This window comes from Falco cherrug, chromosome 5 (assembly GCF_023634085.1).
Source record: "Falco cherrug isolate bFalChe1 chromosome 5, bFalChe1.pri, whole genome shotgun sequence".
NCBI classification, from domain to species: Eukaryota; Metazoa; Chordata; class Aves; order Falconiformes; family Falconidae; genus Falco; species Falco cherrug.
Window position 1 is genome coordinate 9,284,206 of NC_073701.1, and position 271,377 is coordinate 9,555,582.

General features: G+C 42.2%; 8 protein-coding genes and 2 long non-coding RNA genes across 24 annotated transcripts; 4 read left to right on the top strand and 6 right to left on the bottom strand.

Moving 5' to 3' along the window:
* Positions 1–2,453: 2,453 nt before the first annotated feature.
* On the bottom strand, positions 2,454–26,306 carry YBX3 (Y-box binding protein 3). Its single transcript, XM_055711522.1, has 9 exons — positions 25,877–26,306; positions 22,066–22,129; positions 20,436–20,469; positions 15,459–15,548; positions 14,726–14,848; positions 8,780–8,874; positions 4,167–4,338; positions 3,410–3,510; positions 2,454–2,971 (listed from the first exon to the last, which is right to left on the bottom strand). Exons 1-8 carry the CDS (start codon positions 26,139–26,141, stop codon positions 3,445–3,447), a joined length of 909 nt encoding a protein of 302 aa, XP_055567497.1. The 5' UTR covers positions 26,142–26,306; the 3' UTR covers positions 2,454–2,971; positions 3,410–3,444.
* A 62,028-nt stretch (positions 26,307–88,334) lies between these two features.
* LOC102046563 (C-type lectin domain family 2 member L-like) lies at positions 88,335–93,728 on the bottom strand. 2 transcript variants are annotated; one of them, XM_055711687.1, is made up of 6 exons: positions 93,360–93,728; positions 92,953–93,042; positions 92,045–92,199; positions 90,376–90,479; positions 89,942–90,015; positions 88,335–89,462 (listed from the first exon to the last, which is right to left on the bottom strand). In XM_055711687.1, the coding sequence occupies exons 1-6, from the start codon at positions 93,580–93,582 to the stop codon at positions 89,419–89,421; spliced, it is 690 nt and encodes a 229-aa protein (XP_055567662.1). In that variant the 5' UTR covers positions 93,583–93,728; the 3' UTR covers positions 88,335–89,418. The 2 variants fall into 2 exon arrangements, with proteins under 2 accessions (XP_055567662.1, XP_055567661.1); XM_055711686.1 differs by lacking the exon at positions 89,942–90,015.
* A 40-nt stretch (positions 93,729–93,768) lies between these two features.
* On the top strand, positions 93,769–104,514 carry LOC106631580 (C-type lectin domain family 2 member L-like). Of its 6 annotated transcripts, none has more exons than XM_014285697.3 (6): positions 93,769–94,106; positions 95,621–95,789; positions 96,590–96,652; positions 98,670–98,821; positions 100,935–101,038; positions 101,928–104,514. In XM_014285697.3, the coding sequence occupies exons 2-6, from the start codon at positions 95,648–95,650 to the stop codon at positions 102,031–102,033; spliced, it is 567 nt and encodes a 188-aa protein (XP_014141172.2). In that variant the 5' UTR covers positions 93,769–94,106; positions 95,621–95,647; the 3' UTR covers positions 102,034–104,514. The 6 variants fall into 6 exon arrangements, 3 of the variants coding, with proteins under 3 accessions (XP_014141172.2, XP_014141171.2, XP_027670830.2); XM_014285696.3 differs by having other exon boundaries at positions 93,769–93,974; XR_008732418.1 differs by having other exon boundaries at positions 93,796–94,106; positions 96,753–98,821.
* A 13,291-nt stretch (positions 104,515–117,805) lies between these two features.
* LOC106631577 (killer cell lectin-like receptor subfamily F member 1) lies at positions 117,806–126,929 on the top strand. 4 transcript variants are annotated; one of them, XM_027815066.2, is made up of 6 exons: positions 117,806–118,793; positions 122,813–122,911; positions 124,271–124,414; positions 125,003–125,154; positions 126,093–126,208; positions 126,661–126,929. In XM_027815066.2, exons 1-6 carry the CDS (start codon positions 118,730–118,732, stop codon positions 126,788–126,790), a joined length of 705 nt encoding a protein of 234 aa, XP_027670867.2. In that variant the 5' UTR covers positions 117,806–118,729; the 3' UTR covers positions 126,791–126,929. The 4 variants fall into 4 exon arrangements, with proteins under 4 accessions (XP_027670867.2, XP_055566971.1, XP_055566972.1 ...); XM_014285641.3 differs by having other exon boundaries at positions 117,823–118,793; positions 124,283–124,414; XM_055710996.1 differs by lacking the exon at positions 122,813–122,911 and having other exon boundaries at positions 117,809–118,793.
* Positions 126,930–131,691: 4,762 nt separating this feature from the next.
* On the top strand, positions 131,692–153,512 carry LOC106631576 (killer cell lectin-like receptor subfamily F member 1). Of its 2 annotated transcripts, XM_055710994.1 has the most exons (9): positions 131,692–131,811; positions 132,646–132,821; positions 140,606–140,680; positions 146,371–146,448; positions 147,604–147,702; positions 148,586–148,726; positions 150,447–150,598; positions 151,322–151,419; positions 152,271–153,512. In XM_055710994.1, the coding sequence occupies exons 2-9, from the start codon at positions 132,737–132,739 to the stop codon at positions 152,401–152,403; spliced, it is 861 nt and encodes a 286-aa protein (XP_055566969.1). In that variant the 5' UTR covers positions 131,692–131,811; positions 132,646–132,736; the 3' UTR covers positions 152,404–153,512. The 2 variants fall into 2 exon arrangements, with proteins under 2 accessions (XP_055566969.1, XP_027670866.1); XM_027815065.2 differs by lacking the exon at positions 131,692–131,811 and having other exon boundaries at positions 132,405–132,821; positions 140,480–140,680.
* Positions 153,513–156,357: 2,845 nt separating this feature from the next.
* Positions 156,358–166,841, bottom strand: LOC114017761 (C-type lectin domain family 2 member L-like). Of its 3 annotated transcripts, none has more exons than XR_008732342.1 (7): positions 166,687–166,841; positions 162,514–163,228; positions 161,347–161,430; positions 160,472–160,656; positions 159,258–159,358; positions 158,206–158,488; positions 156,358–157,172 (listed from the first exon to the last, which is right to left on the bottom strand). XR_008732342.1 is itself a non-coding variant. In XM_055710998.1 (6 exons), exons 2-6 carry the CDS (start codon positions 162,569–162,571, stop codon positions 158,371–158,373), a joined length of 546 nt encoding a protein of 181 aa, XP_055566973.1. In that variant the 5' UTR covers positions 162,572–163,228; positions 166,687–166,841; the 3' UTR covers positions 156,358–158,370. The 3 variants fall into 3 exon arrangements, 1 of the variants encoding a protein (XP_055566973.1); XR_008732341.1 differs by having other exon boundaries at positions 156,358–157,637; XM_055710998.1 differs by having other exon boundaries at positions 156,358–158,488.
* Positions 166,842–171,654: 4,813 nt separating this feature from the next.
* Positions 171,655–183,147, top strand: LOC129736134 (uncharacterized). 2 transcript variants are annotated; one of them, XR_008732344.1, is made up of 3 exons: positions 171,655–180,249; positions 180,953–181,053; positions 181,911–183,147. It is a non-coding gene; the product is annotated as an uncharacterized LOC129736134 (long non-coding RNA). The 2 variants fall into 2 exon arrangements; XR_008732343.1 differs by having other exon boundaries at positions 171,655–174,917; positions 177,216–181,053.
* Positions 183,148–184,390: 1,243 nt separating this feature from the next.
* Positions 184,391–198,294, bottom strand: LOC106631575 (C-type lectin domain family 5 member A-like). 2 transcript variants are annotated; one of them, XM_014285639.3, is made up of 7 exons: positions 198,063–198,294; positions 196,168–196,236; positions 195,034–195,123; positions 189,089–189,154; positions 188,040–188,182; positions 187,233–187,339; positions 184,391–186,531 (listed from the first exon to the last, which is right to left on the bottom strand). In XM_014285639.3, the coding sequence occupies exons 1-7, from the start codon at positions 198,277–198,279 to the stop codon at positions 186,390–186,392; spliced, it is 834 nt and encodes a 277-aa protein (XP_014141114.2). In that variant the 5' UTR covers positions 198,280–198,294; the 3' UTR covers positions 184,391–186,389. The 2 variants fall into 2 exon arrangements, with proteins under 2 accessions (XP_014141114.2, XP_055567857.1); XM_055711882.1 differs by lacking the exon at positions 195,034–195,123.
* Positions 198,295–211,890: 13,596 nt separating this feature from the next.
* On the bottom strand, positions 211,891–215,829 carry LOC129736127 (uncharacterized). Its single transcript, XR_008732326.1, has 3 exons — positions 215,754–215,829; positions 214,933–215,066; positions 211,891–211,973 (listed from the first exon to the last, which is right to left on the bottom strand). It is a non-coding gene; the product is annotated as an uncharacterized LOC129736127 (long non-coding RNA).
* A 12,372-nt stretch (positions 215,830–228,201) lies between these two features.
* Positions 228,202–251,139, bottom strand: DYRK4 (dual specificity tyrosine phosphorylation regulated kinase 4). Its single transcript, XM_027814979.2, has 14 exons — positions 251,116–251,139; positions 250,678–250,761; positions 249,173–249,322; positions 244,072–244,207; positions 242,724–242,887; positions 242,221–242,357; positions 241,176–241,316; positions 239,067–239,205; positions 236,757–236,838; positions 234,825–234,997; positions 233,635–233,695; positions 232,948–233,077; positions 229,150–229,304; positions 228,202–228,693 (listed from the first exon to the last, which is right to left on the bottom strand). Exons 1-14 carry the CDS (start codon positions 251,137–251,139, stop codon positions 228,458–228,460), a joined length of 1,812 nt encoding a protein of 603 aa, XP_027670780.2. The 3' UTR covers positions 228,202–228,457.
* Positions 251,140–271,377: the final 20,238 nt, after the last annotated feature.

Sequence of the window (271,377 nt, forward strand, 5' to 3'; positions counted from 1 at the left end):
CTGGTTACAGTCAAGGCAGGCAGAGTATTATGAAAACACTATAAAATGATTACACTATAAAAGTGTAATCCTCTCCAAGTGTAAGCCCTTATAAGTGCCCATGAAAGGGAAGAATGCTGGAATGAGAATGAACATAGCAGAAAAAACCCCAGTGGCTCCAAGTAGGTATAAAAGCATGTTAATTACTCTGCAAATTCAAAATCCTTGTAGCTGAAAGTCTTAAACAAAAGAACACAAACTAAGCACTCATCTGAAGTTCTACTTGAGGCAAGTAACCCATAGCCTTAGTTACAGGTACACAAGCACCACAGTTGCCAAGAGAACTGACCCTCAATCCTGAGCACCAGTTCTGTATTTCTTCAGCCAAAGTTCAGCCAACAAGAGAACAAGCAGCCTAGTAAGGGCACAATTTATGCCCAGCCTGCAGATTCTAAAAAGTACTTTCAGTAAGTGCTTTAGACTTGCTAGACTTGAGCCTGTATTTTCATAACCAGGAACTCCGGGATGAAGACTATTGTCAGTCACAAGCTTCTGCTTTATGCCAAGATTCCTTTTATCACAAAATTAGGACTTGAAGAAGAGAGAACGAGATACTAGGACACTACTTGCATCTCTCCTTCAATTAATCCTTTCATAAAATAAAAGATAGCTAGTTAGGTACCTGTGTTAAACTGATTCAATCTGACCTACCTTTTTGCAGAGATTAAGAAAATTCTATTTGACCTTATTTTTGGCCTTTAAAGTCTCACTTTAAAGAAAAGCACTTTTGAACAACTGAAGGCAGTTCAAGAAGTTTGTATGACAAATTCTGCAGTTATGTTTTACTATTTATGAATCTTACATCTGTTTATTATGATAAAACAGCTAACCTCTCCCCAATCTGCCTGAAATAAATTAGGTTCTGAACAACACACTGAAGCCTACAAACAATTATCCTGCTCAAGAATTTTTAAAAGGTGCATTGCTTACACTTCCCTCACCTTATTAGGTTTCATTTTGTGTCTCAACAGCCATATTCATCTTCCAAGGAAAGACATTAGAATACCACCATGTCCATCACAACACATGTCCCAGTCTACAGCTTACCAGGTTTGGTTCAGAAACTCAAGTCTCACAGCAATCCTTGATTCGATGTATGTTTTGGAACTGCTGTGTAAGTGATCCAGTGCTGCAATGGCAGGCTACACTACACGAGCTTGCAGTGAATGCAGCAAGTGTATGTACTCAAGGGAGTCAGAAGAATTCTCCTTCCTGAACCAAGCCTGTAGCTTTCACTTCACACCTCATTAGAGGTGCCCAATTCATTGCAAAAGCAAGCAGGAAATCCCCAGTGCAGTCAGATGTAACTCATGCATCACTAAACCTTGTGCCACCCCTCAAGGCAAAGGCAAATTCCTCACCTTCTCAGAAGTGGGAAGCCAAGTGCTTTGGAGCAGTTATCCACTGCACTCCCTCTAACTTCTCATTTCCCAAGAAGTAACATGAGAAACAGTTTCCAGAGAACCTCATACAATTTTTAATTATTATTAGTGTGCAGGAACAGGGAAACTAGAGGAGACACGGTCAGAAAATACCTGCCAAGAACTCTACTGTCATTCAGTCCTACATGTGTACAGTTACAGTATTGCTCCAGACCAAGGGGTTTTACATGAATTGTTATTCATTAAAGGCTGGGTAAAGGTTGCATAGCTAAGAACAGAAAAAGGTGGTTTAAGTAAACAAATACTCAAAGGTTTGGATAACGGCAACTGCAAGGCAGGAACGTGAGAAATGTTGTGTCCTTCATTCTCTAGTCCAACAAGATAGCTGAAAAAATACACCCATATTAAACAGCTGGAAGTAGATGATAACACTTGCAAGACATCCAAGTTTTAGGGAGAAACATTAGAAAGACACACCCATTAGTAAGACAGCTAAGTACTTAGAGAAGATGGCCCAGGTGCAAAGATTTTACTGGTTTCAAATAGAGAAAAGTGGAGAGGCTGATAAAGCATACTGCCATTATTTTGCACAGAAGCTTGAATGAAGTGGCAGTTACTAAGGTCTTTCATCTTTTTCAGCAGGAGTCTCCAAGCTTGGATTCTGCTCTTTACAGAACACAAAAGCCTAGTGAAACAGACGAGGAAAGTAATATCCCAGTAACTCCTACCACAAGATGGTTACAGCCAAACCCAACCATTAATACCAGTTGCACCAGAAAAGCAGAGAGGACACTCACTGTAGGTTATAGCTCCATTATGCAATTTCTTTGCAGAAGTTGTTTTGGGTTGAAGTAGACCCACCTAACCTGGCTATTTCCTTGCACATTATCATCCAGCATAGTTTTTAGAAAAGATGCATCAGCAAATACTAAAGGGGCAGATCTCATTTTCACATATAAATGCTAAAGCAGCAAGGTTAAAATTATGAGTTATTTTAAAAGTAAATATGAACAAACATACTAAGACAGAGGATTTTTTTGTATTTGAAATAACTTTTATTTGTGAGGAACGTCACCCATGCTGCAGTTTCAAATAGATCTTACCAAGGAAAGCGGAAGTTTCTCCTCCCCGTGTCCTGCAGTAAACAGGACTGGCACAGAAAAAAAAAAAATCACCACACCTGGGAGGTTTAGCACCAGCATCCAATAAAAAAAGCATCTGATTTCAATTTCAGTTCTTTGGTTGGTTTTTTTTTCCCTTTTCAGTTTACCAAAAGAAAAATCGAAAAATTCAATACTAGTGAAACAGTGACATTCTGGAAAAAAAAAACCCCACAGTTACTGTTGAAACTGGGGAGGCTGCTCTTTCTGAATCTCGCTCTCTTTTCTTCTCTTCATGCATCTATCTTGCAGGCGTTCCCTGGATCTCAGCTGCTGGTATTTTTTTGTTTTAAGTTCCGATGTTTCAGATCTTTGCTTTCATCATCACTGTTGACAATTTATTGCTTGTGTGTTTCTTTGGTGTTACTTTTGAGTTGTATTTTAGGACACCTGTTAAAGAGCCATATTTAAGAAAATGCAGTTTAAGTTTCATTTTGTTGTAAAGGTAGTATGTCAGGTGGAAAGGGAGTTTTATAATAGACAGGATAAATGTAACTGGCTTATATCCTGTCTGTAAGCTGAGAGTACACTATCTTCCTAAAGCAAAACATTACTAACTCATGAGCAGATGCTATTGCTACATAGACCAGATATTCTCCCTGAAAAATCAGAATTATAAAGCAAAAGTTTACTTTGCAACAAATACAGACACCAAGGCAGAGGACAGAAAGAAAAAGCAGCAGACTGTTCTTGGTTTGCCTATCTAGCACTCAGAAGTTATTGGAAGTATCTAGCCACACATAAGGGGATGTGGCCAGAGTCCAAGTCCTAGCAGTGTACACAGTGCTGCTTCAGTTGGAGAACAGCAACTAAATTTATATTCCTTACCTGAGGGATGATAAAGGTGCCTGGGGAGCCGGACATTACTCAGCACCACTCTGCTCGGTCACTGGAGCAGGATTTTCAGTAGGTGTTTCAGTCACCTTTGTCTGAGACAAAACAAACATTTGTTACAGGCAAAGGCTGACCTCCAGACCCTTCCTCTGTTCAGTGGTGGGGCCAGCATAACCCAGGCTTTAAAATAATCATGGAAAACAAATACTCAGAAAATATAAACTATAGGAAAAACCTTAAAGCCTAAGTATTACACAGCAGATTCTGTCAGTGGACCACATCAAGTAGATATATAGAACGAGAAAGTCTTTCCTCATTAAGGTAAAATCTGGGTTTGCAAACAGTTCCCTGAAATAGTCTGGTTCAAGCAGTTCAGGAAATTGATCTGGAGCTTTGAAATCTCTTACACTACATTCAGACTGAAGGTTTGAGGAAGCTGGAACACACAGCTGTTTCTCTCTGCTTCGAAAATATTTGTTGTAGTCTCACTGCAGTTACAAACTATCCAGAAGCCATCCCTATCCCACTGCTGGTTCCACTTAAGAGAAGCTGTTCCTTCTCAAAGAAGGCGACAAGGAACAGGCAATGAAACCAGCTACCTTTAACCAACAGCACTTTGGACTCTGGCCATCAGACTCCTCCAGCACACCAAAAATACACTTAAATCAACACTCCCACAGGACAGAAGGTCTTGGGCATTCACCCTATCCAAACCTTGGTCTCTGCCACATTTTGCCAGGAGCACGCTCACCTCTTTCCCATCCTGAGCTGGAGCATTGGGTGGACGAGGTCGACGCCGGTAGTTGTATGGGCGCCTATACCCACGGCGAAGCGGCTGCTGACTCATAGCATTGGCCTCATGATGGTTCTCTTTATTTTCAGTCTCTCCAGCCACTGGAGCAGGGCGTGGACGCGAGGGCCCTCTGAAGAGCGAGAAAAATAAAGATTAAACTACCATAATTTTAGCCCAGCAAAAGTCTCTCTAACCAAGCACCATCTTGAACAACTTTGAATGCTAGCAAACCACCCCTCTGGAGTTTGGCTGGCACATAGCTGGAAGGGAAAGAGAAGCAACCTGGATGTCTCTTCACTGCTGAAGCTACATCAGCATATTCTACTGTCTGTCACACAATAAAGGTGTAGTTAGCCCATCTGAATTGCTGGCTAGGAAAAGAAACAAGCCAGTAATGGCCACACAGGCTGATTCTGCCAAGTTAGCCTTGGCATAGCTATATGCCAGCCCAGTCCTATTCAAAGTTAATGATGCAATCCCTGGCAATCTCAGTCCACCTTGTAAGCCATTCTTGAATCTTCACTCTTTGCTTTATGTTGCCCCTCCTGACCATGTGAAAAAGCATAGCATGTATCTGTCAGGCAAGCTGGACCTCATTAACACTAAGCTATCAAGTCTATGTTCCTGAAGTATGCAAGAGCATTTCATCCCATTTCCAGTATAAACAAAGTGTGTTTATAAACTGTCAAAACACAGCTGAAAGCAATGACAAAGTAACTGCCTAGTATCCAGTTCCCATTAGCTGGCTTACCTGATCTACTGCTATCTAGTCCCAAAAGCTAATTTACTTTTTTCCAAAAGAATCCAACATAAAAGTGACTGGATTTAATGCATGTAAATGCAAGCAATTATCTACCTGTTAACTCAAACAGAAGCATTCTGCACTCATACAGGATATACCATACCTCTTACAGAAGAAAAAAAGTATCAGAAGTGCATAAATTCTCATTAGCCATAAGCAAGTTACCCAGCTTGTGATTCACCCACATGGCATGCAAAAGCTCAGATGCTTCGCTGTACTTGGTGTGGTGCTATTCCTGACTGCCTATGCTAATGATGACTTTCAAGAATAAAATTTATTCAGCTCGGATCCCTACAAGCAGCAGTACTACCCCTTTGCCCACAATCCAATATAGGAGAGACAACTTAAATATTCACAGATAGAAAAGCTCTGAGTAGAGGTAGAACCTCACAAGGTTCACATGCCCCCACTTCCTGAGCTTGTCAGGTCCCTCTGGATGGCATCCTGACCCTCAGGTGTGTCAGTTGCACCACTCGGCTTGCTGTCACCTGCAAACTCACTGAGGGTGCGACACTCAATCCCACTGCCTATGTCACTGATGAAATTAAATAGTACTGCTCCCAATACAGACCCCTGAGGGACATCAGGCACCACTGATCTCCATGTGGACATCAGGCCCTTGACCACTATCCCTTGGATGTGGCCATCCAGCCAATTCCTCATCCACCAAACAGTTCACCCACCAAATCCATCCCTCTCCAATTTAGAGAGAAGGATATTGTGAAGGACCATGTCACAATGTTTTACAAAGAACACCAGTGAAAGTAATCCAGTGTTTTATTTAACTTGTCACTCATCTTCCAAGATAAAACAATTCACAAGAAACCAAGAATCTGAGTGATCTTTTCTACTGAAAGGAATTTGGGGGCGGGGGGAGGTAAGTGAAGCAACATCTCAGAAGGTATGATAGTCAGAGGCTAACTATTTCACACTGGTATTTTTAACCACACCAAATTCCTTGGCTATGGAATTGTTCCCTTAGTGCAGAGGCTGGGAAACAAAGAGAGCAACCCTACGCTGGCCAGTTTAAAGTATGACTAATACTGATGACTCAGCAACTTTCTCCACATATCCCACCAGGAAGCGTTAGTGTTCATCTGAACTCAAAGTGATCTTTACTAAGAATGTAAGCATGGTCTACTAGGTCTTCCAAGTGTTCATTTACCCCAGTTCTGTGAATCCCTAGGGGCAAAATAAGGATAAGGAAGCCTACTTTCCAGCCTCCCAGCTGCCAATTAATTGGTTTCCACACTGGGGATTTCCTGAGCCAGACAGAGTTTGCCTATTCAGGGATATCACAATGGTGTCCTCTTCCAGTTATTTGACTAGTCTCCAAGTTTTTAACATAACCAACACCCCATGGCAAAAAGCTCCAGAAATCTGCTGTACGCTTAACAACCCAAGTCAACAACCTGAGCATGAGCCAGCAGTGCACCACTGCAGCAAAGGCAAATGGATTCTGGGCTGCATCCACAGAGACATTAGTAGCAAAGAGAGATGTCAACATCCCACCTTACTCGGCACTTATCAGGCCACACCTGGCATACTCTGCCCAGTTCTGGCCCCACAATTCAAAAAGGAGGCAGACAGACTGGATACAGCCCAAAGGAGGGCCCAGATAATCAGAGGGCTGGAGGAACTGACCTATGAAGGAAGACTGAGGGAGTGAGGTCTTTTCTCCCTGGAGAAGAGAATGCTTAGAAGGGAACTCAGTATTCCAGTACTTGAAGGGCAGCTACAAAGAGGACAGACACTTCACAAGGCGCCACACTAAGAAAACAAGGGGCAACAAGTACAAGTTGCACCAGGACAGGTGTCATCTTTATACAATAAAGATTTACAGTGAGAAAAATCGTTTACTTGAACAACCCTCCCCAGGAATGTGGTAGAGTCCCCACCACTGAAGGCTTTCAAAATGTGATTGGACAGGGTGCTATAGTCTCATCTAGGCTCCCTTTCCCACAAAAGGTTCAGCCAGATTATTTTTTTTTTTTTAAGGTCCCTTCCAGCCTCAGCTGTCCTGTGGTTTTATGAACCTCCCTTGGTTTTTCAGCATGTCTCCCATTTCCTTCATCTGAATGCTCCTCAAGGTCTTGTTAGGTTTTGGGGTTTTATCAGAGATATAGTGAAAAAAACCTAAAACTCTGCTGCAGACAGAAACTGCATAGATAACAGGAACATTAACACCCGGGAGCTTAGCACTTCAAGAAGGGACAGTTAGTACCGATGTAGATGAGCTCAACAAGAATGTAAATAAGGAGCCTTCTGACAAGGACATGCTAACTGCTAAAAGAAAAACTAGAGTAAAATAATTGTGGTAGTAATAGTTTAGTAATAATAAGAGATCAGCGACTTCCTACTCAAATGGCCCCCACCCCGAGGAAGGTGGATCCCCTGCCCAAGATCATGCTGATATAGATTAAAACCAGCCCAGTGGGCATGTATTAGCTTTACATGTTTAGAGTGGACAATAAGGAAGGACTAATCGTTAGCCAGCAGATGTTTTAAGATAACAGAAACTCAATAACAAAGACTGCTAATGTATGCAAAGATAAACAAGAACTTCAGGTAACTGCCCAAGAAGATGAAAAGTACATCTTGAAGAGGCACCAGAGGGGGGAGATTCTGAATGTTCAGAAACCTTATGTATATGCATGACTTTGTATAATAAATATCAGACTGCTAGTTGAAACTGCATGCAAATTAAGAGGAGTGATCTCCCTTGCACCTGGTGCTGCAATAAACATACCTGTTTTGTAACTTGAGGAGAGTTGTAGAGTTTGATTCTGCACGTCATCAGAAGAAATAACAAAACTAAGTCTCATCCATCCTTTCCATGCTACTCATTATTTGGAGGGCCTCTATATCAGTCTTCATTTGTCTCTTCTCCCAGCCTCAGACTCCTCAGCCACTTCTACACTTAACACATTCCCCCCTGGCCCTTCAATCATTTTGATAAGCTTTATCTTATTATTCCAGAAGCTCTCCTGTATCTATAGTACTCCTTTTCTCCAAAAGTCCTAGCAAGAGCCACTTTAATAATCCTATTTTGTTACCCTCTCCTTTAGGAGCCCTCAATGAACTTAAATTTTATCTCTTAACTGACAGCAATACCCTCCACTAGCACAGGATGCTACAAGGTAACTATAGTGCCATCATAGAGTTGAACAGCCTGTACGAGACAGGATACAACTTAAGCCTTCCCCGAACAGTAGGCTTTCCTCTGTACCTACAAGTAGCACCAGTGCATAAAACCAAGCCTGCATGACACTTAGGAGCGAGCTGGATGTGCACAAGCTACTAGTTCAGTGCTTAATTGGAAACTACTGTCTGCAGTTCACAAGAAAAGTTATAAAGCACACCCTTGCCCCAGCAGATGGTGGGCCTAGCTGTCCCAGATCAAGTGGGGTTTGGATTCACTACTTGTCTAGGAAAGCCTAAGAGTTCAGCTGAGAAGACATGGACCCTGCAACTTATTTCAGTACATTGCTCAACTGTGAGAGGTAAGAGAAGCCCAAGAATGATTTGCCTTTTCTAGACCTATTCCTGGCTCCGAGCAACATATAAGCACATTAAAAAATATATTTATGGTTGTTTCCTTACTCCTGTGGCTCACCTTTCTCCTAGTAATTAAAATGTTTCTCCCTGTCTCTACCACCTGAGTAGAATACACATTAGCACTAGGGAATACAGCTTCCTGCTCTTACTGAAGCCTGCATAGATCACAAAAGCATCCAAATGTAATGATGAACAAGGAAACAGTACAAACCTGCGATAGCGGGGACGATAGGTAGGGTTCCTATGGACTTGCTGATGAAGTTGTCCTCCTTCTGTGACCCCATCCTTCATCTCTCCCTCACCACCCTACAACCAAAAGAAAACAGAAGACAAAGATGAAGTGTTACCTTATTTCATGGGCAACATATTAAGCCCAGCGATCTGAACACAAGCTCAAGAACAGCGTATCAGTACAGAAACACCAGCATATCAAGTAAAAAGTAGCAGATACTCAAAAGGCTTTAATACAGACAAAAGTAAGAGTAGAGCAGAACAGAACAAGAGTCAATCACACTGTCCTTGCTCCTCATAGTAATAGATGAGGAGGCTACCTCACAATACTTCCTCCCTGTCTGCCAAGAACAGCAGAGAACCTCACAGTTCTGATGTGCATGGAAGTGCATTTCAAGTCATGACACTGCATTGTAAGGGGTAAATGTGTTATGGAGAGGCAGCTATCGATCAGGACACTTCTGAATTCACAAAGCTAACAGACATCATGCACAGACTTGCCAGAGACCACTTCTGGCTTCATTCTACACAAAGCCCCACCCCACAGAAAAAATAAATCAAGAAATTTAAAAGGTAGAAAACCTGTACTACATAGTGTCAAATACTCTTCTACACAATCATTTTCATTGCAGTGGTTATCGTTCCCCTTTACTTGTTAACTAATAAAGTTTATTTCAATTTGTTTCAGGGTTTTTTTCTCATCTAGTTTGTTTGGTTGTTTTTTTTTTAAATGCCAGCCATCAGTACTGTCCGTTTTATAAGTCATTAGATGATTTTCAGTTCTCATTGTACTATCCTCCTTTAAAAGGAGGAATTTAACAAGAACTCTGGAAACATAAGTGCATCTTTTGTATCTGATAGAGTAGGAAACAAGCTTTCTGACAGCCTTCAGTAGTCTACACTAGGTTTGACAGGTCTCTTTCCAATTCTGCACAGCTATTTTAACCACCACCATATTTTGCTTTATTTTATCTGAATCTCTCAGGTAATTGCATGGGCAGTGAACTTCTCTTTAGCTAAGATATTGTGATAATAAACATTTAGAAAGGCTGGAGTGCTGTCGGTTGTAACACCTTAGGGAGTTAAGTGAACCTCAGTGACTAACCTGGACAATCTTCTCCTCTCTCTACAGGAAAATACCCTCCAAATGCATTAATTTCAAGCACTCTGTAGCTTTCCAAGTTTCCAAAAAGCACAAAGACATGGCCTAAATGCAGCTGGAATATTTCACATGCTGTACCTAGAGCTAGCTATACCAGCTATTCTTAACAATATGACAGGGTCAGCTGCTGAGTAGAGATAAATCAGAATTCAATTTAAAAAACACAAATAACATTATCCATTATGGTCTCTCACGTATAAAACTGATCAGGATAACTAAATATCCACAGGAACTCCCAGTGACTAAGTAGATAGTAGTAACAGGTAGCATCTGATAGGAGTTGAGAAGTACTCGAGAGACTCAGAAACCAAATGGAAAACTATGCTTCTGAGTTTACAACAGTATTATACTACTTACATCTGCTTTCCAATACCAATCTGTCCTGTTTGTATCAGGATGTTTACAGTTTAATAGACCTGTGATGGGTAGTCAGAATTTTTTCCAACAGTAAAGTAAGAAATAGCACTGCCAGTATTGCGTGTGGCAAGTGATTCATGTCTTGAGGTTTGCCATTTGTGAAGCAATAATCTAATGCTCTCACTCTCTCCTCTCTCTTCCTGCTCTCACTCTCTTCCTCACGTGAGGACTGGCAAAGCACAGAAACGGGAGAACAGCAAGATGTGAAGGGAAGAGAGGATGCCAAACTAAAGCAATCCTGAACATGTTCCAGCATAATCATGACTTCTCCAGAATTTCTGAGCAAGCACACGTGAAATCAGCACTCAGTTCTAGTGCTACAATGCCAGAAGTACAGAACCATGAAGGCCTAGTAGGTCTTGTCAGAGGGGCAATGTTGCCAAGATCAACAAAGCCTCAACCAACCCAATTGTAGGGAGGGACACACAACAATATTTTTGATCAGCCAAAGCTCTCCTATAGCACTTGACAGTCAGGATCACATTCACAGCTCTTTAAAAAGCAGTACTGAATTTCTACATGTTTTTAATGGCACAGCCCAAGTCCACTCCTCCCTACAGAGGGCTGCATCAGAATCTCACATAAAAGACTCCATCTCCTGTAGTGATGGAAAGAATGACTAGACCTGATGAAGCATTACTCAAGAAAATTTCAACATTTTCCTATTCATCTTGAGCTGAATGTTATGTCAGTATTTTAAATGGGTTTGGCTTAATCAGTTTAAAACAGAATAGCAAAGCATCCGAATTGCTTAGCCCAGAAGTCCTGATAATTTCCTGCATCTTCTACAGTACCACAAAAACTCAATTAACACATTACATTATATCACTGTCAATTGATCTAGGTCTATTGGCTGGAAGTGAAGTACAATTCCAAAATAAAACAATTATGCTATTAGAAGTCACTCAAACAGATGCAATTTGACCAGAAAACAGTACCTAAGCTTTGAGGTCTTGTTTCACTACACTGACAGTAAGTACATTAGATTCATTTATTAGTCAAGCTTCATTTTTACTGTTAAAAGCATCACACTATGTCTAGCACATACATGATCCTGTTTCACGATCTCCTCCACAGGAACCTTCCAGCTCAATGTAATACCTTCTAACAAGAGATTAGGTTATCCTAAAGGACAAATGAATGAAGCTGGCCTGCTGCACTCTACATTTTCCTCTGAAGAACAAAATAGGCAAGTAGGCTGTGATTCTCTATGAAGATCTTGCACAGATTTCTCTAACCCTAAAAGTGTACAAAATATTACTGCCATCTCCCAAAGAAGAGTTTTGTAAGCATTAACAGTAACTGCAATGAGCTTTTTACCCATCTGCTTCTCCTAACTTCTTCCTTTGTTCTTACATTGCTTCAGATCAGTTTCTAGCTTTTGTGTAATACTATTCATTTTTTCAGGTCTCTTCTCTACAAGAAATAGCATCAGCCTATAAAACAGCTCTCAAACTCTTTTGCTTATTTTTTGACCCACTAGTATAGAGGCTTCCTCTATTAGAGACACACACAGAATCTACATGAGGCCATCATCAGTTCTCAAGGCTATTCCATGATTCACTGTACTAACATTCTGACTACAGCTCCATGCCATGACTGTGTTGGCAGTTTACTGAAGAGCACAGCCTCTTTTCTGTAGTGGATACAATTAAGAACTTTCTGATATGAACAAGTACTTCCACTTCCCACAGAACTTTCCATGCAATCCAGACACAGTTCCACTGGAGCTGATTAAATACCTCAGATTCCTCAAGGTTCTCTTCACTGCTGAGAAATTCACACAGTGTGACGTGTTCAAAAAACAGACTCAGTAACTTAAGACACAGTACAGGCACATTTGAGCTATCGTGGCAAACAAAGGATAGCACCTTTAGTTTGCTTTAAACCATGCCAGTGAGGGAGAAGAAATAGACTCTTGTTGCACTACAAAGCTGGAGTGGAGCTGCTAACTGACATCAGTTAGAAGTTCTTGAAACCTAGGAGGCCACCATGTCAAAAGTCACCTTAACAAGTAAGACTTCCCCTCTGCTCCATAAATACAGGATTGGCACGGACACCTTTCCTCTCTGCAGCCTAGCAGGTTTTTATGCATGGCAGGCCTGGGTACACCAAAACCTCTTCCTTCAGGTGTGCAGCAAGAGTCAACTGCAGCTGAGTAAATCTCCTTTCAGCAAAGACAGCCCAAGAGTGCCATACCTTCAGCAACTCACACCTGTCTCAGAAATAACCTGCACGGCTCTTAGCTGGAAACTTTTCTTCAAGTAGAGGCGCACAACCTTTAATGCACCCATTAATGGGACCATACAGAATAGTGTACAAATACTGCTATGGCTCACAAACACCGCTACCTTTCATCCCCCTTTCCACACATGGGAATGAAAGTGTTAAAGAAAAAAAGGTATCAGAAGCATCTTTCTAAATGCAGCAGACATGCAGTTTCAATGTGAAGAAACTGCTGAGAGTTAAAAATCTCCAACAGAATATACTGCTAGTTTCACTCTACTCTCAAACGATCTATGAAAGCAAGCACATGGGGGATGACAAGAATACCTGGACAAGTTTAAGTGGTTTCACCAACCTAGACTACGACAACTTCAAGGACAGTCCCTGCAAAGACTTCCTTAAAGCAGAGCTTTGACTTGTTCAGGCAACTAGCAAGTGGGTAAGAAGGCCCAGCAGAACTGACTGCACTTCAAACTGGCTCAGAACGCAAGAAGGGTCCACTGCAATATGCAGCAAGTTGAGCAGGCATAGCAGAACATCAGCTTTGGCTGCACAAGGAACTCCTGACTGAGCTCAAACATGGAAAGGAAATATCACTTTATCAGTTTTTTTTCCTCCCTCGCGTAGACCTTCAGGTCCCAGGATCCAAGCGTGTTAGTGTCACATGCAAGCCAGGTTTTTAGCTGCATCAGCTTGCATTAGACATCCAAGAGAACATGTCCCAGCATGACTACCCCAAGACTGAATGTTCCCTGTGCTCAAGCTGGGTCTCATTGCTCTTCAGGCAGAAAGAAATAGCTGCTTTCCATACTCAGCAGCACACAGCGCTGTCTAAGCTGTGATATGCCTGCTCATTTAAGATCTAAAGCAGTTCCAAGACAACACTGATAACCACCAACTAAAGCATTCACTCCCAATAAAAGGTTGAGATTTTAAGCTTGGCAAGGCAAAAGGAAACAGAATCAGCATCTACCTGGAATGTAGGTGGCTGGCAAGTGAACAGATAAGACCAGGAACATCAAAAAGCTGAACAAAACCAAGTATCCTAGTTCTTTGCCACTTAGCATGAAAGTTGAAGCTGCAAACTGTATTGCCACAAAAACAAAGACATACTCAGTAATAAGTAATCAGTTACCAGCACAAGCTTCCAGTCATTTCCAAGGGACTCAGAAAGAACACTTTTCATGTATTTAAGGCTCAGTGGTGTCCAGCAGGATTAAAGAAAAGACCTCATGATAGCTAGTATAAACAGCTAGGCTTTAAGGAAGGGTTTCACAACACTTGCTCTGTTTGCCCCTATGCTGTCAACTCTGTAGAAAAGAAGTTATGCTGCTTGGGCAGAGACTTCCACCAGGGCTCATACTGCATTATTCACATATTTCTGCAAGTGATGATCACAGACTCTTAAAGAAAAGCTAATCAAGCTTGGAGTATGTTCTAGTTTGTTGGATTGTTCCAGGCACCAGTTTAGCACAATGTGGACAGGAGTGGTAACTGCTAGAATTACAGCCATCTCTCTCATACTTTTCCCTCTGCAAAAACTTGCACGGAAGTAGCTTAGGAAACCTTGCTGATATTCTGAACAGTGGTGTGTAGCTAGTTTAAAGAAAAAAAAAGCATTATCTTTACACTGAACTGCTGTAGGCAGAGGCCTATGAAGGTTTCAGCTATTTGGTCAAACTACTACCATGCCATGCAAAAGCAATGAACTTCTAACCAGATGCTGTTTTCCAAGTAACCCTTCCAAGTTCTGGTTTATTGCTTAGGGTCATATACATACTTCAGCTTGCTTCAGGTAAAGAGCATGGTAAACCACTCAGGTGTCTCGCTTCGTTGTGTTTACTCTTCACACAGATACCTTAACACCCAAAAAGATGCTTTTAACACATTATAGAAAGACATGCCAAGGATGGGCCTAAAGGGTACTCAATAATAGAAAATGTCAGTATCAACATCAGTGATGTGCTAGGGGAAACCAGAATATTATTGAACACTACTTACAACTTTTTAAGCTGTCAATGCTTAACTATATGCCAGTGCTGAACCAGTAGTCCCCTCTCATAAGGGGAATCAGAAGACTGCTGAGGTGGGACTACCACCACTTTAAGAAATAAAACTTACACTTCGAGGTGGTCCACGGCGTCGGCCAAAATAGCCACGTCGATAGCGGCGCCGGTCTGCAGCATAGCGGCTGCCTTCTACAGGGACTCCATCTGGACCAGTGACATTAGCTGCTTCTGCACCCTAAGAAAAGAAAAGAACCATCAGCTACAGGGAAAAGATAACACAGGAAAGAGGCTTTTCTGTATCAGTTCCACGCTACAGAGATTCCTTTCCCCCCCATGCAGTGCAAGAGCAGGTTTGTTATTCTCAACCCCATAACCAAAAATTACAATCATGAGTTAAGACCCAATTAGCTAGGCTAAGTTCAGAGGGAAAAAAAAAACCTAAACACACACACAACTCACAAAACCTCAAAAAATGTTTGAGAATGTAGAAGAGCAAAAAACTTGAAGGTTCTTACAGTCATTAAGCTACCAGACCCCAAGACAAATTCTTCAGGGCAATATATGCCTCTTAACGATTACTGGGCAGGCTACAAGCTTCAAATGCTTTATCAAGTAAGAATTACAGATTCTAGAAGCACTAGAACATAGTTAGTGTTTTGAAGTACTTTTTAATGAAGCCTTTTAAAAACAGATCTTCTACAGAAAACCTGTATGAATGCCACCCACCCTAGGGATTAATGTAACAGACAAAAATACCAGATACACAGCTAAGGTTCTGTGTTACATTTCACTACAATGTTGTTAACTCTGTTGGAGCACATCCCTAAGTATCCACAATCTCTCACCTTCTCTCCCTCGACCACATCAAATTCTACAGTCTCTCCATCACCAACACTGCGCAGGTATTTCCGTGGGTTATTTTTCTTTATCGCCGTCTTTAAAGAGAAAAAGAGATACAGAAAAATGTATTATTTTGTCTCTTAGTTATCTTACATTCCTAGCCCTGTAGAGGTAGTAAGGACAGTACTCTTCAGCTACAATCTCAACTCTACACACCAGAGCATTCACCCTGCACACTGGTATATCTTTCATTCCACAGACCCTTCAATACTCAGTCAAGGTTTACCCCTTTCTCAATATTTATGAGTTTAAGAATCAGCCATTGCCCCAGGATCCCCTCTGCCAATCCTACTAAATATCCAGATCATTACACGTTTCTGTATAAACAGAGTTCACACCAAGTATTTGATCTCCTGCAAGCTGTACCAAGGCAGCTCCAGCAGCAAGTGTGACTCATGTCTGCACAGTCATTGGACCTGTAGACCATCTACAGAGAACTTAAGACCAGGAGCATTTTCATAGAAAATAGCATTAAATATGAAGTAGCTATATATAGGTATAAAGTACCATTGCAACTCATAGCAACTAAAGACGACTTACTGCAACTGTGGTGTAACATAAATGACTATTTTACCTAAGCGCATACACAAACCCCCTCCCCAAATCAGGCCAAGTCCCTAACACACAAAGGAATAGTACCAGAACAGACAATCACAGTTTGTGGAAATCCCAAATTATAACAACATGGCTTTGAATCAAAACATCAGATGCACAGGAACACTCAAACCTCCTGGAGTGATTTTTAGCTTGTCAACTACAGAGGCCTTTCCCTCTGTAGAGTATTTCTAGGATTCCACCAAGGGCTGTTAGCAAGACAAGCCTACTATCTGTTCAATAGGTAAGAGTACACAAACTGGAAGAGGCTGGGGGAGAAAAAAAAAAACCACCACCAAAACGCACACATTGTACAAGCCACTCAAGTAGCAGACTTTTTACTGAAGTTCTTCTGGATTATTAAAGGCCAATTAACTTTGTTTCCCCAATACAGGCATCTTGTTAGTGTGAAGGAGGCAGGTGCAGATCCAGTAGATAGAAGCACACATGGAAATACAGGGCACAAGTCTGGCTTAAGAAATGGGAAAGGCAGAAACAGAAGAGACTGTTGTCATATCTGTCTGCAGTTCAAGAAAAACGGGCAGAATGACAATCAGTTGAATTGCTGCCTGTGCATGGCAACTAAATTCAGTCAACAAAAATATTTCCCACTGAAAGAAAAGTTCTAATCAGTTTAAAGTTGAGCTTGACCAGTTTAGGAAGAGTAGTCTCATTGTTGCTGAATACAGTCCCCTTTGTCTCAGGCAACAGGCCAGCATATCCTTTTAGCTGTACATCTAGCCACACCTTTCCCTGTACCCTGCAGTGTCCCTGAAAGGCTTAAGGAAGAATGCAAGAGTGTAGATATTATTGCTAGGAAAGCAAAGGCAACCCAAGAGGGGTTTGTTTTGTTGTTTTTGTGGTTGTGGAGGTTTTTTTTATACAGGAAGAAAACAAGCTGCTCAAGTGAATTCTTTTGGGAATTTAGCAAACAAAGACTCCCACCATCAGCTACGACAGTTTCATTTGTTTCTGCTGACCTATTAGTATAACTGCCCCATTTCCAAGATCAGCTGAAGTGCTAGTTTTTCCTTCATTGCTGTATATTCATACTAAAATAATAATCTTTGCTGCGGATCAGGGGTTTAATTCTTTCACCACCACTTGCATTGAGACAACTGACTCAAAATCAAGATTTTTCCTCTGCATATGACAGATGTCAAAGCTGTATTTCAAGCTCCTTCCCCTTCCTTTTAAGTGCAGGGTAAGAAAGGACTACCAGATTTCTTTTCGGGAGCAGGTTTACTTAAGATTAGTGAAGCTCCTCAAACATCCTCGAAGAAGGGTAATGGAAGATAAATTCAACAGGATTCCACATGCTCTTTTCCAGCTTTGTGAAAAGAAACATCAGAAGTTCAGATTTGCAATTGAATATGCTGCCAACAGGAGACAGAGGCTGCCACACAGTAGGCTGGGGTTTGTTTCATAAAGGCAACCAGTAATCATTTTTAAGTCCTAGAATTCAGAGCAGAAACTACATGGTTCTACTGCTTACTACTTCAGCTGCAGGTAAACGTTGCTGAAATAAGCCTCTAACAAGCCTAAACTACAAGACTGATGAAAAGACTTTTACTCTATATATCCAGAGGGGAGAGAGCTCTCTTCTCCCTGTTACTGTTCCCCAGTATCCTGCAGGCTCCAGCTTGATTCAAAAGAGATGTTTTGTGTTAACACAGACAGCACTCAACAATTAAGACAAAGCCCTTCCTTTCCCAAGGGGACACTAGTGAACAGACAGCTCTAAGTCTTCAGAGCTAGTTCAGTATTTTGTTTGGAAGAGTTCTTTCCATACCCTCATATCACCACACCATGTGCACATCCAGCATCATCGCAGCTATAGCCAAAAATCTGTTACACCAGTTATCAGTGCATGTACACCAGGCTGTGCACAACAAATGCAATCCAGCAAAGTAAAGAAAAAGACCTCTGCAGCAGAAGAGATTAACTCCTCCTCACGGGCTTGTTGATTCAAGCTATGCCTAATTAAATTGGACATCTCTGGCTACTGACACTTACAATGGTGTTAAATTGCAAGACCCTCCTCCCCCCTCCCCAGACACACTCCACGTGGTGGATCACATCGGTCCTTAATGCTCACACCACCTCTAACTGACACAGTGCCCTAGACAGCACCTTGCATGAACCAACTGGACAAGGATACAAGCAAGACAAAGCAGGTGAAGAACCGCCCTTCCCCAGAGCACTGCTTGGGTCCCCCGCAAGACAAAGGGTTAATTCAAAGCAAGCCATGCATGCCCTAAAGAGAAAAGCATTTTAATCTGTACTAGGTTTATAAATAGCATCCAATAGTCAGACACCCGAGCGTTAACCCCCATTCCAATCATGAGATCGGCTTGTTCCCTCCCCACTGCGGATGCGTGCGGGGGAGGCAGGGAGGAGGCTGTATCTATTCAACTAGGTCAGCCTTATTCTGAAGGGATTAGGCATGTAATCCAGCCCCTCCCGGGACAGGCGCGGGGAGGAGGGGCAGAACCGGCATGGAGAGGGAGCTCACAGCAGGATGTTTGCTTAAACCATGGATTTGCTTCCCTTGCTGGGCGGCCCCATCAGGAGCTCTGGCCAGAACGCCCCAGGCTCTGGTAGCGAGCACGTTCACGTACAGGAACGGCTCGAGATGGAAGAGCTGAGGAACACCCAACTGCGGCCAACCAAGGCCAGAGGCAGAAGCATCTCCTTTGCCATGCACAGCCCACCACGAGGGTTAATTTGTTGCAGGCTTGCACATGATGATGTTTCAGAAATACCACAAGCCAGTTTTCCTCGGTGCTTACTCTGAGAGGATTTCATTCACAGGAAATAGGAAATAAACTACACCCCGCCACCCCAGTTTACATTTGGGTGAATAACCTTCTCCACAGGTGAAGGAGACAAAACACCACAGCTAATACTAGCTTGCTGTTGGCCTTCACTCTTTGGGTCTCTGCAAGTGGCCTTCCCAAGCAGAATAACACTGATCCATGTTATATGTCATCAGCACAACAACCACTTTCCAGGATATCTTCTCACAGGATACTTCACTTGCCTTTCAGGTAGTTTTACAGTGCTGCCTATCCAGAACACTTTTCTGCTACTGTAACTCTTTCCACCTTCCTCTGGACACTCTCATCAGGCCACAGATGCAGCATCTGTATCAGCATGCACAGAGCACACAGTCATTAAGGAGAGTGACCATTACAACTCAGTACATGCATTAGAGCTCTTGCTCTGAAGTCCACCAACTGAACCAGGAATGTGTACTGCACACACTTCCAATGTCACCTTTGCTCATTACAAGCACTAGACTCATTCCTTCCCAGCTTCCTCCATTTTGGGATAATTGGTCTATATCCCTTGACCCAGAGAAACAATTATCACAGGCAATTTATTCATGAAGCCATAGGAACTAAACTACCTCTCAGCGTTGACTAGCATGTTTAACACAACTACATAGACTGGTCCTCTGTGATGAGCTCTTGAGCGTAAGTTTCGTGGTTACATTTGATAGAAATACTGCTACTTGTGCTGCAAAGTTCATGCTTTTAAGGATGGCATGGGCCTGCAGGCATTTCATATGGGACAAGCTCCAGGGGCAGTATTTCATTTTCTGGTAAAGTCTCAGATGATGCAAAACCAGATCTAAGCCAACTATTCAGTTTACATTAGCATAGAAACAGCATCCTCCGTCTCCCCCATTAGTTGCCTGCGATCTGAGAGTCACAGTATAAACTTAGAACAGCCTACTGACAGCTCAAGGGAAGTTAACCAATGACAAGCTGCTGAGCAACCTCTCTCTGCTTGGGCACACTTGGCACATAGCCTCCCTCCTCTTCTCCCTGACAGCAGCTGTCTCATGCAGCAACAGCTGATGGCAACCCAGGCTGGTCAAAAGCCAGCCCAGATCACTTTCCCTCCAATACCAGGGAGGGCAGACAGAACAGACCTGAAAACAAAGAGGGTAGGAAGAAACAGAACACACAAGGAGCATGAGGAAATGGGGTGGGGAAGGACAGACAACCAGTAGCAAAGCATTTACAGAAAAGAGTCATCTCCCCAGGTGAGGGAAAACCAAACAAAAAACACCCCAAAAACCCCCAAACAACCTTTAGTGTTTAAATCAGAGCAGATAAGAGAAAGCATGAAGGGTTATAATATCTATTCCCTCAGTTATAACTCCAGACAGAAGGAAAAAAATTCACACATGTCCATTCAAGGCATTTGCAGTAAATATTCTGGAACAGACACCCAAACTTATCCTGGCTTCGCCTTAGAACGTTACGTTAGAAGCCTACCACAGTGCACATCTTTAAGTACAATTACTGCTGTCTTACCTGATGAACAAACACATCTTCTTTGGTATCATTTCTGTGAAAAGAGAGTGAGAAGTCATAAGAGTATAGACTAAGAGACTTAAATAGAAGTCCCTGACTTCACAAGCGAAACCCTCCATCCCCCAGCCTTTAGTACATCTCCTGAATTCCATACATTCTGTTTAAATCTATGCTACCAAGACCCTGCTCTGAATTTCCAGGGTCATCTGCCTGACAGCAGAAAGGACTCCTCATCCTCCAGAAGGGTGAGGGGACTGGGGGAGGCTCTCCATAATCTCCTGGCAAGTGTCCAATATTTTGTTTTGACACAGGGCACAGTTAATGACTGGGTTGGTTGCCTTCCACTGTTCCATCCCCCAAAAAAAGCTCCCACAGGGGCTGCAACCTGAGCTGTTATCGCAGAGGTCAAGCAAGACTATCAACAGGACTTGCCACAGCTGTTAACAGAGCTCTCCTTTCAGCAAGGCTCAAAGCAGCCATGCACAAGAGGTGTTAGGAGAGTCCACTAGCAGGGGATCCAGACACGAACATGAGGTTGTCTGGATTAGGCCGGCCAGCCTAGACACTGCTGTATGTTCACTCAGTTCCTCCTCCGTGGAGGGAACAGGTGGGTCAAGGAGTTTGCAAAGATAATGCATAACCCAAAGCTTGTTGTGCTGGACCGAAGTAATAGTAAACTTTGGTTTAGGAAGAAAGTTAACAAGTTAATACAACATATCCAGCTGAAGGCTCTCACAGCAACTGCTACGGAAGCCTTTAAATTACAGTACTTACTAATTCAAGCTTTTCTAAGCTTACCTAACACTGGATAGTAGTCTCCAGAGACTATAACAGAACTGACTTCAGATCCATAAAATGGGGGCTCTTCTGCCCCTTTCTATGCTGTCCAACTTGCCCAAATCTACCTGCTGTGTAACAGTTCAAGGACTTGCAGAACAAAGTAACTTGCCAGGTGTTATCTTCTACAAGACAAGCATTCACCATGCAGGAGCTTTTGTTTTTCACAAAGCAAAAGGCTGGAGTATCTGTTAGGCCCTTAAACCTAAAAGCCAGTTTCCTCCAGCTTGGAAGAAGGGGTCTCGTACCTAAGGTTGGAGTGTGATCAATATCACTTACAGATATTTGTATTACTAATGCCATTCAGAGGTTTGCCCATGTTCAGAGAAAAAAAATAATATTTGAGAGAACTTCTATGAACCCAGGTCTAGAATATCTTCGGTTAGGTGGTATCAGAGCATGTCAAAGTATATGTAGAGTAGGTATTTTGCCCAATTAGTTAACACCAGAGTTTTAATCCAAGAGTATTTCCCCTCATACTCCAACCTTACTTGCACTTTTCAAAAAACAGGCAGGCAGTCATAGAAGAATATACAGTTCATTAAAGATGCAGACTGAGTAACCAAATAACAGACCAAATTTTTCCGTTTTCTCTCCATTCACACAACCTTCAATGGAGACAGAAGGAGGGGATGATACCAGAGTTTGTTGAATGCCTGGCAAAACGCGGCTACCAACTGCAGGAAGTTGTAGCCAGGTCCTTGGGTCTCCACTGCAATTACTAATGAATGGCATTACTATCTGTACCATGAGTCTTAGTACAGTACATTCAACTATCATAATTTAAACATACCTGTTGATAAAGCCATATCCATTTCTGACATTGAACCACTTGACTGTGCCAAGAACTTTGGTGGCTGAAACAAAAAGTTAGTGTTACTCTAAAACATAAGGAAGTACAAGAATATTACAAGAATACTTTCATACCTGCACATGAAGTCACAATCAGACCTATTCTGCTGCCTTAACACTTAAAGTGTACTTTCATCTCCCGCTACAGTTGCTTCCTGCTACTGCATTGGTATAAGAGTTTTAACATGCTGTTCTTCAGCCAAGAGTTCACACAACATCTAGAATGAAGTCCAGCTCTATTTTCAGAACTGGCCATCCATCCCTTCTTTATTTCTTGTCCCAGAAAAGGGCAGTGAAGCTGAAAATCGTACTGCCATTCATCAGTTCTCTTTAGCTTAGTAGCCAGACACGAAACATAGCCAAAGAAAGCTGTTTAAAAGTCCTCTTTCACACAGTTACCCTTTCTTTCTTCCTTGGAAACCAGAACTGGTCAAAGCAGCAGTTATCAAACACCATGCAACTTTCTCAAGTGGAGAGGCAGCACATCCATCTTTTGGACAAGGGCTTTCTTGCATTTTCAAGATCAATCTAATCCAATGAAACCTTGCAAGACAGTGGGTTTGGGTTTTTTGGGTTGTGGGTTTGTGGTTTTTTGGTTTTGGGTTTTTTTTTTTGTGTGTCCCCCTCTATCCCTACTTCTAGGTTCCAAGGCTTCTAGGATCAAGACAAGCTTCTGTCTCAACACCAAAACAGCATCTGACTTAGAAGCCATACTGCAGAGTCTTATAGGATCTGGTGAAACCTGTTCCTCCAACGTATAGGAACGTGTGGGAGGAACTCAACAGCAACGGAAGTAGTTCAACCTCTCCTTCCCTCTCAGCAACTGGGTGGAGACCACAAATTTGTACTTTTCAAACCTATAGGAAAGGGAGAATTTGGGGCTTTAGACTTCCATCGATGTTACTTATCACAATAACATGACCATAACTATCTAAGCAATCTACATAGTACTTATTTGAAAAGGGGCTAATCACCTACAGATGACTGCTTATTAAAAACCTCATGTTTGGGGGGTGGGAGGAACCCAAGAGGAACTAAAAGGAAAATAGTCCAGAGACAGTCTTCAAAAGTCCAAGCCACTCTGCTAGAGGCATAAAAATTTACAGCATGTCCTTTATCTGCTCTACACCTACATTCTCCCACTAGAAGACAATAGAGCTAGACAGACCTTTGGTCCCACGCAGTCTTGCCATTCTTATATATCCCCATGACAGAAGTAAAGAGCAGTCTCTTCCTCCTCCCCAAACACAAAGCTAAAAGAGGAACGTTTACTGATAGCAGTTCATTGTGTTACTGTTGCTGTTACTGAAATAACAGGCCATTTATCACTGCGCTTTTGGAAGTGGAGGTTTGTCTTTAATATACTTTTCTAGCAGAAAAAGTTAACATTTAGGAGCAGCAAAGCCATGTTAAAACTGAGGTAGTTACTAGAGAAAAGGGCTGCAACTAGTACAGCATCCATTCCCGAGATAAAACCCTCAAGTTTCACTGCCTAGCACTGATTCAGTAACAAGTCTTTAGCATCAACATTTATAGTTGTGCTTTTAGGTTTCATTTCAGGAGGACAGCACCAGGTATAGACACTTGTTGCTACCACAAAGGCACTGGCTACATACAAGACCTCACTGTGCTAAGACAAGTCAACAGGGGAAGAAACAGGGGGAAGCACAGAAACAGGTGCCAGTGGCACACACAGGTTTTAGCCTGCTTTAAGAAGGATGGCTAATTACCACTGATTCCCCCACAAAATAGCTATTGAGTCTGTTGGCCTATTTCAAATCGGATGTGAAAGAGGGCGAGAAGCCTAGGAAGCCTGACAAAAACACTCAAGCGAGTCAGAAAGCTGGTGGAAGGGAGAGGTAGTCAAAACTCACCCTACATGGCCAGCTGGCTACTACTAAGTGGATGCCCACACACGCAGCTTCAGAGCTAATCTGCTCCTTTCACACAAGTTGCTAGAGAAGAGAGATGAATCTCCAAGATATTCCTCAAGACACTATACTGGGGAAACAGTATTCCCTACTCACACTTGCCTTAGAGTCTCCTCTAAGCACTACTAGGGCGGGGAGGGGCACCTCAAACACAACAGCACAACACTGCACATCCACGTGGCCATGGTAGTACAGCCACTGTTAAGCCTGAGCTGTCGTAGAGATGAGATCAGGCAAGGAGGAGGACAAGCCCAGAGGACACTCTAACCAGTTTTACCGAGTCAGAGAAGGTAGCTGATGCGATGACGATGCCTGTCCTATCAGCAAGCAAAAACCCACATAATTTCCACAAGATGCTGCACTCTGATGCTATTAGAGGAAACAATCATCAGCCATTCCTACGTGACAAAATAGCCTTTGTATTAGTTTTGAGAAGGAAAGCCAAAGCTCCCTGTGACCAAGAGAGAAGATAAACCTGACTACCCTTTATCCCTGTTCCTAGAAGTCAGACATTTGGATGCCCTGGGCAAGCATCAGACCTTGCTTCTAATAGGATCTTTGTAAGAAGAGACTTAAGCGAACATAATTACAAGACCATTAACGAGGACATCTGAGGTAGACTTGAACATAAGCCCATTTTCAATCAGCATTACCAATGATCATTTTCTTTACAACTCCTGCTAAAAAGCTTGCCTAGCAAGAAGGCCAGTGTGCGAAACCAAATACCGTGGCAGTTTTATTTCTCCTGCTAAACCAGGAAAGGCACTTGTGCCTTCACTTCCCCCTGCCCCCCCCCCAAGCAATAGCAACAGGCAGGCAAGATAAAAACATTATCAAGAATGAAACATGCCACATTAAGGCAAGAAGCAGCAGCCAGACATACGAAAAGACATGGATGTGCCTTGATTGATTACTGATAAATCAAACAGAACAGGGGAAAGTCATCCAAACCGTACTTACCGCTTCAGTTTTGCCAGAACCCTTCCTACCTCTCTGCACCAGAGAAATCCTTCACCCAGCTTCTCCAAGTGCTGCACTAAGCCCTCAGTCTCTCCCTTCAGGAGAGGTGTCTTTCCTTAGGGAATTTCGGGACTCGACACTAGCAGTCAGCCTCCACTCTGCCTCTACTAACCTCTTAAAAGTTACGCAGTTACAAACGGCGCATCCCCGTTTGCACCGCGGCCCTGCCCTTTTCAACAGGTTGTTCCTGTTCGGTCACGATACAAACACACTCGCGACTCACCAGCCCCGAGCACAGGCGACGGCAAACCCAGCCTTTTTGCTCGCCTCTTTATCCATCAACTAAAAGCTAAAAAAAACACACCAAAAAAACAAACCCAAACCAAAACACCTCGACCATTAAACCTAGACGCGTTATTAAAGGGGCAATCTTGACAGACAGAAAAACGGCGCAAAGACCTTAGGATTAAAGGGGGCACATAGGGTTTAACCAGCACCCCCTTCCCAAGGGGAGCTGCTCCCACAGAGCACGGGACCGGCGGCAGGTGCCAGGAAGACCCTCAACATGGCTGCACTTCGCTCGCTATCACCGCCCGGCCCCGGAGAAGCGGCCGGGGCCGCCGTTCGGCGGCCCCGGCCGCTTCTCCGGAGCCGGGCGGTGCTGGGGCGGCCGCTGAACACAGGTGCTCCCGCCCAACCCCGAGCTGCCGTCCCGGACAGGCACCGCTCGGCGCCCCCCTATCGCGGCCACCTCACAGCCGCGGGGAAAGGGCGGGGAAGGGGGGGGGGGGGGCGGTTCCCGCCACAACCCCCTCCCGCCGCAGGTGCCCCGGGAAGTTGGACGCGGGGCCCGGTGCTCACCCAGCACTTTCTTCTCTGTCTCGGTTGTGGTGGCGGCGGCGGCAGCAGCGCCCGGGGCCGCCTCACCAACAGCCGCGCCCGGCGCGGCGGCGCTGACGGCGCTCTTGGGCTTGGCGTCCGGGGCAGCGGCCGGCGGCGGCGGCGCAGGAGCTCCGGCCGGGGCAGCAGCAGCGGCGGTTGTTGTGGTGGTGGTGGTGGCGGCGGCGGCGGTGGTGGCCGCGGTGGGCGCCGGGCTGGCAGTGCTGGTCTCCGCCGCCTCGCTCATGGTGGCCGGCGGGTGGTGAGTAGGTGCGCGGGGCTCGGCGGCGGATGTCCCTCGGGCCCGCGCTGGGTCTTACTGCCCCCAAAATGGCCCCGCCGAAGTTTTAACACAGTCAGCGGGGGCCGGCGCCGGCACTCGCGCCGCCTCATTAGCATTTAAAGGGGCCGCGCCGGCGTTGAGCGGGCGGCGCGCAGCGGCCAGCGGCTCCCCCGGGGCGGCGCGCGTGGGGCAGGCGCGGCGCGCGGGCGGGTCGTGCGCGCGCCGCTCTGCGGATATTTACGCGGCCGCCTGCGTAACACAGGAGGGCGCGTGCCCGCGGGGGCGGCGTGGGGCTGAGCGCCGCGCGTGCGCGCACATCCCTGTCCGTGGGTGCGCGCAGCCGCACCCCACCCCCCCCCTCGCCACGCGGGGTGCGCGTGTAGGTGGCCGTACGCGCGCACTGACGCAGCGGCGCGTGGGAGCGCGGCGCCGCCCGGTGCTTCGCGCGCCCGCACCTGCGCGAGTGGCTGCGCGGGGGGGGCGGGGGGCGCGTGAGCCCCTGCGCTTTCAGGGAGACACGGGCGTGCTGGGGGGAGGGGGCGGTGCGCGCGCCGGCGGTGCCACTCCCGCGCCGTTCCTTGTCAGCTCTTCCACGCCGGGGCTTCCTCTCCCGCGGCGTCCCGCAGTTTGCACCGCTGGTGACACCTCGCGTCACCCCCGCGGTCCCGCTGCCGCCTCCTGTCCTTGCCCCGGCCGGGTCCCCGCTGCCGTGGCAGCCCGGCCGCCCGCCGCCCCGCTTCTCCCAGCCGCCTCGGCCTCGTGTCCCCCTGCCCGGCGAGAGCGACGCCTGAGGCGCGGCTTCACGCACCGGCCTTCGCTTTACCCGCGCACTCAAGGAGCGCGTCGTGCAGGGTGGTCGCCTTGCACCCCCTCCCGGTCTCCGCTTCTGGCCAATTCCTTCATGGTTCTCAGGACAGAAGTGAGGGTCGGTGGTGGGCACCCCTTGCTGAACGCCCCTGGGGCAGCACTGCCAGCAGCAGCCCCGAAGCAGCCCCGGCTGAAGCCTTCGCTGCGAGGCACGCCTCAGCGCGTGGGCTCAGCTGCAGGAGGCCTCCCGGACTGACACTCCCCAGGAACCTTGAACCTGGCTTTGACAGATGTCAGAGCCAAAAGAAAACCACGAACACGCTATGACGCGGACCCTCCCACAGCGGCAAACAGGCTGGGGCTTAGCTGCTCCGCAGGCTGGTAACGCGCTCGAGAGCTGTTTTGAAATTCAAAATGCTTTCGGAGCATTCGGAGGTATTTCCACCCACACGGGCATTGCTGCTCCCAATTCCATTACTTACACCATCTTCTAAATCCTGGGTGGAAATTGTTATTACAGTTCTCGTCACTGCATCCCACTGTACACATAAGAGAAAAAAATCTTTTTGGTCCCACAGTTTTTAATCCCCCGCTCTATGTTAATTCCGTTATTTTAAGATTACATCACTTTATGTTCTTTTACATTTTCACGGTACGTGAAAGTTTCTAAGAGGTTGCTCATTTGAATCAATTTTGAGAGGAAGGCTTATTACGCTAAGTCAAATGTGTTACCAAAATTCAGACACACGCATGCACTTGAGACATCAGATTTGTTTTCAATGAAGTTATTAATTTTTCTTCCTCAAGTTAATTCTAGAGTTTTATTGAAAAGCCCATTCAACAAAAATTTACAGTATACAGCTCTGGAAGCGTACTGTGCTTTGTTCCATTCCTTCGTAGAGAACTGGCAATGTTTCCCTCTATTTTTTCAATTATTTTAATAATAAGAAAACGCAAGAATCAGCGTAGTCTCATTTTTCCTTTTCTTGCTGACAATTGGTAATACATTTCCTCTGCTTCAGTATTCAATCTCTTTTCAAAAATTATGTTGTAAGACATTAATCCTCCAAGCTGGGTAATAAAAAATCGTAACTTCCAATTTCTGCATCTCCTACATTTTCTGAGTACTTCCTGTCAACTAGTTGTAAATAACTACTTTATAAAATTTAGAACAGTACAGAATCACAGATTCGTTGAGACTGGCAGGGACTGCACCCTCCCTTCGGGTATTTATACTCGTTTCTAAGATCCCCCTGAGCCTTTTCTTCTCAACAGTCCCAGCTCGCTCAGGCTTTCCTCCTAGGAGAGATGCTCCAGTCCCTTCATCATCTTCGTGACGGTTCGTTGCACCCTTTCCAGTGTGGCGGTGTCTCTCCTGTACTGGGGAGCCCAGCACTGGACACAGTACTCCAGGTATGGCCTCACCAGTGTGGAGGAGTTACCTACTGGTAACACTTCTCCTAATGCAGCCCAAGATACTGGTAGTCTTCTCTGCAGCAAGGGTACACTGTTAGCTCATCTTCAACTTGGTATCCACCAGGACCTTCAGATCATTTTCTGCAACGCTGCTTTCCAGATGCGTGGCCCGCAGCATGTACTGGTGTCTGTGGTTGTTCATCCCCAGGTGCAGGACTTCACCCTTCTAGCTGAATTTCATGAGGTTCCAGTCATCCCGTTTCCCCAGACCGTTGAGGTTCCTTCTGCATGGCACCACGACCCTGTGTCCTATTGGCCACTCTTCCCAGTTTTGTATCGTCAGCAAACTTACTGAGAGTATGCTCCGCCCCACCATCCAGATCATTAATGAACATGTTGTACAGTATTGGACCCAGTATTGACCTCTGAGGTCAACTGGCCTCCAACTAGACTTTGTGCAACTATCACCACCCTCTGGGTCCAGCCATTCAGCCTCACTGTCTGCTCACGCTTCAACAGCTGCTCTGTGAGGACCTTAAGGGAGAGTGTGTTGAGAGCCTTACTGAAGGCCAGGTAGGCAATATCCACTGTTAGGCCCTTGTCTACCGAGCCAGTCATTTCATCATAGAAGTTTATCAGGTTGGTCAAGTATGATTTCTCCTTGGTGAATCCATGCTGGCTACTCCCAGTCACCTTCTCGTCCTTCATGTGCCTTGAAACGGTTTCCAGAATTAGTTGTTCCATCACTTTCCCATGGATCAAGGTGAAGCTGACCAGCCTGTAGTTCCCTGGGTCCTCCTTCCTGCCCTTACTGAAGATAAGAGTGACACTTGCTTTCCTCCAGGTCCTCAGACACTTCTCCCAGTTGCCATGATCATGATCAATCAGGCAGTATTGACAGTTGTCGTGCAATGACATCTGCCAGCTCCCTCAGCACTTGTGGGTGCATCCCGTGAGGGCCCATGGACTTATGCATGTCCAGCTTGCTTAAACATTCCCTGACCTGATCCTCTTCCACCAAGGGTACATCTTCCTTGCTCCAGCCTTTCCCTCTGCCCTCTGGGACCTGGGATTCCTAAAGGCAGGTCTTGCCAGTAAAGACCAAAGCAAAGGCAGATTCAGTACCTCAGCTTTTCCCATGTTCCCTGTCACCAGCTCCCCAGTCTCATTCAGCTGTGGGGTTACATTTTCCATAATCTTCCTTTTGTCACCCATGCACTAGTAGAAGGCCTCCTTGTTGCCTTTGACATCCCTCCCAGGTTCAATTCCTTTTGGGCTTGTCTTTGTATTCCTTCCAAGTTACGCATCCTTGCTCCCACCCTCTGTATGCTTCTGTTTAAGTTTGGGTGGCCTTTCCCTTTTGAGGGCCAGGAGCCCCTAGTTCGTCCACACATTTTTGCCTGACTTTCTGCTCATCAGGATGGATAACTCTTGAGCTTGGAGGAGGTAACTGCTGAATATCAACCAGCTTTCATGGGCCCATCTTCCCTCCAGAGCCTTATCCCATGGGACTCCTCTGAGCAAATCTTTGAAGATGCTGAAGTCTTGTCGCTCTCCAGGGTCGTGAGCTTGTATTTTGCCCTGCTCCCTCCTCCCAGGATCTCTACCGTCTCATGGTCATTGCAGCAAAGGTTGCCTTCAACCTTCACATCCCCAGTGAGCCCCTCGTTGTCCATGAGTATGCAGTCCAGCAGAGCATCTGCCTCATTGGCTCCTCTGTCACTTGGGTCAGGACATTGTCATCGATGCTCTTCCAGGACTAAAGTCTTCCGTGAGGACAGGGCCTGAGAACATGGGGCTGTGCCTAGCTGTTTGTACAGGGCCTCATCTGCTTGTTCTTCCTGGTCAGGTAGCCGATAGCAGACACCCATTACTGTGTCACCCATACTGGCCTGCTCTTTAATCCTTGCGTTGCTCACATCTTTGTGTTGGCTCATCATCAATCCCCAAGCAGAGCTCCAGGCACTCCAGCTGCTTGCATAATGGCCAACTCCAGGTCTTCTTGGCCTGTCCTTCCTAAAGAGCCTGTATCCCTCCATTGCAACACTCCAGTCACTGGAGCCATCCCAACACACCTCTGTAATCCCCATGGGACTGTAGCCCTGCAGCTGCACACACCTCTCTAACTCGCCATGTTTGTTCCCCACGCTGCCTGCATTGGTGCACAGGCCCTTCAGAGAGGTACTCCAGCATGCTCGTTTTCCCGCAAATGGTCTGGGGTTTTATTCCATAATGTTGCCCTGTCAGCGGTTCCTTGTTTGCATGTAAATTCTTGAGTTTGGCTTAAGCCTTGATTTGTTGATTTTGTCTTCCCTCCTCTTCACATCTCCCAGCCCCTTTGCTCGTCAGCCCTGTGCATCGCTCCCTCACAGGGCTGCTGGCGACTCTCCCTCCCCCATCATTCCATGTGTAAAGCCCTTTTCACCAGGTCAGCCATCCTGCTGGCAAGGATGCCTTTGTCCTGCTTAGTGAGGTGGATCCTATCTCTCCCAAGCAGACGTTGATCCCATATGGTGTCATAGAAACCAAACCCCTGTCGCTGACCCAGCTCCTCAACCAGTTGACACACAGTTGTCTCCTCTTCCTCCTCGCACCTTTTCCCCTCATCAGCAGGGTTGAAGAGAACACCACCTGGGCCCCCATGCCCTGACCATCGCCCCCAGAAGGAACACTGTTTGCAGAAGATGCATTTTCTTTGAAAGTGTCTAGAAATCTCTAGACATTTCTAAAAAATATTTTCATGGCTCTCTTTCCTAAATAATAGATCCGTAGCACATTGACAGCATCCTTCTGACATTGCTGGTGGTGGAAATACCAGTCTAACATACTGTTTAAGTTGCTCGTAACTTGGCCATACTGTATAGCTTGGACTGAAATTTGTACTTCTCGTCCAAAAAGTTCAGCAAAAGATACTCAGTCCTGACAATGAGATGAGGGACAATTTTTTCCTTATTTTAATTTGGTTTAGGACTTGGCTTTCTAAGTTGCAGTGACTCTGTGCTTTTGAATGGAAAGCGGACACTGAGCTGTGATAGAGATACATGTTTTACAGTTCCTGTTTGGGGGGAGAACAAAAAGCACCCCTCAAAACTACTAGCAATCAAATTTCACCAACTTCTGAAAAAACACCTTTAGCACAAGGTCAGTAGAGAAATTATCTGAAGGTGCCATCTGGAGGTGCGCCGAGCACGCTCCAGCTCTTGCCTGCTGCTTGAATCCCATGTCTGTTGCTCCCACGTGAGCACCATGGGACAGCTGGGGACAGCTGAGCAGGTCACCCTTGCAACTACAGTTCCTCTGGGGCACTGTGGCACCAGTCACTGGTGACCGGAGAGAGAAGACTATCCTGTTGGGTGCTCTTGCATGTCCCTTCTGCTGCCCAAGCTGTGAAAGGCAGGAAGCAGAGGGTGGCTGGGGGGCACGGCGTTTGCCAAATGCAAGACCAGGGACTGAAACGTCCAGGGTGAAGACACTTGTCGGAAGGGGATGAAATGCTATGGGCAGAAGAAGCCAAAGGAAAACTGGTTGAGAGAGAGAAGAAAGGCCTGGTGGGTGTTTCGTAGCCCCTCGATTTGTGCTCCATGTGCTTTGCCTGCCGCTGCTCCGGCTCACCGAGAGTTAGGTGTCTGAGCTGGAGCCCTGAGGAGCTAGACCTGCTTCTAGCTCAGCTTAGTCAGAGTGGCTGTGTGGGACAAAAGCTCTGTTCCCCAGACTGGGGTTTATTGCTGTTTTACTTTTGGAAGGGAACTGAAACCCATTCGACAAAAGACAGCAAAGCTGCGAAGTTAAGCAAGGAAAAGTTAAGAAAAACTCGGAATGAGGTTACTTATAAGCTTTAAGTTCAGCTCCTTCAAGTGTAGGGATAATTATATATTTCTCAAGTAGATGATCACATATTCCTCTTCCCACAGGATCCTGCCTTTTTTCAGCAAATGAGCTGTATTTCAGTAGTCCCTTTCATCCCCCTCAGTCGATTTGCAGCTCAAGCTATTATTTAATGCATATTGTATAACCCTCAGATAGATGCAGAACTATTCATTCCCTTCTTTCTTCAGGATCCTGTGGGGCTTTTACCGTGATGTACCCATGGGTCACAAGTATTAACATATTTTATCCAGCATCATGTGCAAACAGCTGGGATTTTCATCTCCATTCTGGGAGTGGGGAACGGAGGTAAAAAAGAGATTAATGCTCCTGTTTTCAAGCACCTACTGATTCTGGGTAGCTATGTTGAACGTACATGCATTTCTTTTCCATGGAACTTGCTGCCTTTAAGAGTCGGGTGGGACATGAGACACCTGCGTGAGGCGGGGACGTGTAGCGTGGGAGCACGGGAGCTATTTTATGGGGCTATTTTGTGTCCCTGGCTTCAGGGGAGGTTGCGGCTGCAGATCCCGAGTGAGAGGAGACATCTCACTGCAGCGCTGGGTCGACAGCCTGGCCTCCTTGGAGGGGCTGGGCTTGAACCGCATCTTACCTCGCTGCTTCCCGCTGGTGAGCGTACGTTGTTGTTCGTCGTATCCAGTGAATTTTTCTTTCAGTGACTAATCCCTGCTCTGTGTGGGCAGCCCAGGCAGCCAGCTCCGCTTCCCAGTCCTGCAGGGCTGTCTTTTACAATCCTAGTTTCTGGAGTCCTGTGGTACCCTGAAAAATCTGTGCTTTCATTTCTTTGTGCAGAAACTCTTTGCTGGCTGCGTGAAAGATCTTGAAATGTAGCGTTTATGGCTTAAATACCACAAGACAGATCAGAAGAGCTAAAATTCATCGTTGTTGTAAAAATTTCATGATTTTAAACCAACCCCAGTGAATTGGAGTGCTGGGAATTGGCAAGGGTATGCCATAGGAGTTCTAGATGAGATAGGTAGTCTATTTGGTGATTTATGGATGTGAATAACATTTTCTACTTATAAATGAGCTCTTTAGGGGCCTCAGGCTCTATTGAGAAATCTGAGGGGTAAACAGGGTTTCTGAGTATTCTACACAGTGGATGATATGCAAGTGGCTGCATTCACCTGTCTGTAACAGGGTGTGCTGATCTAACAGGCTATTGCGAAGAGCAGGTTGCGCTATCAGGTTTTGTAATTAGAAAATGCCGTGTTCACCAAAGCGGAAGCATTTTGCAAATACAAATTAATTTCTGTAATTGTATTTCTTGGAAAAAATTGAGATAGCACCTTTCAGCAAAGTGGAAAGGTTCTGTTTCAATAATTGCAGAAACTAACATTTCAATATAGAATTTCCAAATAATTTCACATACTGAAATTTTGTAATACAAAAATGTTTAAATGTTTGTGGGGGTTTTTTTCACAGTAAACAGTATTTTTCTGGGGATGTATTTTATAAAATACATATAGAAATACTCCTTTTTCTTCCAGTTTTGGAAAGGAGAGACATTTAAAGCTGCAGAACTTCCTTTAAAATGGAAAACCCTGATCTACCCAGGTCTAGCTAGACAAGTAAAAGTTTTATTGGGCCTTAAGCCTGAATTTAAGCCATAAATTCTTCAAGTTATAAATGGTTAGTGTGCTTTTATACACATTCTGGTGTAATTGGGACCTTATCTTCACTGCAGCCTGTGCTTGTGTTGACATTGTCATAAAAATTATAGCACAGTGTTCTACCACAGGCAGGTCATTTATACTCTACACTTACCTTCCTTATTGAAAAATTAATGTCATAACATTTATTTAAATGCAAGTTTAAAAAATCAGAGAATCATAAACTAAAATATGTGGCACTTGATCTACCAAGTCAGTAGGAAAATGGGCTTGGAATTAAGCCCTAAGTGTATGGATGGATCTAAAATGTAGAGGATTGATTGATTGTAATTACATTTACCTTGCATTTTATATTGTCAACAGCTACTTCTCAAGTACTATCTTTAATATTGGTCTGAAGGCAATTTTACAAAATCCAGCAAGTTGTTTGGGGTTGGGCTTTGGTGGGGTTTTTTTGAGAGCTTTTATTAAGAAAAAACAACTTACACTTACTTTAATGGCAAGTATTGACAGTCTTGTAAATCCTTTAATCTAGAAGGAATCAAAACGGTTTATAGATTAAATGTCTGCAGAGTACACTGGTGAAATGCAAAATGCTGCTTGCTCCACCAACCAGTGTCCAGAATACATTAAATAATGACATAAGAGGCAAGTAAAAAATATCTTTCCCATTAAAGCTGTGGAAGGTGATCTTGGGAAATATAACAAAGATACTGTGGTAAAGAAATAACAAAGGCTCCAAAAGTCATTGCCCCTTGATCTTCATGTTGACCTGCAAGCACCTCCCAGCCTGCTCTGAGAATGGTGAAGCTGGACCTGGGGGGAAAAAGAATTCATATGGGACAATGTTATGAATTGAGATCACATTCATTAATAATTTTAGGCAAAATAAAATTTAAAAAATACTTCAAAATATCCATTTGAATATGTTAAATAAGTACATTGGTAGTCTACGTACAGTACACCTGCTTCAGCGTGGCAAATAAAGAACAATCCATCCCAAAATAACCCACAGCTTGGCCCTAACCTGCAAAGTGTTGGATTGAATTCACTCTTAGGACTGCTGTGTTCTACCACACAGAGTATGTGGTTCAAACTTGGATAAGGTACCTAAGAGTTACTGTTTATAAGCAATTTTGGATCGTTCCAGATGGAAGGACTGGCAACAATTTCCACCAAGATCTGTGTGTTGTAGAATACAGAAAAACTTACGAGCAAAATAGTTTTGATTATTTGGCTATCTGTGAGATATGAAGAACCTGATTTCAGGCCAAAGTTGAAAGACATGAACTTCACAAAAAGCTGCCGCTGCTGAAGAATGAAAAGTTCTTTTCTAAGAAATGAAGGAGCTGACCAGCAGCCAGTGAAGGAAAAATTTCTCTTGATGGATCGACATCTAAAAAGTTTTGATCAGGTACCCGAGCGTGTCAAAAACTGGGTAGCTGACTAGGCTTAAATACTATGTACTACCATGCAAATATGACTTTTAATAAAGAAACTTGAGGAAGGAGTTCAGCATTTGCTTGCTAGAGCCATTCTCAGGCTCGCTGGGTGGCTGGGGAGCTGCTGCTGACTCTGCCCTGGTCAGTCCTGCCACGTTACCCTGCCGAAGTGGGGTCTGCCCTCTCCATTCCTGTTCTCTGGATGCTCCTTTGTATCATTGCTCCAGCCAAGGCTTCTGGCAGTGTCTTAGGGGTTAACGTGACACAAGACAAATGCACAATAGGCAGTGTTATTCTAAGGAGTATAAAGTATAGCTGGAAGGACCTTATCAAGATAAGGAATTAGCTCACTAGAGCACTGAATTGTGTAGTGACAGTCACACCGGCTTGCTTCCGGATCTTTGTTTATTTACCATTTTAAAAAGACTGGATGACAGCCAGCTGTTGGCTCTGCGAGAAGGCAAAGGAACAAGATGTCTACACTGGCAAAGGAACAAGACGTCTACATTTGCAAAGGACTTTGCAAGTTGTAATTTGTGTTATCGTGGCAAACAAGTATAGAACACAGTCCCTAAATTTCAACTCGTAAATCCATTCCTCAGCCGCATATACACACCGCAAACCACACATTCACAACTTCGTCTGCACATACAACACAGATACCACACACACAGAGAACTACACCCAGCACATCCTTCGTAGCCACAGATCAAACCCCAGGCAGAGGCTCAGCGTAAGCAGCTCAGCTCAGTACAGGCAGTAAGAAGGGTTGAGATAAAAAATAACGGAGAGGTGCAGAACATGCTGTGCTCCCTAGGGGACACGAGAACAATATTGTCGTGTCCTCCAGCATCTCCCCTGGAAATGGTCTCTCCCTTGCATTTCGTGGTTGTTTCTGAAGTCAAGAGCCTTTGTAATCTTTCCTAAAGTGGTAGTCTTTGTATAGCTATAGAAATTCATACAATGACAGTAAGGATGAGGGGGTTATGAGTGGAAAAGCGTGAAAGGAATGTAAACTAGCCTCTGACACAGAGTAACACACTCAGAGGAAGGTGTCTACCTGTCGCGACGGAGGGAAGACACAGTCACTCAATATGAGTGATCAGCAGACTTCCTTTATTGTCTCTTACAGTCACCTTTTATGCCTTCTTATAATTAGCTCATACATATTACAAAAGTTAAGCTCATTATTGGTTAGTTGCCTAAATACCAAGCCCGCCCCTAGTTTCTCTTCTGTAGTTTTCTGTTCCCACCTGCAACATTCTTTTCCCACCGAAATCTTCCTGTTACTGTGTAACAAGGACAGCCAAAGACAGTGTATTTTGCTTTACTTCAGGTAAGCTGAGAGCGATGTGCATTTTTGTCCAGCCAGCTGGACTATGTCTATGTGACCCTTTTCAGCTAGCCAGTTATCCACATCTACCCAGGAGTATCCTGGCTTTGTAGAAAGTGCATTAAATGTAATGCTATACCAAGATGAATAATGCTGTGAGATCTGCCTGTGGCACTGGATTCTCCTTTTGCCTCTCGTGGCTAATGAAGACCATAGAGTTAATAAATTCCTTCTCTGCTCCTGAGTATGCCATCAGCTTTTTTTCTTTCTTGTCCTCAGGAAGTTTTGTGGAGGAAGCATGTGTCAAAGCAGACTTGGACACTGAGATTCGGTTCTTAAGTCTGGGGCCTGATCTTCTGAAACAAGCATTCTCCTTTTCCTCTGAGTCTGTTCCCAGTAATTATCATGCAGCATATGACGGCACATTCCTGCAGGGAAGGTGGTTGGGAGATACATTGAACATAGTCAGTTCAAGGTTTTATGGCATGTCATGAAAGAGTTTTTAAAAGTGGCAAGTGATGAAGTGAATTGTCTAAGCCAGTGCAAAACATTTATAATTAGGAAACAAAGCACTGGAATAAAGAAAAATTACCCTGGCCTGCAGGGTGTGTATCTGCAAGCAGGTGGCAACTCTGCCTGGCAGGAGACGTGCTGATAGCTAAGTTGTTCAAAACTTTGTTCATAAAAGCAAGTGTCAGGCTCCATGGGGGTGGCAAAAATCCCATTTAGTTTAAACCTAAGTTGCATTAAAGCAAACCAGAGCTCCAAAGAAGAGGTCTGCTCTGTCAAGTAAAAAGAGAAGTGTCTAAGGTGTGATCTAATACAGTGCCTTTTCACTAGGCATTTAGAGGACCCTGTGAAATGCACATGCTCCAGGAATGCCTCCTGTCTGTGTTGCAACATGAGCTAAATGTTGTTGGGCTCAAAACAGCTCCCAGCGGACTGACAGCCCAAGATAGCAAGGCTGGGGAGGTTATGTTGCACCAACATGGAAAAGGCTGGATTTGGAGCCTGCTCTCCTGTTCTGTTCTGACACCAGGACTGCTGGTGCATTCAGGTGGGCTTACCTAATGGTTGCATGTAAGACAGGAGAAGAAATACATCAAGGGCTAACCATGATAAAAATCCATCCAATCTTGCTTCCCTTCATAAACAGCAAAAATCAAAGCATCAGCCTTTTCTGAATGATTTCTGCCTGACTTAATGCCTATCTGATCATTTACATGACACTAATTAGAGAGTTAGAACATTACCTGCAGCTGGTTTCCTGAAACGATGAAACCTGAATGTTATTGCCTGACAGCACATATAAAGAGAGTCGCACTGCAGGATACTGTTGTCCAAGGAGACAGTTGCTTTCTTTCACCTGAAAGAGCTTCAAGGTCCTTGGAGCCCTTTTGCTAGTCCTGGCTGCAGGTTAGGCCACAAAACTAATGCTCCCAGATTGACTCTCAAGATGCATTTCAGCCCCTTTTGTAAAGCCCTGTTTTAAATTACACTTTGGGAAGGCTGTGGCATTCGTTCTTTTCCAAAAAAAAAAAAAAAAGCATTGCTTCAAAATAAGAAATGCAAAACTCTTTTGTTTTCAAAATGCTGAAACAATGTTTGGCTTTTCTGGATCATCTTCTTTTTTTTAGCCATGACTTCGCCCCAGATAGGGCCTGAGCTTGCCATTGCACAAGCGCTGCATTTCTCAGTTAATCCATTCCAAAAAGCCCTCTCTCTGTGGGTCCCTTGTCAGTGCACTGCTGTTCCACACCGTATGAAGTGCTAGCTGTCTCATGAGGGACCCTGCTGACAGAAGCAACCCAGATCTCCTGCTTTAACCTCAGGTGGTTTGTGATTATACAATTTTGAGGGTGAATGCCTGGCATCCTCATGAACATACGGGACACTCCCCTTCACTCCAGACCACCACTGCAAGAAGATGTGAGGTGGTGATGGAATTTGCCTTCCTCAGAACACATGATGTATTCAGCGTTGTCTTAGGTAACGCAGAGCAAGCCAGTTCCTATTAAAGCAAGAAGTCCCATTCCCCTGCTATACACAGCTAGCCCGTTTCCTTACTTCTTCCCAGGAATTTCCAAGCTCACGCAGGAATCCTGCAAGGAGCATTGTCAGGTCATGCAGGAAAGGCTGCTACACTGCTGCACCTCCTCTTGCCAATTGAGCCAAAAAGCCTTTTTTCTATATATCGGTGCTGAAAAGCTAACACGGAATCAAAGACATTTAAAACAGAAAGGAAGACAAACCTCCCAAGGCCAGCAGAAATAATGGTTTTATCAAAACTTTTAGCTCTTACGTAAGTAAGAGTAAAACCGAGAGATTTATTCCAGGCCCCACGATGAGTCCGTTCAGCCAGAGCCAGTAGATGGCAGTAAAAGATGGGGAATAAGGAAGATTAAACCTGCAGTTGGGAAACAGCAGGCAGGTTCCCATTTCAGTGCAGCGGGGGAGGAAGGCATGGTTTCTTGGAGAGTCATTTTTTTCTTACGCCTCCTGCCTTTCTCCTTAGGTCCTTTGGACACGCGAGAATTGCCAGTGTTACCTGTACATTAAATTTGTTTTCACGATTTAACCCCACAAATAAGATTCCCTCAAGAGTTGCAAGCCTGATTCATAGGTAGGATCACGCACAAGCTGCTGAAAGGCAGCTCCCCTTCACCCACCGCCCGGTAACTGGTGGGTATGATCCACCAACTGCACAACAGCTCATGGAGAAAGGGAAGAATACAGCCAGCTGACATGCAGATAGCCAGCTGAAGTAACCGAGAGCCCATTTGTCCACAGTAATGTCTGGTCAGCGTTTGGATTAGCAAATTGAATATGGCAAAGAAAAACCATCCCAGAACCTTGAGCGAGCGTAGCGGTCAAAGCCCAGACTGTGCACTTTAATACAAAGCAAAACGTTGTACAGCAGAATACCGTGTAGTCCTGCATTGTGTGAGCTGAATGAAATGCTCGGCATTGTGGTCTGCGTTAGTTGTGATTCCATCCTGCAACAACTGAGTGCTTCCCACCTGGGCTCTAAGGGACATGGCTCTCACCTGTCATGCTGAGAGGGATGAAACACGGCACGGGAGCGCAAGACTGCAGAGCCATCAGACCCTAGCTTTGCATGTATTGTCATCACATTATATCCGTAGGAAATGTATTAAGCTCCATCCCAAAACTAGTTTCTTCTCCTCCTCCTCCCCCCCAATAAATGCCCTCTGATTATCACCTGTAGTATCCCATAGGCTGCACTCTGTTCCAGCTGTGACATATACCATAATTCTATAAACTGCAATGAACATAAACAAATTGTTATTATATAACATATACAATACAGAATCAATATAATTAGTGCAATTAAAATACATTGAAAAGTCTAAATATAAATAATAAAATTTCCATTTCACATTGGAAGCAGGTTGACATTTTTCACAGAAAATGGCTTCTGCCAAGTGAAAAATTAATTCCAAGTTCCTAAAAATCTGGAACTTTTTCAGCAGGTAAAGCTATTCAAAGAAAGTTTTTCAATGAAAATAGAAGCATTAATTCCACTGAAAAGTTTTCTCAGGGGAAAGCTGCTTAATCACAAGGTATATGTAACACCTAGAGGAAATAGCATCCTTAGCTGAGTCACCAGCAACCACAAAGACTCCTGGATTTTATATTCTGGGCCTGTCCCTGCTGAGAGTGAGAGATCCCTCATGTCACAGCCCTAGGAGGGTTTAAATTAAACCAACCTCACACACACTGTGTGAGGCTGAATTTAATTTAATGGCTTCTGCCTGATACCCCAGAGGGATATGTGTTCTCTGAAGACACTTCAACAAGACCCTTTGGTAAGTCCCAATTTGTTTCAATTTATCCTTGAAATGTGCCATTGTTCCTTTTCCTCTCCTTTTCACACCTGTCACCATTTTAGAATCACAGAAAAATTTACGTGGGAAGAAGGTCATCTAGTCCCGCTCCCTGCTTAGAGCAGGGATAACTTCAAAGTTTGATAAAGTTGCTCAGATTTTCTTGTAGAGCTGAAAAATCTAATAAAATCCTGTAACTAGGACAACCAAAAAGCTCGTTGAATGGCAAGGAAACTCTTTGTCATGGCGTATCTTTAAGCGAGGGCTGAAGGCGTTCGCTGACACACCGTTGTTACACAGAGTTCTGCGGTCCCTGTTCCAGACTCTGTAAAGAATATACAGTATAAACTGCACAGGCGATATGTATCAAGCATGACTATCACTTTCCATCATGCTTATATAAAACATAAGTTGCAGCGTATAAAGCAGTAATGCACTGAGATACCCAGGCAGGTATCTAATGCCAGTAGTGACTTGTCTACTGTTTAATGCCACGACGGCTGTTACCAGGTTCTAGTTGCTGTCTGGTGGGGAGGTCGCTTTACCTTGCCAGGTGCTTTCTGAAGTTAACTTCGGGGATCAGCAGTCCTCTGGAGGAGTGTTAAAAGTGAATACCAGATTAAGGTGTGAATCATGGGAAACCTTTCTGGGGCTGGTCTACAAGGTTTGCATTTGAATTGGATCTGTCTGGGGATAACTTGACAGTGCTGGGACAAGGATTTTGATTGAATGGGAAATCCTAGCCTTAAGGTTCTGTGAGTGGCTGGACAGCTGCAGGGAACAGATGATGAAACCTTCTGGTTTCGATCTACAAAGCTGAGTAAACATACTTCTTCAATTTCTGTACATGCAGAGCCATTTAAGTCTTCTGAGCTCGGCAGGCAAAGCTGGTTTTGTGGTCCCGCAATAAGGTGCAAGAGCCAGACTGTTCCTGACTTGGGAAGTGGAATGGGGAGGGCAAGGAGCAGACCTGGAACGGAGAGAGTGGGGAAAGGAGCCCCGGCAGGGCTGTGCTTCCTCATCCTGCTGTTCCCTGAGAAGGATGGCATCTGCTCCCCGCTGACACGCTCCTGCGGGAAGCAGCTCCCAAGCCCTCCCTCAAGCACAACAGCAGCAAGCCTGGTCTTCCCATGCTGCAGCAGGGGTAAGGGCCTTGGCTATTGCTGCTCTGTGCACACAATAAATGTGTTGTTAGCATCATAGTAAATGCTTCTTTCCTTATTTTCACTTTAGTGCTTGTCTGCTGTAAGGGAAGATTTCGGAGCGACTGGTGAGCAGCAAGGCATTGCATACCTGTGGGTAGGGGAAATCTCTACACAGGGGTACAGAACCACCTCCTCAGCATCCAGCCTTCCCAGTACAGAAATCGTGGGTAGCAAGGGTGTTCCTCCAGTGAGCTCCAGCAGGCAGGGTGAGAGCTGGTGAATGTGGGGAGCCCTTGATGGTCAGCTTTAGCCAGATGCTCCCTGGCTGTCCTTCAGAGAGCACAAATCCCAGGGACCTCTGGGAAGGTTGCTGCTCCCCTGAGGGTGCAACTCTCCATATGAATTATTGTGTCATTGTATTTTCATCAAGATTTAGGCTTTCACTTAGAAAAAGTGTTATCTAAATATTCTCTTTGAAAAGAAGACACAAGGATCCCGTGAAGAACCATATTGTTGATCTCTGAAAAAGGCAGTGTGGATGGGTTCAATTGCTTGCACAAGGGCATGTACTTTTGTCTGGGATGACCTACTACTTCTGATACAACTCCAAGGGATTGGCAAACACTACACAGCATCTACAGAAGGTCTTCTTCTGTCTGAGGGGGCACCTGGAGGCTAGAAGGAAGACTTAGGCAATATAAGATGTTCACATTTAGGCATCCCACCATTAAACTCTCTGTGCTGAATGAATGGCTTTTCCATTCTGTCAGGAGTAAGCCTTCAAGAATCAGTTAGCTTATTTCAGAAATGAACAATCTGGCAGCAATTCAGTCCCCAGAAGGCTTTGTGCCACTCTGTTGCTGCTTCTAGCCTCTGTTGGCTTCAGCCCAGGCAGTACGTTGCAGCCAGCCACCTGACCATTGCACTGCCTCTCTGGCCACCACGGGGCAGTGAAGTTCTGATGGCCACCTGGAAGACTGAGAAGACTGAGAAGAGAGCTGGGCTGTGAGCCTGGGCTCCGTACTTGAGGTATCTACAGGAACCCCACTAGCTGCTCTGGGCCATCTGACCCTTTGCTGCAGCCATGACCCAGACCCTTGTACCCGAGCTGAAGCGGGTAAGCTCTCGGTGACCCAGGCAGGTAGGAGCTAGAGGGAAGATGAAATGGCTGGGAACAGGGGAGGGGATGGGGAGAGAAGGAACAGCAGAACTTTCCTCCATGTACCATGCAACGATCTGCTTAGTAACTACCACACCCTGCTGTGTCCTAGAGCTATTTTTATCTGATGACGCTTCTGTGCTGACTCATCCCAGTACTCAGCTTCTGACACATGCCTATGAACCACCAGGCAAAATACACACCCATACTCATGCTTTAACTCCAAACCCACTGATCTGCCTATAACACTTTAAAGCATGTAAGGAGCATAACAAGCTTTCTTTTTAACAAGACCCAATGACCTGCATATACCCCGTCATCACAGCACAGTGGCATTATCCGCCAGATCCTTCGATGATTACGACATGCCCAAATGTTCTTAAAATTACCGTCAGTGTGAATGATACTGTTATTATCTGGAAGAGGTGGACTTTTGTAGCACAACCAATATGTCCTTAAACCAGAGATCAGCAACAACAGATCATAGCAGTAAATTCCGATTTGGGTACTGAAGGTCTGCTCTGGCTGCACCTTAAATGTTAGGAACAGCATTTGGGCTGAGAAGAAATAGAAAATACATCACAGAGCCTGAAAGTGATTTGGCAAAATTATCTCACATTCAGTAAAATCATACTTGAACCGTCTTCCCTCTGCCAGCTGTCAGTGCCGAGCTGCTCCTCCTGGGCCTGATTCACTCACATTTAGGAAGGCCACCAGCAGTAGTGGGCTTCCTACCACAGTTCATACACTGTACATTGCCCAGCCTGATGTTCCCGAGTGTCAGAATTAATCAGAGTTGGTTCAATGGAATCATATTCTCTGAGATACAATTTTGCTTCTTAATTATATTTGGTTTCTTTGTATGACAGCATTCTTTCTATCACCAAAGAAACTGCTACAGAATTGCTTCTGCTGATAACCCTTTTGACTCTGATTTTTTTCTATCACTGTTAGCTGCTAATACCTATCACTGTTACATAGCTTGTTTTATGTGGTCACCAGAAATATTCTCTTCCTGCAACTACAGCCTCCAGATATAGACAAGAAAAAATCGACTAGTTTACTCCCTACTCATCTTCTGTGTGATAGACCATCTTCTTCAGTGAACACCCCAGCCAAGAGGGATCTTCTACACCCCCCACTTTCCATCTTTGCCTTTCACTATATCCCATTTCATACATTCTCTAGCACCTCCAATCTCTCTGTGCTGAGTCATACTTCTACTAACTTTCTGGTTTGGTGGCACTTACATGCTAGGATTTTGGATGACACAAGATGTTTTTTTCCTCTCAGGTAAAGGAAGAAACAAACAAAATCAGTTAGATCCTTCTGCAACAGGCAGGTGACAGTTACTAGTAAAATGAAGAAATTGGGAGTCTGGGATGCATTAAATGATGCACCCAGAAGAAAAGGAATGGCTTCTATCCCTTGTCATCCTGCCAGTCTACTTTCCTAGCTACCAAACCTTCCACATCCTAGATTAAACCCTCTCAACTGCTCACACCCTACAATCTAGTCCATCCAAACTCCTGGACTTGCATGAGTCCTGTGAGTCTCCAGAAAATTTTCTCTTACATATATACTTCAGCCTCTGTTCATAAATCTTTGCCTGGGAATACTTCAGAGACAATCCAACGAGATTAGTACTTGATTCCTGCAGAGCTTGAGAGCAACCTAATAAATTTAATTATGGTCTCAGTAAAACCCTACTCCCAGGTGTATAATCAGTTTTTCTCATGACTCATGTTTGTTGTGTTTAGAGATCAGGCTGACTACACCACTGTGACAGCTGAAGAATCAAGTGTAATTAGTAGGTCTTTTTCACTTCTATTTTTCCCCCTAATCTGTTATGGCTCAGCCTCTTTCTTTTCACTGACTCCCACTTCTTAGAACATGTGAAAAATGTAGAAACTACAGTCTGGATCGGTCAAACACACTGCTTACCATCCTTTCGACTTCACATGCTGCAGTCCTGACATATACAAGGGCCATTGGCTTAAGCAAGATCAGACCTACCTTTGTAAAATGGTGCTTCTCAGACAGAAGACTGCCAAATATCAATTCCACCTGGTAGTCCAAATCAGAGGCATGAATTGAAATGAGAAGTGTTGATCTTATGAGATGGTCACATTAGGAGTCACCTCCTTGGGAAAGATTCGCCATATCATTTTCAGTTTTAACATTTTTTCCCTGGAAATAAAGAGACTCGGTGGATGCAGCTGTACCTCTTATCACTGAGAAGCCATCTGGACATTTGACTGTTGAGGCCGGCTAGAAATAGTCTGCTTAAAATTCCAAATAACCAGAAGTGTGTTTTGCACCACATGCTTTCTTTCCTGAGATAGCGGCATCAATGAGCGGATGCAAAATCAACCAGCAAGCATCTGTTTCCCTTTGTTTACCCTTATTCTGAAAGTTCTGAAATGATCATCTTTTGGGAAGCAGAAACATGAATTACTGGTTTTAGACGACGTTAGTAGAGGGACTGGTCTGAAGAGTATGAAGAAATGGCACGAACAGTAGATGGACCTTTGAGACCTTGTGGGGGACTGGTGGCTGTGCCAGGGCAAGGCGTGCTAACTACTTATTGGAGTTACCCTGGTATGGGATGGTAAAAGACCTTGTTGCAGCTGGCTAGTTTTGAGAGTGCTGCGACAATCGGTGCCCCGTGTGAGGCTCAACCTCGGGACCTTCAGATGAGGAGACTGAGTGTAATGAGTGGTGACAGCAATAATGGCTGTGTCAGTGGACATTTGAAGTTTTGAACAGTGACAGCGGTGCCCAACATAGTGGAGACAGGCGGGGACAGCGTGCAATCCAGATCACATTGGGATAGGCGAGAAGAGCCTGGGGATCTGGATCAGACACCGGTAAAGGTGAGCCGTTGGGATCAAAGAGAAGGAAGCCTGACTGCCGTGGAGACCGAGGGTAACTGGCGATAGCGGCAGAGTACACGGCCTGAAGTGGCAGCAGGCCGCAGCAGCGGCGGGTCCAGAGCGGGTCTGGCCAGACAGCGGTGATGGCTGTACCAGGGGAGGGTGCAGGAGCAGTGCGGTGCCGCGGGTGGCTCCCGTTGTTGCTGCTGCTGCTCGGCCTGGTGGTATTCTTGCCAGTGTTTATGTGCTCGCTGAAGGTGTCTCCAGTCGTCGAAGAAAGAGCAGCCACAAGGATGTTGAGAAGCTTGTTGGGACACAGAGTAATGTATTAGTGCTGTATTCTAGATCCACTGCTGTTAAAAGGTCGTTCAGGTTACTGTCCGCTGTGACCCAGGAGGTGAAAGGACGACATACTATAAGCTCATTAGAATTTCCCTCTGAAGAAAAAAAAATCCCAGATTTCAGGAAAGCAGATGAGAAGGTGATCAGCCCCCAGAAACTGAAAAGCCCAAGATAAAAGTGAGGAAAGGATATGTGTATGAGTTCAGGGACAAATTGTCTGGACTGTATGAAAAGTTTATTTGTAAAAAGGTTGTGAGGATTGTTAAATACCTAAGGTATGAAATGTTAAAAAGGGAAAGAAAAAAAGGGGGGAATTGTAGAGGGATGAAGCTGGGTTAATTAACATTGATAATATACAGCTGTGGGCTGGCTTCAGGGGCGGTGGGTTGGCTGGTGTGGATAATGTGCAGCTGTGGCTGGTTCTGTGAAGTGGTTAAATAGCTCTAAGGGGAGCAACTAATGAAGAGAGATCTGGAGAAGAGAGAGTGTCTTGGATGAGAGGAGACCAGGAGAAGGCAGCAGAGGTGAGAAGTAGAGGGATTGGTCTGAAGAGTACAAAGAAATGGTACAAACAGTAGATGGACCCTTGAGACCTTGTAGGGGGTGGTGGTGGACGTGCCAGGGCAAGGCGTGCTAACTACTTATTGAAGTTAACCTGGTATGTGATGGTGAAAGCCTTGTTGCAGCTGGCTAGTTTTGAGAGTGCTGCGACAGAGGTTCAGTCCAGGCCACCAGCATTTTGTAACGGTCTTCACCTTGTGATCATTTTAAAAACAGGTCTCCTGGCTGCAACAGCAAAGCCTGTGTTTTGCTCTTCTTTATGGCCCCACGGAGGACACCCACGTGGCCTTCCTCACAGGTCTCCCAAATGAATTCCTCCAGGTGACAAAACCACATGTAGCATCTGAAAGGCTTCCCACCCTGGGAATCTGTCCTCAACACTGGGGAGGTCCAACACCCAGCTTCCCATCCCTGGTTCTTCCACAGTGTCCTCCTCTTCCTTCCTCTCTTAAGTGTTCAACCATGTCCTGTGGAGATGACACAGAATGAGGAGACCACAAATGCTGTGTAAGTACTTGCTGTGCAGTGTGTGAAACCTTACTTCCAATGTATAGTTGTGTAGTCCAGATGGACTTATATGAGAATGATCTAGAGATCAGCTTGTCCTCTTGAGCTTTACGGAGGTCTAATAAGATGCTGATTTAAATAAAGCTGTAGATGGAAAAATCCACAAACTATTAAAAAGCTCTGATTTTTAATGAACACTTTCCAAACTGTACGTTTACATGATGTTGTGAATGAACTAGCACAATGCTGGCAACAAGATGCCCCAAATGATTACAGAAACATTTGCTACTCAGCCACTTCTCTCAGGGACTGAGGGGGATCTGACCTGTTTTTTCACTGCAGTTTTTTTGTTGTGGTGTTTTGGGGTTTTTTTACCAGCAAAGATACAGCATATAGTGGTTCTGTTCTGTAATTTAGACACCTATTTAATCAAAAGTAACTGCTTCACAGCCAAAGGAACACCAGACAGGAATTGAACACCACGAGCTGAAAACTTCCAAAATTTCTTTTTTAAAAAAAAATACTGCCCTGTAATAACAAGCCTTTAGTGGTCTTCCAGCTCAAATACATCCTTATTTACATTAACTATAATTCTCAGCTCACGTTAGCAATGAGGAAAAGGGTTTGTTACACCTAAACGCACTCTTTTTCAGGATCTGGTTGCAGACATCTAGCTAAATAAGAGACAAGGAAAACATCTACGGGCTGTCTCTGAAAAACGCCTTCACTTTGCACTGGCTGGTGCCTTCAGTTTCTCTGCAGCCACGGTAAGGAGCCCAAGTACAGAGAGATTTCAACCACTGGAGGGCAGCAGCAGCTGTACCGTAACACAGCAATAGCTATTTGGAAATTGGACGAAAAATCTTTAGAATTTGCTGTTTGCCCTCAAAACACTGGGAAATAGATTAGTACGGTCAATCAGTCAATGATTTTTTTAAAAAAGTATGTTTAAGTTTCTAATTTATTAACAAAAATAATTGTAACGGATTTCAAGTTAAGAGAAAGATCACCCTAGCAAGTAATTTCTGGCACCTGACAGAAAGTGGGATTTGCAATTACAATGATAAATGTCAGTAATGCCATCAGCCTTGGGAGAACAGACCCAAGGTCACATCGGTGAAAAAAACATACACATTCTGAGCAGCCTTTGACGTAGCTGCAGTAAAACGTTATTCTTCAAGTACTCCTGTGCCAGGTGGGTAACACTACCATGTCAGGTGTGGAACACAAAGCTGGGACTGATGTTTCAGACATCCTAATGGCTGCTTTTTGCAATGCATCATGGAAACTGCAAGATGGAAAGGACTTCACTAATTTTGAGAAATGCTTGGGACATGGTTCAAATAAACTACCACCACTGAAAAGCTGCTCTGGAATAATGACCATAAGCGTACTCAGTTTCAGCATCCCTACAAAATCCATTACATTGGTGTTAACTTTCAGGAGCAAGAGTACAGAGGTACAATGAAATTAATACAATCAACTAAAGTGATTAAATACTTCAAAAGCAGTATGGACACTGTTGAAAAGCAGGCAAGGCTTAAGGAAAGTAGTTCAAAAAGACTCTCTTCTAATTTTTTCCTTCCCAAGCTATTAAAGGCCAAGCACCCCAGTGAAGTGGAAATAAGCAAAAAGTAGTAATAATAATTACAGCAATAAGTAATCTTGCAAAAAGCTTAAAACCTGCCCAAGCAAAGTAAAAAAAAATATATATACTTTGGCAAGCAGGATACAAAAACACAGGTAAAATATGGAGACAGGAAAATTTGGAAAAACCTTCCCCATGGCATAGAAGTTACCTCATGATTTTTGTTCAAGCTTGAGTCAGGAATCCTACCTGAGGATCTGTATGGCCAATTGCTTATGCTTTTTTAAAGAAAACAGTCAAAAAAAGAAGTATGGCAAAAAAACAACCCAACCCAAAAAATCCAAAGAAACTCTTGGTCTGTATTGTTAAGGAGGTTCCTACATCAGAACTTTTCTTAACGAAGGATGCAACAAAAGCCCTATTAGCTGATCAGATTTTAATAATATGTAAGGTAAAGAGCAAACATGGCTTTTAACAAGGGCACTCATCACTCATCAATGTGCTGGAACTCTGTATATAGGCAAGGGTGATCTGATTTACACTTGGATTTTTTAAATGTTTACAAGGAAATCCATTGGAGTGTCCCAAAGAAAAGAAAAATGAAATTAGAAAAGGTAAATTTCTGTATTATTGTCTAGTTAAGAACAAGAAATGGAGAAATAAATAGTTCACTGTCACAAACAATGAAGGTGACTATGTCCTAAAAGGAACTTTATTGTAGCCTGTTGTATCTTAAGGACTCATGAATGATTTTGAAAAATGGGTACAGAGGAGGGTGTAAAATATACCAAAACTGAATTGCTTAGAACCATAATAAAAAAAGCAGACTATGAAGACTTAAGAAATACTAAGTCACTAGCCAATAAACCAGCATTCATTCATTCTTTATTGAAAACGCAGAGATGCACATTGGGAAAAACAACCATACACATACAGACTGATGAGCACAGTCTGAACTAGCAGTGGTCAGCTGGACACGCTTCTCTTGTAACAACAGTATAGGACCTTTCTGGTCAGCAATTCTAGCATATGTTAATTATTCAGTTGGCAGGGCCAAAATAAACAACAGCAGGAACTTTTTCAGTGTTGTTAAATTAAATTGTCAAACGTGGTTACAGGATGATGTACAACCACAAAACTTAAATTTACACAAGAGATTTAGATAAATTCCTGAAATTCCTTGCAGGATTAGTAGACACTAATCTTGACATGGAAAGTCACTAATTAATAGATTGCCGAGGTGGGAGGCAGGACCGGAGGCAGGACCAGAGGCAGTATCAGTGCATAATTGCCCCATCCTTATTTTCTTCCCTCCAGATCTGCCTTTGGCCACTAAATGAGAGCATTACCAACAGGGTGGGCAGATGATACATCTGCCCTTGTACACAGCCTCCTGTATAGCAAAAGTACATTACTGCTGATAGACATGGACCAGCTGAGTGACGATGCAGCCCTAAAGAAGTGTCATCACCAGCTCAGACCAGCGAAGAACCCCATGCAAGAGACTTTCTAATTAAAGCCTATCCAAATTGATGACTGAATTTGTGAAGTAGTTTGCCATTCATTTTACAGGGGACAGTGAGACTCAGAGCATGTGAAAGTCTGAGTTTTAGAAACGCTTACATTACAGATTCAGGGGGCATTTTTAGTGAGTTGCACATTTGAAAGCAAAGCAAACAGATCTGTCACAAAACCTGCAATAGCCTTTACTCACAGCCACCAGACCACCATGCAGTGTAGCAGCATCTTGGCATCTTAAAAGATTTTACTATCTCCTTCTGTACTCTGCCTGCCTACCCATTCCTCTTCTGTTGCCATTCCTGCTCTTACAGCTTGAAACACCTACTTTTGCAGCCTACAGCCCCAAAGGCTTTCTCTTGTGTGTAATCTCTTCTGGTCCTTTTTGCTATCTAGAACCACAGTTCTGTTCCTCCTCACATAGCTTTCATCCTGGAATAGCAGCTTGGAATTGGTAGCAAAGAAAAATAAGCCATACTAGAAAACCAAGTCAGATAGGGCACTGAGGAAGACAGGTCAGGCAATGCTCTTCAGGGGCCCAGCACATTTAATCTGTGCCCAGGGAGCTGAAGCAATCGCTGGTTTTGGTGGTATACAAGAAGCCACTTGTGCTGCATCAATCAAAGCTGTAGCTCTCTATGCCCATTCATCTCTGACTTGCAAAGCTGGCCAGAAAAAGAATGAGACAGACTGAAAAACTGAAGCGGTTTTCTGAAGGCTTTCCACAGAGCTTTCAAAAGTGATTTTTTATTTTGCTGCTTTACTTCAAATTTGGAGCTTTGTATGGTTCATTGTGTCACTCCAAGACTTAGCAGAAATATTTCCAGACCACAGCACACTGTTAGTACGCCTAGCAAGGATGTGAACAGAGCATCTTTTCCTCCTTGCAGGGAACCTGACCTCTAAAGTCCAGCCGATCAGCCAGGGTTCTCTACCTTTTGGTCCTCTCACCAAAAATAAAATCAAGGCACTACAACAGGGCAGGGCAAACGTTGATGCTGATTTATTGTAATCCAGATTCTAATAGCATCAAAACACAAAGAGGATTCAAAGCAAATTTTACAAAACAATTCCTATCCTACAAAACGGATTTAGTAACTTTAGCAATCAAATGTTCCTGTGATGGAGCTGAAATCACCAGCTGATGACCAGGTTTCTTCAGTTTGTGCATCTCTTCCTATACAGGAAGAGAAGAAAAGAGGTATCAAATCCTGAGGTGGCTCTCAACTGTCCCAGCATGACATAACACTAAGGAACTGATCCATCTGCTTGTGATCCCCTTTTCCTTACTATCTCACAACGGTTCTTTAAAAGATGTACAGGTAAAATGCAGTTATCTGAGTTTAGATGCCTACAAAAGGCATTCACTTACAAAGCTGATCTTTTTCTCCACCATTATCCTCACTGTAGATGGATGCCTCTGTAACAAGACATCAGAAGGGTCACACTGCTGAACGTTACCCCCTTACACACATGCAGTGAAGATAACAATACAGCCCCATGCCTTCATCTGCCAGGCAGGGCATAGTGATCCCAGAGGGGGGGTTGGTACAGATCAGGGTAGTCACAAGAAAACTCCAAAGGGGAAGCATAAAAATAGGATGCTCTGGAAGAGCCCAGGCTGCCTTTTCAACTAAAAGGGTTTATTACCTTAAAAAACAGCCATGCAACAAGCAATCCTAGATAATTTCAATCTACCCAAAGACACCTGATGCTTTTCTTTCCATCCAAACAAATCACCTTCAGAAGCAGACATAACCCTACTTTTAAAATGAAGATCTAGATCCAGAGCTCCAGATCTAGACATGTCTGATCAGATGTGGCAGACTCAGCCCAGTCACTAGTGAGCCAGGATGCAAATACAAACTAGAGGTAACAACTTCTGCCCTTCCTCATCCACGCACAAATTCATAAACTTCTAGTGGTAGGAGAAAGTTTGTTGTTTTGTTTTTTTTTAATTAGGCAACAGAGCATTGTCTCTATATCATGAAGATCTGGATCTCCAAACTGATAGAGACCATGAAGAACACAGATAACATCTGTTAAAAAAAAAAGAGCAGTACTTTCGCTTAGAGGACCAGAAAAGAAAATAAAATTAAAAAAAAAAAAAGGAACAGATAGGAATACTCACATGGCTCCCCAGTCACAGATCCTTCATTCAAACTGATGCTGTGCTCAACTGCTGGCATAAGGAAAAGATGTTAAAAAACAAAAGACAAGCAAAATCCAGAAACCAGTAAGGCCAGTTCTTTGCAACAGATCACTCTATTATAACAAATCCACTAGGCTTTCTGCTTCCAAACTGGGTATGAGGCACCCGAAAAAAGTGATCCAGAAGCCAGGCAGCATTAGTAACTGGCATAACTGCATGGACCACCTGGCACTGGCATGACGCTTCTCCAACTGCACTGTTGCAGAGAAGACAATGTAGCTATAATGTCCTATGACGGTAAAACCAGGAATGCTGGAATTGCTATGCATTGGTTGTATCCCTTGCAATGTACATTTCTTCTCTGGAGATAACCCATATCTTAGTTGTTCATGGTTTATGGATGGTTTCCCTTGTCCTGAATTTAGATCAGAATCCTAGCACAGCCAGGAGGCTTCCATATGTGATACTAAGACAGCTGCTTATTATTTATATTACCAGAATATCTGGGTACACTCATTATGAGCCATGGGACTACTTTATTAGGCATTATTGTTTCATACCACAGCAAAAATACCTATCCTTGCCCTGTTTTCCTCAGCCAAGAGTTACAGGCTTCCTGCATTTCTTTATCAAGTTATTCAGGCAAAACCTACTGCTTGATGCTCCCTCAGTGTGAAGACATCTCTGTGGATTTAAAAAAGCCCCTACAGTCAGCAGCCCTCTCTCCAGCATTTTCATGCTTATAGTTCTTTGTAATGTGCCTGAAATTATATTTTTTTTCACACTGTAATAAAGACAGAAACACTACTATTTATAAGCTAAATAAAACTGGAGTGGAAACTTCTTACATGTTCTCTTCTGCACATATTGCTCAGGGGAGATGATGCTGGGTTCACCTACAGAAACAGAAAAATCAGTACTCTGTGGAAATGTACATTTCACATCCTTTTCAGCAAAACTCTTTGTAAATTGCCACTGTGGAGCAGTGTAGGGTTGGCTGCACTAGGCAGAGGAAGCGGAAGTAGCAAGCTAGCTGAATTTCCTGCATCGCCTCCTAGCAATATCAGTAACTGGTTAGTTTTTCATGCAAAGCTGGCTGTTTATTACGTACATAAAACGGACAGTGCTATTTTTGCCTTCTTGAAATAAGTACTCACAGATATTTTTTCCCTTTGCTTAGGTTTATATACATAACTTCTATCTGCTGCAGGCTTGAAGAGTTTACAACAACAATAAAAATTAGTAAAATAGTGGCAATACAACAGACAAAAATTAAAAACGCGCCAAATAAGAAGGATATTTGGATACTGTTACAGAGGGCTTTGGGGTTCTAACATTTATTTTATTTCCATACTTTATTTACAGATGCAGAAAGGAAATGGATAAACACTTAGCTATTTCTCCTACTTAACAGCGTGATGCAGCATACTAAAAATAACTACCTCCTCTCTGAGGCCTCCAAGAAATTTTCTGACTAAACTAGAACAGACATGAAATTTTTAATATTTTTAGGATGAGCAAAAAGTCCTTAAAGAATAAAAACCCCAGTCCTTCTGCCTCTTACTATAATTCACAAAGGAACAGGCTAAGAAACCAATATCCAGGCAGTGACCACAAAATTTTCCTTTTTCTCTCTACAGGCTATCACACACTGTCGGAATCCAAGGTGTGTGTAAGAGAGGGTAACTGTGAGGGTCTTGGCTGAAGGCATTTGCAGGCCAAAGGAGCTCCCTGGACATACCAGTCAAGTAGTCTTCCTCTGCGATAGAGTCATGTTCAACTATTTAAAAAAAAAAAAAAATAATATTGGCATGTTTTAAAAGGCAAAATTTTCTAAAGGCTTTAGAAGAAAACTCATCCCATGAGAAAAGCACCAAGGTTCTAGTTTCATTCTGTGGAAGAAGCACTCAAGCCAAATGCAGAAGAGAAAGAGGAAGGCAACAGGATCCCGGATCCACCCACCTCTTCTCCCCATCACCCCAACCCCTCTTGAAAGCCATACTACCAAGGAAAGAGTAATAAATATTTCACTTGCTACTGAGCAGACTGAAAACTAATATTGCTGGTGGGAGCTAAACCCCTCAGATTTCTCAGCATGTTTGGCCCTGTGTACAAGTGTTGCATGATGAGACAGGGAAGCTGTGCTCCAGCCAGTCTCCTCCAGGCACACATCCCACCAGCTTGCTTGCTTCCCACTGTGTGCAAAAGAAGCTGCGAGCACTCTGACTAACTGTGAATGTGTTGCATTTCTCCTGGGTTTGGGGATCCAGGACATAAAAGAAGTTTTGGGTTTGTGCTACTCAAGGACAAACGCATGAGCAAGGGCAGGAAAGCCATAGTAAAGGGCCATATGAGCAAGGTCTGTACAGACTGCATGAAAATGCAGATAAACATCACTTCTGCAAAGCAGAAGAGCAACCACTGGAGCATCAAGACCATGGAAAAGCTGAATTCAGAGCTATTTCTGTTGGCATGGCAATTTGCCAAGTTTAATAATACATCTGACCTGTTTCATGTGGAATATTGTGCCTTCTTGGAGTGCTTTTTTAATTAGATATTGAAAAGAAAGATAACCAATGGCAAAGGACAACGCAGTAAGGACACTGCAGGCACTGAGGGAGTTGTGAAGGGAGGACACAGCTGGCATGGCAGCAGGAGTGTAGGTCAAGACTGGAGGGATACTGGCAGTACTATTAAAGATTTAATAGGAATAAGGCCTTCAAAATTAAGCTCTGAAGAACATCAATCAGTGACTTGAGTTGAAGTTGTCTTTCCCATGGTTTTCTAGTATGAAAACGCAGCTTGGGGTCCCAAAGCAAAACCCACACAATTTTAATAGTTTGAGTCTTTGTCTGTGGCCGCTGCAACCTGCCATACAATGGGAGCTACAGCCTTTCATGCAGGAATCACAAAGATACACCTCACAGTAACAAGAGTTAGATGCTTCAAAAGTAGCAAGACTAACTTACCGTACTCACTTCTCCTGCCTCTGCTTCCACCAGTGGTCACTTCATCTGCAGCAATGAATATAAGAGAGTATATTTAGGCCAGTCATGCTCTACTAGATGCTCTCCAACACCTGCAAACCCTCAGGTACATGGGGCCAGCTGCTGTGTCTATGTACCAAAGGAACAAGAACATCTGGGCTACTGGGAAAATACGATATCTAAGACATGCTCCACTGCATCAGTATCAGTGGTATTGCAGTAGAGATGCCAGTTTGTGCAAGCTGTTACCTCTGCAATAAGCATTTGCTCCTTCTTGTTCTGTACCAGAAAATACTCAGCTTTCTGTTGTGATGACTGAATTATCTGAGACACTACACTGTGAGCCTAGGCCAGAGAACTGATCCAAATAAGGGGAAAATGCAAAAAGAAAAGCTGGAGTTGCAGCTAATGCTTGAATAATCAACCAAGAGCTTTAAAGAATCAGTCACAGACTGTGGTTAACAGGGTGTTCCGAAAACACAAGGAAACACAAGGGTCTTGTGCAGCACAGCAAAAACCAAAACATAACACGAAGAAAACATTTAAGCTGCAGGATATTCACTGAGCTTAGCTCCATTCCAGTGAAAGGTGAGTTCATCTAGACAAAAAAAAAGAACAACGTTGCAAATACATATGGCCAGGAATAACTGTCAGTTACTGCTATTCTTTTATGTAGGCTACCTTTTCCTATAAAATGTTTTAAACTATCTGTTAAGGAGGCATTTCAGTGTTAACATGCCATCTCAGATTAACCTGCAATCACACCAAAAGCCAGAATGGAACAACTACTGCAGGGTGGAACTGAAGTGTGTCAGCACAGCAATGCAAAGGATTTAAAAAAACCCTAAAACTGCCCTGGGACATACTGAAACATACAAATAAAGCTACGGGGGCTCCCCTGGGCTGAGCTAGCAGGGAGGCTTCAGGGCAGGAGTGCAAAGCCCTGGCAGAATGATGTGGAAACAAAATTAAAATAGAAACTATGTCTTAATTTAGGACCACTGGACTCAATGATGCATATATTCTTCACTCTTTAATACCACAGTTTAAAACTGAACTAACATGCTTCAAAGTAATTTTATTTTATTCCTTAGACCATTAGTAAAGAAAAAAAAAAATCAGGGTTTTTTTTTACTTCTAGCAATTATCAGGTAGAGGTAACAAATATCAAGGTTAAGAAGGGTTTTGAAGAAAAAAAGGATGACACTTAATTCACCTGCTGCCTTTCGAGCTGAGTCTTTGTTGTGAGAAGTGATTTTTAGGAAAGGTAATCAAAGCAGACAAATTAGTTTCTTTCTAGTCTTGTGCACTTGCCAGTGTTGGTTGAAGAGCAAAGTATGAAAGAAAGAGACCCAGACTTGACAAAAAGACTTCTCCCTATTGTTCTAAGGATTATTTTGAAATGCTTGCAAGTATTATTGTATATTTCCTTATACTTTATTTTGTCCTCACAATTTCTCTAATGTAGTCATTGACAACAAACATAATACATAACAGACACAGCTACAGGAAGGTCTTTTTCTTTTCCTGTGTAGATTTAGAGAACATCTTTATAAAAATTGCTCATTTCAAGAAAAATGAGCAATGTCCAGGTAGACAGCTGAACCATAACAAAGTCATCTCTAAAAGAACAGATTTCCTGACAGCATGAAATATGCAGAGTACAGGCAGCTTAAACCAAAGGAAAAAGTAATATCATTTCCTATAGCAAACCACCAGAGGGTAACAGCATATTTTCTCAGGAAAAAAGTAGAAGCAGCACTACCAGAAAAATGCATATTGCTATTAATGAATATGTTACTGGTTACGAATTTAACTACTGCATTTTTAGAGAAGAATTAGGACTGCTCAGATATGGACTTACTCCTTTTATTCTGTACTTGTTTCTTCTACAGAAGAGCTGAAGTGCAGGATAAACAAAACTAGCTTTCATTAAAACCACATGTTGGAAAACTGGAAGAAAAGTCTTTTATTCAAAAACTTATTTTTTTGATAGTGGAAATTTGTTATTCCTAAATACAAGATTTTTATGTCCTTTTTCCAAAGAGGGAAAGAACAAGATCCATCATTTCATAGCTGTGCTTTTCTTTTCCTTTAGTATCACTAACTGCAATATTTTGGAGGCATTAGCATGCTTCCATGGGATCCCATGTTTCTAGGAAAGTAAATAAGTAATTTAGGTGCAAACTCACCAAGTATCTTTGTTATTTCTTCTTCAGTAAAAGACTGGGTGAAACCTGGTGAGACAAATAAAAAGACTCAAAAACTGTTGGAAACATTTTAGAAAAAACAGTTACTAACTGATTTCATCTTAATTGCATCTGTCAGATCTTTCATAGTTATCATGTGTAGCAAATACTAAACAAAATTAAATTAACAAAGGGAATTTTTGCCTATGAACATATTCTTAAAGAGTTAAGTTTCTTGTGACAGCATTCCTCTGGGAAGTGGTGTGATTTACATTACCTGAGTCTCTTGATTTAGACTAAGCGACAGCATACATTGTATGAATCAATCCTGAAAAGACCACAGCAGGATCGAACCATATGTAATCAAACCTCTTACATATCCAGTTTCTGGAATATTGTATTGCTTCTCTTGGACATTTTAAAAGCCTTTTAACTACACTGGATACTAATCTGAGCTAATTTAAGACATAAAGTAAAACAAGACTCAACACGTCTAGTATGTTACTTTCACTATGTAAGAAGAAATCCAGAGAGCTGCCCACTACCCTCTTGAGATGCAGTTGAGACATGGAGCCAATTTCAATGTGAAATAAAAGCTAGTGAAGCCCAAGCAGGGTCTAGAAAGGAAAAGGCATCAAGAGACTCCTTGGGTAGATCTAGACATAAAGAACAAGGTTGCTGCAGAACCAAGATTTCTGTGCATCCGTGCCTGTCCTGCCCAGCTGGCTTCTGTCAGAAGTTATTCGCAAATGCTAACATAGTACTGGAAAAACATTAAGGCCAACATTTAAAAGAAAAATGGTTGTTGGCTTCAGGTACTCTGTTTGGGGCCACAATTAACATACAGACTCTAATGTACCTGGAATATTTCTCCATATATTAGAAAAGTAAAACTGTATTTCATTATGTATGATGATACAGTGTCGTGCTTTAACCCCAGCGGGGCAACAAGCACCACGCAGCCGCTCACTCACTCCCCCTCACCCAGAGGGATAGAGAGGAGAATCAGAAAGGAATGTAAAACTCCAGGGTTGAGATAAGAACAGTTTAACAGGTAAAGCAAAAGCCGTGCACGCAAGCAAAGCAAAGCAGGGAATTCATTCACCAATTCCCATGGGCAGGCAGGTTCAGCCATCCCCAGGAAAGCCGGGCTCCGTCACGTGTAACGGTTACTCGGGAAGACAAACACCATAATGCCAGATGTCCCCCCTCCCTTCCTTCTTCTTCCCCCAGTTTATATACTCAGCATGACATCATATGGTATGGAATACCTCTTTGGCTAGCTTGGGTCACCTGTCCTGGCTGTGTCCCCTCCCAATTTCCTGTGCCCCCATACCCTCTCGCTGGCAGGGCCCAAGGAACCGGTAAGTCCTTGATCCAGTATAAAGATCACCCAGCAACAACTAAAAACTAAAGACATCAGTGTCTTATCAACATTATTCTGACATCACAGCCAAAACACAGCGCTCTGCTAACTACTAAGAAGAAAATTAACTCTATCCCAGCTGAAACCAGGACATATAGCATTATTTTCATTTTCCTCAGCAACCCAGCTCCTTCTCCGCAGCCACAGTTTTATCTGCTGACTTCAGTAATTAATATTTGTCTCAACTTCTATTGCAGGGGTCCTCAAACCTTTTAAACCAGGGGCCAGCGCATGGATTAAGTGGCAGGAAGTAATCGGTGGCTGCTTGGTTCCCCCCCCCCCCAACCCCCGACGGGGGGGTTCTGTAAACACTGGGGGCCGGACTGAGGACCCTGGGGGGCCGTATCCAGCCCGCAGGCCGTAGTTTGAGGGCCCCTGTTCTATTGCCTTTACAGAGCAGACAGCCATTTATTAGAGCCCTGGTGCAGAATCAAGGAGAAGTGTTCCAGTGCTTGTTTTGTTACTGAACTCCTGTCTGATTTTTGGCAGGACATGAAGCCTTTGTGTGTGTCCGTATTGATGTGCAAAATGAGTGTTGATAAATACATTAAAAATTGTTAGCCAGTGATGGAAGGCATGCGAGTATCCTGGATTAAAAGTGAGGAGGGCTCAGAGACAGAGCTGCATCTTTTTTTTTTATTAGGTTGGGAAAGACCTTTAAGATTAGAGTCCAACTATTAACCTACCACCACCAAGTTCACCACTAAACCGTGTCCCTAAGCACAACTACACGTCTTTCAAATACCTCCAGGGATGGCGAGTCAACCACTTCTCTGGGCAGCCTGTTCCAATGCCTGACAGCCCTGACAGAATTTTTTCCTAATATCTAATCTAAACGTCCCCAGTGCATCTTGAGGCTGTCTCCTCCTGGCCTATCACTTGTTACTTGGGAGAAGAGACTGACATCTACTTCATTACAACCTCCTTTCAGGTAGTTGTAGAAGTGATAAAACCTCCCCTGAGCCTCCTTCTTTGCACACTGAACAACCCAGTTCCCTCACCTGCTCCTCACAAGTCTTGTCCTCTAGATGCTTCACCAGCTTCCTTGCCTTTCTTTGGACATGCTCCAGCAACTCAATGTCTTTCTTGTAGTGAGGGTCCCAAAACTGAACACAGTGTTCGAGGTGTGGCCTCACTAGTGCCAAATACAGGGGCAAGTACAGTTCCCTTGTCCTACTGGCCACATTGTTTCGGATACAAGCCAGGGTGCTTGGCCTTCCTGGTCACACTGCTGGCACACATTCAGCCACCTGCCAATGAACACTCCCAGGTCCTTTTCCCCCAGGCAGCTTTCCAGCCACCTTTCCCCAAGCCTGTAGTGTTGCATGGAGTTGTTGCAACTCAAGTGCAGGACCTGGCACTTCTCCCTGTTGAACCTCATACAATTGGCCTTGGCCCATCAATCCAGGCTGTCCAGATCCCTCTGAAGAGCCTTCCTACCCTGAAGCAGATAAACACTCCTGCCCAACCTGGTGTTGTCTATTTTCTTCTGTGAGAATCAGTTCTGAAGTTTCAGTCAACAATATCCATTCAAACACATTGAAATATATGCCCTAGGGGCTGACATATGCTGGAAAGCATTATAGTAATCAGTTTTCCCCATTTTTAGGGTTGATTTTCATAGCAGGAAGCTTGAGATGTGAGTCAGACTGCAATGCCATACATAAACTTATAAAACTCTGCATGGCTGAATAGGAGCTCCTGGTCTGGGTGTCCACTCATTTTGTAGTTTGTTATGTGGGGAAAAAAAACTCACCAGTAACTTCTGTGGTTGTGCCCTCCAGGTGAGAAGCTGTAATATCTGAGGAAAATAATTATGAGAAATAATTATCTCCTGTACACGCAGAGGACATGAAATACTTGCCTAAAGTTTTAGCATCCACAGCAAACAGCAGTCTCTGCTGTCTTGAAAGGCCTTCAACTGTGAGTCCCTAAGAGCTATTTTGATCTCTAGAAGTTGCAGGCACAAACAGTTATGAGACCAGCCGAATCATTGCTTCTCAACAGCATCTTGGGTCTCCACACAGCACCTGTGTTATCATGGAATGGTTTGGGCTGGAAGGGACCTTTAAAGGCCATCTAGCAGGGACATCTTGCACCAGATCAGGTAGCTCAGAGCACTGTCTAGCCTGACTTTACTCAGAGCTGTGTTCAGCACCTGGTACATGTGCTAAGAAAAGCTCCTGTGAAGATTTTGTCTTAGAAAGGAAAAAGGATTCAGCTATTGCAAGATTTATCTCAACTGAGGAGGAAATGACGCACAGCAGGCAACAACCTGCAAGCAAACCCGTGACGATGGGCATGCCAGGGAAGGGCCCCTAGAAAAAACACACACACACACACACCCCTCCAAATAAGTTGTCTGGGGAAAGCTGCTCTACCCAAACAAACCCCAGCTCGCAGGATGGGCTGTACGCCCTTGCTGGCACGCACACCAGCAGGGCCGCTGGGATCATGCCAGCCTGCGCCTGCCCAAACGGCAGGCTTGGTGCCCCGCTCAGGTGCGCTGTCCCCCTCAGGCGCGCAGTCCTCCTCAGGCGCGCTGTCCCGCCCGCAGGCACCCCGATAGCCTCAGGCGCGGTGTCCCCCGCAGGCGCACTGTCCCCCCTCAGGCGCGCTTCCCCCCCGCAGGCGCGCTGTCCCGCCTCAGGCGCAGCTGTCCTCCCTCAGGCGCGCTGTGCCCCCCTCAGGCGCCCCGCTCTCCTCAGGCGCGCTGTGCCCCCCTCAGGCGCGCTGTGCCCTCCTCAGGCGCGCTGTGCCCTCCTCAGGCGCGCTGCCCGAGGCCCCACAGAGCGGTCGTGCCACTCAACCCACCCCGCAGGGACGGTGCCGGGTTACCTGGTGCGGCGGTGGGGAAGGCCAGTAGCGGGGCCAGCCAGGCCAGGAGCAGCAGGGCTTCTCTCAGCATGGCTTCTCTCAGCATGGCTCGAGGCTCACCGGCTGCGAGAGACCACCGGCGGAGCACGGCCCCGCCGCTACTTGAGGAGCAGCCATGGGGGTGGGACGGGGAGGGGACAGGCTGGGCACACCGGGGCCGGCCGGGAACCTATTCCCGCATTTTACGGGCAGTGCAAATTCCCATTTAGCCGTTCGCTGGTCTGCAAAAACCTAGCCTGGGGCAGGGCGAGGGGCTTGGCCCTTCTGAAGCAGGGGGAGGGGACCACCCTGCGGGGGTGGCTTAGCTCAGCTCGATTCAGCAGCTCTCCCCGTGGCCATGGCCATGCCCTTGGTGCTTCCAGCTTCTGTGCCAGGCCCAGAGAAGGACCGGCATCCCTGAAAGCACAGATAGGGCTTTTTTTACATGCTGTAAGCTCATCTAACAGAATATAATATGCCGCCTGATAACCCCAGCTTGGGAGGACGTGTGACCTTTTCTGGATTGTTCTTTATTTTTAGTAATTCTTTTGCCATTATTACACTGGCCTGAAATAAACCTAGCTTATTTTCTAGAAGAAAAGGAAGTCGGCCTTCATTACACCACGATTCCAGACTTCCTCCTCATTGCTTTTAAAGAGTCTGTCTAGATCATCTAATTTGATCCTTCTGCCTTTACGTTTACAAGAAGGCCCATCAAATTCGAGGGAATTGCTCATAGATATTCTATGGCTGCCTTCCCAAACTGTGAGCACAGTAATCAGCTGTGGTGTGACTAGATCCTCTATTAGATATCTATGAATCCACACAGGTGAGCACCTTCAGAGAGCTACCTTCTAATTCTCCTGATCAAGAAGGAGTTGCCTCTCTACCTTGGGAAAAGCAACTGCTAGAAATCCAGTGACTTATCTTAATTAACAGCATAATATGCTTTTAAACATGGCAGACCTTGCCTGCATGAGACACTAAAGGTGATTAAAACGTCTTAATTAAAGGCTAGTTATTCTTTAGAAGACACCTTTTACTTGTCTAGACAGGGTGAGGTGATAGCTGTGTGATCATTAATACCAGACCTGGGCCCTGGAGGGTTAAGGAGCAGTACAGGGTTGTGCACAAGGTCATATTTCTGATGAATCAGTCTGGGACAGCATTTAAGCCAGTAAGTTTTTCCAGCTATGAAAGGTCAGATAATGACTGATCTGGCATCAAGTCTAGAGGTACAACATTGGGCCTTCAGTATTGTAAGAGGTTTCAAACAGCACAAAGATGTTTTCTTGTGACACTAGAAAACCTCAGGGCAGATTTACCATGATGCCAAAGCCTGGTCTCAGTTTCTTTGCTTACCAGAAAATGTCTCTTCTTCATGCTCTGTAACAGACTACAAGGCCTATTTGTTCAACTCTTAGGAAAAGAAAGAAACCCCCAAAAACCAGATGCTGGATTAGCCACACAGAAATTCTGAAGTGTTTTGATGGAAATCCAAAATAAGGATTCACTAGTAAGCAACGGTATCTGCAGAAGAACATGGTTTCAAAATGGAATTTGATAGACCCTACGCAAACTCCATTGTGGAATACCAAAGGGTGTTCCTGTATAAGCCTGTATAAGCACAGCCTGTATAAGAGGGGGTGGGGGCTTCAGCCGGTGTGTGCTTGCAGAGCATTAAAAGGTGAGCAATCTAGTGTTTCTAGATGAAACTTTGAGCTGACATGGTGTCCTTGACCTCAGCTTTTCTGTCATGCAACTGATGCAGTCCCAGACTCTATGAGTCATGTTCAGAAGCACATGTTCAGGAACCCCTCTGAGATTTCGTAATGAAGGGATTGCTTCATTGTTGCAGCTACATTGTTACATTTTAATAATAATTCTCTCTTTTTTTGTGTGTGTGTGATTTTTATGCCAGAAAGTGAAGGAGGTTTGGGCAAAAATGCTCTGGACAAGAGAAGGCTTCAACAGCTGTTTTAGTCTCTTCCCAACTTTGTGTTTATTACATCATCTAGCAGTAGAGTTTATTTTGGAGAATGACTAATAGCATGGACATTCTTAAAATACTGTAATTATTGTACATTATCTCTCAGTGGACCCATCCACTTTGTCTCAGATGGAAGAAGATTCCTACTCTTGATAGTCCTTCCACACTACAGAAAAGCTCCAGGCTTCTTGAGTTACTGCAGATTAAACTGCAAATAAAACATACGAGCTTCAGCTGCTTCCCCTGCAAAACCAAAGAACTGGGCTGAGTAATTGTTACTTGCATTGGTTTTCACCACTAACAGAAGTCCCACTGTCCAAATTTCTGCCCTCAGTGGAATGTTTCACCATCATCGGGATGCGACCACAAGGTTGACTGTCATTCTGTAAACCATCCTCTAGATTATGCACAAAAAATAGTAGCCTCCAGCTCACCCTATTGCAGCTTTGCAGAATCTGTAGGGTGAGCACAGATGAAAAGCTGTTGATGATTAATCACTCTAAAGTGTCATTCTGACACACAGAGGAAAGCTGAAAAATAGGTGTATTACTATATGCTCATTCTCCATGACCATTTTCACATGAGAAATGGCGAAGAAAATAATCACAGCTATGAGCAGACTCCACAGCGCTCTTTTGCTAATGCTTTATGTACCTCTGTTCATCAGGGGAAATATTTTTCATGTTGAGGCTTGAATTTTCCTTTCATATAAATGATTTTTTTGCAAAATGCCTGTCTACTACTGTGGTGTATTTGGGTAATACACTACAGAGGGAAGGAGGAAAGGTACAATGAGTGAAAAATGTTATTCTGCAGTGAAGTTTAAGTATATATTTTAGAGGTAACCTCGATAAATAGATTGGATGTATAACTGCAATACAAATAGTACTTGATGTTTAGGAGATAAATTATGCCACTGAATCAAGTTGCAGGATAGAGAGGCAAATGGCTGGTGCCAGCAGTGATCTGTGGCGTGACTCCTCGTGTCCCAAATTCCAGGGTGGACAGACAACAAATATCAGCTATGAAAAATAACAGTCCATGGGATGTAGTTCACTGTGTTGCCATACCATTGAGTAGTGGGATGAGGTCAGATGGGTCCACCTCCCATCCAGACTTGAGGTAAAGGGACCTAGATCTAAGCTGGTCTTCATTTTACCAAAGAAATCTCCACTCAGACAATTGAAAGAAAAAAGAAAGTAAAACCTCTAATCATTAACTTTTGTCTCATTTAATGTTGAATAACTGAGCTGCATACAGGGACAGTTCAGCTTGAATACATTAACCATCTAAAGCTCCTGTATTTAATATAAAGAACAATCATCAAGGGTTAAGACTGATTTTTTATTTTTTTTTTTTTTGAGAAAAGTAGGATGCCAAGAAAATAATTCAGATATTGTTCTCTGATCTACTTTCATTATCTTCTTCAGAGATTCTGGATGTATTTGCAAAGAACAAAAGCAGAGGCTGAACTCAGTAACTACACAATTAAACATGTAATTATTTTAATAAGGTGTAACGCCAGTGTAAGGAGTTTTTCTAGGTTGTGCTGGTTAGAAATTTTCTAATTAAACAGTTTTCTGTATTTAAATATTGACTGATGAAAAAAACCCTCCCAATACTCATATCGAAGAATTACTGAGTCATAAAGAATGAAAATCATGCTGTCTTAACTTCAGTGGATTTCAAGTTTTCATTTCAAAATGTATTTTCTTATTACCAGAAAAAATGCAAAGCACTACGGAGCTTAAGCTGCTTGTGCACATTCAGGCAGAGCTCCCTTTAGTACACGAGAGGGCTGGACTCTCTTGAGTGGTTTTTATAGGGTCCCTTGTGGTCTTGCCTTTTATTTTCTCTACTGGAGTACTGAAAAAGTAGAGGAAAGTTAAAATAAAAGCACATCTTAATTTGTAGTGAAAGTAAATATTTTGAGGAACACTAAAGAATTTTTACCCCAAATGCTCTGTAACATAAAATTTAATCATTCAGTGCTTCATTCTCCCTGAAGCAAAACTAAGGACTGTAATAATGGAATTTCCCCCAAAGCACAATTTCTCTCCTGAATAGCTCTTATCTTACACTGTCATGAAATCTCTGGGGTAGGGTATGTACGGCTGAGGAGTGGCTGGCTATGGAAAGCACCCAGTCCTTCTCTAAGTTCCAAATATCCTAATGGGTCTACTGGGGAAAAAAAAAAAAAAAAAAGAAAAAAAAAGTTGAGCAGAGGATATTTTGGTCCTCCCTGTCTACCTTTTGGTAGATAACTAGAGAAAAGCTGTAAGAAAGGAATAGGAAGAAGCAGGTTTCACTTACTAGATGGTTGCCCATGTGGCTGCCAGCCTAGTTGACCATTTGTTTGTAAAACAGATTCCCTGCTTGCTTCTCCACTAAGGTCCCCATTTGGTTTTCCAGATTCTGAGACACCAGATTCCCCATGAGAAACAGAGAGGAATGTAAACATTCATGCATAAGTGCCTACAACATACAAAATGAGGTGATATTTATCCCCTATAACATTGTTCTCTTGGATGCCCCATTCAGCGCCTAATTCATTTGGGATTACAGAATGAAGTGTATCAAAATGGTATGGCATTATCGTTTACTTCATCATCCTGTAGCATATCCATGGAATCCAGGGGCATGTGTTGGTTTTCCTCACCTTTGTGTAAATTTACATTTGGAAGAATTGGAATTAAACCACTAGGAGACCTTTTCCCACCCCCCACCCTTGAGGAGTACAGTGACACACAGTAACAGTACATGCTTTATTTGCAAATAAGGATCATCTTGAATTTCCGTGTAGGACTAACTTACTAGAATTAGGAAAAAAGAAAAAAAGTAATCAGATGGACTGTTGAGGGACATATACACTTACAGAACCAGTCCCCAGCTCATCCTCTGTGAAAACAAAGGAAGCTTATCTGAATGGACCAGAACTGTAACACTGTGATGACAGAAGTCAGAAAATTTCCTTTGCATTCAGGGCCAGTCCAGACCTCAGAAGCCAGAGGTAGTTTTGTGTTCAGTACAGAGAGAGGGTGACTTAGGTTCACCAGAATCAGCAAGAAGAAATGCAGAGCAAGATGCATTTGAGACTTCTGCAATAATGTAATGCTACCAACTCATTCAGAAAGAAAACCTGTTTGATGAGTAAGGAATCTAGGGCCTTCTGATTCTTGTCCATCATTGAGCATCTGGTATCTCAACAGCCTGGTCATGCTAACAACAAATGACCATATTGTAGTCACTGAATTTGCTGCTCTGATCAGGAATGCAGACAAGACATTCTTGGCAGCTTTGAAGTAAAAAGGGTTCCAGGTGGAATCTCACCCCTGCAATATCAATGAACTTCAAAGTCCACTAAGGTTACCTTGTGTTTATATCAGAGAAGTTGTAACAAAACCCAACGGTATCATCGCCTTTTCCACTGTTACTGCTATCTCGAATGAAGCCCCCATGGGCAGGCAGAGAGTAGAAAGGAAGAGCTCTGGATGTGTTTGAAGAAAATTCTCCTCCGTAGTGAACCTTACAGTAACAAAACAAAAAATAATTTCAGAATGAACTGCTCAAGTCTCCTACCTCACAGGAAGATTGCCTGTATAGACTGGAGAGTCCAGCTGTGCAGGTAGGTGGTTAGTGGTTTGTTTCAAAGACGGTGGGTTACGGTATATTCTGTCATTTAGGAGGAGCTATTTAGGAGGAGTTTTACCATTGCAAGACACTTGAAGTCCAGGAAGTGATGGAGTCTTTGCCTTATTGAGGAACAGCAACACATTTCCAGCATATGCACACCAAACACGCCGTTGCAGGCAAGCCAGCCCTATGAAAAGGTACAGAATTAACCAGTACAGCTCACAGAAGTTCCTCCATGTTCACAGCTCAGGTCCTAACCAGATCATCGGTCTCCCAAGCATTTCTGCTGGAAGACCTGCTGGGATGCACGATGGCTCCCTTGCTGGCAAAGCACTGTTGTCTCTTATCTTCTACCCGTATGGAGGCAGGACACAAATGAGATAACACCTCCCACCTTGAAATCCTCCTGCCTGTAAAGATGACATTACTCTGGGATGATTTTCTACATAGGTAGGTAGGGAGCTTTTTCTAATGAACTTCTCACTTGGTGACTTGATGCCAGGCAGTAGCCACAACAGCATTTCTGTTGCTTTCCTTGTAAATCAACTTTGTTACAATTTCTCTCAGAAATTGATGCAATGGTGAGAGTTGCTAGGCAGAGACTGGATATTGAGTGTTCTGCTAGCTCAGAATTTGGCTATTAGGAAAGAAGATGTACAGGGTTGAAAAGATGAATGATTGTATCTCCTGTCCTGATGAGCTCCTGTCCCTCCTATTACTACACTGCAGCCTTCAAAAACAGTGCGCTGAACTTCCAAAGAAAATGGTTTGAGGCTACACCTAGTTTAGGATCTTAGTTATTCTTTTTACATTTTTATATTTGCCTTCATCAAGGTTCTGAGATTTTCTCTCTAGCCTATGCAATTTAATCAAGGCCATCCTTTTAATGGTTTGTTTGTGTTCTTTTAATTATCTCCTTCACTCTTTACGTATGCATTACTATAGCCGTGAATAAAAGGGATGGTGCTTATCAGCTAGGGCTGAAAGAATGTCTGAAAGGCCAAGCCAGAACAGCAGGAATCAGTATCACTCATAGCTATGTGCCTGAAGCCAGAGGGAGAGGAATTGGCTAAGCTCCAGGGAAAAGCAAAGGGGCAAGAAACGAAGGAGAGAGACAACTCCCTAGTGCTGGATTTACAGTCACATACGATTTTTTAGATATCATGTGTTATATGTATAATGTCATATATATAACCAATGACCATGCAACCTGGTTTTAAGAATTCAGTATCAAGTAGGGCATTTTGCTCTCAAGCTTGTGTTTAAAAAGGAGTTTGCCTTTATGTTTGAGAGCGGGAGGGTGTGAGAATGAAACAGGTGCAAGGAGAGAGTGATTTCGTTTGCCCATATCCTTGGTATTGTTAGGATGAGAAACCATCACAAGCTGTCCCTGAGAGCAACCAGGCTGACTCAGCACAGAGCTGACCGGCTGGCAGCACTCCGCCAGCCAACAAGCAACCAAGTAACTAGAGCTCAGCAGGTATCTGCACGAAGCTGCTGCACACCTTCCCATCCGTAGCTTTCTACCTGCCAAGAGCCATCAGCTGGGAAATATTTCCCACTTCAGAGATGCTAAATAGATTATTATAAACATTGACAAACTCCCCAAATTCAGTGAACACAATTACATTCTCTGCCTGTGGAATATGAAGCTCAAATTGAAGTTTGTTAAACTTGGTTTAAAGGCTATAGTGGACTGCCAAAACCACAGGCCAGTGCCCCAAATTCTCAGTAACCACAGAAAGGACAGTCACTTCATTTTTAGTTAACAGCTTCTCATTTCAGAGTACTTTCCTTCCTCCCCCCGAGTTACCAGGCAGTATGCATGCTTCTTACCCAGTTGTCTACACAATGCAGATGGTTGCCTTTCAGATGCTAGGACCTGCCACTGAAATTCCTGGAGATCTGCCTGCAGCAACTGGAGACCTGGTTATCTGAGTGAGTCCTGTTGGGCTTATAATCAGTGACGGTTTCTAATTGGTCCTGAAATGCCTTTCTCTTTGCCGTGCTTGCATCTGTGTGTTCCTTTCAGCTCCTTGTTTTGAAATGAAGACTTTCTACTTGGTAAAGCCTGTAAGCCAGGAACTAATGAGTGCTGGTGCTACACATCCCTTTTCAGCATTCTGCTATTATTGAACAGGTTATATATGCAAACCCACATCACATTAGCTCTCGAAGACTGGGGGTTTTCTTGCTTCTAAAGAAAGCTGGAGCTAATTAATTTGGACTGGCATCTTCATTTGGTTGTAGGGGTTATCTGAGAGTCTGATGTGAGAGACAGCTGTCTTAAGAATCTTGCAGCTAAAATCAGGTCAGGTTAGTGAATGACAACAACATGCAGGTCCATTTCAGGTCAAAATGTCACCTGCCACCTCTTTTTTTATTATCTCTGGTTTTGAAACATTTCTTTCTCCATGGCATTTGAATACCTGGATTTATACCAGAGCACCTGGCAAACAAAAGGATGATCTCAAGAAAAACATAACCATTTTTGTCTACTATTCATTTGGTACCTGACTCTGTGGGGCAGGGATTCTGTCTTCAGACGGTACTTACCAGAGCAGCATCATGCTTTGTGACAACAGCTAATACAATACATGTTATTTTTCCTTCTAGTCTGACTGACATAAGAACAAACACCAGCATGTCAAGTGCTTTACTAAATCTCTTTATTGATTTCTGGTGCATACACTATAAAAATGTGGTATATTATCAACAGCAGCAACATGGCTTAAGTACAGATATGCTTAGGTACAGGGAACAATTCTAGAAATATTTGCTATACAGACCCTTGTTACTCAGGGTCTATAAATCATTGATATCAGCCTGTTCCAAAGAAATTATAACTGATGGGAACTGAAAATAATATAAAAACAGACAGCAAAATAGTAATTACGGACAAATGCATTTGAACCTGAGGTGGCTCAGTTCCAGTGGAGGACTCTGATTTAAATGAAGCTACAGCATTTTGGGAAAAAACAAAACAAATACAAATATGACCTGAGACAGAAGAAACATATTGTATCTCTGTGAGATGCTCTTCTGGACAAGTAGAACAGAATAATTTTATTCAAGCCAATGCAGGTGATGGGGCTGAGACTTTTCTACTAAACAAGTAGTTTCTTTCACCTTCAATACTCGTTTCATACAAATCCCACTGAAGGCTGTCAGAAGAAAAATCACATCCAACCATGGGCTTCAAAAAAAGTTCAGTGCAACCTTTCACATTCTCTGTTTTACCCACAATTTTTTGCACTTGCACATATGGAATCTAAAAGCCTACCTATGCTGCAAATTATTGCAAAATCAAGTCAGGTGTGAATTAAAAGTAATGTCTCAAACTGAGCCACCTGGTGATGTGTTGTCTGGACAAGATCCAGTTCCAACTTTTGATGCAGCAGCTTAAGCCCATGCCTTGGTGCATACACTGATATAATTGCATGGTTGCTGGTATTATAGGATTAAGCAAATTCCAAATAAAAGTAATAAAATATGTTTTGTCCACATATGGAGAGGTTAAAGGTTTAATGGAGATCCTGAAAGACAGAACTGAAGGGTGGTCAGACTGATGGTATCTTTTCTTTCATAAAAGTTTCTTCAGAAAAAAATAATGCAAAAGTAAATAAGCATTATGTCTTGCTTTGTTGAAGAAGCAGAGCCTTCCTGTGCTGAGTTATCTGGAAATAAAAGAGATAAAAGCTAACAGGAGTATCTCACTGAAGTTCAACCTGCTGTGAGTGTCCTATGAGTAAAGAGAAGGCTCCCATATGCCATGAGGACCATGGCAAGATGTGATGTGCCGCAGGATGGAGGCATGGTCATGCAGATATGATTAGGGAACCACTTAGTGATAGGGGCACTGTTTCTGGCACAGGATGGGACATGGTGTCTTTAGCAGGGTCAGTGACAGCTTCCAGGGAGAGCAACCTGGAAGAGTGATTAAACACAATCTGTAGCTCTACAAGAAGCATTGGGTGTGGATGGGAAGATTTTCTCTGGAGGTTCCTAGTCCAAATCGGACAACTCTTTTGGTTTCCTTTAAATCCTAGACTGAACACCACAGCTGGCCTGTCTCCTGTCACTTCACCAGGTCACTGTCAGTCCTGGCCTGGATAGTGGTTATGGGAATCACCTCTAGCTGCACCCAGACATGTCCTTGTTCCATGTCATGGCAGGCTTGTGGCGTTATTTCACTCCACAGATGGGAGACATTTTCTTGGAATAAAAGCAGCAGAACCAATATCTGCTCTGGCAGGTGGTTCTGCCAAAGCTGCTGTATGCTCCATTAAGCCAAACACGCTCCATTAAGTGCAGCATGCATTGGTGGCAGGGAGCTGGATGTTATCTCTTGTGACTGTGAACTGCTGATTGGTTGAATTTGTGATGGCGACTTTAGCATTTGCTTTGGGATGCTTCCTTGCAGGTCCTCTGATAAATGCAAATGTATTGTACAAAAACACAAACACAGCTAAAAATGGCTTACCCTGTAAATCAGCACGACAGCAGGGTCTCCCTCAGAGGTATTGACATTTCGTCGCCAAGATGATGACAGTGATAAGCAGAATCAGTGCAGTGAAGTACAGGGTGGCAGCAATGTAACACCAGTGTGGGTTCTGCAAGCAGGTCACTGCCAAAGGGACAAGGGATAGGGGTCTCACCACAGGCAGAAACAAGTCAACTTTTGTTCCAAGTAACAAGAATATGCAAAATCATTGTAGCTAGGCCTTCAGCAGGAATCTGTTAACACTGTGTGCTGCATTTGGAACCAAAAGCTTTTTGAAGTTTTTTCAGCTAAATGTACCTGTAGAAGCTACATCTTGCTTTGGAAATTCTTTTCTTAACTAAAACCCAAATGCCTGAAAACTGGAAAGCTGTGGGTCCTAGAATTTTACTTATTAAGTGAAAAAAAAAAGTATAGATTTATATTTGTATATAGGTTTATATGTGTATAAACCTGTATCTATGTATGTTTTCATATAAAATCACATTTTCAGGGTCAGAAGAGCCCTTTCCCTGACCAGTCCTAGTTTTTATCATCATAGCTGTTGAGAAGATGCCTGAAAATGTGACCTCTCAGCTCCTATGGCAGTGCACAACTTTTACCAACACTGCTGTGTCAACACTCCGCCATGCAGTTTGCCTGTGGTGCCCGCACAGTGCTGCCAGTGCTTCTTGCTCTGGAATATACCCTGCTTTTCCCTTGGAGAATGGCTTGCAATCGTCGTGCTATCATGGGTTATTTTTCTGAGGTTACACAACTGAAGACCCCTAAGGTAATCTTGAAGTTCACATTCAGGCTTTAAAAAAAGGTTTTGTATGTTTATATGCTAGAGTAGACACTCTTTTTTCCAGATTATCATCCTTTTTAAGCATAACAAAGAAACATGGTTAATTATTTGTTAAATCCCTGCCTCCATCATTTTCTGCTACAACTGTAATCCTGTCTAGGATCATTGTGTTCTTTTGATCCCCTATTTCTTAATACTTTCCAGGCTGATCTGTATGGTAAACACCACCACACATACCCCAGCTAAACCAGAATTAGAAAAAATGCCAACTTCTGTGTTTTTAAAGAGGTTTCAGTGAAAAATGTGAAGGGAAAGAACTCACCTAGAGCATTTATCCGTATGTATAGCGTATATAGATTTTGATATTCCTTGAATAAAATTCTGAAAATCTGGACATATGGACAGTGTAGGAGAATCAGAGAAAGGAATGGAGCAAGTGAGGACTGGGGTATAAAAAGGCAGCCAACAAACAGGTAGGCAAATGGTGATATATCAAAACTGCATTACTGACAATACTTTTCATGATCTGGTCCAATCCCAGTTTCACTGGCATAAAGTCAGAGGGTATTTAAATGAAGCCAGTAAATTGGTTTTACCTTTTCAATAGCAGGACCAAGATCTCCACTTAGCCTCTTGTCTGCCTGACTGCCACTTTTAATCAGAAGGACTGTCTGAAGCTTTCAGTTTCTTTTTCCTTGTGGTGGTAAAGCCAAAGTAACCCACCAGTGGAAACATTTGTTCTCACTAGCATTTTCTGCAACTAGCATTCTTTCTATAAATATCTTAATTCTTATGTTAAATATATGTATATATAAAAATATCTTAGTTCTTACGTATCACATGAATGCAACATTTGCTTTCCTTCTCACACAGGAAAGTTAAAACTCATATCCAATATATTATTTCACTTTGCAGAACAAAATTTACTTTCAGGGTTGGTTACACAGTTTGAGAAAACAGTTTAATGTTTCTTGAAATTTTCACTTAAGAAAAGACAGACACCATTTATCTGAACTTGTCAAAAAGCTATTCAAAACGTAATCTTTACTTTCTAGCTATCACTTTCTAAAAGTAACTTAGTTTCTGTGCCTGAAATGCTATTGCTGACTATTGTCATTCATTCACCCTAAATGCATTTAGAAATGAAAAACAATACATGGAAATTGTTGCTAAAAAGAATGGAAGAGTTTGCAAGTGCCTCCACTGCAAAATGAATTTTAACCACGTTCTGAGCATCCCTCTGGAGTGGGCAGCAGGGAGAAATGTACTGAAATCACCTGCAGCAAAGACAGAACGTGATACTGTCTCATACCCTGGAAAAGTGTGCTATTTGGCTGCTGAACAGTGGGAAGTTGCTGTGTTTTGTGTAGGTCTAACTCACTAGAGGCACGGAATGGCGGTTTGTCCTGGTCCTCCAATGGACCACACTGCCTGCATGGTGTGTGTTCATTTTCTTCTGTGATCCTTCTGGGACGAACTATCTGGTCCCTTCTCAGAAGAAAGCTGGTTGTATTTCAGAGAATCATTCCTTTCCCATGGTGCAGGTATGGACAGTGCCAAATTTTACTTCCTCGGCCTAGAACTGATCTCCAGGTGCAGCCCCAGTGGACATTCCCATGATCTATGTGAGACCCCCTGCTGTGTTCCCAGAAGCGTATTGCAATGTTTCCTATGCCATACTTTAAAAAACAAAAGGCACTCTGGAAACATGCAACACAGCCTTTAAATTCAAGCATTTCTGAACCAGAACTCCACAACCAAACGAGTCTCATGGGTCCCAAAGGAGGTAAGCGGCCAGGGTTACTCTGTACAGAAGCAGCTGGTTTGCTCCAGCGTAGCTTGCTCTGGGGAGGGTGGACACAAATGCTGTGTCCACACCAGTGGGCCCTGGGGCTACCCTTTATCCCAGGTGCAAGCTGTACTGGTAGCACAAACACATGCCAAAGGCTCACTAGGCTGAGCCCCAGAGGCAGGGACACTGACACTGTGAATCCTCAGAGGCCTAACTGAGGCTGAGACACAAGAAGTTCAGCCTAATGCAGAGCTGGGGGCCTGTGACTTTACCTGCTGACCTTAAAAACACCATCACCAGCAGCCTTCAGGCACCCCCAGGGAAAACCAGCACCAGGGAAAGATTTTGAAGGTCTTTTAATTTGCTTAGATCGTATCAACATCTCTTTGGGCACCTAGTTCTAAGCAACTCTTCCACAATAGAAGATAAAATATAATAGGAAAATGCAAAGTATCCTGCAATATTGCATACTTTTAAGTAGGTAAGTAGTACTTACAGTAGGTAAGATACTACCTGTATGTGTAGTCTTGGGTGTGCTGTCAGGTCTGTCAGATTGCCGATTCACCTTCAGCTCTGTGTATATGGTTGGATCACCTGTAATTACAAAAAGCGCTACAATTAGAGAACCTGCCCAAGGCCGACCCTTGCCATTCTTATTGGGTCCAGTACCCTGCAGCATCAGACTGTCTCAGAAAATGGGAAGAGCAACAACATGCAAGAGAGGTTGTTTTCATTTTTGGTTTTCTGATAAGACCTGCATGTCGCTGAATGCATGTGCCAAAAAGAAATTACTAGAAGAGTTCATGTAAATAATTGTCCTGCTGTGCAGTGTTCCAAATAAATATAAAAAATGTTAGGCAGTTATTCAATTTTAGAAAATTTGGAAAAAACTCTCTAGGATTTTTTTGGTAGGTTATCACACAGTGAACTATTTTATTATTAATTCTATTTTCTTCTTATTATTCCATATCTTCTACACACATGTATACAGTCTGTCAATCTTTAAGTAGAAGTTAATCAATGGCAACTTTTTTTGGCTAAATTAATTTATTTCTATTTACTTCTCAATAATTTTTTTCCTCCTAGTGAATTCAGATCTTATACTTGGGTACAAACCATGCCCGTTTTCTGCTGTTTCTTCTTTCACAAAGAGGAGCACAGTCCCTATCGGAACAAAGCTATGCATGAGCATAAAGCAGAGACAAGCTATTTTTCAGTCACTTATGAATTAAACATAATTTTTAACAACTCAGAGTAAACCACCAAAAGTAAAACATTACACAAAATGTAAACATACTATTTTAATTTCATCCACAGATTTTTCTTCCTCAAGTTCATTCTTCCAAGTATTTAAATGAAGTTTTAATTAATGGTTGGTAAGCACCACTACAGACAGCACAGATTTTCAGTACAAACGATGAAATTAACTTTCTCTACAGAAAGGGGAAAGGGAAGCATGTCTGTAGTTAATTCTCAACCAGAATAATCGAAAAGCATGTTTTTGGGTGTCCACCCCACCGTTAGTCACAGGAGACAGAGACCTGGGGAGAGAACACTGAACTGAAGACAAGATTTATTTGAATCTATATTATCGCCTTGCTAATTTATGGCCATTTTCACTTGCCAGCAGACTAGGTGCTCTCCTCTCTTACATCAGTGCCCTGGACACATGCTTTCCATGACTAAGAATCATTTGCAAGTGAAGCTTTCCATATTCAATGCAGAGCTGGCACGACCGCTCAAACTGCAGCAGCCTTCATCTCCACTGAGTCCAGGCACCCACTCCTCTGGGCTCAGAAATCCCCATATCACAAACCAAGGCAATGGAGCAGGTCTTTCTCTCACTGTGAACATTTACACTGTTGTAATGAGGTCTAGAAACCACAGGGAACAACTGATCTTACTCCAGTCATTGCTTTCTTGTCTGTTTCTTCCAAGTGTTACTGATTGTGCTCCTTCCTGACTTTTTTCCCCATTTGTCAGCTGTTCATCAGGATAAAGATCTTCCTAGGCCATCCTTGTTCTCAGATACCTGTTTTTAGGTTTTATTTTGCAAAAAAGGCTCCTCTATCCTTACACTTGATCTGACTGCCTTTACACACATAAGGAAGAAATCTTCATCAGATGCTTCTGCCTCAGAACATGCACCTGTTCCCTCTGAAAACTACTTGCCTTCCAAGTGCAAAAGGATTGCCTCTTGCTATGCATGGAGCCCGTGGCAAGCACACCAGTACCTTCTATAGCACTGTCTCACATTAGGCTTTCAAATGTGACATGGAAGAGACCGGGGGCTGCTGGAGGTCTCTCCATTCCATCTCTGGTGGTCAGTGAGCAGAAAACTCTCATATGCCCTGGTAGCCACCAGCATGGTTATGACAGTCATAGTTGCAACCATTAATAAAATAGTTTTCATTGCTTGTTACAAGGTTTTTACAGCTAATGGAGAGCGTAAAAAATGTTGCCAAGGTGGGTATACCCAAAGGTGTGGGATTGCCTGGCAAACTGCATGCTCCCTGCCTTCCTCGCCTCAATGGAGAACTCCCAGTCTGCTGGACTATCAGGAGTGCTTGATCACCATAATGCAGCCTGGGCTGGGAAAGGAACTGGCAACAGGGTATTTAATAGCAACCATTCATTTTCCCAAGAAAGTGGGTGGTTTGCTGAGATTGCCTTGCTTTAACACCAAGAGCTAAGTACTGCTCCCCTTATCTTTGGAGGCCTTGTCTGCACTTGTCTGTTATTATGCATGGATGCTTACACTGGCCATCTGCATGACAGAAGAGAACTGTTTTGCTAACACTGTAAAAGCAGCACGTATTTTGGCTGTTTAGTTCAGTGGCTAGAGGTAAAGCTCAAGGAGGGCAAAGATGATGTTCAGGTACCTGACCTCTATTATGCAGTTGAGCTGCATGACTTAGGCAATGCTTTCGAATTCATACACTTAAAGAAAGGTACACTCAGAAAACGTCTCACTACCCAAAGGGTGTCTACAGGACTATGGGCCAAATCATCATTATTGTACAATCAGAAAAGCTCAGGGGAAGAAGTATTAGTAGGAAGCTGACTGCAGGTTTAGTGAGGTGGTGAACTACTCTATGACGCAGTTAATCCTCCATCTTGTGATATTAAATTCATAAATGAACTGTCAGAGAAGGAGGGAGAGGGAAAGTGAGTGATGGGACATACCTGACTGACCCCAACAGTTTTCAGTAGGTGTGGCAGCAGAAGGAAGAAAGGAAGAAGTATTTTTAGATCATCTGTAACACACCGCCTTGTAGGTTGCCTGCTTTGCATGTTTTGCCTCATTTCCCAGGAGCTACTTACAGCAAACTTGCTCGCTGGTAGCGTATGAAATAGGGTGGGTTTTTTCTTAGGAGAGAAACCAGTTTTTTCTCTGAAGTGCCATGGGGAAGACAAGTAAATGCAAACTTCAGCAGTGCAAAATGTAGGACAAGTCCAGCAATGTGGAGATTAAAAGCTCTATCCACCACATGCAAAAACTCAAGGAAGCAGAAGGGGCCGAAGGGAGAGGAGAAGTGGGGTACAGACGAGCCAGGGGACAGGCATAGTGGCCATGGGGAAGCAGACCAAACTTAGAGCTGTGTAATCAGATTAGACAGCACAAAATGTCTGTAGCTCAAATAAATGCTTAGAGGCAGGGCAGTATGAAACAGCTTTTCTTTGCTAGCCTAGGCTATTCCTGTCTCACAGGAGCAACTTTACCCTTTCCAAATCTTGCTGTATCAATGATCTAATGGAAAACATGCATGGAGCAACAGCAACTGCTTGCTTTGAGCTTTTTCAGGCAGGTGGGTGATAGTCAACTGCTCTGAACTCACTGTAGCGTGGCAAATACCAAGCTTTTGCCTGAAGAAAAGCAATCTTCTAAGGGTGCCAGAGCTGCTGAGATCTGCCTTAGACTTACAAAAAACATCAAATTTAAACCATTTTTAGAACCAAGCATTATTAAATGCCTGTCGTGTTGAATGCAGCATCTTTCTCATGCAGCAGCCAGAGTCAGGGCAGTTAACAGCATCTGGCAGATGAGGACTACCGTTTCCTGCACTCCTGCCCTTAACTATGAAAGCAATGGAGCACATACAGCAATCAAAGATAGAGATTATAAGAATATATAGCACAAATTTATATATATAAGAACACGAAAAAAATTATATAGATAGCTGGCTTTTTCACTAAATCTCATTAGGACACACTGACACTATTAACAGGTGGCAAATTCAAGACTGATTTAAAGTATTTCTTCATGATAAATATTGCAATTGGTCTGTAGAACTCATTGTTTTAGGATGTTGTTAAAGCATTTATTAGGACACCAAAAGAGAAGCAGGATTTACAGAAGTGACAAGAATATGAGAACTGCAACTGAAGAGACTTTTCAAAAAGATTATTGAAAGGGTGAACACTATGCTGTCATACTCCAAAGCATGTGAAAAATATTTTGCCTGAAATTTGATTACTTAATTAGCCTCATAATTGGCCATGAACATTTTTTAGATACTCTCTTTCCAAGCACCTCATACTGGCAATTTCAGCAGTATGTTACTGGGTTAGAGGGCTCTCAGGATAACTTACAACAGCAATTTCTAAGCATAACTCACTGAAGTGTATTAAAAGCTGTGTGAAAGCATTTAAAATTCTAAAATACAACGGGAAATTTAAAGGATAGTCTCAGGTGAGGAAAGAAAAAAAATTAGATGGAACAGACTTCTATGCTCTCAAAGTTTGAAACATTTTGTACAGATGGTTGTACTGGCCACATGTGTGCATCTCCAATAAATACTTATGGGGTAGTTCTACGCTGGGGTACCAAAGATTGTCCTGGCAATACAGCTCTTCTACTGTGACCTGATCACACAATCTAAGGCGTGAACTGAGTTAATACATGAAAGACAAAGACATCATATCTATACAGATGTTTTTAGCAGTGTCCCAAGGAGCGAATCTACAAAACTTACTTTTATAGAATAAAGTTGCTTTGCTAGCGTATTCAGGACACATTTTTCTTTCATACTCTGACCTCTCAACATTATGATTTAAAATAAATTTTCCATGCTTAATTGTCTAATGAAGAACACAGATCTGTCTTTTGATCAGAACCTAAAAAATAAAACTTGATACTTTTGTTTTAAAAACATGCATTACTTCCTACTTACAGCCATTAATGGCTATTTTTTGTGCTTCATTTCTTGAAAACAAATTTTTAAAGTGATGCAGTTTTATAGTTGAAGACATCAGTGGATCATACACAAATTGTAGGACTAACACTTCTCAAAATTATAAAAACCTGTAATGGTGCTTTACTTGTATTTTTCTCAACATAGAAGTTTTAGAAGAGAAAGAATGAGAGAGAAAGAAAGAGAAAGCAAGAAAAGAGAAAGAGAGCAAGAGAGAAAGAAAAGATAAACAGACCTGTAATTTTACAATTTAAAAAAACTTCTGGTGTCTAAGAAAATGAATGAAAATAAAATATAAAATTTAAATGTACTGTGGGAGAGAGAAGTCCATTCAGTGTCATCAGTGCTGTACCTGCCAATGAGTTTCCAGAAATATTTATTAATACTCTCGATGTCTGATCATTAATGTGTTTCAGAAACAGCACATCTCAGCCGTATTACTGAAATCCAGAATGAGATTTTACAGGTAGTTCTTTACTTTTGCTAGAATTCAATATTCCTTCTATTAATAAACATAAATTTGCCAAGCAAATAGATATATAATGAACAGAGGTGGATATTAATAGTTATAAAAATGCTTTGAACATGACTTCACCTTCTTATGATTACTTCAGTTTAAGAAAGAATGGAAGTTTTCAGAATGTGTTACTGAGCAAAGGAAAGGTAAGTAATATTAAAATGACCATTTTTTACCTGTATCTGAAGTTTGAGAAGTGAAATGCACTCTTTCCTTGGCTGATACCTCTGCATAAACAACCTCACTTGCCATTTTGAAAAGATGCTCTCAGATCTGCAATCAAAATGGACTCATTGAAGAAGGAGTACCCCATACTACATCCTCTCTGACCTCCCGCCTCCCGTCGTACCACATTAAATCAAAAGGGTTATTTAGATGTCTGTAAAACGGAAGGAAACTAGATACTTTTTTTTGAGTTTTGAAATGTAAATTCTCACCTTGTAGCTTTTCATAAACACTTCTGAATTCTTAGCCCCTTCTGGAGGTGTATGTTCTTTTAGAAATTGTATAGCTGCGATTTTTATCAACTTTCTCATGGACTGTGACCACACATAATTTTCATTTGGAACCCAAGCTGGTAACATGCTGCGTATGTACATATCCACCTCAAACCAACTGGACATTAAAAAGTATTTCAACAGAAAACTAGATTGCTTTGGTTTGTGATTATCAGATCACTTCCTCTTAAACTTCATTAATTCATAGTTGAAACCAGAAAGCAATGGTGAGGGGAGGAACAGAGGAAACATCTGGCAGTGCTGAAACACCTGATTTCAAGACTTTTGAGAGATTTTTTCTGTATTATTTATTATTTTTTAATTTATTTCACACTGAATAAAATTAATTTTTAAAGTTAGATTTGAAACAAAATGTTGCTATTAGGCTAACTCTTTCTTCTTCAGATTTTCCTAGACAGAAATTTTAAAATTTTTGTTGTTGTTGTTTAATGGTACCTCAAAATGATGCCAAAACTTTGAATTCTTCTCCCAGAGGAATTTCTGCTCTTCAGCCAGCTCTAGACCACACCCTAATCCTTATATCCCAGAGGCATTATTAAACTCAGAATTAAACAGTCTGACCTGTTACTGCTCTGCGTGTTGGTCATCAAATATTCTTATTAAAGGTAGACAACATGGTTCATTTTTTTCCATATAGTAGGGGTGTTAGTTCAAGATGAAGTCAATGGAGTCATTATGGTGGTGATTCAAGAAGTACAATATTTTGCCCTCTTGGGACCAGCCATGGAGAAGGGATGAACACCACTTTGGCTTTTTCATCTTAAATCATTAAACTTTCAAGAATGGGCTGCCACAATCCTAACTGAAAGGCTCTGTATAATGCCCTCTTCTTCCAGGGAAAGGTTTGAGTTGAGGCTTGGTGTTCTTTTGGTGTCTTAGCTGCTAAGGCCAAGCTCTTTATGCAGCCTGGCAAACCATATAATTTGAACAGAAAAGAGGAAAAGTTAAGGCAAAGCATATTGATCTTTTTCTTCTACTGCAGTGACTTGGAGTATGTATAAACTACTCACCCATACCGAAATACTTGCTGAAAACTGTCAAACTCAAACCAGAAAAACAACGATAACTATAGAGATGATTTCCCAGAAAGAGAGAAAGCAAGAAAGAAAAAAAGGCAGAAAAGCAGCCATTTCAGAAAAAAAAAGAAGGAACTGAACATCCCTACATGAGATGTACGTATGTTATGGGGCCAGCATAACAACAGCACTGGGACATAATGAAACTACTTTTTGTTTGAAGGATCTTTAGGAAACTGTTGTACATGTGCCTTAGTAGATATATATGCATTTAATATATGTGTAAATTAAACACATATTCCTGTTTAATGCCATGGTAACACAGAGTACCTTTTTGACATCTTTATTAATAGTGGTGGAGAAGGAGCCCTCACCCCCAGGCCAAGCCTCCAGCTGCCTGCTGGCACTGTAGGCAGGCCTTCACCATCCAAGCACAACCGCTCCGGAGGCATACCCGTGTGTATGCACGCTGTATCTTGGTATAACTGCAGCCCACAAGCAACTCCGGCACTACCAACTCACCCGTGCCATGCACAAACACCGCTGTGCCACCATGCTCCTTATCGGGGTGCTACGCACTGCACGAGACCCCAAGCTCTGCTCAGCGCTCACAGCAAATACGTGACCTCTGCTATGTAATAGCCTAGCACTGTTGCAACATGGGATTCACGCAATAGGATGATCGCAGGTGAGTTTGCATTTGACATTGTGCCATCCTTGAGCAGTCTGTAGGGAATGGAAGAAGTTGCTTGCTAAGGGCATTTTTAGCAGCTCTGACCCATCATGAGCAGCCTAGTTCATATTAATGATTCAGGACAATCTTCCCCCGTAGAGAGGAGGTTTCTGGAAAGGGAGACAAGCACCACCAGCATTATTTTTCAGTTTCATTGACCTGCATTATTTTACATACCTGGGAAAACAAGTGGTGGAGCGGTCACACTCAAAGCACCTAGCCTGGAGCCAGGTCCTTCAGCAGCAGCTCAGGATAGGAGGACATACCTCCCTCTGGTGCCTCCTTCACCTAGTCTGTCCTGTTGGGAGACATTCAGGGCCAATTCCTCTGACCTTTCATGAGAAGATAATACTGTGTAGGTACTGATTTCTCTAACTGGGAAGTAAAAGTAAGTGAACAGCTTAGATTTAGACACATACCCTTAGGCACCTAAACAAGTGAGCAGAAGATCTCAGGATGAAAGCATTTCTGTCCTAAGGAACATAGAATAATAGAATGGTTTGGGTAGGAAGGGACCTTAATGATCATCTATTTCCAAGCCCTGTCGAGCCCCACCATCCTTCCCCTCCTAGTTCCAACACCCTCCCCTTCTCTTAGCAGCCAGGTGACTATTCAGTTGAAAAAGACATTTGCTCTGTGACTTTGTAGGCAAGATATTCTGAGGCATGTTAGCTTCATCAAAATAACATGAGGAAGGGATTTATACTGGCACTTAGGCACTAAACTGTGCCCTCGGTGACAGCGATGTAAAGCTAGACTAAATTTATTTATTGTAGCATCCAAGGCTTTTGAAGACACGTGGGGAAAGGAGAGGAGGCTCTGGAGGCAGAGAGGCCGGTGATGTTTGATCACTGCGTTCCATCCTGTGTACTACTAGTTGCACAGAACTGATAAAATTATTTTGTCAGTGGATTTGGGGAGAGCATTTAAGGATGTACCTGTCACTAGAAGGGTATTTCAAGGTTTGGAAGAGGTCGTTTGCCCTCCTACATTAACCCTTTGCATCTTAATAGCACAAAATAGTCACTAGATGTCTCTACTGCACCATAAAATATATCAGACCGTATATTCCATGGAAACTGAAGAAAATTTTATATGCTTATATAGCCTTTTTTTTTTTTTTAAAGAAAAAGTATGAGTTGCATACAATAACTTGTCAGAGATAGCTAGAGCGTGAAGAAGAAGCCTGGGAGATAAAAAAGGAGTGAATAAGCCGGGTATTGGCTACAAATTCACAAAGCCCAGAGAACTTAGTAAGTTTTTCCTAACCGAGACCAACACAGTAAAGTCTCGTGGAGATCCTGGCATATAACTGCACCCCTCTAACTGAGCTATAAGCTCAAGCAGTTTAAACCAACCCTGATGGGGTGCACAGGAGTGGCGGGGGGAAATGGGGAGTCAGTATTGTGGGCAGATGTGCAAGAGCCACTGCCTATGATTAGCGATGATGGTGGCAAAGTTGTAGGAGGGTGTTAAAGTCCAAAGTAGTTATCTCAAGATCTCTGGCTAAACTAACCATGAGGTGGTGTCGCGTGATATGACTTCAGTGGTGCACAGCAAGCAGTGTGCTGGGAAAATTCAGAGGGAAGAGACATGTAGAGCCAGGCAGCTCTCCCAGGGGCAGCAACCATCCATCCAGACCAGACTGAGCTATTTAATTTCTTGGGTTTCTGAGTATAAGCCTGCTCTTTCCTAGGACCTAAAGCTCTGCTATAACTCATAGTTAAAGTAAATCCCCTGGCTTAGGCTAAAAGAAACAGCTTTCCCCCATCCCCGCCACCCCCCCCCCCCCCCCCCCCCCCCCAAAACAGGTAACAGCAGGATGTTCCTGCTGTGGGGCAGAGTAGGAACTGGATAATCTATGGAAAAACTTTCTTAACCTTTACATAGTTTTTTAGATTTTTTTTTTCCTATGGTTTTGAATCTTTGCCATGGAGAATAAATTCCTATCATTTACATCCAAAACAAGTACATAGCTTATGTATATACATCTCCACGGATATAAGCCACAGTATGACTTTAAGTTTTCAACTTTTGAGCATAAACTGGAGAGCTGACTAGAGCTGAACAAGCAAAACAACAGCCACTGAGAAAGATTTAAAATAGTAATTTTTCCCCCCCTTTTTTTCTTTTAAGCAGTCTGTGTGAGGTGGCAGATGCAAACTTAGTATGCCTGGGAAATAAATCCTATATTTTCAGGAAGTTGCAGGCCCTGCCATCTGATAATTAGCCATAATTTCCCTTAAGAATTACATGTTTTCCTAGAAGGAGAACAGGAAAATACTTCTGTTACTGATTCTGACCAATATATCTCTTAAGAATGCATTGAAAAGTACTGGAAAGTTTTTTAGGCTGTCTGCAACTTGATTTTTGCCTCACACACATACTCAGTGAAAAGACTAAGACCAAGTATGATGCTGTACTGCAACACATTCAGGTAAAAGTTATTGTTTTCAGTTCAGTTTTGATTTCAATAATCAGAGGCAAGAGAAGTGTTCATGCATGGACCTTTCACTCTTTACTGCCTCATCAGCTCCTGTTGATTTTTAGTAAGGATAACAACAGCCCAGGTGTGGAGAGTGTGTTTTGAGTGGATGCCCACTCTGCTTGGGAGACTAGAGACACGGTACTGTTTCCTTCTGTAGTTATCGGGAGAAAGCTTCAGGCAAGATATCCTGTGACAACCTTTTCAAACGTCTAAAAATCTTCCTAAGTGAGTAGAGTACTTTGCATGTATTGCACAGTGCATATCATGAACAGCGCTAATAACAAGGACGTGACACTGGGTTGAATTAATAATCAGCTGCCTTCTGCCAAAATGTGACACAGTATTTTATGCACAGTGTTTATAAAAGCCTTGATTTTAAAGGTTTTATGATGCATTAAAAAAACTCAGAACTGTTGTGAAATCCCACTAGAAGCAGTGGTATTTCAGATAAAATTCCTAGGAAAATATGTTGATGAAATTTTGAATAGACAAACTGAAAGCTCTAATACTGCTGTGTTATTCTTGCAGGAAACATCATAGCAGTTTATTCTTATTCTTACTCTTGTTCTTATTACATGCTGTCTTAGTTTGGATATGGGCTTAAAAAGGAATACTGTTGAATTCTGATCTGTCCCCTGCTCTGCTCACTTAAAGTATCATTTGCAAGCTTGGATAACTTATTTTTTACTGTATAGTTTTGGACAAGTATTATTTGCATATTAAGGAATTAAAAAAGATAAAATTTGTAATTCTAAAATGAATAAACCCCCCTATTGTTTCAGGGATTGCTGTCCATTTATTTCAATCAAAGCCTGAATGGCTTCAATAGCTTAGAAGAAAGCACTTAAGAATGATAGGTATTCCATAAATACCAGCAAGCAAAAGTGAAACTGCTGAGAAAGACAAGTGCTCCTACCGTTCACTCCCTGTAATTTCCTTCCTTTGCTAATGCTGGCCTAGACAGATATATTTCCTGTGATATTTAGAAAAACACGAGCAAAAGTTCCCACAGACCCCTGCTCTTCTCCTGGAGTTCAGCATTGTGCAAAACTTCCAGCTGCTGATTATTTCTTACCAGTTGGGTTTGTTTGTCTGTACCAGTCAGTTCTTTTGAATGAAAATCATCACTTTTCCATCAGTTACAGAATTAGGGATAGCATGAATCCATTGGGAATTGACAACCTTCACAGCATGTCCAAGTGTGGTAAGGAAGCGCAGGGGAATCACAGGGGAATTTCATACTTTGGGAGATGGAAAATGTTATTTGGTGAATGAGGAAACTACTTCTGAAAAGACATGTAATTTAATTGTTATAACAAATCTAATTATGATTGTATTAAGTGATCACAGACAATATGTTGGATTCTGTGCAGATCCTGCAGGGAAAACTGATCTGCCTGCCAAAGAGGTTACTACACAAAAACTTTATAACCTAGAAGACCAAGAAATAATGTACCCATTGACCCCATTTAAATTTTACCAGGAAATATACATAGCAATTATATTTACCCAAGTATTATTTTCAACTTCTGTTTTTGTGGGCTGCTACTCTGACTGAAAGCTTAAAAGGAGACTCTGTTCAGCAATCCACCTGTTGGAATTGCAATTACAAAATCACTGAGAAGTGACTCTGCTCCTCAACTAACTTTGTGTGGGAAGCTCACAACACCGATGCATACTGTGCAAGTTTTCCTTGACAAAAAAAGCTTAAAATGAAGGGAAGTTTATATGGGTTTTAATTTTCTTAAAGCTATTTCAACTAGCTATTAGAAATTAGCTGTAATTTAGCTGCCATGTGAGACTTTTTAATGGGAGCAGGGAAGGTGCAGTCAGTAACCTTGCTCAGCCAAGTGTCCGATCATCAAGGGCAAGTCTAAGGTCAAGCTGGGAAAGCAATGTATCAGTTGAGATGAAATTGGGTCTTGAGCCCCTGGGCTGGACCATGGGAGAAGGGGTCACCTGAAGGGTGACGCTTCAGAGTCAGTCAGGCTTATAATGAATTCACAGACTCTGTCATGGTCCTACACGGGGTTTGTGAATTTCACTGTTAAAAAATGTTCTGTGCCCACCTACAGACAGTAATTAAACATCCGTAAGGAAGCAGGTATAATAAGCTAAACAAAGCAGTCTTGGACCACCACAAACCAAAAGCTGAGGAAGAAGCTCAACAAAAAGCAGAGACCCAAAGCATCATACCGAGTAACTATCCGAAGTATTTACTGGCATATTTACAAGGCAATTTACAGAGACCACAAAATGGACTTCTCACCATGGCTGGCACTTCATGTGACTCTTTCAACTGAACTTTCGAGCTGTGGTGGGAAGTAGGCCCCTGCCCTGGAGTTTGAATCCTGTCCACAATTCCTTACTTGCTTTCTTGGAGAATGACCATGGGAAGCAAAGATATATTGATTACTCTGTTCCAGTTTCTCCTCTCGCCTATTTCTTTCCCTCCAAAGGAGTACGTCTTCTGGATAAATACCAAGTGCATTTATAGTAATACGCTTTCTTCTTCCCATTTCTTTGAAGATCAGTATGCCAGACTCTTCATCTTCCCTGTGAGCTTAACATGGTGTCCTGTTTCTGACTAGAATGTTTTCCTAGCTTAAAATGCCTTTATTCTTGTTCACACTTTTAAACCCAGTAACCACCCTTTCTAATTCACGTACTTTGGGAAGCAGGTATCTGCTGAATCTGAGAGTGACCAGGCAGGAGCCAACCACCTATCTTCCAGGTGAGCCTCTCATGCCCTCACTACCCATTTTCAGGACACCATACCAAGAATTTAAACAGATTAATCCAGGGTCCTCCCATGGACTGTTAAAACTATCCTTGCCCACACAAGTCACTCGATAAAACAGCGGTGCTGGAGTCAATAAAAGCCTTTTTTCCCCCCCCGCGCAAGCAAACAGATAAACACCACAGCACCTCACTTTAAGGTGCCCTAGAACACCTTCCATGCGACGTATCATGTCTCTCCCCTTCTAAATGCAGTTGACTTCCTCAGCTCTCCCAAAATGACAGTCACATATTCAGGGAAGTTTTGGGTAGTGGCAGTCATGTTTCCAGATCAGGCCAGAGTGATAGAGAATAAGTACGTGTAATCTGCTCCACTCTATATGACTTGTAAGACCAGTGCCATTTGCTAGAAGATGTAGTTATTATCTGCCTTCCTGGCTTACAAAGCTCACGCTTATATCCTTGGATATCACATACAGTCCTTGGTTAATGGCTGGACCTGATGATCTCAAAGTTCTTTCCAACCTCAATGATTCTATGAGACCAATCACATTTGAAAACCCCATGAGCTGCGATGGAGAGCTGGGACGCTGCTTGATGCAAGCAAATGTCGATTTATCGTACACAACCACGAGTTTATATGTTTTCAGAAGCTGCGCGCTTTAAACAGAGTGATTCCATTACATACTAGGCAACCCCTGATTGGTGGTTAACTACAAACAAAGGACACTTTAAGTAAGTGTTTACAGTCATCAATTAACAGCAAAGTGTTACCTCTCCTTGGCCCATCCCTTCCTCACTCTCACTCCCCTATCCTCCCTCGGCAGGACTCATCCTGTTAATTGTTACCTGTTCCCACTCATCCTGTTAATTGCTATCTGTTCACACTCCTTGTCCTCCCAGGGTTCATGACCTACAAGCTCGAGCACATTCCCCTCAGCTAACTGATTGCCACCTACGGTCCTGATTTCCAGGCCCCCTCCCGCACCCATGGGAAAAGAAGGGGAGGGAAGTCAAAACACCTTATGAAATTTCACACAGTTACCACAAAGACAAACTGGAAGTTCTCAGAAAAAGATTTACAGAGCTCCAGAGGACCAGATAAAACATCACTGCGTTCACTATGAACTGTGTTTTCAGTAAGACCTTCATGTCCATCCAACAATGCTTTTAGCTGCTTTAAAAAATAAGGCTTTGCATTATTTAAGTGATAATTAGATATAATGATTATTATCATTTATTAAGTGGAGAGTTCTCAATGAAAGTATACATTGCTGTGTTCTTCAGTAGTTTCAACAATGAAACTGTATTACCAAGATGCAACTTTTGTTCTTTGCCACAGCCATTGTATCTTTGTTTCCTCTCGGTACTGCCACTTCTTAACTAATTGCCTCTTTCACATGGAGTCACTATTACTCCCTGTATGCTTCTCCTGGAGAAGTTTAGGTATGATCCTTGCCACAGCACCTCTTGCCCTCATGGACCTCCTACAGCAACCAGACGTCCGTTTTCTGAAATGATGAACTTTCAATATTCTGAATTCCGACTTCTTGTAGAGAAAGGCTCTGTATTTGCACAGCCAGCTGTTCCCTGTTAAGAGTTTGTCTAGGCATTAAACAGATCAATGGTGCAAAGCGAGTCCCTGAGCGAGGAGCACCTTCTCGTAGAGATGAAGGGTGAATCTATACAGACACAGTTTCCGTCATTTGTTGTATTGACATGAAATCTAAAAAGCCAAGAGAAAAATAAAAATTAGAGCAGAACTCTGGTCTAAAAATTAGAAGACTTATTTCTTATTCTTTGTAAAACGGTGTCTTTAAGACGGTGGAGAATGAAGCACAGAACTATTAAAAATGAGCCTCACTTCTCATTGGAAGGATGAGAATTCAGGTGCACATGGAAGACATCGTGATGCTCTGATTCAGCTTCTATTAAAGTAAGCTGCTTTGATCCCCACAGAGATGCACCACAGGTACTTGTACTTCACAGTCTGCAATGTGTTGTAAGTACAAAAGGCACGATTCTCCTGAGCAGGAGAGAGTGAGGATCCCTGCGGGACCCATGGCAGCAGTACTCCAGGCCAGACTGGGGCCCGGCCACCACTTCCCACTGATTTTGCTGAGTCTCTGCAAAGAGAGCCAATCTCTGGGATACAAAGTGGGCAAAAGCAATGCCTTCTGAGACACAACCCCCCAGCCCAGTGACCTTGCAACGTGGTCCCGAGCACCTCAGTTGGTCTTAAGAAGCCCTGTCTGTGCTGGCTGAGTGTTGAATCAATCCTGCAAGACCAACAGGGCAAGGGAATTCAAACAATTTACAATATCTAATGTTGGTAATTCTTCCTAATAAGGCAAATGTTATCCACTCCACTGCACGAAAACAAGTTACTCTAGGCACAACCAAACAGCTGCTACGCAAACACAAGAAAAAGCAGGCAATGATGCCCCTTCTCCACTTCTATGGGGACATAACTTAGTTTTATAGCATACTATTAGCATTTTTACAGCCATAGGACAGCCCTCATTTGGTAAGATATGCCGGTTTATCGACAGTAGAATAGTAACACAGAATAACTTTTTTACTTGGACAAAAAAGCTACTGACTCTCCTCCCACATAGTAAATTTGAAAGAAAACTCACAACTTTGTATCAAATGACTCTCCATTCTCCCAGAAGAATTTGCCTCCTTTCCTGCGCAGCCCAATCCAGAAGTCTGTTATGCGTAGTCGGTACATTATAAAGTTCTAGACAAAATACAGAATAAAATGACATGGCTATTAGATTTTTTTTTTATGATTATATAGCTTCTTATATAAAAACTGCATCACAGAATACACAGTGGTGGACTATTTTTTTTCACAGGTCACTGAGGTTTTACTGCTAAATTTAATGAGATGAAATACTAAAGGAATCCCTAGATCCATTACTAATAGTCAATGAGGTCCCAGCTATTTAGCTGGTAGTCATGCGGAGTGTTACTGACCATCCACCTATACCCTGCCCCACCCTGTAATTAAAAACATCCACATATGTCACCAGAAATACCATACTTACACAATAGCCAGCCAGTACAATGGTTTCACTGTATCACCATGAGAATGGCATTTCAGTACAAGGACGTATATTTAGCAGGGACACAATGCCTGATGTAGCACAGGTTGCCTTGACTCTTATGTCACCATAATTCCTTGGATGTCATGTCTCCATCAAAATCAAGTCACACATTTAAAATCCCCCAACTTCCCAATTTTCGCACTTTCACTCTTGACACTAGTTGTATTCTAAAGTGTGTGAGTTCATTCTGTTTTCCTGTTCCCTATATTTGTGACCATAATGTCAGTTGGGACTACCTAAACCCAAACTCCAGGGCATTCAAGGGCACATACACAGTTTACTGTCTGCAGTACGAATAAAACGAAGTCTTTCTCTATTCTTTCCTTACGATCCTATATTCGTCTCTGAAAACACATTTGCTATAGTGCTATTTTCTTTTGTTTTTCTCAGCCATAAAGAACACCCTGAATTGGTAGGACACCAGAGAAGACTTAAAGAACATAGTAAAAAAAATGGTTTGAAAACAACAAAAACCCACAGGTAGAACCTACTGCACAAAGCAGGTATTTTCAATACCATGGGTCCCTGCATCGTATAACTACAGCCAGTCTCCGCCTTTTGTGGAAACAGAGGGATTGGCTACTTTGCACTGAACCAACAGCACATTTCTGTTCCCTAGTGGGCCACTAAACCATTTGTTATGCTAATGAAAGCTCCTTTTTAAAGAAGTGTGTACTTAAAGGGTTATCGAGAAGATAAAACACATTAATGTCCACTAGTGGTCTGTAAGCTCAAAATTAGTTTAGAGCTGTATTTAGTGTGGAAATTGCTGTTGACTGTACTTTTGGGTACCTGGAGAAGGAATGAACATTAAGAGGATATGAGAGGAGAGAACAGGTGAAATTGCCTGACTTCAAATGGACACGTAAACTGCCAGTTAAATTTAAATCCTCCTTTATTAGTAATGTGGAGTCACAACTCCATTTTTATATTCTTTCAGACTTGACTTTACATTTATACATTGTTTGCCTTTTAAATTTCTGCAATGCATTCTAAGGTAGCAGCAGAATTTCTCAGTGGATTTTAGTGAACAGACCACATCGCACTGAAAAAAGTCCGCAGGTTGTACCGACTGGTGGCAAAGAAGTCTGGCACACATATATATGCTGGGTTTCAAGCTATGCAAGGGAACAAGTGATGGAGTTACAGAAGCTGTTAGGGCAACAGACATAACACTGAATGCTGGACACCTTACCAACTCTTGGTGGCTGTCAATCACTGCAAGGAAAGCGCCATAGCGAGAGCAGGACTCCTGACTGGAATTCCAACTTGCTACAGCTTCTGAATGATAGTAACACTTCTTCTGGTAGTACAGCCAGTCATCAGGGCACGTCTCCAGCTGTGGACCTTCTGTTCAAACGAATAAATGAAAATAATGTTATTTACTCATCGTTACCTATTTAAAATACAATTGTATACAAGTTTACACATTCTAGACCTGCTTCCTCTAGCTTAAAAATATCTGTGACTTGCACTGAATTAAGCAGGAGGTGCGTGAACATAATGCAACTGAAGGATTGTGCTCAGTCTTCAGTTTTCTCCAGTGATACCCAGCTTATGTGGGTGCAGTAATCCCTGATCCCATGCTGGGCATGTGCCAGCAAACAGCCTCCGACAGGAGCAAGTGCAAAGCTCCAGCTACACTGGAGACGTCAGGGGTGGGCACAGCAGGGCAGAAGGCTGTCTTTGACAGAGTACAAACCTAGACACTAGTTACCTACCCTGAAGCAGCTAAAATGTAACCCTAAACAGGGGGCAGCTCAATATACTCAGCTCTAAAAATAACAGGCCAGAGCCAGGTCAAGAAGCCAGTACTGCCTGCTGAACTCTGTCACGCATCAGCATTTTGCTGTGCTGCAGTACAATGAAATCCTGCTGCAAAACTGAAAAATTAAAGTCAGTTTAATGCTATCGGGAACAACTGCCCAAGAACAAACAGACGTGCAATTAGTTTCAATTTCCTTTTCTAGGGGGCCGTAACGGACGGGAGTGGCCCTGACAGGAACGCTGAAAGATCGCGGCAACAATGAGCGCATAGTGACGGCGAGCAGCACTGAATTTCTATTTCCAGGGCTTGTTTTTTATACAAATAGACGCACTCACTTAAGGTAACCCTCATGCACAGCAGAATCACAGAAACAACGATGACAGTTCCTGCAACTGTTCTCCAAAAAGAGAGCGGTACGCATGTATCTAAAAAGCGAAAGAAGTGCACGTTAGGGAGTAAAGCACGTGTAAGAAACAGAAGAGTCCGGTCAAAAAAACAACCCATGCAGAGATAGATGCACGATGTCCGTTAAGGTTACCCCGAGACCCCCGCGTACAGCTGGGCTCCAGCACTTAAAACCCCCCAGGTCAGCAGAGGGATGAAGCTACCGGATCCCCCAGAAGCAGCCCCCGAGGCGCCCGCCCGGAGCAGGGCAGGCGGGGGGCTCCGCGCCCAGCCCGCCCAGCCCGCCCCGCTCCTCCCGGCCACGCTCGCAGCCGCCGTCCCGTCGCGCCCGGCTCACCCGGCCAGTCCTGCCGCCGGGGAGCTGCCGCTGTCCCGAGCGGCTGTTCCTTCCGTATCGCCGCCGCCAGCCCCGCCGAGCTGCAGGCCGCGGGGCAGCCGTCGCCAGGCGGCAACCGGGGCAGCAGCGGGTCGGAGGCGCCGCAGCCGCCGCAGCGCATCGCTGCGCCAGTAGGGCCGAGCGGCGCCTCTCGCCGGGGGATGAAAGAATCCGTCACCAACATCCGAGCGAGCGGAGGGTGTCTTTATTCGGCAGCGCTGGGTGCACGGGGGATCGCTTCACCAAAGTCTTGCACGCCGAGGGGTCTTTTCAGTCCCTGCTTTACTCATAGCTATCCGTTATTTGTCCGGGAAATCATTTACATATTCGCTACAATTCTGAGAAATCATTGACACATCTCGCGCCTGCGCAGTGTCCCTGGGCGTGGTCTCTGCGCAGGCTCCGTCCCTTGGCGTCATGTTTAAAGCCTCCATCTTCGCTGCGTTGCACGTGCAACGGGAATCTGAGACGAAACGTCCCATCTAGCGACAACCGACCCAAGGACTTGGCCGCGTGCGCATCCGCCATGCGGCAGTAAGGGTCCCTGGACATTTCCCGACTTTTAACTAAACGCAGGTGCGTCACCCTGTAGATAAGCGGCACAGCATTCGCTATTCACCGGCCACGGTCATCGCAGGGGTCAACGGGCTCCTCGCTTCCCGCCGGCTGGAGGAAGGGTCGGGGCGCGCGCGGCGGTCCCGGCACGGCGTGAGTAGGGGGCGGGCGGGGCCGCGCGGCGGGGAAGGGGTCGGCGGGCGCGGCAGCCGCAACGGGTCGGGCTGCGGCGGCACCTCCGTGCCCACGGGGCGGCGGCCGGCAGGCGGAGACCCCGTTCGCAGCGCCGGGGAAGGGGCGGGCCGGCTCCCGCGGCGGCTCGGGCCGGTGGGGCCGAGGGGGGGGGGCGATGTACCCGTGCGGGGCGGGCGGGGCCGGGGTGCCCGCGGCCTGGGGGCGAAACTTAGTCGCGGACAGTCAGTGTGGTGCTTTGTGGCTCACTGAGAAGTCGCAGCCGTTAGTTTTTAAGTTTAACGGCCTCCCAGACGTCAGGCCGCGGAGCCTCTGCCTTCAAGCAGCGTTTTGGGGGGGGTGGGGGTGGCTCGCCCGACCCCCCCCCGGCCGCCTCGCTGCGCCCCGCGGAAAGCCGTGGCGGCTCGTGGGCGTTGTCCCGCCTGTGAGCCCCCCCCCGGCGCCAGCCCGCTGCAGCGTCAGGGCGAACGCGCCTGCGCGGCCGGACGGGGCCGTCCGGGCAGCGAGACGGACGAGGCGCCCTGGGGACGTGCTCGGGGCGGTCGGCAGAGGCGCTGGGGGAAGAGCAGCTGGCTGGGGATGGAATTCCAAGCCTTAGTTTCTTTCTCTTCCTGTAGGACGGACCGAGCGCAAGTGGAAGCTGATTCTTAGGAATCAGGCATCAAATTACAGTTACGAATTTGTGGAGTTGAAGCGACCTCTTAGGCATACGCTAATTAAGATAAATAATAACAGTAGTGAAAGTAAAGATGTCGAAGCCTCCAAAGAGGCTTTTGAGGTTTACAACCTTTAAAGAGGTTTTTGGTTCCCCCCGCCCCCCCCCATCATTATGATCTTTATAACCTAATTCATGAAGATGAATTGATGGTTTTGCACTGATGCAGTCATGTTTATAGCTGCGTGTTCTTCTCTGGGTGACTTCTCCCTGTTAAATTTATGTGATTGAAAGTGGGATTTCAGAAAAACGGAGGAAAACATCACTCCCTGGAGCGAGCACAAAAGGGTACAGTGACCTTCCCTCTGCAGACCAGGTTCAGTCTTGCCTGGGAGGTTGCCCTAGCTTTTCACATGCAGATGAAACTACTTTAAGCTAGGTAGTGGTGAAGTTGAAAGCTCTGTGCTTTGTGGCCTTTCCCTCCTGCCTTGATATGCCCCATCCCTTCCCTGTCACCCTGTTCCCCTCTGCTCTGTCCTTCCCTTTGTTCTGTTGCAGTCCTCACTCCCCATTACTCCCCTCCCTGGGGAGGAGGGTATGTACAGTGTATCTGAGGCCCACCTTCTCCTTTTGGTGGGCCTCAGATGTGGTGCACAAGCTCCTCATTTTCGATTTGTTTTCTCATTTCTCCGTCCACGCTGCCCTCATCCCCTCAGGTACAGGCAATGACTAAGGCAGCTTTGGGATTTCTACTGTTTCCACTCATCTATGGACAGCAGGGGAAGAACTCACTAAACATAGCTTCTTTTTTGTTTCCCAGCTGTAGGTGGACACTGAGATCGCCCAGATGACACAAGCATTTCTGGAGGATGCAAAATCCAGTAATGCCAAACAAGATGCCAGTCAAGGCGTGGAAGCTAGTTCATGCGTGTGGAGGACAAGGAGATGCTTTGAAGAGTGGTTCAAGAAGCACAAATATTGCGTGTGTGGTAAGACAGCTTCCTGCAGGAAGCCTGAAGTCTAGTTCCAAGTCTAGTTTCGGGTCCCTGGGAGTTTACTTCTGGTCAAAGCTGTGGTCACAAAAATTAAGATTACTGTTCTGTTTGATCCAAGTGTCAACTGTTCATGTTTGATCCTTTTGTGTCAAAAAGGACATTTTCCCATGTAGTAATGTCTGTATGAAATACTCCTGGACAAGATGTAGAAAGTGAAGCCAAGCCTCATTAGAGAAAGTAGTTTGCAACAGATGAGCTTGCACATCTGCACTGAAATTTGTGCATGAAGGACTGCTTGTGACAAAGAAAAAAGACATTTGATTCAAGACTGCAGCCATGCTACGAACATTAACTTTTAATGTGTGAATTGTGTGAGAATCCTGTTTTCCAAATGTGGGTGTAGCTTGATTGGAGTTAGCATGACCTGCGAGTTCTCAGCCTCCTGAGAGGTTCTTGCTAAATGGTTTGCAGAACATAGAGGAGGTGATAAACTTGGGACTGGAAGACTTAAATTTGCTGTACAGGGATCTGCACATCTGTGGAAAACTTTAGGTTGTATACAAATAAAAAAAAAAGTGACTTAGTTGATAGCTGATCATTTTATCAAACTGTCCGGTACATAAATGTCAATTCAGGGTGCCTTGGTTGACTTTAACAGTGCTTTGATTTACATACTTGGAGCTTAAATGAACGGTTATCCTGCTGCTGTCTCATTTAATACTGAAATACAGACTGAGCCTAAATGCTCATATATACAAAACCTTTAATGATTCTTTTTTTCTGTCTGTTGCCAGTTTTTCTGCTAGTTGTGCTGGTGCTGGTGCTTTCCTTCATCACTAAATGCAGACTTCCATCTGGTAAGCTTTTGGAACATCTTCCATATGAGAGAGATTTCCTCTGATTGCTGACTGGTCCAGGATCACAGCGGTCAAACACACTGATACTAGTACTCTGCAGTGCCTGCAGCGTGACAAAACCTGGGACTTCCATCACTATTTCAGTTGTTTTGATGTTGGTATAAGATGGAATAACCTCCACGCCTCCAGGCAGAATACAAAAGGAGAGAGGATTCTCCCTGCAGATAAAATCCAGATGATACAGCGGTAAACTGTTTCTTTTCCCTGCATTGTTACTGGTCATAAGAGTGTAGTTTCTTGCCTGGCCGTGGTGTACGCATGTCTTGCCTGTGCTTGTCACCAGAAACTTAGCTGATTATACCAGCTAGTGCATGCACTAAAGCTGACATCACATCTTCAGACATAGATTCCAAGCTTATTGTGTGGGCTGCTCATATATGTGGGCTTGAGGGCTCCTTTATTGTCACACTTGGCAGACGACTAGGTAATAGCAGTTGCCTCATCTTCTTCAGAAATAGTCTTTGGGGATCGTTCTGCCTCTTTCTTTTTAAAAAATTCATTTGTGTTACATGCTGTAGCTTTAAGAAGTCAGCCCTACCTCCCGCTGGCACAGTAGAGGCCAGATGTGCACTTGCTGTCCTGTGCAGAACCCTTCTGTAGGAGCAAAGGCTGTGCTGCCTGCGGTACTACCTGAGGTATCCAAGTCACGGCGTGCACGAGTATCTCAATGCAGCCTCCACAGCCTCGTCTGCAAGGGAGCTCTTGAATCTCTGCATTAAATATATCTGTGGGCTGCCCCCTGCAACATGGGTGTAGTAGTGAGGTCCTCTGCACATACATGGAAGCGGGTGGAGGATGATGGTGACATCTGTCCCTGTTGATTTTTCTTTGCTTTTTTAGGCTTTTACTTAAATGGAATCAGTCACATTTTCTTTCAGGGGTTGAGGGCAGTGCTCACAGGTGATTTGCTAAGGGGTCTCCAGCTACTCTCTTTGCTACATGTAATTGATGAGAAAAGAAGAGAGCAGTTCACTTTCTGTAAGCCTCTCTACTCGTGTAACAGCCAGTCACTTTCATTTCAGTATTGGCCATCTCCAGGGTTAAGCAGTGGATAGTTGCCCTTTGGGTGCAGAAGGTCTGAATTCAATCCCAGCAGGATGACTCGGGGAAATATGCTTTATACACTGCATGAGCCTGGGTGTATGATAAAAGACACCATGCTGCACAGAAAAGGTCACTGTAACCATTCAGTAACAATCGGGGCAGGTTATTTTTGTCTGGAAAATAGAAACCAAAGTAGATGGAAATTGATTATCTTCATTGCAAGAAATTAAACGTCACCGAAACAAAACATGCCAGTGAATCCTGTCAGCCCTACAGAGCTGTGACAGAAAGAAGATGGAGAGGGCATCAAAACGCGCTGTTGAACAACTCCAATGAACCATTCTCCAAACCATTATTTCCAAAGTGGTAATAACTTTCACCTCTTCATTAACAGACAATTTTCATTAGCATCATATCAACACCTGATTTACTTACCTTCACATAGATCTGTCAAATGCTTAAGGTCTGATGCAAAATCTGAGCAACTTTTCTTCATGAAATACCTCACCAGTCTTAGATGTTCAGACAACTTCATTTCTTAAAATTAATTTGATCAATAAATTAACCGTGTGAGGTTGATTACCCTATTGTCAGCTTTAAAATGTGTCAAGTATAAATTGTCAATTATCAATACCTCTGATTCTCCGAAATTCAGGAGTGTTTTCCAAACCCTACACTTTCTACTGATTGTAATCATTAGGATTAGGCTGTATCCCCCAACTCCTAATGTTTCTCAGCTGAAGACAGTGCCTGGAAGGCAGGGAAGTTTAGGACCCTTGCCCTTCCTTTGGCTTCTTTTCTAGCATCTAGTGTGGCATTTGCTTTCAGAAAAATCTACATTTTAGGTTGAATTATGCTAATGAATGCTAATATCTTAACAGGTAGAAATTTTGTTCTCTCTTTGCCTTTGTAGGTGCAAAACCTGGGATGTGCCCCAGGGACTGGATAGGTTACAGAGAGAAATGTTATTTCTTCCCAGAGGAGCAAAAAAACTGGACGTCTAGTCAGACCTTCTGTACTGAGCATGGATCCTCGCTAGCTGTTTTTGAAAGCCCGGATGAAATGGTAATGAGGCAAGAACCCAACAACAATACAGACTACAATTTCTGTATCTCCCTCTTTCCTTGACAAAGTTTTTTTTTTTTTTTTTGGCATGCAATGCTTATCCTGTAAGTCTTTGTAAAATCAGTAAGCTGTGTGAATTCAGGTAGTGGGAAGTACTGCTTTGTTACTGTAAGCGGCTAGCTGACTGCAGCAGGTGCAGCAGCAGTGCCTAAACACTCCGCACTGCTTGGTGCCCGCATTTGACTTGAGCGACTATGAAAAGCTCTTGTGTTATGAAGAGTTTGCCTAGTTTTACTTTTCTGTCCTATGGACCTTCACCTTCAAAGCAGGTATGAGTCTGTCCGACATCCAGTACAGACAAATAAATGGATACTTTGGTTTCTATAAGAAACTGAACATTTAAAACCGTTTCTCAGTATAGTGGAAATTACCTGTCTTTATATGCTTGCTTCTTTTTTTAGATACGCCGTAATGTCTCTTAGAGACACATGCTTATACCAGTGGTGGGAATATACCTCTTCTGAAGCTGGTTTTAACATTTTCTCATGCTGTTAAGTTTTAAAAAATATTTTGATTTGCCTGTATTGTGGACCAAGTTGCACTGAGTCTGTGAGTGCTAGTGTCATCTTGCTACTGCATGCTACTAAAACTGTAGTGTGCTTTTGGAGATCTGCTGCCTTTTGAGTATTGTCAATGAGAAATTACTTTCATCAAAAAGTTTTTGGATAAATTGATGTTTGAGCTTTCTTGTTACTGTGATTGTTGAATAGAGGTCAAAAGGCTACTTTTCCGGTTGGCTGGTACATACTAGTGGTGTAGCAGGTACGGAAATGGAGGAAACCTTAGTGAAGTTACACAGATTAAGTCGCATCTGAATTTTACTTGAGCTAATAAATATTTTTGCACCAATAAGAATTTCAACAATGAGAAGGGTGCAGGGCCTAGCTCTTTCGTCATGTATGAGTCCCTTACTGAACGTGGTCTCTCATTTTATCCCGTCGTGAGGCCCCTTTCTTCTACAGTAATTCCAACCACATTTGACAGATCGTCGTCTTTCAACAAGCCCGTTCTGCATTGCTGCCCTGTGAGCGATCACCTCTTAGCAAATTTGTAAATGCCTCTCTTCCTTACACATCTAAAAGCTTCACTTCTAATTCAGTGCCTGTGATACACAGCTGATAACCGGCTAGGCAGAAATTGGTGTTATTTAAACTGCTGCTTAAAAAGCTTACAGCTACAAACTGTAAACACAACTTTATGAAAGAAAAGCACAGGAACACTGACATTGGCTTACTGGGCCAGATCAGTGCTCTATGGTATGTGTTGTCTGGTCTCCAGCGCTGGATAGCATGAGCCGTATCAGAAGAAGATACACCAAAACCTACAGAAATGGCACTGGGACCCTCCTGAGGCAGTTTCTTCTGAACTGTATTGAATTGCAATTGCTAGAGGAGAGTGGAAGCGCATAACGGTGCACTCTTTCCACATCCATTAGAGTCCAGACTGACAACTAATATTTACCTAATTTTTAAGTTCACTGAGTCTAATGATAGATAGCTTGTTGCAGGGAGTTCTGTAATATTAACCCATTGCAAGTGCTGTTCCTGTTGTCCTCCATCATTCTTTGCTGTGTTTGATATAAGTTGCAGGCTTCTGGAGCAGTGAACTGTCTTTTATTCTTTATCTGTAAATCCACAGATAGTAAACCTTTAAAAGTAAGTTACTTAAAACACTAATTGGGAAGGAGAGGCGTTCCCACAGGCCCATCTGAAAGGCAAGAAACACATGTACGTACCAGCCTATTTAGACCAAGCTGCATATATAGAGGTTGATAAACATATATAGACAACTAATACATGGTGGGGGGGTATTTTTGCATGTAGTGAGCAGTAGTAATTTTCTAGGGTATAGAACTGAGTAACTTAACTGAAGTTTATACTGTAATGGTCAATTTAAAGGCAGAATTAGGCTCTTAACTCTCAGTGAAATGCTTATGGGAGTGTTCTAGATGACAAAGTGATGAACTAGTCCTCCTCAAAACTCACAGGAAGAATTTGCTTCTCATTGTGAGACTTCATGATGACAAAAATAAAAAATGCCTTTTTTTTTAAAGCAGGCTTTCACTAAGCTTTTGAAATTTGAAGAGGCCTGGATTGGGTTGCGCAAGATAGGTGAAAGATACTACTGGGAGAACGGTATTGCCTTGGAGATGGACAAGTAAGTTCCTTGTGATTGTTTAATACGTACTTAAGCAAATGTAGTATTAGGGTTTACAGCATAATGTTATTTTTATCAGGATTTTTCTTTTTCCTGTGATTTATAACTGTGACTTTGCAAATTAACTTTTTGCAGTTATTGTCGATCTGACTCCCAACAGCACCAATGTAGGGAAGTCCCTGATTCAAAAGGGGTTTTTTTTGGTAGCTCAGCACATCAAGATAAAGTTATTGAACATCCCTATTTACCTTCATTTATACATATTTTTCAGTACATAATATAGACTTCTCAGTTGTTTTTCAGATCTTCAGAATTTTTGGTTTCCATTGTGATCCTTTGTGCTTGTCTTCCTGAAATACACAGTATCTAGCAAATATGCATACATTTTTTAGGGATGAAAGAGGATGAAGTGACAGGTATGAGGGAGTAATCATCTTCAGATGGGTTAAGCAGCTTTGTAAGAAAAATCCTGTCTGCTTCAGTAAGTTTGTCACAACCTGTAGACAACCCAGATTTCCCCATTTACGTTAGAGAATGTGTGGACTACAACAGCTCTGTGTCAGGCTCATCAAACAGCAGTTCCCCTTGTCTTTGTCACCAGACTGTTTATGACCTCAGTAATTCTAGGCAGGATATATCATGAGCTGTGTTTTGTCTTTCCTCCTGTTATTGTATGATACCTGCTATGGACTGTTCATAGAAACAGAGATTCATGTAACACTGCATGAGCTAAACAGGCTTTTCTAACATGACTTGTCACTCGCCTTGCTTTTTGCAGCAAGGGACCAAAATCAACTGGGAACTACTTCAGCAGAGCTTTTGTTTTAGCGCAGGCTAAAATATTTGACTCGGTAGTAGAAACTGGCTGTTTTCTTCTGTGTTTTTTCAGGTTCCACATACAGAATCACTCCGACTGTGCCTACTTGTATGACTCCGTTATTTCTACATCAGCATGCTCTTTGCCTAGGTACTTCATCTGCGTCAGGCTTCCCTAAAGCGATGACTTAACTATCCATTGATACAGCCTAGTGATGGTACACGTGCTGCACCTATGCTGTCTCAGACCATCAGCCTAAATCGGAGAGAAGAGGATTTGTCCGAGCTTCCAAAACGTGCTTCTAGGTGGCCTTTCCTAGGACAGGAGTGTGCTAGTCCAGTTTACAGATCACCTACAATATTTACCAGTGCTGGCTGACAAAGCTCAGGATTGAGTGGGATTGTTGCTAATCTTCTGATAAGTAAGGATCTCTTTCGTATCCTGCTTCCTCTTAGAACGTGGCCTTGGGGATACACAGCAGCCAGAGACACCAGCCAGCCAGGACACCTCTGATTCTCTGGAAACATGTTTTATACTTTGCTGAACTTTATGCTGTATCACTATCTGCATAGACTTATGCATGCTTATATAGAAAGACTTTCAGTTGAAATTGTGTTCTTTTAATGAAGCTAATGTCCTCAGTTTGCACCCATGCCGGTCCGTGGCCATCGTTGCTGTCAACACTTCCTATGTCTGAATGATGAGAAGTTCCATATTTACCAAAGGAAGCGGCTACAAAGTCTTTCGTATGCCGCCTTTTTTTGTGGGGGCTTTCAAATTAATATTTACCAGGTTTGTCCGTGCTAAAATTTGAGCTTGTGCAAAAAAGCCAAAAGCACCCCCACCCCAATGCAGCGGGGTTATTTGTGACCAGTCTAGTGCACAATACTGAGGAAAAGGGCATATTCAGGGGTTTTTTGTACCCCCTGCAAGCACTACGTGCCCAAAATCTCCTGACACTGGAGACTGCAGTGTTTACACACAAAGTGCAGGAAAAAAAGGTTCTAAGCAGACAGCTGTAGCAGACTGGGACATGAGAGCCGCCACCATTGGTGCCAAAACGGGCAGAGTAACTGCTCAGAGACTAATTTTGTCTTTGAGCAGCAGAGGTATTTATTTCATGCAGCATTGGGGAGCTAGCCTGTTGCAGCACTCAAAACCATCCAGCTGCAACAAGGTCTTTCACTACCTCATACCAGCATACCCTTCATACAGTCCCTCTGCTGCCACCTCATCCAGGGCCTGTGTTCTCTCTCCTCTTGCTTCTTCCTCTCAGCTTCTTCCCTGGCTGCTCTCTCCTCATTGGCTCTCAACCACTTTGCTTAAGCAGCCACAGCTGTACCTTATCCACATGGGCCAACCTGCCACAGCTGTATGTTATCAATGCTGATTAACCCAGCTTCATTCCACTACACTAACTACACTACACTAGCACAAGCCAAACTAGCTCCAAAGTTTTCAGTGAAAAGTTTTCGTGAGAGGTTACAACATCTTTATATACATATTCATTTGGTCGTGACATCTAATCATTCTATTCATAATAGACGGGATCTAGGTGGAGTAAACCTTTCAACTTTCTCTGTTCAACGATTTCCTGACTCATGGTCTCCTTATCTCCTTCAGGCGCCCACCATATCTTTTCTAATTATTCAGAGGACATTCCTTTAACATCATCAGTGGAACCTTTTCTAATTGCATTCCTTTCTCAACACAGAGCATCACCCAGAGCATTGCACCAAACTCATCCTGACCGATCTTTTTAAGACCTTGCTCTGTTTACCATTTGCTAGTGTCCCTTTGCTGAAGCTTCTTAGGCATTGTCAGCACAAGCCCTCGGCTGCTGCATTCCTGGGGGGCGTGTGAAGAGTCTACGTTATCTTCTCTCAGTTGTGCTGTGTTGCAGAAACCTCCAGCAGAAGGGTAGAGCCCATAATTGGGGGCGGTAACTTCACTTGCCTCGGCAACATCTGCCAGAAGTTCTGTTGGAGCCTTCAGTTGGCTGGTTACTGAAGGTACGTCAGCAGAGGGTTGTATGTTTCTCTGCCTCTCACATCTTGCCTGCTAATGATGTTAGTCATGGAATCATAGAAGCATTTAGGTTGGAATGGCCTTACGGTCTTCAAGTCCAGCTGTGAATGATGCGGCAGCCTGGTAAGAAATTCCTGTAAAAAGAGCATTATATAATGGTGCTGAAGGTGGCAGGGTGTGTCACTGAATTACTTTTTGGGGTGCTGTGTGTAGAGACGCTAATCCTGAATCAGGTTCCACTGATGCCAGTTTCACACCCGGGTGCTTCCAGAGCCACCTGCACTAAGGTTATCCCTTGAAAACTGGTGCAAATGAAGTCAGAACTCATACTCTACATTTCAAAAGCTGCTACCTGTCATAACTCGGAATATTTTGCTACAAATGGAATACTAAGAGGAATGTAATGAGCAATTATTCAATTGTATTGAATTGTATCAACAATTCAAAGTACTTGCAATGTGGGAAGCTCCTGGACTGAGTTTCTGGAAAGGGGCTGTTGGAGAGGGGAGGTGGAATAGGAGGCGTAGGACAGTTTGGGGCTTTTCACTGTTGTAAAACTTGACTATGGGATCCTGAGAGAAAAAGGTAACCAAGAACTGTCTTGAATAAATGGAATTTCCGTACAAATCCAGATTTTGTTTTGTGTTTGTCGAGGCTGCACTAAGCTGTTTTCTGTTACCAAAGGCCTTCTCCGTGTTGGCAGTTCACAGGGATCATTTTTATTGTTAAAGGAAAGGTTTGACTTGAGATAAGCAGCTTTCAGGCAGCACAAGCAACTGGCATGCCCATCAGTGATAATTGCACACAGACACTCTCCTTCAACTGCTTCTTCTGAAAGTAGTGTTCAGGACCAGGTGCTGAGGACACACACTACATGTACACAGAAAGCTGCAAAGGGAGGGAGTCCAAGGGTGACTGATAGAGCAACAGTGACACGCTCACGCAAGCCTGTGTTAAATAAACAAGCATCGCAAGAACTGATTCAGACATTTCTGAACGGGGGGGGGGGGAAGGCCTAAATGTCTAGTCCTGTGTGATTGCTTCAAGTTCAGCAGAACTGTAATTTTTCTCATAGGTTCATTTGTAAGTTGCATAAGGACTCATTAAAAAGATCCTTCCTTTCTTGCAAGTATCCCAGTTTCAGCTATTTTCCAGCCATGCACGGTAAACCTAAAAAATGGAAGACACTTCAGAGACGTGCCAATCTCAAAGCCAGCAGTCATTCAAATTAAGGCTTTAGTCTCCAAATCATTTCTATTCAGAGGCCGTTGGACATCAAGATCTTAGGGTTTTTTGCCCACATTTGAATTCTGCCTCTCCAAAATTCTAGATCCTCTTCTATTTGGGGAAAGAGGAATCTCTGCAACATACATTCTGCAGCACCCTTAAACAGCGGGTACAGTATTGTCATTAGAAAGAGTAGTACTGCAGTGGGAGTATACGAATCCAGAGTAACCGAAAGAAATTCTGCTTCCAACAGTTACAGGCAGATGAACAGAGAGCACGATCCACTGCAAAATCACTGGCACTTCCCAAAACCACCAATTTTTCAGGTTAAAGCAGCTCACTGAATAAGTTTATTTCAGCCAGAATCAAAAGTGATGTGCTGCTTGAGACCAGTTTCCAGGAAAGAAATGCCTCTGTCCCCAGAAGGAGGCTATGATCACCATGTGAATTATAAATTCTGGGTACCAAATGGAAGTAAAAGCACTTCCAGAAAAGTATCAATACTTGGACTGGGGAAGAAAACAGAGATAAATACTTCAGTATCCAAGGTTCTTAAGGTGTATTCTATTCCTCTGTTCTGAAGCCTGTATATTCTATATCCTACCTTATAATTTGTATCATAGCTGTGTTTTAAATTTCCGTTCCTGCACTTTCTCTAGTCTGCCTTACCAGAACCTCAAGACCAGCAAGCGTGAAGGCAGAAAAGTGCTTCTGGAAAGTAGGAAGTGAGGTATTATATTTTGGAGATGAGAGGAGACATTAGCAACGTGAGTGGTGGGAAGAGGGAAGGAAAAGCATTGGCTTATGCAGTGCGGTCCAACCAGCCAACAGGTCAGAAGTAGCCTGTAGTAGCAGCTACTTTCTCCTTGAAGAGGACAGAGAACAACTTTTAGATCTATTTCCTTCCATGTCCAGGTAAAAGAAACAGTGGGAATGGAGATAGAGGCCCTATGGTTACAGCCTTGACGTTCAGTCATAGGCTCGTTCAAAGGACTTGCCAGTGCAGTACTCTTGTTGACTTACTGCAGTTATAAACGAAAATCAGGGAAAACAGAGCAGACATGAGGAAAAAGTAATGAATGGTGACGTTTAATTTTCTCTGTATGTTGAGGTGACTGGGAAGCTAATGAAATACAGTCATCTTGGTTTTCTTGTGGCATTAGATGGGCTTGACTTTTCTTGCATTAATAAAAGGGAAAATGACATCTCGGTCATTTTCCCATAATCCACACCCCTGGGAAAGCCCATTAGGGCCAAGGAGGCTGAAGCCATGGAGGTGAACGTCCTGTACAATCTGTGCATATGGAGCTGAGCCTGAGCTGAAGAGAAATGGTCTTCATCAGGGAGATTGAAGTGATGTACACAGACCCCTCCGTGAAACCATCGGTGCCACCCTGTGGTTCAGTGGGCTCTGAAGTGTGAGGAGCAGCAGGGACACCCTGACCAGGGAAAGGGGGCAAAGGAGTCAGCTGGAGGCAGAGTTACGAAACAGGAATGGGAACAGAGTGGGACCTACTATGGCATATAGCAATGGATTTTGCACTGGTAGAGGGTGAGCAGCTGCCCTGCTTAGCCACCTAAAATTTGGGTGGTTCTGAGAGAAAATTAATCCCATGTATTTAGCATGGGATACTGGGTCCTTGGAAGGTCTGGCTTCTCACTACTACTTCCAGAGGAAGCGTAGACATAAAAATTAGACTACATGCCTTTTTTTCTGGCATTTCAGATGTTAAGATAATGTAGCTTTATTGTAGCATCTATGTCTGATGAGCTCCCACTTTCTGAAAAACTGTCCTGTCTCACTGCCATCCTGATAGCAACCACTACATTTAGTTCATCTGCTCATGTTAAATGCAATAATCCTGGTTCTGCTAGCTGAACTGAAAACTCTCTAGAAAGCATGGTTATAGGGATCCACCAGACCTAGAGGTTTTGGGGTTCAGACACTGCAGTGACTGTAGCACCCAGCAATGCTGCACCCAGCTTCTGAGGTTTGATGTTCTCAAACCTGAACAGGGTGAACATCATAGCCCTCCTGACAAGGCAGGTCTCCAGGACTCACAGTCCCTGTCATTCAGAGAGGAGAAAAAGAGGTGGTGAAGTAGAAACTGTCTCCTGTGCAGCACCACGGCCACCAGACAGCTAGGCTGTCCCATTGCATTGCACGATGATGTGGTGGCTGCTGGGGCAGGGCTCTGACAAAAGCAGCTGCAGGAGTGCATGTCCATAGCTCCCCCGCTCTGTGTCACAGCTGTGGGCTATTTACACCCACAGAGACCTTTCTGCCTTCCCTTGTTGACCCCAATAGCCCTGGGGCTCCCTGGAGAGACCCCTGGCAGTGCCCTGGAGGGGGGCATCCCATTTAGTGCAGGAACAGACACACATAGGAGAACTCTGCCTGGGGTCTGGTTCTCCAACTTCCAACCCCCGTGGCAGGGATTCCTGCTTTAATGAAGAAAGCACCAGCTGGAAATACACTGCAGGTTAAAGAACCTGTGCTGACTGTGACATGGTAGGTACTGCAAATGGAAAGAATGAAAAAAAAAAAAAAAAAAAAGAGAGAATAGATGGGTAATTTATCAAGACTATAGACATCTCTAACCCCAGCTCCCAAGGCTTCACCTCTGACTGTACCAATGCATCTTCCAGCCAGCCCTGATGCCGCTGGAAGGCAGTGGATGTGACAGGTGGTGCTCGTCTCAGCCCTGGCAAGGAGAGAATGGAAACTGCCCGCGCTTCCTGCAGCAACCATTTTCTTATTACTCGGGGACTTAACGGTCGCTGAAACCACAGTGGTATTTGCTGGTAGCTCAAATAAGGTCACCTAAAGGCTTCCTCAGACTTTTTTTGCGCTGTTTTTCTTAAAGTCATCCACCTATAAGAGCAAGGCTGCTAAATGTGGACCTATTTCCCAGGACAAAACAGCTTTACAAGATGTTGCTTAGGAAACATAACACATCACTCCAGGCTGCTTTGCAGAAGGCAAAATGAAGATGGAAGTTGCAGAAGCAAGCCAAGGGCAGGGTAAGGGGTTTATGGAAAAAGAGGGTGTCAGCCTCCAGTTTTTTCCTGACATGAACAGATCTGCTCGTGATCATAGTGCTAGCAGACAAGAACAGTTCTGAAGTTGTGAACACAAGGCTACAATAGCATCTGTAACCCGATAAGAGCTGCTCTGGAAACCAGTAATTTGAAAGATTTGCAAAATTTGTTTGCTTTTGTTTTTTGTTCTGACTGTATGAGAGCATCTGCATTCTATTAAAGCACCTTTACTGTCCTTTGAACTGTATCATAAAATCTCTAGGTAGCTTCCTGCTTCTTTGCACAATGTCAATGCTACTTACAGGAATTTTGATCTTCATTTACGTGAAATGTGTTTTGAAGTGGAATTTTGAGAAACGTGGTTTTATTACATGTTGCACTGTAACAATGTTCGCAGCACCATTTAAATAGTTAACAAAAGTAAATGTTATTACATTTCAGAGTTACATGAGTTTATTTTCCCAATGCATCTGAGTGATAGCAAACCACTCAGATCTGCTAAAACCATAGCTGCTTTTAGGCATGTAAAGAGATTTCTCAGACATAAAGCCTGAACATTGCAAAAGGCATCCACCAGTTGTGTAACCAGAAACTTTGAATCTTGTGATTCAGGATTTTTGTAGCATTTTTGTAGTTTATGGGAGACATCAATGACTTCACGGAATATTATTGCATCTAGAACTTGGAGGCAGGACATCAAAATATGATGTCAAAAGGATTTACTCAAAGTGACAGCAGAGCTTGTGATCACCACCTCTTCCCAGCATTGCCAAATAGAATCATAGCACCATTTAGGTTGGAAAAGATCTTTGAGATCATGAAGTCCAACCGTTAACCTGGGACTGCCAAGTCCACCACTAAACCATGTCTCTAAGCACCACATCTACGTGTTTTTTTAAGTAGCTTCAGGGATGGTGATTCCACCACATCCCTGGGCAGCCTGTTCCAATGTTTGACCACCCTTTTAGCGAAGAGATTTTTCCTAATATCCAAGCCAAACCTCCCCTGGCCCAGCTTGAGGACCTTTTTATTTTGTCCTGTTGCTTGTTATCTGGGAGAAGAGACCAACACCCACCTGCTTACAGCCTCCTTTCAGGTAGTTGTAGAGAACAATAAGGTCTCCCCTGAGCCTCCTCTTCCTCAGACTAAACACCCCCAGTTCCCTCAGCTGCTCCTCATAGGAAGACTTGTGCTCCAGACCCTTCACCAGCTCCGTTGCCTGTCTCTGGACACACTCCAGCACCTCAACATCCCTTTTTCAGTGAGGGGCCCAAAACTGGACACAGGATTTGAGTTGCAGACTTACCAGTGCCGAGTACAGGGGGACTGTCACTGCACTGGTCCTGCTGCCACACTGTTTAGGATACAAGCCAACATCTACTGGTCTGAGATACAGCTATAGAAGGCCACCAAAGTGAACACTGTGGCAGAGCTTCCCTCAGTTCCCCTGCACTGTGCTTTAAATTTACTATCTGTGCTGCTGTAGAGGAATTATAGAGGGATGAAGCTGGGTTAATTAACATTGATAATATACAGCTGTGGGCTGGCTTCAGGGGCGGTGGGTTGGCTGGTGTGGATAGTGTGCAGCTGTGGCTGGTTCCTGCTAAGTAGTTAATTAGCTCTGAGGGGTAAGGAGGAGGAGCATGGGGTAAAGAGAGATCTAAAAGAAGCAGAGGGATAAGAGCCTGTGCCCCAAATGTAGGAGAGACAAGGAGGAGCCCTGGGAGAAGAAGGGGGCCTGGATGAGGAGAGGCTGGCTGGAAGAGAAGCACTGGATGAAGAGAGAATCTGGATGCAGCAGAGGCGAGAAGCAGGGTGGACTGGCCTGAAGAGGATGAAGAAACAGCACGGGCAGTAGATGAACTTTTGAAACTTTGTGGGGGATTGGTGGCCGTGCTGGGGCAAGGCACGGGAACTACTTAGAGAAGTTAACCTGGTATGGGATGGTAAAAGCCCTGTTGCAGCTGGGTAGGTTTGATAGTGCTGTGATATGCTGCTTCCTTGCTCAAGGCAAAGACCAGCTGCTCCAAAAGAAAAAAAAACCTCAGCTGTGCCTCTTGCTCCAGGGCTGAGTGTCCCTTTCATAGCTGCACCTTTGTGTCTTCCCTGTCCTTCCTATCACATGACAATGTCATCTCAAACATGCTTCCCACAGAAAGACCGTGAGGTAATCTACCACAGAGCAGAACCGGGCAGTGTAGGTGACCTGAGCTCACTTGCCCAGTGTGGACACACCAAGTCTGCTTTGGGCTTCAGGCTATTCACAAATCCTGGCAGCCCAGCTACCACAGGGGGTCTGTTCTTAGTTCCCAACATAGTCACAAAGAAAATGTGTAGTCTGATGAGGAAAATATGAGAAACATCTATCCATCCTGCTTGCACTTTGTCCAAATCTAGACCTGAAGAAGCTTTGCTCAGGTGCTGAGGCTTCTTTCTTTTTCTGTAGGCTTGTCAACTGTACAAAGCATCACAGGTGATGTGTGAGGCTCCCTTTCTTCAAAACTATCAAGGACAGAGGCATACCAGACTGTGGCCTTAGTTCCCCAGAATCACGTTAGGAATCTCACCTCCCCGGATGGAAAGAAATACAGAGACTTAACAGTCTGCAGTCAGTGTTTAGGACAGGGAAGCGATTAACTTACCAGGAGTCACATCCCATCAGTGATGCGATGCTTCAGATCTCTGTGCAAGCACAGGAATGGTGCATCTGCACATTGTGTTAACTGTTGCCAAAACCAGAAGAAATGCTTTACTCTTCAAAGAAACCTGCAGTGCAGGATGATAGCATTAAAATGACAACACTGAGACTGGCTTTGTCTTACAGGAGGCCTGGTGCAAATTTGATTCCATCAAAAGCAATTAAGTGAGGCATAAATTCAGCATAGGCAATGTGTTCTCAGAGAACTGACAACTTATGCATACTGCCAGTGGTGCTGTGAAGGAAATTCTTATTTTAAACATTCTTTTCATTTTCCTGAAGTTGAATTGGTCAAATCTAGAAGCACTTATTACCCACCCTCAGGTATTTCTTAATATAATTGCTGAATTTCAAAGACTAGGTGCACACATTATAAGGCCATAAACAAATACACAAATTATATTTATAATGGAAAATTACTGTAAACGTCAGCAGAGGCCTCGTGAATTCCTGTGTGAAGCTTTATTCTGTGTGTTAACCACAGTAACACGCATGCTGGGGAACTTGCTTGTGTTTGTGGCAGTAATATGAAAAGATAAAACACTTGTCTGAAACTTCAGCTAATGACCAAAGCTAATTGAATTAGAAAGGGAAAAGGGTAATTTTGGAAGTATCCATGGAAAGTTTCCTTTCTAAAAAATTTAGTTCCCAACCAGCTCTGTTAGCCATATTTCTGAATACTTTTGAATAGGATCAATCTCTTAGGCCCTGATTTGATAAGACAATTAATGAAATATAAAGCTTTATGCAGCAAACTTGTTAAGGAGCAAACCTTGGGCTTGCTGAGAATTTCTGTGCTGGGAAAATTTCTTCTTCAATGAAATGACAATATGTTGTAGTGACATTTTAGTGTGTGACCAAATATCATTGATTGAGCATTTCTATTCTGTCATTTGTCATTTGGTAATTTTGGTAATAAATGAAGCAGCATTTTAATTCCAGGCCGATGTAACTTCTACTGGCTGCCTATACTAGAGGCTGACGTGCAGAGAGATCAGAGCTGACAACACTCAGGGAAAGATCTTCATAAATTCATGGAGGAGCTGTATGGAAAGGGATAGAGCTTGAAGCATTTGTTTCTCTTACAAAAAACTATGAAAATGTACAAAAGTATAAAAAGAATACTAGCCAGTGTTGAGAAATTTGCACATGAAAAATAGCAAAATTTAGAATTAAGCTTGCCCTCAAAGTCTTAATGCAGATCTTTTTGGTGTAAGTGTACTTTTACATAACTACACACTGTGTTCTGCATGCTGAATAAACAGTGCAGGTAAATATCCTCCCTTAATTTCTTTCTGAAAAAACTTTGACTGGATATATTGGCTCATTACACAGAAATACTATTCTGAGCTACTGTAAACCTAATAATAAAAACCTCATTAAAATTTATTTTCAGATAATACAAAAAGCTAAGCAAATAGAGACATCTTGCTGAGAATATGAAGTCTAATCAGCCTAAGCCTATTTGCAACATAACAGGATATATTTTTTTTCTTAGTATACTATGCAACATGTCCATTTGTTTACTCATCCTTTTAGATATAATGGCAACACTGACCTTGAGCATATTGCTGTTTTGCTAAGAGCTGCAATGGTAGAGCTCAATCAGCTCACAACCTTCTGATGAAGAAGAAACATTCTGATGAAGAAAAAATTTTTTTCATCATCACTGCTGAAGTTTCATTGATACAAATCAAGAATTCATTAGCATCCCAGTGTCAAAGTAGTTTGCTGCTCAGTTTGATGTCAAAAAATATCTGCTTGATCTCTCTAGACACTCTCTGGGAGCTGCAGTCTCGCAACTCATGTCCTTGCTCTCCCTTGGCTGATATTTGTCTCTCCAGTTTCAGATTGATCCCCTTGGCTGCAGCCTGCCATTGCTCTTTATGGAAGTCCTATAACCATGGAAAATTTGAGAAAAAGCATTAGGTAGCTCTTGAAACTAGCTGTGTTTTACATTTTTTTTTTTGTTAAAAAAATTTAACGGTGTGATAAAGGGAAAAAGAAAGGGCTGAGAAGGCAGACAAGAAGCCATGAAGACTCAGAAGATTGTTACAGCATTTAGTAAGAAAAGCAGATTAATATAATTAATACAATGGATACAATGAATATAATTAATATAATATCTATATTAAACAGCTGCAGTGTTATGCAAACTAATTCAAACTAATTTAATCAACTCTTTATTTGGAAAGAAGGCTTAAATTAATACTCTGCCCTGACAGACAGTATTCAATTCTGTTTTCATATGTACTTTCCCTGCAAGAAAGAAAGGATTTTAAAATCAGATTCTTCTTTTGCAAGTAGAATGCATTAAGGAAAGCAGGTAATTGGTAATGTGTAAAAAATCGTGTCCTTTCATTATAGGAAAAAAATAAATATCCTGTATTAAGAGCTGTGAATTCAAGAACGCCTTACAGAAAGTCAGTACCTTCAAGTGTATGCACAAAAAAAGGTAGTTCAAGACAAAAAGTATAATTGTAACGCCAAAGGTCTGGACTGGGAGATTGTTTCATTGTTTTCCTGGTGGAGACTAAAATACCATTAGAGCAGCTCTATAATTTTCCATTTTAGAAGATGGTTTATGCGGTGGGTTTTGAACCCTTTTGCAAATGGACAATATGAGACAGAAAACTGAAAGCTGATAAAATGTCTATTTTTATGGTGAAGCTGTTTTAGACTATTGGAAGAAGTGTCCTCTTTTCAAGTCAAAACTGACCACCACTGAAATCTCATGCTATGGAGATTTTCAGAGAGTAAATGAACTTTAGGAGTTTAGAATTACTCTTCAAGGAATACCTTGGATGTGTGAGACATGATTTCCCTCTAAATGTCTTTCACTAGTAAACATATTTAGGCACATGACGACAAATTAATTTCTTTATTTGAGTTTGGGGTTTTGGGTGAGGTTTTTCCAGTATAAAGATCAAATTTACTGATGGGAAATACTCCAGATCTCCTTTGAGACCTTTACAAACTAGACTCACCTGACACCAGGAAATTCCTAAGCAAGTGGCACACTACTCTTAGCCACTTGGCTGTCTGCTTGCTGAATTCTTTTAGAGGTCTTGGATGAATAACATCTGACCTTACCCATTTGGGTCTATTGATTCTGCAGTTTGTTTCATAACCTCTTGCACTGACCCTCTGAATTGAGACACCCCCTCACATGTCACCCATGAAGAAGATTCGAGTATGGAAACCTCCCCAAGTTCCTCCACAGCAAACATGCATGCAAAAAGGCACTGATTTCCCCCCCCCCCCCCCCCCCGTGTGCCCTTCTTTATAAGCTGATCGTCTATTGCCTTACAGACCTTTTCATATGATCCCTGCTCCTGAAGAAGGGGATGTTCATTATTTTTATGTTTCTTGCGAACTGCTCCTCAGTCTCCTTCTTGTTTTGCTTTATTGTGTTTTCATATTCAATGTATAGAATTTATGGTCCTCTCTTTCTACTTCATTTCAACCCCTACCTTTCTGTAGGTTGTCTTGTTGCTGTTCATAGCCTTTTTTGCCTGGTTGTTTAGCTCTGCCAGCATCCTCTGGATCTATCATCTCAGTAAAAGGAATATAAATATACTTCTAAAATAAAGAAAAAACCCCAAGTGTTTTTGACTTGGATTCAAAACACTGTTGCCAAGAAAGGATGCCTATTTGCCTTTCCCAGAATTCAGTTTAAAAGCTCATGTTTTTGGTTAGAAGCATATATTGGACTTCACAAAAGAAAAGGAAATGATATAGCGTTTTATATATGCATGTAAGTGGCTTTGAAGTTTTCTTTCTGCCGAAATAAAATGTGCAGTGTGAGGTCTGTTTGAGAAGCAAGAAGCAGGATGAAAGAAAGATGAAGCCAGTTCTCTGAGCAGGCAAAAAAATGTGGAACTAGGTTTGTGATCTTGTAAAAAACCATGCACATTAACTGTAAGTACACCCGTAACTCAAAAAATTCCATGTGGACACTTGTATTTAAATATAAACATGCCTACATTTTCCTGGACTGCTCCCCTGGCTTGGTGTTTGGGGCCAAGTTACACACTTCATCCTTGTGTTGAGACAGCACTCTACTTTTTCCACGCTTGTGACTGTCACTTACCTTCATTCCTGTAAGTTGAATAATGAATCTTCCATTCATTAGTATCAGGTTCTACTGTCAACCTGTGAACAACCTTGAGCTTAACTTAACTTACTAACTTATTTAATAAACAGCTTTGTGTTTTTCCCTCCAGCCTCAGCCACAGTTGGGAAACACTGCCTGTAAATATCTTACTCCTTGACTTCCCTCTGGTACTTTCCCAAAGCTACCCCCTGCTAGTGTGGAGCTAAAACCTCAGTAAGAACTTAAAATATAGCTAAGAGATCACCACCCATCAGGCACAGCATTGTTAGTTTACCCTTCTTGTGTACTCCATGCTCCTCCATTTTCCTTCTGTATCCATCTTTTTGGCATATCTTTGTAGAAGCAGCTAATAAGCTTTGACACGGTAAAAATCACCATCTTTTCACACAATTGTATGGTACTCTCTGTGCCAGGATGGTGTTGCTGCAGTACACAAGATCAAGATTAATAATAACATCATCCTTTGTAGACTGATGTCAAAACCCCAGATCCTTGAAAACACTGCAATAAGAAAAGCTGCTCAAAGAGCAGCTGCTACATAGTTTTGCTGCCACATAGGATTTAGTATGTCTTTTAATTGGCTGTATCATTACTGGATGCGTCGATTACTCGCTTAATTTGAGGTGAGTGGTGGTGTGTTATTCTTTTTAGCCTGAAATGCTGTTTTTCCTTTCCCTGGATGAGCTTTCTGTGATCTTCATGTGTAGATATACTAATATATTTTCACTTCTACTACAAACTTTTAAAAAATAATTTGAGAGTGTAAAGAGTATTTAGGACAAGTGAAACAAAAGACTATAACATTCAAGCAGTTTATTTACCAGACTCATGACTTTTTAAAACTGGTTTGTATTCATGCAGAAGGATAATCCACCTAGGAATCAGTATCTGTCATTATTCCCATGGGTGAGCTTGTGTGAATCTTTTGAAGAGCTTCCTGAGACAACCACAGGATCCACTGCCTTTGATTTGCTAGAGCTTTATGCAGCTTAGCAAATAGACACAAGAAAGAAGAAAAATCAATCAAAAATAATACAGACTGGTAAGATGATTGTGGTGGGTTGACTTTGGCTGGCTGCCAGATGCCCACCCAGCCGCTCTCTCATTCCCGCTCCTCCACAGGACAACGGAGAAAATAAGACAAAAAAGCAGGTGGGTCACAGTAAAGGCAGAGAGATCACTTACCAGCCACCACCATGGGCAAAACAGATTTGACTTTGGGAAAGTTAATTATTTATTCCAATTTAAAATAGATTTGGATAGAGAGAAATGAAGATAAAAAGATCAAAACAAGACCTTCCTCCTACTCCCTCTTCCCAGGCTCAGCTTCACTGTTTTATTCCTGACTTCACGACCCTCATCACCTTGAGCACCTTGATCACACGACTACCTTGAGCAGCGCAGGGGAAGGGGGGCTGTGAGGTCAGTCCGTAACAGCTCCTCTTTGCTGCTTCTTCCTCTTCACAGTGTTCCCCTGCCCCAGTGCTGGTTCTCCGTGGGCCGCAGGCCTTCAGGATAAACCTGCTGCAGTGTGGGTCCTGTAAGTCCCATGTGTCCACTCTGGGGATGGATGCAGAACAGTGTAAGTGTGTTAAGTGAAGCAAGGCTTGTTTGGAGTTGTCTTTTATTTGACCAGCTGTTGCACCAGGTTAACTTAAAAGCTGTAGCTCAGAGCATGTAAATCAGTCCAGAGCGTTAAAAACTCCATATTCAAACTCTGCCTTCCAAGTGCCTGCTGAGAAAACGATTCAGAAAGCTGGTAACACTGCAAGGGTTTGCCTGCACCAGGTACAGGAGAGTTATTAAGCACTGTGATGCTGCATAGTAAATACTACCACCTTGTAGGAACAGAATATAATTGTTGGTCACTGTTGCAGTTTAACCCCAGTCAGCAACTAAGTACCACTCAGCCCCTTGCTCACTCCACCCCTCCACTCCCAATGGGATGGGGAGGAGAACTGGAAAAAGGTAAAACCCATGGGCTGAGATAAGAACAGTTTAATAATTAAAATAAAGTAATAACAACACCAACAAATAACTGTAATGAAGAGGAGAGGGAAAGAGAGAATAAAAGCCAAGGAAAAAAACCCACAAGTGATACAGAATACAGCTGCCCACCACCCACTGACTGATGCCCAGCCAGTCCCTGAGCAGCTATGGGCAGTCTCTGGCCAGCTCCCCCCAGTCTATACACTGAGCATGACGTTTTATGGTATGGAATATCTCCTTGGCTAGTTCAGGTCAGCTGTCCTGGCTCTGCTCCCTCCCAGCTTCATGTCCACCTGCTCACTGGCAGAGCATGTGAAACTGAAAAGTCCTTGACTTGGAGTAAACACTACTCAGCAACAACCAAAACGTCAGAGTGTTATCAACATTATTCTCACAGCAGATCCAAAACACAGCACTGTACCAGCTACTAAGAAGAAAATCAACTTTATCCCAGCCAAAATCAGGTCACCCAGCACCTTTTGTTTTATACTGATCCATCAGCCTCAAGTAGTATGTTTATGTTTGAAATACTTCTCTTGGAGTTCAGGTTTTTTTTGCTGTATGTGGTTGTACTGCATACAGCTTGAGCCTGGCTTCCAGGTACTAGCTGCAATATAAAATCCCAGGTAAAGTCACTTTGGTTTTCAAGCTTAAATGAACATTCCTAATAACCAGAGAGGTTTTGTTTAAGAAACCAATAAATAATTTCTGTATAGTGCTCTGGATGTGTTTATATTCCTCCAAACAGGTGTTTAGGACACTAGGTATTTAATTGCATGCTACAGCTAATGACACGATAGTCTATGTATCCCATGATGTATCACCACTAGACACTATACAGACACATTAAAGGTGAAGTCCTGACCCAAAGAAAGCCTTGGTGAAACCCAGTGAATTTGACAGGAGACAGAAGTCATTATAACCATTTCAGAGAAAAAAACCTTCAACATTCTACTGAATCTTCATTTTTCAGAAAGAAATATTGCAGACTAGCACTTAAAAGATCACCGAGAACTTGCTAGAATCCCCAGCTTCATTTTTTTGGAAAAGACCTTGCACAGTATTTTTAAAAGTAAGTGACTCTCTGCTGACAGAAAAAGCCCAGGCTTGTCCTTTTGAAGTGCAACAGGAATGTTGCAGACGGCAAAGTTTGAATAGATCTGCATCAGTAGTTCCATGCCACAAAAGTCTCCATTTAAAGAAAGGCATCATGTTGCTCAAATCAATGAACAGTGGCTCAAACGGACAGGCACAAAGCCGAACCAAGGATCAATACATGTATTTAAATGCCCTTTGCAGCTATTTACTGAGACATAGGCACACAATCTTCTTTTGCTAAAGCAAGAAGTTCCCAGCATTTGAGAAACACATGAAGTTGACACAGTTGATTTTAATGTAAGGTAAATGAGAAAAATCCATCAATCCCGTGAAATGGGCTAGAGGGGCTCAAATCTGTTCTCTCACATGCAGGAGTGTGTGTGCATTGAAAGACTGGATGTGAGGACCGTGATATTGCATTGGAGAAAACACAGTGTTAGGAGAGTTCGTCAGAGAGAGATGGAGGAAGTGAAAAAGAAGAGAAAAAGAGTTTGCTTCTCTGTGCAGTTTGTACTGTTAAGTTCCTTCTCACAGTCCTGCTACTGTGTGGCTTCAGCTAAAAGCACAAATGGTCATCCACTGTCCCCTTCCTGTTTACCACGCGTACTTGAAGCATTTCCTAGCCTGCTGTGACACTTAGATTCAAATAGGAAGAAGTGCTAAAAACCCCTTGAGATGGAGAATGAAGATGGTTACACAGAACTTCATTTCAAAACAAAGAAGAAAAGCCCCAATGCAGGTGAGCATTTAAGTGTTTATGGTCAGCCTTCAGACTGGTTCTGTAAATAACAAATCTCATCTTTGAGTTATCATAAAAAAACCCCAGTCTGCCAAAATTTTAGCTGGTGCTACGGAAGTTGCCAATGATATATGGCAGTATACAGAGAAATATGATGGATAGTAGATAAAATGCAGTACTAATAGTACCAGGAGGCTTGGCGTACTCATGCTGACAGTGCCAGTACAAAACGGAGACTGGGAGACAAGTGTATGAGGAAAACATGAGGCAGTAGCTGGCAGCAAGTTTGACAGTGGTCTCAGCTCATTAGCCATTGAAGTTTTCTCTGGGGTTGGGGTTTTGTTTGTTTGTTTGGTTGGTTGGGGTTTTTTTGCTTGGTTTTGTTTTCAGGAATCACAGCTAAAAATAATTTCAGAATAATTTAAATGAAAACTGTAAGACAGGAATTTACTGTCCAGTAATCATCTTCAATGGCTTCTGGGGATTTTGTCAAAAGTGTCAGGACCATCAGCGGAGACAGTACAAAGATACATGGTGGAGCTCACCTTTGCTAACCTTTATTTCTTTTGTGTCCCAAGTAAGAGCTTCTCAGACCGTAAATACCAAGTCCTCAGAGAAATTAGACATCCAGTTTCTAAACAGTTAATTAGCTATGATGATTGGTTCCTGAGAAGTCCTGGCTAAGTTTTATGTAAGAACAATTTTGAGTAGAAGAAAAGTAAAAGCCAACCTCAGTTACTCAGTATGGCAGGATAAGTTGTGTTTTACTGATGTAAATTGCACCAGTTTGTCTATTATTACAACTTACCCGAAAGTGTGTTCCCAACTGCAGTAAAGGTACAGAACCAGCAAAATTGAGAAAAAAAATGAGAAAACTGATCATAAAAGCTAATATTTAACTAAGACCTTTCACTGGTCTTTAAAATGCTTGTCAACATGCACAAAACTTAGCTGTAATAGAGTAAATTGAATATCTCCATTTCAAAGAAGCAGAAAGTCAGACAAAGCAGATGTGGCACATAGAATAGTATGGGACCACAAACACGCAGCGCACACAGCGGCAATGCCAGGTTTAAAATGCTTTATCTTCATCTACCTGCATGGCTGGGTAGCGCGACATGACAGGGCAGCAGAAAGACTTCGGGTAAGTGACTGCGGAGAGCAGTGCTTCCGTTCAGCTTGTCAAACAGCGGGCTGCAAGCTGGGTCTCTGCTTGCAGTGCAGGGTGTGAGCTAGCTTTAGACCAGGCACAGGCTAGTCGTGGTAGCATGATACACATACAGAATACAGAAGTATATCTGCTGGAGTTGCAATGCCTTGTTGGCATAACCTAGTGCAATATCTGTGGCAGTTCATGTAGCACAAAAGGAAGAGCACAACGCAGAGCTCCTCTTCTCCCCTGCAGTCCCATCCCATCTTGCCAGTGGTGCAAGCTGCAGAGCTGTCTTGAGGAGCTGGGCAGGTGCTGAGCTGTTAGCCCATGCTGTGTAGTCAGTGCTGCGGTATGGCTGCTACCAGAGCTCACCCTGGCTAGCTGAGCACCGGGCTGAGCATTTAAACAAGTCCCTGTTACTCCTTCGCCTGCTGGCTAGCCATTGTGCAAGCCTTGGCAGAGTTAAGATCAGACCCCAGATATCTTAATCGCCTTTTTTATGTCAAAATCATTGCTTAGCACCCAAAGGAAGAAGGAAAATGCACACAGATGCCTAATCGTAGTATTTTGCATAGCTAGTGAAAAGTACTGCATTCTGTTTACATATATTTGCCACCTAAATAGGGTGGAAATAAAAAACTTGGGGATTAGCTGTTTATTTAAAGATGACTAGTCACAGATACAGCATTTGCCAAGTACGATTGAGTAGACAAATGAGGAAAAAAGATGTTTTACCTCTGTGCAAAAATGATGACAGCTAGAAATGAGACATGAAGTGAAAGTGTTAGTGGAAATGAGTTTATCCTGTAGCACAAAGTTCAACTCATTCCATGATTTGAAACACTGCTCCATGCATTACATTTTTGAAGCAAGTTTAAAAGCAGAGAAATTTTCAAACAGCTGATTCGCATGTGATCTGGGCCACCAGCATATGAAGCATAATGGCTCTTAAAGGATTCTTCCACGGGGTACTTCATGATCTTATTTATTAGTTTGAGAACAAGCTCTCTACAACGTACAGCATTTTGGCATCCTTTTTTCTCTTCTGAAAATGGCCATTTCCATGAAACAGAAAGTCATCCTTGTGTTATTTTCTGACTTTATTCCTGGACCCTAACTCATGGAAGGTTTGCATGTAAAATCTTTTTTCCCCCATGAAGTTAAGTTTGGACAAAGAGAACGGTGTGTTATGCCTTGGTCTTTCTAGAAGAACATTCACAAAGTATTTCCTGCAAACACTAATGTTAGAAAACTAGGAAGAAAAAAATAACATGAGATTTCCCACATAGTTGGGAAACTTCTAACTGTTCTCCCTGCTCAAAGGACTCCTTTCAGGTACCACAGAACATCTTTTATGCCTTTGTTATTTTAAAGGACTTTGCTGTACGGCAGTCTATGTTAACTATATTACTAGCTCTTCCAAACGCATGCTGGTAATCTGCTGGAATGAGTCCAGCGGAGGGCTCCCAAAATAGCGAGTGAGCTGAAGAAGTGACACAGGAGAGGCTGAGACATTGGCTTTGTGCAGCTCTGAGAAGGCTGAAGGGAGTTTTGCCTTTCTCTTTAACTACCAAATGGGACAGCATAGAGAAGACAGAACCAAACTCTTCTTAAAGATGCACGTTGAAAGTGACAAATTGAAACATGGCAAATTACAATTTGATACAAGAAAAGTTTTCTTACAGTGGCAGTGGTCAAACACTAGGGCAGGAGCCTGGAAAGGCTGTGGAATCCCCATCCTTTGAGATACTTAGAAACTGGCTGAACAAAGCCTTGAGAAACCTCCTGTAACCTCACTCACCTTAAGCAGGAGTCTGACCTAAAGGACCTCATGATATTCCTTCCAGCCTACATAGTTCTGTGATTCTAAGGCAAGATTTGTGGAAATCCTGAAATAAAGTGAGTGAGCAAACAGAAGCAGTGAGTTTCACTAGGAAGTGGTATGGCAGGAGTTATATACATATTATATATATTCTTTTATATATAAGAATAAATTATAAGATTGTTGGGTAATATTCAGAAGGAAGATTCACCTTGACTGTGCATTTCTGGGCTTTTCTGATTCTAATTAAAAGTCATTTTCTTTCACTTGTAAGGGAACGAATTTTTGTACCACTTGTCCCTGATCTTAATCAAATATCCAGTTTGCAAAGAATCCCTGTTTAAAGCACTGCTACTTAATTTTTCAAACATTTTGTAGTAATTTTCCAGGTGGGATTAGCTGAACATCAAAGACTCAACCAAAAAAAAAAAATCTGTCCAAATTATAATGTGGACTTTTCTAAAGGCCTTTGACTTGACATCTGGTGTACAGGTGATAAAACTGATCAGTGGGTCCTGGAGTTACAGAGTTTAATTTTCAGAGAATCTGCTGGTCCTTTCTTGACCGATAGTGTTGGTACTCATAGCCCTCGAACCTCATTTTTGTTCTTACATGTTATATACATCTTTTTGTTTGTAACTGTTAAACTTCAGTTTGTCCAGTTTGTGAGGTTTTCTTCAGCAATGTTTAGGTGCTTGCTGTGACATCTAACAGTCTTCATTGTAGCTACAGGTGATGTCTCCCTGCTATGAAGAAGCAGAAACTGTTCAGTAGCCGCTCAAAACCTCAAATTAACTGGCTGTCAGTGAAGACAGCATGAGAAAACTCAAGCACCAAAAAAGTTTTCATAAATGAAAGTTCATTAGAAGCAAGAACCACTTGATATATGCAGGACGCAACCAGAAAGGGAAAAGTAACTGTGACAAAGCACGCAGCAAAGTGACAGTGATGGATGTTCTGTCTGAAAGGTGTTTAGAGAAACCTGGAATTATGCCCTTGGTAGAAATTCATGCTGTGTTTGTAAAACCCTCTTATTTCTTGCAGAACGTCTCTCTAATTCTTCAGGCTTGCGGTATTTTGCTGCTCTCTCAGGATTTCTGAATGTTGTATTTCTGGGAGTTGTGATCACCTTAATTCAGCAATGTGAGTGACCATGTGAAATGTTTTGCTTTAATTCCTGTGAAAACAACAGGTATCAATCCTTACATTAAACAAGTTTTGCAAAGAAGCTATTTTGATAGGTGATATGACCACTCATGCTTTCTACTATTGTGTTTCTCATGAAGGTGGGAGTCACTGCAGCAGGTCAGCGGCTTTCACAGAATTGTTGCATGTTTGGGGCATACGAAATGGGCTGGAGTCTTTCTCACTTTCCAGCCCCCCAATCCAAGAGTTCTTCCTATTCCTTTCCAAAACTGAACCAACCACCAAGGTTTCTAGCCAGAGAATCCAGCCATCCAGCTTCCAGCTTGAAAATACTTTTGTAGTAATGAAACAAAACTCACTCCAGGTATATGGTACAACTGGAATCCCTGCTATCTTCGCCTCCCTCATCCTCACTGCCAGTCTTCACCTCCTGATGCCCTGCTTTGCTTACTTTAAGTCTCAGCCGGTCCTCCCTGGTGTGTACAATGGGAATGTGAGCTGGACTTCAGGGATGGGTGAGATAGGAGGCTGGAAGACAGTACACATAGTTGGAAAAGACCTCTTTAAACAGAAGTAAAAACGAGTGCCCCTAAATTTCTAGAAGTGGCTTTTGCATTGTCCACAGAATTTGTGCATAAGCACGGGGTCACTGCCAGTATTGATCACAGGCGTACAGAGCTTACCTAACCAGCAGAGATGTGTGTCGTTCTCCCTGAGCATCTAAACTTAGAGATCAGGGAGAAATGGTTGCAGTTGCCCTGGTCAAGCAAGCTGGACAAGTTTCTAGGTTGTCATCAACGAGCATCTGCATCTTGATCAAGGAGTCTATGTTGTAGCTTCTTTCTTTAGAAAATCTTGGCCTGGGAGTCCCAATGTTCCAGTCTCCATCTGGACATCAAAATCACTTTGTATGTCAAAATCATTAAGAGAAAATGAGAGTTCAGAAGCACTTCTGGGAATTACTATCCTCCAGAGTCACCTATTCTCCTTTTCTCTGGATGCAAGTCCTGCTCTCTCACATCAATCCATTCTTTCCTGAAATAAGCTCAACAAATTTCAGGAACTGGAAAACCAGGGGAACCACCATGTTATTTGAAAGACAACTGTTGCATGCTGTGTTGTCAAAAGCATGATGATAATGGATTCTACACTGTCTTTGTGAAGTCAGTCACCTCATCTGTTTGTTTAATGTATACTCATTAATTAATGCTCAGTTCTCCACCTACCATTTACAGGAGAGCTGGAAGGGCAAATGAGCAATCTGAATTTCCACTTCAAGCTCCTATTCTTATACACAGAAAAATACTATGGTGTTTCTATGCAGTTCACTTGTGAGTTTACATTAAATTGTTGGAGATTCTTGTCCAGGTGACTTGCTATCAAGTGGCATGTGGGAGTCCAGAGGAAACTTTACTGAAAGTGACAGTACCTTTGAGGAAGCTCTTAATGAAAACAGCTTACTGACTACATTAAAGGAAGGTTTATGCATGCATGCAAATGGTAAGAAAATAAAATCTTGCTCATAGTAACATAAATGGTTTGAAGCTTTTGAAAAGATTAATATAAAAATAAACACCTGCACAAAGGAGTTGACCTTTAGATACCAGAGTAAGCATGTTTATGTTGATAAAGATGTATAAAGTGATCTATTTTACAGTTCCATCCTTGCAAATATTAGTTGAAGCAAAAAATAAAACCAGAGCAGTGGTACTGAAGGCCTTTGTTATTTCTCCATGGATGCCATTGAATTGTACTACTCCCAGTGATTTCAGCAGAGCTGGGATTTTATTGATGGCTTTTACCCCAATTATGTAAAATATTTAGTACAATTACTTAGAGTTCTGAAATTTTTAAAGATGCAGAGTGGTCCTTAAGCAAAGAATGACTATGTTTACTACCAGTGTCAATCAGTGACAATGTGCTTTCTTAAAATGAGCTGTACCATTACAATTTCTGCTCTGCCCCTGGTTTAAAGCTTCTTTACACTCTTATTCAAAAGCTGAAGAAAAAGCAGGAGCCAATAATAATAATATCAGTTGTAAAAGAAAAAAGTGACAAAAATCCCTTCACCCCAAACTCTGTTCACAGAGTCCAGATGTGAACTCTGTCCCATTGACTGGAAGCTGCATTACGGAAAATGTTATTTCTACTCAAAAACTCTTGCCACCTGGGAGAACAGCAGAAAGTATTGCTTGGGAAAAAAATCTGAGCTCCTGATTATAGAGGATGCAACTGAAATGGTAAGCTTGTAAGACACACTGTGATTTAAATATTTTTTGCTTATACCTTGTGAATCTATATATCAAAGTATAGCTTTCCACGTATATTTTTAGAAGCCATTTCTAATCTAGACATGCTCATAAAAGGCATTGTCAATGGAAAGTGCTTTGATGATTGGCTTCTGCATGTTAAGAAATACTTGTGTCAAATAGAAGACCAATAGCCTACGTTTCATTTAAATAGATGCAATGATATGCCTAGGGATTATCTCCAGCAAGAACCAGCTGGCATTTGAAGGATCCTTGCATGTTTTACTCCAAATCAAACCTGTACAGAGCTAAGCTGTCATAAAGGCTGTTGTCATTGGGGGATAGAGCTGTTCCTCTCTACTTTGTAAATTTTTAAATACCAGTACCGCATCTGTGGTAACAGGAAAAAAACAGTTCTGTGGACCAAATCCTGACTTGTAGTGTGTTTCTTTTGTGAGTGTTCTCTTCTGTGCTTCTGATTTTGCTTAAAAGGTGACCAGGTTCAGACAGTCACTTCTAGAGCACCCAGGAGGGTGAGCCAGCAAAACGATCACCTCCTTTGTAGTGAGGGAAAAAAAGAGGAGATACCTTCAGCTCCTGTAATTCTGATCAGCCTGATAGTCATCTCAAATGCACTAGTGGAATGGTCCTGGGGCCAGCAAGGAGCCAAAGTTTAGCCCCTTGGTTGCTACACTTACCATCACTAGCCATGGTACTGGGTGTAGTTCAGTATCTGAACAACTAATTTCCATATATTTGGTTTGGTTGGTTTTTTTTTTTCTTTTAGATTTGTTGAAAACATTATCTGGAATCTCTGGGGTTAAAAGCCTTGCTGGTTTTAAAATATTAATTACCACTATACATTATTGGTGCTGGAGTTTTATGAAGTGTCATTATTATCAGAGTTCAAAAGTCATACCTCTCTCTAGGACTTCTTAAGCAAACTGAAGGATAAAGACACTGGCTTTGTTTGGACTGGATTAAACTTTGATGAGGAAAAAGGAAAATGGGTATGGCTCCGTGATCCCAAACGCCCAGGGCACAGGTAGGTTCATTCTGGAATGCATCCGTGTTAGCTTCTGTGACATGTTCTGCACTTGCTCTGCCCAGGCTGTTCCACTATTAGACCATGAGAAAGTACTAGTAAAATATCAGGGCCATACGCCAGGTAGGCAGCTCAGCCCATTCTAATTTTTCTCAGTACAGAATTCTGCTCAATACCTGCAGTTGAAAAGTGAAATACCTTGACAGCTCTCAGAAAAGGCGCTAATTTTATTAGGACGTACCTATGCTGTGTAAGCTTTTACCTCCAGCTGCATAACAAGTAGGGAAACAGAGAAAGGGTGAAGCTTACTGAACAAATAAAACCTGTCTGTATGTCAGAGAATCAAAAGAAAGGCAGTATAAAGACAAAAAGTCCTTGTGGTTTCATTCTTTGTATATGCAAACAATTTTTTTCAATGATCTTTGTATCTGTGTGTTGTTTCGCTCCTGCAGTTCTACAATAAGAGAACACAAGAAAGAAAATAAATGTGCTGCCTATAAACTGAAGCAAATGCATCCTGACAACTGCCACTCCCTGTACAAGTGGATTTGCAAGAAGAGTGCTGTCCTGCTGAGTATCTAAGATGTTGTAAAGTGAAAGTGAATAAGGTCTTTGAAGGTTTACACCACTTTACAGTGGGTAGGATATCTGATGTAAAACAAAGGGGAAATTGTAGCCCTGTATTTTGATGAAGCAGTGATTAAAGTCCAGGACAATTTCACTTGTGTCTGTCCACTATAAAGGCATAAAATCTACATGCCCTTGTGCACACTGATGCATTGCCCCTTAGAGCTATTAAAATAAGAACCTTAGTAATTTTAAGTAGCTTATAGAGTCCAAGAGTTGTGTAAGCCACAGGTAAAATGAGGGTTTATATTTTAAACCAACCTGGCAAGTAGATGGCACAGCAGGCAAAAAGTTGCTGTTGGTACTTACTTCAGGTGAAGAGGTTGTGATCGGTGCTATGCACTTAAACGAGCCTGCATATCTCATCACTGGAGGTCCAGTATGGGAAGACAGCATAACTCCACACAAGAGAAAGTCAAGATGTAGAATTTTCCAAAAAAAGTTTGATTTCATATTTGTCATTCAGTATTACAGAATTTGGCACTTAATAAATACCTCTTCAATTTGGTTGCGAGATTTAGTGGCCTGATAGGATGTCTTTGTTCTATTAGCATGCTAGAAATGGCAAAACCTTATTTATGGGGCTATCCTTCCTTTTGTTAGTCCACTTCATACACAGTTTTTACAAGTAAAAAATGGATGTTGCAGCCCTCATGTCTTGAGGATACTCCTTGAGATGTCTCTGAGACATCCGCTGTTTTCTGTTTGATCTTACCTCCAGACAGCTTGTACAGGTCTGAGTAATCTGCTGTGCTTCATTGTTATGTGTAACCATAACACACTTAACATTTGATTTTTATAGCTAAGAAAAATCAGTATAATGATTAAAATGATGATTCTAGGATATAAAACCAAACTCTTCAAGTTGAGGAATATGACTCAGAGGCACTTCCAGTGCATTTTGAACTGTGGTAGTAACATGGTTCACTTGGTGATGTGTTTAGTGTACAGTAACCTCTCCCTTTGTGGCTTCTGACCTCATGTCAGACTTTGGGTGTTAAGAGTGGAGTGCTCCAGCATTTCTGGGGATTGTTTGAAAATTGTTGAAGATTGCTTGGCATTTCCTAAAGGCTTTGAGCCTAACGTAGCACACCATTGCAGTGATTCCCGTGAGCTGTGTGTTGCTTCTATAGGTATGATGTAATTAAAATCACACCCTTCAGCAGACACTATTTGCTTACACATCTATTATTAGATAGTTATACACAATGAGATAATTTACAATAATTTGTGGGCAATTGATCAACACACACATTACAATGGTGTTAAACATTTCTAACTTCGTTTGGCTAGGTCCTTGATAACAAAACCTTTTTCATAAAATTGGTACATGGTTGCATGTCATACTTGTATGTAGTTTTTTATATCTCTGTAATTGAGGAAATTCTGGTTCCCACCATGATCTGTTTTCTACCTGCCCATTTTATATCTCTGGCATTGTATATATCACTATACAAACACAGTCTTCCCAGGCCCAGTGTTGCAAATATACACATAATAGCATACATTCTTCTAAGATAAAATTTACCCTTGTAATTATTTCTACACTGAATTGATTAAGCTTTGTTTTTTCTAGCACTTAATTTGTTTTATAAACATACAGCATCACATCTATGTATATGTTGCATATACAAACAGCATATATTAGTGATCATGATGACTTATTAATGGGAGGCATGTATGTCCTCATGGAGAGAAACAAAGTTTCCCTTGATTGGAGATGAATACACCTTACAACTGGTTCCATTTTTCCTCATTATTTGTAGATTAATACAATGGTCTTGATGTTAACTTCAGCTATGGGAACTGACTACAAAAACCCAGTATCTTTTCCATTTCATATAGACATGTACAACATCAAAAAAAAAGAAAGCAAAACCAGCTAAACCAAATAAATACAATATAAACAGCCATACCCTTAGGGTTGAAACGCTTTACTTGTTCTGTTCAACTTTTTTTTTATCTTTCCTTGTTTTTCTATACGCAAGGTCCATACAACATTGGGCACTCCTACCAACACACTGCTTCACACCTACCCTCCCTCTCCAGTCCCACCGCTGCAGCCCACTGTTAGCAAATGTTACAGGCTGGACTAATTTCAATGTGTTATGGTCCCCTTTTTTCTCCTTCTCCTCTCCCCTTCTTGCTTGCTGGATCCCCTTTGCTAATTCTAGCCAAGCTCTATCTCACTGCTCAGTCTGAATCACTATTCGTTGCTCAAGAACCATTCTTATATGTCAGTCATGGGGCTTTTCTTTAGTTTAACTACCCCTTCAATGCAATTATCATCATTTAGGGAACCTTATCATCTGCATTATTTTACTAATCTGTTCTGAATCCAGTGTAATAGTGATTTACTGTTCTGCATTTGACGATATCCCTGGGCCTTTTTGTTTTTATGATGACTTCAGAAACTAAACATTCTTTCAGCTGGCTCTTTATTGTGGAGCTCTTTTTGCAACAGGACAGAGTTGCAATTTGAGTTAAGATGGACAACAAATATTGCAATACACCCATATCAATTAGTTGTCAACGGCTCACCTCTCACAGTGTCTGTTATGGGTTACAGGTTCTCCCTCTTGTCTCAGCTACATGGGGCATCAGTTGTTGTAGTCAGAGTCCAACTCAGGCAGCCTCACACAGGGCACCAGCTGCTGCAGCACAAACTAGCCGGCTGCAACAAGGCTTTTACTGTCGGTCAGAGTCTACTGTCCATGCTGTTTTGCCTTCCTCCAAAGACCAGACCACACTGCTCCTCATCCACTTGACCCTCTCCCATCATCCTCAGGGCTATTTAACCACTCAGCAGGAAGAGCTACAGCTGCACATCATCCATGTCAACCGACCCACTGCCGCTGAGGCAAGGCCACAGCTGCATGTTATCAGTGCTAATCAGCCCACTGCCTGCATTCCCCTACAGGACAGATGATAGTGGATAACTGTCGTCCTCCAGATTCATCCTAGCATAACTATTAAAATTCCTTGTCTTGCATGGATCCCAAAGTTGCCTAAGTTTGCTTTAAGATCCCTTTCCTGTTTTATAGATGTGTTTAACATCCTGGGGCTAGGCCTGTTCTACAAAAGAACTGTTCAAAAGCAACCTGATCATAATTTGGGGCTTGTCTGCCTCTATTGTTTAGAAGACTATGGACAGAGGCTGATAGCTTTTTCCATGCCAAACACATTTCTACTCTTACATTCGGCTTGTGCTAATATACGTAATGCAATGTTATGTATCCACATATAGTGATCATTTACTACTGCAAAGATTGCATCTACATCAGTTTTTCCATCAGTCCACCCAGAAGCTGTAGCAGATGCTCAAGAGGAATTCTTCTGATCAGTCATGGTTAAACCAATATTAGCATCTAACTTAAGAAACCATTTAATACACAGGGTTTTTTTTTCTGTTTCAAGGATCTGCTTTTGGGGCCAAGACTCTTAAGTATTCTGGGATCTGATGGTCAGTAATTATTATTGCTTCCCTAACAAGTCAGTCTGACTGGCTGTGTATTTCTCCGTCTTTCCCTTCTGTTGGTCCATCTTCTGTTTTTACAGTAACCCAGGCAGTGATGGGTGATACAGGATTCACTCTGAACACTGGCAGCACCTCAGCATCAGAGGCATGTGGACTTTTAGCCTTATAGATCTCTATGGAAGGGTCAGTATCTTGATCAAACAGTTAATTTCTATTCCCTAAGTCAGCATTATAGCAAGAGGGTGCTTTGGTAAGAGCTGTGTCCGTGCCTTGCTTTGTGCATAATGTTGCTCTACAGCTTCAATCCCTTCCACAGTTCTACTTTCTCAGTGTTTTAACTCAGCAGGCTCCTATTTTGGCTTTTAATTTCTCACCTTTGCTTTTGAAGTCTGAATTTCCTGATCTAGCTTATGTGTCACTGACCACATTGCCTATGTGCTCTCTCACTTGATCTCTTTACATGTAAGGTTTGGCATTAACACTAAAGTTTGCAAACTGTTGGTCAGTATCTGTGTTACAAAAATTTGGCTCTGAGTGCCTGAGCAACCCATTTCCCTAGCTGCAATAGTTCTTACAAAATGGAGAAGGAGTACAAGCAAGATCTTTGCCAGGACCACAGGAACATGCGTAAGCAGCATTCCGGGTCTTCTGTGATCACTGGAACCCACAGAATGGCTTTCACAGAAAAGCTGCTCGCAGTCTTTGTTACACCCAGTCTTACTATAGTCTGAAAGGAAATGCACACTTTGCATACAGAGTCAAGAAGTTTGTCTGGCTAGCTAAAGTTGTAACAATCAAATCAGAATATTAGAATTTAATTATTAGACCAGTTAAAATAATACAGCACAGTCAAAATTATCAGAAAAAGCCTCATTAATAATACATTTAAACTGCTGGCATATACTTCTGAGTAGAGTTTTGTTTGTGGTTGCAATGCCCCACGAGTCCTACACCCACGGTACCTGTCTGCCACGAGGAGAACAGGGCGAGGGGGTGTGCAGTCATTGGCTGGTGCCCACCAAGTTGTTTCTCCGCAGGGATATGTTGCTGATGGAGTTCTTTCATCCTCTTTCTTATGTCGTGCTGGAGTTGTGTTTTCTTCGGTTGCTAACATAGCCTGTTTAGTTGCTCTTTTTTCACTGGTTCCCAACTAAGTTTGATTATCTTTGTCTTAGTTAAAGGTACACAACAGCCCCTGTAATCCCAGTCTATGGGGTTCATACGTGTTAATAAGTAAGAGCATGTCAGCTACACCTTTACTGTATGTGGTATTCAAAGAACTAACCAAAACCAAGTTATGCAATTGTTCCCTGGCTGCTAAACAACTGCTGTCACAGCTAAAACAAGCTGAAATTAGCTCAGGCCAAGACAAGTGCAAGCAAGTACTGCATGGACAGACCAAAACCTGCTGCTTTTCCTAGTAATGTGAAAATCCTATTTACTGGGCTACAGGGCTGCCTTCTGGTTCTCCATGTTATCTCAGCCTTTCTGCAGAACAGTGAGTAGGCCTTTTCTATGGATGTGTACTGAATATTGTATGGATATCAGTAGAAACTGGTTCATTTGAAGATACATGGAGAATTGTAATCCAAATGCTTGCTCTTGCTATTTCTACACCATGCGCCTTAACCTCTTGAATGCCATTCAGGTTTTCCTGTGAAATACAAATTCATCAGTATTTGTAAGTGTAGCGTCAACTGACTGGTATACTTGCAAACTGAAAAAGTAGTTGTATCAGGTTATCCAGCCAAGCCTGGAGAGCAACTTCCTTGCTTCACTGCTGTGCTAATTTTGCTGGAGCCCACAGGCACGTGACACATGCTGGATAAATGTGCTGTAGCCAGAGGCAAATATTATGTTGCCTGTCAACAGCAAAGTTCATGCAGCCAACCAAATACTGCTGTTAGAGGTGCAAAATAAAAAAGATAAATAACAGAGAAATGAAATTACCAACTCAGGATATGGTTTGCTCCTGTTATAGACTTTTGATCACATTATGTACACAGCATTTCAAACAGAAATGCAGCCAGTTTGGCTGTGCCTAGTAAACCAGAAGAATACGAAACAGCTTTCGCATACACATGGGGTAATTGAGAACCCTGTGACCACTAGATTTTTATGCTGAAACCACAAAGGCAGGCTAAGAAGTCCTGGTTCTTCAGAACTTCAGCATTGAGAGCTGCTCTTCCCTGTGAAACACCATGTGCTTTCTCCCCAGTCATCAATTTTGAGCTCTAGAAGCCATGCAGTCAGCCTTCCAGTTCATAGTAGACCGTTAGGCTATTAGCTTGCCAGGTTTGTTCCCCTGCAGTTTTACACTGTGTTTTTGTAGGGAGCCGACCTTGCATAGAAAACCAATCAACATCCAGGCTCTGCTGCTGAAGCTTCTGCAGGGGCTGAGTTCAGCCTCTCCTCCCAGTTCTATGCCACCCAAGGCAGCGCATGGTAGTCCTGCTGGCTTCGGCTCCCTGCGACTGAGAACTGGGCCACCGCTTTGTACTGGATGTGGTAAGGTCATTTATTATATTCCTCTTTTTCATGGAGTTTTGATCACCGTTTATATTCTGGGGTTTAAGCTGTTGTCTTCTTTTGGACACAAATGTATTTCCTTACACATTATAGAGCGTATGATGAAAAATATAAAATGCATGGTCTTCTTAATGGGTTCCAAGCTAGTCCTTATAAAAAATTCTATACAGACTGAAGCACAGTGTCCGGTTCCCACAGAATCACTTAGGTGAAAGCTGAGAACAAATCCCTTAGTTCCATGTAAGTTGGTCCCAGGAAGAACAAGCACTGGGGCTCTACAGAGCTGTAACTGGAAAGAATTAGCTTTTGAATCTTGACATGATACGTTCAAGAAAATTTCGTTCTGGTTGTGTTTCTGGCTCCTGGGGAAAAATGTAACGATACTGCGTACTTGTAGTTGTAAAGAAATAACACTAGAGAGCACTGGAAGTGTTGTGGAAGGAAGTGCTCATTGTTCCTTAAATTGGGCTGAAAACCCATAGTAAGTGAGGGCTGGAGAACCCCAAAAGGGACCTCCCGGTTTGATGTTGGCCATATGCCTCTGTGCTCCTTTGAGCTACCAGAGAAGAAAAAAAAAAATATTGCAGAATCTTAAAACCATTGAATAAATTGCGGATGCAGGGGCATCTGGAAGTCTCTAGTCCAACCTCCCGCCCATAGTAGGGCTCTGATGTCCCGCAAGGCAGCTCCCACAAGGGACCACCCTGTGGGTTTAGCCAAGGACAGGGATCACGCAGCCTCCCTGGGTACCAGTTCCAGCGCTGCACCGCTCTCATGAAGGAAGAAATTTTTCCTTCTGCAGCACTGCAGCTTATGTCCATTGCCTATTTTGCACATCTGAGAAGAGTCTGGCTCCAACTTCTGCATACCCTCCTCCCCATTACATGGTGGATGGTGGCAAACTAGACCCTCCTCCCCTTAAACTTCAGTTCCGCAGGCTGTCTAGACCCTGATTCTGGCACCCCCTCACCACCTTAGTGGATTTCCACTGGGTTTGCACCAGATTGTCAACTTCTCTCTTGAAATAGGATGCTGAAAAGGAGACGTGGTACTCCAGAAACGTCTTCATGACTGTGCTGAACAAAGTGAAATAATCACCTGATAGCTACGGTCTTTTTTGCCAGTGCAGCCCTTCCTTATCCACTTCACTCCTTTGCCGTAGGGGCACATCAGTTCTTCATTGCTTAGCATGTTTTACTGCATGGAATATGGTGCTTGTTTTCTGTGTTCAGGTATCTACTCACAGGCTTTTTCTGTGCTGGGGTATTTGTTCTACGCTTAATACTATTATGTTTCATAAATGTATATATGTGTTATATATGTATGTATACTTTCATACTCTTTCTCAGAGATTTTAAAACACTAATAGCCCATTTCCTGGTGTGCCGGAGCAGAACTATCCTGTCACAGATCTCAGTCAGATCTCATCTCAGTTCCAGAGCTCTGCCCTAATGATTGCAGCGTACCCAGAGATACTTGCAGAGGGAGGAGACACCCATCTGCCCTGTCTTTGAATTTATATTGTAAGCTTTGTAGCTGATAGAGAGAGAAGCAGTTTCAGGGGGCTGCTTATCTCACACACAAAGTTAGAAAGTGGTAAATCTCCTCCTCGACTGCTAAGCTGCTTTCACTTAACTGCAGGAGGCGTTAACACAGTTACCGTAACTGAGGTTTAGCTCCAATCACCAGATGTAGGTGAGATGCTCCCATACAGTCCTGCTCGTTGCTGCTGTCTGGGGCAGGTTGGCATATATACCACTGACACAGTACATACCTTGTGACTCAACAATGTTGCTACTGCTTATATATACATTTGTCCCTATCATCTGCATGTATTAGGGATATTAACTTAAATGTACCTCAGTGGCAAATCTAAAGCTGTTCAATGGATACTAATTCCAGTATCTTCTGGAAGAATAGTAAGCTGTGTGTGATCTAGCTGCCTTCTCTCCATTCAATCCACTCAATTTACAGATAACCAGGCTTTCACAGTGGTGTTACTTCCAGTTTCATAAGCAGAAAGAAAATTATTGCCAAAAGGCACTGTGACAGTAAATTAATACATTAATGGCCAAAGAATGTCTGACTCCACATGTGAGTGCATTTACAGGAATAGTTCTGGAATACATGGGAAGAAGGAAACTGATGTACCTGGATTCAGGTCTTACAGTTAGTGAAGTACCAACCTGCAAATACATGATGCATCAATAATCAGCCTGGCACACTGAAAAGGGTGCTGTGCCAAGGGACCAGAGTGCTGAACAGTCTTCCATCCTCTGCCACTGGCCTGATGAGTGAGCTTGGACAAGTCCTTTTACTTTTGCCCTTTCAATTGCATCCCGGCAATAGTGACATCCCCTTCTTTGCTAAGTGCACTCAGACCCATAGGTTAAACTGCTACCCAAAAGATAACACCTTATAATACATGAGAGTAAGACACAGGAGCTCTACTAGACCTGAAGGAAGGCAGGCTATGTCTGTATGGCAAAATAGAGGACATCGTGGAAGGCCTAAAATAGATGTCAACCTATAAGTCCACATGGTTTAGTGCTGCACAGATGTATCCAGCACATTGCACTATGGTGTATTTGCATTGAACCAGGGTGTTGCTGCTTAACCACAGCACTGCAGTCACGCTGGGGTGATCTGCAACTGTACCAGCACCTCTGCTGTGTTTCACCTTGCAGAGACATCCTCTGTTCTCCAAAGCACTAGATGCTGTTGTGTAGACGTACGGTCTGTGGAGAGGTACAGCACTTTTTCCCCACCAGTCATTCTCCAAGTCATGGATACAGGGCTACAGAAGACCAGAACATACTTTATAACATCACCAGGAACATGCTACCTATGGGAGTGGTCCCAGCAGGCTCACTGCTTCAATTGTGGAAAGGAAAACTAACTCAGTATGTGACAGGAGAGAAGGCAATATGGCAGTGTGCCAGAAGGGATGTCCCCTAGCTCCTTCCTGATATACCATCACCACAGTGCTCAGGAGACTGAGAACATGTCCTGCCCATATGTTCACCCCACCACTGCTTAGCACTGAAAAATGCATCCAAGGGAATACTTGGCACTTAGAATAAATAATCTGCACAGCAACATCTTTGGGTATTAAGTTGAAGTTCAAAAAGTATTGACATGCCCAAAAGCAACCCAAAATCCTGCACACGGAAGAAACCCATCTCACAGGCTTCTAATTCTTTTTACTTCCCACTTACTCTGAGTTCTACATGCTGAACATGAAGCTTCTGGCATGGAAATATTCAGCTTGCAATCTGCAGGCACTGCTGATTCACTGAGCTCTTTTTTTTTCTTTTTCTTTTTTTTTGGTAAATTCATGGATTTGCTTTGTTTAAATGACTTTTTTTTCTTTTTCTTTTTCTTTTTTTTTTTTCTGCAATGCAGGATAAGAATGCACAGACTTTCATTTATAGCAGGAAGTGTTTTTGTTTGTAGCCCTAGCTCTGATTGTGTCTTCTGGGTCACTCTTGCACCTGATTGTGCATACATACAGGGTCTGCTGTGACACAGGGTTTAGAATTGAAACCCAAACTGGGGATTTACTCATGGGATTCACTCAGTTCATCTTGGGAATGTCTGTGGTGCAGCTCAGCCTTCAGATAGGTCCATTTCATTGTCAGAGCAGCAGTTCAAGTTCTTCAAAAAGTGCACCATGAGGCAACTGGAGCTCTGGGCTGAGCTGCCTTTTATGCGGCAGGAGGTGCTGAATTCTGCTTTGCCGCCCACATCACTGTTTTCAGTCTACTTTTGCCTTTGCATGCGATGAAGGGCACACTGTCACACCCACAGAAGGGGTGTCATCTACCGTTGTTCTCACATTTACTCTGTGCGTAAGTGGAACTGGTAATTGTGCTAACACCAGAACATTACTAAGCGATGTTGCTCCGGAGCGATGGTTAGAAGTGGAGAGAGCCTATGTGCAATCAGGAGCACATGTCAAGCCGGGGAAGAATGTGAATGTGAGCTCGCATTCAGTTGCCTACCTCGACATAGCCACCGAAGCTCCAGACTGCCAAACTCTAAATGATGTGGAGAGGAATCCTACACAACCACCCCACCATCTTTCCTTGCAGATGCTGCAGGAAAACCTGAACCACCATAGACCTCCGTGCTTGGCAGGCAAACAGGCTGAAAACTCAGGGCTAAAAGATCACTCCCCCCTCCCTGACACTCAGCTGCCTGATACACAGCAAGCCCAGCAAAATGTTTTACTGGTCTCAGCAGCATTCGTGTACTGTAAGCCAAGGATATTAATCAGGTGGCTGAGAGGAAAGAAGAAGGTGAGGCAAGGCTCTACCTGGTAAACCCAAAAGACACGAGGTGATGGTAGAATCTGGTTAAGCCACATGGATGCCCAACCCAGATTACAGCTTGTGAAGAAGCATTTTGATATTTGAGTGATTTTTTTCCCCAGGACGAACAAACCAAAAAGACTATGACATCTGAATGTGAAAGGATTACAGTGGGGGAATGACTAAGCTGAACCAGGCTATTTCTGGAGCATTTATTCTGCAAAATAATAGTAGACAGCAGTGTGTTGTCACAAGCAAAAGGTGTCTTCAGATTCTGGAGATGCACATATGACCACAGTGCAGCTGTGACACTGCCTCAAAAAACCAGAAGAACTCTGTTTAGCAAAAATTACAAGAAATACCAACAATTCATTTTAAGACACACAGCACGTAGTGAAAGAGGCTTGCTTTATAACATTTAACGTTAGCCTGTTAGTTTGTCTGCAGTATTCTCTTAGATAACATGTAAGAAGAGGGTTACGAAGAAGCCAGTGGCAGCCCCTTCTCAAAGGGGCACAGCAAAAGGACAAGCAGCAGGCCCAGAGACTGTGACCAGGCAGAAGGAAAAAATGTATTCCTTCATGAGAATGGTGCAGCACTGCAACATGTCCCCGGGGAGGTCATGGGATCTTTGGCCGTGGAGACTTCTAAAACCTGGACAAAGCCCTGAGCAACCTGCTTGGGCAGGGGTTGGACTAGAGACCTCCAGAAGTCCCTTCTTCCCCAGATGACTCCATGATCCTGCCATACGCAGGCTGGCAGTGCTGCTTAGCCCTGGTGACCTGACTTGTTGATCTGAGTGGAATCGCCATCCCCAGACACATAGGCAGGAAAAAGGGGGCTTTCCATCATCTTCATGAGCAGTGAGTCGTTTTGCTAACAGACATCTTTTGGTTCTATGACGGCCTCTTCCTACAACAGCCTGGATTTTTTTCATCTGTAAGTGCTATCAGCCCTGAGAGATCAGTGGGTCAGACTTGGTGACCTGCACCTGGGTGTTCATAAATAAAGCTAGAATTTAAAATGAAAACAAAGACAATAAAGAAAATACTTGCAAAGCTAAAACTATTAATAGTAAAGAAAATGCTTATCAAATGAAAGTGCTGTAGCGGTGCACTATCCATCTTAAATGTAAGAAAAAAAATATAGTTTTCCACCAGGATAGGAAGAATTCCAGAAGAATGCCTTGCAAAGGTTTCTACTCGCCCATTCTTTCTAGAAATTAAAATTCACCTTCATTTTCATTATCAGTTCTAACAGTGAGCACAGCATGTAGACTTCAAATCCAAAATGAGAACCACCTATGCCTATTTTGTAAGTTTACTCTGGAAACTAACTGTGCATTAGTAATTTTCTTCGGGCAAGTGAGAATCTGCTAGGACACAACGGATCTAATTGCCTGGTCTGTGGTGCACACTGACTGAGACTGCTTTTGTGTCTGAAGATGTGTTTTTTGGACAGGAGGAGAGGAGAGGAGAGGAGAGGAGAGGAGAGGAGAGGAGAGGAGAGGAGAGGAGAGGAGAGGAGAGGAGAGGAGAGGAGAGGAGAGGAGAGGAGAGGAGAGGAGAGGAGAGGAGAGGAGAGACATGCTCCCTTAAAATAGAAACAGTTTTTTTCCACTAGCTCAAAAAGACCCATGATTACACCGACTGTACATGATTACATCTCGATGTTTGTGAATCATTTAGGAGGGAGTGATGTAAGAAAAGACTGCTTGGGTGTATACAGTGATGGAAAGAGACAGAGTTCAAGCAACCTGTTGGCCTTCTAGCTCTCCTTTATGGACTAAAGTAAAAAAAAAACCAAACCAACAACCAACCCAATAAGGAAAGTAGGTTTTGGTTTGGGGTTGGTTTTGGGTGTTTGTTTTTTTTTTCTTTTTTCTTTTCTTTTCATTTCAAAGCCTAAATATCCTGCTGTAAAGTATGGTGAGAAGTTTAGGGGGAAGCAATGAAAACTGATTCAGAGGACAAAAGTTTTGTTTCACATTAGGAACAGTGATATCGCTGGTATGTAGGTTGCCATGAAAATAACCTTATCAGTATCCAGTTAACAGTATCCACATCTACATGGTGATCACTTTGTGGCTGATGATAAAGCATCAATGTTTTAGATATGTTGCATACAAACTGTACCTGAGTGGCACTTCTGAGTAATCTGTTCCGTGAGTATCAAAGGTTCATTTTTTTCCCTAAACCTTTTTGTTTCTGCACTTAACACTGTTACCAACGTCAAAAGTAGGAAGGGAAAAGATCAGTAATATAAAATCACAAAAACAAACCTTTTTAATTTTAATCTAGAGTGTCATAAGTGCCGCTGAATGTAACAGAAAAGACAAATAGGCTGTATCACAGAATAAGAACATTATGACCGGTGCAGGTTTGTAGAGCCTATCTGTATCAAAGTCTCCAGGAATTTTCTAAGGGGGAATAAAGCACAAAACCAACAGTGTAGCTCTTAGGAGGAAATGTCAAGACTGTCCACACACAGGTCTTCATGTCTTGTGTGTTCTGAAATGTGTTTTTAGGTTTTAGAAGAACTTTTAGTTCAAATCTGTATGGCTTCCCCCCAAAAAATAGAAGACAAAAGCATTGTCATCAAAATATTCTGCAGCAAACACAAGGAGTTAAAGGCAGCTCAGGCCTTCTGCCTGTGGAGTTGCTAGGTCAAGCTGGGGATAGCTCAAAGAGCTTAGGAAGGGCAGCTCTGGTCCTCATAACTACTGTTACAGTGAAGTATTGAAACATTCTTTTAAAAGGATGTTCATATTACTTTTAATTTTGTATTGATCATGTTACTTTTAATTTTATTTTGAGTTAAATTTAAGGCATCATTAGTATAATCTAAATTCAGTTGTTAAGCCATTATAGTACTTGGAGGATGAAGCAGGTTAGAATTGGAGTTACGTTTTTATTGCTCTGTAGTTGCCATTACATTAGCCCCAAAACATCTTATACTGATACATATCTTGTTTATCTTCCTTTTAGGTGAATAGGTTATGTAAGATTGTGCACATGAGCATAATATACATTACAACATAGATCGCACTGCTTTGGCTGCACTTCTGAGAATCAGCAAAGCTTTTGTACCTGTGTTCAGTCCATTTTTGTGTATTCCTTAGAAACTTTGTTCTGCTTTGGCCAAAGATTTTATATATATATATATATACATTTAAGATGAGTAAAAAGAATGTTTTTTAATCTTCATTTTTGCCTCTATTCTGAAGGGCAAGAGATCACTCAAGAAGAGACAGAATGGTGGCTGAAAATAGGCTTTGAAGCTGTATTGAAAGAAGTAACTTCCTTCCTTTTATCTGTTTCTCAGCCTTCCTCAGAGCCATAGCACGGTGTATGTATACTTCTGGAGGCAGGCAAAACTAATACAGGATGCAACCCACGGTATTAAACCAGCTCTTTCCATAATTCAGAGGGACTTGCTTGTCAATGGCAGGTGATATCACGTACGTGGACGTGGCAATGCTACCAAGGGAAAGACCACACATTCCTTCTCGGACATCAGTTCCAGGTAAAACATTTAATCAGCTCTTGGGCGTACACTGTTTTCTTTCCTGTGCTGTCTCTCTCCTTCATTTTTAAAATTGTTATTGGATAATATAGAAGAATGCTATAAAATGCTGCATGCAGAAGTTGTGGGAAGGATGAGAAGTTGCAAATGGTGGAAGAGATCCTCATGAGGTACAAATCAGTAAAGCTACTCCTAAGTCATTATCACTATGGAGTAGTGTCAGTTCTGGCCCCTTGTTTTACACAGCAGAATGAGAAACAAAAATTGTTCATTTCTGAATAATGAGAATAATCTTTTTTTATATGTATATATGAACAGCATTATCAAAAACCTGTTAGAATATGCTCCACTAAATTCCTACTTAGTTCAAAAATCAGATCAATGCATTTTATGATGTCTTCATGGAAAGGGAGTAGTGAATTAACTAGTAAATCAAAAAACTAGTGGCAGTTGAAAGTGCAGTCACTGTCACTGAAGGAAGTACTGAATGACTCCTGAAACCCTCCTGCTCATCCTCTTTAATTTTCCAGTAGTGGTTTTCCCAGAACCACATTCTCAATCTGTGATCACTTCATATATTTGCAATAAAAGACAAGGGATTAAGTCAATATTGAGTGTAAGGAGATGATGTAAACCAAATTTTTTAAGAAGTAATATTTCCACTACTTGGAAGAAATTCATGAAAGCATTTTGTCAAAATTCTGGATCACAGCTAATATGAATGACAGCTTCTCACTATGAGCAAATAGGAAATGCTTGTGGTCAGAGTAAGATGCTATTTTCATGCTTTCAAGGTTCATTAGTGATTAATGTATTTAACTACTTAAGGACACAACAATCGCTAATGAGCATTTTCAGAAGATTTTCTACTTACCATGTAGATTAATAGTGATAATGGTGCTCTAAATGCATGTATTTATATGACAGGAATTATTTCTTATACATATTTTTACCAGACACTAATTAAAAAAAAAATGGGGTTCACTTTATTATACATCTAACAGAAAATACTACCTTAGATTGTATGTACATGTATCCATGGATGCTGTTTGTACTACTGTAACCTGTGCAATGCAAAGCACAGAGGGTTTGCCTAGAATTTTACCCAGTTTCCAAGGTGATATAATTTATTTGCAAAGCGAGACAGGCATCAAATCTTGATTTGAAGACATGCAAAACAGTCCCTTGATCATGCTGTCTGAAGGAAAGGCTTGAATTTGCATAGGCCAGGCTTTAATTTCCAGTGAAAGTTCTCTTTAACATCTAGACAGTTCTTGTTAAACCTTTGTTGCATAGACTTTAGCACTCAATATTTTCTCCCATGAAGTTACTGGCCACAGTAATCAAGTAATTTTTCAGTGCCCTTTTGCCTTTAAAGCTTTCACTCTAACTTCCCGAAGAACTTTTATTATTTTTGTGGATGTTTTTCTGTTCATTCTCCACTGCTTCCATCTCCTTTAAAACATATGGGCACCAGAGACGCACCCAGTATCAGTACAGGTGTTAGTTGTGCTGGCCCAGTTATGCAGAGACCAAAATCTCTTAAGAAAACTTTCCTTCACCGTTTATAACTTCCAGTATCACTCACCTTCTCCCACCCTTATGTTTGGTTATACTCCAACACATTTTGTTTGACTGGACTTGAATTTACAGGGCTGTTGTTGCAGCTGTCTTTATTTATTGTTATGTTAACCTTTTTGTTATTTTCAGTTTTTATTAGCAATTAATTTTCTACTTATTTTGACACAAACAGAAAAAGCACCCAATAGTATTAAGCAATATTGGACCTCATATCAGGAGAGAACATGCTAGAAATATCTGCCTGATTACAATTATTTCACTGTCTTCATCATTAACATATACTAAATGGATTTTATTGCTATTAAAACAGACAAGAACTTGAGCCATATTATCACGCTTTAAAAATTCAAACTAACAAATTTGGTTGCTTGTTCCTTCCTTGAAGTTTTTTTTTCACTCAAATTCATGCATACCTATCCAGCTGGCGATTTACTTCTAATTGCTAGAAATTCTTTGAAAAGAGTCACTTTTACCATAGGAAGAATTGGAGAAAATGCAAAATTTCCAGAGAATTAATTCTGTGCTGCTCAGTCAGCCATTTCTGGGTGTTAGCTCCTTCCCTGCAAGCTAGAAGATCTTTCCTGCATGGACTGGGCTCAAGGACAGCTTCTGCATACCAAATACACTTAGAGCGTGTCCCACTCTGCATGAAGAGGTTTCCATGCTTCCTCCAGTTGGGGGCTGGAATTTGAAGCTGATTCTCAAAATGAGGGTCTCAGCTCCAAGGCGATGGGACTCTCTGTGGCAAGGATCACAAGCACTCCCTATGGCACTGTCCCGACTCTGTGACACACTGAAATGTCTGCTGGAGGATGGCTAGTAGCCACATCCCTCCCTTTGCCAAGATTTTATGCCCATCTTGCTCTTGGCCAGGAATGTCTGACTCCCTTGCAGAAAAAGAAGCAGCTTCAAGATGGGCATGGGGGAAAGCACTGCGTGGTCAGGACTCTCACCACGGAGGAGGCAGAGTGGGGTTTAGTCACCCACCGCACGTTCCCCAGATGAACGCTCTGAGTTACAGGTTCCCAAGCTTTAGCTAAGACTTCAGATCACTCGGCTGTGGGAAAGCGGAATGTGCTCACCTCCTCCTGGCTGCATTTCATGTGAATTTCAGACCCATAGGTGTAACTTACTGAAGGAGATTCTAAAAAACACGAGGTGGAGGCATAGCTAATTTGCCCTGCTGAAGTATAGCTGCTGTCGAGATCTGATGCACGTGAAAGGTAAACGTGCAGGGAGCTGAACTTCTGCCAAGGTTCTCTAGTAGTTGAGTAGGTGTTAGAAATATGTAAAATTTGGATTTGAGAATGAAAGTCCCTTCACAGATCCAGTGCCCATCTTTTTTTTTTTTTTTAGCTTTTCCTTAACTGTGAGAAAGGGATTTGGTTCGGTCAAATTATGCAGTTTCTTGGAGTTCTCCCAAATACTCTTCTTATCTTAAAGTCTATTCAATGTATTTCATGAGAAAAAAGAAGAAGAATATAAAAATTGCTAGTGGCACAGTTGCAAAGAATGTATAACTTTGCAGTCTAATGATAAGGAAAGCTCACTCGTTGAAAAACATTAGAATAAACTTGATAGACTGGACAAACTATGTTAAATAATGTTTAACACAATGTGGTGATAAAATATATCGGCAGCTCTACACCTGGGAGGTGGCACCCAGCAAAGCGATTGAAATGGATTTGTTGTGATCCCGTTCCAACAGGAAAGTCAATGCCAGGCTGTTACACAATCAGTTTGATTTCAGCTGTCAGATGCTCTAAGTTATAAGGACAAGGTGGGTTTTGGATGGTCTAGCAGAGCTTGCTGAGGAGTTAGCAGGTAGTACTATCTGTGGACATGCTTTGGTGGGCTAACAGGTGCTATTTACAGTGTATGTGCTTCAAAACAGATGTTCAAAAGTAGGAAAGTGCTCAAAAAATACAATCAAGGATAAATACAGCCTGGAAATCCAGCTTCTAATGAAAGACTCACACAGTGTTTGCTTCCTAGTTTACTCAGGAATAATTTGAGTCACATGATTGTGGTTCATAAATGGTTCCGTACAAGACCTTTCCTCTAGCAGAAAAACAAGAAGAGTTCAACTCCATCATCAAACTAGCCTACAAGTAGTTGTAGGCTGCTATTAGTTCTCCCCTTAGCTTCTTGTACCCCTCCTTAACCTCCTCAGCCTCTCTAGGTCTTGACAAATTCCACTGTCTGCTGGACCCTCTCCAGCTTCCCCCAGTCCCCCTGGGTGGGGTGGCCCACATCTGGAGACAATGTTCCATGTGTGGCTGGAGCAGCAGTGAGCGGAGCAGTACAGGAACGTTCCCGGCTGTGCAGGCCAGGGTTCTGCGAACGCGGCCCCGCTGGCGGCTTGCATGAGTTGTGACGATGAGGGTGCACCATGGGCTCACACGCAACCTGGTGTCCAGCTGATGGTGAGAGTCCGATGGCTGGCAAGCCTGACTCTTTGCAGATTGAATGACCTGGCAAAAGCACTCCCTACCTGCACATTCACCCAGCAGAAGCTTCCAGTAAAGAGAGATGTCTTTTTGCACTTGGTGATTTGCATATATATTTTTTGTGAAATTTCAGTTTTAGTAAATGACAGAAATCTCCACCTAGTACTAGGGCTCCTTGTTGCTAAACTAGGTAAATGTGTGTAAGTGTCTGGCAAAACTAAAGTTATGTGGTATTTTAAAACCACTTGCTGACTTCTGAGGGCTTCGCATTCAAATGCACCAATACACACTATAATATCAGTAATCCTTTTTTTAAAATATTCAGTTTGCGCAAATATTTTTTTTTGTAGAGTCTGAGAGATGTTCTTTAAAGGAGTGGATCTTTATTCGAGGGAGAAAATGTTTAGCAATAGTAGCACTTTTTTCTAAAACACATATTTTAGAAGTGTCTCCATTTAAAAGGCTAGTGCATTTAAAAGTGTAAAAGTCCTGACTCTTCTTTGAAAAATATTTACATTCTAAGAATAAAATCTTTTATGAGCACTTCTTTTTTGAGAACAGTTACTTACCTACACAGTTAAATATAGTTTAGAAATTCTCAGTAGTTCATTGAACTAATTAATTGTAATAAAGCAAACAGCAAAGTTTATTAGGTCAGGTTCTTTAAAGCACAAAACAACATATCTGTATGAATAAACCTTATTTGCCAATCAGGTCCTCAGTATTTTTCTTACTGTAAAACCTCTCCACACTTCAACAATTCTCACATCAAATGCTACCTTATCTTAGACTCTTTTCTTCTGCTGAGTTTTTCTCACTGAGATTTTATACAACACAAATTGCTTACTTCTTTTTAAAAGCCCCATTGATCTCAAACTAAGGCTGTAGCACAGAAACTTATTCCTGATTCAGACTGACAAAATCTCAATTTATGGAAAGAAGATTAGTCTACCGAAGGTCTAAATTTCTCCCATAAAAATAGCCAGCAGCTTTACAAAATGCCTAGATAAAACAAAATTGAGAATGTGTTCAGAAAGAGTCCATGTGCATCCAGATCACGCCATGCTATTTTAATGGCTTTTTTTGTTTTGTTTTTGCAACGTGCATCTGGAAAGGGATGTTTTCAACCATCAGGTCCATTAATCTGCTATTGCAGGCATCATGCGATAACCCAGCATAAACATTCACGAGTCAGGAAAGCACCCAGCAATCACTTTGCTGCAGGAGCATTTCTTTGAGTGGCAGTTTTCCCTTTGGGATCTCCCTGCTCTGCAAAGCAGCCACGGCTCTTGATGCCCCTTAAGCCCCTATGATACCTCCTGAGATGGCTTAGCAACAAATGGGATGTTTGCTATTGGTAGTACTCAGGTCTTACCCATCCTTTGGTCTGCCTCCAGCCACACAGGACCCAAGTAGTTCAAGCAAAGATTTTGGAGGAGGCTTATAGTTACTTACTGACAGCAGCAGGAAATTGTAAGTCATCACCCTACCTGTTGTTTTTTTTTGTTTTTTTTTTTTTTTTTAAAAAAAGCTGAACTAGCAGCTCTGAAAACACATGCCCCTTTTGGTACAGACTCAGACTTCCACGTAATTCTTTATTGTTTCTCTGCTTAATGGCTTGCACAACCACAGATGTCAGCATTTCCCTACTCCTTACAGGAAACCCGAGCACATATGCGGAGCTGCGTGTGAAGCCGAAACCCAAAGGGAGCAGCACATCAGAAACTTCCACTTCTGGTAGCGCAAACTATTTTCTATCATTGTTGGTTACTAATTTTAGATTTTGTCTCTCCCGTTACCCAACAGTAAAACCTGTAATCAAAAGTCTTACTTACAATCTCTCAATAAAGACCTGATTTATCATTTCATATATTTTTTTCACTGGGTTCTCAGCCTACACACTTTCCTTGTAAAAATAATATTGAAAGAGATTTTGAAAAAATTTTTTAAAATGCCTTTGTGCCCTACACTTAAAATTTAGCAAAGAAAAGTAAAATTCCATGGTTTTTAGGAAGCCTCCTGTGAGTGCCTCTGCAGGAGCAGTCACAGGGACACATTTGGCTTTGGAAGCAGGGTAACACCCAGCTCTCTGTGTGCACTCAGTGCACTGGTGATTGTCATCCTCCCTGTGCTGAAGGACAGGTGCCAGACAAGGCCAGGCCCACAGCACTGTGAGCTGAAAGGGAACACTACAAAACACGTCTCAGGCAGCCAGAGGAAGGGGCAGTTACTCATCTCACGCAGGCAAGGTCAGGAAAACAGCAGTTATGAAAGTGCAGCTCTGTGGCTTGTGGAAACTGCGCCTTGACGCCCAGTTTCGTCAGGTCCTGTCTCAGGTTCCTGAGTGTTTCACTCTCATGAGCTGATGAATGCGAAATGGCTGGAGAGATGCTTTGTCAGATGTACTTCACTGTGCTATGGTGGCAGTATGGGATTTTTTACCTTTATTGTGCACTCAGGTAAGTTAGCTTTCAGCCACGACAGGCATATGAACACAGGAGAGCGTGACCACAGAGGAGGAACGTACCACAGACCATCCCTGATACTTTTCTGCATGGTTCTGCATGGTTCTGAATGCTTTGCAGGGTGTGGGTGGGTAAGTGGGAGGAGGCAATGTTTGAAAAAATTAAAGGAGAGAGAATCCTTAAAGGAACGGTTGATTGAAAATCACTTGCTCTGCTGACAAAATGATCTTTTGATTTCACTTTCCTGTATGCAAAAAGGATGCAAATTTTTAATAAGTAAAATATCCCCACATACTTGAAAAGGCAGACTTATTTTAGGCAGATTATTTCTCTGTCATTTCTACATAAGACAGTGGCATACGTAAAGGCAATGTTAGTTTTAATAGTGCAAAGACCTTAAGCTGTTTGTCCCTTTGCCCCTCTCCAGGCTGCAGATACGGGTGCTCAGGCTGGTTCTACGTGGTGCTGGTCCTGGGGGTCCTTGTGCTCGTCCTGCTAGGTGTCATAGCCGTACTAGCCAAGCAATGTGAGTAGATCCTACAATCCGCTTCATCTCTTTGTTGCAGACATGGTTAAACCTCACAAGTAGAGTGATGCCAAAAGAAAAATTCCCTTAATGTCACAATAAAGGTGTCAAGTTCTACACAAATACAGGAAAACAAATGTAGTGTTCCAAAGGGCACATTTTCTACCTGTCATTTAACATACCTTGTGCAGATGAAGGGAAGCTGCTGCAGTCTACCTTGTCATCCGTGATGCTGAAAGGCTGTAGAAGTAGATTTCAAATCATTATGACAATAACACATTCGGTCTTCCTGGCTTACAAGTTAAAAGTTGCATCCATGATGCTTCTTTGAGACCGTTTCACTTAGTTACTTTGTATGTTTGAACAAATAAAATAAAAATCAGACTCCAGATCATTTCATTTCATCAGATTTCTGTGGTACTAGTAATATCATAATCCACGGCATGCTCCAGTTATACAAGAACTGTTCCAGAGAAGATACTCATTTCCTAAGAGAAAAGAGTCTTGAAAAACTTCAGAAAAAACATGTACCTCCCAACCCTCCCTAAAATCTCACCAAAATATTGTGTTTATATTCTTTGTATATTCAACTATCAGAAATGACAAATTTATCTTCTTTTCCTGTACTGTCCATATAATTCAGCAGCTACACCCTTTGCCAGACAGTTGTACTCACCGAGTATATTATGAACTCACAGTTCATAACTGAGTGTGTATAACCTGTGTATAACCCGGCAATGTATACAGCCCCCCCCCACCCCCACCCCCCACCCCCCGCCTCACATTCACAGTGTAACTAACACTGGATATAAAGATTACATCTCCTTGACCCTGTTGTTAACCATAATCTCTTTTTGTTTGTTCGTTTGTTTGTTTGTGTAAGTTTTTAAGGTCAAAGCAGGAAAATCAGAAGGTTTGTCCCACTGTGGTCTAAATAGCACTGGCAATCACATTTCTTCCGAGAAGACTGCCTCGGCGGTGCTCCTGAAATGGCTCATGGAGGAACTGTGTGAAGATGCACAGGGTGAGGAAAGTTGGTCCTTTCACAGCATAGAGGGCTTATTGTGTGCACGCTTCTGTTGTCTCTGTTCCCTTTTCTATGACGCCCTGCAGTTTATGGGAAAACACTGGTACTACCCAGGGAGCATGATGTTCCTGCATAGAAGTGATGACAGGATCTAAACTAACATTTTAATGACGATAGTTTTGCTCCTTTTTATTTATAAATAGTCTCCAGTAATTCCTTTACACTTCCTTCTGCCAGGAGCTGCTGTCAGAAATGCCATATATCATAGATCCTGGAGATCACTTTCCAGACAATAATTGTTCACAGGGTGGGATGGAATTTAGCTTTCCTATCCTTTTGCAAGGATCAAGCAGGGAAAGACCTTCCTGGTCTTTTTATTGTGGATCTATTATTTGTTGGCAAATACTAATGCTTTTCTAAGAACTGATTGCAATGATGTTACTTTGAAACATTAGAGTAACCCAAGACAGAAAACGTGGGGGACGTTCCTCCCAGATGTTCTGCATGAAATGGGAAGTTAGACCTTGAAATAGCAGTGTTCCCTTATTTAACCCAGTTCCCTCTGCAGCTCCATGGACATAGTTTGGATCTCATCTCAGTGCCTGTGCTTTCTGGTCACATCGTGTCAAATCCACACACTCCACATGATGTCACATTGCACCATGTCTCCCCACAAGGGCTGCAAGCAGGAGGATGAGAAGTCTCTTTGCAGCCCTCTGGGTCCTCCTGGTGCTCTCCACCATGCAGATGCACATGGAAGTGGAGACCCCAGTGATGGGCAGTGGGAGTGCAGAAGTGCATAGCACCATGGCAAAGGGACTGGGAAGCTGTTTTGCTGATTGAATAGATACCAAGCAAAAATGAATTCTAAATCAAATATAAGAATAAATAAAGTTTATATTACACTATAAAGGAAAAATAGCACACAATATGATAAAAGGAAACAGTACTAGTTGTTATGCACAATATGATAAAAGAGCAATAGGAACAAAGCATTGGATCATTACTGCAAAGCATTCGTTACAGAGATTAAGAAAAGGATACGTCACCAGTTCCCACCTTAGCATTATCCAGGCCCACACTTTGGTTGGGCAGCCCCATTGCAGCTGGTGCCAGGGGTCTCTTGGTAACTGGGAAAATTCCTAAGCGGTCTGTCCACCTGTAGGTGAGGCTTCTGGCCCAGTCCTGGAGCTGGCCTGGCTTTATACTCAGTGAAAAACAAAAATAGTTTACACTCCCTTATGTATGTAAACTTTAAAAACTTTAGGCTAAGTGCAGGCGTGTGCTGTCTCATGATTCGTCAGGTTCACAGGCGCCCAAGGGTGGTGGAGTTACCGTCATGACAGAGCTGCACACAGGGTTTATCATCTGGATGGTCCTGCTCACACCTTGCTTGTTTGGGGGTGCTCAGGACAAACAGCACCTGCTCATTACAGCTGTCCATGACCTCCCTGAGCTCCCTGTCCAAGTTAAGCGATCCTTAATTAAAGACAAAGGCTTTTTCATAAGCAGTCATCAATGTAATAAATCTTCACCGCAGAAGCTGAGGAGGAGTAGCGCTGGAGCCTTCAAACCTCTCTCCACATGCAGCAAACGCGTTTGGGAGTGGGGACTGGCTGCTTTTGGTCCAGCCAGCCACGCACACGAACATAAAACACTATGGGGCAGCTGGAACAAGTAATGGTACGAGCTAATGGTTCCCTGTCTCCACCCACAGGAACAACATGCGAGCTGTGTCCTGCTGGGTGGCAGCTACACAGGGGCAGATGTTACTACTTCTCCGAGGAGGCTGTAAGCTGGGATGACAGCAAAAGAAACTGTCTGTCCAGGAAATCCCAGCTTCTTGTCATTGAAGATGAAATTGAGATGGTGAGTCTTGCAGCAGCCCTAAAATTGTGAGACAGGCCAATAATTGTGCCTTAGCTGGACATTTCACCCAGCGAACATGGCCCAGATGTCAGGTGTACATGCAGGCAAACAAGAGCCCCATCCAGTGCAGAGCATCTGACTCTCCACAGACAGGAGCTTCTTCTGAGAGTTTTAACAGAGCAGAGCTGAAGAGCAGAAGCATCGGAGATGCAAATGGGGAAGCCAGAGTAGTTTTGACTGGGAGGAGGAAATGCTGGGGACTTCCCACCCATTTCCATTACTTGGCTATGGGAAGAGAGGTCTGATTCAGCCACTAAATGGAAATTCAAACACCCAAACCTCCTTCTCATGCTCCCTTGGGAAAATGAGTAGCAAGGTATCACGGAATGGCTCTTTTGAGAAACTCATCATTCCCTGAGAAGCAGGTCTTTTACCTTAAAGACCAAGCTTCTCAACCTGGCTCATTAGGGTGAGGAGCATCACTGAGGATTTTCTTGACAGCTGATAGAAAGCTAGTCAGCCTGAGCATCAGCCTGAATATAAACTCTGTGGCTGGTCCCATATGTATGGGCCGTTGTAATGGGCTGCTTTGCCACAGCTGGATCCTTGCCCTCGCTTTCCATGTGAGGGACTACATGAAAAGCTGTGCATGAAACAGGAGAGTGACCTAAGCACAGCAGAAAAGCTCTGCTGACGAGTAACATGCTTCTACTTGTTCCATAGGAATTTATAGACAATAAAGAGAAAGATACCAAATACATCTGGATTGGGTTGAAGATTCAAGACATGAAGAAACAATGGAGTTCAGCTGAAGATCCCAGGTGATCATTTGTGGGGGGAGGGTATCTTCAGCAATAGCAAAGCTGCGTGGCAATACAACTCTGAATCCAAGCTAATTTCCCAAAGCACAGATCTAGTCCTGCAGCCTCAGGCACCTATTCAGGGTCTGTGTCACAGCCACTTCCAGGTCAGCAGGTTCCTGCTGGGCACCTTTGGAAACAGATGGTTTTTCTGCCTGCAAGACCAGCCACAGTCACAGTTCATATATGCATGAATGCAGAGGGACATTACTACACGTTGCAGCACAAACAAACTAGTAGACTGCAACAAGGCTTTACCATTGATCAGATTCTACTGTCTGTGCTGTATCTCCTTCCTCCAGAGGTCAGACCACACTGCTGCTCCTCCATCTGACACACACAGACACACAGACACGCAGACACACACACAGACACACAATCCACCGCCTTCATTCCTCTACAAATACACACTTCTCCCACTGAAATCACTGTCAACAGACTCTCTCAATTTACAGACCATGTGTTGACTGCCTTTGTTGAAAGCGATGCCTGTCACACAGCATGGGTGCTGGATCTGTGCAGCTGAAGGGTCCTTCCCCTCCCTCTTACCATTTACCATTCAGCATCATGGCTACACGTGGAGGTTTTCTCATCCTTCTTACACTAATGCTCCTGAGCATTCACCCCTCAGCAGCCAGCAGTCCCTGCTGTGGGTGCCCACCCCACCTATGCGTGGCTGTTGAGGAACTGTGCTTCAGTGGGTTACTAAATGGGCATTACCCAAATGCCTCACTCAGGATATCATCAATATTTTCATCCAGTATGGAATTTAAAGCTGACAACTCATTGCATTCCTTTTGTTGTCTCACCAGGATAGCTAGAGATAGAACTGAGACTGACAAGAACTGTGCTGTTTACAGAAGAAAAAACATGATCCAAGCAGATAACTGCCAGACTTTGAAGAAGTGGATTTGTAAGAAGAACGCAACTTTGTTGGTGCTCTGAGCCAAATTGTCAGACAACAGGCAGAGCTTTTTGTCAGAAGACCCATTCTATTGATAAAACATGTGATGTAAATAATTTCACGAGACTTGCACAGAAATTTGCATTTCGCTGTTCTGTGCTCCATAAGACTTTGTGTGATGCAGACAAAGAACTCAGAAGTTGCAAGGTGTCAGTGTGAAGGTCATGCAAGAGGACAGTACATCTGGATTTGGGAGTGCTGAGCCTTCCCACAGACAAAGGTTGGCAGCAGCTGCCTCTAGGAAGGGCAGGGGAGAAGTGCTCATGTGAGGATGAGCACTGTGCACACGAACTGCCTGATGTGCAGAAAAGATGCCATCTACCGGGGCTGCAGCGTGTGGAGCCCACTGCTGTCATACGTATCCCTCAGGCAGCCACTGCTGAGCTGAGACACTTTTTATTTGGGTTTCAGTATTTCATTGTTTTCTGAAGTTTGCGTTTTGTTTTGTTTTGTGTTTTGTTTTTCTTACAGTCTAATCGTGACTTACAGAAGCCACTTGAGGGCTGGCGAAAATGCATTTATTAGGTAGTGTCTTATACTCACTCAGAGCTGACGTGCACAGCTACGGGGCATACAGACATCAGACCAAGCGTGAAGTGACTCATAACACTTGTGGTTAATAAGCTGATGGCTCCCATCTTCTGATGCTGAACTTTGGGATCTGCAAAAAAGCTCTTATCTAGGGTAAGACAACACTGCAGTGCAAGGAAATTAAGATGATAGCCTGCCTTTCCACCGATATTTTTTCCCTTTATGTTGCAAACTTTTTAACATGGAACAATAGTTACATAGGAATATAGAACATAATTACATACATGGAGGGTATGGTGATGAGGTACTGAAGCTGAAAGCTGGTGAAATTAACATCTGCGGGTGCACTCAGTAATTACATTGCTTGAGCATTCAAGTGCTAAGTGGCTATACCTGGATCTAGAATAAAATATGCTAAGAGCAGGGTGACTTAGTGCCTGTATTATATTTATACATTTGAAAAAAATAACAAATGTAATTAATTGATTTTTAAGGTATCAGACATTTGTTTCAGCTTTTAAAAGCACCTTAGCCTAATAAAGGCAGTAATTTTTCTAGATCTGTAGCTAGCACATGCCTTTGAAACCAGAGTGACCAAATGCAAGGCAAATGTTTGCACCATCGTTGAGGTATTTCTAGCGACTTGTGTTGCAACATTGGGGAAATCAAATAATGTGTAAACAGGGAAATTAAAAAAATAACATAGGGGACAATGCAAGTGGAAATGCAATAATAATGTTTTCCTCCTGTCTGCAAACCATATACCTCCTCTTGAGTATTGCCAGGACCCTGAGTGCTCTAAGAGGCCCTAAGGATCCTCACCAACCTCTCCTCCTGATACTTTCTGGGTCTATCAGCCTCTGCCTGAGCTCTGTCCAAGGCACACCTACCTCCAGCCCTGCCCCATCTCCTGGACAGGACATCTGAGTCCTACCTACATGAAAGGTTGGACAGTTCAACTGGTAACTGAACCAACTTCTTCTTTGAATGAAGTGTCAAACGCTTCTGATGCGAAAGTTAATATTCAGAAAGCACAAAAGTTAGTCCCCTTTCTAAACTGTGCATCTCTAGTCTCATTCTCTTACTGCGGGGAAAAGCAGCTGAGGCACTCTCACACTTACATGTCTTGCAAAGGTGTAAAGTCTACTTCTCTGTGCTTACAGACAAAGTTGCTTAGGTACATTCAATCTACCATAACTCAGTTTCATGTGGGATCTCTTCAAATGCCCCTGAAGTTAACTCTGCTATGTTGTGCCTTCCACAATAAGCTGAATTCTTACATCATTTCATAGAATTATGCAATAATTTATAGCAGAAGGGACCTCAAGGCCATTTCAGGGCCAGTTAGGGGGAGATACTAAGTGCCCAGAATTTTACTATAATGTTATGTACTTTCACGCTACCCATGTGGGATGAGCTGTGATTGGAGAAAAACAAACAAAACAAAGCCTAATATTAAAATCCAAGGTGCAACTCTACTAACCAAAAATGCACAGACTGGAATTAAAGTCCTCATTTTAGCAATGAGAGAGAGAAACAAGGCTAAACGTGGCTTTGGATATGTAGACCCTTTAGCTCATGTTTGCTATAATACACATCATTGAAGGCAGCTGCAGTTTCCCAGGTACGCTGTCTCATACCTGCACTAGAGGTCTTTGTGCCCCTATGGAGGGTTGTGGTTAATGCCTAGTAACTTGAGATAAGTAACCAACAGATATGCTTTCACATGGTCTCTTGCCATGTAGCATCATGGCTTTAGCACCTACACGACTGCAGCTGTGGAACAAAACACTCATGAGCAATATGGTAGCATGAACAGATGGACATCCCTCCATCTACAGACACCGATGGGTAACACCTCACTTAATTACAAGGCCAGGAAGGTAGAAGGTGTGTGTAAGTGAGAGTTGAAAAGCGTAGAGATCTTCGGTGGAAAGAGACACCAAGCATGTGATGCAGCCTGCTGCGCTCCACAGGGACAGCACGATGGTTCTTCAGAACTTTGGGGCTACGCATTAAAGCGAATCGTACCGTCAGTGTGGCTGACTTCCTTTCAAACAAAAAACCAACACAGATTTACCGTACAGAATGCAGCACCGGCAGCTAAAAACTCATTTGAAAAATGGCTGTTATTCTCACGTTAAAAAAAACAAGAACAAAAAATCCCCCAAACTCAGTGCAGCATGTCCGTGGGGAAGAGGATAGGTTTGTTTATTCTAGACAGAGAAGCAAAGCCAAGGGAAGAGTCTGAAATTAGTAAGATCTATCTATCTAAATGTACTATATATATATATATCTGTATCTATAATATATCTATATTTTATATAGATCTATTCCCCATTAGGAAAATGTAACCTCAGGGTACTTAAAGCATACCCTTGCCTGTGCATTGGAGAGAACTGCTGAATTCCTGTTTTTATGGCAGATGTTTCTTGAGACATGCTGAACTTAACAAGAAAAAAACTCAACTCCTGAGCTGGCTTCCCTCAGATTGGTTGTAGCGTTTAGGTTTTAACAATATTCATGAAATGACGAGTATTTGAGCATTCTCACTATTATCAATGAAATAAAACGTGTTTTTGCAGGGCCTTACTGAAGCTCCTATCTACATTTTAAGCAGTTACTAAATCCTGAGTAATTCCACTGATTTAAAAAAATAAAAATAAAAGGCCATTGAAGTACTTCATCAAACCCCGCTCCAAACAAAGTGAATTAGCAGCTTGACGCGTCATTTCTCAGCATGACAGACTTTGGATACTAAAGAAGATGCTAACCACACCCCTTAAGACTCAGATTACAGCAAAACTACTGTGCTCACAGTTTTTCTTAAAGGAATTTTTGGAAGCAAAATTTCCCATTTTTGGACTCTATCCATGGAAGACACTGATGGAAAAAAAAACCACCTTAAGAGCAATGTTATTTTGTAAAGGAAACATTCAGGTGAATCAGCTCACTAAGAAAGGCTAAGACACAACACAGTGTGTCAATACTCCTTATCCCTTACAATTTCTGCCAAATTTGTGACATGTACCTCTAATACGACCTGAATGCAAATACTCAGAAAATTTGGCAAGAGTGAACTGGGGAAATTTTCGTGTTTCCCTCCAAAGTTACTGTACTGTGTGTGTTTCAGCATTTCAGTTAAATATTTTTGTTAAAAGTTTGACACTTTTTGAAGTGTAAAGACTTGTTTCAAGTGTTAGAAAGTGAAATGCATTCTTTCTTGGGTCAAATGTCTTGTCTCATGTCAACCCCAACATTATAACTGAAGATCTCTTCATATTCAAAACCTGAACATTTTATTTTGCTTCAGTATGGTGATTTTTTTTTTTTTTTTTCCCAAAATGGTGCCTGAGCTGAAAAATACTTCTAATGGCACAACATTAAGACAGAAACCACTGTAATTCAGAGGCTCTGGAAAGATATTTATTGAGTATCTTTTCAGGACTATTGCACGCACCATATCCTTCAGAGCTAGTTAATTTAAAAACATTGCAGAATACCCCCCTCCCAACTAGTTAAATAAACACATTATTAGGCTATTAGAGTCCTATTACTGTGCCTATAAAGAATGGAAGCAAGTAAAAAAAGTGTAGTTCAGCAAAATTAGTGATCATATACAAATAAACATCTTAAAGTCACAAGATGTTAACAATATCCATACTGCACTGTCCTGTTACAGTAAACTTATTGTCACAGAAGATAATGAAGACATAAACAAGACACTGAACAAAACCAGACAGCGATTAAATTTGCATAGTAACATAGTGAAGGCAAAATTAACAACAAATAGGACAAAAAACCCCAACGAACCAATAACACTGCAAATAACCTGTCAAACATAGTGCAATTTTACCTTCTTAAAAAATGAGAAGAACACAACGATCTTCCCGTCCCTGAAACTACAGTGCTCTCTACCGGGTACACCAAAAATGGCTCCACTCGCTTCTTCAACAAGTCTTGTGGAGTCCATAGTCATTCCCATAGCACCCACATCATCAATTTTCCAGATTTTATTCTGAGCAGGGAAGTATTCTGCCCTGCTGTACACAGGAATTTCCCATTCTTCCTCCTCTAGAAACCCAACAGGAATGGTCCTTGCAGGAAAATAATCTGCTTTGCTTCCTCTGGATCAAATGGCCCTTTGAATCTCCAGGTCACCTGCTAGACATTGGTGCACAGCGTTCAGCAGGACTGCACCCTGATTCTGTTCAGGCTCCTAGCAATTCAACAGCACTGGGTGTTGCTGCTGAAAGTGATACACGCACAGAAGAAAACACGGATCATCCATCCAGAAATGTACCACTTGCTTAGAATCCCCATACTCTGACAGGCACAGGACATCACGAAACCATGGAGAAACATCCTTTGCAGTTAATTCTGTTATTCTCTACTCATGATTCTTCTTCCCCATCAGTGTAGATGCTCAGGTAAATAAACACTCTTATCTATTCTGACTTTTTTTTTTTTTTTTTGCTAAGTGCTGTGGGAAAGAGACCTTCAGGTGCAGTGCAGCTACATAAAACCCAATGATGATACTTGTAGAGGAATGAAGCTGGGTTAATTAGTATTGATAATATACAGCTGTGGGCTGGCTTCAAGGGTGGCGGGTTGGCTGATGTAGATAAGGTGCAGCTGTGGCTGGTTCTGTTAAGAGGTTGGGCAGCCGAGGAAGAGAGAGCAGCTAAGGAAGAGAGAGGAGAAAGAAGCAAAGAGAAGAGAGTGAGCATCCCATACATGAGGAGAGACCAGGAGAAGGCAGCAGAGGGACTGGCATGAAGAGTATGATGGTATGAGACGGTAGAAGACCTTGTTGTAGCTGGCTAGTTTGCAGAGTGCTGTGACAAATACTGTCAAGCTAATTGAACAAGATTCATGTAAAATAACATTAAGAAAACATCCACTACAATGCAGAGTCATACAAGATGCACCTCATCAAATCAGGGGAGTGAAATCTGCACAATCCTGTCTAAAACAACAGCGCTCATTTCTGCATCACCCTGTACCCGAGAGGCAGCAGCAGACCTTCAGGCAGCCCCACCTCACAACCCATCCCCGCACGCAGCGTTCAGCTAAGGGAAAAGCAGAACAAATACCTCCAAGTGCAAACTGAAAAGGAAAAGCAAGAGCAGCTGCTTAGGATCCTATGAGAGAAGAGTTAATGGAAGAAATGACACAACAAAAAGAAACTACAGGCTGAGCAGTAGCTAGAAAAATGGAGCAAGGAAGTAACTTAGGATGCTGAAGCAAACCTTTTAAGTAGTATCTTTAAAAAACAGAGGCTTCCTCCACAGGTGGAGAATTGTGGCTACCAGAAGAGTCATTCACCTCCATGCAGGAGCTGAGATGCGTTCCCAGGTCCCAGAGTACAGACGCAGCCTGTGTAGGCATCACATCACAGTGCTAAGTGTCCACCTTTATCGTGGTAGGCTAATATTCAAGCTACAGATCCACTTCCTGGTTAAATAACATCCAGAGGCTGAGACTCCTTTTGACTCAAGATAGGCACAGTTTCCGGAGCCTTTTACTTCAATCCTGTAAGGGGGAATGAAAGACACAGTTAACTCTGACACCCACAATCAAATAATGCAATCGAGCAAAGGGAACGACAGGGGTCACAGGTTCTCTGTGTACAAAGCCCAATCTACCACAGGCCAGGCACTGCAGCTTGTGCTTTGATGAGGACACCACAAAGATTGTCTTTTTTTAATGGCCCCCCAGAATACAAAACCTAGGCCTTGTAGTGCTCCTGCATCTTGTCTAGTGGTTGCTTAATGTGAAATATACCCTTAGAGCAGAGACTGGAATTCAGGTTTGCCCTTCTCAAGGATGCTGTGCTATCAAGACTGGCTCCACCTTTGACTTCTGCATCTTTCTATGCAGCTAAAATGTTCCAGCAGAAGATGTGAAACAAATGCCTCTCTCATCTCCCTCTTCCCCAGAACTGAATGTGGCACTGTGGTTAAGGGGGTGGTGGAAAACAGGAAGCAAACTGCAGTTTCCACACCGCAGGTGTCCATATATAAGAGGTAAGGGTCTCCTTTCACTTTGCTATACTGGTGCTGTGAGCTCCCATCTCACATTGCTTCTGAACCTGGCTTTAAAATTTCTCTTCTAAATTTCATCCACCAGTTTTAACAATGCTATGTGAAGTCCTTACTGTTTTCCATGCTCTCTTCATAGTCATCCCTTCAACACCATTACAGCTATTTCTTTCAAGTCACTGTCTGTATCTGTATTAGTTATTCTTTCCTACTCCCCTACAATCCAGTATCATCAGCAAACCCGCTCAATGCTGACTTACAGTTTATTGTCTAATGCTTTCCCGTTTACCCAGAAGAACTCTTCATTCCTTTTATAGAGTCCAATCCACGGGTCTTGCTTTGTTATTTTCACCATAAAACTCTGTAGGAATAAACCCGCATGAGAAAAGAAGCTTTACATGTTCAGTTCAGTTATCCAAACACAAGTACCTTGATCCAGGGCTAGGAAACAAAACAATGATCTTGCCTTTCTCCCAGAATAAACAATTTAAAAATTAAATTCATAGACTACTGCAGCGTCTGGATCCTGTGTGATCCACATAACTGAAAGAAAACCTACAACTCAATCAGAAATCCAATGGATTAATTTTGCGACAGGATCCCGGTGCAGCACTCATATCATAGTGACAGAAACGCCAACTAAGAGAATGCAAGTATTCTACTGAATATTAGGAACTGTGTGGAAATATGGAACTACAAGTGCATCATTTTACTGTCTCTCCACCAGAAAGTCTTCAAAGAATGATGAACACCTTTGCAGCTAATGCATTTCTCCATCACTGTGTTCATCATACTGATCTTTTATCATCAGCTGGCAAGGATTTGTGGAATACATTTTAGAGATTAGTTAAGGAAGATCCCTGCTTCAATGTATGCAACAGAATTGACATCTGCACCCAGTACACCCATTACACAGGTGCTTGTGACTGACCTAGAGACAGGCTGTTTTAAAATACCAGGTCTGCAACAGATACGGAAGAACATATTCTCCTAGGTCTTTGTGCTGGTTGGAATCTTTCCTAATATTGTAGGATAACACAGAAAAAGATGCTCCACACTGTGGTAAGGATAACTATCTCCTAACTCCAAAGGTCAAGATTAACATATCTTCCAACTTGGTTGTCATTAACCTATTTTGCTAAGAGAGAACAGTTGTCTAATTAAAGAGAAATGAGATGCAACAGTGTTTATCCTGGTTGCCTTCAATGTGAGTATTTATAGCTGTAAGCAGCACCAAATTTAACTCACATAATCCTTGGGCATTTTTTGAAATATCAACTGCTAAATCTGACGTTTGCTGTTTTCAGGGAGAGGGGGCACGCAGCTTTCTGCAAGCTGTGGCTTGTCACAGCCTCTGCATTGCTTTCAAACTGCTCAGCTTAAGAGGCTGCAAGAACACACTAGGTCATTGCGCAGCTCCCTAGAAGCGTGATGAGGTGAGACCAGCTCCCCCCCCCCCCTTTTGTTCCCTTACCAGCTCCTGATGATTTTCAATCACTAGGAGGGAAGCATTGTGCAAAGAGCAGAGGCTCTGACTGGTGTTCCATTCGGCCTCACTCTCTGACAGGTAGTAGCATTTCCTCTGGAAATACAGCCAATCCGACGGACAGAGTTCCAGGGAAGGAGAGACAGGAAAATCTTTGGCCGAAGAATGGTTTACTGCAAAAAGACAAAAAAACAATCTACCTGTTTCTTTCAACTAGAAAAGGTTTCTGGAGCTTTTTAGCTTGCTTTCTGACTGCATCATCCAAAATCATCTAACCATAGCATTATTACTTCTGCCCAGCAGAAATAATTATTGTAAACTAATTATACACTCTGGCTCCTGTACCCTTATGGTTGCTGACATACCTTTAAAGCGATGATCAAGGGCAGGTTGGCAGGAGTAGCTGAGAAGGTAACAATAACGTTATCTATCCTCCAAGGACTCTTCCGCAACATAAATATTTCTGACAACTATTGTTTTCGCAAGTGTTCCTTCCTTGCAGCTGAACTAATAGCTTTGTGTATTACAGTGGCATTTTTTGAAGGACTACAGATTGGTTGCAAAGAACAATCTTCCATCTGTTATTTGTTTTCTTGAACTTGGATTCAAGATCAACTGTGAGGTTATACACTTGAATGACAACAGTACGCTAAGGCTAAACTGAGCACTCCTTAACACCACCAAACTAGTGGAGTCATTTCTCCAGCACTTGAGCACAATTTTAAACAATATGTCATGAGACATATTTAACTTTATTTAACTTTGAGATAAGGTAAGTTCTGAATAAACCTCTGAGGTTTTAAGGCGCTTCTGACAACCCAAAAGTTTAGTAATTTCCCCGGCTGATTTATTTACACACTTACCAAACCAAATACACAATATCAAAATGATAGCAGCAGTAAGAACTCCAGCAACACCTCGCCATAACCAGATATTTGAGAATAGACCTGAAAAAAGAAATGTCAGGAATTAAGAAACCCACAAACCTAAAACAAAACCCCAAACACAACCAGCTGTCAGGGCAGCAGAACTCAGGACCCATGAAGCTGTTCCAAAAAAAGTCCCTTTCCGTGGAAAGCAGGCTGGGAGCAGAGCTAAAGACTAGGAAATGTGTGACATTTAGGTTGTTGTCACAAAGCTATTTAGCTAACAGGAACTCTGAGTTACTCTGAATTTTAATTACATCATCCAAAACTGAACCTAACAGTGAGGTAGTTCCCGACACTCCAAAGTGATCAAAAAAGAAAGGAGCAGGGAACAATTGAGGGTGAAGGCAGTAAATCCGAGGTTGACCTGACGCCTAAACATGGCACAGATAACAGAAATACGACACAGTCACCAACTCTGGTGCCTAAGACTTCTCCTGAGAATATCCAGCGTTATCCCACAGCGCCAGCTTTACAGAGCCTCCTTTTCTTCCGTGTCCCCTCCTGGCGCCCGCAGCGCGCTGGGTTTGGAGGAGGGAAGGTCCCCCCAGCCTGCCACCACCGTGCCTTGCGCCCAACTGCGCAGGCAGCTGCCGGGGGGACCAGGTGCCTTTGAAAGGCTGCAAAAGGAGGGTCCCCTCCGCTGGGGGTGGCTTTGCTGCCAGCACAGGGGTCTGCCCGGGCAGCGCCCGTCCCCGTGCGGAGCCACAGCACACAGCTGGGCTCATCTGGCCCCCGAGCACGAGGGGCGCGCCGGGGGATGCTGGCACGGCGCTCATCTCCAGCCGGCCCCACACCACGCCGGGACCCCCGGGCATTCCTCCGGTGGGTCCCGCAGCCCGGAGCCTGGCGCCGCCCGCTTCCCCGCCAGCCCCTCGACGGCGGGACCTCCACCGGATCGGCCCCTGCGCGCCCATCGCGCCCTGGCCAGGGCGCTCCCGGGACGCCGCAGGGCAGCAGCCGCCGCCCCCAGCCGCACGGCTCCGGTCCCCGGGGCTGCGCAGCGGCTCTGCCCCCGACAGCGCGCCCGCTCCTGCCTCCTCCCTGCGGCGGGGTCTCCTGGCGCCCCGCCCGGCTGCGTTCCCCCCGCCCTTTGCCCTTCACCTTTGCGGGACCCCGCGCCCCGCTCCGGGCAGCCGCTGCCCCCGCCTCGGTGTCCCATGGGTGCGGCCGGTCACGGGTCCGGAACTGCCGGGGCGGCGGGCGCGGGGCTGGCAGCGTGCGGGGGGCGGCCGCAGCCGCTTCCCCCGGCGGCCCTGGGCGGGGGGCGGCGCACGGGGGGCTCGTCACGCCGCGTGGGCGTCGCGGTGAGGGGCGGGAAGGGGAAACGGGAAACGGCCGTGGGAGAGCTTGGCGGCCGCCAGATGTGGCTGCGGGCCTCTGGCATCAGCAGGCGGGTCGTGGGAGGGAGCCGAGGCGCAGGCAGGAGGCTCGTGCTGCCTTTGCATTTAAACGTTGGCTGCTTGAAACTTCATCGCTTTGGGAAGCTCGGCCAGTGGTTTGCCTCACCCAGGAAGCCGTGAAGCCTGATGGATCTGACTTGCCAGCTGCGGGGCTGGAGGTGTAGCAGAAGCTGTAGCGCTGCCCATAAGACAGGGCCGTGTACCCCAGGAGCGTGGGGCACGGTGCGGATATCGCACCCGGTGGGTTAAACACAGGAACTGGTTTACTTGCAGCAGATCTTGGCTGGGTTGCATGCTCAAATAGCCAGAGGAACACGGCTCTCTTCAAGTTAAAGTGCAGGCTCTGTGCGAGGCGGATGAGAAATTCAGTGATGGTTTATGTAAAACAGGCATCCATCAGTACCCCAGGAGAAAACCTGAAAGAGAAAACCATGAGAACGGAGCGTTACACGTTATGTAGCCGGTTTCCTGGCAGTCTCCAATCACTGTGATTGTCAAGGAGTTTGAGCAATCAGTAGTCAGTTGCTGAAAATTATCTCCAGGTGTTTATATTTACAGGTAATAAAGAGCCATATAAACTTCATACTTCCATAAATTTGAATTGACTTGCAGTTGATTTTAGCCTTTGTGTGCATTGTTTAAGCAATGGACTGGGAGAGCTGGACAGGCTAGCATGCCCAGTATGGCACTTGAGAAGTAACAGAAAGGCAGAAGGGTGAAGAGGAATTCAAAAGATACGTGTGAACAAGGCTTAAAGCACAGCGGCTTCAGGGAAGTTAGGGAACTGAAGATTCCTAGGAAAGGGAGAATGAGAGAGGGAAGAGATGATGGATCTAGAGCGCACAAGCTGTAGACAGTTCAAGAGGTTTTGCAAGGTTTGAGTCCAGAGGGGCAGAGAATGAGATTGGGGAGTGGAAGAAGGGCAGCGGGGAGGCTTGATACCTGTTTCATATACAGCAGATTTTGCATACAAGGCGATAATGGAATACAGATGTATACATAGCTATTACTCTAAGAACAGGTTATTCAGTGTTTATTCACGCCTCAGAAGTGGCTCACTCTCTTGCCATTCAGTCCTGCCTGTCACTGAGGTAAAAAATAACTTACTGTAGCTTGTAACTGCAGAGAATTCACAGGTACCCTTTCCACACTTCCCCACCCACTAACACAGAAGATACTTTTGACAGTTGCAGGCCATTCTCCAGGCTGACAAAAAAACCTTGAGAACCTGCAACACAGTTGTGAATCATCTGGTGCTCCAAAACAACTATACTTACTGACCCCCAACGCTTATAACTGGGACACTTGACCTTCACTTTCCCTGATCGGTTGGGCTAAGACACCTCCAGACCAAAGTGTAAGCAGCCTGCTGCTGTTATAGAGGGTGTGTGATTTGGCTGGCTCCCACCACCTCAGCTTAACGCTTCAGTGAGGGAGGGCTGCTGCTGAACTGCCCACAGACTACTTGGGCATTTGCACCGAGTGTTCAGGCTGATCTTGGAGGAGGAGAGTTCATCCTCATACCTGAGCAGAATGCAGTGCACAGACTATGTGCAAGAGGGACACTTGTCCGAGCCATGCTCAGCTACTGGCTCTCCTTTCTTGTGCCTTACCAGCCAGAGACATATGGACCTCTGCAAAGGTAAGTCAGCAAATTCCTCTGCACAGGTAACTCCCATGGACATCACTGGAGGCTGCTGGGGTGCTGAGCACAGCTGTTCAGAAAAGGGAAATGTTTATTTTTGCAGGAAAAAAATGTCTCTCGTGAGGCGCTGCAAGGGCCATGTATTTATTTTTTTATATGTGTATCATGAAATGTTCCCAAATTTTATAAAATGAAGATTGAAAAAGAAGGTAGGAATTTCTTGAAGGGAAAAGGCAAAAATACCCTCCCAACTAAATCACTGGAGAACTACTTTAAAGTATTGCCATGATGTAGGGAAGAAATGCAAACATGCTAAGTAAAAAGCATGGCATTTTACAAAAGAAGTTGTTTTGTCTGGGAAAAAAATGGCTCCTGCAATACTAGGAGTCTCATGGGACTGACTCAAAAAGTTACGGTTGGATTCTGTGATGCCACTTCCTGCTCGCTGCTACCACAGATAATCTTTGATTACCTTTTATCACCCACTAACATGCTCTGTCTAATTTTTCTGAAGAACTGTGTTCACGTTATGCAAGGAGAAATCACCGCATGTCAGAAATTTAGAGGCAGAGTGTACAGGTAGGAAACATCCGCGCTGTGGTCACAGCAACATACTGCAGAGATGCTTGTGTTTGCCGCTCAGCTCCCACGCTAGTAGCAATCTCGCTGTGATGCACAGGCTGGGGTGGACTCATTAACTCAGCTCTTGGTTGACTTTGTCAGTTCATCTCTACCTTCCTCCCCAGGCAATGGAAGAACTATTAGTGAGTTCAAAATTTTTAGTTAGACCTTGAGGAATTTGTACCCCAAACAAGATATTGACTTCTGATATTTTGGGGTGCTTTGGAAGCTCTCATAATGTCTACGTATATCAGACAAGTTTTAGTTTCTTAAGGTCCCACTGAAGCGGGCCAATCCATTTATTAGAAAAGGAGCTGCGTTAATGCTGCATTTTTTTTTACGTCTTTCAAAGCTAGTAACCCTCCACTGATCCATTGATAAGTACCTCTCATGCAGCAAAAAACATGGCTTACTTGTAATGTTTCGATAGTCCTGCCCCCCAGCCCCCTGATCTCAGTATGCCTCTGTACCATAGGAATCCTGCCAGCGAATAAGGAGGAAGGTACTGAAAGACGTGCTTTCTGCTTTCTATTCCTGAAGTTTATTTTTCAATAGTACTGTGTTCAACTGAACAAAAATGCATTTATTTCTTAATAGTTTTAAAATTTTTACTATTCTAGTGCCTATTACTTCTTGAGGTGATATATTTTCAGGAGGATATTAAGAGGTTCCTGCAGTTCCCAAAAGGAAATCGTTAGACTGGAAAGCTTATCTTTAAGTTGCAAATATTTCTGTTGTATAACATGAAGCTAGTCCGATGAGTAAAAATAACACAGGAAACGTCCATGTTTTAGACAGTAAAATGAAAGAAAAAGGTGAAGGGTGAATGTAGCAAAAGTAATGTTGAGTGGCTTATGGGACATCATCTGTACTTCGTAGTTTTGAACATTAAAATGTTAGTTGTCTTCAAAAGTATTTAACAGAGGTATTAGCAGGCTGTATTTACTGCAGAGTTAAGTCAGTATTTGAGAAGTACTAAGCATTTTCGAAGTGTCGGCTGGAGAATGCTGAGTATATCAGACAACTAGGTCTTTCACACCAACCAACCTCACCCATTCAGCTGCAGAAGTCTTGCAAAACATTATTTTGGAATGTTTTGGAATGGGAGGCACAAGATAAAGGAATCCAGCTACGTTATCAGCTGTGATTGTGTTTTTCGTGAGGCTAGTATTCACTAGGATTGTTCCTTTTTTATAGCACTTGTGCATTGTTATTATGTAGTAGAAGGCATAGCCCCCATCTTCAAGAACTGACAGTTTTAAAGCTGAAAATGTCCTGGGGGAAGACAGAAATAAGTAGGAAGAGCTGGAGTACAGAAGAGAAAGCACCACAGCATTGTAACAACATGACAACATTTAACACTAGTAAGCTGAAGAAAACAGATAAAAATATAAAAGTAGGCATGACAGGGAGATTAGAGTGGAGACATGATGTAAAGAAGCTTATTTGGCTTTATCTACAGAGTCTGATGGTCTGGCCATCGATAACGATTAGTAGCTATACTGCCTGTAAATTTTATCTTCCAGGAAAGAGCAGAATTTCTTTATAGATAATATGAGATTCACCATAGAGCAGATATCACGTTTAACGCCTTGAAAAGTCACTCACCATTTGGAGCCTTTGCAGCCACAAACCAAAAAAGGTTCCAAAACCCCCCAGCTTAGGTTTTGCCAGTTGAATCTGGTGTCATCATGTCCCCTGTGCAGGTAACAGGCATCAGAAGTTTCTCCCCAAGATGTCCGCAGGCTGTGCATCTGCACCAGGAAGCTCTTAGAGGCCAGAAATGAAACGAGACCATGCAACTGCATCATCAGCCAGAAACCTCCACTGCTTCTACTGATAGGTCCATTCTTGACTGAAGAGGAGAAGAAAGAAGTGCACACATGATCACCTGTGACTTTTGAAGTGATGAGTCATCCTGACATGGGCTTGACAGAGCTACTCGACTCAGTTTCCTGCTCAGCATCCTGTGCAGTTTTCTCATGGCTGCAGCCAGTGGAGCTGAGCACCTTCCATCAAAGGCATGAATAACATTTGGACTGCTCAAAAAGGTTTCTTTTCCTAATCTGCATTAGTATAACAGCTTTTTCTTCCCAGCATTGCCTGATGTAGTGCTGAAGGTACTGTGGCAAAAAGTACTGTCCTCCCTGGTGGACCAAAGCAAGGGAACAATGAGAAGTGCAGTAAGACACCTGCATAGGGTAATGGGTCTGCAGAGAGATCAGACCATCTCATGGTATGACAAGTATGTGCTAAGAAGGAAACCAATATGCTATTGATTTATATAAGCCCTGTGCTATTGCCAGCACTATCCTTCACCATATTCTTTATGTGTCCTGTAAGCCTGCTGCTGTTCTGACAGCTGCTAATTTGGCAGTACATCATCACCAAACTGTCAGTCTGGCAGCAAAGTCCTTTTCTTGCATTGATACATTTATAATTTAGAACCATATAAATTTTTTTCCATTGCACAGTAGTACATTGGCTTCCTTTTTTTTGACACAAAATGTCACTTGTCATTGTAAGGTCAATTCACATGTCTTGTGTAGGCATCTGGATTTCCTCACTATCTGTTGAAGTCCTTGATCACCTAAATAACCCAGGGTAGCCTGAAATCCTGCTGTGTCAGTAGTTTCTTCTTCCGGTCCAGATAATATTAAATTAGTATCAATATTAAATACTCCAGCAACATAACTAGATTAGGCCTGGTGGTGGATTAGGCATGTTATGGAACTGACAGTAATCTTTATTACATAAATATTCAAAATCAGAGTGAAATGGGGAAAAAATAATTGGCGTGCATAGCATATATGAGTACTACTTGACATATTTCTGTTTAGAAAACTTTTGTTCGATGAGAATGGCAAGATTCTGTGTGGTAAATACTTAGAGCAACAGGTATCTTTGCTGGGAAGAGCTTGCAGTCTAAATAGAAAAGGTCTGCATAAGGCCAGAGAGAGAAATGATCATTATCCCCATTTTATGGGTGAAAATGTGCAGAGGGCTACAGTCCTCATGGCTACATAGGAAATCTACAGGCAGTAGAAAGAAAAGACACAGGTAGTAGAGTGTGGTGCTTAGGTGCTGGCTGGGGTTAAACCACAACAAGGGGTAGAGCTTCTAGGCCTTTGAGTCTATAGTGGTGCTGGCTATAGAGCCCCTGGGTCATCTTCATCGCATTTGTGCTTCCACAGTGTCCTCCCCCATGAGCTGGCCTCATTGCACACTTGGCCATACGGTGATACGGCTGAAAATAGAAGTGAGGTAGCTGAAAAGCAACTGTTGCTCTGTTTGAGCTGGTTTGGTTCCCTGATTTGGGTCGGAGTGGAGAACGGGCAGTGCCCATCGCACAAGAACAGGGCCACGCAGCTGGGGAGGGTGGTGAGGGTAAGCTCTTTCAGCTTTCATAAGGAGCACTACCTAGAACGTATAACCAGAGCCACAGGCTATTGCTCTGCAATATGGGTGAGTCAAAGCACCAACCTTTGAGTCTCACACCTTTTCTAGCCACCTGCATGTAGTTTTTCTGTTCCCTCATTGCTTCGTCTCTGTCACTCATCTGGTTGTGCTATAACCTCATGCAGCTTGCTAACACAGGAAAAGAAGCACCTGGCTTTTTCTGAGTTAATCTCCTGAGGTGGTCAGCTGGATCGACTTGTAGTCAGATAGGAACAAGAACTGCCTCAAGGTAAGTGGCAAGAAGGGGGGAGAACATAGGATTGCATGCACAGGACCTCCTCTTTTTGGCAGCAGTGACCTGTTAAATTAGGTCCTAATGTGAGATGTTAGTCTAAGCCACTTTACTTAGTTTCACACTTTAACCTCTGTTTAAGTAGGAAATTGGGGAGGGGGGAAAAAAAACGTGTTAAAGAATCAATAAGATGCTCCTGCCTGTTCATTAACTGTAGTCTGGGAGTTGTTTCTTCTGTTTTGTTTTTTTTTTTTTTAATACTGGTTGCTCCAAAGGCAGGTGTTGCTCTGAGTTTTGATATATAAACGAGGTAAATAAACATGATGTGGATGTGTTATTTCCTGGCATCAAAGCTATAGCTTGAGCTATATTGTGTCTAGATCACCTGGGGACATCCAGGTCCAAGGGAGAAATTGTCTGGGTCCTGGTCTCACAAAGTTAAGGTGAGTCTTTTCATCCTGTTCGGTATTTGAGGGACAGAGGGAGTATGTGTCCAAAGCGTGCTTCAGTTTTCATGGAAGTTTGTTTTTTTTTTTGGCTTGTAAACCCATTTGAGGCAGTGGCACTTAGCAATGCACCCATCATTGCCATTGTGGTGTGAGTTTCAGATGTCAGCTGCAGCTTTGCAAAGTGTGGCACCAGCGAGCACATCATTACCACTTTGAACGGCCCAAGTGCTAGTTTGCTGGGTGGGTGATTTCAGAGGGGCTGGTCCAGCCATCAAGATGCTTGAGAGCTCATTGTTTGGAGGAACTTGAAACACTTTTATCCTTGTAAGTTGTTTTCAGTACTAGCAAATCAGTGTCTGATTTTAGCAAGAGGACTGGTTCTTTGTTTGATGGCATCTTTTTTTAATGGGGTAGTTATGCCTTTATTCAGTTTGCATTCTGCTAGAGTTGGAAGACACTCTTTTCCTTTTTGCATTGGCAATGTTGTGTTTCTTCCAAACAGTTAAAAATGTGTTTTGTGACTTACAGGCCATAGATCACTTATGTAAGTCAAATAATAATACTGTAATAAACCAGTTGGTCAAAACACAATGGAGTTTCTTTCTCACTGTACTTGTCTCACTTGGCTGCCAGGGAATGAGTGAGGCTGTGTGTTATTCCAGCTCCCTACACTGAGATCTTTAGGGAAAAGTACAGGATGTTGTAGGTCCATCTGTATTTTGTGATATAACTTAGAAAAGTACAGAGACTGTATCATAGTGTGTAAGAATGTGGACCCATGCTTTCTGCATGGAATAATCTATTTAATAAAATGTACCACAATTGTGCTAGGCAATGAATAGAGCTCTTAGTGGTGAAGAATTGATTTGTGTGGGATGTTTTGTGTTTGTGTGTGTCTGTTTTGCTCAAGATATATATCCAGCTATGTTCTGGAAAAAAAACCAGAAACATGCCTAACCTCAAAATGTACAATTTCTGAAATGCTTCTGAAAGTTTTGATCCATTTTACTGCACATTGATGAGTCAGTGATCCTATCACTGGAAACTTTTTAACAAGATCTTTCCCCTTTTGTGTTCGGAAATTGTTAAGTTCTTGTTGTTTTACAAGGACCCAATCTTGTCTAGATTTTATCATTCTGCCTATGTAATCTGCTTTCACATTAGCATGAACTCAAACTATTTTTTTGAGTAGATAGTTTCTTGACTCATTCTGGTAGTTGTAAATAAGACCTGGCTGAAACCAAAGCACAGAACCATAGGATTTTTATTCTATTTGCTGTGAATTCTTTTCTGTAATTCAGTGGCAGTAGTAAGGCACAGCTATAGATAGGGACATGAATGGTGTATGCCAGACCTTGAGATTGGTATGCTGTCACTGAATTGGTCCAAAATATAAATAAGCTTCTTTCTTTACCATAAAGTACTGATGCATTTACTTGTACAAAAGATTGTCTTTCTATACCTCTGACCCACTGTGGTTGGGAGGAATAGGTGAGTGGCAGCCCAGCTGAGGAGCGGTAACCCAGTATGAGGAGCTTCTGTGAAGTGGCATGGATCATGCACTGTAGAAAAGAGGTAATTTTTCAGATTTTGGAGAATGGCAGATGTCACAGATTCTTTTGGGGTAGACAGTAGTGGTGTGATCTTCTATAGAGATAAGATTCACCAGGTAGGAGCTTGTAAGAATGCAAGTTTGTGACTTCCTGTATGTTCTTAATAATGCAATTCTCTTTGGTCAACAAATGAAGAAACCAATGAGAAACACCACCCAAGTGAGTTCAAGTGATCTTCCAAACCAGTGAATGCAGGGTATTGCCTGAACATCAGTGGAAGCCATGAGTGACAATGTGATCTTCAATAGGTAGTAGATCAGAAAAGGTTCTTCCTGGGTGGAAAAATAAAAGGATTTTTAAATCCTTTTATATCTTGGTGTCATAAACAGCTGAAGTGGTGAGAGAGCTTGCAGCTCCCCATATGCACACTGGCTTTCTTACTCTTTGGATCCCTCTGAGACTGGATTTACTCTGTCAGTTTAGAAAGAAATGATGCATTGTTTTCTTGGGTTTCTTTTCTTTGGGTTTTGTTTTTTTTTTTTTCACTGAGCTGGTGAGCTGTGTGGGCTTCCTACAACTCCCTCTCAGTAGTGGGGACCTCTTGGACTGGCTCATGCCATTTCTTGAATGTGTCTTTGTCTTTTGTATAAAACTAGTAACAGAGCATGACATTCACCTGTAGAATTTCTAAAAGGATGCTTGTTTGACTCTCCTGCTGAAAAGTCATAGCTGGTTTGCAGATGGATGAAGAATTGTTTCATGTCCATTTATACCAGTGTTCGGACAAGGTTATATGCTCACAGAAGAGAATCTGGGAAGTCTTGGACTGTAGTCTAAAGTGAAGAGCTGTCTTCAGTAGTAATTGCAATAAAACTAACTTTCCCTGTCTGCAGTAATAGAGTCTGGAAGATTTTTCTAGTCCTTGCTCAAAGCCTTGTCATTGGGCAGAAGGTATTTGTCAATTTTGTTTAACTGCAGTTTACATTATCAAATTCTTTATGCTTCAGACATAGTAATTAAGATTCACCAGAGAGCAGGAAAGTCAGACAGAGTAGATTCCTGGCAATTACATTCTACAAAATGTTTTCTTAACCTGTAAACAGATGAGACAATTACAGTAAATAGGGCTTAGTATGTCAGAGCTTTCGGCTGTGTAACTTCCATTTATTCAAAGATTTTAATAGTAAGCCAGAAAAGAAAGCTGCTTTAAAATTTGGCAACCATGGTAATGCTTTCAGCATTTTTTCTCACCTTTTATGGAATATTCAGTTGCTTCACAAGCCTGCTTGGTGTGTCCGAACTTCAAGGTGCACGTACACCAGCTAGCAGACCTCTCTTTTATTCTGAACACACTCACTCACAAGCAATCATATCCAGGCTCTATCTCTTGAGTGGATGGTTTTATTTCTTTCGTGTTATTGACTCAGGGATCTAATTTGTAGAGAAGAGTTGGTGTCTCGACATAGCCTCACAGTTCCTGGTGATCAGCAAAAAGTATTTCACATCCCATTCTCATGCACTCCGCTCTTTCCGTGTGCTGTGTAAGCAGCTGAGGTGCTCTGGATTAAACTGGAAGCCAAGGGCCTATATGCTCAGATACTTCTGCAATGTGCAAGGGCTTCCTTGACGGATCTACGCAAGCTAGGACTGTCTAGATGTGGATATTTATAGAATGCACTATGAGGATACATTACATGCAGCATGAAAGAAATTTAACCATGGCAGCATGGGGCAGTGTTTGAGTTTGCCCTTCCTCTCTGCTGGGCAGTGCTGCTGTGGCTGTATATGGCTTGTGAAGCTAGCTGTGGCTTTGGCCGTAGATTATACAGTGGGGTTCTGGATTCTTTTAAATCCAGCTCTATTTACATCTTGCTATTGTGATGGACAGGTTGCTTGCAGAAGCTTTGAGCAGCCCCTGTGCATTGTTTTTGTTGTCAGTGAGTCAGCGCAGATCCTGGCATCTGTATGTCTGTTCTGAAGAGTGTCCTAGGAATTAATGGCTGCAGCCTTGAAAAGAAGCAATAGGGAAGTACAGAGACAATGGGAGGTGGCAACAGGGATGAGGCTTCATGAGACAGATTATACTGCGTTTTGTAGAAAGCGCTAAATAAATGCACAATGTAAGAAACAGGAGGTCGGGGCAGATACCCTGTGTGGTAGGCTGGACATGACTGTATCAGTCAGCAAATGCTTGGTGGAAGAAAGGCTGTGAGTGTCTTGGTAAGAATCACAACCAAGGGATTTTCATTTTTAGGAGGCAAAGTGAATGAAGGCAAGGTTCTAAAAAAAATAATAAAATAGTTTAAAAGCCCAGAAGCTGTTGTACAGAGGTAACCAAGCAACAAGGCAGTAGTCTGCCAACAAAAAGCAAGTAGAGCAGAAAGTGGATGAACAGCAGCCAAACCAGAACTGCACACAAAACAGAGAGAAAAAATCAAATCTACCCAAAAACAAGATGGGGGAAAAAAGGTGTCTCTGTGTGTAAACACATACTTTTTCTCTTTGTGCTGAAAGCTGAGTACAGGTCTCTCTTCTTACACATCTGAACTGATTGTGTGCTCTGAATAGCGTATTCCTCTGTTTTCTTTTAAAGGATGAAGCAAAGCCCAGGACCCTGTGCTTCAAATATTCTCATACCATGGTATTTATTTTTTTACAAGCAATTGTGGAGTCCTGCAAGAGCTGCATTTTGATTATCCAGGTGCACAGTGCAACTTGCTTCCATCCTGAGTTACTGACTTGAACCTCTCCCTACCCAGCCCATGTGGCTGTCACAGAGGAGAGTCAGATGGCGCAAAGGACTTGCAGGAAAAGCACGCAGGGGAAAACAAGTACATGTGATTTGTGTCTAGTTGAGTCAAAATGAAAAAGAAAGCTTCTTTTCTCTTACCATGGGGTCTTTTGTCTCACTGTTACAGCTTGCATTTAGCTTTACATGCAAGGTGGGTGAGCTAAAAACCCAGGAAATTACAACTGAGAGACACGAACAGCAGCAGCACCACATTGAACAAAGGAGAATTTGCAGGAAACACCTATTGTTTTTAAACAAGTTCAGGCAAAGAGAACCAAATGCATTTGTGCTAGAAGAAAGAAATTCTGTGATCTCCTGGTGTGTAGATGTGTCAGGGCAACGTGACAGAAAAGATGAGGGTATCCATGTACCACATGCTTTAAGCTAATATCAGTTTATAGAAGGCTGTGAGGGGTTCCAGCGGAAAGATTACATGAGGTTTGTTCCTTGTATCCCTTTAAGGAAGTGGGTTTTGGCTCACAATTCTCAGAGAGATAGTCTAGTGTAACAATTTTGTATTTAGGAAGGTACAGCTGAGCTTTGGTTATATGTTTTCCAATTGGATCTTACTCTAAAGAAAAAGCAAATTGGGAATAAGTTGTGAAGATCTGCTTTGTGGAAGGCTAAGATTTGACGTAGTTTTGGCTCATTTTCTGATAAGGATAGAAAACAGAAAGCCAGTCTTTACCTTGGATAAACTAAGAAGTAAAGGAGAAAGCAAGATGTTTTGCTTCTGGCTTCAATTTGATGTGCTGGTATCCCCTGCCAAATTGCCTGTCAAAAGCAAACGGTGATCTCCCTGCTTAGTGCTGTTTGTCTGTGCTAATGCTCCATTGTCCAGTTTAGTAGCAAGTGTGTATACGCCAAGGTCTGATTTTCTCTGAGAACTAAATATGGTAAAACACAATATTCTACTGAACCCTTCCATTTATTCAATTCACTTCGGTATAAAAGTGTATGACTCCATGAAAATTCAGCTTCATATTGTAAGTGTTTTCCTCAGAAGATAGAACAGCTGTACCTGAGTTCATGTTCTGGATTTATTGCAATGCATTGAATAAACATGTGCTTACACACAGTTTTCTGCCAGTAAGACTCAGAGATGTATCAATTATGTAACTCCCACTGAAAATAAGAGTAAGTGAAAAATCTGTATTTGTTGATCTATTATGTTTTTTTTTAAATAGGGAATAATAGTTCTGTTTCCTGCTAAAATGATTCAATGATGCCAAAAATATTGATGCAGAACCGCTATAAAGAAAAGGTGTAAAAAGCGTCGGCTATCAGCAGCGCAGCAGCAGTGAGAGCTGCAGCTGCATGCGATCCCATAACAGCGAGCAGGGCTTGTCTGAAAGGTGGGTACCCTCGGGCTGCACCACCCTGGGTGCTTGCACCTGCGTGTCAGTGGCCTGCCCTACCCTAGCTGTGGGAATATGTCCTCTCTTCTTGTCCCTGTCCCCATTTCTCCACCCTACAGTGGCACATCTCTTGCTGTGTGAAATTACTTTTTCTTCCTCTTCCAGTCATGTAACAAAGAGTTATCCCTTGTGCTGAGGCCCTTAAGGTCCCTCCCACAGTGATGGAGACAGCCTTGCCAGGCTGCCCCTCCAGAGCTGCTCTTCTCACCTCTTCATCTCCATGTACCCCAGCTGTACCCCACCAAGTGGTGGGACCAAGGTCCTCACCCACCTCCCTGATGCCTGACCAAGCTAGCCTCTGCTCCACCAGGACAAGCAGCATGGGCCAGTGAATCCTGGCCACTGTAGGGTCTCCTGCTTCCCTATCTGCTCGGGACTCCAGGGCACATGGGCACTTTTTGCTGTGCCCCTCCCCTTCCATCCATGTTCAAGCTCCTGTCTCCATACCCACTTCCTTTGTGGTTGCCCTCCAGCTAGTCATTCATTCTCCTTGTGTTGCTTTCTGTTCGGCCCTGGGGGGACATGGCATGTTGGATAGAACTGGGATGCTGCCTGACGCTAGTAGGACAAGAACTCTCCCACGGGGCTGGCGTGGAGAACTGTGGTGTGCCATTGGCCATGTTTTGAAGGTGTTTCCAGGAGAAGCTAAGAGAGCGGAGCTCCACCAAGGGCAGGGCCTGAGCCTTATAAATCGGGAAGGCATAAAATGTTTGTCTTCTTGCCAAGTCCCCTCATGTTCTGTCACTCTTTCTGAGGTTAAGGGTCCTCTTTCCCACCAGGGAAGTCAGTCACTGAAACCAGCAGCTGCTGGGGCTTGCGTCTCGCCTCCTCCCAGGCAGCAAGTAAATGCTTCCCTCCTTGCCACACTGCTTTCCTTCACACAGTGATGATGCCCCACTCCTGAGGTGATGCTCCACTTCCAGCGCCTCAGGACCATGGTGGGAGATGTAGGGAAAACACAGATGGCTGTTGCTTGGACTACTGGTGTCTCTGCTAATGCTGGCAGCTCTGGTTAGTTTTGGTTTCAGGTCCTCATGTGAGCTCAGCAGAGGGGAATTCCTTTCTGAAGTGGAGGAGGAGAAGGGCAGGAAGGAGGGCCTCACGTGCAATCAGCTTGCAAAGTGAGGAATGAGGAGGCTGGAGATGTTGGAGAACACCCTGCACTGCTCATACAGTTTTCAGCAAGCTGCCGGGTGACCTAGTTGCTGGGCTTGCTAGTGCTGGGGGAGACGAGAATATTTATTTGGCAGTAAAAGGACACAGTTTAGCACCTCTTACTTCTTTTTGCTCTCATAAAGCAAAGTTGCTTGAAATTTTGCATGCCAGATCTTTGCAAAAAGCAACATTTTTGAAGAGTAATGAGGCACTGGGTACTGCAGGGAGCAATATAGAGTGGCAGTACCTGTGCCTTACTACACCTCATTGTCCATGGGGAACAGGCATCTTGCACCTTGGGTTTTGGAAAGGTCATTGTATTCTCCTCACAGCCTCTCCAGTGTGGATGGACAGACCACTTCAGAGAGATTTTCACACTAAGAACAAAAATCTCCACAGGAATTACATCTAGCTCTTATCAAGGGCTCCAGGGCCACCTGTTTGCTTCCAGCTTGTCTTGCGTAGCAAGGCTGAAGTGAGGGACAGACCATCTGAGAAAGATCAGGACACTTTCTGGTGGTCTGTGCAGGGCTGTTGCACTTATAGTACTAGCTGTGCTTCTTGCTTCTCTGTGTTGATATCAAAAGCAGCAAACAATATCCAGTGCATTCTTGATATTCAATCACAAGTAGATAATACTGATATTTATCACTAAGGAGTTTTGCTGTTGCAATGCTTGAATGGAATACATAGTTACTTATAATTACTATTGTAATTTAATCAAAATTTTAGATAAATGAAAAACATTTGCTCCCAGAAACAATTCCACTGGGTTAAATTACAACTATTAATCAGTGCTTACCAATCTGACTGAGGTTTCCAGCATGGACTTGAGTTGAAGCCAGGGACTAAACCAGATGCTTGATATCTCAAGTCCTGAACTCAGAGTCTGCCACTAGTATCAGTGTGTCTGTGAATGCAAAACAACAAATGTGTGATGTAGACTGAAAAAAGAAGTATCAAGAGGCAAAATGGTATGCCTTTTGTAGCAGAACAGTTTGCAAAATTACGCATTGTATTTCTGTTTGTTTTTATGGAGCATGATTTCATCATTTCTGATTTCGTGGTTTGCTTCTGCAGCAAAGAATGATGGATTTTGAAGAGGAAACTAGACCCATTTCAGATAATTATATTAGTGAGTCCAGTTCTGCATTACCTGCAAGAGCAGGAATGACAGATCTTCAAGGACCCCAGGTACTTCCTGAGCTACCTGCCCTGGCAGCCCAGGAGACCCACCACATCTTTGTCAGTTATAGTAACATCAGTTCAGCCTGGGTGAGGAACCTTATCCAGAGCCTAGGAGCCATGATTCCTGATCTGAAGGCCTGTTATCATCGAGGGACTTTAACCAGGTAAAACAATAATTGAAAACATGGTTGAGACTATTCAAGAAATCCAGAAAATTGTCTTAGCCCTCAGTCCTGACTTTGTCCAGAACAGGTGGAGCCCTCTGAAAGCCAATCTGTCTGTCTTCCAAGACTGTTTAGAAAGGAGGCCAGTGATCCCCATCATGTTGGTGCCCTGTTTAGTGGTGCTGCGCATCACCTGTTTGACTTACATTGACACCAGTTATGTCCGCTGTTTGGATAAAGTTATTAAGATCATTTGTGCTCCCAACCACAAGATTAAGACTGCCACCATGGTTCCTTATAGCTGTCCATCCATTTGCAATGGGAAATCCCTTCTGGCCTGACCTGCAGTGGATGATCAGGTCATTCCAAAAAGGAGAGAAAGCACATTCAGTGAGGCACTGCCTGACCAGCTGAAGATAGTCAGTGAAGATACTGAGGTCTGCAGAAAGGCCATCCAGATGATTAATGAGGTATCCTCTAGGGTATCACCTTGTTCATCAATCAGTATCATCTTCAGGATATCAGCTTGCCTGTTAGGAAGCTTATATTTGATGATTGCTATCTTCTTATTTGCTTCATTAGGACGGGACTCTGGTGACTCCTATAAAACTTTCCTTGACTATGTTATGGTCTTAGCAACTTTGTTTACCTGTTCTGCTTTTGTTAATTGTACCTACAACCACAAAATCAAATCAGTTGATGAGAAACTTCTGGAGATGTCCTAAGTTGCTGGTGAGGCCAAATCATTGCTGATAAACAATTCCCTGCTGGTTGGCCATGATCCCAGAGTGAAGCTCCAGTTATTTTACATCTCTCTTGCAGGGTGCAGAAGGCACTTCTTGGAGACTTTTGAAGAGGGAGAACCCTCTACCAAAGAGATGTTCCAGTGAGCCCTGCACTATTTTTCCTCTGATCACGCCCATTGTGTAGCAAAAGGCACTTCCAGTTCTACTTGGGGACCACACCAGGGCACTGGGATAAAGGACCCTGGTTTTGCTAGTTTGTTTCCCGTTATGTGGAAGAAGGGTCCTGGCTCTGGGATCTTTAGTGATTCAAAAAGCCCTTTGGAATGCATATAATAAGGTAAAAGTGCAAGCTAGTCTATTCCAAAGCTTTAGCAGTGGATCTTTGCACAACAGAAGTCCCTGTACAAATGGCAGTCTCTCTGCCTTTGGGAGCTGCCCTGGAGTTTCCATGTGAGGATTCGTGGTGGTGACTCTGTGGGATGCTTGCTCTGCTATTGCCTATGCACACTTGCTTACAAACTGTTTACCTCCCCTTGTCAGCTATTTTAGACTGTGGAAGTAAATGTTTGATTCCCCCGGACTTTCTGATAAAAAAAAAAAAATTATTTGTGGTGCTACTCCGGTTTTGATTTGGGGTGGGGATTTTTTTGTTTACTTTTGGAACTAGAAATGCTAGAAGAATAAAATCTGGTCTAAGGAAATCCCACTGAAGTTCTTCATGTTGGTCGTGGAATTGAAGACCAGGGTGTGTGTTTTGTCCCCACAGAACTGGGTTGGTAAGGTTCAGAACTGAAAGGGCTATTTTTATTTTCTGTTAAATACATGCGAATAAAAATGGCAAAGATCAAACAATTTGATTTGAAGTCACTTTCAACTCCAGTTACTGTGGGTTTATTTTCATGCATCTTCTGATATCACATAGACTTCCAAGAAGACTAGGAGGAGAATGCCTGAATATCTGATGAAAAGCTAAAGCATTCTTATATATTTGCAGAGTGTTTATGAAATTGGATAGGTTTTCATTACATATAAATACTTTTTGAAAAAAGGGCAGCCTTTCTTCTTTGTTTCCCTTTTTTTTTAAAAAAAAAAAAAACCCACAACTGTGAATCATCCTTTATTAACAACTTAATGATAAGAGCTGTTTAAGAGTCAATTGCTTTTACTCAGGAAGATTTCCATAGAGCATGGTGGAAAGGGCTTCAGTAAATCAGGAAAAAAATGAAAAAGGAAGGTAAGAGGGGTTAGTGCCTTTAGCATACTCTGTTGCTTCTGTTTTTACACAGCTAGTTCAGTGTACTTTCAGATAAGTAACTGGAATACATGAGTTACTGTGTAGCCTCTGAGTTCTTCAGGGCCTCATGGCATGAAACCCTTGAGGTAAAGTCACCACACAATTGAGCCCATGAACTGCACAGAACTCCTGTTTCAGCGCAAACTCTAAGATGAAGAAGGCACCGCCCAGCCTCAGAGATTTTCTGGTGGAAAAGGAAGAAATAGAAGAAACTACATTGTCAAAGAGATCAAAAGTAGAAGCTCCAAAGTAGCTGAAAACCACAAAAGCTGCAATGAATCTCATGGGTAGTTTTCTTAGGCTATCCTCTGCTGCGACCTGTTGGAGAAGAGCAGGAATTTGTCATCTGTCTCCACAGAAATTCTTTGGATAAGTATGATTGGTTTTTACCTGTTTCTACTCAATATGATTTTTTTCCTTAAGTCCTGAAATCCTCTAGATTTTGGTGATTTTCTTTCGTGAATGATAGTGAATAACAATGGCCTTTAATTTTAGAAGTCTTAACTTTGATGTGTCTGTCTTCTAAAGACCAGCTTTAAAAAGACATGTAAGCAGCCCTGAAAACTTTATTTTCTCTCAGGGCACAGAAAGTTGGTGGCCACAAATGGTTGAATGTGACTGGAACATTCTACGGTGGCTGCTGAGAGATTTACTGACGTGCTGGCACCATTCAATAGCATGCAGATGTGGCATGTGGAGAAAAGCTCATTTGTAGATTGCTTGTAAGATATTTGAAACATTCTAAATCAGGAGGCAAAAGCAATTTAAATGGGTGTATGGTGCTCCCTTGACTGAATGCTATGCTCACAAAGCTGGTACAAGACTCCTTTTTTAATCTACTCTACCGACATATCTATATGTGTATTTTACTACTTATTTATTGTTTATCTCCTGTAATGCCTGATACTGAGTATACAAATGTAAAATGGAGGACTCAAAGCACTCTGTACAGGCTTGATTAAACACAAATAAATATGATGCAGTTGGGTTTAGAAAATATATCCAATGCATGGGGTAAAATGTCTTCCATATCTACATCTCTGGTGTATGCAGAGAAGAGGAGCTGAGCACTGCCCTAGTAATTAAATGCCAGTGTGTGTGTGTGTACACACACATTCTTCTTGTCTGTAAAATTCTACATTACTGAGTCGCTATGCTGTTCATTTAAGGAGTTATGGGAATGTATGAAGAAATCAATTAATTATTATATACTGACAACCATCCTTGTTGAAATTATTTTAGATGACATCTCATTTAAAAGCCACAGCAGTGTAACTCCTCAACCTCCCAATCTTCTTAAATATCTACAATTCAAACAAATAGATTTAATTACTTGTCACTTAGGTTGTGCAATCATGATCATCATTGAAAGTGTAACTTTACATCCGGTATCCACATTAAAGTTCTGTTCTTCATCTATTACAGATCTTATGCTGGCACGATAATTTTCTTTTTTCTCTGTCACCTTGATGTGACAGCCCCTTTTCAGTGAGGAAGAGTTTCAAAAACCCAGCCATACTGTCAAGGTACGTCCCGTTTACTGTGTGACCGTGGTACTCCATTGAGCTTTGCACAGGCCAAGTATTGTGGACATTTAGCTGGTAAGGAGGTCTGTTGATGAAGAAATGCCACCAGAAGAGGGGGCAATGAAATTGCAGAGGGAAATATTTGTGGCAAAAGGGTGTTAATTTTGGCTGAGGACATTTTCATTCTATCTTGCGTAGCATAGTTTCACATCTGGGGCTTCCTCTTTTTCTATTAGATGAGACTGCGTTGGGGCAGGAGGATGTAGAAGGTAACTGCCTGCTAATTTCTGTGGCAGGATTAAAACCAAGAAATGGCTGGAATTCACATGCTAGGCTAGAAAGTATCTTCTGAAACAAAAAGAAAAACTGTGATGGCTGAGCCCACTTACATGGGACTATCCCTCTATGGGAGCTAGGAGGCAATGATTCACACAGAGCTGTGAGTAGACCAGAGGTGCCTCTTCTCTAACCCCTGAGATGATGTGAGGTTCTGTGCAGAAACCCACGCTGCAAGGAAGCAGTGGCTGTGGGTGAACGGGCACTGTGCACAAATCAGGCCAAGGATGTGGGCAAGTGTCAATAGTTGGAGTTCATAAAATGAATTCAAGTGGTTTCCCGGTGTGGGCACAGCTGAGGTGGCTTGATGACATCCTAGTAGTGTGTGGTTGGGACAGTCCCAGGGGGGGAATATGATGAGCACTGTGCATCATTTGCCTAGGGCAGAGCAGCAATAGCTCTTCCCAAGCTCACCATGACACTGTGGGCAGTCACTATCTTCTCTTGGACAGGAAAGGTTAAATGCCCTGAAAACATCTGCTAATATCTGAATGTTTTTATAGATATTAACACTCTCCTAGGTATCGTTGACCATGCTTGTATTCGGTTCCAAAGACACACCCTTCCCAGGAACCTTTAACTTCATGAGAAGAATGGGACAGGCAATGAGGAACTGGAAATGTTCAAGTTGCAATGAAGTTCTGTTGCCCTTCTCTCTCTCGGTAATAGCTGGCTGCTGAAGCAGCCGCTCTGCACTAACAAGCATGCTCTCAACCGGAATTGCTGCCATGACCCTGCTAAGACAAGCGTTATGTGCTTAGCACGGTGGAGATGACTTGCAAGTGGTTGGCAACGTACCCCGTAACTCATGCCTCTGTCCAAAACAGCACCCTGGGCCTTGAAAAATAAGGTGTTTAGTAACATGGCACCTCAAAAAACACCTTGGCTAGTTTTAAACTGTCCACAGTCTCCACCTCTAGCTCCATGGTCTCCATCTCTAGTAGATAAATCTAACATCTTGGTGATACTAGAAGTGATAAGTTTTTCTGATTTAGTTTCTGATTAGCACCTAACTTCCTTAATCTCCAGCTGAATTTCCCTTTGGTGACTTCATTGAAGTATTTTTGTCATAAGGCTACTTTTTCTAACGAACGTTGCTGATTGCCCCAATTAAAAAATGAAAACAAAAGTATGTTTCCAAAAATATGGTACTTCAAATCTGTTGGGTTTTTTCTTCATACTCTGGGGTTGTCCAGTTCTCTAAAAAGATAAATAGATGTACATAAGCACTCACAAATTCTAGAAGCCAAATAAAGGCCTAGCTTCGCCTTTTGTTTTTTGAGATGAACGCTCAAGAAAGAAGGTTCACACATTTTTAGGCCTTTATAGTGCTGAAAGCTTTAAAACTTTAATCACACAGTCATAGCTACTGTAAAGTCACTCTGCTTTGCAACTCACACAAGAATGAAAATATGCTTTACAAGTATAAGCTGCCTTACATCAGAGCTACATTAGGGAATAACAACTGAGCAATCTGCATCAAGAAAATATCACACCTAGGCCAAATAGCGATACTAATTGCAACATGAAGTTCAAGTGCTGGCTTAATTGTAGGAAGCCTTTGTCCCACTCACTTGTGCTCAGACTCTCGTCTAGGACCAGGAGGAGCAAGAGGGTCTGTAAGAAAATCCTACCAGTCAGGGCCACACCAATAATTTCTGTTCATATAGAAGGGTCCCCTAACAAAGAAAGTTGTAGGTGAGAGAGCAAAACTGGCCTTTTAAAAACAAAGCCGGTATCAACAGACACTTTTAGAAAAGTTTGCTCCATCTATAACAAAATAAAAAACCAAACAGTAACACCTATCATTTAAGTCTCAGATCAATAATTCTGTTATTTGTAATGCTGATATAAGGAAAAAAAGCACATTCTTGGTCATGTTGAAAGTAAGTATACAGCCATTTCACTGGAACTTAGTAGCACCTCCACCAACAGAGATTAGAAACTTGGTAGGGAAATTACCCTTCCCCCTAAATACAGCCTCCCTATATCTCAGTTTGTATATGCTCATTAGAGACCCGCGTACTGAGTCTGGTAATTTCCTCTCCAAAGATTTGGTATGTACTCAACTTGCTCAAGCATAAGTTACCAGGACTAGGAAAAACAAAAGCAAAACCAACTCCAACCAACCAACCAACCAACAAATCCCTGTATGGATGAAACTTGCATTTCCTATGCTGGAAATGATCCTTCCCTCTCTCTGTGGTTCTCCTCCTCTTCTATTAGCTGATCCAGCAGAAAAGGAAACATTGGCTTTTTCTTCTTTTCAGAATGGCACCTCCTTAAAACGGAATATGGGCAGAGCTTACTCAGCAAACAGTTTTAACCAAGGAAGGTTTTCAGAGGGTTAATGTGTATATTTGTGTCTATGTGTAAGCATTTTCTCTTCAGCGTGTACTCAGCCACTTAGCTCTGCTGATACATTCATTAAGGGATCATTCCGGTTAACTAAAATCAAACTGTGCAGGGGGGAACTGCATGGAAATCATGCTTTTATGTCAGCAGCATCACAGCTGAAATTGGATGAGACAACTCTTACCAACTAGGGAAGTGAGGCTGGAGGAACATTGCCCCAGTAACTGAGCGGAGTAACCCAGTTAATACACTAAAGACCACATTTTGCTTGAAACACGATGGGATATAGGTCTATGAAAACAGGACAAGCCCTGAGGAACAGCTCTTGGAGGTGTCTCTTAATGCCAGCTTCTTCTTGATAATGGTCAATAATGGAGCCTACCATACATCTAGGATGTGCCCTATGAGGTTGGCACTGTCAGCCTGGCCTATCCAAATCAGTGTCAGTCTATTGCCCAACTGCATAAAAAATTAAAACCAGTCTTCTATTTCTCTGCAGGTACCAGCCACAGAAGTTCTGAGAGGTTAAGTTTGCATCGGTTTGAGATTCCCTGTCCTTGGCATCAGGTTGTGACCCTGACCAAATCAGTGTGGAATGTTACACCCCTTCCTTGCAGTGGGCATGCCAAAAGATAATCAAGGAATCTCAAACTGTAAACTTAAGGTTTATTTAAAAACTAAGATAACAAAACCAGAAAAAGATAACTTTATCAACAAAGAAAGCACAGAGACAGAGTAAATAAACCACTTTCAGTCGAACTTCCTCCCTTGTTAGGGATTTCCTTGTAAGCAGTGTGTGCTCTTGAGCCCTGTGACTTTCTGTGGCTTTCTGGGTTTGATGGACTTCATGTAGTTCCACAGTGGCCCTAGGGCAGCTTCCCCTTTGCTGTCATCTCTGATGCCCAGCTGCTTGGATCCGCTGCTTGCTGAAGACTCCAAACTCCCCCTAGGTCCAGCGGCTCTGAGGGAAGAGACATTTCCCTGCCCCTCACCTTCAGTAGGGGACACCTGATCACTGGGCAGCAGCTGGAATATGAAAATAAAAGGGCAGTGCTCCATAACAACATATAGAGCACTCTCTCACCCCCTCCAGCAAACTGAGTATGAACAGATAGCCAGCCCCTCCAGCACAGCTTCTTTCTGAAGTAACAGTTTATATTCTGATTTCAGCCACTGCCGTTATCCTCTTACAACTACACATTCTTCCCTTGTTCTTGGTGATTAAAAGTCAGTGAGGGAACTACAAATATGTTTCAAGTCTTGACGAATGAGCCAGTGGGGAGTATTGCTTGTTTGAGGGACATAAAAATGTGCTTTCAAGTCAGAATGAGAGAATTTTTCCCATATGGTTCCATTTTCTCTTCCCTTGGCCACAACATTTTGAGTATAAGATGTTTGAGTAAGCAAAAACTTTCATTTTTTCCCGAATGAGAAAGCATGTCATCACTGTCACTTCATCAAGAAATCCACAGAGCTTTCTCCATCCTGCAGATGAAGGAGAGAGCCATGACTGGCACCATTTTAAGTAGGAATTATTCTGCCTCAGAGGAGATGGTAAGAATGATAATCCTCAGAGTCACAAAGCCCCCAGGTCCCAAGAGTTGCTGAAACACATTGGAAGAGCTTTGGTAGTATACACTGTTTGCAGGTCACATCTCTGCTCTACCAGTGCCACCTGTTTCTGGTGTTAGTTCTAACTTTTCTGGAGACGAAAATCTTCATGCATGATTTTCTTCTTTGATCGTTGTCCAAGAAACACAGTCTGCTGGTTGTCATTCTCTGTAGGTCGCTCTCATACTTCTCACCAGCTTCTTCACAGGTAACTGTGGTTTTTATTTGACCATTTGCTGTCCAGTTGAGCCATCGTTATCACTCTCTTTTTCAGCCTTTGGTGGTCTCTATTGCTTTTTATACTGTGCCCTTCCCCAGGAGGGCCAAGTCTAAATCTAATATATTTTCCCTGACCTGCACAGGACTAGTGGTGACTTCATGCACAGAGCTGTGGTGTAGGACTATTTCCCTTTTGGTCAATTACATTTTAGCCCTCCAGAGTCTGGTGTTCAGTGTGATTTTTTAACAGAGACAATCTTTTACACAGTAAGATTTATACACACACACATTTTACTTTGTCCTGTTAATCCTATCTATGACACATGGCAATGAGAGCGATTGCAATTTTCTACAGTTTTCTATTTATATTTCTACAAAATATAAATATGTGTTAACCTTCACTGTGGCTGCAGGGATGCCCAGTGCATGGCAAGGCTTTGAAATGTCTCCTTGTGCACAGAGATTTGAACATATGGGTATATATTCATGTATCTATGAGACATAGGATCTGGTTTTGATCACATCTATCACCAAGACTGGACTTGTATCACCTAGCAGTGGCTGCCTGAAAGTCAGTTATCTGGTATGAGTAAGTCATCCAGACTCTTAACGTGTGAAAATCCAGGCTCTTTTAGAGGGGGATCCATTCTGTCTCAGACACCCATCTTGGGAAAGGATGTGCTAACCTTGGCAAGGTGTCCAGAGGGAGCCTGCAGGAGTCCCTTTGACTAGACAGCTAAAGATAAATAAGACAAATCATATCTGTCATTCCTACAGGAAGCTGGGGGTGACATTCTTGCCTGGACCTCTTGTTTTTACTTCTCCTGCCTTTCTGTAATATTTGCAGCTTTTTCACACATATTTTGTGTTGTTGAGGATCCATAGCAAGATGCAGTTTCTACTTTGCCATGCCCAATGACAGCGCAGCAATAATTTACGTCTCCTCCTATATTAAACCTGAACAGGGAAAGAAAGTTGGATTTAGTTTCATTCCTCACCTAGCTGAATGCAATGCAGTCAGTATCACGTCCACGAAAGGCAAAGCGGCACCTGGCCTTGCTGCTAAGCTTCATTAATGTCAGTGGAATTAGTGTTGTTTATTTGACCATTTGCTGTCCAGTTGAGCCATCGTCATCACTCTCTTTTTCAGCCTTTGGTGGTCTCTATTGCTTTTCATACTAAACTTTTCAACAGTGGCCTTGTTGGAGTCTCCCCCCCCCCCCCCCCCTTTTAATTGGCTTCCCTAGACCTCAACAGAAGCATATAGGCTATGCTTTCCCATCCAGAGACCTTCCTCTTCTTTGGTAGCCTCCATTCCATGGTGCTGACACCATCACACTCTCCCTTGTTCCTGCCTGGTATATCCTTCCCTTCCCCACTGAACTCCATCTGGTCAGATTCCTCCTTCCCCACCAGAACCACAGCGGTGTCCTCCCTTGCCATCCTGATGTGACACGCCTGTGTTCCCATGTGACTTACAAGCTCCCTTTGACTTGTCACAGGGATGTGCTGAAGCATCTGAATCTCAAGGAATAAGGTTGCTAGAAATTGCAGTCCCTGACCTTGCTCGTATGCCCTGTTGCTGGCTCTATTGGTTTGGGTTTTTTCCCCACTATTTCCGGACGTTGCAGCACAGTGACTTGCCAGAATAAGCTTACATGTCTTTGCTATGTTCCACATCGTTAATCCACTTCCACTTCTCGTTCTTACTGCGTTTGAGACCAAGCAAGTAGTAGTGACCTGTTGATTGTGAAGCAAGATAATCCTAGAAAGGAAACCATGATAATATGTTAAAATTACATTTCCTTCACCAGAGCCACGCAGAAAGCCAACATAGAAAGTACAATGTGCATCTCTTTCCACAGCTTCAGAAGCTGAATTTTTCCATTTTCATTTAATCTCCTCTCTCTTCCTGAGTCTCAGTAGGAATAGAATATAAATTAAATGCTATACATTTAATGGTACATTTAATTAATTTATTAATTATTAATTAATATTTTTTAATGTTTAATTATACATTTAATGGAGCACCATTAAAGCTATACATTGTAGTTAGCCAGGTGTGACTTGATACCTGGAGACACTTTTCTTTTCTGATTGTGATGGGAAAGCCTTTTCAGTTTTTGTCAAAGCAATAGCTCTCACAAATGAGTGTCTGTTTGACTTGCTTGGTCTTGGTTTGCATGCTAAATCTCTTTAAACTATAAGTCAGCTAGGCAGAGTTTTCTTCTTCCCATGGGAGCATGCTTGGGGAGAGAAGCTTCCAGATATAAGACTTCAACCACCAAGATGCATCTTCCTGTGAAGGTGTTTGCTACCATACAGAGGTGCTTGGTGTATATGGCTAGAGGTAGATTATAGACACCCAAAGACATGTAACATGAGAAGACACAAGTGTAACCCATCAGCCTTTTGGCATACAGGTCAAGCCACCCAAGAAGCAGCCCCATGAATTTAGATCTCACCAGTTCTTCCTTGTTCTCAATGATCACCAGGTCTGAACCCATGTCAGTACATTCTTTACGGGAGGCATTCCAATCATTTTTTTTCAACTCCTGAGAAAAGAAGTAGCATTTTTTCCCATTTTTTTCCCAGGGGTGGGGGCAGCCTGCATGAGGAAAGAACAGATGTGGAAAAATCCATGTTCCCACTAACAAAAGGATCCCATTACAAAAGAAAGTTAAGAGAGTAAGTTACAACCAGAAAAGTACCTGTGTGGTCCTGCTTATAATTTTCACCAGACCACCAGGTTCCCTGCCAGTCTCTGTAGCTAATATCAGCCCAAGAGTCACCAGGCATGAGTCAGAGAAGTAGAATCACAGATAATGTTATCCAGCTTTTTGAATCTTTGCTCAGATGATGAAGAGAAACTCAAGACAAAAAGCATTCAGTTTTCAAAAGTCTTATTTGCCTGCTACCCAATGTGGCAGTAGTGATGCTACTGAGAGAAAGAACGTTTCTCTCCATTGCCAGGCAGGGTGCTGGGTGGAACAGAGAATGGGAACTGGGGAGGATGACATGAGTCAGGGAGACAGGGACTGTGCGATACAGTTTAGTCGGTTATTCAGCAGCTCCTAAACAGCAAAAGGGAATTACATTTGGTTAAAATGCTGAGAACGGAGGGGTATTTGGAAAGCAGCACATGCACATTGATCCGTCACACTCACTACAATGCCGTGATACCAAAGGGCTTGTTATATTCATGTCTGTTCACACCGCCACAGGCTCCTCTGCACCAGCATGAGAGAGTTCTTCCCTCTGAAACTGTAAGGCAGGGCTGACCAAGCACTACTTTTAAAGAAGATGAGTATGTGAAATGTCTCTGGCTTTGAGAGCTCCTCCTATGAGTGTTCAGGGTAAAGCTATTTATTCCTGAGATGTCAGATTTTTTATTTTTTTGGTTTGGTTTTTTTTTTTCCTTCTGAGCAAAATCTAGTTACTCCACCCCCCATCCCCAAAAGGCAATGTAACAGGCTTCTGGAAAATGTCTTTTGAATGACAGAGAGTTACCTACCTAGTGCCTCTCCAGCGGTGGCGGAGGATAATTTTGAGTTATGTGGGCTGCTCACAGTTGGATAGTCTGGAAATAAGAATACAATTTCTGCTTTGGATGGCTGACCATTTTGCCACACACTGTCAGAGCTCTCCTAGACCTCCACTGTCACCCCACACAGAAACTCTGCTCCTCACCTTTTTGCCTCTCCATTGAAAAAAAAAAAACCAAATGTAGTACCATACTACGGAGAAGTTTTCCAAATAGCCTAAATCTGAAACTTAACAAAAAATGTTCCACACATTTTCAGAGTGGTGGTAAGTGTGGTGTACAGCATACATTTAACTACAGCAATAAGAAATAAGAGCCATTTTGAAGAGCTCAGTGCTCGAGCCAGTCTGTCCTTGGATAAGCATGCTCCCACACAGGCTGGAGCTGCGGTCACGGTCTGCTTCTACAACCCAAACAACGGGGGTGATGTATTCAGGCAGAACACACCTGTGCCTCAGCTGGAAGCTAGTCCAACAGTCCCAGACCAAAATAAGACAACAGTGTTCACTTTAGGTTTTAACTTATAGAATCATAGAATCATAGATTCATTTATGTTGAAAAAGACCTTTAAAATCATCGAGTCCAACTGTTAAGCCAGAACTGCCAAGTCCACCACTAAACCATGTCACTAAGCACCACATCTACATGTTTCTTAAACACCTCCAGGGATGGCGATTCCACCACATCCCTGGGCAACCTGTTCCAATGCTTGACCACCCTTTCAGTGATTTTTTTTTCCTAATATCCAATCTAAACCTCCCCTGGTGCAACTTGAGGCTGTTTTTTCTTGTCCTGTCGCTTGTTATCTGGGAGAAGAGACCAACCCCCACCTGCCTGCAGCCTCCCTTCAGGTAGTTGTAGAGAGCGATAAGGTCCCCCCTCAGCCTTCTCCTCTCCAGGCTGAACAACCCCAGCTCCCTCAGCTGCTCCTCATAAGACTGAAGCAGATAGCCAGGCTGAAATAGCCTTGATTTTCCTCTTCTGACACAGTGGTTGTGAGGGATTTGTGCTCCACAGGAGGCTTCAGACTCCCAGAAAAAGTGACTGTGGAAGGAGGCTTACAAATTTGCATTTATTATCTGATGACAAGCCAGACTGCATGAATTTATCACAGAGAAAAAGGAAAAAAAGAGTTTTGAGAAGGTGAAGAGTAGCTGAGGCCTCAGATGAATTAAATTTATGCTTAGTTTACTAGAGAAGCTCATGTGTTTTTTATGTATTTTTCGTGTCATCTCAGGGCTTTGGTTTTATCAGTTGATCCTGTTGAAAATAGGGAGTTCAGGGATCACTCACAGTTAACAGGCAAAAGGAGGATTAAGTTGTTCCAACTGTCTCTGTGTAGCAGTAATAAAATCTTGATATTCTCCCAGCTTCTCTGCTTAGGAAGCCTCAGCTTTAAAGACACAATTGCCCATGCCGTGACTATTATTAGTTCAACTGAGTAAGAGTTACTAAATTGTCTATAACAAAGTTTAAGGAGACATTTTTGAGGTTATTTGGAATTTAACAATGAAGGGATGAATAGTAACAGTAAATTAACATTAAAGTAAAAATTGTAGGGGTAGAATTCTTATACTTGAAACCCAAATTGATAAATTCCTTTTAAGAAATATACAAAATGAGAAAAAAGATTGAATGAAAGAAAGATCTAAGAAACTCATACCAGAATGGCATGGAGCATGAAAGAACTGACATTGCTGAAGGCTTCATACTAAAGGCAAATGATAATAGAAGCAGAACACTAAAGGAAGAGCTTTGTTTACAAGAAGCAAACTCAAAAATAAGATGAGGTAAAAGAAGTGGAGCGGCAGTTAGATTAGGTGACACCTAACCTGTTGTAGACATTGAAAACTGGTAGTGAAAGGATGGATTACTAACCCAAAGCATCCAAACTGTAACTATCAATGAGGAAAGTGACAATCATGAGCTCTTACTTTCCTTGGCGTAGAACCATTTCCTGAGTACTTATGCATCCTTACAGGTGCAAGGCCCTGTAGTTCAGTAGGAATGACACCTTGGAAGGCATTCAGCCCACCAGAGTATAGTCATAACTATGCTGACAAGAGGTAACTATTGTTTGAGAGATGAGCACCTGTTACAGAGAATCCATTTTTGCCTTGTACCCATCTCTGGTGAAAATAGGTTAATTTATCATAAATTTAGCATATCTTCTTCCAGTATGTTTTCTGTAGCCAAATTGTTATTGACAAAAATCCTGAGGAGCATTTGTGCCCTGATTGAATACCTTGCTCAGTTTTCAGAGAATGCTGCAGAAGTTAATTATTTCCTCAAGAAACAAAGAATACTGGCAAAACAAAGGTTTTCAGGAAAGGGAATACATTTCACTAGGCACGCTTTTGCCTGTTGTAAGAAACAAAACTGACCAGCCTCTAACGTGGGGACTTTTTCTACCAACTCCATCTCACAGTCTTCATAGTCAAAATGAAGCAACTTTTAGCCCTATGACGATCATAAAGAGAATACAGAAATTATTTTTTTTTGGCTGGTAACTACAAATACCCCTAATGGCTGAAATATCCCCTCAATTATGCTATTAAATGATTCAGTGCAATATTTGACATTGAAATAATTGACAAATATATGCTTGTCTTATACAACGTATCGCTTCTCTGCACATATCTTGTTTCAGTTTTATCTATAAGCCATCAAGGTTTCAGAAACCTAATGCCAAAAATATCCAGAAGGATTTCAGGGACCACCAGACTCCAAAGTGAGCAGTGATATAAATGTATCCCAGTTTTAATACAAAGGATTAATCAGTTCCTTCTGTAAGCCTAGACCCAGACAGTGAGTGATGAAAGGAAGTAAGTATGAAATAACGGTATTGTTTTGGGACATGATTGGTAATACTTGCTTTCCCAGAAAACAGTTACTGGGCCCAGTTCCTCTGTTTTGTAATTTTGCACAGGGTTTCCAGCACCTGAAGGGACCTAGGATTTTTCTATACTGTTCTTTCTTTCTTTATAGCATTAGCTCTAATAAATAATATTTTAAATAATACCTCACAGAGCCTGCATGATTGCCTTTTTTGTTTTGCTGGGATCGTAATGAGCTGGCATCTCCTGGTGCAAAACAGCTGTCAAACTGCCCTTTTACAAATTGCTGAAGTATGAATTGTAAAAGCCACTACAGACTTTGAAACCACAGTGCCTAGGAAGTCCTACTGATCTACATTTCTTTCCTGACAGCAGACAAGAACCAGACTTTTGGAACTGTGAGAAAAAAAGTTGCACTGTAGCACCTAAAATCAGATGCTGGCAATGTATATCACAGTTTTTACATTTACAATTCAAAGATCAAAGCTGATCAATAAATGTCTAATTTTGCAGAGACTATATTATTTACCCTGTTCCTTTTAGGGATTAGCTTCCAATACACTTGTGTAAGAGAATATGAGTCTTAGATGTCATTATAAAAAAACCCCACAACCAACCAACCAAGATGTATGTCTGAACGTTGGAATACAAACGTTCTTAAAGCTCTGGTGTATAGAATTACATCCAAAGCTGTATGCAGAGATACTCATTATAAAGTCTGCATTATATTTTATAGAATATTAAAACAGATAATCATAGTGGAAATTATGAAGTTAAAGCTGAAGACCGAGAAGTTCAAGAAGCAACCGCAAGTCTGGAAGAGAGAGAAATGATTTTAGTCTTCAGGAAGTTCTCAAAAACATGATATGGAGGAACAACAGAACCATTTAATTTTAGAAGCTGAAGAAGTTTTGCATATAGCCTGAGCCTGTGGGTAGAAGCTTGAAGTACTGCTTGTAAAGATACCCTGCAGTCCTTAGTATATAATAGTACCAAATACTGGTACTAAAACTACCTAACATCACTTAAAAGTATTTATATCTGTGAAAAATTAGAAATTAATGCATACTGATAGATATGCATTACAAAAATAAACACCATTCTACTGATTCTCCTACTGGATGGAAATAATTTGCAAGACATAAATGGTAGGTCAATATTTTCTCCTGGAATATTGCCGCCTTGAAGTCTGAAATCTGTCTGAGAGATTCAGACAGCAGCATTACTGAAAATGTTTCAAAGGCCCTGAAACCTAACAAAGCAGTAATGTGTTATTTACTAACTGGAGCAACTTAACACTGAATTTTCTTGTGCTTAAGTCGTATGCTAATTTGGAACATCAAGGCTTTCTTTGCCTTTTACTGAATCCCTAGAGCAACAAGAAAAAATAAAACAGAAAAATCAGTTTGAAATTTTATGTTTTTCATGCATATATGCATTTATATGTGGTATCTTGAGGCTGGATATCAGCTCCTGGTTTAAGAAAAGAGAAAAATTCATATGAAGGAGCATTTGAAACAAAGTCAGACCTGCCTGTTCTTGGAAGAGGATCTCATGAACTGCAGGGCCAATTTTTCAATTACTAACGATAAATTTTCTCTCAAGAAAAAAGAAAATAACACTACTATAAAAATCTTAAACATTTCTGATCAGGTTCCACTGAGTAAAATTGTTGTCATTTTTATGAACAGAAATGGAAAATGCCTTCTGGCCTGCTGAGCTCTTGTATGATGGAGTGATATCGAAAGGTGACACTTTAGTTCATTTAAACAAGCTGTTTGTCAGCAATGGTTTATTTGGCAAAACAAGATTGTATGGAAAACACATGTAAAATTAAAACTTAGAAATAAAACAGTCAAAATGGTAAAAGTTTTCATTTTGAGTACAAGTGAGAACTGTACGCTATTGAAATAATAAATTAATTTGATTGAGTTTCTCAAGTTTGATCTAGATCTCAAGTTTCTTAGGAGTATATTTTCAGTTCACTGAGGCAGTACTGAACCCAACAAAATAACAATAACTGAAGCCAGACCTGAATCAAAGTCTATGACTCCTCATTTGACTCCTGCTCTATTAAATGCTGGTAATTTCACCTTGTTATGTTGTGTTGTTCTGGGTTTTTTGGTTTTCTTTTCTTAATTTTACCCTTCCTGTGGTATTTTACATTTTATAAAGGTCAGAGGACTATCAGACATCTGTCCTTTACTCTTTGCCTTGAAAAATACCATCAATTACTTCCCACAACCCTATTTTTTAAGTTCTGTGGATCAAAGGTTTTGGTCTGTTTTCACAAAGAGTTTCTCCATGTGCATCTCTGCATAGCTGGCAAACTCTGGGACTTGAGAGTGATCGATTGTGGAAACCTCTTAAGCTTGTTCAGCTGTCAGAGGATGAAAAGAAACAAGCAACCACATCCAAAATTTAAAAATGATACCTTGAAAATATTCGAGGGGAAGTACCACACGGCTCTAATAAAATCTGTTTTAGTCTAATGGAGATAAGAATGCTTTCTTTCTAAAAAAATACCTTTTAATGTAGTTCAAAGACTGTTATGAACTCAGTGATATATATGCAGAGAAGCCTAGTACCAGGCTTTTGTCTGAGTAATGTGCAAACAAATTCCTTTAAGTTGTGTCTTAGCTACGTCTTTCAAATGAGCTTTTTTTGCATATTTATTTGAAAAATATATGAATATAAGTTTTGGTGTTATAGACATCTTGGTGACATGATACAAAATCATCACCTTGGAATATTCTCGTGCATAGCAATCATAGTAGCATTATCTAATCTTGTCTTGTTTCTTCAAAATATTTGTCTAATGAATTATTTATTATTTGAACACTCAGTTTTTTAATTGGTTTTGGCCTTTTTTTTTTTTTCTTTTGGAATTTTAAACTTTCAGGCCATTTGACTCTTTTATGGATTTCCTCTTACACCCATGGTTGGCTGAAAACTCCTGTCCTGTGCCTACAAACTAGCTTTCTGTTGTTACTGGGTTGGGATGTCATGACTTAGGTCTCAGTGGGTGGGTGAGAGTCACAAATTAATTGCAGTTATTACATTTTCAGCAGTACTTACAAATGAGCACCAGACACACCACTAAGACCAGTAGGAGGATTACCACAGCAACCAATACAGCAACACATGTTCTGGAGCAACGTCTTTTACCTACAGATAGGTGGAAAAAAATAAAGATTAGGGGAACAGCTGGAAAAGGAACACTTCATCTTCATTCAAGAACTGGAAGACATATGGCCCAAATGAAAAAATGGATATACTGTCAAATTTTAAGAGACATTAAGTGTGAGATAGCTGGGTTACTAATGCTGTTTTGTAATCCCATTCTTAAAGCTATCTTTGTACCCAGGGACTAGAAAGTAACGGATCTAATGTGAATTAAAACTAAAAATTTAAAAAAGTTCTAGAGGACATCTGCAAACTTTGGTCTGCTGTTCTGACCATACAGTCACAGAATCATTTAGGATGGAAGCAACCTTTTCAGATCACTTTGTCCAACTCCCCCGCTCAAGCAGTGTCAGCTAAAGCAGGTTGTCCAGGACCATGCACAGTCAGGTTTTGAATATCTCCTGGAATGAAGACTCTATGTTAGGAATTATTCAGAAGGAAAATGAACAAAAATAATGGATTTTTTTCTGCCACGTGGTTTTCTATATCCATGATTCCCTTCTACCTTCAATGATGCATTCAGTTCTACTACCCCTATTTCAAAAAGCATATAGGAAAAGGTTCAGGGAAGGGTGTGTGCTGTGTGTAGAACCAAAGGGAGGTTGGGCAACTTTGTAGAAGAGAAATCCACTGAGGATACATGAATAGAAACACATTTGTCTCAGTAAGTCCCTGTGTAGATGCATACACATGGAGCATTATGGGAAGGTATCGTACATGCCTACCCTCTTTTTATTCATCTCTACTTGTTCACTTATGCCTGCACTTGGAGACAGGAGGCTGGGATAGGTGGTTTGATGATCTGGCCCAAAATATCCTTGTGTTCCTATACCAGTGAAGCCAAAGTGTTTTAGCTGTATATAATGCAACATGCCAACGGCCCCCTGCACTGGCTATGAAGCTGAGAACTGTATCATCGCTCTTCCTGCAGTTTTATATCACTGCATTTTTGGGTAATAAGGAACGGTCTTCTGTGCTCTCATTGTTTAAATTCATATCAGTTTAAGCAGACAGCTGAAAACTCACCAGATGATGTGTAGCTAGCTACAGCATTCGTGTCTAGGGATTGCACTTTCACTTCTGCATATGTAGAACCTAAAACCAGACAAAAATAACAGAGAACAGAGAAAGCTGAGAAACAACTTAAATGGAACAAAAATGACTGAAATGCTAAATACATGACAGCAACTGATTTATGTTACAGTGTTTAACCATGTCCAAATAATATTTTTTTCCATCGCATTCACACCTTAAAGGACTTGCTGTAGGCAGAAACAGACCTTGTTTCTCTTCAGTGCAGAGAATAACAGAGGAGGCATGGGCATGGGCATATGCATTTTAAACCTAAACAAAAATGATGAGAAATGTGTAAAGTTGTTTGATTTATTCAGTCCATATCCATATGTCAGTGCAGAGAAAGGCTGCAACATCAAAGCAATCCTGAAAACTGCAGATCATGCTAAATTTGAAGAAGTTACTAGCTAATGATAACATGATGAGAAAACTGAAAACTATTCTAACATCTGGAGATAATAAATACAAATGAACATGGAAGAAAACGCGGGGAAGAAAGGAAGGGCAAGGACACATAAAAAAGGGGTAGAAAGTAAGAAATACGATGTTGCAGTTTTATAAAACATTCAAAGTCATCCTGATACACAGCACTGAGCCCCTTTGTTTTTACCACCATACAGAGTTAATGTCTTCTATGAGTTTAAGTGCATTCTTCTGGCTTATGGAATTAATTTCATTCCTTTGTGAACACTGCATTTAATCTAGGGAATCCACTATCAAAGAGAAAATAGCAAACTCAAGGAAAAAAACCAAGACAGAAGTCAGTGAGCTCTTTTCTGTAAGATATGTGTAATCAATGGGAAATACTGTGCATAAATTAAGTGAACATATAGAAGAGTTGATAGGGGTTTTCCAGAAAGGCACAAATAGAGGAATGTAGGAATATTATTAAAACTAAAACCTGCAAGCTGGAGTACATGGATTAAATTAGAAGGAAAATGGAACCTTTAATCAGTTGACATCTGTTGTGGGTGCCTGTCAATTTAGCCATGAAGTAATCTGTCAAAAGAGGTGATAGAAACAATGTTTCTTGGGGCATTAGAAACTCCAGCCTTCTGAAAATAGATGCCCAGGGATCACACTTTATGCAAAAGACAAGAATAGGATGCAAAGAAATAGAAATTACTGTTTCTGTTGAAGAGGTAGTAAGGTTAAAAAGAAAGGGAAGAAAAAAGAATATGAAATACAGAGACAAAGTGTATGAAGTCTGTTATTTTATGATGCAATTTTAAGTGATGTAGCAATACCAGCGCAAAAGTTTATGCAATGATTCTCAGTCCATTAAAGAAAGGAAATTTTACTTTAGAATTTTGCAGTCATTTATACTAAATCAAACTAAAACTGTCCATGAAACATTTTATGCTTAATTTCTTAAATAGGTAGTTTGTACAGACTATACAAGCCAGTAGGAAGAAAACCCAAAGCAATGCCTACTACGCTCAGCAAACACAAACGGGCTACGCATGAGACTGCTTCAAACAACAGAAACGTCAGGCACTGGATCTCCTGGTTGGTTTGCTGCAGGCATCAGTCTGCTACACGAGAACATGACTGGTTCAGGACCAGTTGATGTTCAGGTGTGGAATGATCTCCTAAATTGATAGAAACTACCCTTAATTTTACAGAAGAAACTCTCCCTCACACTTGCACCTTATCGAATGAAAAGTAGACCTTATAACAATCCCCTTTTCTTGGTAAAAAACCTACATGAACACCCCATCTGCGCATTTTTCACAGCACTGCCCCTCACATTTCATTTTCCTCTTCAGGGCTTCGGTGATCTTTCAAATACATGTGACAGAGGCTGAAGAATACAAAGAAAGCTCAGTGGAGATCAATCGACTCACCTTGGACGTCAGTGACCTTATATAGACTGGGCCTGGTTGGTTCAGTCAAATTCAAGTCAGCGTAAAGGAGATTTTCTGACATTCTTGCTCCCCCTTCTCCTGTCTTTCTCTCACTGCTGTTTTTAAAATCTACTCTGGACTGACGATGACACAGAGCTCCTTCCCCTCTAACCTTCAGCAGAAAGTTCTTTCCTCTTTCGGTCTTATACAAACCCATAGTGAGAAGGGAAGCCTAATGCTGATTGTTTTTTTTATAGTAGTGTGTTAAGTGCAAGGGTGTAACCTTGATGTAGTCACCTTTGTCAGGAGGTTTTTCTAGCGTCAGTAGTATTTTGAGTTTCAAAATCTTGACACCCTGCCCCTCTCCTGTCCCCCTCCCCCAGCCCTTTGTACTTCGAAAAGACCAGATTTTTTAAATGCAATGGAAAGAAGAAGAGTACAGACATTTGGAAATCAGCCCCAGGAAGCAGAGCGAAGCTTTCAGGGTGGACCCACAGCACATCACGGGGAGCATCCCTGTGGAGTCCAGAAGGCAGGGCTTTCAAAAGCAGGTGTGTGAAATCATGATACATTTGCCTCTGATCCATACAGAAGTGCACTCAACGCTGCTGACACAGGACCCTGCCACACCTCGGGGCTTGCTGGTGTGTCTGCAGCTCTTCTAAACCAGAACCAAGCTGACTTGCTGTGTCCTGAGGAACATGGGTTTTGAGCAGCTCAGAAACATGTTCTTCCCCTCTGTGAGTAACTTCTGATGGCAAATGGGGATTCATAAAGTGAGATTGGTTCGGCCTGTTTTGGGAAGGGTGAGGGGCGCCTAATATGCAAAAGCAACAACTCGAATAGGTTAGTCTAAACAAGACAAGCCCTAGGCTTTCTAGGTTTTCAATTCCTGCATGACTAATGCTTTCATAGAGCAGGAGGCGGAAGCTATGTGGATATTGTGCTGTGAATCATTGTTGGAGGAAATATGCTAGCTCATAGCAGCATTTACTAATTCAAAATGCCGGATTTAGTTTTTGCACTGACAGCAGGTGTAACCTGCCAGGAGAAGCCTGATCACCCAGACTGGTCTGCTGGTTGACGGCAGGCTCAGCGTAAGTCAGCAGCATGTCTTGGCAGTCAAGGGGGCAAACCACATCTTGAGGTACGTCAAACACAACATAACCAGCTGATCAAGAGAGGTTACTATCCAGGTCAGCCTCCCCTTGAGCGCTGTGTGCCATTCAGGACCTGTCCTGGTTTAACCCCAGCTGGCCACTAATCACCACAGCTCCACTCACTCATCCCAGGAGGGAATGCTGGAGAGAATGGGAAAGGTAAAAGCGAGAAAACTTGTGGGTAGAAGTCAAGACAGTTTAATAGGTAAAGCAAAAGCCACACACGCAAGCAAAGCAAACTAAGGAATTCATGCACCCCTTCCCGTGGGCATGCAAGTGTTCAGCCATCTCCAGGAAAGCCAGGCTCCATCACCAGTAACGATTATGTGGGAAGATAAATGCCATCACTCTGAATGTCCCCCCGTACCTCCTCCTTCCTCCAGCTTTATATGCTGAGCATGACATCCTGTGGTATGGGGTATCCCTTTGGCCAGTTGGGGTCAACTGTCCCATCTGTGTCCCCTCCCAGCTCCTTGTGCACACCCAGCCTGGTCGCTGCTGGGGTGGGGTGAGAAGCAGAAAAGCCCTCGGCTCTGTACAAGCACAGCTCAGCCATAACTAAAACATCCCTGTGTTAGCAACACTGTTTTCAGCACAAATCCAAAACGCAGCCTCATACTAGCTGCTATGAAGAAAATTAACTCTACCCCAGCCAAAACCAGCCCAGGGCCCCACAATTTAAGAAGGATGTGAAGGCTCTTCAATGCATCCAGAGGAGGGCAACATAGCTGGTTGGAAGGGCTGGAAGTCATGTCCTGTGAGGAGGGGCCAGGAACATTGGGTTCATCTAGTTTGAGGGGAAGGAGGCTGAGGGGCAATATCCCTGTTATCTACAGCTTCCTGAGGAGGGGATGTGGAGAGGGAGGTGCTGATCTCTCCTCCATGGGATCGAGTGACAGAACACACAGGAATGGTTCAAAGCTGAGTCAGGGGAAGTTTAGACTGGACATTGGGAAACATTTCTTTACCAGGAGGGTGGCCAGACACTGCAACAGCTTCCTACAGAAGTGGTCGATGTCCCATGCCTGTCAGTGCCTGACAAATAACATAACTATCACCAGATTTGCTTATTTAATTCTCATGTATGCACTGGGGAAAAAGATAAGAAAAAAGACCAGTAAATGGTTTAGATTTTGTGAAATTAGAATTCATAGGTTTGCTATATGAACGTGTATAAGGTCTGTTTTTCAGTAAACACTAGGTCACTGCATTATTATTACCTGGCCAACAGCAAGTAAATTCCCTGCCATGCAGTCATTGATGGATACGGTAGCATTGTTTTAGAATCAATTACATTATTTAATAACTAAGGAGCTTAGTTTTCTATACTGACTTCAGTACAGAGAATATGTAGATAGCTTGAGACTAGATAATGCTTAATGAAACACCAGTGAGCAAACACTTATAGTAGCCCATCTGTGAAAGCTCTGGATTTAATCATGAAGCAGCAGCTATTGAACAGATGACTGTATTCCTGTCCTTACTACGTTACAGTACATTGCTTTTCTGATTTAGAACAAACTATACTAGAAAGTATTTTTAATGAAAATAACATAAATGCCAATGCCCGCTGAACCCATTTCTTCCAAAGAAAGACAATTTTCTATTACATAAGTAACCTCTCATGTTCAGGGCCATCAGATCTGGAATACCCTGCTCCCAGGTGGTAATTACAGACTTCTTCAGTGGGCCAGTGATATGTTCTGGTATTCTGCCCCTCATTTCCCATACTCAGAGGCTGAGATAAGCCAAGCAAACACCAGCTGTGTGAGAGAAAGAAGGGGAACTGAAACAGTTTCTTTACTGGTTGATGACTCTGAAGTACAGGCTGCGTTCAAGCTAAGGTCTGCAGTGGCCCTCAGACCTGACAGTGAGAGGTATCCAGAAATATTTTGACAGGCAGCCCGCTCTGGAATATTAATGTATCTGATTAGACCACTCTCATTTCTCTGGAGTTCCTGAGGATGGAAGGAAAGAGGGAAAAATAAAATTACATGATTTGTTTTTAAGTTGGGAGCCACAAGACTGACATAATACTGCAAGTTTTGGATGTGTTCTAGTCAGTTTTCTTGCTGTCTGGATGCATAACCACCAATCTGAGAGAATATCATGACGTGGGTCCCCCTCCAACAGCAGAAAACCTCTCTGAGAGAGGAGAAGATAGAATTTTGATCCTTTTTCAATTTAAGATATTTTTTTCTCCTAATTTACCTCTAAGATGTGTAGGTACCAGACTGGTGCCCTGAAATGCAGACAGATAAGTAAGAGCCAAGAAGCTATGTTCCATGTATATGGATTTTCTGGATCATCCTAACTCCCTTTGCATGCATTTCATCTGAGTGACCTTCAGTACTATTTTATTGCTCATCCTATCAAAAATGCCCTGCCATGGCATCACTCCCTGGGCACTGTTATATTACCAAGGTGCAAGAGTTTTTTTCCTCTTTGGAGAAGAATTTTTGGCTTTGTTAGTTCAAAGTTAAGTGATGACTAAATATGTCTTTGACAGTTCCTTGCAACTGCAGCCTCGGACACAGGACTTCATCATTCAGGTAATCCTTTTCCGTTTCTATAGCTGTGAATAAGCTATGAATAGCTGGTGTTACCCAAGATGTTGTCTGTTGCCTCTATCTCTCAGCCACACTTTGTTCTCAGAACATCAGAGCCATGTCCGTTTCCCACCCACAAATTGCTCAGAAGGAAGACTTACATTAATGATTTTAATCATGACAACTTGATCTTCCTCCTTGGCTGCTTTCTCTGCAATTTTGACAGTGTCATTGTCCCAGTCAACAAAATCCACGGCCATCATTCCTTCCACTCCACTGGGGAAAGAGGAAGGGGCAAGGGGGAGGTGAAGACAAATGGTGAGAAGGTAAGGAAGGAAAGGGGGAAAAAAATAAGGAAGAGGGGAAAAAAATAAAGGACAAGAGATTTTTAAAGTATCACAGTTGATAGATCCCTGCAACAAAGGAGCTGATCAAGAGAGATCAAGGTACATGAGTCTTTCTTCCCTATCAGCAACATTTCGTTTTCATTATCTTCTCCATTTGTCATTCTTCATAGCTACATTTTGCTCTGCTACTTCCAGAAACATGTTGATTCAGGACTCACTCTGAGGCCTCCTGCTTGAGTACGTGTGCAACGTACGAAATGTCAGCATAGCCCATACAACCAAAAATGTTGTTACGAGAGTAGTAGAAGAGGAATGAGAGGCACATCTCACTCATGGCGCTCAGCCCACCCAGCAAAGACACAAGGATGACTCAGAGGTCTGCTGAGACACAATGAGGAGACTACTTCTTCTCAGGAAAGTACTCTTGTTCACAGCTCATGCAGATCTTGTCTGGGAAAAAAAAATTAATTTGTCTATGAGATAGAAATGGAGAATCAAAATATCCTTTGATACTTTGCCTAATAAGTAGTCTAATAAATAGGTTGCTCTGTGCTTTTATAACCGAAATTACACATTCTCTCCTTCAGAAAAAATACTATATTTTTATTTCAAGATCCCAAAATCTGAAACTTTGGGAGGTTCAACTAAAACATTCAAAGAATTAACTGAGTGTGACATCCAGATCAGAACTTTCCAGTTGATCCCTACTTTTGGAATGGGACCAACCAAATCAAACAGTGTTGCTCTCTGTGAATATAAATTCTGTAATCCTCTTTAAGTCAAATCACAGATTTTTGTGCACATTTCCAAGTGCAATAATGTCATTAAATCCTCTGTATGCATAAGCTCTAAAATAAGCTATGAAGCTTGAGTACAACAATAACTGTTTATATGCAAACTTCTGCAAAACTGACCTCTGGTCTGAATAAGAACTAAAAATAATGTCTTCTTGTTTTGAGAAGTCCAAATGAGATCCAGTAGCTGGATTACATCAGTTTCTATATTTGACTTCTGCCTTTCCACTAAATCCAAGTGTTCAATGACTGAAAACCAACTCAGCTGCAAGTTTTGCAACTTGCTCTTGACGCTTTAGACAAGAATTGTCTTGTAAGATATTAGATGCAAGATATCTTTGAGTCTGTTCATAAGCCTACAGTAGGAGGGTCTTACTTGAGAGCTTCTCCCCAGCATGGAGCAACTGTGCAAGGCATGCCTCAGTATGTCTATGATGTCGTGTCTGACATGAGAAGCTGTTGCCGGGGCCATATTTGCTCGGGGAAGAGAGACATGTCTTCCCAAAAGATTTTAATAGTGATAAACTAGTTTTAAAGGCAAGGAAAGATTTGTAGGTAGAAAAAACTGACTTACAAATGTAACCTCTGACTAATCCAGTGTCTGAAAGTTGCATTTGACCAGGATGTCATCCCCCTAGGGAACACAGTAGGTCAAACCATCAGATGGGTACAGGTAAAGCACATAAAACAACCACTTGCAACATGGGCAACCCGGAAACTGTGTGAAAACAATGGGCCACAGCTGCAGGTGGAATGAGAGACAGAATATATCCACGTGCTCTGACACCTCTGGTGCTTGCCACCTCCCCAGCCTGCCTGCCCGTGGCTACATCCCAGGGCAGCATCGTACTGGTTTGATTACGATGATTTCCTTCAGGTTCCTAATCTCCTGCAGTCTGGAGTCATACTTATTGTCTTCACACATGATGCTCAACTGCTCACCATTCCTGGGGAAGACAAACAAGGGAAGAAAGTTAAAATATTTCCAGGGAGGGGTGTGGAATAACCAATTCCTGGATGAAATAAACAGAGCCAACAAAAATCCCCTCCAGAAACCATGCTTGATCTCTTTTGTACTGTAACTCACAGAACACATTTTCAGCGACAGTCACTCCCAAATATACACTTGAAATTTCCCAACCAGCCCTCTTGTTCTGGAGTCCAAATATGGACTTTTTACATGTCAGTAATTGTTGTACCTTGAAACTTTTGCCTTTCAGAGGACAGTCTGGGATCCCAGAAGAACAAATTCCAACACTTGCATTAGAAAACACTGTCCTAAATAAAAAGACTCTCTGACCCTAGCAGGGTAGAGTTGGCAGGGTATTTAGAATGTCCCTTGCAGATGCAGAAATATCACATGTGAACTCTTCCTTGCTATTTCTACAGTGCTTTGTGATACTGCTTCTTAGATGGTCTCTGCTCTGCTTGAGTGCGGCTTCTCCATCCACATTACAGGTCCTTAGATCTTGCTAAGTACATCCACAGTGCACACTGCAAGGTGCATCAAGGCACCCAGACCACAAAACCTTATGGTGCTTATGGCCAGGCTCTCCCAACAGCTGTTGCACACCCTGCCCGGTTGTTGTAGGCCCTCTTTGTGACTGCTGGCAACTCTGAGCAGGTGAACGGGTAGGCTCATGCCACTGTTCAGCTACACCTTCTAGCAAAATGGGTTCAGGAAGGAGGAACCTGGCTTGGAGGCCAGGCTTCACAAAAGTTCAAGAAAGAACGTATCATGTGACACATGGTTTATGTATACCATGCAACCTGCATAAAGAGCAGAAGCCAAAAACTATTGCTATTGCCTGGAACAAAATAGCTCTGGCTAAGTCACTCCTACTGGCTATGTGTGACTTTTGGTGTATGCTGGGGTATTTTGGAATTAATACCTACAAAGGAGACAGGCCTGCCCCTAAAGTGCTATTAAAGATCACAATCTACTATATTCTGCCAAGGTCAAGCTCCAAAGAGTCTGGGGTCTCCACTAATTGGACAAGTGAGTAAGAGCAGTGTAGTTATCCTACCTGTTACAGGGGAAATCCCAGAAGAAAAGTAGTCACCCCAGCTGCTCACTGTACCTGAATCATCTCTGTTCAGAAAGTGTTTTGAATGTTTGACCTTCTGCTCTGGAGCCTGTGCTTGAGATGGCTTCATCTGTACGGTAACATCTGTAAAGGTCCTTTCTCAGATATATGCTCATCCTAAGTAAATCTAACTGTTGCCTTAGTCCTCTCCAGGCTGACCTCAAGTGAGTCCTAGTAAAAAGAAAGAACCTTCCATTTTCTTCCGAAGCCTAAGGAAAACTCTCCTGATTATGTCACTCCCTGCTACTTGGAGTATGCCCTTGGAAGTTGCTAGCTAATGAGATGGAGGGAGGCTCACTCCACTTGCTGTCTAGCATAACAATCCAGTTGTCAGGCCAGTCTGGGCTGGAGATCAGTAGCATTGAAACAGAGGGATGACTTTGAAGCCAATAGGTTTATTGGTGTCTACTTTGCTCCTTTGTCAAGAGACAACCACATTGCCAGCTATAATGTGCTTCTCCTGAGAGACACAGACAGGTGTAAATAGGGAGCAGACTTTTCACAATGCACCTTTCAAGTTACAAAATCCCTATATATTTAGTCTAGTCACAGCAGACTAAATTTGTTTCCTAAAGTTCTTAAAAACTTTTCCCCTGCTTTTGCCATGTCACAATTAGGCTGCAGAGGCTGCTAGGTGAGTATTTTGCAGATACCACTGGTCAGAGAGGAGAAAATACCCATCAGAGAATTGTGCTGGTCCCACTTCTTTGAGGCTGCCTTTGAAGGAGCTTCTAGTCACTTGGCCCCATTCCTTGGCATGCTGGGGAGTGGGTGGAGAGACACAGGACCAGAGTGTTTAAACAATATTTGATTGTAGGATGCCGTTGGTGTTTAAGGACAACTAAGGAAGGCCATCTTCAAGGGCAGATGTGCCATTTTGGAACAACCTAGATTCTTCTGAATGATGTATCATATGTGTGCTTAGAAGCCAAACAAGACAACATCTGCTCTGCTCATAACTCAGCTTTGTGTTGGGTGCGGGAGGGCAGGCGCTATCCTGTTTTCCACAGCTTGCCTACAGTGCGGTTCAGGTTCCCTGCATGCCTACAGGATCGGCTCCGTATGTGTGAATTTCCTGCAGAGTGAATCAGCATGTGAGACAGTGCAGGGGTCTGGGGATTTGGTGTGAGAGTGCAGCCACCTAAGGACCAGGCAATGCCAAAGTTTCCCCTTGCCATTCCAGATGGAACTCACATCACACCCCAGAGAATGCACCAGCAGTGCCTTGTAGACAGGCAGGGAACCTGACCTTGAAGATGTCACAGCGAGTTCTCTAAGATTAGAGTGTCACTGCAACATCTTGGGCTATGCCCACATTGCTAAATGTCATAGGGCAGTGCATTGTTTTACCGATCACTGGCATGGACTGTGTCTGCCTCCCTGTAACTGTCTGCAGCGTGATGCTTGGCTGATGTTGGGTTATTCTGAAATTAGAAATCTAAGGAGGACATAGCTGTTATACCTATACTACCAAGCACTTAGACCTCTGTGATGCCCCTTTGGCCTAAAGCACAGTTAATTTTTATTTCTGGATTTTGATTTGTTTTGTTTTCAAATTCCAAATGGCTGAAGTAGTGTTCAAATGCTATGCTGCACACTGTGATTATCATAGCTTCAAACTGAGTATTCATGCTTCATGGGCTAGGATGTGATCAGAGAGCACATAGGGGTACTGAAGTTTTTAGTGTGGGATGATGCTGGAGGAAACCAAATCCTGTGTAGTTTTGCTCATGCAGCCCATGGGAACTGGTACACGCAATCCCAGAACTGTGCCTGTGTAGCCTCACGGTCAGTCTGGTTAGCAGGACCAAGCTATGTAAGGGCACCATCTGGCAGCTGTCTGCTGTGGATGAGAAGCAGTCCAGTGCTTGAGCTCACTCCCTGGACCTGATTTATTTAACCAGAGGCACAGTTCCAGTCTCTTGCTGTCTGCTGAGCTGACCCTTCTTTCCCTAAGAGATAATTCTTCATACTACAGTTCAGACACTGCAGAGCCTCCTGCAGTGACAGATGGAGACTAGCCTGGGAGACATCATTCTCATCCACTCTAGATCAAGAGGCAGGGAATGATCCTGTAGCATGGGCAGCAATACTGTGAGTTCCCTTCTCTTACCAGTATTGAGCAGCTTTCACTCCTCTGCCAGACAGGTGGGTGTAAAGCAAGTAGGCAAAGACATGCAGATCTGGAGCCAGCATCCCGTTCAGCTGCAGTTCAAAATGGAACAGGTCAGAGCCTGGCAGTCAGAGCACAGCACTACATTTAACGCCTGCCCATCAAGTCAAAAGCTTGATGGAACTCATGTAAATGTCAGCTTAACTTTTTTTTAAGAGGAGGTTTAAGACCATTTCCTTGTGTAGGTCATTACTGATTGAAAGGTTGCTCTGGTGAACCTTTCTGAAAATTGCTTTTCTGGCTTTAGGTACTCTGGCATAGTTGTTTGAGTTTGTGATATCTCATGCTGGGCACTGTAATGATATCTTGTTATCAGCTATGTGACAAACAAAGGCAAGATACAGGAGAGGTAATAAGTTATGCAGATCCATGAACTCTGAGAAAGAGCAGATAACAGTAAGAGTAAAAGCAGAAATAGTAAGACACTGATCAATGGGCTATTGAAAGTACCATCAAAATGTACATCTTAAAAGGTTCAAAGAAAATCTTTGAATATTGATGAAAAGAAGAAAAGACAAGATTACTGCAGGTCTCATAAGAGGGAGCAAACCTATTGGTTGTTTGAGGGGGATTGTGGGACTATGTAAAATATATGGGGTATTCTAAGTGGACTGTGGGAATGTGCAAAATTTATTACTGGACACCTAAGGAAGAGGTCAAATTTAGGGAAAGAGAGAAACAAATATGGGAAAATGGAGAGAAGAGGAGAGTCTAGTTGTACTTACAGAGACTTCCAGTTAGCATGTTTGTCTGAACAAACCGGGAACGTGATTGCTGCAATCTAGACTATTTTACTAAACTCTGTTCCTAAATATTTTCAGTGTGAGTGTGCTCTCTGTACTGTGTATATGCGTGTGCCTGTGGTTTTGGCATGGAATGATCCACTAGGGAGCTTCAAGCTAGAAAGACCCAAGGTCCAAGCCAGAGACTGTGTAAAAAGGGCTAAAAAGGCCCCTTGCATGTGGTGGAGCAGACTCACTTGGGGATCTTGGGAAGTCATGACATCCTTTGGGTTTTGTTTCCCTTTCACTTAGATGGGGCGAATGGGTATTCAACTCATGGTTCTGACCTGCTTACACAGCTCTGCTAATGCTCTTGGGCCAAGCCTTGGGTATCTGCTGAGCTGTGTTATTGGAAAAAATGTTCATTTTGCAACATGGAGAAATGGAGGCTAAGCTAGCACCCTGTGCCAAATGGCTTTTGGGCATGTCTGGAGCAAGATGAAAGCCCAAAGTGAGAAAGATCAAGAAGGGTTTTGTATGGCTTTCCTCACGCTTACTTCATCAAACCGGCTGGAATTGCAAAGGCCTAAGATCTGTAGGGTTCTGCTCCAGGAGGAATGAAATACACAGGGAAACTGAAGATGCCTGTTTGCGGAACACCCACACCATGTTTCTGTAGTTCCTGAGTATAGTAAAGTCATAGTCCTGAGCTGTCAATCAAGCCTGCAAAAGAAAAATGACCACTCCTTCAGCACTGACTCCAGAAACATCAGAAGTGGGGCCTGAAGCAACAACACATACAGCATCCCTTTCCCAGTCACAGTTTGGGAGCAGCACAGATTAACAGGAAGGTCTAAGCCCTCCACCCTACCCGTGGTGGTATGGTCTACTGTAACATGTAGCTTCGAAGTCATGCAAGGTGCACAGTCGCACAGTTCCTCCCTCATAGTGCAGCTGGATCCAGCCCTGTTCATAGTCGCAGATGATTCCCATAAAATCACTCTTGTTTACCCTAACGTAAAATGATAGCAAATACTGCAGTGACATTCTTCATCACCTGTCATAGGGATTGAGTGCTGGAGGTCATGGTAGAAGTCTGAGGTATTGTTATTAGGCTCTCAGAACTTCATCCTGACCCTTGGTACACTTATTTCTCCCACAACCACACTGTCCCTTCCCACAAAAAGTAGCAGTGCCATGATGCCACCATTTCCCTGATGTTTTCCCTAACACTCCTGCTAGTATCATATCAGGAAGATGTGCTCAGCTTTTCTGATGGTATGACGTGTCTAATCTAAGAAGATATAACTATCTATGTTGCTAAAATTATCATCACATATCATATTTATATTATTTAATTTATATAAAATTTATTTAATTATATATAATAAAATAATTATTATATTGCTAAAATTAGTTTCCAGTCCAGTTTCTTCTTACTGTCCTGAAGGTTTTACTGAGCAACATATGGAAGCGTTTCGTACAAAGGTGGTTTCTAATAGGCTTGTAGGGGAGGTCTGAGACCTCCATCCTGAGGCTGTTCTTTGTTAGACAACTGCCCAGCATCACCCACCTGGTAACATGTCAAAATTGCTGTAACAGATTTCTAGTTGGACGTACTGAGGGTCCCAAGGTGCCCCTATGGAAAATGCAGCTGCTTCATCTGGAAATTGATAAGACTTGTGGAAAGAGGAAGAGGGGGAATAAACTTACATGAAGTAGTTAGCTAGTTTTTAACTCTTCTCTGTTGTTTCTTAATTGAAAACTTACAAAGAGAAAGTTTTTATTTTCTTGCGTTTCTGAATATTTACTTAGATATTGTTAGAAATCAAAATGTTGGGGGAAATTCTGCCAGTTCCATTTCTTTTTCTTCTGAATCAGAACAAGGAAGAATTTTCAAAATTTATTTTTCATTTATCCTTTTGATTGGTTTCATTTTTACATATATATTTAATAGGAATTACATATATATTTAATAGGAAATGGTTACAGTATGTGTACACTCTTGTACCAAATTTCATATTAGTATTGGAACTGCATTACATAAAATCTGAATAAAATTCCTGTAAGGGTTTTGTCTAAAAGTTATCTCCTTTCTCTCTCCATCTCCATGTACATGCATACTATAGAAATACAAAATACATTTTGCTCTGAAAGGCACAAGACAGATGCTAAAATGTGTGCATCACTGACTTCTAACTAGGCCACTCAGTCAGAAGCACCAATTGCGCTGGACTTTTAATGTTACTCTACTGAAAAAGAGGCAGAGCTAGTAGAAAAAAAGGCAGCAAGTAGGTAACCTTCCGTTATGCAAAAGGAGCATAAGGAGAATATTGTGAAATTAATGGCAACGTTATCAAAAGGTCAGAAGGAAGGCCTTAGTATGTGACATATAACACTTGTTTAATGCAGATATGATAATAACATACACACATATGCAGAGTATCAACAACTATGCAGAAAACAGCAGCATCACCTGATGCAGCAGAAGTAGAGTTGAGTGGGGACAGTATGAGGAAAATTCCCCAGTTTGGTTGGTCCTGCAGGACTGTGGGGTCTTACTGGACAAGGTGACAACAAAGGTACTACTGTTCCTAACAAGAAATGGGGGAAGGATTGGGCCCTGCAGACTCACCTCTCTTCCAACATCCCATCCCACAACCACCTGAGAGCACAAGGCAAAATCCGGATTGGCTCCATAGCAATCATCTGTGCCACTGGGTAATACGCTGGCATCGCCACAGGCATAAACAAGAATATGATGAGCCAAGGTTACGTTGTGGAGTGTTATTATAGGTTCGAACTGTAACCAAGAGAAAAAGTAAAAAAAAAAAAAAAAATTATTGTCAACACTCAAGTATTTCTTTCCCAGGCAACAAAAAAGAGCAGTTAACCATATGTTAGGCAAACAAATATAATCTGATTCATAAAATGGATGGTAAATTGGTTGGCAGTTTATCTACTCATTGTGGTATGCACCCAACAGAGTCTATTTTTCCAGAAGGGATTTGCATTTTCCTTTAAAGCACCTCCCCTTTATCAAATCGCAGGGGTGTCTATTTGACCTGTTATGCTGGGCAGTAAGGTTCCAGGCCAGAAATGTAAATAGTTTACTTCATACACAATTTTCTTGACTGCAGTCAAGATAAGCGACCTTGATCTCAGGTTCACTATAATTCACTGCTCCCTCAGTTGTGCCAAAAGTACCATAATCAAGACAGTGTAAAATAAACCCGGCATGTAACTTTCATGTGCTCATTAATCACTGAACTTTTAACCAGCATTGATAACATCAGGTCTCAAAATTCTGGTGTTACTACAACAACTGACTAAAACTTCTGAGTTTGTTCTGTAGGGTTACTTGTTAAATTCTGTTTTGCAGTCCACGAGAAGTCTTCCTTATGAAATTTTGCCTTACGTCATTTCAGTGGAACATCTATTTTTAAACCTTCAAAAGCCACAAAACTAAGAAGGGCTGCTTAATCTTGAAGCAAAGTTATCTTAATCTGGGAAGTAAACTATGCTTGCTTTGGAAAGTTCCTGTTTTGTTTCTTTGCTCTTCCTCTTCTGCACATTCAGTCTTGAAAACAGGACAGCAAAAATGTCAGTTTTGCCTTTTATGCAAATACCCTTAACAATCTCCAAGGACAAAAGCAAAATACAATACAGAAGATTCTGGAGGATCCCTTTGCTCTCAAAGATACCAACAGGTAATGTGGCCTGAGCTCACTACACGGAGACATCAGACTTGCAGCAAGGTTTCTCCAGGTGTGATGGACATGAAGACAAAGGTACTTCCAAAGCTAGAAACGAGACAGAACTTCACCACCACACAAGCCAGACAAATTAGCTGGCTCATCCCAATGGCAGTGAAGGACAGATGGAATGCTTCTAAATTTATACTAAAATGTTGTAAAAGACAGACTTATACACATCACTGAAGGAGCAAGTCTGTCCTGTCCTGTTTTTCCTCAGTAAGACAGCCTGCAATTTTACCTTGTAGACATGGTGTTTCTGCTTGGCCATGGGCAGGGGGATAAAAGTACAAGCATACTTGGTTTCTTAACTGGAACAGCAAACTGGAAAAGAAAGACACACGAGTCACCTCAAGATTCCCCTGGCAACTCAGTAATATGCAGAGGGAATTGGAGAAGCTGAAGGGAGGTGGTGCAAGCAGAATGAGACCCAGAACTGGAGGGGGAAGGAAGGATGATGCATTTAGCAAGCGACTGCTTGGTTTTTGGTTGCAGTGAGTGAGAAGATTAAAGGGTCAAGAAGATGAAATTGTATTCTGGTGAATGGCATACATGTTTACCAGCTCCACCAGGTCTTAAATTCTTTTTCTTTCAGATTTTTTTCTGGTCCCCACCCCCCAAAAAAAAAAAAAGAAAAGGGAATTGCATTACTAATTTGCCTATTGTAACATGAACCAAGCATAGGAAACATTAATGCAGTTCAATCAACATTTTTACTTGCTAGTTTTCTGGAGTCACAAGCAGAACACATGATAGCACTAATCCCACAAATCTTTACATAAAAATAGCACCCCTCTTTACTATGGAATACTGCCCACGCTGATCAGCAGATTCTGCTGCATCTTGAGCAAGTGCTGACTGTGTGGGATGATGCTGTTTAAAGAAGAAAGGTGTTAATGCAATAATACCGCACTGAGTTGGTACTTTTGAACTCCATTTGACAAGGATGCCACATGTACCATGAGGTGATGCTAATGCAGAGCTCCAGCTCTGCTGGTAAATCCTTATATTTGATACTGAGATACTGCATGTATTAATACTGGAGGCAGCGCACACAGCAGTGTGTATTGCATTTTCTGAGCTCTTTGCCAGGCTCGTCACAGAGCATTTAAATGTATACCCATTATTTCTCTCCTCTGTGATGTTGTGTAGCCCCAACAAAACTAAGATGGGAAGCAGGAAATATCTTCAGCTTGTTATAGCTAGTTTTTGATGGGTCTATATGGATGAGACAATAGACCTGTATACATATATGCCTGAGTTAATTATACTGCAGTTCAGTAGCACCAGTCTGTGTTTGGCTCCCTAAATTCTAGTCAAGGGACCAAGAAACACCTTACAGCATTTCCTAACAAATAAGACCTTTACCCTCCGCATAGCAAACCTTCCATTCCCACTTCATTCCTACTCTTGCCAGCTCTATTTGCATGTTTCCAAGATCAGTCATATCCATCTTTTGACCTGTGCAATTCAAACTTCCAGCATGGGCATGATCAACTTTCCAAAGAAAAGCAGAAGAATGGGCTATTTTTAACATGCCAAGTAAAGTTCTTGCCCAGAACTTGCATTATTCAGCACCAGGTCATAGATGAAGAATATTTTAGGGTCAGTTGAGTCAGATGGGCCTCTGTGCCTCATAAAGAAAAGAGACTTGGAAAATCTTTGGCCTTTAAAGAATTGAACTGTGTCATCAGTACCAAACACAGTAATGAAGCACGCTCTGTCAACCTGTAATGGGAGTATTAACTGGAAAATCTCATTCCTTTCTTCCCATCAACCACATACACATGTATTCACCCTACATCACATGCCTTATACCACTGCACATTTATTAAAACATAATCCACATAGTAACCATGGCAATTAGAAATCACCTAAAATAACATAACTGTGCATATTTGGTACATACTCAGACGCTCAGATAATATGTCACGACACCCAACAGAAAGTAGAGCAGAGTAACACACAAGATTTGTCTTCTCCAGAGACATAATGTATTTTTTTGCCAAAGAGAAGGGTGCTGGCTAGAAAAGACACAAGAAAATCTGTACCCGCTGTCATTTCACACACATTATTAAAGCACGCATGGATTTTAAGTGGTGGTATGAGAAATATAAGAAAGCTGGGGGAAAGGCTGTGAGGTATTTGATGAAGACTTCAGAACCTGCATCACTTTGTGTTCAAATGTTCAGATACTGTCTGTATACTGTTCTAGCTGTGGGAGCTGTACAATGGTGCTAAAGATCAGATTTCACATCTTTGCATGTCCTAAAGCAGATATAGCTCACTTATCTGTATATAATGTATTTTGGGCAATTTTTGCAAAGAATTACTAAGGGACTTACACAAAAATCTAACTAAACTGTAGTCCCCTAATTCCCCATTAGCAGCTACTGTTGAGCCTGGATGCCCTCAGCGATCCACCTGGATCTGCCCCATCGTGTAAGGAAAGCAGCAGCAGCCATAGAAGTCTGTAAATTCTTCCCATTCAGAATGGGATTATATTTCTCTCAATTACTAAAGGTCATTAAGGTTTGTGACTACAAAGGCATCTAACCAGTCATTTGCACATATATTTGAACCGCAGAAAAATAGTGGATGTACACCTAATTCTGGGCAGACATTTCTGAGGGTTAGCCTTGGATAATGCTGATTTACCCAGAGGTGCCTCAAGTAAAAGTGAAACGTGTAAACAGTGTCTCTATATACAGAGTTCTGAAACTATGTGCATTTGTATCCTTGTGATCCTTGACAAAGCATAGTTTTGAAAAATCTCTGACTTAAAATAACAATTTGGATTGGCTAAGCTTTTGGTGGCAGTCAATACCAATATGAAGCTCTTCCAAGAGAGAAGGACCGAGATTACCAAAACTTTCTGAATTTGCTAAACACAATTCTTACCAAAATAATGCCTTATATTACACATAAAAATGTTATGTCCAACACTAGATATCACTTCTTTGTATGTAGAAAACAAGAGAGAGACTGAAAAATGAGCAGGATTTTGAAGAGCTGTATTGAAGCTTAAGAAGATGTTGAGATTTATAACTTCCCCATTCTTTGATAGAAAATATAAGCAAACATCAATGACATCAAAACAGTGCCCTTGAAATAGGCATTATAAATGTGGCTGTGTGGTTCCATACTTTTCTTTATATTCCTGTTACTGCACTGTTGTGAGAAAAACCTGTCATTCTCAGATCTGATCGGGGGGATTTGGGAATAGAGTGGGACACGAGAGCAGGTTTGTTTGGGATGTTGCTTGAGTAACCCCCTTTCCTACCGTGATATTCAGGTCATTTGGGTCACATGTCCAGAGGTGGCATTTGAACCACATGGTGGTGGAGGTCTCATTCTCTGTCACTGACAGTAGTTGGTAGTCCTGGCTCTCATCTTCCTCGAGGGTTGCCTCATCTTCTGCATGACAATGTTGGAAAAGGAACAGTCGTCAAAGCAAGAGAGAGAAGAGCTTCCCACACTCCCAAGAAGTCACATTCCCAAGTACTGCTGGTGGGACCTGAGTAATTATCAAAGCATTTAATTCTCAAAAAAGCTCCTCCACTTTCACTGCTGATTTCCACAAACCAATTGAAGAAAACTCATGTCCAGTCCCTGCTGTATCGCGCTGCTCAAGGGAAGAGCGGCCTCTGGGTCCCATAATCCAGAGGATGGCCTGGATAGGATGGATACTAGAGGATCTTCCCTGCTCCCTGAGTGAGTGACCTGCTGCACACTGGGTTTTTTTAGCACATCTGGCTCAACCACACAGGGTGGGAAGTAAAGCAAACCCTGTTGAAAAGCAGAGGTGGTTGAAAAGTAAGATATTTTAGGCATACCAAAATGAATAGAGTAGAATAAAATTAAATGAGTAGAATACCATTCTCCTTTTTACTTCTTAAAACTCTTATGTTTCCCATACCGCCTGGAACCTGGGCCTGGCTGTAGATGCTAAGCTCTCCTAGAAAGTACAAGCTAACCAATAGCTTTAGCAGCATAGGCATAGTGAAAAAGACAAATAATGCGTGACTGAGATCATCAAATGCAATTGTTGCTAGGTAAAAAGGCAAAGAAACATGACGTAGAGTTTGAAAAGCATCTAGATACCTGGTTCCTGTAGAAATCTCACCGGGAGCAGAATGGGCCACAATAACTGCTGCCCTGAACGCACAGGGTGAAAAGGTGGGACTGTACACACAGCTGCAGAAGGGGAAGAAGGAAAAAAAGTAGTAAAGCTCCAAGGTGACTGATTGAGATTGCATCATATTTTTGTGGCAAAGGAGTTCAAATGACTAGAAATGAGAAAGCAGTGGCTGCAGATGAAATGAAAATCTCTCAAAGAGAAACCTGAAATATAATAAAGCAAATGTCTCCCTAATGTCCAGCTGTTAAGCACTATGCTGAAAAGTTTTGCTACAGTACTCAACTTTGGAGGGATAAAGGAGAAGAGAAAAATTTTACCAGACAACAGTCTGGTCAAGGAAAAATATTCATATGTGAAATCTGTCCTGGTATTTCTTCTTCCCATCTCTGTTCCTTGAAGTGAGTATTTAAAAACCTGGTTACAGCTTTTGCTAAATTTCCCAGTGTCTCCTCCAATATTCTTACTTCTTCTTCTTGAATTTATCCATGGGTTTGGACTTTCAGAAAACTCTAAGCAATTTATCTCTCATCCAAATGCTGTTTACAGAGGGACACCTCATAGTTTGAAAATACAGATTTTGTTTTCCTACTGCTTTGAAATACCTGTTGCATTCTCTCATTTAAAAATCAAAATTCAAAGATAAGTATCAAAGATAAGTAGTCTGCAAATGAGCTACTTTGAAATAAATGTAATATTTTAAACTAAATATACCATATGAAAGAGCAAGGCAGTAAACAGCTGAAAAAATCCCCACCTTTGTGAAAACTAGTCTTTTTGGCAAGTTTCTCACCTACCGAACATTACGCAGATAATGACTTTGTTACAGTTGTAGTAAAGAGGAAAATTAAAAGAAAAACCAAGGATGCAAGAGAGAGAGGGTTAGAAAGCAGAATGCAAATGGAAATCCCCACAAACTCCATTTACAGTAACTAACTTATATTTCCTTCAAAGTGTCTATTCCACAGGTTCAGTGGGTGTGCTTTACAGCCTACTGAGCAAAAAATGTGGATTTTTTTGTGCTCGTTGATGTGCTTGCTTACTGGAATATCTCCAGATCTAAATAATAGGGAGGTATTTTCTGATATGGAAAAGAGTTGAAAAAAACCTAAAATCTGTGGGACCAAAATTATTTTCTAATATAAACAAAGATTTCCAGCTACCAGTGCAGAAAAACATTGAAAATGTTAAATATCTCTTCTGAAACTGGTGAAATGTTTAGTATTTTTGAAACCAAACAGTTCAATTTTTCTTTACAGGGTATTCTTTTAGGAGAAATTAAATGCTAAAAAAAGATCATTATTTAAAAGTAAAGAACAAGTGTTTCTTCTAAATTGATCATATTTTTTTTCCCCTGCAGTCATTCACAGCCAAAAATTCTGTTTGTGTAACCATCACAAAAAAATTTCAAAACTGGCTATAATAAGAATGGTTTTGCAACCAACTTACAACTGTAAGCAAGGCTAGCTGCCTCACCCCCTCCAAAGTTCACCCGTTTTAGACATGCACAGAGAGATATTTCATGCAAAACATTTTTTCCTGTTGTGTGAAAAGGGAACTGAAAATGGCTGAACAAAATAAAACCCCTGTGACTGGCAAACATTTTATCAGTGCAAACTCTTTTTCTTTCTGTGTCTGGATAGCATCAAACTGCCTGTTTCTCTTTCATGATTAAAACAAAACAAATTAAAACAATACCCTGTTTTTTTATTTACCACCCTCAGTGGCATTTTAGTCCTCTAAACTCCAGATGTTTTAATATCAGGCATCTATCCTTAGTGGTTGCTTTTACAGACAAATGAAAAAACGGCAAGTCCCAAGGATGTTGTATGCCATTCCTAAGGGAGGCACTTAGGACGGTCAGGAAGAAGCGACCTTTGGAGGTGAACAAGTCTCCGCTCACTACAGAGGAAATTAAGTAAATGAGCCTTTGAAGAGCTTCATTGAGGGAAAATATGGGAGTTTTGCATCTGACTCCTGTCATTTGGATAAATTGGAAATTACACTCCCAGCAGCCTCCTCTGCCTTCATGGTAGGTGATTGCTTCAGTCATATCTAGCTGGCTCTGGCTGTGGTTTTCACTTGCAGATAGGATCACTTTTTTTGCCTGAACAGCATCATCTGGTACCGTCTGGGATACCATAGGGTATCTCAAGTAGCTGTGTGGGGCTAGGAGGCATGACACAGGGTGTGCAGAAGATCTGGGCTCTTCTGGGATGTCAGTCGGAGGCCATGCCAACTAAGGATTTCAAATGGCCTCAGACATCTATCTTTAGCCAGTGGAGTCCATGTGCTTTCAAGCCAATATACTTAGAGCACGACCCTTGGCAAAGGGGGAGGCAAAAGAAGTCTTTTCAACTTCCAGAGAAGTAGATGCTGCCATTTGGGAAGACACCTTATATCACAATGTCAGATCCAGGCAAGTCTCCGTGACAGCTGAATCCAAATGCCACCCAGCCCCTTGTATGGACCTGCAGCTCAAACGTCATCAGCTCCTGTTCATCATGGTCCAAGCAGAGGTAGACCCTATTTGAAGGATCCAGGAAGGTGGAGAAACGCAGCAGTGGAGGTGCGGGCTGACCAGAAGAAAAGCATGGGAGGAACAAGAGGAAGAGCATACCCTTGATTCTTGAGAACTGCCATCACCAACAGAATCACTGTGATTTCTGAGTCTTGCTGATACCTTGGGCGGTTACTCTGCTACCAGGGGCTCAGTTTATATGGAAGTGCATGACGCTGGGCCTGTTGCTGGAAAGGAGGAGTGGGAACTGACTGTTTTATATCCGATTTGATATGTAGGAAAGATCAACTCTTTACACAATATGCCCTGGCACCTTGCCTCAGTGAAACCGTACCAGGCCATCCCATATACATCTCAAAACAGTTTTAATAGCTGTTTTGTAATACAGAACCAAAAAAAGCAACCAAGTGTTTACCTCCTACCCAGTACTCCTCAGGGTGGGTGAATGCTGGCTCTTTGCAAAGAAAAGGGGCTTTTCTGACTACTTGCCTTTGCAAATGCTGAAATGAACCCTGACTATGTCACCTTGTTGTCTGGTGTGATGGTTATTGGCAAGTTTGTTGTAAACGTGCTGGTGAATCTTAGTGCCAGGGCTTATCAGAGGAAGCTGCTGTGGTACATAAGAAGGACTCGAGTGGTAGCAGTTTGGACTGTAGTGGAACAGCAGAAGAAAAATGCTTTTGCTTCATGCACTATACCTTGGGGGCAGTGAGTGGAACAAGAAAAGCGTGTCATCTGTTGCCCTGCCTAAGAGTTTTCAGCATAATGACATGAAAAACAAATAGCCTCAGCAGGTTTCCAACTGGTTCTGCCAGGAGGTGCCTGGTGCATCTGTCTCCAATTTGCCAGGTGCATAGTCCACTGCAAAACATAGCCCGGGTCTGTGGATTTTGAGGGACGTGGTAGTTTATTCCCATTTACTTGGTAGGAAAGCCTAAAAAGCCCATTTGTATTAATGTGCTAAGACAAGTACTTGCAGAACAGATGAGTAACAGAGAAGGAGAGCGAACTAATCTGATTTTCAGAGACAGGGCTTAAACAGACCAAATTGCGTACAGATTGCTTGAATCCCAGGTTACGTTGTTGACAGTCCTGCTGCAGACAGTTTCTTTTGTGAATTATGTAATACAATGCCAACATTTTAAATTTTCTCTGCTCCAGAAGGCCCAAGACACTGTTCTGGGAGAGCTAGGCAAGGCTGAGGGATATGGTAATGCAAAGTATTTCAAAACTAGGGCAGCACAGGGATATCAAAACTGAGGGACTTCATCCCCTCTGTGGGAAGAACCAAAGACAGTTAATGATGAAGGTGTGAGGGAAAAAGGGAAGGGAATCTGCATGGCTGCATTAGTGTGCTTTGCAGAGTATGAGGTTGCTGGTATGGGAAATTTTCACCGTTGCTAGTTCTCCACTTTTTTAAGCAGAAAATTGCTTTCTCACATGGAGGGCAGTGGGAGATTAGGGGATGCAATTGGGACATTGCTAGAAGACATGACTAGCCTGGGATTATAAGGAGGGATGTTTTTACGTGTGACAAAGATTAGAATTGCATGGCTCCTTTGATGGAGGAGGATGTGGTGTTTGCATGCCACTGGTGAGGGGCGTGGGTGGGAGAGATATCCAGGAACAGGAAGATACCACAGATTGGCAGTGAGCAACATGCCAAAGAAGATTGTAAAACTGCAGATGATCTGAGCAAAGGAAAGAAGATAAAAAACTGCTTCCTTTAAAGAACTAAGTGCTCAGACAGGAGCCAAGTGTGAAAAGAAAGAAGAAAGTCAGAACCACAGGGTGCAATGGCACCTCCTGAGGATCTGCAGCAGGCAGAGACACAGAGAGAGAAGAAAGCAGTGATGTTTCACTGGGTTTTCTCTTTGGGGATTATGATGATGTACAACAAATTTAGGAGATGAAGAAGAATGGAAATACTATGCCCAGTACTCTTTTGAAATGACCCTGAAGCTCCACTGCTGAAACCCTTTGCTGGCAACACGCACGTCCCTGACACACAGCCAGCTCCAGCCCCCACGTCTCCCCCGCTCACAACTCCTCATCGCAGTGCAGGGCAGGAAGCACAGCATTCCTGTTATAATGAGTTGAAGCCATGTTGAGGTTATTTAACACCTTTGCTTGTTTTTTTAGGCCAATTTTTACCAAAATACTCACTTTCACCAAAAAAAGAGAAGTCACAGAGTCTTGTTTTGGAAATGTGGAAAGAAATGCAAGCTTTACCTCAAAGACCGCAAGCTGTCAAAACGGGATATCCAGTCAGAGGGGTTTGTTTAGGTTGCCTTCATGACCAGTGGCAGAGGGAGCCTAGAATAACTTAGGTGAAACAGTTATTTTTAAAATTACTGAAGTGACATGGAATTAATCCAAAATGAAGCATTTCTATACCTTTTACCTTTATTCTGATTTTTTTTAGTTTAAAACTAATCACTTATTTCAATACATTCAGTTCTAATCTCCTCAAACTCAAACTTAGCATGGAAAACTTCAAGATCTTGCTGAAGGTTAGCAATGAGACTCTTAGGGAAGGATTTAATCTGAGAATAACACGCCTAGATATAGAGAGGTCTAAACATATACAGGTGCATCTTATTCATAGGCTGCCAGTGGAGCCCTGAATTAGGAGACCTAATCCAGCTGCCCACACATAGGTGTCCAGTGCTGTTTGAGGTGCCCACTAATATTTGACCTGGCCTCATCTGCTGCTCCAGGAGATTTATAGCACCTCAAAATGAGGGATTAAAGAGGGAGAAACACAGCATTTTAAAAACAGCTACTTCTGCCAGTGTTCATGTGTAAGGATAGTTACAGGAGCTAATAAAGTCAACACTTCTGCTGTGATGGGTGATAGGAACAAAACTAAATATTGCTGTCTAAAATGGCTTAAATTACCATTTTCTGACTTTATACTTCATTTCATCAAGGTGTTAAGCATCACTGGTCTGCAGCTATGCTCAGACTAAGATTAAAATCTATTTATTTTCTTTACACTTTGTGTTTGTTTGTTTTTTTGTTTGTTTTTTTTTGGGGGGGGGAATATGGAAATTATGGAAATATGCCATATTTTAGTTTAGAGCAAAATGATGGGAAGACCACTGCCTGTTAGACAGTAAAGGGAACAGCAGTAAAAGCAGTAGAGTTGGTCAGTCACTTATTTTTCAAACGAAGTATTTTTCTCCAAAAATGTGGATTTTCTGAAACCACAGCTTTTCACATAGACATACCACACTGCCAACAGTTTGTCAGAGAAGGCTTTTAGTTCCAAGTGGAATTCAGGACTGAAAAAAAGAGAAAAAGAAACAGTTGCCCAAATGAGCTAATAAGAAATTCGGTAGGTTGATATCCAGCTTCTGGACCATGTGTTGTGGTAACTGGAGCAAGGCTTGAAGCTGAACCCTGGACCTCAAGTCAATATGCTGTCAACAGAGTATCTGTTATTTTGGCATTGGTTCATTACCCTTAAACATCTTAAATGTTTTACCCAAGGGAACACAAAAGGAGGATGTTAATGAAAGGCAAGTGAAAGAACAGTGGCAAAGGGAACGCCCTGGGTGAAAATGAATGGGTTGTAAGTATTGGCAAGAAGTGGGTGAATCGAAGTTTTCAAGACTAGTAAGTGCAGGTAGTTCAACACCCTGCCTTCTGCACCCAACAAGGTTTGCTTGATAGAACTTGTTACAGTGCTTGCAATCATTGTAACATTTCCTCTTCTCTGAACAAAGTATATTTGTATGGTGTGAGTGTGTAGATTAGTGGTGTTATCAGCTTATCTGCTGAAAAGGGAAGCAAGGCTGCATTAGAGAATTTACTAACTTTGTTTCCTGATTCTCAGCAGTTCAGGTTTCAAGTACAACAAATACTTATTGCCCCTCTCCCTCTCCACCCTTCCCAACAACTGTGCCCTCTGGAAGGCCTTAAGACAACGCAGGACTAGTTTCATGTGGGAGATGCACGATGTTGCATTATACTGCACTATGAGCTGCTGCAGTTCAGATTGCTGTGCTTTGCAATGTGGTGCACAGTACTGTATCACACCGAGATGAGGGATACTTTCTCATTGTCTGATACGTTACTATATTATGCTCATTATTTGAAGTAAAACTAACCATCAGGTCTGGAGACTGATACCCATGCAGATATTCTAACACAGTGATATGAACCTTTGGTAAATAGGTTAAAAATAACTTTGCATTCAGTACCACACATCACTGCACTTTTTTGACAGCCCTCCTTTTCCATGTTTGGATCCACCCCAGATCCTCTAGGCTTCAAAAAACTGTAGACTTTGTGTAAAATGGTGCCAAGCTGACTTACCTTTTGTCACACATCTGTGGGACTGTTTCTACCAAGTCATATGGGGAGCCCACAGTAAGCAGCAGAGGAGATATAGGCTCCTTTTTGAGTAAAGCATACAATCCTGAAGGAAAGGTGCTGGCACTGGGGAGATCTTTCCGTGATCTGCCTTATGAAAGGGCTTCACCTTCACTGAACTTCGTTCCTCAGCTCTTTCACTGCTGTTGGCTTGTTTTTCCATATCAGTGTTGTACAAATACTCCTGTTCCTGCAGTTGTCCCTCTGCAGCTGTGGAAAGCCCTCCCTTTCTTCACAGGCTGAAAATCCTGGATGCCCTGAGCAAAAGGATTTGAGGACATGAGGACAGAGAGGTGATCATTCTCCTTATATTAAGTAATTTGCAAAGTGTGCTAGGAGGGAAAGAGGCAGTACAAGAGCATGTGGGGGATAGTTACAGAAGGGGGAATTGTAGGACTGTAGTTCCTTTGCCCCCTTTCCCTTCCCAAGCTTCAAAGGGGTGACAAAAGTGCTGTTGAAGGCAGGGCATCATAGATTATGGGTAAAGGCCTTTTGGAACAGATATAAAAAATACAATGTCATTTTGCCAACAGACTTGTCATTTGAAAGCTAAGAGTGCTGGGAAGGATAGAGGGTCAAAGACAACGAGGTCCCAGGCTGACAAGTTGGCTTTTGCTCTCTCACATAACACGGGAAGGCACATGCACACCTACGGCCACAGAAACTTATGCCTGCTGATAAACCCTCTCACTGCGGACTGGGAATAATCAGGAGGGTCTCTACTTGTGGAGGTCACAGAGCTGGGCAAGCAGCAAACCCAGAGATTCTTTTCTAGCAGAAGGATCATGAGAAAAAGCCAAGAGGTTGTTTGAGCCGTGCATGGTCTGGAAATAGGCATGGAATGGTGAGAATGAAAAGCAACCACTGCCGCGTGACTCTGGCCATGCCCCAGGATGCAGGAACCTGTTACCTCCCATACAAAGACACAGGATCCCACTAAAGAAACTCTTGATTGTTATTGCTTGTTTCTTCCTAGCAGAAGCAACAATTCAGTCAATGATCAGCATTTTGGATGTGAAGAACTAGCAGTTTTAATGTGCTTAAATGATAAAGAATGACTGTAACACCTTTTTTTTTATTTATTGTGCAATCTAGTTCCCTGTGTATAATCTGAATTATGTCCATCCTGCACGGTGCAGTGCCATGTGGATACTGGTGCTCATACAAAGAAGCTCCAATCAGGTAAAAGACAAGACTGGATGTTTTGCTGGAAGTAATTCTTAGTGCTTTGTCTTTTCAATATTGTTAAACAAGCGATTGGTTCTCACAGCTTGCAGGTAATATGGAGCAGAAGGTCACAGAGCTGACAATTGGGAAAAATTTAATTCTAAGAGCTTAAATCTTCTTAGATTTTTGCTATCACAAATTACTGTAATTCTTCAATTCAAAATCTACCAATGATTTCACTATGACAATTCTGCTTTAAAAAAAAAAAAATATCTGGCAATAATGTGACCAGTCCCTCAGTTTCTCTGTCAAGTCTCTGCAGACTGAAAAATTCAAATGGTTTTAATCCATCCAGTCTGATAAATGGAAAAATATTAAAAGTTTGATAAATAGATAAAAGCCAGCACTACGAATAATTTATATTCCTGGTTAGTGCCTTGCCCCAGGGTAGATGATTCCTGCTTATTCACACAGATGTTACAGAAATCACAGTATGTTATGTGTACATTGCGCATCATGAAATCAAAACAATGCAAAACAAGAGCAAGGGGGAGAAGCTGCAAAATCTCTGCTTTAGACTTCTTGTGCTTTCTTCTGAGACCTTCTCAGCTGCATTGATTCAGTGAAAGAATTGCTAAACTCGTTCAGTGTAGTACAGACATACTGCTGCACTCTCAGGGCACAGCTCTACCCTTAGGGTGCTTTTTCTCGTTTTTTTTTTATTTGGGTTGGGGTATAGCCCTGAAACACTCTGTGCCCAGGTGGAGAAACAATGCTCTGGGTATAAACAGGGACCTCACCACTGCCATACATTGTTTTATGAGATGTATTTGGTGTACTTACTACTATTATACGGGTGAGCATTAAAGAAAAGTAATTAGCAGTGCATTCCAACTTGAATACAGGTAACCCGTAATGACACTAGATGGCATTGAAACATTAGCAAAGGATCCAAAATTAGCGTTCAAGCAACACCTCACAACCAGCTGTACCTCTGTGTTAGGCAAATCGGGATTGTCATGTTTCAAGGTGGTTGCAGATGATATCCTCGTTGACCTCGAATAAAACCACTAACATCAGGATCCAGCACAAGGAGGACTTAGAGACTTAGGGTTAGGATCCCCATGGTCTGGGCTGGGCTTTGGCAACAACTGTACATTTGATTTACAGCAATTATAGTTAGGCATCCTCCTAGGATGCATTTGATTCCAAAAAGGCAGCAGGGCTAGGAGCATGCATTCTTCTTATTTTTTCACAGACATTTTCTTAATGAGGTTTCAAAGATAGAAGGAGTATAAACAGCTTGTTCACTGAGCCTTTGTGTTCTCACGGTTTGATTTGCTAAAGATTTGTCTCCAACAGCTTGTAAATACCCTCTGTTGCAACAGCGCTTGCTCCTGCAACTTCTCTTCAACACAGCGGTACAATTTCCCAGCACTTCTCCATACAACACTGTGATGCCGCTTCTAGCCTTACACTCCAAATCGGTTGTTTCTGCTGTAAAATGCCCAGCTCTTCCTATATCCCACATTCCCAAATGGCTTTTATTTGGCTCAGCTCCTGGTCAAGGGCCAGCATATCCTTACAGTGATACAGAAACTTGCGTGTGCTCCCTGGGCAGCCACTGCTCTCGTGCTGCTCAGTGGGCCAGCAGAACTGACCACAACCACGTTCTCCTGCCTTCCCCACACTGGTAACATTAATACAGTCTCACTCCTCTGTCAACAGTAGCATACAGGAGCAAATACTTTTGAGAACACGGTTCCTCTGCCTACCTCAGATAATATCTGTTAATAAGTTGAAGGGCTAACGATGGAAGAGAACACTGACTGGAAGATAGGCAGCCCAATGTGCAGAGACAGGCAGGAAAGCAGCCACCTCATTTCCTTGGCAAATGTGGTTAAAAAATGACACTACATCATGCTGAAACAAAACGTCATGCATGGTTTGGGCTTGTCCGTTAAGTAAATTGATCACTCAGTTTCTTTTCTCCATGAGTCTGTGCTGTTACCAGTCTGTGGGTGGCTCATGCAGACTGGGAGTCAGAGGATTCTTCTCAACATTCTGAAGGTTGTCCTTTTAACCGTACAGAGACGAAGATGCTACCTGTATCTGATGGATCTACTTGTTTCTGTAGAGGAATGTGAAAGCAGTGATGATATCTCAGGGCTAGATCTTTCTGCCTAGTAATTTCTATTTATTTCTGTCTTCCCTGAAAAAAAAAACTCAACAGTTATCTAAACAGCCCTTATTAGGAAAGATTTTGAAGATGGAAATCACTGTGGAGGCTGAAGGAATCAAAAAAGAACAGCAGGTCAGCAAGGAAGGGAAGACAAGAAATACACGGCAGCCAGCTAGCTACAGTGGAATGCCATCCATCTGCCCTCTGTGAATCCAAGCAAGGATAATCAAGCTGAATTGCAGTCTCAGGTGGCTTTGTCACTTTTTCCTCAACATTGAATGCCTTGAAAAACCCATCAGCATATGCCATAAGAAGTAATATGATGCTGCTTACTCCCAAAGGCTATTGGAATGTGTTAATTGTGAAGAAAAGGCAGCTTCAACACATAAGCCTATACATCAAATGGTGTTTACAGCTTCATTATGACTAAGCAATACTATCAAGAGCAACTTGGTATAACCAATCCAAAACTTTGTCTCTGAGGTAGAACAAATACAAAAGAGCATAAGTGTGAGAAGACAAATATTTTCACTTGGAGCAGCCTAAGCAGTCAAGTGAATGTACCACAACAGAGACGGAGAATGAGCAGCAACTGAATCAAAACAGTACCAATTATAGTTCCAAGGGTATAAGAATCTGAACTTCTATATTAAGTGGTATCAGGATACGTACTTTTGCTGTTCTTAGTCTACATTCAAACCCTGCACTTAAGCATAAACCCTTTGCTTCTTATTTTGTGTGTTACTTGCAAACAAAGGGCCAAAGCATTTTCCAAATATCTGCAAAAACCTACCTGACTATTCCCTAAAACTGGTGATGAGCCTGACTCCACCCAGCTCTCACCAGGGGTGGGACTCCTTTGTGAGATGTGATAAGGATCTGCCCACATTCTTCAAGATGCTCACCCACCCTGGGTATCCTGTACAGTCACGGAAACACAGTGTGTAACAGAAGCCACTTTTCCCGGTGCATCATTCTGGTGATGAATAGGAGCATTTTAGAGTCTCCAGGGGAGTTCAGCTGCAAAGGAAGAGTCCCTCTGAAGCCAGAGGTACAGAAAATTCTGGTACTGCAAGCTGACCTCCTTGTCAGTAATGCCTGCATCACAGAGCAGGATGATCTTTGTCTGCCAAAATACCCTTATAATTCACTGCTCAATTACATGCAATAATGGGCTATTGCCCTTCTTGGGTCACTCGTCTTCCAGGTGTTTCTTCATGAGTTCCCGGATTTGCCTGAAGCAAGAGAATGGTCACGCTGCATTGTGCAGTCCATTTGCTCTGAGGTGGCTGTTACCATTCATTTTCTATTCAGTAGGAGAGCACACCCACGATAGGCTCTTGGCATGCAGTCACATCTGTACCCTGTCAGGTGGCTTGTTTACTCACTGTCACATTAGAACTCTGTAAGCACCATTTTCATATCCTTTGGGTTTTCCTTTTGCACAAAGAGCCTGTGGGATTTTGCTGTTATGGTGACTCTTAACATCTACGAGCACCTGTTTCTCTTGGGATTATTGCAATATCACTGCTACAGTAGCAGCTGCATTTTGTAGGACAATTTCCTCATTATTTCCTTTTAAATTGTGGTACTACCTATAAACCACGGTAACATGTAAGAGTCATAATGAGGTGAGTGCTCTACAAATACAATGAAAAGATAGTCCATTGTCCAAAGAGCTAAATGTTTAAATTACTTAAACATATAAATCATAGGGGTCATAGAAATCTGTTTTTTTCAGAGTATTAAGTTAAACTTCCTGTGGAAGACAATTTTCCTGAATCAAACCAGCTTGCTTTAATCCATCCTTCTTAATAGGAATACTGAGTGGAGTCCCTGCAGAAGTGGGTCCAGAATACCACTCTTTTTATAGCTGCTAAAGAGCAAAAAACATAGTTTACACTTCTAAATCTGCTAGGAAGGTGTGACAACAGTTTCCATTTAGTGCTTCACTATAAAAAAGAGAGAGATAGAGAAGGAGGAAAGTGAGGATGCTGGGTTTGATTTCTCTTATTTGTTATACAGAAGTAAATCCAGTAATCCTATCCACAAATTATTCCTGGTTTATGCTGATGTAAGTGAAAGGACTCAATGCAGTTGTTCTTTCAGATGCAAGAAAATCTAAAATTCAAATGTCTATTATAACATCAAGAATAAGCCACTCTCCATCTCTACAGTCTCCATTTTATTGCTGCTGGTTGTGAAGGATCTCTGATCACAAGGATGTAGATGAGGAAAAAGAATGGTTTTCAAATTCTGTTTTGGTGGCCTGGACTATTTCATGGTAAAATGAACATTAAATATACTTACAATGTGCACGTCCCATGTACAGACAGATACAGCTTATATTCCTGAGTACAAATAATACCTACAAAATATACCAGGTGTGCAACTAACCCAATCATCACTTGTGCTGTGTATTACTTAATCGGTGGGAAAAAAAGAGAATTTTTTGGAAGAGCTGTTTCACTACTGTATTCTGCTTGTTCATTTTTTACAGGCTTTTCCATTTGGGTTTCCAAATGTTTCTCTGGAATAACATGTTTCCTTGTGTTCTGCACATCATTTTCTGTTGTGCCCATGGAGGGCACAGTGGGAGTCAGTCTTTCAGCCAGTCCACTTGTCACTTCATCTGCCATATCGTTCCAGACATTTTCTGCAATAATAAATAAATAAATAAAATGATAGGGTAAGACTGCAGACTCGTAGCAGCAAATAAACACAAGATTGTCACAAATTCACAAAAAAACCCCCACCAGGTTAAAGTTTTCTCTGGGATCTTACAACCACTATTGATGCATTCTTTCGCTCTGAAAATGAAGTGCACTGTGGTGTGGTGTCAGATGCCATAACTATTTTGCTGTCAGTAGGGAAGAGATATTTCTATATGGATCTTTAGTACTGCCAGCCTTCTTGCTGGCAGCTGCTATAAAACATAAGCAATGCATTTCTACAGAAGAGAGAAATAGTGGCTCTATCCACCACATTCCTGTGACCACCCATTATTTGCACACTGTGTACTATCACCTCACCTTACTTCAGACAGATTATAGTAAAGAAATACTAAACACTGATACAAATGCACTTAGTTCTCCAGGTAGCACACGCTTACGAATATTGTCTTTTTTCTTTTCTGGTGTAGAGAAGGAGCCATCACTCAGCTTCCTTGAAGTCTGTGTTTTCTGTTTTGCTCTGTATATTTTTGGTTCCTGGATCCATGCATGCTTCATTGCCTCATCGGGAGTCATGCGCAGGGCAGGTTCCCACCTTAAATCCATGGTAGACAAATAGTTATTCAGCTATTTCTAACAGAAAATTACTGTAAGCCAAAAGGTTCAGTATTGTCTTCTCAAAGTCAGGTCATGAGGACACTTTTTGAAACAAAAGTTTAACTGAAAACAAGGAAAAAACTTATGTCGATTTCTCCATCCTTCAAAACTTTTTATTTACATCAGCACTGCCCTCTGCAGCATCAAACCATTTTTAATACACAGTTGACAATGTTATTAGGGTAGGGATCCTATTGAATATTTGTTTCAAGGTTTTTACGTTCTGTCAGTGCAAGCTCAAAGAAAGGGAACATAAATGACACATAGGATAATTCATTAAAATATATGTCTTCCCTAATTTAACTGTAAAGACTTAGCGTAACAAAACTTGTATGAGATCTTACTATGGAACTGAAAGGCAATTTTTTTTTGCAAAATCCCTACATTGACTTTATCCTCTGACAGGTTTCATTCACTCAGTTCTCACACCCACACACCCACAAGTACCAACTGCTCTGGCCAACACCACTTGTGTGTCACACAGAGGACAAGGGTTGTCAGTTACTGACTTCTCATCACATCTCTGGAGTTCTTTTTGATTGGTGATGATGTACTAGTCTTTAGGCAGATTTTTATCTCCTTTAAGAGCCACGTCCTCTTTGGTCATGGTCCTTCAGATCAGAACCTTGCTGACTTCAGTCTCCATAAATGTTAGCAAGGTAGCTTCTCATGGCCTGTTTTTCCTTGTATTTTGGAATTTATGTTTGTTTTTCTTTCAGGCTAACAGGAAAATGAACAGCGTGTGTGATATTCTGCAACCCTGTTGCCATGCAGTTGCTGTAAGCTTTGGGATTTTCCACTGGTGGCCTGTGCTGTGGTCTCACCAGGGTGCAGGCTTCCCAGCTGTGACACGGGCAACACGGCCCCTGGTTTTACACGGGGTAGCACATTTACAGGTCTTTTGTCACCAGCACATACTATTCTTTCAACCCCTGTTCTGCTGTTTCTTCCAGTGCTCAAACCCACACACATTTCCATTCGTACTGCATTCATATCAATCCCAAGATTTCTGTTACTAATCTCTGTATTAGTTGCGGACTGCTTTGTTCTGTCTAATCTCAGTGCTGTCCAGAACTGTACAGAAATAACGTAGGAAATCAAACAGATTCTTGTCATCACAAGAGCCGAGTGATATTTATTTTTTTGGTGTGATGTTTTCATCTGCAAAACAGGTGTATACAAGTCGATCAAAACTATTTGTGAAGTCATGGCAAATGTGTCAGGCTGCTTTGGACAGACACAGAGTGGCAACTGAAAAAGACAAACCGGTTCAATTCTTTTTGTCTCAAAAAGAGTTTTCATTTCAAACCTTACTTCATTCCTTTGAAAATCTAAACAATCCCATAAACATATAACATTTTTTTCCTGTGTAACCTGAAATGACATCTTTACAAGGTTTTTTTTTCTTCACTGAAATTATTTTCTAAATGTTCTGATTCAGCTAGCAAACCAAAATGGATCAATGATTTACACAGATTTAGAAAACAGAGAACATGTAAAGCAACCTTCCTGTGAAGCAGAGAGGGATGATTTTTTTTCATGTAATCACAAGTTAGCATGGATTTCTTTAGAAAAGTACTACTGAACTTCTAGAAAGAAACTTACAGTCAGTGCCAAAGAAGACACAAAATGTTAGCTTTGCATAAGATACAGGTAAGACTGGAAAAGCTATAGGACCAGCTTCTGCTGCCATTACGCAGTACAAATTAGGATCCAAGCTCACCCTGAAAGCCTTACTGCACCTAGACAAGAGGTCAGCATTTAAGGCAACCAGACAAAGGTTTGTTCCTGCATGCTCAGTCGTTTAGTTTGATGGATGAGAAAAATGACATTGGTAACCACCTCCCAAGAAAAAAGACCTATTAGTAAAATGACACCTCGTATCAGCAGGGTCCATGGAGTCCCACCCTGTAAAATTCTTGGTAACCTGCCCACCTTGGAAAAGACACGTGATCGTGTTTGAGCCATGAAATAGTTTGCTTCTTCCTCAGCACTTCATTTATTAAAAACTCCCATTGACTTTGTGATAAGATACACTGGTGACACTGAATTGCATCTCCTCCCAGTACACTTTGCCACTGACACTCTCACTGTGACTGTGCTTTGCTCTTGGAACAGGTTGCCACAAGAGGCTGTGGATCACCCTCTTTGGAGATACCCAGAACCTGACCGAGTTAGGTCCTGAGCGACCTTCTCCAAGTTTGCTCTGCTTTGAGTGGGAGGGTGGGCTAGATGACTTAACTATCCAACCTAAACTATTCTGTGATACTAGGTAAAAGGAACCCAGCAGAAAGAATCTGTAGGATTGCTACTTTGTGTGAAGACTGTTAACAGGGTATTTGCATTTAGCAGTTTATAAAAATGGGCAAATCATCAATTTCCTTTAAGAAAACAGCTGTGGACCACTTGTCATACTAGATATTCAGTAGCAAAGTCCTTGACTGGAGTAAAGTCAGCAGTTTATCCTAGAAATCACAGGATCTGACACATATTAGACTCTTCTCATATCCTGAGCTCCAGTGATTTGTGAAGATCTGTTCCAATGAAGAGAATGGAAAAATACAGCCTATCAAATAATTCCTGAAATGTGCAATGTGATTGCTGTCAATAGAAAATAAATGTAACTTATTTTGAGATATATATATATGTGTGTATATATATATATATATATATATATATATGAGGAGAAAAAGGGCTTAAACCAGCATGCAAACTACAAGGTAACACTCCTGTAACGGTGTTAATTCTCCACACTGACTGCCATAGTCAGGAAGAACCAAAGAAACAATACCACTGATTCCAGGGTGGAGACATGGCTGAATGTACTTTGCTTTTTCATCCTCTACTGAGAGGGAGGTGTAGAGTGTACTGGAACTAAAAAGAGTCTAATCTCACCCAAGGGAACATGCACGCAGAGAGCAAGATCTTTGTGAGCAGATATTCAAAGAAGCAGAACTGTTTTCATACATATACCACAGCGTATCACCCGATTGCTACATCCAAGGCCTAGCACAGAAAACACAGTCAAGGCATTCGAGCCAGCTAAGTCAGCTCCAAATATAACTCCTGCTGGAGGGGAATTGGAAGACTTGCTTCCCACTGGAGTGGGAGTTTAGCTTTAAGTACAAAACCAAACTTCAATCTCCAGATATGCGCTGCCTCGGGACAGTACATTACCATTATCTATGTTACCTGAATGAACCTTTATCTGTTAAAACAGAAAGGATTTAATACAAAGGCCTCAATGGGTAAAAAACATTGCTTTTAGAGTCTAATCTCCAGCATCAGAAGATCTGCTTTTAGATATGATGATATCAGTTTTCTTTTGTACCTTGGACTAATCCCATACAGTCTTTCTGCGCAATAATTTCTTCCTGCAATAAGCTGTGAATAATGATGATAATAGTTCTTCAAATGCGACCATGTGGAAAAAACACACAAAAAAAACCCCTCCAAACCCCCCCAAACAACAAAACACACCACCCCAAAACCCCAACAGATACAAAGATTTTAAAGGTACAAGAGAATGAAAGCAAAGTCAAAACCAGCCAGCTGCATGTCAGCCAAAACTGTGAACTCACATTAGACATCCTTTCAGAAAGTCCAAGAAACCAGCATCATGGGTTTTCAGCACTGTGCTTAGATCCTTCGAGTCTGGGCATCTCTTTTTTCCCTTGCTGTTAGTTATGGATTTAGGAAAACCTTTGGAATCTTAAAAAAATAAAGACATGCCCAAAAAATTACATTAAAAATCCTCACCAAATATTTAAGGAGTTGCAAAACCAGTACCCATATCCATCCCACTAATTCTGGGTTTTGCCCTTTTGGATTGATAGTCTGCCAGCACTGTGGCAAACACTATCGGTTACATCCTAGAGACTGCATCCTACACTGGGGTTTTTTGTTCATTTTGCGTGATTTCCAAACCTAAGTTATACACAGAGGAAGGAACTTAATGTAAATTATTTCCCAAAGCCCAATGCATTTCTTTTAGTAATAATATTTTAAGGAGTAAGAGTGGAATGGATTTCCCAATCCCTCCTCTATCTTCTCGGCTATGAGAGGCCCACAAGACACAAAGAGCACAGCACCAGGTTCATTTGTAGACCTCATGTTACCCTTTTGCTGCTCCTCAATACCTCTTCCTGAAAATGTTGTTAGTCAAGAAGCAGCTAAGATTCTCTGACCCTGCTCTTTACCAGTGCTATTAACTAGCGATTAACTAGCAGGGAGGCATCCAGCAAGGACAAACAATCAGAAGCAGTTACCAAAGAACGTTCGCTTCCTTGATGCAGCCTGGATAAAATCAGGTGGTGGAAGACCCAATACCTTCAACATAGAAAATTAATTCATGGAGTTACTCCTCATTTCATAAACATACATAGCAACCATCAGGAGAGATGTGGTATTTCACCCTCCATTTGAAAAGAAGTTGAATGACCTAATTTACTGTGAAATGTGTACAAACTATTTCTTCTTGTGGCATTTAGTGGGGGAGGAAGACAGGGATTCCTTACAGTTGTCTGCACACAGAAAATGCGATCTTATAAAGGATGACACTGGAATCTTCACTGTTACAGAAGGCTCTAAGAACAAGCGTCTCTGTTAATGACAGTTGTAGGAGGCCACATGGAGAGATGCTGTCTCTGAAAAATCTTGTACAAATTGACATGGCACTAGAAGGATCAGAACTTGGGGCTGAGGTCAATGTCAGGATGCAGCTTAGCGATTGGTATGGAGTAACCAAGTGACTTGCTTTCATGGGTCAGTAACATTTGTGCTGGGTAGGTGATCTGAGGCAGATGTCACAGTATGTTCTTAAAACTCTTTGAAAAAAATTTACCAAGATGATACAGCCAAACTCCTTGGCAGGGGCACAGTATAAGAAGGGGCAATAACCACAAATAGGGGCTTGAGAAGTGCAGGGTGACTAATAGGAAAAACTTTTCCATCAGGAGAGTAGAGCAGCACTTGAGCAGGTCACCCAGTGGGTTTCGGCTCAAACCTTTGAGGGTTTCAAGATCTGCTTTCAAGACAAAGCCACAGCTGGCTACTCAAACATTAGCAAAAATCTCTCCCTCACAGGTGTTTGGACTCAAGAGGTTCAATTTAACAAACACATTTGACTTCTAAGAGAAGATGAGCCTGTTATAATTTGGATTGCTTTTCCTTTCCCTTAGATATGTTTCTTCTGTTCTAGCTTCTCCATACAAATCCTGACCAGGTTAAAATATGTTTCCTTCAGAAGAAAGACAGTGAGTGTACAAAGCAGTTTGGCACATGAAATGGAAATAACGGTTTTGCATTAGAACCCGTCCTCTCAAAAAGCCCTTTGGCTGCAATAAACCTCCCTATAAAAGGCCAGCCCATACCCAATTATTCTTGAGATTTCTCTTTGTTTCTGGCTGTGTAGTTTATCAAGTGAGTATGTAATTCAAAAGACAATCTCAAAAGTTACCTCCATGATGCAGGCAAGTTGGTCAACTTCATTTTCTCCTGGAAACAGCGGGTAGCCTGTGTAAAGCTCAGCTATGATACAGCCTAAGCTCCACATATCAACCGCCATAGCATAAGGGTGACCAAGAATCACTTCAGGCGAGCGATAAAACCGGCTCTGAACATAGGTGTATACTATATCCAAATAGAAAATCAGACAAGAAGCAAAATATCATAATCGGGACAGAAATCAGGATTCCAGATTTCACAGAGAAGTGAAATACATGTTCAGGTATCATCTATCTACTCTATCCATTAGCTGACATTGAGGGATTGCTCACATAGGCTCTGAAAACATTTTCTAACTCCATCCTAAAATAAATAGGTGATATGCTTTCCACTATTCTATTTGGAAATCGCTCTTCAACAGGTTCCACTGAAGGAAATTATTCTACTGATGCTGTGATTCAGCTTATTCCATGTTCATTTTCCTATTTGGAGATCTTCCCCTTGCATCAGTCAACAGTTCTTCATTATCACAGACTTGCACTGTAGAAAATACTGGTTTCACTGACACCTAGGGAACATCTCCTACTGCCTTCTGATTTCCCTATTAATGCAAAAGATCTCATTCCAAGACTGGGACTTATCATAGTGAATAGACCAATTTTTTTACCTCTTGTCATTCAGACAACTGACTACAATTACAGCATGGAAGCTCTGTTATTTTCTTATTCCTATCTCTCTGATGGTCACTTTGTTTATATTTGTGCACTTCTTTACATCCCCACATATTCAATATCTTTCTGGAAGGAAAGTGCCCTGAAGAATAAATGCTGCACAATATGCGATTTCACCAAATCTGTGCAGTTAGAGAGTACCACGGTGGCACGCTGTGCCCTTATGCATTTGACCAATTGCATAACTGTTGTCTGCTTTTTGTCATCCTTGTCACACATAAATAGCTGACTTTTTGCTTTCTACTTTGAGGGTTGTACCAATTCTTTTTTTCAGCTGGCAGTCTCTCCTCAGTCATGCTCCATCTTTCCTTTCAGTTGTTTTGAGTTTCAATTTGTTACCCTCCACAAATATCTCAGGCTGCATCTCAGATCACATTCTACCAAAACACGGGCAAAAATAAAAAGATCATGCACTCCTACAAAAGTGGGATGTAAATCTAATGGTCTGAATCCCAAAATATAGATGAATAGGTTTGACTCTGCTTAAATATCAATCTTTCATAGGAAAAATATGAGCCACTTAAGGCTAGTTTTGTTTTTCTAAGTTAATAAAATGCAGTGCAAATTTCTTTCTTGTTTTTTTTTTTTGTTGTTGCTGTGTTTGCTCTTTTTTAACAGATGATTTTTGCATTCCTAATGATGATGTCGTTCTTGCTCTACAATATGGCTATTAATGTTAAGATTTGTCATTAGGTGAATATACATTAATTTCTGCTTTATAAATTCTGTTCTTGTTATCTCCTGCACATTCTACTTAAATCTTTAATAAAAAAACCCCAAAACCTGAACTTAGACTTTCTGAACTAAAAGCATAGTTCCTATTCCCCCTGTTGTATTCATCTAAAAAGTACCTATTATAATTTAGTCACCTTTCTCTTAACTGAGAAAGGCTCTCTGGACCTGATAAACTCCTTGTTAAGTGAAGTATTTGGATTATCCTCACGAGCCTATTTCAGCTAGCCACTCTTGCAAATGCAGTTCTGATTTCAACAGTAGAGGAGCTGATCAGGCTTGGGACAAAGAAAAAGCAAGGTAACAGTTTACTTGTCTCCTACCAGTATTTGTTCCACCATCAGTGGCTGAAGAAGTTAATAAGATTCTAATTAGATGCATAGGTCACTATATTATCTCAATCAAAGAAATAGTTTTTCCACATTATTTAAAATTAAGAAAGCTTATTAAGAAAATTACATCAACTTGACTTTTCTGCAAACCTCTTTGGTGTTCATAGCAGCTTGATCCAAAATCAATAACTTTAACTGAACCTTGGCCTTTGTGGTATAATAATATGTTCTCCTAAAGAGAAAAAGAAATCACAAGGAAAAAAGGTTTTAACACCACATTAGGTTAGTGAATACTTTGGAAAATAAGCAATGCATAACACATTGGGTTTACATTTACTTGCATAATAAAAGCTTCAAACTACAGCTTCCTTGGGTATGCATTTGCTAACATCAGTAGACATCCAATAATGTGCAATTAACCAAAGCAGAGGGGAGATTTGTAAAGGTACCCAGTTTGGAGGTTAGCTAGGCAGGGACACTAGTCCCTCACGTACAGTCCAAGCCACTGCACAAAGCAGTGTGTGATGCTACCAAGGCACCAGCCAGTGAAGATGCTTGCCATGGCAGCAGTGACCTCCCCAAAACCCACTGTTGTCCATCTAATAAAAGGCAAACTGCATCTGGTCACTGAATTAACCAGAACCATCCCTTTGTAACCACAGAAAGCCCCTGCCCCATGAGCGAGCTTTATGTCCCAGTTCTTCCCTCCAGGGCTTTTGACTTTCTCCAGGCTCTCTGTAAGCTCACATCTCTCCACCTCACAGTGGTGTGATGCAGAGATCCAAAGGCAGTGACGAACAGAAATGGCAGGGTCCTACGGATTATAGCTGGGTGCAGGTGGGTACAGCACTGCGCACCAGTTGAAAACCAGCTTGAAAAGTGATTCTTACACAACTAGCTCAGAGCAACATTTGCACTGGTGGATAAACATAGCCTATTAGCTCTCTTCTGCAGAGTTGAATTTTATCCTCATTAAAAATCTATCTAAATCAAGGATTTCCTTTGATTTCCTTTCTGATCATACAGCCTTCCCACTTCTTAGCAGAGATGAGAACTAATCTATCAACCAGTTTTAAGGTGATTATATGACAAAGCTTGGAAGGACAGAGCAGTTCCCAGGTTGATGCCAAAGCCAAAGTGGTCTTTTGGGTAATTAGTGGACTCATAAGGGGAAATACTTTGTGTGGCAGGAGGGAGAAGCTGCTACTGGTAAAAGTCACGGCAAGGACTGATTTCCACTGCCCAGCTCTTGGTTCTGCTGCGGGAAGAAGCACACAGCTCGCTATCCGTTCGTGCTCGTGGCAGCACCGTGTCTCTAATACTGAATGTCTCACAATGCAAGGGAGCAGATTAACTGCAAAACCAGGTGCTGAGGGCAGTGATTGCCCAGTCTCCATACTCTACCTTACATTGAGAAATATCATAGGAGGCAGACGGAGTAACAGGCAACATAAATTAAACTCATGAAACTGTACAATTGTATAATTAGAACAAAATTCGCTTTTAGTTAACTCACTAAATATTCACTAACGTGTTACTCTATTTAAATACAGACTATGCTCACTGATCTTGCCAACTTCACTCCTTGTCAGTGGCTGCCTGGAAACAGACTTCCTGTTGGGCTAGTTGTTTCTGATTAAGATATTTTGATTATCTTGCAAGCCTCACTGCTCACTGCAAATTGGTTTGGCAAAGATGTCGGCAAGACAATGGGTACAGACAGTATGTGACTCTTAATGAAGATACGTGAAGCAAACTGAAAACAGAATTTCACCCTTAGCATTTTTGCTTGAGATCTTATTTGTTTATTTCTTTATTGGTTCCTTTGCAGTTTTGAAAAAGAAATCAACATGAATGTTCACCTGAAATGAAAATAGAATTAAAGTACTTCATAAATCACAGAAAATAACAACAATTTAAGACTGGGGCTTAAGGAGAATGGAAATGTTTCACCTAGCATGAATACTAAGCAGATATAGCACCACAAACCAGATCACAGATGTTCCTCCAGAAACAGGTGAAAATCCTAAATATTGTACTGTAGAATTGCTTTGTCATTTACTAGGCTACTTAATTTTATAGTTATGCATATGAAATGAAATGGATATAACAGGATAACCTGAAACAGGCTGTCTTGTGAATATCTCCTTGTCCTCCCTCATATTGAAATACTTGATTTCATAAGTACTTTCTTTCTTTAAGCAAAAAGTCACCTGAATTTGATTCACGTTTGCATACATTTTGGCAATCAATCTCATACAATACTGCAGTAAATGAACTGAATCAACGCAAATAATCACTCATCTAGTACTAATACAGTCTGAAATAAAGTATAGCTTCTGCACAAATACCCTACTGGGTCTTAAGGATTCTTCTAAGAGTTCCTCTTGATCAATAAAAAATAGGATTAAGTTATTTTTTTCTGTACAGAATAACAGGTTATGAAATGACTGTACTTACAGGCTTCAGATCACAGTGAATGATTCTTTCCTCATAGAGCACTTGTAAACATCTCAGCACACACTGAGTGAAGTGTCGAATTAAAGACAGACTGAAACCTTGAAAATTGTTCTTTTTGATCAACTCATATAAATTTATTCTGCAAGGGTTGTGGGAGTGGAAGAAGACAGAAAGCAGAAAAGAGATTAGGGAACTTCTTTTTAAAGGTATGATTAGTTTACAGTGCATTAGAGTGTTTAGCCTGTCTTCCTACATGAGGGAGGACTTGTGTAGAAGAAAAAGACTTGGCTCTTTTCCTCCTTGAGAATGCTGTTCTGCACATAACATCCACAAACATCTCCCTGAGACTCCAGATCTAAAGACATAATGTCAGTGGACTTGCTTGCTTCCTTGCTAAACTCAGAGCTATGTTACACAGCTGTGCTGATTTTCACCAGAAACAGTGATTGTTCAGGAACCGAGAGAAACAAATTTTCTTCAGTCTCCTTTTGCTCTCATTTGTCTTTGCTTTGGCACCTTGTCTAAATCCTTTTCATCTAAAGAGTCTTTATCAGGAGTAAATCTTTCTAGATAAATACTGCCATAAATTCATGTCTTGTTAGGTTTTATGTCACTGTCATATCTTAGCTCCTTGCCAGTAGGGCATTAAACGGTGTTGCTGACTTCTGACGGGCATGGTTGGCAACATGCATATGCTGCCCTGAGACCCCAGGGACCAGCAGCCCCAGTGGCACTGCCCAGTAGCCTGGGGTCCCCCCACCTGACCACAGCCCAGCATCCCATGTCAGCCCCCTGGGGCCATCAGCCCCTACTGAAGCAGCACCATGGCTGGTCTCCAGCCCCTTGCAGCCCTGCCATGGCCCCCACCACACCAGGCCCCCCCAAAGGCCACGTCCTCGCCCAGCCATGGCCCATCCCAGGGCTGGGGCTGCCCAGTGCCCCTGGCTGCCTGCTCCCGGCTGCCAGGCCCTGCCCTGATGGAGTGGAGGGAGCCCTTATAGTCCCAGGGAGCCCCCAGCCTGAGCTGCACCCCAACAAGTACTGAGAGCTTAATGTGGGTCATCCTTCGGAGGGGGAAATGGCTTCAGGGATGGTGGCATGGATGGGATGCAGAAGCATGTCCTCACCAATATGGTCTCAAGAGTTGTCCTCAGCAGGACCACATGCGTCTGCAAGGACATAAACAACTGTGCAACCACTGGTGCTGGCAAGGAGCATTCCTTCAGAACTAAATGAATTTACCACAATTGATGGAGAAGAAAGTTCACAAATTAAGGGGTTTTCACTGTATTTTAGAAGGAATAAAAATTTAACCAGACAAATGTCTTTATATGACAACCAGTCTTCAGCTCTTCTGCAAAGAGCTGACCGTAGTGGCTATCCTGTGAACATTTTCCTAGGAGCTTCTGTAGCAGCTTTCTGAAAAGACTGGTCTGTGTCTTCTCTGGAGAGGAGGAGTCAGCTCTTACCCCTGTGTGTCTGTGAGTGGCAGACTCACATGCAGCCACACAATTAATTAAGTTCTCTTTGAAATTAAACCTTCCATACAATGATGAAGCCTCAGCAAGGGCTGTAACACCTGCAGCGATGGGGGCTTTACTTTAAGGGACAGGGAACTGTGGGTAACTTTCATAATTCCAACATGATGCTCTGATTACAAGGAGGCTGGCGAATAAAATCAACTGACTTCTCTAAAATTCTCCAAAATTCCTCCTAAGAGGTACCCTGCAGCTCAGTTTCATAGAAAGCAAGAAGAAACTACATTTTCTAAATATTCAGTATTATTCTTATTTATATACCCTGAAGTTTATCAGTCCTGAATTCATTGTTTTACTCTTTTCCCAATAGGTCTTTCAGGGAAGAAGACTTCAATACATAGCACAGAAAATAAGGGACAGATCATGTCACTGTGTGTGAAGTCTGAACGGGGCCTTTTTCTGTTCACCTTTGATGATCAAAAAATCATCTATGCAGTCTGTACTTAAGACAGCATTCCTTTCTTGTAACATTAAAAGCTGCAATTTCTCCTGAAGAAATAAAAATTAAAGCTTGTAAAGCACAAGATCTACAATGCTCCTTAAGATTTTTGTAAAGGAAAATATACTTTACCCCAGCAGTTCAAAGGCAATACAGAAGTGATTGCGAAAGTAGAAGTATTCCTTCATGTGGATGATATTGTGAGTATCATCTTTGTCCTTCTTCAGGAGAGCATCAAGGATCTTCACTTCTACCAAAGCCTGGCTGTGAAATCTGAAATGTCACGTGACACGGGAATGATAACATTAACTCAGTCTAGCGTTTGTAGAATTACAAATGCTACAAACATCATATTCTTACTGTAAACTCAACATGTGGGATGATGATTAAAAATTTATCATTCACTGCTGTTAACTATTGTAACTTTGATTCATTACGGTTGTTTCCTAGTCTAAATATACTGGCCTTACATAACACTTAAGAGTAGTTATTTTGACTTGTCTAAAAAAATGTTTTAATGAAAAAGTTTCAAATGAACATCCAGAGTAAAATCCTAGTGCTTTCCAAATCTGTAGGAATGCTTCTGTTTATTTGAACAAGGCCATCTTTCACACCTACCACAGCAAGACAGTCTGTTTTGAAAAGCATCTTTATGTTTATTGCTCACTGTGGGGGAAAACTGAACAGCTAAAGCTTTGTTGCTGGAGTCAACAGCAGCATCCTCATCTGCTTCATTGACTCTGGGTCAAGTTAAAATGAACTAAAATATTGTAAACCAGTCACATAACAAGAAGAGGTTGCTTAGGTCCACAGTGTAGAATTTTTCATGTTAAAACGAGCAGCTGGAACCTTCCAGCATATTCCTGTGGTTTTGGAGTCTTAGGCAGGAATGTATGCTCCCAGCTCTCAGTCAGGCAGGGCTGGTTACCTGGGCTGTGTATTAACTGTGTCACAGATACAGAGACCTCCTTGTAAGTCTGGAAAAACTGTGCCTGCTTTCAGAGACTGAGCCTCCACTGGGTTCAGGCCAATTCTGAGTCCCTGACATCACCTTTCCTCACTCTCTTCTCACTGTGTTTAATGACGCTCAGCAGGCTTGATTTTGCTTTGTTCACCTTATCCCTGCCTACATAACAAAGAGCTGATTGTACTGGTTTAAAGTCAACAGATGTCTCACCTTTTCTTATTCCTTATTATTTTCAGTGCCACTAATTCATTGGTTTTATGATCCAAGCATTTAGCCACCTGCCCAAACGACCCTTTCCCAATGACCTCCAACACTTCATATCGGTATGCAATATGGTCATGTAAAACCTTCAAAAGAAAACAAACTGTTCAGGTTCAAATAATATGCAAAAGATCAGGCTTTAAAGTAGTTCATGTGCGTGTGACTTTGCTGGCTATGAAAGATGCTGGACTGGTAGCAAGTGCAGTCTACATTAAACAAGGGTGACATGCTTCATTAATCCATCTACCTTGCATCAATCCTGAATGAGATGCAAACAGGTCTCTCTTTAGGATTCCCTTCTGAGCTTTAAAGTGATTGGTACTGATATTTTCGCTATTTGAATATTTATCTTCTAGAAACAACATTTATCTCAAATATATAACTTAAGAGTTGGCAGACAGTCACTACAAATTTATTGAGCTGAAAATTAATACCATAGCTTTTCCACTTACCTTTAAGTAGGAACCATGCTCATCATCGTAACAATTATTATTCTGGGTTTCGGGCAAACCTTCAATCTTTTTAGCTTCCAGCCCAAGAAACCATAGCTCTGTATAATTGAAAATTTCTTTTTGCTCATAGACTGTTAATTGGTTTCTAAAATTTTTCAAGGCTTCTAAATCAGAAAACAAGAATATAAAACCAAAAATCAATAAAATATCAGAAACATGATGGCAAATTGCTTTTACAGTGGAACATTTTACAGTAGTGCATGCCGCTTTGAGCAGGAGGCTGAGTAGCTGTTAGAGATCCCTTCCAACCAACATTTCTATGGTGCTGCAGTCTGACATTTTGCACAAATTTATGTTTCTTTTTTCCTTTTCTGACTTACAGTACTATGTTCAACAAAGAATTCATCATCTGTCAGCAAGACCTTTAAGAGAGCTTAGGTAAAAATCATTTCATCCTGTACAAAGTTGTGTACCTAGATGTTTTTGAAAATCCCATCTGTTGTCTATCTGCTTCAGCAAGCTTCATAGGTTACATTAAAAAAGGTGTATGATTTTATTGGTTTGATTGTCAGATTTAACCAAAAGTTAACCAAAGCTTTCAAGTATCTGTTTTTCCGATAGAAAATGTCAAGTACACATGCATGAGGTTAGGAATTAAATGGGGCCCAGATCTGCTGTTCTAGTTCTGATTCTTCCTCCACAGAAACATTTCTGCTACCATAACACCTCCACTTACATCACTGAAATCTAGATAAATAATCAGACAGTAGCATTAAAAATCAATGTACTCTATAGGCATGCGTGTGGGTGTTTTGTTAAACAGTGGCAGATCTTCATCCACTAATGCAGGGATGCTAAATTTTTTCAAAGCAAAAGGCCACCCCCTTTTTTTTTTTTTTTTCCTAGACTCCTTCTAAAAATAGATTAACTCTGCCAGAAACTTTCTAGATCTGAGAACTCCCAAAATGCAATTTAGCCCACATAGATAAAATGTGACACAGCTACAAGCAAGTGGGAAAAGTGTTTTATCACTGTAATAGAATATTACTGTCACCTATGTGATCTGTCGTAAGTCTTAGATGAATATACATTCTCTTGTATAACGCATACTTCTCTCATTTATATATATGTGTTAGTCTATTCACTCTCCTATTGTGTACATCCCTGAGTAGGATTTTTAGAAATCACTGAGTCCATTTGTATGTTTTTCCTTCACATTTTTTGTTAAATATTTCAGTGACCATTTAGCACAGGACCTCTGGTCAGCGAGTATACGACTGCACACATTCCTTATCTGTGCAGGCAGTCTGTCACTCCAGTCTTTTTAGCATATTCTGTTATATTCTACCTGAAGCTGTCATAGGCAGTTTGACACTAATGCTGGTGCTTTCCAGTTTTGATGTTTTTTTCTGGGCTCTGGTATCACTTTCAGGAAGACTGTCTGGAAGGTTAAATTGGGAAAAATTGCCTTGAGTTCCATTTTCCTGCCAAGCAAAAAAAAAAAAAAAAAAAGTAAATTTTATTTTCAGATATTTTCATGAACATTCATCTGATGTCCAATTATATAAATACACACAAAAATATATGTAAAATGCTACATTCACAAAGACAAAGCTGCAAGATACTTATTTTGGATTGGTTGAGTGATCTATGTCTGTTTTGTGCTGAGACAGAACAAGCATGGCTGGGGACTAGAACGCCCTGCTTACCCAAAGAACAAATTCTGCCAATAGCACTGGAGGCTATTGGATCATGGAAAGATAAATCTCTAAATACAAGAAGGAAGTTCATCTTCCAGTTTCATTAAATACATGGGCTTTTGTTTTCTATAAATACTACAAAGTGCCATGGTTTGATTAATCGCAGTAACTCACATTAACTATTACAGGAGGGCAGGAAAGACAGCATAATAGGCAATTACCCATCTCAGATTTCTGTGTGGGCACATCCACTGGGGAGTTGTGCTGGAATCCCTGAGATTGCTTCTGCAGTCCATGGAACTGCAGGGATACCAGCCTGGGTCTGCACACATACGCATTCGGAACAGAAACATCAAGACTGGTATAAAGGGGAAATGAATGGGCCTGTGTGGGTGTGGAAGCACTATAAGGAAGCAATTGCAGACAAAATGTTACACAGATGTCATCTATATCAGCAGGTGATCAAGAACCCAGCACATGCAGGTTCTCAGGGCTCCTAGAATGGGAAATCAGACGACAGACTACAGAATCAAGCCATGAAGAGATGATGGAGCACTGGAGATCAAAGAGCATCAGCTAAGGAGACAGAAGATGGTGTGCTCTGGGATAAGGATGTAGGATGTGGAGGCCCAAGCCATGTTCTCCTCAGTCCCTTCATTGAGGGGAAAAGACTCAGCTGGAGATGATGCACCCAGTAGATCAATACTTGGCTGAAGCTACAGATGGCTGTGGCTTCTATGAACATAGGATGAGGAAGATGAACTGGTGCGCAGAAACTCTGTGATGAAGTAGGGCAAGAGTGTTGCAAAGAGCTTTGCTAACCTAGTGAAGAGGGGTTTTAATTAGGTACAGCAGGGAAGAGTCATCATAACCTAAAGGCTCTGATACTCATGGGGCAATTCAGTCACCACTATCTGCTGGAGTGGCAAAAACATCCTAGGAGATTTCTGGACTGTGTTCTTAATGCAGGTGATGTGAGATGCACTGCTGGACCCATTACTCACACACAAGGAACAAATGGTTGAGGATGTGAAGGTCAAGGAAAGGACAACTCTGGCTGCAGTGACCATGTGATTGTGGAGTTCAAAGCCCTCAGACAGGTGAATAAAACAAGCAGAATTACAAGCCCTGGTCTCAAGGAAAGCACCTTTTGGCTTGTTCAGGGATCTTTTTGTCATAAACCCATGGAAGACATGGAGGGCAAAGGAAATCAGGAGAGTTCATTGCTCTTCAAAGTCAGTCTTCTTAAAGCACAAAAATAGTCCATTCTAACATGCAGGAAGTTGAGCAAATATTGCTGAAGGCCAGCACGGATGAAAAGAGAACTTCTGACCAGGCACAAACACAGTAAGGAGCCCAAAAAAGGTAGAACAGGGATGGGTTATCTGGGCTACATGCAAGAAACACTAGCTGAACATGCAGGTATGTTTGGTAAAGCCAAAGCTCAGCTGGAATTGCAGCTAGCAAGGGATGTCAATAAGAACAGTTTCTGTAAGTAGATCACCAGCAAAAAAGGAAGGCTGAGGGAAATGTGGACCCACTTCCCAGTGGAAGTTGAGACCTAGTAACCAAGGATTTGGAAAATACCAAGGTACTCAATGCTTTTCAGTTATAAATTTTGCCCTCAAGCCTGCCAAGTCCCTGAGTCTAGAAGTAGCATTTGCGTAAAGAAGCATTACCTGCGGCACAGGGAGATAGAGACCACATAAGCTGCTGGACATACCTAAGTCTGCAGGACCAGATGGGATGCGCCTGAGGGTGTTGAAGAACCTGGCCAATGGCATTGCAAAGCAGGTCTCTATCATCTTTGAATGGCAATCAGGAGCAGTTCCTGACCATTTGAAAAAGGCAAACATCACACCTGACTTCAAAAAGGGCAAGAAAAAGGCTTCATGGAACCACAGGCTGGTCCTCCTTACCTCAGTCCCTGGGAGGACTATGGAACAATTCTTCTTGGAAACCATTTCCAAGCAAATGAAAGACAAGAATTTGATTTGGAACAGCCACTAGGGATTGGATTTGCCAATGTAAGCTGTGAGCAAATGGTGTCTGAACAACATGATTGCTCTCTCTGATGAAGTGAGGGGCTTGGCCAGTGAGAGAAAAGCAGTGGACATTGTATACTTAGATTTCAGCAGGGCTTGTGATGCTGTCTCCCACTGTATGCTTGAAGTCCAGAGAGAGATATGAACTGGATAAATGGATCATAATGCAAGTGGAAAATCGGCTGGGTGGTCAGGTTCCAAGGACTGTGATCAGTGGTAATCGATTACTAGCGACATCCCTCAGGGATCAATACGAGGGCCAGTACAGTTTAATGTCTTTATGTGGACAATCGGTGTGTTCGCTCTCTCAAATCCGCAGACCACATCAGGGCTGCTGTCCAAAGGGATGTCAGCAGGCTGGAAAAAATGGGGTATGGGTATCTTCTAAAGCTGAATGAAAAGAAAGGCTAAGTCCTGCACCTGGCACAGAATATACCCATGCAACAGGATGTGCTGAGGGACAACTCAAAGGACACAGCTTTGCAGGGAAGGGCCTGACAACAACCTGAACACGAGGTCGCAGAGTGCCCTTGTAGCAAAAAAGGCCAAACGCATTCCGGGTTGTATCAGCATGAGGACAGCCGGCAGGGTGGGAGGAGTGATCTCCCACTCTATTCAGCATTTGTGAGACCATGCTGGGAATACTGTGTCTAGTCTGGGGTTGGCCAGTACAAGGAAGACATTGACTGACTGGAGTGAATTCAGGGGAGAGGTCTGGGCTTGGTCAGGAGCCTGAGACACGTGATGTACAAGGAGAGGCTGCATGAAATGCATTTGTTCAGCCTGCAGAAGAGGAAGCTTCAGGGCTGACCCTACGGCTGTCTAGTTACTTGACAGAATAGTGTAGAGAAAGCAAAGCCAGACTCTTCTCAGAGGTGTGTGGGTCTAGGACAAGATGGGTACGTTCCCAATGCATACAAGTTGCAACATTGGAAATGTTAAGGTATTAGAAGAAGCATTTTTTACCCTAAGAGTGGTTCAATATTGCAGCAGGCTGCCCTGAAAAGCCGTGGGTTCTCCAACCTTTGAGACATTCAGAACCCAGGTGGACAAGGCCTTCAGCAGCCTTCTCCAAGTTTGCTCTCCTTGTAGTGGGAGGTTGGGCTAGGTGTCTTCCAAAGGTCCCTTCCAAGCTAAATTATTCCTTAATTTATTTATATCTCATCCCTTGAGAAATTCCTGATGATTCAGAGAAGTGGGATAGGATGGAGACATAAAAGATGAGTTTCTCTTAGTGTCAGAAGGGTACAAAAGCCATATTCAGTAAGCAGCACACAGTTAGAACAATTGTTGGCAAGAACAACCCAGGTGATATGATACAGATGGATCAGTGGGCAGTCCTAGTCCGCCATGTCCTCGCAAGAAGTCCTGGCTGGTACCACTTGGATACATGTATCTTGGGGCTTGTGAATTTGGGGTTAAGAATACATGAAAACGGGTTTGTTTTAAAATGAAATCATCTTCCCATACTTGCCTCTAAACTTGCTACTTTTTTTGCATTATTAAGTGCTACAAAAGCAGGGTAACCAGGCATGAGGGGCACCATCTGAACAGCTCAAGGACGGGTCTGTGCTGACACAGTCAGTCCTACTGTTACCCTGCTGAGCCCCAGCGCGAGAGCTCCACTCTGCCCATTCCAATAGGCACCCCCTCGTTCAGTAATGCTGTATTTCTAAGGAAGGGTAAACAAAGAAGGTCTCTAAAACATACAGAACATAATCATGCTTTCTAGATTGAAATGTTTATTGTCCCCTGGCATTTCTAAGCCAAGCAAAAGGCTTTCTTATTGGTGTTTACACAGTTGCTTATATAAGTCTATAAATTGCCTTTAAAGAATAATAATAAAAAAAAACTCTGTAAAATGCTTGGCTCCAATCTTTTTACAGAAGATAAAACGGATGGATGGTTCATTTTCAGACGCAAAGGTTAATCATTGGCTTCTATGGGAGCTGAGTGTAGGTTTGACTTATGAAGGCCACAGGATTAAGATTTAAAGAAAATTTAATATATTTTAGACACTAGCCCATTCCACTTTATCATTCGTGCTATTTTGCATCTTGTAGCTTTTCTCAATGATATACACCCCCCCCAACCCAATGAAATAATTTGTAGTAGTAGCAAGCTGCCAATTTCAAAATATTTGAGAAGACTTTTGACTTCTCAAAATGCTTTATGTGGGGACTTCCAGTGCAAGAGATCTGAAAAGACTTCATATGAGAGCCCTATAGAACCTCTCAAATCTCTCAATAAAGAGACTCCATTGAAGAAGAAGAGAGGTGAAAAAGGGAGCGATTAGAGTAGTGGTGGTGAGTAGTGCAGGTCCCTGATTTGTTGGGGAGAGAAGCGGCAAAGGAAGAAGGGTACAGACAGGGGATGGACATAGGGTTTGTGAAAAAAAATGAGAAGGAATGCCAAAGTGAAGATGACTTCAAAAACTTCCTGTGATGTTGGGAATTCACTAAAATACCTGAAGATATGCACAGCCACGCTGGTAAGTAATCTATTTGACCGTTGACAGTTCTTTTTTTTTTCCTTTTAAACTATGGCTGAAAATGGAAACTGATGCAAATGCTGACACTAAATTTTTTCTCTCTTCCCACATACAAACACGCTTGTGACTGTCACTGGCACTCTCTTAGCAGTACTTAAGAGAGAAGCTGATTAACCAGGCAAACACATGATGTCCAAGAGCTTTATAACTCACCTGAAGAGAGGGGACAAAATTCTGCAAGCTCTTATTTGTTATCTGAGGCAGGCTGCTTTCAAGGGGGGGAGGGTTTGCAGTGTCTGCAACCAGACCATGCTTTGCTTGACCTTCCAGATGTGGGAGGGAAAGAACACCACGACTGACTTTCTAAATAGAAAGCAGAAGTAAATGTTACACAACGTCCTAGCCAGCAATTCTGTGTAATACCTTAGAAAACCAGAATTAAAACCTTGGAAATGTGTATGGTTCACTTCTGACACCTAATGGCGAAGGGGAAAGGAGCAGATGCTCTCCGGCAGCTCCCAGGCGTGCTAGCGGACAGCAGTTTGTCCAGGCAATGGGGCAGCCTGGCACATTTTAGGACATGCAAAGTTTCCCCACAAGAACACCTCCATCCAGCATCAAGGCAGTGACTGCTTCAGCTGGAAAAGATGGTTAGGCTTGGAAACCTGACAGCTGTTCCAGGCAGCAGCGCTCCCCTGAGTGGGGAAAATTAAGCATGTGCAGGGTAATAAGCAGGCATGAATTGTAAATGGCAGGCAACATCATTAAATGCTCCCAGTGGTAGTAGAGAAATTGGGACTGGACTGCTGCCAGGCACCGGGGGTGGAGACACTGGGAGGGTCTTCCCTGCACTCGTTTCTCAATATTTCCTTCCCCCTCATCTTCCATGGAGTTCACCTCGACAAGGCCCCTTTGTTGCACTCCTTGTTATGAGGAAAAGGCAAGCTCTCTGCAAATGTTGCTGAAAAATACATGCTTATACTCATTTGAAAACTCCAGGATTATTAGTCCATCCTTCAGGCTTCTTCCATTTGTTACCTGCAAAACATTCCTATAGCACTCATTCTTTAAAGTTAGCCATTTAAGGATGTAGTTTCGTGAATGTTAGGACCTCTAACATTCTTGGGTATCTAAAGTGAGAGAAATCACACTCTCAGCAGCAAAGAACATTCTCGAGGTAAACTATTTCTTTGGCAAATAATAAAAAAATGATGTGAAATAGATCTGAAATAGATCAACTGTGCACTATGACATGCAGAACAAGGTCCAGAGTTAAGGCTATAACCTATATAAGACTGTGAAATTTTTGTCATGAGGGAAGGATAGAAACATATTTGTAAAGCTTTTGACAACAAAGGAGAGGTTTGATATTTTCTCAGAAAGCAAAGAAACAAAACTCTCAATCCAAGCAACTTGAATGAATAAGTTCTGTTTTCCAATACTATGAAAAAGTCTCAAAAACCTTAGAACTGAGATTCCAGTGGACTTTTCATGAAAGCTTTAACAAACAGAAGTGGCTAGGCAGAAGAAATGCCTGAAATGCTACTGAACAGTGAGCAAAAACAAAATAAAGGCACTTGGGACAGTCATACAGCTACAGGGGAAATGGAGGAGGGCAGGGAATAAAGGATTTCCCTCTGCTCAGATTAATTTATTATAAGGAGTCTCACAGAAAACAAGAATTCACATATTTTTAAAGTCAGCTAAGAGTCACATACCTGATGGAAGACTCTGTTAGATCCCAGATGATCTCTTTCTTGAACAGTTAGTTGAGACTGAGAAAAGGCATCCACATGGGAAGACTGCAAACATGAAATGATGGTTTAATAAAAATTATTCCGGAAAAAAAACCCTGAAATCTCTGTACGGCTTCTGAGTTTCTTTCCTTTGTGGTAATGTCTGTGCCAATACAGTGTGTGAGAGAGAACCACAAAAGCTGCTGAAAATGCGCTACGCTCTAGCAATTCCTCTCCCTGTCGAACAGCTGTTTTGTGGGCAGGTGCAGAGACAGCTTGCTTTGCCTATTATGCCTCTCAGCGTGCGTGCTATGCCCATGTGGTCAGCAGAGGGGAAGGGGGGGCTTTGCCATCCCTAAATATGTGCTTGAAAGCTGATAGTGTGAGTCTGCTTGGAAGGACAGCTTTAAACTGCCTCACAAGGTACATTGTGAGCCCATCCATTGTTAACAGCAGCATTAAACTGATTCAGCTTGTGGTACAGGTTTTATAAAAACATAAGTCAATGTTTAAATTTACTGTGATATAGAAAAAAATACATTGGTTCTGATGGTCAGAGAATATTAGCAACAAATACAAAAAAAAGAAACATGGGGAAAGTGCTAAGTAGCTTGTAATTTTTAAGATTTTGCTGGTGGTTTCAACATTTTTTTTGTAAACATGATCAGCAGCACTGTATATTTCTGTCTGATAACAGACTGCAGTGAATTGCAGAAATCTTTACAATAATTAGATACTGAGCTGAAGCAGCTTGGAGCTCAGCTCTATAGGGTGCAAGGAAGCCCACTGAGTTTGGTCAAAAGTGCTCCCTTGTCCCTGGGCTCTGAGACACAACATCATTCCACTCATAGTCACAAAATCAACTTTATCCAAGTAGATCCATCAGTTCCACTATAGAAGTTCTGAAGTTGTAGAACATCAATACTTTCTCTAGAAGCAGAGGAACTTGGAGTGCGGAACTCTAAATTAGAGTTTCAAAATAACAAATTTGCAAACTATTTTATGGATGCGACCTGCAGATTAAAAATACTTAAATAAAGCAGCTTGGTGTTCTTCCTTATCTGTTCTGCAGCCAGGGCTTCCATGCCTGTACCTGTCACACAGCCTTAAACGGGCAGAGCACCTGCTGATGGTAAAGTCTTTGCTCTTTGCAATGACTTTTAGCTTATCCAGCGCCAGTATCAGGGCCAGGGGATCACCTGTTACAGAACTTTGTCACGGACTTCAGTTAGTCCACACAAAAATATTGGAGGGGTATGCTTAACGTGTTTTGTACTGGCTGGTGTAAAACATCTGCCATGATGCAGCCTAGCTGTGCTGGAAGGGCTTCTTAGTGTCTGAGCCTGAAAGAAGAAGGAGCAACCCAGATGAGACTGATGGATCTGTGCCAACACACTGCACATACAGAGAGAGAGGAGCTAGAGCAGGTGAGGGATGCTTGTGTACAAACTGATCCACGCGTACACAGCGACTGTGATATATCCAGGGCACACTAGCATTGCTACAAAGGTGCAGATCAAGCTGAAGATACATGTGCAATGGCTCTACACATCCTGCTCTATAAGTACGGAATAGGCGCTCAGAGAGGCTGTGGGATCTCTATCCTTGGAGATGAGGTTAGATTAGAGACTTCTAGAAGACACTTCCAAACGAATATAAAGGGAAAACTCTATGTACAAATCTACCTGATCACGTGAAGGAAATGCTGCCCTTTGACATGCAGGTTCAGCTGCCTCACTGTCCGTCAGGAAGACACCACTAAGGCTGGGCAGACCAGCTAGAAACTGCCCTTTGGACAACCGTGCCGCTACTGTCCATGGCAGGTATTTTTTCTTTCTTTTAATTTGAAAAGTTGGGAGAAAAATCCCACAGACAAGTAAGTCCTTCTTCAAGCTTAAAGGGTAAACTTGAGATTCAGAACAAGCTGAGAACAGCTGCTCTGGGTTTAGCCTTATTATGCTAATTGAGTCCGGTTTGAGAGGAAAGGTCACGGATATCCGTGGGGCACAGGAGAACAGTAGGGAAGGGAAAGGTACTAAGACTTGTCTTTGCAGGACATAGTAATAGCCATCTTTGGAACTGGAGATCAGCTGGCCAAGGGTAAGGGATTGTGTGCTGTAAATGCAAAACAACCCCAGGGCCACCACAGCAAATGCCCCCAGAAGAGAACCAGTGTATTACTGTATCCTACAAAGCATGATATACTTTGCTCAGCGCACCAAATATCCTTGTGGTCACTGTCCTTCCGTGTGAATTTCCATAGATGAACTATGGAAGCCCCAGTGCCAGAGCATTTTCACAGACAAACACTTCACATGCAAACTACATAACCTGCAGATCAAAGGAGAATCACGTTTGTTGTGAAGGTGAGTCTGGGATCCACATTCATAACTCTACGAGATGTATCAACCCAGCTCTTAATAAGACTATTAGTTTTAGTGCATGTTATACTTTCCCCCACACTTTAGCTACACTTCACTCCCAGCTAGCATTATTTTTTAGTATCTGGAGCTGATGAAAACATTACACTCCATTTAAAGACAGTTTCTTAACTACATTGTGCTTTTCTAACTACAAGTCAACATAAAGCCAGGATTTTAGACAGATACAATTATCACTGAAAATCCAAGAAACAGTGGACTTCACTTACCTGTACAGACTGCAGAGTCTTCACTCCAAAATGACATTTTATTTCTTAGCAATATTTTTAAAAGGCTACACAGTGATGCCTGTATTACTACACATGCATTTCAAAATACATTGTATTTACTAACAGAGCATGAACAAATCACAAAATGACTTTAAAACTCAGCAAGAGCTAAGGAAGAAGGTGGGTGAGCTCCAAGATGTCCTGCCAGAATTTGGAATTCGTTTGATTTCCATTCACTGGGGAAAGATTAACAAGATTTTGAGGTGGGCATTTCTCCTTTTACACTGCAAAAGTAAAACCAGTCCATCAGCCCATGGCCATGCCTTTTTTTAATCACAGAAATTTGTGATTCTCTTTGTCTCTCTTTCTCAAAACCTATTTATAAAGGGTTTATAGTTCTTCAGTGCTCTTTGGGCAATTTATTCAAACCACCTTAAAATCAGTAACTGATCAACCCTCATAACATTCCCCCATAACAGGTAAACAGCATATTCTTCTACCCGTGGAAAAAAATTACCTGTGCCTACAACAGTCCTGCTGGTGGCTGAATGAGGAGCAGGTGGATTGATCAGTTAGTCCACAGTGTCTTATTTGATGTTTTTGATCCAGATGACCCATCAACTGCTGGTCTAGCAAAATCCTGTACAATCTAGTGCAGGACCTACAGCTGAGCTGTTGTGACTCGTTTAATTCTGGCAGATGCACTCTAATGAAAAACTGCAGCAACTCTTACTATTCCTCTCCATTTCACTCCTGGCTGTCCTGCTCCTAAAGCACACAGCCTGTCCTACAGCTCCAATATTGCATTTCAATCCCAAACTATCATGTCCTGCTATTCCAGCCCTTCAAATCATGTATTACCTTGCTAATTCCAATTATCACTCAAGAAGCAGAAAAATATCCTCATTCACTACCTAGTCTGCAGTCATAAGGAGTTTTACGTACTGAGAATACAGCATCCTGCAAAATCAGAAATTGTTACACATTACCATAATTCCCAGAATGTCAAATTATTTTTCTCTGTACCCATTTGACCACAGAAATCAGAGATGCATCAAAATTTCAGAAAATATTAAAATACACAACTATATAAAATATAGACTCCCTTGTCTCCTCATTTAAATGGGCACTCTATTCTCTGTCCTCAAAGCTGAATAAACCCTGCAGAATACATAGAGAGAATGCAATGTAGGTGTTAAATCATGCAATATATCAAAAAGCCATAGCAAATGCACTGTCACTCACTCAAAATACAGTAGGAACATAAACATTTTCCCCACCTTGTCAACTATCTCTGTCAGCATAACTGCAAGAGCCGTTAACTGCAGGATAGAGGTTGTTTATTCCATACGGTGAATGCATTTCAGGAAGCCCACCTTCATCTAGTCAGAGCATAGCAGGATCAGTTTCATACACAGTACCCTGATCAGAAAAAAAATGGGTAACGCTTCTGCTTGGCTTCAGATTTAAATTTTTATCCCGGAAATATGCCAGTGACTATTAGCTGCTCTAGTATTCTTTTGGTGGCCATCTGTTCCCTTTCTCAGCCTCCTTCTAGCCAAATATAATTTTCCATATTTATCATGGCAAGTCAGTAATAAGAAAGACAAATATAACAGGATTGGCTGTTCTCCTTGCTGTCTCAGTCTGTTCTTTCTCACTGAGCTCATGTGCTTGCGAAACCAAAAACACTTGAACTTGTATTTTTTCAAAATTTGCCGCAGAGACCTTGCTATACAGTGAGTAAAATCCGTTCACCAAGATTGCCAGCCTGGAGAATGAAAATATATCAGAACCTCAAGGGTTGATTTCTCACTGGACATGATGTGTCATTTACTGAGGACTACACTAAAGCACCTTGGTGTGTGTTCTTGTAGGCATCAGTGCAGAGCTCTTCTGCCCTGTGAGATAACGAGGCTTTCCTTTTGATGTGGATAGTGAGGCAGAGCTCAGCTGCCGCCCTGTCTTTCCTTTTCCTCTTTTGGGTGTTGTGCATGTGTGATGGAGCACTGGTGGAGGTGTCCCTATCCCTCCACCATCTTAGGGGAATATCTAAAACTGAAAATACGATGTGCTTTCCTCCTTCATACAGCCAAGGAATGGCATGTTCTCGGCTGGTCTTAAATCTGTTGACAACCCAGAATAGTTCTACTTTCACTCAGAAAGCAGGGCTTTCAAAGAAGAAAGACATGCTCACCCACAGAAGCTATTTTAGAAGGCTGCCACTTTTACTGATCCTCCTGGAACAAGCACCACTTTTCACAGTGTGGTCAAAGGACGAACAGCTGTTCTTTTGCTTTCACGGTGGTCCACGTAGTGCCCTTGTCTAATATAATTGATGAGGTGCACCATCCTAAAAGGCACATCACTCCCACTTTTCCATTCTTACCAGCTTGGCAATTCTCTAGTCAACAAAAATCCTCCCCAGTATTATACCTCACGTACAAGAGAACCTTCTCATTCTCTAGCCAAATAACCAGAGACTGCCACACCAGCAGGGCAGGTTCAGCCCTGGGAATGCATGGAGATGCCTTGTGCTGGAATACAAATTAAACAAACACGCATTAATTGTATTTAAGTTCAACCATTCCCACGCAAACATATGCAGACAAACAACCATGTGTGAGGACATACAGGTAGTTAACACTCCAACTCTTCTCTCCCATAGGTAAATTAAGCATTTTTGAGCAATTTTCACCAAGGTTCACAAGAAGGGATTTAACTGACGTAGTGTGTGGCGGATATTCTAACTGAAAATATAGATTTGTCATACTGGAAATGATCCGTGCAATCCACCGTGGGTTTCACGTTTATGTACTATGCAGATGAGGAGGTACTGTGATCCCCACTGGTGCTTGCTGATAGCACTCAGTACTCTTCCTTCCACCAGCTGCGCTAGGTATACGAGGTGGGGGACCTGACAGAAAGCTGCACACTGCATTCCCTCTGGGTTGTTGTAGTGCAGACATTCTTTGAAGTTGAAGATTTAAAATACAGCTTTATATAGCTCCACAACCCTCTGGGCCATACCTTTCCCTCTTAGGTTTTGATTCTTGTTGAAAAACTACGGACAGTCCCAGGACAGTTTACATAGAAAGGAGTGAAGGACAGAGCTGACCATGCAGTCAGCTGTCCCCCATCAAGAAGAATGTCCTTTACTTAATTTTCTTTGACTTGTTTTTCTTCTTTGTAATGCTGTCCATTCTCCTCATTTCATCTTATTGCATTCTTGTAAGCATATACAAATTTGCTGTGCTAAGTCATGCAGGAATAAAAACAATCTTCAGGATGACTCTTTTCTCATACCTGAAGAGGACGGACCAATGTTTGGCAACACAAGAAACTGTATAAAGTTTTCTCCTACATTTCTCAACAATACTCTGAAAGCAAGAAAAAGCTCTCAGGATTACTACTAAGTTTCAGTCATGATACACTGAAGTAAAAAGCAATATTTTAAATGTTTCAACTACAAATTAGAAAGCACTTTTATTAAATTTGGAGAAAATATTTACAGGTTTTGTAATTAATATAAAAGAAATCCCGTTTCTGAAAGATATTTAATTAAATTAAGCTTAGTGCAATGGTAGATAAATTCCTTGTGGATGTGATCACTGTCTGTGATCATCACATAGGCAAAACATTAACTACAAATTTATTGTTTGGCAACATCTCTACGAAGTAGAATAGTATTAGAGATAAAGGAAATGAAAGAACTTCCCATGCAAAGGAACAGGCATTCTGGAGTGGGAAGAGGATTCATTCCATCTTAGTTTAAATATTCAAGGTAAACAAATTTCCCTGTGGAAGTGGCCCTGGCTTTTTATTGGCTTGGCTTGAGAAGAATGTAGACTAGCTATCCCAAATTTTTATATCCCTAAAATTAGTTTAGATTAACTCTACTCTTTATACTGTTTACTGTGCTCCTCCTGCACTTCAATCCTGTTCTCAGTGAGCCAAAGGATGGAAGGGAACGATGAACTGAACACCGTCTCCAGCCCTGTGCTGTGGCACGCATACAGGCCTGGCCGGTGCCATGGAGGAGGTCAAATGCCACTGCGGGCTGGAGCAGGGAAGGTGAACAGAAAAGCCTCTAAAGAACAAAGTCGAGTGGAGTTGTGAGAAAACTTCTTAAATCACTCCTGCTCTATTTGCTGTAAGAAAGCATATGAACTATGTCAACAAGACTGTTGCAAAATCAGTGCAAAGGGAATGGGTGATTAAGGTTTTGCATACATTTACTTGGGCTAAGATCCCATCAGATCAACCAATTAGCCCAAATCTGCTAGAAAAGAAAAAGCCAGTTGCACAGTTTCTGACTTCTTTAGAATGTATCTTCCACAGAAGACTGCAAAAGCAAAAGCTTTATATTATAAAGTCAACTTTCTAACATTTAAAGCATTTAAATTATTTGCTAGGAAGTTGGCTCTTTAGAATAGAAGAATCATTTAGGTTGGAAAAGACCCTTAAGATCATTGAATCCAACCATTAACCCAGGACTGCCAAGTCCGCCACTAAACCATGTCACTAAGCACCACATCTACATGTTTTTTAAACACTTCCAGAGATGGTGATTCCACCACATCCCTGGGCAGCCTGCTCCAATATTTGACTACCCTTTCAGTGAAGAAATTTTTCCTAACATCCAATCTAAACCTCTGCTGGTGCAATTTGAGGCTGTTTCCTCTTGTCCTGTTGCCTGTTATCTGGGAAAAGAGACAAACCCCCACCTGCCTGCAACCCTTTCAGGTAGTTGTTGAGAGCAATAAGGTCTCCCCTGAGCCTCCTCCCTCCTCTCCAGACTAAATAACCCCAGTTCCCTCAGCTGCTCGGCATAAGAAGACTCGTGCTCCCGGTCCTTCACCAGCTCCACTTTGGACACGCTCCAGCATCTCAGTATCTTTCTTGTAGTGAGGGGCCCAAAACTGAACACAGTATTTGAGGTTAGGATCTGGTATTTCTCCTAGCAAACAAGAAAAACAAATTAATAGTGGTGTTCAGTTCTAAAAGGGCTCAAAAGCTAGGTAAGAATCATGAATGCAATTTTACATCGTAGGAAACTAAGGCATTGCGTAGCTAAGGACATAATTACCATAACCTTGGGAGATAATTCCTAATGTCTGAGCAAGGATCCACAACCAAATTCAAATAGAATTTGGGTAAATGGGGATCTTCCAAACAGCTCTTTGACTGTACAAAGCCACCAGGACCTTAGCCACATCATCAACTGGGAAAACAACGGACAGCCTAGAAATCAGTGCTCAAACAGGTTTTTCCAAAGCATCAATCTGTTCTTAGGACTATTCCAAGAACAGAAAATATGGTTATTCCTGGACTCGCAAACTAAAGAGGAATCACATGAGAAGCAGGATTTGGACATGGACCAGATAAACTGATTTAAATCAAGTGGGGTGCACAGATGAAACGAAGCCCTAGATATGTTGAAAAGTCATGGGCAAAAAGAAGTTGATAGGCAAATAAGATCATGATGGAAAAGAATTTTTAGCTTTTCTATCAAGCCCTGAAAGCCTTGCAAGATTTTCCTTTCAAGAAAGAGCTCCAGCTGTTTCTACCAATCTGCAGGTCAGATCTGGGAAACAACTGTGCTACCCTGTCATGACTGGAAGTGGAAGCTGCGGAGGTTGGTCCAGAAGAATCAAAGCCTCTTGGTCCTTGTATAGTTCCTAACTACACTTGCTAAATAACCTTCCCAAATAGTACCGACATCAAACATTCACCTATGCATTCAGATATACTTCCTAAATAGTGCCATTTGGGGAGGAAACCCAGGGGCATTGTTTCACAACTTCATTATTTCAGAGGGGTTATAATAGTATAAAATTAGTAGCATATCAATGAATGACCCCTCACATTGATTTTCCTATAGAGAGTCAGTTTAAACAAAATGATCAAATGCTAGGTTTAAACTAAAAAACATTCATTCTTAAAAAGGCAAAACTTTTGATTTCAGATTAATACAACTCACTGGCATTTCTACAGAGCATAATTTTTCCTCTAAAATAAAAAGTAGACTAGCTGTCTACAATATACATGTATCTTAAATAAACCACAAAGCCTCTCATATAAATATAAAGGTCAATCTGAAAACTTTTGCAGAATCCTATGTACTCTGGGAATCTATAAATTAACTATTTGCTCACATTTATGCAGAAACATGTAACATACTCCTGTAACTTAAAAACATTAACAGTTATTAACTTTGCAGCATTAATAATGTTAATGGTTTCATTAGAAATTGTCATCTTAATTCCACTTCTCCAAACAAATTTAAATAATGATTAATCCAATAAAAATATCATATGGAATTCATGGTAGATGGCACAACCGATCAAACTGTCTTCTTTCTGTTTTCTAATAACAATTTTCCATTCCTCACAACAGATACGTCACAACCTAATACAAACATTTGTACATCAAACAATAAAAACAAATGCCAACCACTATTACCTTAGGCTCGATTCTTCTATTTCTTCTCATTCGTAAACAAGAGTTATTGAAGAAGCTGAAATCACAGCAACTCTTGCTGCTTCTTTCTTTCCCCATAATGACAAAGCTCCATGTTTTAAATCTCTCCATTAAATTGTTCTCCTTGTAATTTAAACCTGACACTACTGTTCATCTAATCCATCTGGCCACACAGGTGCCCCTCTATGAGCAATAGCATGGGCTGACTGATGATTTGTATGGGTGAGCTGGTTGGAATCAAATCACATGTTGTTTTACTATGGTTCCACAGCATTGACACAAACCAAATAATATCAAACTGAACTGTGAATAGTAGCATATTCGCTGACGTGCTATGAAATCTTTGAGGACTTAGCACAAGCACAACATGTTCGTCAATTAGGCTCAGCACGATTGCAAAACCATCCCTTGAGGCACCACAAGGTGCATCATTTGCTTTCCTTTTCTTTCTTGTGTTTGGTTTGTTTTTTTTTTTCCAAAGACACAGCCATAGCTTTAGCTCTTCTGCTACAAACATAAACTGTCTAATGAAGGTAATTCAAAGGTAATTCAGAGTTTTACTGAGAATCCAAAGAGTACCCCCAAGCATTTCACTCACAGCTTCCTCTTAGCTCTCAAAACTACTTGCAGTCTTGGAATGACTGTTTCTGCGTACTCCTGTCTCTGCTTAAATTATAATCCTCTATGTGCCCTGACAGCCTTTTAGCTATTCCACCAGAAAACCAAATACTTGCAGAAGGAGCAGCCTTAGCTTGGAATATTAAGGGAACAGACTTCAGTGATCCTTTATTCAGCATGCTGTAATCTATTTTTGTACTCCTGACAGACTAAGCTAACACTTACGTCTCAATTCATTATTTTTTCTTTTGAGAACTGTCCTGGTTTCAGCTGGGATAGAGTTAATTTTCTTCTTAGTAGCTGGTGCAGTGCTGTGGTTTGGATTTGGTGTCAGAACAATGTTGACAGGCACTGGCGTTTTTAGTTGTTGCTGGGTGATGTTTACGCTAAGTCAAGGACTTTTCAGTTTCTCAGGCCCTGCCAGGAGAGGGCTGGAGGGGCACAAGAGATTGGGAGGGGACACAGCCAGGACAGGTGACCCAAGCTAGCCAAAGAGGTATTCCATACCATATGATGTCATGCTGAGTATATAAACTGGGGGAAGAAGAAGGAAGGGAGGGGGGACATCTGGCATTATGGTGTTTGTCTTCCCGAGTAACCGTTACACGTGACGGAGCCCGGCTTTCCTGGGGATGGCTGAACCTGCCTGCCCATGGGAATTGGTGAGTGAATTCCCTGCTTTGCTTTGCTTGCGTGCACGGCTTTTGCTTTACCTGTTAAACTGTTCTTATCTCAACCCTGGAGTTTTACATTCCTTTCTGATTCTCCTCCCCATCCCTCTGGGTGAAGAGAAGTGAGTGAGCGGCTGCGTGGTGCTTGGTTGCTGGCCCCTGGGTTAAACCACGACAAAAAAAAAACAATTCATGTTTCATAAAGAGCAGAAAAATGCAGACACAATTTATGTCAAAGCGAAAGAAAGATTTAAAAAACAGAAGAGCAACACAAGCTCAACAATAAAGCCATAGTAGGTCTGGAAATAAAAAGAGAAAAATCTCCAAATCTGCTTTTTGGAAAAGACTGAAATTAATACCAGTTACATTTCCTATGTTTTTTATGTTAAAAAAAATCATTTTACAAACACTAATATTATTTGATACTTACTTCAAAACGTTTTCATGCAAAAAAAGGGTTCAGGACCACCGAGATATTGAAATCACATTACCTTGTTATTCATTTCCTTTGGAAATGGGGCGGGGAGGGAGGAGGGAAGGAAAGAGAAGGATGTGAAAAGAGACAATTGGATGACAAAACATAAATACCAAAAAGTCAAAACCTGAAACTGTTTTAATCAAAAAGCCCAAAGAAACAAACAATGAAATTTGAAGACCATAACTTTCCTTACAAAACAAACAGAATCTCAAAGCTTGAGAAAGATTTCAGAGAATCAGCAAAAAAAGTTTGTTCCACACGGCAGGAAATACAGCAATAAAATAATAAATGAAAGGGCTTGCACTATGACGTCTATAATGAACAATTTCTGCCTTTGACTTCATATCCTGCTCCAGTTCACATCAGTGAAGTATTCTTCTGGGTTTGGGAGTCAAATTTAGAGCTTGAAAGGAGAAAAGGAAATGATGGAAAATGGAGAGACTGTATGAAGTCAAATAAGAATTTTATGAAGTCTAGCAGAAGATGGATCATACCCCAGATCCTGAACCGCAGTCACTATGAACTAAGCGAGTCAACATGAGAAATGTGAGCTTTCATTCAAGCACTGAGAAATCCATCACGACAAGTGCCAAGTAACTGATCATTTTAGTCTAGGTTACAATGCATGCCAAATTAATGTGGAGGTGTCGAGAAGGTGCAATGTTTAGGGGTCCATGTCCACCTCCTTCCCCAGACCTTCAGCAGCACTGAGCATCCATAGGGGCACGGGACTGTGACTGGTGCCAGAGGTACAGAGGTGCTGGAGTATAAGAAGGAAGGGGCACGAGAAACGAGAAAGGTCTGAACTGCCTCCCATACTAGCAGCACTACCAGCCCCACCGCAGCCTCCTCAGGGTGTTCTGGCAGCACTGTGTTTGGCAAAGGGACCAAGTGAGCAAGCCCTGCAGACCTTGATTCACCTCTGATGTTGATGTGCATTATCAGCTGGCAACCACTGGCCTAGTGAGATGTTTCTCAGTGCCTGGACACCACGGGAAACCCCAGCGATTCAGACTGCAGTCTGCATTTCACGTGCTGTTATTAAACGGAGCAGTCAACTATGACTTGAATAACACGTGGTTAAGGCAACACGTCTGTGGGGAAGACATGAGTTAATTAGCAGCCTGAGGCACTGCTTCAGTAAGAGATTTCAGCACACAGTTAGTCTGAAGTATGAAAGTCACAGGGGTGTTGGAACTAGATGATCTTTAAGGTCTCTTCCAACCTAAACCATTCTATGATTTTATGTATTTCAAAGGCGAGTGCTTGCAGTCTGCTCGATCCAGGTACTGACACAATCTCAGTACACCTGCTGAATTGTAATACATTAATCTCACTGTATTGAAGACAGATGTGCCAAAAAGTCCGTACCTGGCACATGTGCATTGCTACCGTTAATTTAAATAAAATATTTTAAGTATGTATTTTGCCTCACTTTGTCTTTTGAGAGAAGGAACATCTTAAAGATCATGTCCCAGTGGCATTTCAGGAGATATAAGTATTTATTAAAAGAGCTTTCCTATTAATTGAGTAAAATATTTTAATAATACTCTCTTCACATGCATTATAAACACTCAGAATATTAGGGAGATTTCAAAGGAGAACTATTTCCTTAACCGTTACATATTACGGTACAAAGAATAATTTGGGTTGAAGTAGAAGATCTCCACCGTGTGTTTCAACCTGAACAGTTCTGTGACTGTCATATTGCAGTATCACTGCTTACCATACACACAAAGGTTGTGCCGACCTGTCTTTTTATTGGTGTTACCAGTCTTCCCTCACACTTTGGACAATAACACTAATTTTCTTACCCTGTGTCAAAGATACCCCTGCATGTTCAACTACAGAGGGTAAAATGTCATAACCAGTAATAAATCAAAACCAAATCCTATGACATCAACAAAACCAAAATTTGCTCATAAAAACTTTTCCCCTTACAGAAAGATGCAGAGAAAGCATGAAGATTGTACAGAGGACCTACTGCAGTATGTGCTGGGTAACATGTCTCAGGAACGATGCAGATGAAAATTTGGGAGTGAGGCACAGTTCCTGCTTAGGAACAGGCTGGCTGTGATGCGCAGAGGACAGAATGCTTCACATCACTTTAATAATATACTTCCCCACTCTTTCAGGAGCAGCTGGAAAAATCGGCCTCCAAATTTCTTTGGCAAGAAAGATGAATCAAAGCAAATGAAAAAAAGGGAAGCAAGAGCTGATCTCAGCAGAGACGAGCTCACTCATGTTCTAAAGTATACACAGTTCAGCAGAGAATATACACTTACTGTTAAACCTCAGTGGAGCTAATGAAGATATAGTGCACAAAGGTGATGAGGAGAATCAGGCTTTCTATATACAACTGCATAAATGAGGTAGAAAACATATCCCACCAGACCATATTTTTTCTTTAAATGATGGTTTCAAAACTATTCAGTGCTGTATCTATATCTTGCTGATTTAAATGTTCCCAGGAGCTTTGGCAGCTCTCCACTTCACATTTACAGTTCCTTTGCAGGTAGCCTAAATTCAGTCAGCTCTTAGTAAACATACCTTGTCTGCCTTCACTTTATGGGCACACTCCAACCTTCCTAGAAAAGCGTTCGGGCTATCGTGTCTGCCCAGTGCTGGCTGCAGGGATCTGTCAGAAGGGCAGATGGAATGGGTGGGGATAGCCAGGCAAGGCACAAGAGCACTAAGACCCATCCACATGGCAGGAAAACGAGCTCAGAAGTGTTCATTTAAGGATCTTTCTCTCAAGTATACCAGCTGGCCTGCCTTTCCAAAACCTGCAGGCTGGCAGTGGCTTCACAGTTACTTCTGCACAGCCATGTGAACACAACCAAAGAGAACATCTTTTACAAGGGAATTTAGTTCTACTTAAAACCACTACAGAGCTACTAGATGTTATTAAGATTATTGTGATGAACCTGCTGGGCCTTCATACATGTGGACACGAGCTTTAGCATACATCATGTCCTGCAGATTATCAATGCCTTTGATGCAAGATATGACTAAATTCAATGAAAGCTGAAGTGGTCAAGGACAAATAGAATTTTAAAGCGCTAATGGTTACAGATTATTATAAACTTACCATTACGATTTCCATCTTATCTTCGATTTCCTGAAAAAGTTATAACCTTTAACAAGCAATATTTAAAGATTTGTTAAAGCCCGAGTAACACATAATCAAGCAAACTGTACAGTGGAGGCAGTGACTGTAATCCATTTCAGTAGAATTTCTATGGATGAGGTTCTAATATTTACTGTATTTCAAAAACCACTTGAAAGATTTCAAAAAATAAGCATTTCCTTTGGAGCATTCCAGCTTATGTGATTGAGATAGGGGTCTGGGAAAGGAAAGATGATTACCAAAATTGCTCTTTTTAAATTTTGGAATCTTATGACCAAGCACAACTAAGTATGAACTATCATTATGAATGGAAAATGGAGAAATAAGAATGCCTGTAAGTCTTCAACTAATAGTCCTTAAAGGGATTTTAAAAATACTATTTGGACACCAGTGCAGGAAGTGAGAAACTCTGCAGCTTAAATTGGGATAGGTCTATTATCTTGCTACATTTGCAACTAAAGCAGTTTTCAGTGTTGAAAGCCCTTGTGTCTTCTTGCCATAACCTGATTAAACAGACGTATTTAATGCTCAGCCAAACTATTCTACATTGAAGAGAACGTAGAAAATGCTCAGCCACCCTAAAAAGCAGCCAGGAGAAATTATCCACCTTGTTAAAAAACCAAAGTGACCAAGTGCAAAAGATCACAAGTAAAATTAAGTCTCTGTATGCCAAGCAGTGCGCATACAACAATGCCTTTCTTTACGTTTTCCCTTGGGTAACCACCATAGGTCAACGCAGAATTGCTCCATTCAGTGAATTCTGCTGGGCTTTTCCAAGGTCACCAGAAAATAATTTATTTTTTAAAAAAAGAAAAAATTTACAATCTTAGTTATTACTGTGTATTATCCTCAAAAGACCTGACCAAAAAGCCTTCTGAAATCAAGACTGCTGATCACATTTTCAGTTGGTTTTGAAGCAAACTTCAAAGTTCTGGACCTGGTGGCCTAAATCATGTTGCTATTTTTACGAGTGAATTTCCTGAATTAGGTTAGATAAAATTCACTGTCATATTCTGAGAGGATAAAATGTAGGTAATTGGCAGGTATCCCTCACATACCACATATATTCCTACTGGGACATCTTATCACAGATAAAATGCCAAATATAGAAGAAACTGCATATATCCAACATTGCTGTTGTCTGCTCTTCCTCCACCATGGGTTTAAATAACACACATTTCAAAAAAGGTTACTCTTTCATAGATAAAACTAAGACTTAGAACTAATAACAGCAGTCTGGAAAGGTCCAGACTGAGAACAAGAAGGAGATGTCCAAGATGTCTTTTCACGCATGCTGAGACAGAGAGGAGCACTGTAGTTTCACGAGCATTTTAAACCAGCACTGTTGCTAAAAGGGGGCTGGGCACAGGCTGGGGGAAGTCTGCGACTCCCTTTGCTATTTATTCTTAATCCTCAGCTGTCCCCTTCTTTATGCCAGCACCAACGTTCATTAAGTCCTACAATAAATTAGATCCAAAAAATAACCCAGGTTAAAATTAAACCAGCAAACTCAGCTTAGTTTCAACCTGCATCGGTCGTTCTCCAATTAACCATACAGTGGCAGAAATGTTCCCTGCAGTTAAGGACAAGTGATGGAGGTCAGGGAGGTGTTCGAGTGCCTCTTTCAGCAGCGGTGGTCAGCTTGTGCTGCCTCACCGTGCCAATGGAACGACCCTGCTGGTAGCATCTGTGGTGCTTTGATGCTCCCATTGCTGCCTGACTTTTAAACTGGGAGCACAGAAATATCTCAGCAAGCTGTGGCCTCTTTTGCTGGGATTTTTAAAAGTAGAACAATTAATAATAGTTCATAAAAGCTCATGTTCTCAAAGGCAGCCATACCAGGTCAGAAAGATAAATGTCAGGTGGAAAAGAGAAAAACAGATACTGTCTTGTAGCTTGTGAATAATTCTTAGCCATGAATTAATTCTGTGTCAACCTAAAAACTCTGACCACTTTATTATTTTTAAATGGACTTTTATTAAATATTGAAGTGCTATCTCTCTACTCAGTTTGGAAGAAAGTAAAAGCAAGTGTCCCTGCTCTGCAGAGCTGTGAAACACTAGTTGAAGCACTGTTAACAATCTTCATTCTTAATTAATTTTCAAATGACCATACAGCACGTTATATATAACACGAACTTGTTTAGCTTCTAGTATCTTATGTTGTGTTCTTTTCATATTCCATAAAGCGTGGGAAGGTCCACACAAGCATTAACACTTCCAGCAGTCAGTTCTTTGGATAACTGATTTTCCCTGGTAGCACCAAAATAACAGATCAAAATCTATGCCAAAATATTGACAATAATTAAAAGAATAATTGTCAACACTCAAGCAGATTTTTTTTTCTTGACAAGAATCAGCATCATCAAAATTTGAGTAAGTAATCAGGACCAATCCAGCAAAAGTAAAAAACACAAGTAGCACCCAAAAGAAATTACAGTATCGTGAAATCAGCTACTAATTCCACATTTAATGACTTATTATTGAGACTGAATTGACAACATCAGGAGTACTGTGATTACTTGAATCCACGTAAGAGCAAGGCAGCTATTCTGCAGTCTGTTTCAGACACCTGTGAAACTATTGATACGTGGAAGTTGTACTTACGTCAAATTTGATTGGAACAAACATTTAATACAAAAAAGATATGCTTTTGAATTTTTATCTCATTCTTACTCTAGTGCTACCTCCACGAGTCTCACAGTGACAGATTCCCTCACTGTCATTAACATTTAGAAGGAAAAAAAAAAAAAAAAAAGACTACTTTCCCCATATTGTATATGGATCATCACACTGCTCATGGTCTTCCAGCAAAACACAAGCCTTCCAATCCCCTTTATAATAATCCAAGACATGCTGAAATGTGGCAAAACACGGCTCGCTTTAGCACAGGTTAAAATATATAAATGATTGTGTAGAGTGACAACTTTATTTTTTCTATTATTTGTGCAGCCCTGAGTTAGAAAAAAATACCAGTTTTGGAAGAAAGGATTATTGGAAAATCTTGCATTATTACTATCACTTTTTGTTTTCATACAGGGAACACACAGTCAGCAGTTCCCCTGACCAGTACACCTCTAGGTCTTCAGCCATCAAGGAGACAGATTAACACATCTTTGAAAATTTTGGACAAACTTTGGGCAACAATGGTAGAAGGTGGTCCAGAATATGTTGGCTGTGTCACAGAGGAAGCTGGGATGTGCAACGCACCAACATGAGGTGCCAGGCTGCAAAGGAGGGTGGGAGCCAGCTGCAGTGCTCTTCTGAACATCCTACTGACAGACAGAACAGGCTGTCCTGAGAGAGCAATCAAATGAGCAAGGGGAAAGGAGCAAGCCAAGCTAAGATACGGTTCACCCTGCCATTGTAGGGGCCTTGGGCCTCTGACACAGGAAGACAGATTTCCCGGCACTGCTTCAAGCACAAGTGCATAATTGCAACCGGCCTTAGTAAGAGGAGCAGAGAGAATGAATGACTACATACCATCTGGATCTGGACAGTAACTGCCAACTGCTACCTAATTTCAATACAGGGAAGCACTATGGCATTCGGAATTACTGGTAAGTTAAACCTGTGCCTCCAACTTCTGAGGTCTATGCAGTTCTCTTACCTTTGGCTGTGCTGAATGCATCCCTTTCCCCGATGTAGCTATGCTGGAGAATACAATAGATCTGCCTATTCTTATACTTTCTGACCAATAGGTAACTTTGTTCGTATGAAATAGTGACAGAGAAACTGAATCAGCTAGACCATACTCATAAATTACACCAATATGATTTTTACCCAGGTAGGGGTTGACGACTTATGCTTGAGAAAAATTATAGCAAACATCTGGAAAAGCACTATACATTAAAGCTTATAACAATGAAATAATCCAGGAAATACCTACTAATATTATTACTCACTAAATGTATGAAAATACATTAAAGAAAACTGTATTGTTGATATACTTCAATAAAAGGTAAGATGGTTAAAACTTACTAAATTTCTATTTTTTTTTCTATTCTAGCTATTTCAGATTCAAAAGAAATAGTTGGAAAATAGATACTTAGAATACCTTTGGGTTATTTTTTTTCACTGCTCGGCAATATACTGGGTGTTTAAGATTGCAAGATTCTTTAGGGCACTAGTACTGTAATATAATGTAATATTGTCTAAAGTTATAATTGATTTTTTTAATAAATTCTTTGTTTTGAAAGAATCATAAACATCAAATATGGAAAAGATTTAGAAGTTCATTCTCAAATCAATAATTTGTAGTCTACAGGAATTAAAAGAGTCTAATCTCATTCTAAGACTCATTGTCTCTGGATAATCACATGCTAGGTTGTTGATAACAGAGAAGCACCAGTCACTGCTGATGCAGGTACAGTATAGATATCTGAATGTTTTCATTCATATTTTGCCTTCTGCAAAAATACTACATGCATTCAAAAAATCTACACCAGACCTGAAGAACAGCTAACTACACTAGCAACTATCACCTAATAGTCTGTCTGTTTTTATCTTATTTTACTAATTTCATTGTAGTGCATTATTTCTATTTACATTCTTTGGTGCTCACATATGTCATCCAACTCTTTGATACAAGTCCATTTTGCAAATAAAAATGTTAACCGTACAGCTCTGCTGTACTGGAACAGTAACTTAATGCACTGCCCTCTAATGTCTATTTCCTACATTGTTACAAGCTTCCATTTGCATTCTAAGAAATGTGCACCCATCTAACATTTCTGCTGAGATGGGGTTCACAAGGTATTTCTAAAAGAACTACCTGATTATAACTCTTCAGAATCCTTCAGTTTAATGAATTCTGCAACATTAACAGAATGAAAGCAAGATTTACACACATTTACTAGAAGTAAAAACCCATTAAATACCCAAGCAAGAGGGAAAAAAGAAAGATCATCTGTCATCTTTGGCTCTACTTTCCAAGATGGCCTATCTCCAAGCAGATGAATATCATCTTTCTTTCATGTTTGATCAGTTCTATTGTTTCATGTGTCACAATTTCTTTGTTCATCTGTCTTATGATTTTTAATGACATCATGAATAAGATTGCCTTGGCCCTAAGGACTGTCGTAATTATGAAAAAGAATTTGGTGAGAGGAATTGAGATGCCTAAGCATAGAAATAAAGAGAAGCTTAAATACTCTGCGGAATATGTAAATTCTGCCTTTTACACACAACGCCAATTACTCAAGCTGTAAGTCCTTTCATGCTCTTTTTCAGTCAAAGTTAGGGAAAACTAATCTCTAATGTTTTAGAGATTAGATGTATATTCAAAAGCACTTAAAATAATAAACAGTGGGAGAAAAAAACCAAAAGAAAATGAAATTTCAGATTTTCAATATCCCAAATGTATGGGAACAATGCATGCTCAAAGTCTTAGTTTAAAATGTACACAACTGTCGTGAATATTGGGTGTGTGAGGATGGAAAGATTCAGCACAGCAGGAACAACCTTGATTCAAATAAGGTGGTTTTTTCACAGCTTTTTGGCTTCCTCTCAAGAGAACGATGCCACACGTGAGTGGAGACAGACCAGTAATTCTTTTAAGTAGCAGGACAAAGTGTTTTAAAATGCAAAGAGCAGGTTTCCGCACAGAGGATCACAGGAAGCGGTAACACTCGTTTTTCATCTTTGTGGTTTGCACCGATACCTTACTAGTCTGTTGGGTAAAAGAAAGTTGAGACAACAAAAGTGATCAAATGTGATAGATTACATTTATCTGTTTAGAGATAGTGCATCTGTGTAAATTACACTCAAATCCCTCTGTCGAAAATTAAAGAGCAGTTCATGCCAGGAAATATCATTTGGGAATTTTTGTTATGAAAACAATGGGAAAATGTTTGTTTCCCTTATTAAATTCCGTGGCTCTGAATAAGCATTAAGTCACATCTTTTATTTAGCTACTCAAAAGTTACAGAATTTCACATTAACAGAGTATCTGAGAATAAGCAATACAGACTGGGGAGATGAAGGCTACCTTTCAGATCTTTTGAATCACATAATGAATTATTCACAAACTTAAGAGATTCCAAATTAAAACTAAATTTGGTTTTCTTCAGAAATAATGAAAGTTGAAATAGTGGTCTTTGCCCTGTGATGGTAACCTACTGATAATGTATCAAGAGCAAATAAACAGCCAATCTGCAAGCAAAAAAACAGTTAAGCCATCAAATAAATGCTTTGTCAAGGTATAGATTACGGATGATGTAGCAGCACATGTATTTGACTACATATTTATTGCTAGCTAGTGATTTTGCATCTTTCACAGAGATTTGACACTTACCCTCTGCACATACCATATTCTATAAGATAATACTAAAGAACAGAAGTGATTGCTCATTAAGAATTGCTAGTCAGTTAAGTTGCATGAATTTCTCAGCTGCAAAATTTTTATATTCTCACACGCTGCTTCCCACATGATACCAGAAACACAAAGGAAGACGACTGATAAAACTGTATGGAGAGAATATCCATTATTTCATTAACATTTTGAGGAAGAAGAAAAATTATACTGCATAGAGAGGTTCAAACAACATGACAATGTGCCAGCATCAAACTCTGACTAGACTCCAGCTCCACCAAGTCTGAGGAGATCAGCTTATACCCGCAGATGTAGGAGGGTGTAACAGGCCTACAGGCCT

What these genes read in the sequence shown, in the direction of transcription:
- YBX3 (XM_055711522.1), bottom strand. Translation starts at nt 26,141, where the DNA reads ATGAGCGAGGCGGCGGAGACCAGCACTGCCAGCCCGGCGCCCACCGCG. An exon ending in GACAGAGAAGAAAGTGCTGG is followed by an intron (nt 22,130 to 25,876) that starts GTGAGCACCGGG and finishes TTTTTGTTTCAG; the next exon opens with CCACCAAAGTTCTTGGCACA. An exon ending in GGATATGGCTTTATCAACAG is followed by an intron (nt 20,470 to 22,065) that starts GTATGTTTAAAT and finishes CTCTTTTCACAG; the next exon opens with AAATGATACCAAAGAAGATG.
- LOC102046563 (XM_055711686.1), bottom strand. Translation starts at nt 93,582, where the DNA reads ATGTTGGTGACGGATTCTTTCATCCCCCGGCGAGAGGCGCCGCTCGGC. An exon ending in TTGACAGCCACCAAGAGTTG is followed by an intron (nt 90,480 to 92,044) that starts GTAAGGTGTCCA and finishes TATTTTGTCTAG; the next exon opens with AACTTTATAATGTACCGACT. An exon ending in GAGTCATTTGATACAAAGTT is followed by an intron (nt 89,463 to 90,375) that starts GTGAGTTTTCTT and finishes TTGGCTTTTTAG; the next exon opens with ATTTCATGTCAATACAACAA.
- LOC106631580 (XM_014285697.3), top strand. Translation starts at nt 95,648, where the DNA reads ATGACACAAGCATTTCTGGAGGATGCAAAATCCAGTAATGCCAAACAA. An exon ending in GCACAAATATTGCGTGTGTG is followed by an intron (nt 95,790 to 96,589) that starts GTAAGACAGCTT and finishes GTCTGTTGCCAG; the next exon opens with TTTTTCTGCTAGTTGTGCTG. An exon ending in TAAATGCAGACTTCCATCTG is followed by an intron (nt 96,653 to 98,669) that starts GTAAGCTTTTGG and finishes TTGCCTTTGTAG; the next exon opens with GTGCAAAACCTGGGATGTGC.
- LOC106631577 (XM_027815066.2), top strand. Translation starts at nt 118,730, where the DNA reads ATGGAGAATGAAGATGGTTACACAGAACTTCATTTCAAAACAAAGAAG. An exon ending in GATCACCTTAATTCAGCAAT is followed by an intron (nt 122,912 to 124,270) that starts GTGAGTGACCAT and finishes AAATTGTTGGAG; the next exon opens with ATTCTTGTCCAGGTGACTTG. An exon ending in TTTATGCATGCATGCAAATG is followed by an intron (nt 124,415 to 125,002) that starts GTAAGAAAATAA and finishes CTCTGTTCACAG; the next exon opens with AGTCCAGATGTGAACTCTGT.
- LOC106631576 (XM_055710994.1), top strand. Translation starts at nt 132,737, where the DNA reads ATGCCACCCAAGGCAGCGCATGGTAGTCCTGCTGGCTTCGGCTCCCTG. An exon ending in ATCAGAAACTTCCACTTCTG is followed by an intron (nt 146,449 to 147,603) that starts GTAGCGCAAACT and finishes GCCCCTCTCCAG; the next exon opens with GCTGCAGATACGGGTGCTCA. An exon ending in AGTTCAGCTGAAGATCCCAG is followed by an intron (nt 151,420 to 152,270) that starts GTGATCATTTGT and finishes TTGTCTCACCAG; the next exon opens with GATAGCTAGAGATAGAACTG.
- LOC114017761 (XM_055710998.1), bottom strand. Translation starts at nt 162,571, where the DNA reads ATGGGACACCGAGGCGGGGGCAGCGGCTGCCCGGAGCGGGGCGCGGGG. An exon ending in GGGCGCGGGGTCCCGCAAAG is followed by an intron (nt 161,431 to 162,513) that starts GTGAAGGGCAAA and finishes TTCTTTTTTCAG; the next exon opens with GTCTATTCTCAAATATCTGG. An exon ending in TTGAAAATCATCAGGAGCTG is followed by an intron (nt 159,359 to 160,471) that starts GTAAGGGAACAA and finishes TTATTCCTACAG; the next exon opens with AGTTTTATGGTGAAAATAAC.
- LOC106631575 (XM_014285639.3), bottom strand. Translation starts at nt 198,279, where the DNA reads ATGGGTTTGTATAAGACCGAAAGAGGAAAGAACTTTCTGCTGAAGGTT. An exon ending in AGCTAGCTACACATCATCTG is followed by an intron (nt 195,124 to 196,167) that starts GTGAGTTTTCAG and finishes ACCTATCTGTAG; the next exon opens with GTAAAAGACGTTGCTCCAGA. An exon ending in CACCGCTGGAGAGGCACTAG is followed by an intron (nt 188,183 to 189,088) that starts GTAGGTAACTCT and finishes TTCCTCATGCAG; the next exon opens with GCTGCCCCCACCCCTGGGAA.
- DYRK4 (XM_027814979.2), bottom strand. Translation starts at nt 251,139, where the DNA reads ATGGATGGGCTCACAATGTACCTT. An exon ending in AACTTGCCTGCATCATGGAG is followed by an intron (nt 233,696 to 234,824) that starts GTAACTTTTGAG and finishes TCTATGTTGAAG; the next exon opens with GTATTGGGTCTTCCACCACC. An exon ending in TTTCTGAAAGGATGTCTAAT is followed by an intron (nt 229,305 to 232,947) that starts GTGAGTTCACAG and finishes CATGGATTTAAG; the next exon opens with GTGGGAACCTGCCCTGCGCA.